The 238,602-nt window shown below is 36.4% G+C and overlaps 33 protein-coding genes across 50 annotated transcripts; 18 read left to right on the forward strand and 15 right to left on the reverse strand.

Annotated features, from left to right (window-relative positions):
• Window positions 1-2,047: 2,047 nt before the first annotated feature.
• LOC130740906 (BTB/POZ domain-containing protein NPY3-like) lies at window positions 2,048-8,427 on the reverse strand. 3 transcript variants are annotated; one of them, XM_057593625.1, is made up of 5 exons: window positions 8,303-8,427; window positions 6,552-7,255; window positions 5,910-5,979; window positions 3,433-4,599; window positions 2,048-2,882 (listed from the first exon to the last, which is right to left on the reverse strand). In XM_057593625.1, the coding sequence occupies exons 2-5, from the start codon at window positions 6,611-6,613 to the stop codon at window positions 2,301-2,303; spliced, it is 1,881 nt and encodes a 626-aa protein (XP_057449608.1). In that variant the 5' UTR covers window positions 6,614-7,255; window positions 8,303-8,427; the 3' UTR covers window positions 2,048-2,300. The 3 variants fall into 3 exon arrangements, with proteins under 3 accessions (XP_057449608.1, XP_057449606.1, XP_057449607.1); XM_057593623.1 differs by lacking the exon at window positions 8,303-8,427 and adding an exon at window positions 7,672-8,094; XM_057593624.1 differs by lacking the exon at window positions 8,303-8,427 and adding an exon at window positions 7,668-8,094.
• Window positions 8,428-19,183: 10,756 nt separating this feature from the next.
• LOC130740907 (glucan endo-1,3-beta-glucosidase 13-like) lies at window positions 19,184-21,085 on the reverse strand. The gene is made up of 3 exons (XM_057593626.1): window positions 20,877-21,085; window positions 19,626-20,765; window positions 19,184-19,417 (listed from the first exon to the last, which is right to left on the reverse strand). Exons 1-2 carry the CDS (start codon window positions 20,941-20,943, stop codon window positions 19,714-19,716), a joined length of 1,119 nt encoding a protein of 372 aa, XP_057449609.1. The 5' UTR covers window positions 20,944-21,085; the 3' UTR covers window positions 19,184-19,417; window positions 19,626-19,713.
• A 9,876-nt stretch (window positions 21,086-30,961) lies between these two features.
• On the forward strand, window positions 30,962-35,898 carry LOC130740908 (formin-like protein 6). The gene is made up of 4 exons (XM_057593627.1): window positions 30,962-32,597; window positions 32,699-32,907; window positions 34,346-34,587; window positions 34,677-35,898. The coding sequence occupies exons 1-4, from the start codon at window positions 31,132-31,134 to the stop codon at window positions 35,469-35,471; spliced, it is 2,712 nt and encodes a 903-aa protein (XP_057449610.1). The 5' UTR covers window positions 30,962-31,131; the 3' UTR covers window positions 35,472-35,898.
• Window positions 35,899-36,680: 782 nt separating this feature from the next.
• On the reverse strand, window positions 36,681-43,352 carry LOC130740909 (BTB/POZ and TAZ domain-containing protein 4). Of its 2 annotated transcripts, XM_057593629.1 has the most exons (7): window positions 43,146-43,350; window positions 39,035-39,303; window positions 38,271-38,401; window positions 37,668-37,974; window positions 37,134-37,444; window positions 36,926-37,048; window positions 36,681-36,833 (listed from the first exon to the last, which is right to left on the reverse strand). In XM_057593629.1, the coding sequence occupies exons 2-6, from the start codon at window positions 39,287-39,289 to the stop codon at window positions 36,928-36,930; spliced, it is 1,125 nt and encodes a 374-aa protein (XP_057449612.1). In that variant the 5' UTR covers window positions 39,290-39,303; window positions 43,146-43,350; the 3' UTR covers window positions 36,681-36,833; window positions 36,926-36,927. The 2 variants fall into 2 exon arrangements, with proteins under 2 accessions (XP_057449612.1, XP_057449611.1); XM_057593628.1 differs by having other exon boundaries at window positions 36,681-37,048; window positions 39,035-39,300; window positions 43,146-43,352.
• A 1,620-nt stretch (window positions 43,353-44,972) lies between these two features.
• LOC130740911 (pentatricopeptide repeat-containing protein At3g02650, mitochondrial-like) lies at window positions 44,973-47,426 on the forward strand. The gene has a single exon (XM_057593630.1). It carries the CDS (start codon window positions 45,158-45,160, stop codon window positions 46,820-46,822), a length of 1,665 nt encoding a protein of 554 aa, XP_057449613.1. The 5' UTR covers window positions 44,973-45,157; the 3' UTR covers window positions 46,823-47,426.
• Window positions 47,427-47,686: 260 nt separating this feature from the next.
• LOC130740912 (probable V-type proton ATPase subunit d) lies at window positions 47,687-48,093 on the reverse strand. Its single transcript, XM_057593631.1, has one exon. It carries the CDS (start codon window positions 48,022-48,024, stop codon window positions 47,770-47,772), a length of 255 nt encoding a protein of 84 aa, XP_057449614.1. The 5' UTR covers window positions 48,025-48,093; the 3' UTR covers window positions 47,687-47,769.
• Window positions 48,094-56,639: 8,546 nt separating this feature from the next.
• On the forward strand, window positions 56,640-59,270 carry LOC130740915 (cyclin-D5-1-like). The gene is made up of 5 exons (XM_057593635.1): window positions 56,640-57,231; window positions 57,331-57,417; window positions 57,639-57,930; window positions 58,014-58,147; window positions 58,394-59,270. The coding sequence occupies exons 1-5, from the start codon at window positions 56,950-56,952 to the stop codon at window positions 58,583-58,585; spliced, it is 987 nt and encodes a 328-aa protein (XP_057449618.1). The 5' UTR covers window positions 56,640-56,949; the 3' UTR covers window positions 58,586-59,270.
• A 4,650-nt stretch (window positions 59,271-63,920) lies between these two features.
• On the forward strand, window positions 63,921-69,973 carry LOC130740913 (uncharacterized). Its single transcript, XM_057593632.1, has 5 exons — window positions 63,921-65,092; window positions 65,642-66,106; window positions 66,209-67,276; window positions 68,132-68,315; window positions 68,998-69,973. The coding sequence occupies exons 1-5, from the start codon at window positions 64,046-64,048 to the stop codon at window positions 69,963-69,965; spliced, it is 3,732 nt and encodes a 1,243-aa protein (XP_057449615.1). The 5' UTR covers window positions 63,921-64,045; the 3' UTR covers window positions 69,966-69,973.
• A 409-nt stretch (window positions 69,974-70,382) lies between these two features.
• On the forward strand, window positions 70,383-71,453 carry LOC130740916 (inositol polyphosphate multikinase beta-like). The gene is made up of 2 exons (XM_057593636.1): window positions 70,383-70,785; window positions 70,884-71,453. Exons 1-2 carry the CDS (start codon window positions 70,386-70,388, stop codon window positions 71,300-71,302), a joined length of 819 nt encoding a protein of 272 aa, XP_057449619.1. The 5' UTR covers window positions 70,383-70,385; the 3' UTR covers window positions 71,303-71,453.
• Window positions 71,454-72,003: 550 nt separating this feature from the next.
• LOC130740914 (calcium-transporting ATPase 2, plasma membrane-type-like) lies at window positions 72,004-77,254 on the reverse strand. Its single transcript, XM_057593634.1, has 7 exons — window positions 77,012-77,254; window positions 75,731-75,785; window positions 73,712-75,654; window positions 73,459-73,617; window positions 73,129-73,300; window positions 72,696-72,994; window positions 72,004-72,570 (listed from the first exon to the last, which is right to left on the reverse strand). Exons 1-7 carry the CDS (start codon window positions 77,189-77,191, stop codon window positions 72,331-72,333), a joined length of 3,048 nt encoding a protein of 1,015 aa, XP_057449617.1. The 5' UTR covers window positions 77,192-77,254; the 3' UTR covers window positions 72,004-72,330.
• A 13,317-nt stretch (window positions 77,255-90,571) lies between these two features.
• On the forward strand, window positions 90,572-94,170 carry LOC130740917 (mitochondrial outer membrane protein porin 2). The gene is made up of 6 exons (XM_057593637.1): window positions 90,572-90,746; window positions 90,869-90,936; window positions 92,864-92,974; window positions 93,075-93,161; window positions 93,248-93,456; window positions 93,565-94,170. Exons 1-6 carry the CDS (start codon window positions 90,698-90,700, stop codon window positions 93,869-93,871), a joined length of 831 nt encoding a protein of 276 aa, XP_057449620.1. The 5' UTR covers window positions 90,572-90,697; the 3' UTR covers window positions 93,872-94,170.
• A 1,131-nt stretch (window positions 94,171-95,301) lies between these two features.
• Window positions 95,302-96,378, reverse strand: LOC130737263 (F-box protein SKIP23-like). The gene has a single exon (XM_057589016.1). It carries the CDS (start codon window positions 96,376-96,378, stop codon window positions 95,302-95,304), a length of 1,077 nt encoding a protein of 358 aa, XP_057444999.1.
• A 5,552-nt stretch (window positions 96,379-101,930) lies between these two features.
• On the reverse strand, window positions 101,931-102,677 carry LOC130740918 (60S ribosomal protein L26-1). The gene has a single exon (XM_057593638.1). The coding sequence runs from the start codon at window positions 102,599-102,601 to the stop codon at window positions 102,161-102,163; it is 441 nt and encodes a 146-aa protein (XP_057449621.1). The 5' UTR covers window positions 102,602-102,677; the 3' UTR covers window positions 101,931-102,160.
• Window positions 102,678-104,136: 1,459 nt separating this feature from the next.
• LOC130740919 (BTB/POZ domain-containing protein At3g49900) lies at window positions 104,137-108,067 on the forward strand. The gene is made up of 4 exons (XM_057593639.1): window positions 104,137-104,421; window positions 104,504-104,573; window positions 105,814-106,299; window positions 106,986-108,067. The coding sequence occupies exons 1-4, from the start codon at window positions 104,285-104,287 to the stop codon at window positions 107,688-107,690; spliced, it is 1,398 nt and encodes a 465-aa protein (XP_057449622.1). The 5' UTR covers window positions 104,137-104,284; the 3' UTR covers window positions 107,691-108,067.
• Window positions 108,068-112,036: 3,969 nt separating this feature from the next.
• Window positions 112,037-115,787, forward strand: LOC130740920 (adenylyl-sulfate kinase, chloroplastic-like). Of its 2 annotated transcripts, none has more exons than XM_057593640.1 (7): window positions 112,037-112,820; window positions 113,136-113,276; window positions 114,303-114,452; window positions 114,562-114,680; window positions 114,814-114,898; window positions 115,086-115,132; window positions 115,297-115,787. In XM_057593640.1, the coding sequence occupies exons 1-7, from the start codon at window positions 112,517-112,519 to the stop codon at window positions 115,393-115,395; spliced, it is 945 nt and encodes a 314-aa protein (XP_057449623.1). In that variant the 5' UTR covers window positions 112,037-112,516; the 3' UTR covers window positions 115,396-115,787. The 2 variants fall into 2 exon arrangements, with proteins under 2 accessions (XP_057449623.1, XP_057449624.1); XM_057593641.1 differs by having other exon boundaries at window positions 112,683-112,820; window positions 113,132-113,276.
• A 1,078-nt stretch (window positions 115,788-116,865) lies between these two features.
• LOC130740922 (peptidyl-prolyl cis-trans isomerase CYP65) lies at window positions 116,866-120,773 on the forward strand. The gene is made up of 10 exons (XM_057593642.1): window positions 116,866-117,297; window positions 117,386-117,489; window positions 118,140-118,231; window positions 118,325-118,414; window positions 118,508-118,583; window positions 118,702-119,075; window positions 119,170-119,426; window positions 119,509-119,797; window positions 120,200-120,310; window positions 120,410-120,773. The coding sequence occupies exons 1-10, from the start codon at window positions 117,107-117,109 to the stop codon at window positions 120,608-120,610; spliced, it is 1,785 nt and encodes a 594-aa protein (XP_057449625.1). The 5' UTR covers window positions 116,866-117,106; the 3' UTR covers window positions 120,611-120,773.
• Window positions 120,774-123,136: 2,363 nt separating this feature from the next.
• Window positions 123,137-124,147, forward strand: LOC130737265 (glutathione S-transferase T3-like). Its single transcript, XM_057589017.1, has one exon. It carries the CDS (start codon window positions 123,137-123,139, stop codon window positions 124,145-124,147), a length of 1,011 nt encoding a protein of 336 aa, XP_057445000.1.
• A 519-nt stretch (window positions 124,148-124,666) lies between these two features.
• LOC130737266 (uncharacterized) lies at window positions 124,667-125,983 on the forward strand. The gene is made up of 3 exons (XM_057589018.1): window positions 124,667-125,249; window positions 125,412-125,683; window positions 125,813-125,983. The coding sequence occupies exons 1-3, from the start codon at window positions 124,667-124,669 to the stop codon at window positions 125,981-125,983; spliced, it is 1,026 nt and encodes a 341-aa protein (XP_057445001.1).
• A 1,849-nt stretch (window positions 125,984-127,832) lies between these two features.
• LOC130740923 (protein GAMETE EXPRESSED 1-like) lies at window positions 127,833-131,537 on the forward strand. Of its 4 annotated transcripts, none has more exons than XM_057593647.1 (7): window positions 127,833-127,938; window positions 128,341-128,866; window positions 129,090-129,677; window positions 129,911-130,037; window positions 130,296-130,482; window positions 130,797-130,944; window positions 131,111-131,537. In XM_057593647.1, exons 2-7 carry the CDS (start codon window positions 128,388-128,390, stop codon window positions 131,370-131,372), a joined length of 1,791 nt encoding a protein of 596 aa, XP_057449630.1. In that variant the 5' UTR covers window positions 127,833-127,938; window positions 128,341-128,387; the 3' UTR covers window positions 131,373-131,537. The 4 variants fall into 4 exon arrangements, with proteins under 4 accessions (XP_057449630.1, XP_057449629.1, XP_057449626.1 ...); XM_057593646.1 differs by having other exon boundaries at window positions 127,897-128,119; XM_057593644.1 differs by having other exon boundaries at window positions 127,899-128,062.
• A 2,600-nt stretch (window positions 131,538-134,137) lies between these two features.
• Window positions 134,138-136,331, forward strand: LOC130740924 (protein SHORT-ROOT). Its single transcript, XM_057593648.1, has one exon. It carries the CDS (start codon window positions 134,507-134,509, stop codon window positions 135,947-135,949), a length of 1,443 nt encoding a protein of 480 aa, XP_057449631.1. The 5' UTR covers window positions 134,138-134,506; the 3' UTR covers window positions 135,950-136,331.
• A 4,995-nt stretch (window positions 136,332-141,326) lies between these two features.
• On the reverse strand, window positions 141,327-145,336 carry LOC130740925 (uncharacterized). 4 transcript variants are annotated; one of them, XM_057593652.1, is made up of 3 exons: window positions 144,951-145,336; window positions 143,937-144,442; window positions 141,327-142,599 (listed from the first exon to the last, which is right to left on the reverse strand). In XM_057593652.1, the coding sequence occupies exons 1-3, from the start codon at window positions 144,991-144,993 to the stop codon at window positions 141,748-141,750; spliced, it is 1,401 nt and encodes a 466-aa protein (XP_057449635.1). In that variant the 5' UTR covers window positions 144,994-145,336; the 3' UTR covers window positions 141,327-141,747. The 4 variants fall into 4 exon arrangements, with proteins under 4 accessions (XP_057449635.1, XP_057449634.1, XP_057449633.1 ...); XM_057593651.1 differs by having other exon boundaries at window positions 143,937-144,527; XM_057593650.1 differs by having other exon boundaries at window positions 143,937-144,600.
• Window positions 145,337-147,933: 2,597 nt separating this feature from the next.
• LOC130737267 (putative F-box protein At1g67623) lies at window positions 147,934-148,812 on the reverse strand. The gene has a single exon (XM_057589019.1). The coding sequence runs from the start codon at window positions 148,810-148,812 to the stop codon at window positions 147,934-147,936; it is 879 nt and encodes a 292-aa protein (XP_057445002.1).
• Window positions 148,813-157,948: 9,136 nt separating this feature from the next.
• LOC130737268 (putative F-box protein At1g67623) lies at window positions 157,949-158,710 on the reverse strand. Its single transcript, XM_057589021.1, has one exon. The coding sequence runs from the start codon at window positions 158,708-158,710 to the stop codon at window positions 157,949-157,951; it is 762 nt and encodes a 253-aa protein (XP_057445004.1).
• Window positions 158,711-160,356: 1,646 nt separating this feature from the next.
• LOC130735855 (uncharacterized) lies at window positions 160,357-163,187 on the reverse strand. 2 transcript variants are annotated; one of them, XM_057587731.1, is made up of 9 exons: window positions 162,874-163,187; window positions 162,559-162,743; window positions 162,146-162,421; window positions 161,989-162,047; window positions 161,861-161,897; window positions 161,681-161,752; window positions 161,429-161,579; window positions 161,138-161,305; window positions 160,357-160,984 (listed from the first exon to the last, which is right to left on the reverse strand). In XM_057587731.1, the coding sequence occupies exons 1-9, from the start codon at window positions 163,042-163,044 to the stop codon at window positions 160,634-160,636; spliced, it is 1,470 nt and encodes a 489-aa protein (XP_057443714.1). In that variant the 5' UTR covers window positions 163,045-163,187; the 3' UTR covers window positions 160,357-160,633. The 2 variants fall into 2 exon arrangements, with proteins under 2 accessions (XP_057443714.1, XP_057443715.1); XM_057587732.1 differs by having other exon boundaries at window positions 162,559-162,727; window positions 162,874-163,012.
• Window positions 163,188-167,320: 4,133 nt separating this feature from the next.
• Window positions 167,321-170,334, forward strand: LOC130740926 (ADP-ribosylation factor-like protein 8a). Its single transcript, XM_057593653.1, has 6 exons — window positions 167,321-167,503; window positions 168,187-168,268; window positions 168,537-168,569; window positions 168,684-168,805; window positions 169,693-169,854; window positions 169,994-170,334. Exons 1-6 carry the CDS (start codon window positions 167,466-167,468, stop codon window positions 170,109-170,111), a joined length of 555 nt encoding a protein of 184 aa, XP_057449636.1. The 5' UTR covers window positions 167,321-167,465; the 3' UTR covers window positions 170,112-170,334.
• Window positions 170,335-177,543: 7,209 nt separating this feature from the next.
• Window positions 177,544-182,001, reverse strand: LOC130740928 (telomere repeat-binding factor 2-like). 3 transcript variants are annotated; one of them, XM_057593654.1, is made up of 9 exons: window positions 181,746-181,999; window positions 181,307-181,404; window positions 180,887-181,164; window positions 180,501-180,700; window positions 179,883-179,967; window positions 179,115-179,198; window positions 178,374-178,723; window positions 178,178-178,249; window positions 177,544-177,949 (listed from the first exon to the last, which is right to left on the reverse strand). In XM_057593654.1, exons 3-8 carry the CDS (start codon window positions 181,034-181,036, stop codon window positions 178,189-178,191), a joined length of 930 nt encoding a protein of 309 aa, XP_057449637.1. In that variant the 5' UTR covers window positions 181,037-181,164; window positions 181,307-181,404; window positions 181,746-181,999; the 3' UTR covers window positions 177,544-177,949; window positions 178,178-178,188. The 3 variants fall into 3 exon arrangements, with proteins under 3 accessions (XP_057449637.1, XP_057449639.1, XP_057449638.1); XM_057593656.1 differs by lacking the exon at window positions 178,178-178,249 and having other exon boundaries at window positions 181,746-182,001; XM_057593655.1 differs by lacking the exon at window positions 181,307-181,404.
• A 419-nt stretch (window positions 182,002-182,420) lies between these two features.
• LOC130737269 (uncharacterized) lies at window positions 182,421-186,567 on the forward strand. Its single transcript, XM_057589022.1, has 6 exons — window positions 182,421-182,629; window positions 182,758-183,990; window positions 184,032-184,518; window positions 184,614-185,287; window positions 185,386-185,674; window positions 185,762-186,567. Exons 1-6 carry the CDS (start codon window positions 182,421-182,423, stop codon window positions 186,299-186,301), a joined length of 3,432 nt encoding a protein of 1,143 aa, XP_057445005.1. The 3' UTR covers window positions 186,302-186,567.
• A 231-nt stretch (window positions 186,568-186,798) lies between these two features.
• On the reverse strand, window positions 186,799-187,242 carry LOC130737270 (uncharacterized). The gene is made up of 2 exons (XM_057589023.1): window positions 187,081-187,242; window positions 186,799-186,999 (listed from the first exon to the last, which is right to left on the reverse strand). Exons 1-2 carry the CDS (start codon window positions 187,240-187,242, stop codon window positions 186,799-186,801), a joined length of 363 nt encoding a protein of 120 aa, XP_057445006.1.
• A 2,069-nt stretch (window positions 187,243-189,311) lies between these two features.
• Window positions 189,312-197,617, reverse strand: LOC130740929 (probable amino-acid acetyltransferase NAGS2, chloroplastic). 2 transcript variants are annotated; one of them, XM_057593657.1, is made up of 10 exons: window positions 197,203-197,617; window positions 193,360-193,447; window positions 192,883-193,091; window positions 192,627-192,778; window positions 191,724-192,147; window positions 191,295-191,392; window positions 191,003-191,114; window positions 190,737-190,896; window positions 190,157-190,229; window positions 189,312-189,825 (listed from the first exon to the last, which is right to left on the reverse strand). In XM_057593657.1, exons 1-10 carry the CDS (start codon window positions 197,587-197,589, stop codon window positions 189,669-189,671), a joined length of 1,860 nt encoding a protein of 619 aa, XP_057449640.1. In that variant the 5' UTR covers window positions 197,590-197,617; the 3' UTR covers window positions 189,312-189,668. The 2 variants fall into 2 exon arrangements, with proteins under 2 accessions (XP_057449640.1, XP_057449642.1); XM_057593659.1 differs by lacking the exon at window positions 197,203-197,617 and adding an exon at window positions 193,589-194,073.
• A 1,016-nt stretch (window positions 197,618-198,633) lies between these two features.
• On the reverse strand, window positions 198,634-204,615 carry LOC130740930 (uncharacterized). The gene is made up of 10 exons (XM_057593660.1): window positions 204,456-204,615; window positions 203,839-204,058; window positions 203,008-203,165; window positions 202,747-202,892; window positions 202,026-202,088; window positions 201,846-201,938; window positions 200,170-200,331; window positions 199,980-200,083; window positions 199,249-199,421; window positions 198,634-199,113 (listed from the first exon to the last, which is right to left on the reverse strand). Exons 1-10 carry the CDS (start codon window positions 204,556-204,558, stop codon window positions 198,863-198,865), a joined length of 1,473 nt encoding a protein of 490 aa, XP_057449643.1. The 5' UTR covers window positions 204,559-204,615; the 3' UTR covers window positions 198,634-198,862.
• A 1,095-nt stretch (window positions 204,616-205,710) lies between these two features.
• LOC130740931 (proteasome subunit alpha type-7-like) lies at window positions 205,711-209,397 on the forward strand. The gene is made up of 3 exons (XM_057593661.1): window positions 205,711-206,010; window positions 206,585-206,999; window positions 208,959-209,397. Exons 1-3 carry the CDS (start codon window positions 205,838-205,840, stop codon window positions 209,118-209,120), a joined length of 750 nt encoding a protein of 249 aa, XP_057449644.1. The 5' UTR covers window positions 205,711-205,837; the 3' UTR covers window positions 209,121-209,397.
• Window positions 209,398-210,099: 702 nt separating this feature from the next.
• On the forward strand, window positions 210,100-213,108 carry LOC130740932 (heptahelical transmembrane protein 4-like). Of its 4 annotated transcripts, none has more exons than XM_057593662.1 (4): window positions 210,100-210,268; window positions 210,494-210,732; window positions 211,454-211,730; window positions 212,207-213,108. In XM_057593662.1, exons 2-4 carry the CDS (start codon window positions 210,497-210,499, stop codon window positions 212,858-212,860), a joined length of 1,167 nt encoding a protein of 388 aa, XP_057449645.1. In that variant the 5' UTR covers window positions 210,100-210,268; window positions 210,494-210,496; the 3' UTR covers window positions 212,861-213,108. The 4 variants fall into 4 exon arrangements, with proteins under 4 accessions (XP_057449645.1, XP_057449647.1, XP_057449648.1 ...); XM_057593664.1 differs by having other exon boundaries at window positions 210,113-210,268; window positions 211,454-211,688; XM_057593665.1 differs by having other exon boundaries at window positions 210,113-210,268; window positions 211,454-211,565.
• A 5,832-nt stretch (window positions 213,109-218,940) lies between these two features.
• LOC130740933 (galactomannan galactosyltransferase 1-like) lies at window positions 218,941-220,848 on the forward strand. Its single transcript, XM_057593666.1, has one exon. The coding sequence runs from the start codon at window positions 219,348-219,350 to the stop codon at window positions 220,734-220,736; it is 1,389 nt and encodes a 462-aa protein (XP_057449649.1). The 5' UTR covers window positions 218,941-219,347; the 3' UTR covers window positions 220,737-220,848.
• The last annotated feature ends 17,754 nt before the right edge of the window (window positions 220,849-238,602 follow it).

Below are 238,602 nucleotides of genomic sequence, written 5' to 3' on the forward strand. Positions count from 1 at the left end.
ATTGAAATGTTATAGCTTTTCCCCCCTAAAATAAAGGTCGATTGATAGGTGTTTTTCCTAATTTTTTTCTTTTTCGCCATGTCTTAGCTTAATTAGTTGAACGAATGGTTTGGGTTTAAGGTTGAGACAAATTGCTACTTATGAACTTTAAGACAAGATTGGATGGCATTGATTTATTAAATTTTGTATAGACTCAATACTTGACCAACATTTTTTAATTTTTTTTTTGTTACATCGGAAAACTGACAAAATAACAGCACTAACGAGCAAACATACAGTCCCTGAGAACCAGAGTCTATCTCCCAGGGAGGTTTGTCCAAGAAGCTGAAGTTGACACCCGGAGAACGTGCTCCCAATTTTGCAAGGAAGTCTGCTGCGCATTACACTCCCGATTCACTCTATCTAATGAGACGTTCCAAGCTCTATCCCGCAGCTGCTTTATCTCGCTAAGAACAGGAAGGAACCGCCTACTATCCTCGTCCTCAATGCCCTGGAGTAACTCAGCACAATCTACCTCCACCATAACCTCACGGTAGCCCCAATCCGACACTAGTTTCATTCCCAGCAGCAGCGCTTCTGCCTCCGCCGTGAGAGCATTCCCACCACTAGTGTGTGCTATAAAGCCAAACAACCAGTTTCCCTGTGCATCACGAGCCAAGCCACCCGCTCCACCCGTGCCAAACATATCCCTAAAGCTGCCGTCTACGTTCAGTTTGATTGATCCTGGCGTCGGAAACTGCCAGCCTTCCTAACCAGCAATCAACATCCTGGACATTTTTTAATTTTAAATGAATAATATTTAATTTGATAATTTTTAAAAATAGGATATATGAATTGATAAATTTGCATAAACACAACACACTAATAACTTATTTGCATAAAAAATATTATGCAAGCGCACATTGCAAGACAATTTGAATGTGTTTTTATCTGATATATGTCTCTTATGTTTTAAAGTGAATGTGTTTTTGACAAAGTTGGATGTAAATCCAAATCACCCCTAAATTTAGAAACACGTTTGTGGTAACTTTTTTTATATTTTCATTTGCATCATTGCCGCCGCCATCATCTCCTCCCGCCACCACCATCGTCGCCATTACTGCCTCCACCACCCTAATCGGCACCACCACCATTGCGATTGTCAACGCCACCAATCGCCACCACCATCGTCATCGTTGCTTCTGCCGCTGCCACCACCAACCCCATTACCAATTTCATTTCACTTCATTCAATCTTTTTAATTTCTCCAAAAATGAAAATATTTATTTTTATCATATTTTAACAATAAAAAATTTCTAAATATCACCAAGACATGTTTTCGCTTTATTTTCAATTTTCTTCTAAAATGTAAATAGGAACTGATGTTCGAAAGAAAAAAGTAAATATGAAGTCGACAGACCTAACCTGCCCTGAGGATAAACCTAGTCTCAAATTCCCTAATATATAATGAGATAAACACTTAATAAATAGCATCCAGATATCCAGTTAACGAACTTTCCATATTAGCCGAGTTTAATGTGTGATCGGGCTTTGTTTGATGGGCCTTGTGGTGGATATTCAACTAGAACAAAAGAATTTTCTGTCTACAGTGATCAAACTCGCATAAGCTTGATTTTTTTTATAGACAAATGTTAGTTGTTAGTAAATTAGTCCTCCTCAGGGTTCGAACCCTGGACCCTTCACCTCACCCAACCCTTATATCCCTAACTCTTACCACTGAAGTTACCGTAAAACCAGCCTTTGTTTTTTTGGTCCCAGCCTTCAATGTAGTTATTGACTTAACCCATAACTGTGGGCTTATTAGCCATTCTGATCAGTGTAAACCGGAGGGATGTGTTTCCTAGCCTTATTGTAAGGGCCAAGTGTCTGTTTTGGGTTTTTAGCCATCCTTGAATGAATGAAAAGTAATCCATTGACAAAAAAAATAGCCCATTTTTTTGTCAAAACCAAAAAAATAGCAATCAAAATTTGAAAAAAGTTACTCTAAATTAAAACTAACCCGGTGATCCACCCACATCAATTAAGCTATAAGCTAATTGGAAGTTGATTCTCGTTAGTTAACCTCTTTAAACTTAAAAGTACTGCTAATGAATTTTACCTGTCACATACCAATTCTCCAATAGTAAGGGACCTAGACCAAGGCAAGGCAATGACATTTGTTTGGCCTTCATTTCATACCCCAACATTTGCATAGTGCTCTATTGAAGAATCAGCTACAAGATGTCAAGTAACCTCTATCTCCTAATGCTAGCCGACTATACAACAAGGGAATTGGTGCTTGAAGTGAGCAAAAGCATGTTCTAAGACAGTGAATGCCTCCTACTTCTAGTTGGTGTGGACTTAGTCTCCTCAACAACTGTAGAAGCAGGGCTTTCCGATGTATCAGAGCTAGATATCTCTCCGTTTCGTTCCCTGCTTGACCAGAGTTTAGAGAAAATCTTCTTTGACATGAGGAAACCTTTCGTTTTATTAGCAGCAACTTTTTCAGCATTGCCTTTACCACTATCATTGCTATTTTTGTCACTACCTTGGCTGCTTGCACCAGATAATTTCAGAGCAGCGAGTTCCCCTTTCAGAGCTTTTATGTCTTCTGCTGTTGCCACAGTATCCCATTCCTCTTCCGTGTTGGTTGTGGTAGACCTTGAGCTCTCGTGAGACCCGCCAGGGTGCAAGGCCCTGATAGACGCTGGGAGATCGGGTGTGCTGCTGCCTCCGGATGATGCTGCGGCTCTCATCTGCTCAAAGAAGAGAACCTGCACGACAACACGCAAAGGAAGCCGCTCATTCTGCACGGCGTGCATGCAAGCTTCTGGAGACAACTTTCTGCAGTCCATCAATTTACACATTCTTTTCCGCTCACTCTTGCTGATTCCAGGATGTTCCTGCAGAACAAAAGTAGTGTCAGCAGGTGAAACTTGGGTCCCTATAGCTTAAAAACTTGTCATCAAACTATGTACTCTCAGTTTAGCAATAGTTAAGAGAGTCTGAACGCTATTATTGAGTAGATATTTATTTGGAAAATTGAAGAAACTAAATAGCTACAGAGTAATTTATAGCATGTCTGGATCAACTTTTTTTTTTTTGAATAAATTCTGACGCCTAGAAGCTACTTACAGAAACAGGATTTCCAGACATGCATTCAATATTTTTATATGCAGCACAGGAACAGACAGTATCGGGATTAAAGAACAAATAACTTAAACAACTTTTAACAAGTTCACGATCTTTAGCAGCATATTGAAATGTGTCCCTAGAGGAAGACAGTAACACATCTTCATAAATACTCAAAATTGAGTTTTTCAAGAATTTTTCCAGTTATGGAACCTCAGGAATACGTAGTAGGACAAATGATTGAAATATTTGCAAGGAATAGAGATACTCAGTGAAAACTGACAAGATGTGCATTTCTAGCTTGAAGTACGAGGAACTAACCTTTAAGTACATGTCAATGGCGCGATAAAGACCATCATGAGTTTGTCTAGGGAAGCTTGATACCAATTCGGCAAGATCGACGAAATTCGAGACAGGCAAACTGGGATCCCGTGCAATCTCAGCAAGGTAGCCATCCACCAGTTTTACCACTTTTATCTTTTTAGATGGATTTGATGCCATCCTTGGGCTTCTGATCTCCTGCAATTCATCTTCCAACAAAGATTCGGACTGAGATTGCTGCTCATGTGCTACAAACTCTTGGACTAGCCTCTGCACAGTATCAACATCGTACGTTGTTGTTTCACCACTTGGCGCACAAATCAAAAGATCAGCCACTGAAGCCTCCTCAAGGCATCGGCTTATTCTCCTCATCAGTTCAGATCTCACCAAAATTTCACATTCCAAAAGAATAGCCGCTTTTAATAACCTCAGCAAGAAGCTGCAAGAGTCACTGCTCATATTGGCGGGTAATAGACTGACAATGGCCTCCAATACGAATCTATGCTTCATGATATCACCGCTCTGGATCACACCCTTGTTGAATCCAGGCAACCTTCTCGTGGCGTAAGCACTTAGAGCTTCTCCAATTACAGCGCCAGAAACATTTCCATTGCTTGTTATTGCTGACATGACCCGCTTATAGAGATCAAGTGGGAGTTCACAGAGGTCTTCCACCCACCAGTCGTTCGGAACCATATGTTCTTTCATCACACCATTCCAATTCTCGGTCGGGAGCTTTTTCCTGTTATATGTGTATGACCACTCCACCTTGGATGGATCCATTGAAGCTTTGGTAGCTATGGACGCAAGGCAATGGCTTACCACCTTAAGTTCTTCCGACCATGGAAGAAGAGACTTGGTGGTTTGAAGAACAATAATTGAGTCTTTCCAGCTCCTGAAAATGCTGGAGTTGAGGAAGACTTCAATCTTGTAGATGAGATTTCCTTTCTCAACGGTTTCATACATTCCAAGATACTCTGCTGCACAGCGTGCTGCAACAACATTGTATGCATTGAGAGTTACTATCATACCATAACAGAACTTGGCACATATTTCAAAAGCAACAGGTCCTCCTGGAATGTCATGGATATGAACTTCATCATCGTTCTCCTCATTCGTGTTTGTAACCAACTTTTGCAAATGTGAACTTTTGGATAAAAGCGGAAACTGCAGAAATTGATCAGGTAAAGATTTGATCAGAAGTGGAAAAGTATGACACTGTCCTTAATCAAACCAAATAAACTCGTGTAGCAAACATGAACATATTGAACAAACCAATTGTCTACAATAATTACAAAGCAAGTATTCTGGTCGGCAAATTAGACAAAGGCAAAGCCATTATGAATTCATATTGAGATATTCTGGACAGATAATATTATCCACAATCCACTTCAACTCCAGTACTAGAATTTTTTTCTATAATGAGTCAAACAAGCAAAATCAACTGAATGATCAAGAACACATACACTATCTGACCTACCAAAAAGGGGAAATGGATGCTTTTTGTATAGAAAAAGGGAAAAGACTGAAGTAGTGTATTAGTTTGTCTCATTTAAGATTGGAATTTAGAACAAAACTTAAACCCGTAAACTTCAATTTAATTTATTGGTATTGACTAAAGAAGATAAAGAAGATGGTGGCAGTTGGATTGAATTACAGACTTCCCTCACTAATAAAGGAAAAAGGCACTAAATGACGAGAAAGATTAGCAGTCAATTCTCCCGTGTTAGAGATTCTCAAATTTCAATAGTTTGATACAAGTCAGTCACTGTTAGGACCGATGACCCAATCGCAGGCCCAAGGGAATCACTGGCTCAAGAGGGGAGTGGACCCAGGATATGGAGAGTATATTCTAGAAGGGGTAAAGGGGGAAATAGGGCTAAGGGATAACTAACTAACAGCCAGCTGTTGAGAGAGAGGGTGAGAGTTGATTGTAATCCCAGAGTATAAGGGACGTTGAGGAAGGTAGAGAGAGTATCTTATGTAATCTAGTGCATAGAAATGAATAGGAAGCTTTGAGCTTCCTATAGGAGCCTAGCTCTGGTCAGATTCAGGAGATATTACTCCCTTTCTGTAGTTCCCAAATCCATTAATAAGCAATCAAATACATTTTTAGTTCAATCTGTGCATTTCTTTGGTTTCCTTTGTTGAGGTTCTCAACAGTCACAGTGAAGCATCAATAACTGATTAGAACAATTGGTTTGTTAGAGAGGTTGGAAGGAGAGGGGTGGTTTAACTTAAAAAAAAAACAGGGGTAGAAAGGAGAAGGCAATTAAATGTTAGTTTGGAAAAACAGTGCATTAGTGTAATGGTCATCTGTAGAAGGAGAAACCACTGCAGAGATTTCTCTCCTTGTTCAGTTCTGCAATAAAATTCATTCCTTCCCTTTTCTCTCTTTCCATTGTGGATTCCTAACATCATGTGAGCTATATTTCACATAATCGTATCACCTCGACATCAGAAAATCAGAATCTTACCTTGTGTAGATAAAATTTTACATCCCCGACGTTAATGACTACATCAGATGCCAACTCAGTTGCTACATACCTGGAAAAATATACGCTCGCTAACATCAGTTTTAATAGAAATAAACACATTCAGAAGGGGGGAAAACTGCCAACAGAAGTTTATCGAACCTACTGCAATACATGAAGAGAGAGATAGAAGCAAAAGTTTCATGTGAAATTCTAAGGAGAGATCCATTTTCTCATGTAAATAGTCTAATGAAATATGCTTACATATACAGATTACTAGTAATTTTTAAATTTGATACCAAGAAAATATTCTTGAAAACAAAAAATATCTATTAGGAGAATAAGATCGTTTCTCAATGAAATAAAAGTCAATATTCTAAACTGTTTGAACTATCTTTTATGCAATTGATATGAATAAAAGAAGTCCACCTAAACAAAAATGAAATCATGAAGTTTGCAATATGGAAGCGGTACTCCAATCAACTATAACCGATTGTTCAAAGTGCAAGACACTAAAACAATTGAAACATGAGCAGAAATCTAAAAGAAGAAACAAACAATTGGATTCCAAAGGAGATTAAAAAGAACTCATCATCAATAAGCAAGAGGGAGCTGATCTGAGGAGACATGAAATTGATCACATACCTGATATTATCTCCATCTGTCTGAAAACAATCAGGCTTAGATCCAAGTTTCATAAACTTCATCTTGGCCAAAGAAAATAGCTATGACCCTCCACAGATTAGAAGTGTGAATAAAATAAATATGAATGTGTGTTGTAGCTTCAGCTTGTAAGTAAAGTCCAAGTTGTAGAAAGAAGGATCACGTTCCTTCCTCGTATGACCGAATCTTCCCCACAAACCGAGGCCAGAAAGAGTGGCAAGAGAGAAGGTAGATTGAATGGGTTAGAACTTGGTTTGGGATTTTATTATTCTTTTCTGACTTGAATGAAAAGAGACTCAAATAACATGTTGCTTACTAAACTGGTAACAGAAAGTCCAAGGAGCCCGCTAAAGATAACCATGTTAGGAGACATTACCAACAAAACAGACTAATCTCGAACACCTACATACATACATACATGTATATATTTATATAATTTCTTAAAGGCAGTGTAAGAGACACCCCCACTTGCTCAACACTGACACCACCACCGCCCCACTGTATTAATTTATCAATTCTGAATCTGGGAATTTGCTTCTTTTCTTTCCTTCTCTGTTTGTTTGTTGTTGTTCCCAACAAGGGATTAGCAACAACCTTTCTGGTCCGCAAAGTTTCTGAAACCCAATCCCATAATCAACATTCCTTCATTCACTGGCCACTGTCTCTTCTATGATGCTTAGCACCTCCTGCAAACACAAGACAGCATATCTTGGAATGAGTTCACAGAACCACCATTGTGGTAGACAAAAGGCATCGTTTTTAGTGGTTTCTGCTCTAAAGATCATTGGACACGTTTAAAGCTACTACAACTATAGAAGAAAAAAAAATCATTTTTTTTTCTGAAAAAAGAAGACAACATTTTCTCTGCATAGAAATCAACCCAACTTGATAATGATGGGTTCTAGCCAAACACTAAACAGAGAAATCCCCAAGAGATTTTCATGCTCAACTTGAAAAGTTACTAAAACACAACCCAAAAAATAACTAGCCTAGCAATTAGCAACAGAAATTTGGTAAAGTTAGTTAAAGTATATTTACATGCACCATGTGTGCAAATGAAATCAATCTCAACTGAAAGAAAGCATGTGACAATAGTACCTACCAGGCCCAGAAGTTCCTTCTGGTTTCCTGAATAAATCTCTGAGAAACCAAAGTGGATTTCAGTAAAACAGTTAGAAGGGGATCACAAGAGAGGAAAGAAGTAAAGGCAGAGAAAGTTGATAGAGAGAGAACATAGCATGTGGTAAGTGTGGTGAGTGAGTAAAGAAGAATCAAAATAAGGAGTGGGCAAAGACAGGAAACACTATATCCTGAGAGATAGCACAGGAACCACCCAACCAATTCCAAAGATGACCTTCAAAAAAGATGAGCTGTGTTCCTCATCTTTTGACAGCCACCACAGCTACACAAACACAAAAAGCCAACCAAGATCAGAATGTTCCCACTTTCTCTCTCTCTCTCTTGAGAGCTTTTGAATCAGCAGCACTCATGCCCCCACCATGCTCCCACCTTTCCCTTTCCCATTCCCATCATCTCTCTATAACCTTTATTTATGATGATCCTCTGAGACTAGAAAACAAAAGCATTTGACAAGGTAAAACAAAACAGCCCTATTATGAATTTAGAGTAAAAAAAAAGATTAAGACTTTTGTTGTCTGAACTTGAATTTAAAAGATGAACTTTTTTATGAGTTGTGCTAATTATTAAAGCGAAAAAAACATGATGGCCCTCACCACTTTTGTGTGACACCATTTCGTCCACTATGATCATACGCATGAAAAATGCACGCTCATCTGACAGGCGCCACTTTCTCCGTTTCAACCTTGTGAGGGAAATGTTCACCCTTTTGCGTTCTGTTCTTCTACCAGTTACTCTGTTTATTTTTAAGTAGAAAAGAAAATGACCCCTCTAGTGCATTACTCTCTACTGCTAATCGTTTTATTTGGTTACTTGTGGAAACAACTCTATTGCTAATCTAATCTAATGCTAATTGGAATCGTTTCTTGTAAAAGAAATTCAAAGCTTTTTTCCCCTAATTTTAATAAAAGATGTGTATTTTGTATGGTTTAAACCCTGACACTTAAAAACCGCTGCTAATGTACAAAAGCTCTCACAAAGTAAACGGTAAAGTCTTTAAAAAAAAAACTAAACGGTAAATACTAACTTTACATATTTCATTAATGTTAGAAACTTAAAGTTATGAATTTCCATAGAGAAATTGAACCTAATTCATCCCTACTTTACGAGACTAAGAACATATTTAACCCTAGCATGTTTAAATTAGCTTTTTTCTTCTAAACTCTGTCATTTAAAAGTTATTTATATAAATTTCTCTTACAAGTTCAATTTTTGTCTTTACAAGTACTTGTAGAAGGCGATGTGGACTCTTCCCTATATGGGCCATTCTGCTGACGGGATTTTCACTGTAAAATCAGCTTATCGACTTCTTTGTGACTATGAATCTCCTTCCTCCCCAATTTGGAAATCAATTTGGAAGCTCAATGTGCGGGAGAGAATTAAAAGCTTCCTTTGGCTCGCCTTGAAAGGTAGGCTGCTAACAAACTCCACGCGCTACAGGAGACACATCTCTGATGACTCTACTTGCCCCAGGTGCTCACACTGTTGTGAAGACACTCTCCATGTCCTACGTGGCTGCAGTTTCAGCCTGGATGTTTGGTCTCGGATCCTTCCGGCTCCCCTCAATCATGATTTCTACAGGCTTCCCCTTGACGAATGGATCCATTTTAACATCAAGCACTCGTCCACCCTCTCCACTGGCGGTGCTCCTTGGCCAGTCCTCTTTGCAGTTACTTGTTGGCGCCTCTGGCATTGGAGAAATATGCTGGTTTTCCAGTATAAATTTATTCCTGCTGCTCGCTTATCCTCTTGGTTGCAAGTCTTCGCTTCCACTGAATATGAAGCCTGGTTAAAGCTTCGCTCCATGAACTCCTTTGGAATTTAGCGCATTCCCAAATACTTAAGATGGCAGCCCCCTCCTCCCGGGGTAACTAAAATCAATACGGATGGCAGTGCTGCCACAAATCCAGGGCCAATTTCTGCTGGTGGTGTGGCTAGGGACCACACCGGCAAGTGGCTCTTTGGCTTTTCAGCCAATGTGGGAAGAGGTAGCATTACTTGCGCCGAGCTCTGGGGTGCGTTCCATGGCCTCCAAAAAGCAACCCAATGGGGTTTGAGGAGAGTTCTTCTCTCTTGTGACTCTAAAGTTGTTGTTGAATTATTGAACGGGCAGGACATGCCTTTCCATCCTCATCATCATTTGATTTATGCCTGCAAGATGCTCATGGCTATGTTTGATTTCTGCCGAGTAAGTCATGATTTCAGAGAAACAAACAAAGTTGCTGACGCTTTGGCGCACCGTGGTCAGTCAGACAGTTTCGGAGTTCATCTCCATGTTTCCCCTCCTCCAGGGATTAGTGATGCTTTGTTTTTTGACAGGGTTGGTGGCACTAGCTTGCGCATGGTTGTTGCGCCTAGTTAGGCCCTTCTCCTTTGTTTTTCCTGGGTTCCCCCCTTCCTCTTGATAAAAAAAAAAGAAGGCGATGTGGACAATAGTACTCTCCGCATCAGCTTAAATATGTTTTTAGTCATTAGAGAGTAATTGTAATACCATTTTCCACATCAGCTTAAATATGTTTTCAATCCCTATAAATAGAGCAAATATTGATTTTAGTCCCTAAAAAATATTTTCCGTCTTTAGTTTTTAAAAATAAACATTGTTACAACTCGCATAATGGTGATTCACCCACCAAACTTTGAATGTTTTGTTTGACTTGACATTCATGGACACAATTCTCTGCCGCGTATGTTGTGCAAGTGAGAAGCACATAGATCTCGATGGAACTTTAACTCAACTTACGACACATAGTTGGCTTCAAATGAGATTGTGTGACATGTAGATGTCAAATCAGATTTATAAAATCAGAGTAAGTCACTATTTTGTGTGTCATATTAATATAAGCAAAAGTTAATAATTAATAATAATGACTAAAAAAAGATAACAATATATATTTTTAGGGATTAAAAACTAAGAAATATTTTTTCAATGACTAGAAAAATATTATATTTTTAAAGACTAAAAACAATTTAAACCTAATAATAATAACAATAATAACAACCTACTATTTTATTAGTTGAATAATGACCCACTTTACATTAACATCTATTGGAGCTAGCAAACGCAAAATCAGTCACTTAAGGTTTAATTGGAGCAAAAGTTAATACAAACATACAATTAACAAATAACTTTTTGAGGGCTTCTTAATGTAAAAACAAAGATGATATGATTTCATTATACAAAGAATCTATTAAAAGTTTTTTAAAGAAGAAAAAAAAATTATTAAAAAGTTTGCTTATTTACATTTTCGTCCTCCTAATATAGTGGTTAGGAGATTTTGACCCTTCTAGTTTTACTAATCAATAAATTTGATCTGGTAACTTTTCATCCAAACACTTTTGACCTGCTAACATCAGTATGGTAGCTTTCAATTTAATGACAGAAATTCCTCGTTAGAGTATCTCTGTATTCCTGAAATCGTCGTTATATGAAAAAGGCAGCAGGGATTAGTTGATTTTGATGAACCATGGGCTTTGATTAGACTAGTGGCTGTGGCCGGTTCTTTCCCTGAATTCTGGTATAGCAGTTTGTTTATAGTCCTTTTTTGATAACAACATATTGTTTATAGTCCTAATTCCTACCTAGTGGACAAATTGTGACCACAACGAGCTTTATCTTATCCAATCCCACATGCAATGCTTCACTCACTCTACTCCTTCCAATGGCTATGGAATCAAATTATAAAAAATACCCTATTATAATATTAATAATCACAGTTGAACATATTCTGTGTTTGTAACCAAATTTTTTGTTTTTGTTTTTGTTTTTAACTATCAGGCATGATGTGTTGTTTATTCATATCATCCCTTAATTATAGGGTATGAAGTTCGATCATCATCCATACTAATGAAACATGTTTTGTGCACCCCTTAATATGAACACCCATGAGAAGGGTTATAATCACTGTTGTTGGCGGTCGAAACCTTGCTCTCTCAAACAAAAAATCTCTGTTTCTAACATATCCCCATGGGCCATGAGGCCTTCAAATAAAAAATTTCTCAATGATAATGCACACAGTTAGTTATTTATAATTTCCTTGGCTCAAGAATCTTTTTTCCCCGGGAAATCAGAGGCGCCAAGAACCTTAACACATAAACATTGATTAAATACAACATATGTTTTTCATACCTGATGCAGATGGTGATGCAAGAAAAAACAACTATAGGATCTTGAAAATATGAGATAGATTCCTGTAAAATCGTCGTGACCCTCAATTATAAAATTGGAGCACATTAATGTCACAATCGTTGAATGATCCCTATTTCATTCATCCATGCTATTGGAATATATATTTGATATTTCACAAATTTTCCTTAAAAGAATGTTATCAGAAATTTAAGTAATTTCAGAAGTTACACTTCAATTAACGGTCTTCTAACAGTAGAACCAAATCCACTCTTTGGCTTAGCTTAGCACACAAATGTAGTCAGCGATAATTGAAATTACTCAACATATTTTATAAATTTAAAAGTACAGAAATGTAGCATCTCGAATATGAAGATTATAAATTAAAAAGTGAATATAAAAAAATGTGTAGCTTTTTCAAGAATGGGTGAAAACAGAGACCAATGTAGTTGTGGTTACAGACAGAGTGCTTTACCGAGTTGGGGTAATACAGTGACAGATGAATAGCTTAAAACGTGGGGAAGATGGGGCATCATGGATGACTTCACTTGTTTTGCTCCTAATTAATTACATGTGGAATATTGACCTATACCATGTGGACATGCTAATTGAAAATTTCCCTTTCCAAAAAGAAAACGTCTTTCCAGCTCAATCAATTTCTGATTCAAGTTCCTCATGAGGGGACCATTCGGTAAGAATGACCTTAAATTAAGGGCATCTCAGTATGTTTAGAGTGGTATATTTAAATATAGAAGTGTAAATTGAACAACTTTTATCTTTAATTCATAAGAATTTCGTATATTATCTTAAAGTGAGCGTTTACATTGCTTTAATTTTATCAAGTGGTCAAACATAATTCTTTTGGGAATTAAGGACACCCTTGATAGTGAAGAGCAATCACTGTAATTCAATCAAACATTAAAAAAAAATGACTCACTAAGGAAAGCTGAGGAAAAAGTAGTATGTTGTGTTGACTGTTGAGAAACTTACCACTCAAGGACAGGACATATTGAACTATTTGCGTATGTATATATAGTACACAAAAGATGCGCGCATGATTTAATTTCTATAAATTATTACTGTGATTACTGTAATTATCACAAGGCACATGGACTTAAAATGTTATGGTCAAGTAAATTGTATCAGAACCTTGTATGAATGGGTGTTGGTTTCGGTGAGACAGTTGAAAACTGCTCCACTGTGGTGTAGTTAAATAGTAGTCGTTAGATAAATAAATATAAAAATGGACGGTCTAGATTTATTACCGGGTAAAGGTATTGGAATTGTACTACAGGTATTGAATAGAATGTATAATATTGCATTTTAACCCTTAGGCTATTATTTGTTAAACCAGAAACTGGAAAAACAAATTTGGTCAAATTCTTTTGAAATTGTAACAGAAGGATTGAACCACGGTGGGGGAAGCTGTCGTATGGAGACTATGGCCAATTGGCAGCAGCGTTTCTCCTCATCGTCTGCTGGAGCAAGATCTGATGCACCTGCCATTACCCATGTCACTCCATCAAGAGCTTATCTGAATCCCTCCTCCACAGGCTTTCCTCTTGCTCGAGGAACATGAGATACAGGCTGGATGACCCACTGAAGGACTCAACGGTGCTGCTCATGCCACTCGATGTGGGCCTCTGCGGGTTATTGATATGATGGTGGTCTTGAATTACACCGATGTGGTTGCCGACGACGTAGAAGAAGGGATCTGCGGTGGCGGGGTGGTGGTAGCAGAAGGATGAAAGAAGAAAATTTGTTTTGGCCTTTGGACCACGTAGAGCGCGTGCGGCAGCGTCATATGCACGCGCCGCTTCCTCTGCAGAACCAGATCTCCGCCGCGAACCTCCCCCTCGGCCTCTTCCTCACACCCCGGAAGCGTGGCTCCTTTAGCACCGCCGATCTGTTCACACCCGCCACCATCGCCGCCGCCGCAACTACTCCTCTACCCTTTTCATCTCGTTGTCGATCTATACAGATAAATGAGAGAAGGGAAATGAAAGACCCATGTTGAGAAAGTAAGAAAAGATAAGTTTTTTTTTAAGTTAGAGAGACATTTCAGATTTTAAATGGTGATGAGTGTTTCTGGAGATATAAGGTGAGAGATGATGAAGAACATAGAGGAACAGTAACATTGTAAATTGAACTGATGTGTAAATATCAATAAATTATAGTTGGATTAAATAGCAATTATCAGTTTATATATACCGGTAACTAACCTTACTGTCTTGGGTAAATTTTTATATATTTTCAGTGACACACAATGTGTCACTAATACACACCGTGTGTCACTAATCACACTGATACACCGAAGACATCGTCGAATGAATGCTTAAAAAGTTGCTACAAGCATGCATGAATCATGAGAATCAGACTCAAAATTTTTAACAAACAATATATACCTAAACTTCTGAAGGAACTGCCCAAAATTATTCTTTTTATCCAAAGTTGATCAGATATGATATACTAGTCTTATCTAAATTGGAGGAGAGCGCAGAGAAGTTCAATGAATGCTGCAAATTCTCTCACTTCAATTCGTCCTTTTTTTGATAAATAATTTCCGTATAGTTAGAGCACATGCACACTGGCTTGATTACCTGCAACCAAAAAGAAAAAACAAGGAAGCCAAGCAATTACAAGGCAGATGAATTTAAAAGGCATTGGTAGTGAGTCATTTTCGAATCTATGACTGCTTGAATGGATGTCATTTTCAGTTTACTATGACTGCTTGCATTAATGTATGCTGACTAGCTTGTTCTAGGCATCCTTTAGGATAAGTCTGGCCATGTAAGCCATATGATCAGTACCCTAGCAAATGATATGTTTTAAAATGATGTACATGTTACTTCCAACGAGGAAAATTACGTCATGCCCGAAAACTTCCCCTCTTATAATGGATTAATAAACGGTTGTTTAATGTATTAAATGTCATATCATAATTGTTCTTCCTCAATCTTCAGATTTAGCAGAATTCAAACTCTTCTTCTGAGAGTGTAACACCGAACCCGGTGGTACACATTACACAACATAGCTCAACACAACAAGGTGCATATCTTGGCAAGGCGGAGGCACGGAACACAGCGCCGCAAGGGGGTCCCAATATTGGTACATACATAAACTCTGCTTCTATTTGTAAGTTGGTTTATGTTTCAACTAATTCACAGAAGTCCCTGAGGATTAGCTCAAGTGGTAAGAGTTATGGGACATAAGGGTGGGGAGGAGAAGGTCCAGGGTTCGAATCCTAGAAGGGAACTTTAAAGGGATTTTCTAACTTACTAACAACTAACATTTGACTATTAAAAAAAAAAAACTAATTCACAGAATTTGATTAAGAAATGATAAAATTTGGCTTAATTGCACTTTTCATCCCTTATCTATCGCGATTGTGCGATTTGGGTCCCTCACTTTTAAAACGAGCGATTTGTGTCGCAGATGTTTTTACGGTCAACAACTTTAGTCCTTCCGTTAGAGTTCCGTACAAATTTGACAGAAATAGGTGATGTGGCATCTATATTAATATTTTATTACCACTTAAAATTTTAATTTTATTTAATTCTTTAAAATAAATTCCACATCACTTTCATTAATAATATACATTTCATTTTCAAAAAAAATAAATTCCACATCACACTCTTCTTCTTCCCCTCACTCTAAAGTCTAAACCCACCTCCAACTCCATCCCCCTTCAACTCTAGAGAGGCAGAGATCACCACCACATTGCCTCTTCACCTTCTTTTTTTCTTCAGAGACCACCACCACCAAGCACCCCCATTCACAATTTCACCCGAGGAAATTTTATCAAGTAATCATGGATCCATCTCATAATTCATAAACGACAATATAAGTTCCAGAAAATGTTTCAATCCAATTACCAATACAAAATTGTTCCAGCAACAGAAGCTATCAAACATATATATAATTCAGTATAAAAATATAACGCAAACTAGAATTCGAAACCATATGTGCGTATAATGCTCAGTGCTAAGAATGATCCTTCACCGATCTACTTCAACAACATCGTCCCAAGCCTCCACCTCATCGATATGGGTCTTCTCCCACTCAGCCTCCTTCAAGAAAATCTGGATCTCCAACAACAAATTCTCCGCTCCCATAACCTCGTTCTCTCTTTCGCTCATTTTCCCAATGGAGCCGATCGAGCGACACCCTGTTGGTAAATGAGGAGGATTCAAACGATGATAATGCTTCGACCTTGACGGTGGAACTCGGTGCGAAGGGTCGCGAATACGCTATCCATGACTTGATCTCCCACGACGATAAAGCTTCGATCTAGACGGTGGTGGCAGAGGATGGTTATGGGGGTTGAAGGCATAGAGAAGAGAAGAAAAAAGGAAGAAGAAGAAGAAGATGCTAGAGGAAGGCCGATGGCTGAAGATTCGTTGATGGGAAAGATGGTGGGGGGTGTTTAAGGATTTTAATTTTTTGGATTTTTAACTTTTAATATTAATTATATTTTATTATTTCTTGCGTGGCAATTACATGGCGAATACATAGCATCCATGTCATTAAATGAGGTCCACATCACTCACTTCTGTTAAATTTGGACAGAATTCTAACGGAAGGACCAAAATTGTTGATGGCAAAAACATTTGGGACTCAAATCGCTCGTTTTAAAAATGAGGGACCCAAATCGCACAACTGTGCTAGATGAGGGACGAAAAGTGCAATTAAGCCATAAAATTTACATAAAGTACCACTAGTGTTTGCATTGATACCACATGAATATATCTGCCATTCATATTTTTTAATATTTTTTATTAACGTGATAACTTATTTCAACTTCTCATTTTCTAACCCACGTTATTTTGCATGTAATTGGATATCAGTAAAAACAATATATGTAGAATCTTATTTAAGTTTTATTCTAAAGAAAATTAGTTAAGTCTCAAATTTAATTATAAAAAATGTTAAATTTTTAAAGTGCCCTTATTGAGAAATTGGGAAAAAAAAATTAGTGAGTATTAGATAATTAAATATGAAGGATAAATTTGGAAGTTTTTTTTTTATTTTTAAATCGTAGGGAATTTCAATTTCAAAGTGACTTATGTTAGCTATGTTTGTATCAAATCATTAGTTTGTGTACGGATTTAATTGCTCAGATTCTATATATTTTTGAAATGTTTTTCAGATACGTATACACTTACCCTTTATGATTGATTTCACATATAATTGAATGAGGTCATTTTCAAGACATTATGGTGCAGTTAAAATCCAGCAGTTCTCTTGTCAAAGGTAGGCTTCTTTTGACCATAAAAAAGGCAGAGGCTTCTTTTTTCGCCAGATTCAACATTAGTCTACTTTAATTTTATTTAACAAGTGTACATAACAGTGACATTCAACAACTTATGATTGGTTTGTTGAATAGATTTCCCCTAAGGTGGTGAAGAAAGAGAAACATCATGTCAAATCTCATTTTGCGGTTTGATCAAAATCTCAATCAAATATACTGTTTTCTCTTTGAGGGAAGAAAGGATTGTTGAGCAATTTTTGCTATGCCTCGGTTTGATGACACTTGATTCAATAATTCATCTGCATAGGACCTCAAAACTTAGCTTATGAGTGCAAATTGCTCTACTTTATATAGAAGAATTATTTTGGTTAAATCTCTAATTATTAATGGGAGACCTTTAACAAGTCTAGCTAAATAGAGTAAGACACATTTCACCCCCAATTTCACTACTAGCTGCTTTTACTTTTTGATCCTCAAAAATAGATAGCATGATGAGAAAATGTTAGGATTCATCTAGAAACTATAAGTGGCAATGACAGTTGTATGCACGAACCAGAAGCAAGTATTGCCTGTATATTTAAGAAACTATCATTATCACGAATACACACCTGTTCAGATATCTGAAGAATCTAGGCCAAACTTCATCTAGTCCAATCCTTGCAGCTTATCTTCTCTCTTTTTCAATTACATTTTTTTACAAGCAAATGTTCTTTGTTAGTAATGTTAGTAAATTAGTCTCAGCTCTTCTCAGGGTTTGAACTCTAAACCCTTCACCCTTAATACTACTTGAGCTATGAGGATATGATTTAGTTTGAGGTTTGTGGTGGTGCAAAAGCAAACTATCTATCTTCAAAGAAGTTAGAAATTGTAATATTAAATTTAAAAACAATATTTTATCACGTTAAGTTCAACCTTGATCCATCTTGAGTTAATGAAAATTCAAACACACCCTTTACATTACACTGCAGTACAAGATTTCTGTGTTATTGTTTTGATAGTTTTTGTTTTCCGCAGCTTGGTTGGTCTTTCCTTTTGTCAATAAAAAAAAACGTAATACAAACTAATGAACTATCACTACCACAAGAGGAAGCAAGATGGGTTTTTTTGGGTACATAGCAATATGGGCTCAACACAAGTAATAACGAACGATATTGTTGAAATTACTTACAGTAAGCCTGATAAGATAAGTTGGGCTTGGCAGGACAGTTTTTGTGGGCCACAAGAGCCAAACTCACCTGATACATTCATACAACTATCAGGTGAGTTGATCATTTGACCCAAAAAAAGGTGAGTTGATTAAAAAAAAAGCTAATCCCAAAAGAAATTATGTAGGACTCAAGCAGCTTTTCATATGATGGACCAAAAATTAAAAAACAAAAGCATCGTGTCATATGAAGAAAAAAATAATTAAAAACAGATTGCCACCACTTTAAGAGTACTAAACTTAATTCTCATATCATCAAATATTTACCAAAGCATCAAACATTTGATTGTGGCTATAAGTGGCTAACCGTTACTTCCTTTTCCATGTATTTTTCCTTTTTACTTTCAACTGTTGAATGCAGTATCCCACAACCACTTTGTCTTAAGGGCAACGCATTTTCTTGATATTTGTTTAACTTTTTTTTATTCTTTTGGAAAAGGACAAAACACAAAACAAACGGTAAAATCGAGCTGAATCAGGTGCAGCAGTAACAAGGAAAAACTATAATGATTGAGAAGGAAGAAAATGAAAGGGTGAAACTTTTTATTGGGCAATGAGAGGACAAGGAGGAGGTGGAAATGTCAACACCACAGCTTGAGCTTCAATTAGAATAACACGAATGAAAGCACTTGTGGAAAACACTATCACCATTGTACAATGCTATTCTAGTACTGGAAAAATTGGTCATAATTTACTGAAAGCTATAAAGGATCCTAGTCAATTGAATCCATATCAAGTAGGATTACATGATAAGGTATCCAAATCGCACTTTGAGAAGCTAAAATGAGTGTGCGCAAATAGGCATTGATAAGTAATTTTGAATAGAACTAAACTAAGACTTGTTATCCCTTGCAAGCAAATATCATTGAGAAACAAAATAGCAATTAAGCCACAGAAGCTCTATAAGTTGGTCCATAATACTAAATTAGTAGCTCTAACACATTAACTGTTTAAGTTGGTCCATACATAATCCATAAATCAATTACTAAGTGGCAAAGTAAATCAAAATCCAAAGTCACCTGAATACAAGATTCTCAACAATACTAACTGCAATGAAGGAAAGCCTCAACAGCCACTCTTTTTTCACTTGTAGCACCTTATCTAGCTGAGATTAAACTGACATTGAAGGTAACCTGCAACAAGCACTCTTTGTTAGTAAAGGATAGCAAAAAAGACAAACAAAAAAAAATCACAAATTACAAATATGACAGGTTGAAAAACTAATAGCATGTTTAATTTCACTATTTGCACATAAGCTAAGACTTAAGCTTCTAACTAATTTTGATTCTAGAGCATTTCACCATGGAACCAAACATGCTATAAGATGATAGATATGCTCACTTGGATCAGAATGAACCAACAAAGCAGTCCCTCCAAAGCTGCAAGTTCCACCATTCCTCTTATGCTTCTGCCAGAAACTGTTGAAGGCTTAAGAAGCATGAGCAACCAATGTGTCTGGGTTGTAACAATTCCCCTGCGGCGCGATCTCAGTACAATCAGCACCACCCTCTCCACAAGCATAGTCCAAAGCCTGCTGCAGCGTCTCTTCGGGAACACTAGGCTTCGCAACACACCACAGTTTCTGAACCGGGACCATGTGGGGATAAGGCGAGGGCGAGCCATTGTCGATTGGATTGCAAGGAGGCAAGGTGAAGAAGCCATGAGGAGAAGGAGAACTAGCTGGATCAATGAAGGGAGAAGGTTGTTCTTGAGGAGGGGCAAAAGTGGAAGAAGGAGACATTGGAGGAGGGGAAGAAACTACTTGAGCCAGAGGAGGCAAAGGTTCAGGTTCAGGAGCAGGGTTAGGGTTACCAACCAATGGGGGTTCAGCAATTTCTGGCATTGGAGTTGGCTTCAAAGGCAATGTGCTTACTAAGCTGGAATCAACAACTGAAAGCTTTCTAGCTATGGTTTTCCCCCTTTTTGGAACAATGGCTAAGATGTTTATGTTGTTGAGGAAGAAAAATCCGAGCCTTTTCATGGACTCTAACTGAGAAGACACTAAGCTCAAACTTTTCTTATCAGAAAACCCAGAATGTGAGATCACAGAGAAAGTGGAGTTCACACTGTGGAGAAACTCAACCAAGGGTTTCACATTTTTCAAATCATCTTCATAAGAAGGTGAGTTTTGACTCAAACAGCTCAAATAGAAAGCAACAGAAACCTTGATTTCTCTCTCCAAACCCCACCTTTTCAGTGAGTGGTAAACATTTTTCAAAGCATTCAAGACTAAAACTTGATTGGGTTTTTGGTGTTGTTGGCAGAAAGCAGAGCTTCCCACAACAACGTTAGTGATTTTTGAAGCGGGGTAGTGTGCTAGAACATTGGCTCTAAGCCAAGTTTCCGCCATTAAAATGGTGCTAGAAACCCCATTGAGGTTTTCAGCACTGACAGCAACAGCTAAGGGAAGGTTACCGTGTGAAATGTCATGGGGTGTCTCAATGAGGTTGAGGAGCTCAATGGAGGAGTCATGACCAGAAACTGCAAATGCAAACAAGAAAACAAAGGGTTTTGTTAGAAGAAGAAGAAGAAGAAGCCTACATTGTACAGAGAAACACATGGAAGCTGAAGAGTGTGGTTTGTTACACTTACCAGTGAGAGCCAGTGAAGAAAGGAAGAGAAGATGAAAGAGGCACAAACCCATGTTCATCTTCAACATTGAACTTGTTGGTTGTTGTGGTTCTGGGTTGTCACGTTATATGTGACAGTGTGAGGGTCCTTTTCTTTTCTGAAAATTGCAGTACAGAGGAAGCCACCTAAAACGTGTTAACAAAATTTTTCTGCTCTTCTTGACTGAGCAGTGCTTACACCTGCCTCCAAAGGCTGTACCTTTTTAGCAAAATATGAAAATTGTTTCGTTCAAAAAATAAGAAAAATGCTAAAAATAGTGTGCGAAAATAATACAATTTGCATGGTAGGATAAACGAAAAAAAAAATTCTAAGTAATTCTAGCTTTAAATAAAAAAATTTAATTCAATTTTTAATTTTTTATAGAATCTAATTCGTGTTTCATTTCAAAAAAAAAAAATCATGTTTAAAAATGGGCCATGGTGATTTTCATGTTATTTGGGCCATTAACGGCCCACACCCAAAATTGCAAGAGTTTCAATGCAACCACCTCTCGTCTCATTCATGGCTTTGTAAAATTAGAATTCCTTAGAACTAGTAATTTTATTTTTGCTCTTCGCTAGCCAATATTACCAATTAACCAGTGTTTTCGAGGGTTAGCTCAAGTGATAAGAGTTAATAGATATAAGGGTTGAGGATGAAGGGGATGGAGGGTGAAGGTTCCAGAGTTTGAACTCTAAGGAGGGATTTTTTTTTTGGTACATGAAAACTTAAAGAAGCAGAAAAAGACCACAACACTAACGCCTCAAGAAGGAGGTGCCACGGTAGTCATCCGCCAACGCAGGAAGTGGGACTAATTTACTAAGAACTAACATTTATCCATAAAAAACTATTAACCAATATATTAATTAGTATATTTTATCTCATTATTAAGTCATTAGCTTATTTACACATGCCTGGTTTGTTGGGCTATCTGAATATCTTATTATCATCATATTATATCCTTAAATAACTACATCATTTAAATTAAATAGGTCAAGCAAAGCCATGAAAAAAATATTATGACAAGTAATAAATTAGGCTTAGAGGTCAAAGTTTTTAGTTGGTCCAGTTTATTTAAAATGCAAAGCCCACCACAACTAAACTTATTTCCACCATAAGAGGACATCCCTCCGGCCCTATCAAATTGATTGACAATCCAGCAGCAACAGAGACACGATCACAACTATATGTTATCTAAAGAAGCACTTGAAACTTGACACGGAAACTCCAAACTATTATCTATCATGTCTTTAGCTTATTATCTCTTTTGTTTAGCCTGTGATGTGTTTAAGATATTCTCTAGCTAAAAGCTCCGGAGGGCGAAAATGACAAGACATATCAACGGTGGGTTTGGGACCAGACCAGTGTGGAGTGGAATAGATTCCATGGATGCATGGGGAAGGATATTATGCATATATGCATGGCTTACTCTTTTGTTTGCATACATAATGCGTGATCTTTTAGGGGAATGAATGTAAATATGTAATGGTAGAGTGTATCACGCCGCAAGTGATATGGGATGGGAACCCAATCAAGTATCAACATCACTACTGTTCCGGTCTGGAACTATCAAGCAAGAGCTAAACAGTTTGAGAGCGATAGAAAACTGACAAAATGAGAAAATGTGTGAAAAGTTAGATCCCCCACCGCTTGGGTGGTGTCTGATATTTATAGCTTGGTTCTGACCCGCTTGGGATCATGGGTCGTCCGGCCCATTATGTGTACAAGTATTGCAAAACCCACAATATTACAAAGTTGGTAAGCCCATATCAGTAATGCATATTTCCTAAGCCCTCGACGCTTATAAAATTAGTGCGCCCCCTAAGCCCATATCAGTACACAAGCCCACAAGACACCAAGTCTTAAAAGCTTTAAGACGAAGTGTGTCTTCTCTTCGAGCCCACAAGTATTAAACTCACCTAACGTTACACAAAGACTGACAAGTAATTGATACGCCCAAAATGTGCAAAGAAAATAATGGGCGCACAGGCTCCAAAATCAAATAAAAATTAAAAGACATAAAAGCTAAGTAGTCATTCCTTTATCATTTCAACTTCTGTTGTTGCTTCTTAATCTTTGTATAGCCCGTGCAAGTTGACTCAAATTGTCCCTTCACATCCTCAAAATTCACGTGCGTGTAGTAGGTTGTACCATTTGTAAAAACGATATTGTTAGCCCAACAATCTCATCATTTCTCTATCAACTATTCTTTGAATTCATAAGGTTTTAACACTTGAACCAAGAAAGTTAATTTCAATTAATTTCTTGGCATTATGCTCATTTTTGATCGATGATCTAACAAGACTTTTGCTCGCTTGGAGGCTTTGTGCTTGAATTGGGTAAGCTTAAACCAATCAAGGCTGTACTTTTGAATTCGTGGTCAGATGCTCTAGTTTTAAGAGTCTTACTCTTATCTCAATTGCCTAGCGTCGCCCAATTGATAGACCTAAGTTGGAGAAATGAAAAACATTCTTGTTCAAGCAATGTTTTAAGAATTATGCCTCATTAAAAACTCTCCCGCCCGGGTGGAGAAAAGAGTGCATAATGTTGTATCCTTTGACTGTTTTTAGTCAACTCATCACCTGTCAACTCATCACCTTGTTAGCACAAGATAAAATATAATATAACACATTGACAATATCAAAACTAGTTGTTCTTCTTCATGATACGGTTTGAAGAACAAAATAATCAACTTTTGTATTTAAAACTGCAGCTTACCACTAATTCATCTTCACATATAAATAATACACAGTGAGTGGACTAAACCTCTTCGCCCAATGTTTTAATTTCCACGCCCAAGTAAGAAAAACTAATCTCAATCTCCTTTTATTTTAGCAGCACAATAACGTTTACTAAATTTAGCACATTCTTTTCAGAATGAACATATGAGCTTTCTTAAAAATACTTCATTCTTTTCAAGATGAACATATGGGCTTTCTTAAAAACACTTCATTCTTTTCAAGATGAACATGTGGACTTTCTTAAAGCTTGTCAACTGGCCTTGGAAAATAACAAATGCTTCACTTTCAAAGAACACTAAGCCCGAATACGAAATGCCAGAATCACTTGTAATTAAAATCATTGATGAAAGAGACCCAGTTTCAAATAAATCATCACATCGCATAGTTGTGGAATCATATTTAAACAATGTTAATTTTATTCTTTGAAACATTATCAATCCCGGTAAGATATTCAACAACAATCAGTTTAAACTCAACCACAAATTATAGGAGTTTAGCAACTAATAGCACAAACAGCCCCAAAAGGCCAAGATTATGAATAAACATATAACATGAGTGAGTTTAGAGGGTACCACTTTCGAAAGTCACCGACACAGATGTCAAATATTTTCGCCCCTTTGGGACTTGGGCAGGGCGGTCCAATTTGCATCGCCCAAGTCGCAATGAAACAACATCTCATTGTGGCATTTGATCAAACACTTTGTGTGCAATGTTGAAATCGTTTAAATTTAGAGTTGGCGGTTGATATTGAGTGGACGGTTTCAACCCAAAATTTGGGGCTTCGGCGGTTTGTATTGCATATCCTGTCATCAAGCATCAAATTTCGCCCACGTCTGGGCTTTCGCCCCACCGTTGAAGATCGCGCCGCCACGAATTTTTGTTCTCCTCTTCGTCTCCTTCCCTTTTCCCTCGATTTGTTTCCTGATGTTGAATTTTTGGTTTGATGTCACCAATTTCGTTCGCCCTCCTCTTTGATGTCAAAGCATTATTTCCTTTTGAAACTGACATTTTAACAGAGATTTATTGCATCGTTTCCCCTTCAATTTCGTTCGCCCTCCTCTCTCAGAAGTAGAGTTGACATAGCCTCTTGTTCGTGGTAGTGGGGATTTGTTTTATAGTAGCCCCACGGTGGGCGCCAATGTTCCGGTCTGGAACTATCAAGCAAGGGCTAAACAGTTTGAGAGCGATAGAAAACTAACAAAATGAGAAAATGTGTGAAAAGTTAGACCCCCCACCGCTTGGGTGGTGTCTGATATTTATAGCTTGGTTCTGACCCGCTTGGGATCATGGGTCGCCCGACCCATTATGTGTACAAGTATTGCAAAACCCACAATATTACAAAGTTGGTAAGCCCATATCAGTAATGCATATTTCCTAAGCCCTCGACGCTTATAAAATTAGTGCGCCCCCTAAGCCCATATCAGTACAACTACATCAGCTCATATATATATAACAACATGATCAACTGGTTTTATTCTACAACAAAGAATCTTGTAGATCACTTGATAAAAACGGAAAGATGGACACCACTTTGCCGCATCCCCTATAAAATCGCCAACATGGGTTCCGTCTCAAACGCGGATATTTGCCCCACAATTTGATGAAAAGTGAAAAATACTGTAAATAGCATATCTTGTAACAACTTATTTTTTTTCTCATAATCAAAGTCTAACATCCACAAGTTATTAATCTGAGCTTCTCATGATAATTAATTTAAATTTTAGAATCAATTAAAAAAATTAAATACGTACAAAAAAAAAGCAAGAGCCGATGTGACGAGTCTTGATTGACTACCCAAGTAAAAAAAAAAGGGTTAAATATTCTTTTCGTACCTGAACTATAGCGAAATTTTGGTTTCCGTCCCTGAACTAAAATTGTGATGGTTTCCATCCCTGTACTTAGTAAACCGTTTGTTTTCTACCCTTTGACCTTGTTGACTGGTGATGTGTGTTTCCAGCGTGTAAGTCACTGCTGATGTGGCGGTAATTATGTCGGTTTAGCCGGTTTTTCATTTTTTTTTTAATTTTTATTAACAGAAAATCCTTTTTTTATTTATTTTCCTTTATTTTTTATCACCTCCTTAGTTTTTCACTGTTGATGATTTAGGGATTGATTTGGGGGTAAAATTAAGGAGGTGATAAAAAATAAAGAAAATAAATAAAAAAAGATTTTCTGTTAATAAAAATTAAAAAAAAATTGAAAAACCGGCTAAACCGGCATAATTACCGCCACATCAGCAGTGACCTACACGTTGGAAACACACATCACCAGTCAACATGGTCAAAGGGTAGAAAACAAACGGTTTACTAAGTACAGGGATGGAAACCATCACAATTTTAGTTCAGGGACGGAAAATAAAATTTCGCTATAGTTCAGAGACGAAAAGAATATTTAACTCAAAAAAAAAACTATCAATTACTCGTTTTGACTTTTTTCCAAACCACATTTCAATTTTTCTCCAAATTTCAGCAAGATAGAACAAAATTGCTCGAACAACTTCTATATCGTATTTTTACTTGCTGATATTGCTCAAAACAACCAAAAAAGTGGCAAAATGCATAGTAGTTTAGAAGAAAGGCATAACTTTAATGATCCCATTAATGGGAGTGTGGGGTAAGAGAGGATAACATTGTGTTTGCGTAGTGGAGGAGTCCAAATAGAGACAAAAGTGAGAAAAAGGAGTAAAGAAATTAAAGAGATAAAGCAAATAGCCTGGGCCGTGTACATGTCCCCCACACAGCACAAGAAGAGTCGGTAAAAATATCAGTCCAATGAAAGAAAGCTCAACGAAGAAACTAAACGTTGTGCTGTGTTGTGTTGTGACCCCATGCATCACTTTCCCCAGAATTACATATATGACCTAGGATTCCAAAATCTCTAGTAGTTACTAGTAATCAACTTCCATCATAGTAGCAGTATTACGAGGATGGTGTGACATTAAGCAACTATACATTGAGGATGCTAAACTAATCATGGTTCTTGTCCTTCCATTCACTCCGTCGGTGGATTCAGACAAGCATATTATTCAAGTTTTTTTTTTCCTTGTGTTTTTATCCGAAATCTAATAGTTTATGGAATAAAATTGATAGCCCAATCCTCCTACATGGGCTAAAAAATAGACTCCGTCAAATTTTTCCTTACTTTGTTTCCCTTTTGATGGATGTTGTACTCAATTATTTTTCTCAGAATTTAAACTTATAATTATAGGTATAACTTATTTACTCCTTGACGACACTTGGTTAAAATGAAATTTGTTGTTACATGTGTATATTTACTATTCAATTAAGATTTATTATTTAATCACTTGATGGGACTTTTAGTGCGACTAACCAAGAAATGGGATGAGAGGGTTGATTCAAGATTGTAGTGGATTCTATGACGATGTTAGAGAAGAATATTATGATTGTACTTAAATTGGTGCCTTAAGCACCGTCTCGACTTATTTAGGAAAATTGTACGCGAAACAAATCACTTGGAGATTATTTATTCTTTGGAAAAGGGCACATTCAAGTTATTCCAAATTTTGTCAGGGACCTTTTTTGAGATTCACTTTGTTTGGCCCGCAATTGAGAAGTTCGACTTCGTCATATTCCTAAAGAAGCTTATGCTCCCGCTGATCGGTGGAATTGGATCTATTGTGCAGTGTGATATTGATATCATGGATACACCTCTAAAAAGGGTTCAACATTTAATAGATGTTTTATGTTGTAATAATTTTACTGTTTTCATTTATTTTCCCATTCACCCCCAAAATGTATTAAAAGTAAAGAAAAAAGGATTTTTTTTAAGTATTGATTAGTTAGTTTTTTTGTTATCTATATGATGAGCCGTGAGTTTGTTATTAGTGCCACCGTTCCTAATTAGGCTCTTAAATGCAATTTTAGTCCCTTTACTTTTATTTTTGGGTGATTTTAATTAGTTATTTTACTTTTAATTGCTCAATGTTATATAGTCTCTTTTAAGTTTTTGTGATTTTACTCTCCTTATACATTCAATTGTTCAATTAAAGTTCCCTTACTTTTTAGCTTCAGGTGATTTTGATCCCTTCAATATCGCTCAATTTTAATCCATGTGATAATAAGATTAGTGATATAATTTTTAAACCAGATTTATTTTAAATTCTTTCCAATCATATAACACATCAGTTGCCATGTGAATTAGTCTTGGTGATATTATCCCATTGTCTTAAAATTGGATGACATTTTTAATGGAGGAATTTGATTGCAACATTAAAATAATATATATGAATTAAAATTGAGCAATTAGTAAAAGGGGTCTAAAGTCTTGAAAGTAAGGGACTAAAGTCACCCAAATGTAAAAATAAAGGACCTAAAATGCATTTAAGTCTATTAGTTACTTGAGTGAAACTATTCTCTCGCTACACGGTAGGGATTAATCAATGAATTTTTTTTTCTTACTAATAAGAGTTAAAATTCAGACATCCAAACTGTAGTTTCAAGCACGGAGTGGTGAACAACTATGCCAAATCACATGTTTATGTATAGAAGTTTCTTATTTAAATTTGTTTATGATGTAGCAAAATAGTAAGTGCCGATTGTATGATACTCCCTCCGGTCCTTTTTATAAGAAAAACTTGGACAAAATCACACAAACCAAGGAAACTAATATTTTTTATAAAATTAACGACTATGCTTAATTTCAATGATGTTTTTTCCTTTTTACAAGAACAATCATGCTAATTACCATAAATGTTGATCATACCTATTGGGTGCTTGCAATTTCTCTCCATATTTTTGTATTGGGAATAAGTCCCTTTGCATTGCTATTGATTATTTGACTTAATTTTATAAGAGTGTTTCTTATAAAAAGGACCAAGAAAAATCTTCAAAGTGTTTCTTATAAAAAGGACCAGAGGGAGTAATATATAATGAGTATTTTCATGTGCCCATTTATGTTTTTTTAAGGCCCTAACAATCATTTATTCAAGCGATCTTGTTAGACATGCCTACGCTGCATACTATATGAAATCTAATTAATTAAAGACAAGGTCAGTAATTTGATTTTTCTTTTAATTTCTGTGGCCGAATTATTATTAAGTTAACGTCCAATCTACTACCTTAAATTAAAAAGGTAGCACATCTAAAATGAAATAAATTAAATAAATACAAATAGGTTATTATACATTAGTCATGCTTGTTCTATGTACCCAAAAAAAAGTCATGCTTGTTCTAGATAATAATATTGCTTGACGAATAACAAATTATTATAGTTGTAATAATCGTGCAAGTTTTTGCCAGACCATTAGACCAAGTTGTTCGATGTCTCGATGGCTAAATGAAAAGGCGTTTGAAAAGAATTATGATAATGAAGATTTGAATTTAGTGAGTTTTGCACATAACAAATTAAGTATTAATTATTACAAAGATAATCTAAAATTCAATACTCCTTTAAGATAACACAAGGCATCTCACCCTTTAAAGTTTTTTTTTTCTTTTCCTTATTTTAAGGAGGGTTGTCTAAACAATCCATGAGAAAGTTTGAGCTAAATAACTCATCATCTAATCACATTGGAAATAAGTGAGTTGGAAATATATTAATAAATAAAATATAGAAATTCTAGCTCACTCATTTTCAATGTGATTGGATGATGAGTTATTTAACCCAAACTTTCACATAGATCATTTAGACAACTCATTTTAAGGAAATCTCACTATTTAGTTTAAAGTTGCTGAAATTTATCTTGGTTGATACGTATTGAGAGGTGAGTATTACCTACAATGGTGAAATTCAGAATTAAAATTGGGTATACCAAAAGGTACTCATGTCTCAATGTCTCATGAATGCCGAACCTTAATCACTCTTAATGATCAAAGATCATGTCGTATGTTTACTCATCGTGATGACTGATGACATATGTGTTTGGGTTTCTATTATTAGTATTCACTGAAAAACACTTTTAATAGAGATGTCTCCAACACACTAGGGATTTTCATTAGATAAACAAACGGTTCATTTGACAAACAAAACATAAACCCCAAGACAAAATGGACGCAAAACTTCAAAATGGGGGTATAGCAAAGCATGTTGTTTGGCAACATTCTGGTTTTAGATATGGGAAGGGTTTTGGATTTCAACGCATGTGCTTTGTTTGCTTTAGATATTTTCTTATAATTCTTTACTGAAAATAGGAGCCTTTTGAATTTGGCATTGCCCTGGCTCCAGCATCATCTAAAGAAAAGAAAAGATTAAAGGCAAAGGCAGTGAATGACACCCAAGCTACTGAGTACACGCAATATATAATGGTATCAATAGATCGAATCTGTGCCTTGCCTTCGTTACTAACGAATACAGTACTATACCTTTTAATATCGCCACTACTTAACCACAATCAATCTTCTTATAATTATTAATTTATTTATTGAGAAATGAAAGTAATCCATTCTTTCACACTCTCAAACACTAATTTATTTATTTTCAAAAAAATTAATAGATTTTTTAATTAGCTGGAGACTTTTTAAAAAATAACCAAATTACAAAAGGTATATTAGTACCAATAAAGTCTAATACAACTGGTAAATATATCATCTCTTAAACGCCTAGTCTAGAATATGATATTTAAAAAGTAGGTATGAAGAATAACTTATTGTTAGAGACATACTCACTTAATATAATTTTTGAGTCTCGATGGTACTCTAGTTGTTGGCTATAAGGATATATTGAAAAAAAATGCATGTGTTAGAAATGAAGAAGTAAGTGATCCAATACTTTGTCCCTTAAAAGTAAGTGGTAAGAGGTTTAATTCTAAACTTTTGTGAATGAACAAAAAATACTAGTCAAACTCATAGCGCTTAATGCATGCGCCGATACCAATATGAGAAATTAATTTCAAGACTAATTGTCGTTGTAATAACTTCATTAACACTGCAAAATGTGTTAGCAGCACCTCTACAATTGAGTCTCCTACCACTTTTATTATGCTCATGGTGACATGATAGATTAATATCTCAACTATTGGTTATGAGTATAGCTTGGTTATCACACAAAAAAAGTGTACGGTAAAGTAGTAACACATGCATATTTTATTACTACGACGCACCAAGACCATGTTAAGTAGGTTAAGATTTTCAACAAATTAAACTAAATTAAATGACTTTAATTATTTATTTTCTAGTGATCTGAAAATGACACATAAAGTACGGTGAACAGCCACGTTTCATTCCCTTTAAATGTATATTCTACCAGTATATATTTGCCCTCATTTATTACACATTAAACTAAATTAAATTTTGTCCAAGCAACAAAATTGACTTGATCATGACATAAATAAATTTAGAAAAAAATAAAAAAGTGAAAAATATAACTGCGGCTACTGCTGACGGAAGCTGTCGAGCATCCAGATCTTACAGCTCAAACAAGTTTCCTCTCTCTCTGTTTTCTTTTCTCTTTCTTTTTCAGGAATTTGCGGGAACAAAACGAAAACTCAGAGACATGAATTGCCTGAAACAAAACCAAAAGGGAAATCAACAAAATTCACCATGAAACCTCATTACTTGACCTTAAACATCATCATCATCTTCATCTCACTGTCACTGTCAATTGCAGTCAACACTGCAAAAGGGGATAAATCTAGCGCCAGAAGAATTCTGCACCAGCCTCTGTTTCCGGCGACCTCTGTTCCACCGCCAGCACCACCGACACCGCCGGAGACACCACCTTCTTCCGACGGCGACATTCCTTTCTTCCACGAGTACCCACCGGGGCCACCAACGGATCAGACCGTCCAGTCAGCACCTTCCACTTCAACGCTGAATGGCACGACGGCGAACCCCACGGCGACGCAACCGGCCAAGGGGACAAAGAAGGTTGCCATTGTGATCTCCGTTGGAATTGTGGTGCTTGGCATGCTCTCAGCGCTCGCCTTCTTCTTGTACAAGCACAGAGCGAAACACCCGACGGAGACGCAGAAGCTGGTTGGTGGTGGTGGTAATTCTCAGAGGAACGTCCATGAGGACTCGACGGCGGCGCAACCGTCGAGCTTCCTCTACATTGGTACAGTCGAGCCAATGCTAGCGTCGGCGACATCGAATGAGCAGAGAGAATCAAGCAAGCCGAACAGGTCGCCTTATCACAAGCTCAATCCGATGAAGCGATCCGATCGGTACCGTCCTAGTCCCGAGTTGCAGCCAATGCCGCCGCTCAGGAAGCCTCCCGACGGAAACCACCCACCGCCGGCGATGTCATCGTCGTCGTCTTCCGACGAGGAAACCCACGACACGGCGTATCATTCGCCGCAGAACTCGTCGCTCAGTCACGAGGACGGGTTATACACGCCGGCTTCTCGCCAGAGTTCTAAGGTAAACGGAAGCCCTGCTCCGCCGGCGGCGATGAGAGAGGCTAATTCCACGACGGCACTTCCCTTCTCCAAGAGAACCTCGCCTAAGTCCCGAATTTCAGCTTCTTCGCCGGATATTAGACACGCCATCATACCATCTATAAAGCAGGCTCCACCTCCGCCGTCTCCGCCGCCGCATGAACTACAATTGACCACCGTAGCAGCTTCCAGACGGCCAAGATTCTCAGCACCACCTCCACCTCCGAATTTGGCGCAGCTTCAGTCAACAACCAACACTACTACTTTACACCTGTCCAGGACATCACTCAATCCCCCTCCTCCTCCTCCACCGCCACCACCACCTCCTCCACCGCCGCATAAAACGTCCAGGACAAAAGGGTCTCCGGCGGTTGAAGTTTCACCTTCTTCTACATCTATAATGCAGCAATCTTGGTCACCAACTAGTCAAAGAGGTGCTTCTTCTGCTGGTAGTGTAACAAAATTTTCACAGCATGTTAACAGTGATCAAAGTGTTAACTCTTCCGAGAGGCTTGAAGCCAATGACACGGATGAAACAAAACCCAAGTTGAAACCTCTGCATTGGGATAAAGTTCGTGCTACCTCAGACCGTGCTACAGTGTGGGACCAGTTAAAATCAAGCTCGTTTCAGTAAGAATATTACTTATATACATGCAATTTTGGGCTACTAGTTCTAGTAGTACAATTTTGAACTGATATTCATTTATGTGGTGTACCATTTTTTAAAATAGATTAAATGAGGACATGATGGAGTCCTTGTTTGGCTGCAAAGCTACAAATTCAGCCCCAAAACCAAAAGAAACAACTCCTAGAAAATCAGTTTTCCCATCTGTTGATCAGGAGAACAGAGTTTTGGACCCTAAGAAGTCCCAAAACATAGCTATACTACTGAGAGCACTGAATGTGACAAGAGATGAGGTGTCTGAAGCTCTTTTAGATGGTATGTTGTTTCCTTCATGTTCTCCCATTTCTGGATAGTGATTGTACTTTGTTTATACTTGCAATACAGATGAGCAATGTTGAAGTTACCCATTTTCTGATTCGGGTAAAATATACAAAATTGGTGATTCATGGTTCTGTTATGTGATGTTAGTGCAAGATCTATACAGTGTTCAATGCCGGGTTTGTGTGCACGGACCCGGTCAAAACATGCAGTGTGTTCTATTGTTTAGATTATCAAGATTTGCAAAATCACTAGTCAAATATGTTTAATTTGTCATCATACAGAAAAACTTGGAGTGAGGGCATAAACTTTACCCGTAGTAGTTTATGCCAATAATGTAAATAGAATGCATCATGTAAGAAACAGACAGCACAGCTCAAGAGCATAAAACAAAAAGTCACCATCATTACATCTCAAATCAAGTATGAAAATGTACATTCAGCAGCATGGCATGTGCATGCATCATTGTGTTATTTTAAGGGAGGTGCAAAGTTAGGTATTCTGGAACTGTGAATTTCAAAATGTGGTAATTTGGTATAGAAGTCCTTTTTAAGTACAAAACAATAACCGAACATCTACCATGGTGTGATCACACTGCTTTTTCCTCCACCCCCAGCTGAGAAAGATCTAAAATGCATTTTTGTCTTACTTTCTGAGGATTGATTGTCATTAAATTAGAAACTGCAATTGCCACCAAACTCAACCAGTTTATCACTGTAACAATTCCTTAACAACCTAGCTTTACCTTTTTGGCTTTATTGCTTAAGCATACCTGTCATACTTCCTCTAAAAGCAAGAGTAACCCTGTTTTATGAGAGCCATGATAACTAATAATATAGCCCATTATACAATGCTTGCCAGAGCTCTAATTCAAAAAATGGACTATTCTATCTTCTCTATCACTGCACAACATTTCATTTTCATCATTATCTTTATCTTTATTTTTTTCTCATAGAAGTACTAATCTCTAATTCCTTTATGCTTGATATCATCTGGGGGATAAACCAATTAGTAGTAACTCTCTGTTCCAGCTTACCTACAGTCCACTCTGGTAGGGACCATTATTCCTAGAAAGACTTTAAAATGTAATAACGTCAAAATTTTAAATTACATTCATAATTACAATCCATTCATTCATATTCTTAATTGTGGTACCACATTACTTTTGTGCCCCCCACCTCAAATGACACTAGTAATTGTAAGGCAGTAACATGTAGAAAAGTTTACTCCATAGGAGCTTTGCTATCATATTTTACTTTCAAGTTTAACATGAAACAAACTTTCAATGTCAACGTTATTGTTTGAAATTACTAAACACCTGTTCCAGCTTACATATCCTAGGCTCTTTCCTTGATAGATCTAATTTCTTATCTGCAACTTTTGTTTTCACTTTGCAACCATCGTCACCGGTAGTGTTATTTTTTTGATGAACCAGGGAATCCTGAAGGTTTGGGTGCTGAGCTGTTGGAAACCCTAGTAAAGATGGCTCCTACTAAAGAGGAAGAGATAAAACTTAGAAACTACGATGGCGATCTCTCAAAACTTGGAACCGCTGAAAGATTTCTTAAAGCTGTGCTTGATATACCATTTGCATTTAAAAGAGTTGAAGCTATGCTATACAGAGCGAACTTCGATTCAGAAGTCAATTACCTTAGGAAGTCTTTTCAAACCCTGGAGGTCTGGAAAACTTTTTTCAGTCCCTTGTTATCTTTGATCTCATGTTTTCTGAGTAACTAACTAACCAATCAATTACTAATATCTTTCAGGCAGCAAGTGAAGAATTAAGGAACAGCCGGCTATTCTTCAAACTACTTGAAGCTGTTCTCAGGACAGGAAACAGAATGAATGTTGGCACTAATAGAGGTGATGCTAAAGCTTTCAAACTGGAAACCCTATTAAAACTTGTAGATATAAAGGGAACAGATGGAAAGACCACATTACTTCACTTTGTGGTCCAAGAGATCATTAGATCTGAAGGTGCAGGAGATGAATCTGCAAATGGGAATGTTCAGTACCGAATGGAATCCAAATTCAATGAGGACGAGTTTAAGAAGCAAGGATTGCAGGTTGTGGCTGGGCTCAGTAGAGACCTTATTAGTGTCAAAAAATCAGCAGGAATGGACTCAGATGTCTTGAGAGGCTATCTTTCAAAGCTCGAAACGGGGCTTGAAAAAGTGAGACTGGTTTTGCAATATGAGAAGCCAGATAAGCAAGGCAATTTCTTTAACTCCACTAAGCTATTTCTGAAATATGCTGAGGATGAAATAGTGAGGCTTAAGGCTGATGAGAGAAAGGCCTTATTGCTTGTGAAAGAAGTTACAGAATACTTTCATGGGAATGTAGCAAAGGAAGAAGCCCACCCTTTCAGAATTTTTATGATTGTAAGAGACTTTCTAAATATTCTGGATCTAGTGTGCAAAGAAGTTGGAAGAATGCATGATAGAATTGTTGGCGGTTCTTCCAGATCCTTCCAAATAGCTTCCAGTGCCTCTTTACCGGTTCTGAACAGGTATAATGCAAGACAAGATGGGAGCTCGGATGAGGAAAGCTCATCCCCCTAGTATTGTGAATACACGAAAGACGCGATAGTCTCTCCGAATAACAGTGAAAGTAAATTAATGTTTTTTGCAAATTTAAGTTGAAATTGCCTGCATTTCCAGGTTTAGAATCCCAACTTTAATAGGGAAGAAGGACATCCTTCACTAAGATCGAACATCAAACACTATGCATGGAGGGGGAAAGAAAGTGCACACGCCATTGAAAGCATTTATATCATCCTCATTCAACTCCGTGCGAAGAATAAATGAATTTCTAAATGGGAGATGCAGGAGATGCATCATTTTGTTTCTTGGACACCATACATATGCTTACAGTCAAAATAGATTTTATTAGCTCAGAGTTCTACACATTTTCGTATTCTAGAATGCTCTCATGTATTTTTTAAGACAAATATTGGTAATAAATAGCAGTTTTGCAGCAATTGCTTTATCTGTTCTTATCATTTAAAAACACACTAGAATTCTAGTTCTATAATGTTGAAGCAGAACTTTGTGAAGTGGTGAAAGCAAAATGGGTTTCTCAAAGTCAAAAGAGAACATTACCAGGAAAAGTGGTGAAGGTGCCTTTTCCTTAAAAGCAGCAACGGTTCTTTTGTAGTGAGTTGGCTGCAACTCATCATTGTTTCCTCGTCAAATGTTCCATTAGAAAAAGAGTCGAAGCCAGCCACTGCATATTTGCCTTCTCTGACCTTTTGGCTGCTAATAGCCCTGGATTGCAGATTTTTATTCATATTTGGGGTTTTAGTTCATGCACACATAACTCTCTTAAATCTTATTTCAACTCATTTTTATATTGAAATGCCTGTGTGCCAACATCTCCTTAGTTGCCAACGGAAATCTAAAGGTACACAATTTGTTGCAACACTAATTAACAACGTGTTCTTAGCATTGTATTTCAAGAACCTATGGACAGAGCTAAAGATCACCCTTTATTAGAGTCATCACTCACCAATCACTAGCGTGCCTGTAGATTTTGGGAAACTCAATACTCCGGCATCAAACATATATCAGACCAGATTGAAAGTTTAATTGAGGTGATTTTTTCTGTTCTTTCAAAGAGATGAGTTTGAGGTACTTGGTTTCTTCTTGGAAGAAGAACATTTTTATTTTTTATTGAAGAACTTCAAAAATGAATGGCAAGCAATGTCCATTTTAAATATACAAATATCCAACTAATATTTAAAATTAATCTTTAAATATATAGTTTGACCATTTAGTCAAGGAAAGCATAAGAAAATAATTAGACAAAACAACGGCAGGAAAAAAGAGAAAATAGGTGGAAAGTGTTCCTCCGCTTCACATTCTTTTAAAATCAAGGTAGAGAGAGGAGCAGCACTTAATCCTTGAGGGAGATTTCTTAATTACAGTTACACAAAACATACATCAAATATACAATTTGAAGCTGGTCTTAGATCAATAGCTGCGATCTAAGTCCTATATCTCCAACAAAAAGCCATAGTCATTGTGGCCTAAAGCATGGTGCTATCCCAATTCCTCTTGTTCTCAAGATCTTTTCAACCAATATTTTCCATCTGATTTCTTCTTTCTTGCTTTGTTTTGACACTCGCTGCTTAAAGTTCCTGAAATGACAAGGTTTTTGTAACAATTAAGTTGTATGATTGAACTGCACTAAGCAAAATCTTAGACCATAAACAATATTATTACCTGCATAACGGAACTCTACAAAAATCAGGATCAGCACATAGTCTAGAGTGTAGCTCCAATAGTTGCCACATCCTCTTGCAATGAACACAACCCCCTGGGACTCTCAACTTGCAGCCAGCAAAATGTCGAACAAGCAACTCCAATGCCTTGCAGGCGGCATACCTACATGGTTGGTTTGCTTTGAAGTCCTTATCATGAGGGCCAATAGTTCGACAACCATCTCTACATATGTGAACAAGCGCTTCCATCGCATCGTATAGTTGCAGATATATCTCTCTTTCATTGATTTTTCTTATCCTCTCCTTTTTGCTCTGAGCAATCAGTTGATCGAAAGGCAATTAGGCAATGCACTAATCAAGTTACACATAGTGTAAGATAGCATGTTTGGGAACACATTATGCAATGATGTCTAAAGATAAAATCAATTCTAAGAGAAGCTCCTATAAGTAATCTGTGCGTTGAAGTTGATCTGAGAAAAAGAGAAGATTATCTAAACATGCTAAAACTAAAATGAGGGGGGAAAGACAGCCTTACATTTTCCTCGTCAATCACTGACTCCAGAATTTCCTTTTCTAGAATAGGGTGGCTCTGCTTCATTGCTTTCCATCCTTCGGACACAGAAACAGCTTTGAAGTTCTTTAGTATCTTACGGTGACAAATGAGGCTGAGCCGTGGAGCATCACACAGTAATGCAAGTTGAAATACATCAACTAAATTATCTATAGTGAGTAATCCCAATTCTAGCTTCTGTTCGCACTCACGCTTCAAGTCTGGGACCATGTATACATGTGACAGCACCAGCAAATGTAGGATGTATTCCTCCATTTCTTCTTTCTCCAAACTATGAAAGAAGGGCAAAGCAAAATTTTCAGCACATTTATGTTCAATATGAGTAATGCAGAACAAGTTTTGCTGTATAATTTGCGAGGAACTCCATTGCCAATTATATTGTGCAACGTGAGTATCAGAAACGAAACAAATTGAAGGAGTCGAACAAATCAATCACGCAATTGCTTTGAGCAAACAAAATTTCAAGAGAATATTATCAGACCTTCTTACCCCACAGCATAGGTTAAGCTAATGATTTCTACACAAACATTCTGAGAATTTTGAGGTAAATTGAGGGATCAAACATACCGAGAAGAGTACAGGAATCGAATGAAAACTCGAACCACGTCATGAGGAACACCAAAGATTGAGATTGATCGCCATCGATTGTGACGTTTTGCTTGCTTCAGCATGCCTCTGATAACGGGAGAAGTCATGCCCTGTTCATATAGGACAAAGTGAGTGGTATCCACAAAAATTGAATTCAAGATAACATACAGATCAGTCTGTCTAGTATTAATGATTAATGACAAAACATCTGCATTCCATGATGATGCAGATCATACAAACAAAGCACTCCATGCCTCCATGGACTCAGAATCCAATATATCCAGCTCTTATTTGACTGAGCAGATCTAGTACTCTAGTTAGTATCTGGATAGTTAAAGCAGTAACATGAACCTGAAAAACTGAATATATTTGCCTACTACATCAGTGAAAATCTCAAAATCAATTTCCAGGGATTTGAATTTTTTTTTTCTTGCAATTGATTCTAACTGTAAAATTAATATTGGAATGAAGTTACAAAATCTAATTCTTGCAGTCACAACATCACCCTACAAGAATTACTTTTCCCATGTAACCAAACATAAATCCCGTCACCTTCAATTCAATTATAGGATGAACAATTTTACCAAAATCAATTGTCACAACGTTGATCCAATTATTCAAACATGTTAACATGAGCATAATTCATTGCAGTAAAATTGATGTAGCTTTACCAGTAATACATGTGCTTGCAAAACCAGAATAAGTATCTATGGTACAACACCAAGCAAGGTGAATGAACTTACAAGAATGTTAGAGTGAGCATAAACAATGCCACCATTTTCAGTATTAATGCAAACATCTGCTCTGTAACCTGCATCAAAGAGACGCTCCCACAAATCTCTTGTTGCTGACCCTTTCTGTGCTGAATACTGATTCGTCACCAGGCAGTCACAAGGACAACCAATTGCTGTAAAACGGGGCAAAGGCGGTGGTGCCGGAATGCGTTTCTCACCGCTCCGGGGTGGTTTACAACAATTGCTGTCAGTGTTAGACATCATCAGTTTCTTCACTGCTGCATGAATAGAACATAAAATCAAGTTCTTACTAATATTTATACTAGCATTATGGATAAGGATGTCTTATTTGTCCGTTTATGTCGTTTGAATTTATCCAATTCCAAGTTCAAACAAAATATTGATGCATTAATTCCTTCTATTTTTTGGTCAAATTGTCATAAATCCTATATATAATTACATCATTTAATGAGTAGTATAAGACTGGATGACAGTTGGAAACTTTTTTACATTGAAACGCGTACAAATTAATGCAAATCTTTACATATTTTGACTCTTAACTATTTCTTTTTGTTGTTTGATTATGACAAGCTTTTCCACGTAAGTATGGATAAGATTTCACCGCTTTTGTTAAATTATGGATTGTAAAATTGTTTTAATGCAATATCAAGAGAAAATTTCATCAATAAAATGTTTAATTTCTTTTACTGATTTTGAAAGAAAATCGTTTAATTTATGGACAGTATAAACATTAACTTATGGTACTTGAATTTTTAAAAAAAAATTAACTCATGGTAATTGATAGGCAGTGTTAGAAGAAAAGATTTTCCTCTGAACCAGTAGACCTTATTTTCTTTATCATTACTGATTTCTCTTATTAATAATATTCAACACAATGAAGTATTTTTCTTTATAAACTTAATTTTAAAGGGAAAAAACTTGAGACCTCTTCTACCATAAAAAAAACTTGAGACTTCAAATGAAGTGCCGGCTAATCCTCACATTATTATTTTAGTCAGTTTTCATGTCAAAAATTCATGCCACATGCATCCATTACTGAGTCAATCATGTTTAACTCGAGTGTGATAGAGATCAAAGTCTTTAAAAAGCGAATTTTCATACTTAAAATACTATATTTCAATATTCAATATTAAAAACATTGGAGCATACCCAAGCCCCTATTACTAATTGCCATGAATTTTAATTAATCACCAATTTTCTCATATTAAAAAAATGCAAATAAATTTCTAATAATTTTAGAATTTTTTTTTGTCAATAGTAAATTAGTAATTTATTCTAACTCGTACATAAAATCTCATTTTAGGCCTATGTATATGTCGGGTCAGTCCTGATCAAATGGGTCCAAGTATTTATCTTGTGTGGGCTGATATTTGACCCACATGAATCACATATATTAGATTCTTTAATGTTAATACTTTTCGTTATGGGCAAAACCCACCCTAGTCTGCCTTCTTTATGTACTAGTTGTTTACTTAGGCACACACAAAAAAGAAAAAATGCAATGTTAACACTCCTTCACAGTTCTACTAGAGAAATATATAGGAAGAGAAGAGTGAAAAATGAAACTTATGAGGAGGAGTGATGTGATAGGGGAAAAAAAAAGAAATACAAACCGAGTGAAATTGAGTTGTAAGTGAAGCTAATTAAGGGCCCGTTTGGTGGTCAGGACAAAATAGGATAGGACAGGATAATAATCATATCCTGTTGTTATATGTTGTTTGTTGCGTCAGCAGGATAGGATAACACTATCCTGTCTCCTATCCTATCCTGTCAATCATGTGTAAAAGTTATCTTGAGGGGAGAGCTAGGATAGAACAGGATAGGATACCAGTTATATATTTTATTTCAGTATCCTAACTCCAAATTAATTTATTTTAATATTATATAATTAATAATAATATTAATTAATAAATGTAAAATATTAATTTAACTAAAATAAAAAATAAATAAAATTATTATTCATAAATAGTAAAATAGACTACTCACTTACAAATACTAATTTATTAATAATAATAGACTAATTTAATATTTCCATCTCCTACTATTTAAAAATTATTTATCTACTTATATAATAATTTAAATATAAAATATTTTTGAAATAATAATATTTTTAATTTAGTTAATTTTTATTGTTTATCACGTGTCACAACTAAGTGAAAACCATTGATTACAAATATTGATTTTTTAATAGTAATAGATTAATTTTTTATTTTCATCTCCTATTATTTAAAACTACTTATCTACTTGTATAATAATTTATAATTAAAACATAAAGTACTTTTGAAATAATAATATTCTTAATTTAGTTAATTTTTATTGTTAATTATCACGTGTCACAACTAAGTGAAAACCAATTGGTTAACTGCATAATTTTATTTGAAATATAGGCTATCTTCAAAAAAAAAGACTAATTAATAAAATTTAAATTAATTTTATTTATTTTAAAATATAGACGCATTCATGAAAATGTAAATGAATTAAATTTAATAGAATGATCAATTTTAAATATATTTTTTATTCAAATATAAATCTGATACATTTTTCTTTACCATATCTTGTCTTTATCATGTGCACCTCAAACACATGATATGATAAGAGTCTATCCTGCTCTTATCCTATCCTGTTGCTATCCTGTTCACATATTATATCCTATCATATCTTATCCTGACCACCAAACGGACCCTAAATGTGAATATATCAAGGTTGCTATAGTTGCTCTTTGTGAATAATTTTTTAAAATCAATCTTAGATACTTTAATATTAATACTTTTCTTTATGGGCAAAACCCACCCTAGTCTCTGCCTTCTTTATGTACTACGTTGTTTACTTAGGCACACACGAAAAATAAAAAATGTAATGTAAACACTCCTTCACAGTTCTACTAGAGATACATATAAAAAGAGAAGAGTGAAAAATGAAACTTATGAGGAATGATGTGATAGGGGAAAAAAAAGAAATTGAAATAAAAACTGAGTAAAAATGAGTTGTAAGTGAAGCTAAATGTGAATATATCAAGGTTGCACAAAAAATATACTTGCTCTTTATCAATAATTTTTTTAAATCAATCTTTTTTTTAATTTAATAACTATGTGTTTTATAATATTGTCTATTTATATTCCACCATTCAATCCCCCTTTTTTTTTTTGAAAACTATCTTGCCCATGAGTTGTAGACAAATAATATGCCAAACAACTACCCAGAAAGTACAATGCTAATGTCAACATCTAAAATGTAACATCAAGCCCTCGGATCTTCCATGATCATCAAATACACCCTCCCTCTTAGTCTTACATGATTAGCATCTACATTCATCATACTCACTAAAATATCTACACTTTAATTTTTACAATTCCCCATAAGCCACATTATCTACGACATTTGACTAACTTTTTACTTCAACCCAACAACTCTTAAAAGTTTCTATAGTGGATCCCACCATCAACTTCACATTTATATATTTTATTATTTATATCCATTTTAATTAATTATATTTGCAACTTAAATATGATGGAGGTAGATGTTCTTAACGGTAAGTGCTTGTAATAAATACAAGCTCACTTTTCAAGTCTAGTGTGGAGTATCTATTCCCACATACTCATCTTTGTCATGTTAGAATTGAAAATGTACTCCAATAGTAATAAATACTCGTATAAGTATGTATTTAAACTACCATTAGAGATGTTCTTATGATTGATTTTGATAGCCAAATTGCACTGTTTTATTATTCATCAAACTAATTGGTTAACCGTGATGGTTCACTTTCATTGACAATTTGCCATCATTAATGCAACAGCACCCTTCGGTTCACACTTCCAACAACGACCCTTGGAGGTTTTCACAAATTAATCTCTTCAACTAATCAGGATTAATTTGCTAAATGAACGAAATCAAAATTATACAAAAGCTACAGAACAGAGGATCTAACTAAGATCAACAAATTTATCTATAAGACATTTAAATATTTGATTCAACAAATTTTCCAATTGCAGATCATAATCAACGCAGAAGAAATTGAAATAGCAAGCATAAAAAATCACCAAATAAACAAGATCTTCATAATGGCAGAAATGAATTCACAGAGAAAAATGGATCAGGTTACCTTGTTCGTTTGAACTTTGAAGCGTTTCGTTCTGTAATTTTGAAGCACTTCCTCCTCCCTTGAAAAAATGAAGAACAATGCAAATTAAGAAGAAAGGAAGAGACGAGGGTTTCTGATTCTGAATCAGAGTTTGCCCTTTTCTCTCTCTCTCTCTCTTCCGCGGGAAGGAAATTGCCAAGGAGAATGAGATTTACGCGGAAGGATATATAAACACACAAACAAACAGAGCCTAGCTGTTTGTCACTCACTCACGCTCCTTGCTATAAATATACTAAAATAAAATCAAAATATCAACAACAGCAAAGAAATTAATGTGCACGTTTTATTTTATTTTTATTTTTATTTTATTTACGAAAGACAAAACCAATTTATTTTCAGCCACGCAAATGCATGTCATAGCCTCGTAGATATTCTCCAGCTGTGACCGTCTGTTTGTTTCAACTTTTGGTTACACGTTGTAACACCAATTGGAACACTGTAAACTATGCAATCATTCCCACTTGCCCCGCCAATTGGCTATTACGAAACAGACAAGGATGTACGAATTACCAATGTCTTCGAGACAGTGTGAATGTGATCTATTTTCATAACTAGAACTTAAATACAAACAAATTAATTAACATGTATTCACACGAAACCGTAGAAGAAATGTATATGATAAAATACAAAAATTAGACATGTAGTAGATTAGGTTAGTACTAGAACAAAGAGATGCTAGTACATACTTAAGTATAAAAATCTCAAACTTAGTGTCAAACACACACACTTGATCATAACATAGAGTTGGTTTACAATTTCAGATGCATCGCATAGCTACAAATATATGTAAGATGAAATTTGCACGCCTGTCAGTGTACCTGCATTGCCGCTATTAGGATAGCACAGAGACAGGGGCGGTTTGTCCTGGCATGTACATGTGATGATATGTAGAGAAAGAAAAGAAGTACTCAAATTGTTCAGTGCTGTGAATTTAAAACAAAAATGTCAAGGAGAGACAAGTTATGCTATGTCAATCGACAAAAAGCTACATGAATCATCTGTTGGAGGTGCGTGGCATAAAGCTTCACCCCAATTATTTGATGTGCTCATTCCAGGGGGAAAAATGGGTAGTAGTGCATTGATGGCTCTTATTAAATCACTAGATTCAATGTAAACATACTTTTATTTTGATTAACTACATGCTCTCATACCCTCGAGAGGACATGTTTGCTTTTCATCGTTGAAATTTAGGATCACATTTTTCACCTCCAAATGTGAGATCACCCGACCCCTCTTTGGCTAACAATTTTTTTTAATTTTAACTAATAATAAGTGTTTCATTCAACTTTTTTTCCATAAAATACATGATGTATATGAACAAATGTCTATTTGCAATTCTTTCAACGGATATTCAAAGCTTTCCCTGAGTTGTTTTTGTTTTCTAAAACAATGCTAATAGATATGGAAAAGGCTTGAGGTGCCCACTAGGGTGGACATTTTCTATTTTGGTCCACCGGTGCACCAGGGGCATATTTTTAAAAACTTAAAAGAAATTATGCGCAAAATCACTGTTGGGAAACATGAAAATAAATTAAATATCACTTTTATTTTTTTTTATCAAAAATAAAAAATCAGTTTAATTAATAAAAAGTTTCTAATGACAAAAATAAATTAAAATATCAAAAATGTTCCTAGATGTGATCATGGGCTATTTGTTTTGTCAATGGAATTATGGGCTTCAATTAAAGGCATTTCCAAAAACATGTAAGGCCTTTTTTTGGGGATAGTAACAGGCTTATTAGGCCCAGAAAAAAATTGGCGAAGTAATATTTGTCCCTTTAATTTTTGTTAAAAATAATTTGAAGCTCTGCACGCAAAATCTTTGGGTTTCGCCGCCGTCATCACCTCACTCTCCGATCTGAAGCTCTGCACGCCACTGCTCCTCTTGGGTTTCCTCGCCGTCGCCGCTCTTCCTCTCTCCCACCGTTATTAAGCTTGTAAGAGTGAGAGTGGTGTTGTAGGGTACTGACAGGATGTGGAGGTGGATCCTTGCAAGACATGGAAATGCCATTCGCAGCTACAACAACCGCGTTCTCTCACGAATTCAGCTCCCTCTTTCCAATTTTCTGGTGAACCCTCCGCCCCAATCAACTTTTCATTTCCCTCAAAGCTCATATGTTTGTAGCAATGGCAACAACCCCCGATTCTTCTGTCATGGAGCCACTGATTCCACCGTCGATTTCGAAAATGGGGTCTCCGTGTTTTCTGATGGTGGTGTTCAGAATGATGATGAGCAACGTGCTGTGGAAGAACAAGGATATGAAGAAAAAGAAGAAGAAGTGTACCAGATTGATGAGGGCAAGTTGGAGAACGTGGTGAGTCTTCTTCAACGTGAAGACGCTGATGGGTCATTGGAGTCATCTCTTGATGCCATGGATTTGACCCTGCACCAAGACTTTGTCATCATAGCACTTAGAAGAAACTCTTGGGGTCATGGTTTGGTTGAGAATCTTCTCAGGTTTTTTAGGTGGGTTTGGAAGGAGAATTCTTCAAATGTCACAACCCCAGTTGTTGAGTCTCTTGTTCATGCAGTATGCAGCAGCAGTGTGAGGGAGAAAGAGTTCTACTCGCTGTGGGAATTGGTTAAAGAAATTGGGGAGGAAGAGGATGGAAAAATTATCGATGTAACCATTCTCAATAAATTGATATTTTACTTCTCCCAATTGGGAAATGGGAAAGCTGCTTTAGAGTTATTTGACAAGTTTGAGTTCTTTCAGTGTGTGCCTAATGCTGAAACATATCATTTCACAATTCAAGCTCTTTATAGGCATTCGTTGTTCGATTCGGCTTCATCTGTAAGTCAAAAGATGCTGGATGCACAGAGCATTCCTGATGAGGAGAAAGTTGGTGACATATTAGGTTGGTTGTGTAAGGGCAAAAAGGTTAAAGAAGCACATGCAGTGTACAAGGCAGTGGTAGAGAAAGGGAAGTATCCACCTATGTCTTCTGTTAACTTTTTGGTTGGCAAACTCGCTTACGAAAATGGAACTGTACCACTGGCTTTGGAGATGTTGAAAGATATCCCTGGGGACATGAGGAAACATGCCATAAAGCCGTATTTGGCTGTTGTTCGAGCCTTGTGTAGGGTTAAAGATGTTGGTGCAGCTAAGCAGTTGATATTGGACATGATTGCAAATGGTCCACCTCCTGGAAATGCTGTGTTTAATTTTGTTATTACTGGTTATTCCAAAGTTGGGGAAATGGGACAAGCTGTGGAGATGATGAAGCTACTAGAAAGTAGAGGTTTGAAGCCAGATGTGTACACATATGCTGTTATTGTTAGTGGTTATTCAAATGGTGGTGAGATGGAAGCTGCCAGGAAGATCTTAGAAGAAGCTAAAAAGAATCATTCTGTGTTAAGCCCTGTGATGTATCACTCGCTAGTTCGTGGATATTGCAAAATGGAACAATTTGATGAGGCTTTAAAGTTGTTGACTGAGATGAAGGATTCTGGTGTTCGCATCAGTGTTGATGAATACGACAAGTTGATCCAGTCTCTCTGCTTGAAGGCTATGGATTGGGAAACGGCTGAAAAGCTGCAAGCGGAAATGAAAGAGAATGGTCTATATCTCAAGGGAGTCACAAGGGCCCTGATTAGAGCTGTGAAGGAGATGGAAAATGAGGCTGTGGAGCCTTAAATCATTTGTTCAGTTGCCTAAACATTGATGTGAGCAGCCTGGTATTTGCAACTTTTTTCTGATTAGCTCGTCAATTTAACTGTAGTTTACAATCCCTATGCAAAAGCCTATCGAGAGGAGAAAATTTTGGAGTTGATTGTTAACATGTTTGATGTCTTAAACTGGTCTTTTTTAAATAAGACTTCTTTATTTCCTCCGGTTTAATTTTGATACCGGTACACTCAAACTTATTTAACCTTTTTACTAGTTAATGTCAGATATAATGAGAGAGCCCATTTGTAGTGCTGCTTTTTTATTATGTGTTTCCTTCCAATTATATTGCTGCATGCAATAAAAAAACCTAGATCTTTGTAAAGGGCCGTTTCCCATTTTATCCTGTACTTAACATATTTTTATTATGGCTGGTATTGTATGTTTCATTTTCAGCTTCTTGCAGCAATATTTTGATCCCAAGGTTATACATTATTCCTAACACCTTGTATTGTATAAATATTAGGCTGAAACCTTAAGAATGATATAGTGAATGAGAGAAGCTACATAATTGAATCCAGGGGAAGTATACTCCAACACAAAATTAAAGAGGAATACTTTCATTTTTTAGTTCTCCTTGGACTTCTAATCAATTTATCTTATCTACTTGTGTATGTATCTGTGCGTATTGTATGTTTCAGTCACTATTGTCCTGAGGCAAGCCCAAAATGTCACTCTGATAAAAAACTGATAATATTTTTTTAGAATCAAAACAAATCTTAATAAAATTTGAGTATGCAGATTTTCCTCATAAATTACAGAAGATTTAGGCAGCACAAGATTACTTATTTTTATCACAATCCTCGAAACAGTGACTGTCTAGCCTCTACCAATAGGCAACTCTGACTCCAGAAATCAGAGAGTGTACAAACAATTTGTCCAAACCAACATAATGAGTATAAAAATGAGTAGTCCAACTAAAATATGAAGACAACACTGTCATGAACTCTGGACTTCTGATTCTGAGCCACACATTCTGAAATCCACATTAGGTTCCTGATCTCCTGTTTCCCTAACCTCATATACTCGAAGAACACAGCATACTGAAACTGTTGCTCAAACACCAAGCAAAGCCTCTTCGCCTCCTCCTCATAGAATGCCTTGTCAGGCATCTGACTCTCTCCATATGATAACTTGGCAAAAATAGACTGATAGGGAGGGTATTTTTCCATAACAGCATAAACCTGATCAACGTCCTCACAGACAGCAAGTTCCTCATGACCATAGGGGTAAAGCAAACCAAAGTTAGGGTGGAAATGGAAGTTTCCTTCCTCTTTGACGCTATAGAACTAGGAAAAGATTTGAGGTAAAACCCTCTGTGTGATCTGAACTTACAGTAAATAGAAAAATGGGCATCCCAAAGGTTCCTCTATTCATGTAACTTTACAGCTTTCTTCTCTTGGAAGGGAGAGCTGCACTGTTCAACATAGGTTTTGTTTATAAACTTCGGGGTGAAAACAGAGCTGCTGATAATTATTGTGATCGAGTAGCTGTTAGTAGTTATGTCAACAACTGCCTTGTAACAGATTCAGTTAGTTAGTTATTACTGCCAGCACTCAGTGCTATTTCTGTCGTGTCTTACTAACTTCAGTTAGACTCTTAGACTCACCTCTCTCTATGTATAAGTGTCAGTCCTTGTACCTTGTCTTGTAAGCATTGAACATCACTTTCATTTAATCTCAAAATTATTCTTACTGTTTTCTTACAGTTATAAATAAGATACAAAAGTAACATAGTAGAAACATTGTTGATGTTTTTGTTAGATTGTCAATCCTGGCGAGATCCTGGGATCCCAGTTCCCCTCCCATCCCGGCCAAGTACTGGGACGACCACCCCCATCCCAACCCACTTCGCCGGACACTGGGATCAAGGCCAAAATTTTGGCCTTTCCCTTGCAATCCGGCGGGATAGTGAAGGTTCCAGTTTTCCGAACGTTGGGGATGGTTTTTAGGGGTATTTCTGGGTTTCACAGCGGAAAAAACCCTAGATGTTTGATTGAGCTCGACCCTCGTCTCCTCAGTCCTCACATCCCTCTCTTTGACCCCTCTCCTTGCCACTCTCTCAAGCGTGTGAACCGGCCAGCAACCACTACGACAGGACCTCTGTCTTTTTGCATCTCCTCTGTTCTGTTTTCTTTCTTCCTTGCTTTGTTCCTTCATCCTCTGTTCTCTTCCAGACATGGCTTCCTCCTCTGACTTTTATTTAGTTAAGTTTCATGTATCTTCTTGTTTTTTAGTTGTATGACTTTTGTTGAAGACTTTTAATTCTTTTGCTGGTTTGCTACTATGAAAGTATGCATATGTTATGAACTTCAAGTAATATTTATCATTGATTTAGTATGTATATAAATTATACATAATATAGACAAGAACTCACTATCCCGGCCATCCCGCTATCCCATTTTTGGGGCCGGCCTCTACGTGTTGGGATCTAGTATTGACAATATAGGTTTGTTAGTTTCATAGAGCTGGGGTCAGCTGCTTAAGTCTTGTCCCCCGTATCTAGGGATGGTGGCCTTGAGAGAGTGTGGTGGAGACTGGAGAATGAAAATGGGGATGTTGTGGTGTTTTGAAGAAGGAAACCAAATATCGGATCGAGTCATTGGGAATCCAATGCGGCGGAGAATCAGAAGTCTTGTCCCCCATACTTTTTTAAGATGTACTTTATACTTATGAAGGCAGATAATAAAAATATTATCTTGTCCAAATAGACTCCTAGTACTGGTTCATTGATGAGATCTAGGCACCATGATGCACAGACCTAAAATAGATCATCAGTTATTATGAGAGTGAACAAGAGTTGAGGACTAGAGATTCCAAGAGTTTGGTGCTCAAATAAAGGAAGTTGTCAAATATGAACAGAACTATAGAAGTACAGTGGTCAGGTAGGTAGGAACTAGGAACGAAGGAGCTTTATTTAACGTTATGCTTGCGTGATTTTGTTAAACCTTGAATGTTTTCATTTTGTTGGTGCTACTAAGAGGGCTTTACAGTAAAGTTTACTATGCAAAGGCATACTTAAACATGACTTTGGCCAGCTTAAGTGACTTAGTGAAACCTTGAATATTTGATGCTATTAAAATGGCTTACTAGTTTGGGGTGGTGCTGGTGTAGTGCGGCTGTTGTGAATGCAGAATGACAGGTGGCTGTGGTGGAGTTGGGGTATTAGTGGTATCCAAGGTTTTCCATTGTGAGGATCCGTTCAGGTATGTTACATGAATGTTTTAGGCTGTTAGGAACTATAATACATGTTGGTTGAAACTAAGGCAGATCTCAATCTATGTGATGACAAGATTGAGATGGAGGCCTTTGGTGGTGCAACTGTCTAGTGTAATTGCTTAGCACTCATGCCTTCTGTTCTGTCTATATTCTATGTTATACAATAACAATACTAAATTTCTATTATTGAGCATTATGTATGTGATTTAGAGTATGAAATTGATCTCTTTTCTTTTCCAACACTATATGGAATTTGCCTTGGACCCAGAGGAGAATCGGGACTGCTGCAGAAACAGGGAATTAAGTGATGAGACCAGTAAAGTTTGCATTGCATGACTGAGGCAATATATGAAGTGATGAGACCACTTGCTTTTGTTTTTTTGCTTTTCCTTTTTATGTGTTGTTTATTGATGATGGACCATATGTAGCAGAGGTCATGCTTAACATTCACCATTACCTTTCTGCATTCATGGTTCAAGGAAGTGAACAAAACTCATTGAAAAAGTACATTGCACTTATGGAAAAATAAATCAATTTTTTACCATAATTCTTAGCACTGTGGACAGCATTCTTTTTTTTTTTTTGCTAATGTGGAGGGCTTAAAGCCCGAACAGCATACGTTCTAGTCTTTCAAAGGAAGTCTTATTGATAATTATCACGAAGCACATTAATTTGATGAGGAATCATTTTGCTTTTGCTTATCTTACTAATAATCTCAGGCAACAGTCAACAATAGGGAAAGTAGAACAATAATTTCTCAAAGAGTAGTATCGTATTGAATCAACAATATCACCCACCTTCGGAGTTATTCTCTTCATTTTTTTGTACTATTTATCTATCACCTGAATTTTTTTAGCAAGTCTAAGAACATCATCTTTAAATCACTGGTTCCATATGCTTTTCTTCTTTAAGGGAAATCATCCCTAGGTGTGAGGGGTCATGTTTTAAACCAGACACGCTTGTATCTCATGCATCTTTTTCTTCCAACAACAACAATCAAACAAATGGGAACTCTGATATTCCCTGCAATTTTGTGGGACGGCTACTTTGACAAAAAAGGCCACAATAAGTTAGGTAGGGTGCCCAATCGTTTGAACAAGTCAGCTGAACAATATCACAAAACAAGGAAGAATATAACCGAAGTTTTACTACAATTCTTTTACTCATTACAAAAACAACCTTCTTTCACTTCATCTCAAACTATGGGTGAACATGGCCGGGTAGATCCAATGAATCCGTCCAATCCAATCCGATCCAATAGAAAAAATGCGGGTTGGATCGGATAATCGGGTTAATCGGATGGATTTTACTACAACCTAACCAAGTTCGGATCGGATTTCGGATTCAGTTCAAATTCATCCAACCCAACCCAGAATCCATACATATAATAATTTTTTTTTATAATTTTACTCATACTTGGAGTGCTAGTGTCGGAGTGATGACTTTTTGAAACTTTGAGACTTAAGTATTTGTAGTTATTTGTCATATTTGAACTTAGAGATTTGTTCGTAGTTATTTGTTACATGTTTATATATATTATTTGGCATGTTGGAGACATCTAAGTTCTAGGTGTCATGACATGACATTTAGTGTTGTTTTTCACTTTTTAGTTATTATTCATGTTAGATTGTTTCATGTCATTTGGTAATGAAGTTTTATGTTTTCATGATATTTGACTGTATGTATTTTATGTGGTATTATTTCATGCTATTTGGTATGACTTTTTGTGTCATTTTCATGCTATTTAGTATTATAACATATTTAGTATTTTTTATAATTTTTCTGAATTTATAATAATATTTGCAAGATTTTTTAATATTTCAGATATATTGTTATTTTAATATAGTGACCCAATCAATCCATCCAACTCAATCCGAACTTCGTCGGGTTGGTTCGGATCGGGTCTGAAGAAGAAATTCGTGAAATCCAACTCAACCCAACCCAGATAATTTTGATCGGTTCAGATTTTATTTTAACCAAAACTCATCAAACCCAACCCATGTACACCCCTATCTCAAAACCGTGGAATGAGACCCAAAGTCATGTTCAAACAGAACTCGAGTATAATTTTGCCATGCATGTTGTTTGTGGATGGAACATTGTTTACAAACCCAAAACAGATATGTAGATGCTCTATGGTCACCATTGCATAGATATTTAGGAGCAATTTTTCTGCTGAAGTCATATGAATATATTCATCTATTATAATATATTAAATTGAAGTGTGAAATGTAATGTTTCCCCTTATACTTTACTTCAGTCACATCACATATCTAAATGTAACTTCCAGTATAATTATACTATGAGCATTGAAAATAATTACAAAATTATCATTATTATTAATATTGATAAGCTTAATATTATATTTTATCTCAACAATATTACAAAGTAATTATATGATCATGCATTGCGCACATTTTTATAATGTATTTAATCTGGAAATTTGATGTGAAGCTCCCACATAAAAAAATCATTCTCATTTCATATCACAAGAGCACTCTCATCTTTTTCTTTTCCAACTTTCAAATGATCTTTTTCAGTAATATTTTCAATTTCATCAACACCCAAGACATGAGCCTCAAGATATAACCGAATGAATCTAGTTTAATCTCATCTTTAGAGTTTGTAGTGTCTATTTGCAAGAGTTATTAAGTTTAGGGCGGTTTCAAATGCATTTTTCCCAAACTTTTTTTATCAACGTCCTTATAAGAACTTGTAGAGCCACATATTTCTAGTAAAACTATCAACCCTTTTCTTGCAAGTTTGGTATTGCACGATAATTTTTGTCGTGTGATATTGGTGTGGCAAATTAATGAAGTCACAATAATAGTAACCTGCATCATCCATAGTCATTGAATTTGATAATGGAACGGTATCAAAATGGAAAAGGAATAATGGCGGTAGTTGCGAAATGATGAAAACCAACATTATAAGGGAGATTGATATGAAACAACATTCAATTTTTCTGAATGCTGGCAATATCACACATTATAATTCAGCAATTCCAACCACACTTGATTTTATTTATTTTCCATACATATAATCCTCATTCATGCACAGTACATGCCTTATAATCATCTTCTCTCTCTCATGATATGTACAATACAATTGAGATAGGCTTGTCCTTATTGTTTGTGTGAGTGTGTGCAAGCCAGGCCATTCTGTGACACATAGTAATAGTGATTGAATAAAAGCATATAGCAGTGGTCTTGGAACCATGATTTTCCCCACCCCCATTCTGCATCTGTAAGCAAGAGAAGAACACCATATATAAAAAACAGTCAAACTTATTTGTTGACCATCTTGGGCTTGCTGATGTTTCAGAGTCAAAGGTTCCACTCCACCTTGTCTTCCCATCACTATTACCTAAGCTCAACAATACTTCTATAAACAAACACACTCAAGAAAAATCACCCTGTACTCATTTATTTATTTAAACATAAGTATGTTGTGTAATTAATATTATCATACCCTTGGGCCGTTGGCCCTCCCAATTATCAAAAAAAAAAAAGAAATTATCATACCCTATATACTAGCTCAACAATACTTCTATAAACAAACACACTCAAGAAAAATCACCCTGTACTCATTTATTTATTTAAACATAAGTATGTTGTGTAATTAATATTATCATACCCTTGGGCCGTTGGCCCTCCCAATTATCAAAAAAACAAAAAGAAATTATCATACCCTATATACTAGCTAGCCCTGTGACACATGTCATGTAACACTAAGTGCATGTTAACAATGACGCATCTAGAAACTTTAATTTGTGGGGTTATAACATATATAAATAAATATCCCTAAAGAACTAAAAAAACTCTCACATAATTACATTAGATTTATATCAATCAACATTAAACTTTCTAAATTGTCTTAATACATGATTAGTGTCACCTCATGTGATCCCGGTGTCTCGAAAAATTAGTATCCTGACTATAGATGTGGAGATATATTGTGAAAATTACATTGAAGTTAAATTCATGGTGGAAACACATCATAAAAGCTAAAAAAGTTTATGTTCTTGGTGATTTTAGCTCACCATAATTCTACTCCAATCTAAACATGCCCTTATACTACTACTATGTATATTCTATTGTGAGTGGGTGGCAAGTTAGGATAGAGTAGGAGCGTCTTCCTCCTTCCTTTATATAAAATCTTTGAGACTGCAACTGCAAGTGGTCCAGCCTTTCACACGTGAACACGCTCCTCCCTTGCTATTTTATTCACGTGTCTTATCATACTTCCTTCAATTCTGTTCTTACCCTTCTAATTCTGGCCCATCAAACCCCTCCTTCATCATTTTTTTCCCACAACTCTGCATAAATATCATCACCATAATCTTTTAGCCACAAAGGCCACTACACATACATATGTAGTATTGCAATCCATATTCCATAGCTAAAATTAACCTTTATATTATGATATTAATTCAAATTGGGGTTGAAACTTACTATATGGTTAAAACTTTAAAATGTATCCATGTGCTTGCAGTGTATGAAATTGATGAACATGCTTGCAACCTGATGAAGATAATTTCATATTCACTATTTATTTTGGTGAGACAAGCAGTGTGATTCTTATCTGGCAGTCAATGACTGTAAAAGATGCATATTCCATCTGTTTTAATGGCAACCCAGGTTTTGGATCTTGTGTCATTTACATTAATTTAACTCTTAACATTAACTAGTTAGTTATTAACCTGCTACTTGTATTAAGAAATTTATTAGGGCCATGACTTGTAGCTAGTCTCTCTTTTATTATAAAAAAGATTTACTGTGTTACTCTGCTCATCCCTGTTGCTGCAAAATAAATTCCAAATCAACAGGTTTTATACAATTAAGAAAATGCTTTCAGCCAAATGTTTATACTAATTTGGAAAGACTTAATAACAAATTGGCAAGTCAAGTGTATTCATTTTTTTCCCACTCTAAAATCAAATACGTGTTTGGATACATGATGAAAACTATGATGAAATCCAAATCACGGTAAACAACCACAAAAACTAATAAATATTCGGCCTCACTGGTTTTCCATATTATATTCAAATATGCACTGAAATTTGCCAGAGGAAACAAGAGAGATAGCAAGAAATTTCCGGTGGCTAACTAGATTACTGTATTCACAGTGATCTTAGATATACATTGATAACAAAGCGACAAAAAGGTTAATTACATGGAAAGAACAAAGGTACAAAAAGCATAATAGTGATATATGACTGTAATGGCACGCAGGAAGAGTTAATGCTAGCAGAGCTACATACATGTTGTGTTCATTTTACACTGATTCTGAGATTTATCAAAATGGGGGAAGAAAAGGAAATAGATAAGCAATGTTTTTATGACACAGATCTATTAGTTTGGTCATGCTTGTTGTCTTGGCTATAAAGTGAAATTGATTCAATTGCTCATATTTGAATGCTGATAATTAAATATGGACATTTATTAAGGGGATAATTTAGCACCCAGTGATGTTTGAAACATAAAAGGAGATACAGAGAGAGCCAAGAAAACAAGTGAGACCATTGATAATAATGTTTGGATTATAAATTTGGCAACTTTGGGTGACATATTAGGCCAAGGAGTTTATATTTTATGAAAAAAATCTTCTAAAACTAACGTATTCCTTGGAATTTAATTTAAATGATATCATGACTTTACTAATTTATTAAAATTCAATGATAGGTACACTCTTGTGCATCTTAAAATCACGCTTGCTTTAATTTTTTTCCCTCGTTAATTCTTTGCACACTCTTGTGCGGATATTCTTCTAATAAATTGTACTTTTAGTATGCTCCATTATGGGGTAGGATTCATCTTTAGTCTCATCTTAATTGCAGATTGATATAAACAATCAGAATAGGTAGCAATAGCAGCAACCCACTAAGTCCATAGATCAAATATAGGTTGAGTTTGAGTATATATGGATGCACTTGTGTTAAATATATGATAGGAAAAATTTTATCGTTCATTAGAATCACATCTCACTTTAATAGAATTGTCTCAACAAAAGATACCTATGACTTACAAAAATAAAAATATATGTAACTGCACATAATTAGGGGAAAATGGGGAATATATACTAAATAGTAAATACCATATCAAATGTTAAATTAAGAAACAAAAGATGGCAAGTTCAAAAAAAAAAAAGAAACAAAAGATGACTTGACTAAGAAACTATTATATTCTTGATTTCCTTGCTTTTTCTAAGCACACAATTTAACAAAAAGAAATTGACATTACCAAAATTAAGGTAGACTATGATGAACACAAAGACCAAATGAAACACTTTGCCATCACACGAGACAAAAGTGACCATACTACAGCTGTACTAAACTCACTGTAGGGAAAACCCAAAAGTGGTGTGGCATACACCTAGGTTTTAAATTGCATTCTTTGCAACCACAATTGCAACCGTAATATTGAGGGATTCACACTCCTACTATATAGTAATCACAATTCTGTTACCACATTAACTCGCATTTGTCCGTAATTCTATAGAACAAATAGTTAAATACAATATATTAAAACCCTACTTGTACCATATAGCACTGCCCCATGGTCTTAATATTGTGGACTCTGGAATCTCCCAACATTTGGAGAGATTTCATAATGGCCTAAGCTACAAAGCCCACAACACTCTACTCTCTCATTACACACAGTTGAAAAGCCTGTAACTGCTAATTAACTTCCCTCTATATATCATCTCCTTATTTTGGCGGCACCAAAACCGCCACTTCCCACTAACTCATATCCACTCACCACTTCTACTTCCTCGTATCCATTCTCTCTCTCTCTCTAGATTTCATAGTATTTAGTAGTGGTTTGTTCCACGACAACATAAGTTGTAAACTTTGAGAGAGATTTTGCTCAAAACTCAATGGGGGGCTCTGGCAATTCTTTTTCTTTGTCCAGTCTCATGTGTGAAGAAGTTGAAGCTACCTTCTTTGAAGATGAAGAAAACACTTGCATTGACTCAATTGAAAACCCATGTTTCGTTTTGGAGGATGATGATGATGAGGAATATATTGAGTACTTGTTCAGACAAGAAACGGGGCTTGGGATTGGATCCCAGATTCATTTCTTGTCTTGTGATGATGATCACTCAGAAAGATGCTGGATGATGAGTGCTCGTTTGGATGCCATTGATTGGATTTTCAATGTTAGTTTTTCATCACCTACCTAAACTAATCAATTTTAAACGTAATTTACTAGTTTTGGTTGTTCTGATATTGGAAGTTTTTGTTGCTGATTGATTCAGACACAAGCCAGATTTGGATTCTGTGTTCAGACAGCTTATTTATCAGTCACTTATTTTGATCGGTTTCTTTCCAAGAGAAGCATTGATGTAAGCTTTCAATTTGTTTCTTAAACTCAACCTTATTGCATGTTTAGATACGCGGTGTAAAACTGCAGTGGACAGAAGCAAGTTTTGTGCTGCCACCGTGATTTTGGCTTTATCGCGTATCCAGTCAAAAACTTAGAATCAGTATAGTTCTAATGATTTCTTTCAGATTTTGTTTATTTTACTATCTTTTTTCTCTTGTTTTTGTTTCTGGAATGATACAGGAATCAAAACCTTGGGCTATTCAATTGTTATCAGTGGCATGTTTATCACTGGCTGCAAAGATGGAAGAGCAAAGGGTGCCTCCTCTGTCTGAATATCCAATACAAGGATATTGTTTTGAGAACAAAGTTATTAAGAACATGGAGCTTCTGATTTTGAGTACCTTGGAATGGAGAATGGGATTAGCAACTCCTTTTGCTTATTTGCATTACTTTGTTAGCAAGTTCTTCCCTGGATCCAGACCAGAAACAATAATCACAAAAGCCACAGAACACATTGTGACCATGGTCAGAGGTAATTTTTTTATTGGCAATGCAATTCTCTCATCAAAGAACAATATCAAAATTATATATAAAAGTGATTTTTTTTCTGTGCAGATGTTAATTTGATGGACCAAAGGCCATCTATAATTGCCTCTGCTTCCATATTGGCTGCTTTTGATGCTACATTAACAAAAAAGGCTATTGATCTTCGCATTAGCCTAATCTCATCATGGGGAAATATAGAAAGTGTGAGTTTATTTAGCAGTGAATAGACAAGTATTTGTTTTCCCTTCAAATCTTATCTTATTATGTAGATAGTGCATGTTTGGGACCTTTCTGCAATTGATTCTGAAGTTGAAGAAACTTATGCGAGTAGCTTTTGGATTTCAGAATTGATTTGATTGAAAGAGAAACTCATCCAAACTTGCTAATAGAGGATTGAAAGAAAATAACAGTACAGAGTTTAATGATGCTTCCTTTTTAATATGCAACAGGAACATGTATTTTCCTGTTACAATCTTATACAGGAAAAGACTAGAGACAAAGTTAAGACACCTTCCTCAACTTTATTGTCAAGCTCCACGTGTGTTCTTGAGAACCAATCTAATACTTCAACAGGAATTAAGAGAAAGCTTTGTTATGAGGACAGTGAAAATTGTTCTGAACCAAAGCTACTTCGGCCTTAGTTTTGCACCTCGCAAGAGTTTGTCTTCTCTATAGAATGAAGAAAAATATTTATTGGTGTTTGTTTACTGATTGGATTATAGGATCTTTTTTTCCACTGAAAAATTGTTATGGTTAGTTTATAGGCCTAATGAGTGTCATCCACCATTTTTGTGGAATTATTTGGTATTCTTGATTGAGGTTTTGTTTCTGAATACCCAACTTCCTAGAGTGACAACCAAGAAGATAGAGAAAAAGAACGAGTAAATAAATAACAAGTGGTTTAGCTACACCTTAAAGTAAGTGTGAAGGTGAGTTAAAGTTCACAAGCATTGAGAATGAGGTGAAATGAAAGATGTTACATGTGTGAAAGCTATTGAAGACTATTTCTCCAAAGCCATAGTGCTTGCTTTCTTCAACTGCTCCTACTATACATTTCTACTTTTTCAACTGCATTTCCTTCTTTCACTTTTTTTTTTTTGCTGTGATGGGAATTATTTGTTGAAATATGTATACAATAATAGCAATAGCAATTTATACCCATTGATGGGAGCTTGGGATGCTTTCTATGTATTGGGAAAGGCTTCAATGGAGAATGGGGAAGTGGTCTTGTTTGATTTGATGTATCTTTGCAGCATTTGGGTTGGGGCATTGATAAAGCTTGTAAAAGTTGAATGTGATATTTGATTATTTTGTGTTTGCTTGGGACATTGGAGGAGGTTCTTTTCAGGAGGAAATAAACCCTCCATTAACTATTATAGCAAATTTGGATTCACGTTCTAATATTTCAAAATCAATTCTGGTCCCACAAAAGCTTTTAGGGGTAGCTTAACTCAGAATTATTTCTCATTTCAACCTAAAAATCTACAGTGTAGCAAAACATGCACTTAGTTGTATGTGATATAGTGATATTAGAGCCCTAAAAATGGTGTAAGATTGGGGTATTAGACTGGTATGGTGCTGTGGCAGAGGCAGTACTTCCAAAAGTAATAATCAATTTGATGATGAAAGGTTGAAAAAAATAAAACAAGAAGTGGATAACTTTAAGGAGATGATGTAATAAAGCTTATGTTGCATAAGCTTTGGTTACACCCATTTCAGAATAAAAGTAGAGGTTATTAGGTGTTTTATATTATTTTTTAAAAGTAAGTGGTGTGATAATGTAATAATGTAATAAGTCTTGAACAAATAACATTCTTGTACTCTATTACAGACATTATTATGTTTACATATACAGAGTTTTCTTTTCTTTAATCAGAACTTCAGGTTCAAAGAGAATCGACATCTGGTTAAATTAGAAAAGGGAAAATGGACCATAGAGTGATAGAGACTTCTGCAAGTCTAACAGGAATAGAGACTGACAATAACAATACATCCTATTATAGCCTATACCCCAAAAGAAGAATCCTATAGTATAAATTTTTTGTTCGTTTATATGAAAATATCATATTTTGTTAAATTGAAACCAGTGTATATTTTCCTTTCATAGAATATCATAGATTGTATGTTTATCATTATGGTTTGAACTTGAAAGTTAATGACTAACTTCAAGGATTTGAAACAAATAGTTAAAAAACAATTACCAGAAAAAACCAAGCAACTATAATGGACAATTTTTTTGGTGAAATATATGACTGCTAAATATGAGACGTCAAACAAGAGTAATTCTTGCCAAGATATGCTTGTGACATCCTTCTATACAATGACAAATCAAATAAACGTTCTTCTTGGTTGCTATTAGGAGACACATTTGGCTGAGACAGCTAAAACTGGCTCCTACAATATGTATATATGTAGTCTTTACCCTCTAGCCATGCATCTAGCCCTCTTTGTCCTGATTCAGACAGCATCACATATTGTTATACAGTCAAATTTCAGCAAACTCTGAATTTAAGTATCACATGGCATGTTTGGATCAGCTTCTTCCATAATTGATTTTGGCATTAGAATCAATTATGGAAGGATTTATATTTTATAAGCATGCTAGTCTTCATCATGGAATCATGGGTGAACTGCACTCTTCACCAATGTTATGTGCCTAATTAGCAGCTCTGTGATTAATTATTTAAGTCCAATATGTGATGACTGATGAGTGTAATAGTATACTTGTTTGTCAAAGGTATATCTTGAAGCTTATCCCATGCAAAGCATGTTTGAATTACTTATTTTTCTTAGTCAATGTTAACACACGCATGAACTACTCACGGAAGTTTCTCTCCAAAATTGATTTTAGTTCTAGAATCAATAGTAAAAAGATTTCCAAAGTCCAAACAGGTGGCAGTGAACCTCTGCACTCTTCAGTGTGGTTACCAATTATTGAGCTATCAGCCTATCACTGATCATGTGAATTGTGCTACCTCAGAGATCTCATGTGTCAGTTCTCTTGGTGCAATCTGACCTTATCTGCAATTTTAACAGCAAGAGATTTAATTTAAGCAACAAAATTGCAGGGGCTAAAAGAATCTCCATCACTGGTTTCAGTCTCCATGTGAACCATGAAACAATGAGGTACCGACGGTAACTTGCTTCTAGCTAAATACAAGGTTGATGCCAGACTGGATGTGTATGCAATTCACAAGAACTTAAGATGGGATAGCTTCTGACACCAATTAATCTTATCTTCCATATCACCTCCTCCACCCTAAACCAAGCACAACACCGGGATCTCTTTTTTTTTTCTTTTTTAATTTTATGATATAGATGTTCGAGTTGATTATATTGGTGAAGCAAGTCCCACATTGTCATTATGGTTAAGGAAGAGGGAGGTCAAAGAAGCTATTGGAGAAATCTTAAACTGTCTAGGATGTTGAAGCAAGAAGAAAGCTAAGACTATATTATCATACATAAGTTCTTTGTTTTAAGACGTACCAGTCATTAGCATTTTTTTTTGTTGAGACCAAGGTTTTGATTGTTAGATTAGACAACATTATGGTTTTTTCTCTGATTTCGGAGTTTTTCACATTATATTATTGTGTTTGAATTGTGTTCTGCTTGACCCAAAATGTCACAAAGCCCAATAGCATCTCAGCCGTGCCAAAAGGTCGCGAGACCATAGATCGGTGAGCGAGATGACTTAGTCAAGAAACAATTGATCTCAAAAATCGTCTTAGCGGATATTTCTGGCATGTTTTAATGACACAATACAGGGTTACCTAGATTTAATCATAAACTCGAAAAACCTTCCTCAAGGCTTTCAAAAGACCTCAAGTCACTAATACGACAATCACTGAACATATAAATACAGGTTTAGTTGTTTATTTACTAAAACATTATTCTTTACGCAAATTTTGAGTTCTTGTTAGACTCTAAGATTATTTATTTGCTCTCTCACTAGCTTAAGTGTGAGAGTGTCTTTTGCAGGCACACCATCGTCGTGTCAACGTAGTTCCACCATGCAAGAGAAATCTTTTAGGACATCACACCATAACCCGAGACGAAGAGATTCTATTAATCCCAATTCGGGAAGAACAGCTTATTTTATTTCTCTAGAGGTGTTAATGTGTTATTTCCCAACAATAAACTAAGCCACCATATGTTTATTTTAGCACAATTCAAACAAATCAAAAGCTTAGTCAGATAATAGTAAGAAAATTTGATTATTCTTTTCCATCTAAACTAAGCCAAGCATGTATAATACAACAGAGTTGCAGTCACCACTCACCAATTAAGAAAATAACCATATATAAAAGTGACAATTCATAATGATTATATCATAGTTTCAAGTATCAAATTTTCAATGGATCATATTATTCAATTTTGATTAGAAATGAACATTTCAGCTTTATAGTCCAGACAAGCAAAATAATAGTTTTCATTTCTAGTATAAGTGAATGATAAAGACCATTACATCTGTACATATACCTGTCACGGAATGGGTTGCAGAGAGGTGTCTGAAGGACCACAGAAAACATCACGTTTATACGGATAATTGAGAAAAGAAGATTTTGCTCTTATGTGTGTCATAACTCATGAGTAAAACGTTCTTGTCATCTTTTATTTGTATATTTTCATTTAGACAGCAATTATTTGTCTCATCTGAGTGAAAAATCAAATGACTTGTGGACTCAAGAGCATGTGATACGCAGAGAGGAAGGGACCAAACGCGAGAATTGAAACCTCAAATGACAATGGACCGAGTGAAAGCACGTTGTTTGTCTCGTTGAGTGTCATAGGTATCTTCAATATATATATTTTCAATTTCCTATTTTTTGGGAGCTACTAAATCTGTATATTAACATCTCTGTATAAACAATATTGGCTTGAATAACATAAAGAAAATGTAAGGTCATAAGGAGTTGAAAATGTGCTGTGCTCTTGGATGATACAATACATGTTATTTTTGGTTCAGGTGGAACATTTGGAATTTGGAGTATACATGTGATTAGATGAAAAACCATTGATTATTGTTGTTACAAGGTTAGTGTACTCGTGTTGGGACGACCGAATTACAAGGAAAATATTGGTGAATGATGGGACTCAGGCCACGCTTCGCTATTCGGTCCGGTGCCTTGGGGGCATATGTTTGTGCATTGGCGCATTATGGTCAATTGAGCTTAATGGATCAAAATTCAATCGAGCACGGTAAGTCGGGCCCATATGGTTAAGTTTGTGCAGAGGCTCAAGTGAGCAAGCAAGCATTGACTAACTATTATATGTGTGATATAATTTGTAATTAGGCATGGTTGATCATATAGTGAGTGCCTACACCGTAACAAAGCATGCTCATTCTTTTTTTTCTCTAAGATTGTGTTAGGATTTTCATTCCTAACTTGTTACCTTAGGCACATTGTGTGAACAATTACAATTCTTTTTCTCCCTTGTTCTACAAGGTTACATTGTTTTCTCCCTTTATGGCTAAGTATTCGACTCCCCTAAAACCTAAGTTTCTAACTCAACTCATTTCCTTTCCTTTTGCATTCTCCACTTTGTAATTTTTTCCTCGAGAATTTTTCTAATTATCTTCATTCCCTCCTTGCATGTTGTTGTTTTCTCCTTTTTCCCAATATCTGACCGGTACTTCACCACGTCCCCTAATAATCTCTTCATTCGTATGTGCAATCGCATCTTCTATCATATGAACAATAAATTAATGTACCGATTACATAAGTGGTGTGAGGACAAAGTGAGAAACTTAAAAAAAATGAAAAGTTACATTTTCTTCGCAATTTTGAGAAGAAGTGCAAAATGTGAAATGATTACCTCAAACATCGATCTTAACATGTGCCTTCACAAAACCAAACGAGGAAAAGTTCACGAACTCTCTCATGACCTTCTTTTTTCTTATCTACCAAAAAAAAATTACTTCTCTTCATTTTTATTTTATTTTAAAATTAACGGGACACTTCCTAATTCCTATTGTTTTTGTTGAGGTGGTAAATGGGAATTTGAAATTGAAATTTTCCCTCTCTTCAACCTCTGTGACATACTCCATTGATTGAAGGTGCCAATGCCATCAAATTTCGAAGCTTAAACCAGAAATCGCAATGGAGAAGAGGCTTCGCTCATCTCTACAATCCTCACCGCAAGAGTTTCTCTCCCTCGCCACAACGCTACCCCTCAAATCTTCCAAACCCTCTCTCAAAACCCTAATCCACTCCATCAAACCCTCCTCCACCGCCTCCTCCGACCTCCCTCCCTCCCTCTGCGACTCCATCGCCGCCTCCGTCCAATCCTTCCACAACCTTCGTGACAACAACCCCTCAACCCCTCCCACCAAGCGCCTCCGCCGCTCTTCCCGCCATTCCAAAACCCCCTCCAAACCCCACCCCGACGAGAAGGACGAGAAGCAGAAGCTTCTCGAGCGTCTCGAGATTCTCGCCAACATCGCGCTGCTGTGCGTTTCGCACCCTGGGAAAGCGTTCTCCCCGTCAGATCTTCTCCCTGGTGTGCAGGCGCTGCACAATAATTTGATCGTGTTTGAATCGGATTTGGCTTTGTCTTCGGTGATCGAGGGCTTGTGTGAAGAATGGTGGAAGGAGAATTTGCCTGATCGGGAGACGTTGATTTCCCAGACTTTACCTTTTCTGCTCTCTAGGTCGCTGACGCTGAAGAAGAAGGTGGATGTGCATAGGGTTTGTGTGCTTCGGGAAGCGTTTGCGCTTTTCGATTTTGAGGACGAGAGCATTGAGGATTTGAGGCTGTTGCTGGTTCGGTCTGTGATTTCGCCCTTGTATCTGAAAACAGAAGACGGGAGGCGGTTCCTGTCGTTTATCTTTGGGTTGAGCAGTCAGCTTGGGAAGGAAATGTTGGCGATGATTCGTTCCCAGATACCATTTGGGAGGAAATCAATGCTGGAGGCATACGGGGATATTCTGTTTCGGGCATGGAAAGCTGCACCCGAGGATTCGAGGGTTGAGTTTGAGAATGGGTTCTTGCAGGATTTGATTGAGGGTGCCATACATGCTTGTTCTGGAGCTTTTGCTTCGTATATTAGGAGGGTTTTTGGAGCTTTTATTAACCAGAGGACCACCGATGGGGTAGAGAAACTACTCTATCGACTTGCCGAGCCTATCATATTTAGGTCTTTGCAGGTAAATGCAAGAGAAATTAATTTTCTTCTCCACCCTGCCCTGCATGTCATCATATGTATAATGTTTGTTTGCCAAACCTTCAATTTCATATGAAGACTTTGTATTATAAGATGCTAAGATAAACAGCCAAAGGTAAAATGTTAGGGCAACACTGAAGTGGTCCTTAAAAGTTCACCATGTTGATTGTTTACTATAGTGTTGTTAGAGTATGGCTTTCACAACTCTAGGTCATTGATGCACATCTGCAGTCTTTGGTTGTTAACGGCACTCATCTGTGTAGATAGAAAATGGCAGCATTTGAGTTTTTAGAGTTCCATGATTTTAACTTTTGAGGCCTGGTATTCATATTTATGATTTTATACTGCTTATGATCAATTTGGAGTCCTCTTAAAATTGTGTTTTCTACACATACACTGCATTGTGTTGGATTAGTGTGGGCTCTCAGATTATAATAAGTAATGGCCAGGACGATATCTACATTACTCTTTCACATGCCTCACTATTTTCGTTGTTCAGATATAGAATGTTACTTTTCCTTCTTTTCAATAGGTTGCAAACTCAAATGTTCGTCAGAATGCTTTGCATTTACTTCTGGACATGTTCCCCCTTGAAGACCCTGATGCCACAAAGGAGGAAAAGGATATTTTGCTTGATAAACAGTTCTTTTTGTTAGAAAGGTTGCTAACGGATGATTGTCCAGAAGTGAGAACAATTGCTGTTGAGGGTTCATGCAGAGTCCTTCATCTATTTTGGGAAATCATTCCTTCACCAATCATAACAAAGATACTTACAAAACTTTTTGATGACATGTCTAAAGATGCATGCAATGAGGTTAGGCTTTCTATGTTGAAGGGCATCATTTATTTGCTTGACAATCCACACTCTCATGAAATCCTTAAGGTGCTCTTACCAAGACTGGGGCACCTGATGGTGGACAATGCTCTCACAGTAAGAGTTGCTGCAGCAGATCTCTTACTCCATCTAAAGGATGTCAGAAATTATCAGTTCAACAAGGTACATGTTATTAAACTCAATTGCTTAAGAAGTTCTGTATCTAATGTATTTACTAATATTATCAGTGCTGATTGGCTGGCTGATGTTCTGTATGTTATGTAGGTGGTGGATCTAGATTTGCTTTTGTCTTTGCTTGCTAATGATCAACCTCCTGTGGCTCAGAAGATAACAAAATTGCTTATGCCTTCATACTTTCCCTCCAAAGTACCCATGGAGGAGGCATGTAATCGCTGCATTACACTTGTAAGAAGGGCTCCAATGGCTGGTGCAAGATTTTGCCAGTTTGCCATCTTGGAAGGAGCATCTAAAACTCATCTTTTGGAATTGGTCAAAGTACTCCTGAGTTTGGTTCTGTCAATGGATAACATGGAAGAAAATCAGATTGAGGGTTTTCTTGTTGCTGCTAGCTACCTCTGTGATAACTTAGCCTGTGAGCCAAGCTATATAAATGGTCTCAAGGAGTTACTTACTGCAGAGAAAGTGAAAGGCTTACTAACAGTAGTTTCTTCTAAAGCACAAGCTCAGTCTTCTTTATTCAACATTCTCTCCATTGTCTGTCCAAATGATGTTAATGAACTTCTTGAGAAATGCTTGGCGGTCGTCACAAATTGCAGCGGTTTACCTGAAGATGTTGATCGCCATTCTGAAATGAGATCTTCACATAAGTTGTTGCTTTCATTGGGTGGTTTTGATGAGATGTTTGAATCCTTAACAGCCCTCTTGCATAAGGCTGCCTATCGTTGTCACTTTAAATTTGGCACAGACATGCCATCACATAGTGTTTCATTTGGTACGAGTAAGAAATCAAAATCCTCTGGAAAATCTTCGATGAAGTCAAAGATAATTAACAAAAAGCAATCTTTTGAGGATGATTATTTACTAGCTGTTGGGGCAGCGTGGCAAGTCAGAGATTTGTTTCTGCATGACGATACCAGAAAAGCTATCTTGAGATCTCAACCTTTAGAAATGTTGTTTTTTTCTCTTAAGGTGGTTTCTGAGGTCAGCATTGTGCATTCAGGACACTATGAATATATGGATATATCACCTGTTCTGGCATACATCACCCTTGCTTTGCAAATGGCTGTTGACAATGTTGACACAGGTAGTATAAAGAATCATGGTTCAACGAGGAAGAAACATAAGGTTGATTCTTCTGCATTGCTTTCAGAGGCAAGTAGACTCATTTTGCACTTTTTCTGTTATTGAATTTTTGGCTAATTAATATTTATCTCCCTTTAATTTCATGCACACATCTGATGTTGTTTTCTATTTTTGTAAGTTTATTAAAATGATTTTGTGCATTCGTACTTTATTGCGTTGTACGTTAATGCCAAAGATATTCTTTGCTAATTGATCATATGAATTTGTATTTGTTTGACTTAAAACGTTTGTCTCTCCTTTTTCTTTTGTTTCTGCTATCATGATTATAGAAATAGTTCAATGTGAAGTCTGAATTGTGTGAATTGGTTATATGACACACACCTAGCATTACAAATCACAGCGCAAATCAAATTGCGGCCGGAGTGGTCACCTGTATGGCTATACTCAATCATGACTGTGACCTATGGTTGTATTTTATTCCTACACTGTGTTCTATGTAGTCAATGCATAACTTATATGATATTTCAAGTTATTTTTTATTGTTTTTTTTATATTCTACATAATTTGTGAGTGTACAATGTACCAATGAATTTTGACCTTTCAAAGCGGGGCTATAATATCATGTGATGCTGGTGACTAATATAAGTTTGCCTGGAATTTGTCAATGTCTGCATCTTCTTTTCCCCAGTTTTATTGTTGATATTCCTTATCTGCTAGTTTCAGTTGTCTGGTAAAATGTTGAATTTGTTTTTTCCCTTGAAACATTCAGGTTTCCTGCATGATTATTACAATATAGTAATCATACGGCACACTAATTCATTTTTAGTTGAGACCATCCACTGTGTCTGAATTATTACCATTCATTAACCAGATTGATTTTATTTACGTCTTGCCTAATTTCCGATAAAAAATTATTTTCGCCAGACTGTCTTGCAGCTGACAATAGAGCACATGCTCAGCTGTTTAGAAAAACTATTTGGAGCAGATAATATCATACAAGATCACAATGAGGATCCAGATAACTTGCAGTCAACCAATGGGAAAAATAAAACTTCTGCAAAAAGGAGAAAGTTATCTGCTACAAATGCGTGTCACCGAAGTAGTGGTGGTGAGTAAATGCATATAAGATTTATTATACAGTTTTTTAGGTCTGATAATGGATTAGGTTGCCTTGACCAAATGTAATGTAACTAGCTCAGGCACACCAAACAGACTGCCGCCCCAAGTCACTCACTAAATTATTACAATTACTAAATTAAACAGATTTGTATGTGGTGAACAGTTAGACAGATAATTGGGTTTAGACATGCGGGTATTTATGATCACAGATTTCTGTACTTTTTCGAGTTTTAACCATTGTTTACAGGTTTCTTCCCTTTTGACCATTCTATTTCAACAGCATTATCAGGCTTTTCTTTTTTAAGGATCAAGGCATAAGATACTTCAAACCCTTAATTGATACTATCAGCACAAAAAATTTAGACATACTGCACAAGGAGCAAAATATGCCTATCTGTTAGTCCTGGCTATGAGGATTGAAATGTCAGTGCTGCATGCACATAAAAATGTAGCTTTTTCTGTAAATTTGTTTTGGTTCAATTTTGAAATTAAAATTATGATTCAATTAAAAATACTGCTGATTTAAGTTGTATTTTGTAATGATGTTGCTGATAAGTAGTATTTGAACTATGTACATTGGTTGGGTATAATATATTTGTTATGTCTTGCACTATGTCTGTAAAATCTCTCTGGTCTGTTTGTTACTTACTGTCTAAAAACCTTATGTATAGGATCTGAGTTCAAAGAACCCCAACTAGTATTCTGTAAGGTGAAGATGCTTACTGCTGTTCTCAAGTTCATGGCTGATACCACTGCGATGTGCTTTGCTCCTGACAATCATGGATTATTCTTGGATTACACATCAAGGTGCGTACACGATATGGTGTCTTCATTGGACCGGCTATCTCATAGCCAAATTCAACTGAGGGAAGAGGATAAAAAAAAGAATATATTGTGCCTGAAAAGCTCTTTTACCTATGCTGCAAAAATACTCAATATGATACTCACAGATTCTAGTGGATCCTCCACAACTCCACCACAAGCTTTTACTCTAGCCAATAACTTGCTTGATTTAATCATTTCAATTGAATCATACATGGGCTCTGGATATGCATCACGTCTTGTTGCAGCAGCAAAGCCTTGGCTGCCAGATGTGGTTCTGGCATTAGGATCTGCAAGTATTCTACAAGATCCTGACATTGGTAGGGAACATTTAACTCCATCTGAACAAATGAAGCAGCAGTTTCCAAAATGGCCCTTGATTGTAGCCCAGACCGAGCTCTCTGGACCAAATGAAGCTGAAGAAAATGATGAAAGTCCTCAACAGGAGAAATTCTCTGCATTCAATAAACTTCTGGGAATGCTGATTGTATTACTGAAAAAGAATCCCGATATAATGGATGCAGTTGGTGTTATTTTCCTGGGTTCTTCACTTGTTGGGCTAGAACAAAAGGACTCTGGGCTTGCATTAGGACTCTTGCAGTTTGTGTGTTCAAAGTTGTTTAAAGATGATGACAAGAATTGGGGTGACATGATGCTGTCTTCTCTAGAAGAAATCTATCATAAGATAGAGAGGGAAATAGCAGAAGAAAATGACGATGATAAACTGGGGAAATTACTCCGTGCAAAGGAGTTGCTCGAACCTCTTTGGACATATCATCTATATGAAACTGGAAGGTTCACCATGACTGATGACTAGAAAGAGTTTTGGAGTTCAATTTACGAAGGCCATTAGATTTCTAATGTACATACTTTTCAGCTTTTGCAATGCAATTGAAATGTTTTTATAAGATTTTTCTTTCATTTGTAATTAACTAAGAATATCACCATCAACATCAAGGAAAAGATTTCATGAGAAACTAAGTTTTACATGGTAGTGCATGTTTGGATACACCGTGGAAAACCACGGTTAAGCCAAAATCACAGTGCATAGCCACAAAGGTTAGGAGAAATTGCTTCTGTCTGCGATTTTAGCCCACCGTGGTTTTTCACCGTGTACCATGACGCTTACACCCTATAGATATAAATTGTGGTTAGATGATAAAAATAAGACAATAGTCCCTAGTCATTCAATATTTCAGTCATTTGACTCATCCAAACATTCATTCAGCATAGCAAAATGTTGAACTTGAGTGTCCCAGAAAACCAAGTCGCTGGGCATAAAGCGAAGGAGGGTGTGAATGGGCCTCTGGTAGATGATTCTGGAAAGTTCTACAAGCCTCTTCAGAGTGATGAGCGTGGTTCTAACGAGGTCACCTTCTACACTTCCTTCTCCTCCGATCCCAGAATTCCCCACAACATTCGCTCCTTCTTCCCCATCTTCCACGGCACCTCCGTCGTTAACGCCGCCGACCACCTCGTCTTGGAAGACCTCCTCTCCGCTTACTCCAACCCCTCCGTCACCGACATCAAGATCGGTTCCAGAACTTGGTACCCAGAAGCTTCTGATGATTACATCAACAAGTGCCTTCAGAAGGACAGAGAATCCTCCTCCATCTCTCTGGGTTTCAGAATTTCAGGTGCAACCAATTTTGCTATGTTCTCTTTGCTTCATTTCATAATGATCATGATAATCTTAGGGTTTTGTTTTGTAATAGTTAATTTTATTTCATCTTAGGATTGAAGTCTGTGGGAGCTTCCAATTCATGCTGGCAGCCACACAAGAAGTTCCTGCAGAGCCTCTCTGCTGAGGATGTCAAATTGGTTATGAGGAAATTTGTTTCTTCCGACGGGAATGCCGACAACCCAGATTGTGTTTTTGCGTCTGAGGTTTTTGTCCCTGTTTTGAAGCAGCTTTTGGAGCTTAAGAAATGGTTTGAGGTTCAAACCATCTTTCATTTCTATTCTTGTTCTGTTCTTGTGTTGTATGAGAAGGAAGGGAAGAAGAGAGCGGGTGCTGTGGTTAAACTTGTTGATTTTGCTCATGTGGTGGATGCAAAGGGTGCCATTGATCATAACTTCTTGGGTGGGCTTTGTTCTTTGATTAAGTTTGTTTCAGATGTCCTTGCTGGGGTAGATGGTAAAGTTGAACTCTGAGTGAGACTACACTGCCATTGTTGTTTATTTTTCCTTTTAAGTGAGTTCCCAATTGTGAATTTCCTAGTGATCTTATGTGGAGTTCATGTCCTCATGTTGTAATTTCTTTTCATCTTATGATGGGGTTCAATGCAGCAGAGAAATTGCTTCATATCTTTTGATTCATGTTGCACGGCCTACTAGTGACTTGGACAAAGCTTGATTCTTCTTTGTTTGAAAAGATGGTTGATTCTATATGGTCTTTGGAAACTTTTTCAGAAAGTTTTAAATGATGCTTTAATGTCCTTGTGATTGCTTAATACATAGCTCGCTTGGTCAAATATTTGTTGTGTGGTTACTTCTGGACTATGCTTATTATCTTTGATTTGTTCTGAACTTGGTGAAGGTTTTAGTTGAAGAAGCAATGCAAATATTTCCAACCCACCTCTTGTGCTTTCATTCATAATTCATGTAATTTTTAAGATCAATATCAATTTAACTAGCTTTTTTTCAGGCAAATTTTTCTTAAATTTTTTGTACTCTTTCTGTCTTGTTCTTTGTGTTTTTCCCCTCGGCGTACATTAGGGAATTAATTGTATTCTTTTGATACAAAACTTTTTTAACAACTATTCCGCTTCATCTGGTTGTGCTCTTTCTTTCTAGCTCAGTTTATAGTAGTAAGAACTATGGAATTACTGCTTTTAAAATAACAGAATACCCGATGAAACAAATGAAATTCATTCATACAAATTGCAATAAATTGAAAAAGGCTAGTTAATTGCTTAAAGTTGTTTATAGACAACGAGTCAACATAATAAAAAAAGATATTAAATAAAATGGTTAACTAGTGGTTTGTTAGTAGCTCATGGATAACTGCCACAAGTCTCCATAGCTCTACTTCGCTGCTCCACTTCTGATTTTACCCAAAAAGCCTCAAGCAATACCAGACAAGTTTGTGAATGTACAAGAATAAGGGGTCTCTATGCACTGCTGTAACTAACTAACAAATCTTCAATGTTGTTTGATGAAGAGTTGTCCATTCAAGGGCCTCAGACAGGGATCATCTTTATGCCAGCAGCAATAGGCATACCCAAAAATCCAACAACTAAACAAAAGAACCACTGTACCAGAGTGAGAGGTGTTGTGTTTGCAAAGGTTCCCATGTATTCAACTATTATGATCTGGAATAAAGCAGTAGCACTGAGGACAGCCACGAAAACGTAGTTTTCCAATATTCCATTGAGAACATTAATTTTCTCCATCTCACGTGAGTTTATCTCATTGAAAACCTGCAGAACCATGACAACCCAAATCTGTTAAATATAACACATTCACACATGACACAACAGTTACTCAGTCTTTGGGGTCATAAGTATTTCTAAGCAAGTTGTTCAGTTTCATTCAGAAAATTTACCTGACAGAATACAAATGTGTTGAAAATAAGTGTGTTTAAGACCAGATCCGAATCAGGGCCACTAAGTGCAAAGAATGATTTTCCTTTTGCCTGAAGAAACCATATCACCGTAAACTGATACAGGGATTGTCCTAAGATATTCCTCCACATGACATTGCTGATGAAATTCCCTTTCCTTCCAACAGGTGAACGCTTCATTAAATCATCTTTTGGAGGTTCAGTTGCAAGAGCAAGTGCTCCCAGGGTGTCCATTATCATGTTAACCCATAAAAGTTGAACAGCTGTGAGAGGTGCAGTTCCTGAAGAGAAAGTTCATGTACAATATTAAGATAAAGAAGTAGCAGAAAAGAAAAACGGTTTCAATATCCTGTTATGCAAGCTGATCAAGTTCATGCTTCAAAATTAAAGTATACAAATTAGCTAGTTTTCTAACCTGTTAAGCAGGCTGATGTGAAGTTCACTATCAGTGCAACCACATTAACTGTCAGCTGGAACTGCACGAATTTCTGAATATTTATGTAAACTGAACGTCCCCATTTGGCCACTGTTACTATTGTGGAGAAGTTATCATCCAATATTATGACATCTGCACTTTCTTTTGCAACCTGTACATATTTTATGAAGTTAGGCGGATTTTGATATAGCACAACATTTATTTTTCAAATCTATTGGTTTTAGGTATTTGACCATGATTTACATGGCCCTCTTTAACAAGGTAAAATGAGTGATTTACAAAGGGAAAGTAACATTGCATCACACTCACCTCAGTTCCAGCAATGCCCATTGCAAGTCCAATATCTGCTTCATGCAGGGCTGGGGCATCATTTGTTCCATCACCAGTTACAGCTACAACTTCCCCAAACGTGGTACGCAAGTGCTTCACCAATGTATGTTTGTCTAAAGGTGAGGATCGAGCCATAACCTACAAAAAAAAAATATTATGTTATTGAAAAGATCAACCATGAAACATTTGTAAGATTAATTAGTATTGAAACAATATAGAAGGTATGAAGCACCTGAATTTTGGGGATCAGTTCAAGCAACTCTTCCAGACTCTTCTCTCTAAACTCTGGACCTTCAATGGCTATGCCATCATCTGTTAAAATCCCACATTCCCTAGCTATAGCCTTTGCGGTATTAATATTGTCACCTGTAACCATTCTTACTGTTATTCCAGCTGAACGACACACTGCTACAGACTCCTTAACACCGGGACGAACAGGATCTTTGATGCCAACAACTCCAATGCAAGTGAATCCAGAAAGAGGAATGGGGTCTTCAGCAGAGAACCCATTTTCCAACTCCATATAGGCAAGGCATAGAGTTCTAAGTGCCTCACTAGCAAACTGGTTAATTGTAGAGTTAAGATGGTTAATTGATTCTTCATCAAGGGGGACAACCTCACCGTTTGAGTTGAGCACTTTGTCACATGCAGCCAGAACTATTTCAGAAGCTCCTTTACAGTGAGCTCGTAAACCTCCACCAGGAAGCTCCACCGCTACACTCATTCTTTTCTTAGTAGAGTTGAATGGCTCAACTTTCACAAGGTTACATGCTTGTCTCTCTCCTTGAAAATCACCCCCTAATGACAAGCCAAACTCCAATATTGCAGTCTCGGTTGGAGTCCCTAAAATCTCTCGTTTCCCATCTTTGTTAATCACAACTTCTCCTCCTGTGTTATTAAATATTGACTGTTGCAGAAGCTTCACAACAGATTCAGGGAGTTCAGAGCACAAACTAGAAGGCTTATTGCTCACTTCCTGGCTATTCATGCAAATGCATGTTTTCACAACAGTCATGTGATTGGTTGTTAGTGTTCCAGTCTTGTCACTGCATATAGTTGTGGCTGATCCCATGGTCTCACAAGCTGCCAAATGTCGGACGAGGGCTTTGTCATTCATCATCTTCTTCATAGCAAATGCAAGGCTCAGAGTCACAGCTAATGGCAACCCTTCTGGAACAGCTACAACAACGATGGTAACTGCAATCGCAAAGTACTCCAACATCTCCAACGCGTCATCCCCAGTCCAGCTCCAAAAGCTATCTTGTTGGAGTTTATGGCTCACAAGTCCTTGCACCAGAACTGCAAAAGTAACAATTGCAAAGAATAGGCCTATCTTCCCAATAATGGTTGCCACTCCATTCAATTTCACCTGTAATGGGGTTTCATCATCCCCGCCTTCAGTGAGAGTAGCCATCAACTTGCCCCATTGAGTCCTCATTCCAACAGTTGTAATCAACATCTTGCATGATCCATCTTGGACCTTGGTTCCAGAGAGAAGAAATGGATTTTCCGAATTCACCACCACTGGTTCACTCTCTCCTGTTAAACTTGACTCATCAATCAACACAGAAAATCCTGAAACAAATAGTCCATCAGCAGGGACTTGGTCACCAATGGCAAGGTGCACAATATCACCAGGAAGTAATTCATATATTGACATTTTCTGCCTATATGCATTTCTGGTGACCTGAATGGAAATTTTCTTCTTCTCCTTGTCTAAATCCTTGAATTGTAACGATTGGCGATAATCACTTGTTGCTGTAACAAAGACAACCAGTAAAATACTTGCAACAATGCCAAGACCATCATGAGACCCTTTGGGCCATCCTTCAGTTGCAATGCCAACTATCAGAGACACTAAAGCACACACTCCAAGTATCATCAGAGTCATGTCTTGAAGTGCTTCCCAGACAAAAACCCAAAAACTCTTAGCTTCGATTTCAGTAAACTTATTGATTCCATATATCAGCTGTCTCCTGTTCAGTATATCAGCATCACTACTAATCCCCTCAGTGACTGATGTAGAAAGCTTTTTTGCAACGCCATTAACCCCACCATGGAATTTGAACTTCTTTACATCATGGTTTTCAACTATAGACCCCAATTCATCACCACAGATTTGAAATCCTGCAGCTTTGACATCCTCCGGCACTTTGTATTCGCTTGGTTGTGAGCCTGTAGATATGATAAGGATTAAACATTTTGACTCTTAAAATTTTTAAGCAATGGGAACAACGATGAAGAAACTTACCTTGGATAAATTGCAACGCTGCTTTGGAAACCAAAACTGCAACCCTCAGCTTCTCCTGCAGTAAGGAAAAAGTAAGTCTTGGAGAAATAAAACATGGAGATCTCCAAAATAAAAACTGGAGAGAATCGCAAAGAACATGACAAAGAAAATGTAGAGTACAACAATATAAGGTGAATACAGGGTAAGCCAAGAGTACAGACTAGAACAATTGTGTTTATTACTCATTGACAAATATAATGCATTTTATATCTTATATCCAAATTGTCCACACCCCATCATCAATAAAAAATATGAAAAATCAGAGTGGCCAATGCATGCATTTCTATAGTTCCATTCATGGTGTCCTTCTATATTGAATCTGTCAACATTAAAGTTGCTCAATTGTCAATTAGATTAGCTCAAGATCAGTGTCAGTAACATACAAATTCTTAATGTCAAGTATATGCTTGATGCTTGTGTTGTTACAAAGTTCTGAACCTAACTTGGTGAGAATGAGATATCAGCAGCAATTGTATTCTTGAACTTAACTTATAAAAAAAACATGAAGTTGAAGGAATAGGGGTCAACAATTGCATTCTTTTTTTTCTCTTAACTTATCCCACAGCCAATGTCATGAGACATATTCCTCACCCCACAATCAGCGCACTAATCGGCAGGGGCTTGATCAATGAGTTTTTTCCATTCACAAGAGTTAGGAATCCAAACCCCAAACACTTGACATTTGACAAATTGCTGAAGCACTATGCCAACAGTTGTATTATGAAGATAATGCAAGAACATGCATTTGTATTTTGGCTAAATTTGGAATTATTAAAATTTCTGCTCTGCCTCTAAAGCCTTAACTCTTTTTATCAGTCAAATTTTCACGAACAAGGTATGTCAACTTGAGTATGAAAACTGATTAGTCTATAGAATTCTGATAAGAAAAGAAAGAAAACTGAATACAAGCACAAAACAGCCGAATAGTCCAATAAATATCTCCAAAACTAAATGACTCGACATATGAATATACCTAGACATGTCACTTTTTTCCCGACAAATTATATTGAGTGTGAACATTGGTTAAAAAGAATAAAAAAAATATCATTAGAAACTATAACTTGCCATATAATTCATATATTAAAAATTTTATTTTAAATTTCTTAGTGAGTGCCCTAATTAGCAAGCTTATATGTATTTTTAGTGTCGAATAATTTAGAATTAAGGTTTAGGTTAAAGACATGAGGGTATGTCCAATTTACAGTTGTTGAAAGCAAAAATAGGAAGTGAAGTAACCACTACCTGATTGGATCGACGCATAGCAGCAGCTTCGGTCCTCTTGTTGAGATTTGCAGTGAAACGAAATCGCCTTTTGGGGTTTTTCACAACCCCACAGAGCTTCCTCCATCTCTGAAGTGCTTCCTGAGAGGAGTTCTTGGATTTGACTCCTCCGAAATTCTCATTCAAATAACTCTCCATCATTCTCTCAGTAAAACGCTTTGTTTGTTGTGATATGTTATATGTAACTGCTATGAGATGACGATCTGAGATATATATATATATATATATATATATATATATATATATATATATATATATATATTGTAGCAGCCTTGTGGAAAAGGTAAAGACTCCAAGTTTGAATGGATTTCGTGGAAAGAGATGGAAGGAAGGTCCCAATGAAGAAGGTGGGTGGACCTGGACCTGGACCTGGACCTGGTAAAACACCAACAAGCAGACAGAGAGATTTTAAATTAAAATTAAAATGCCTTTCTATTTTTGGTTCGTGCAAGGGGCTATATTATATAAACGAATTTCTTTTGAAATACTATAAACGAATTAAAGTAAATAAGATTTGAATCAAGGAAAAAAATATTAAAGTGAATAAGATGGCATGGCTTTATGATTTAAACCAAGAATTATTGTTGGGAACCACGCGCTCTTCCTTCTTAATGCTTTTTGGTTTTGTTTGAATTGAAGACTTGAAGTATGCACTATGCAGTGCGCGTTTCCTTTTTTGTGAATGTTTTGGTACTATTCATTGTGTTTGTGTGTGTGTGTGTCAGTAACTAACCAGAAGCGCGTAAAACACGTACCCGAAAGAGATATAAAGAAACCAAACGCGTAAAATGGACGTCAATTACTCGGACTTGAAACTTGAAACTAGAGTCCTATTACCGTACCAATACAATTTCTCTTCTTTTATATTGTGTAAAAAATCTGATTTTTTCTAAAGGCTTGTTTGGTACGCTGTATAGTATAAGACTTAATAGTATAAGGCTTGATTGTATTAGGTTTGATAGGATAAGACTGATAAAATTTAAATACTATACAGCGTTTAGTCATATACTTATAAGTTGGTGGCGATACTGATGATGTGGTAGTGGTAGTATTGAAAGGTAATGATGGTGGTAGTGGTGGTGGATAGTGGTAGCGGCGACGATCGTGGTGGTACTAGCAATGGTGGTGGATGGTGGCGGTGGTGGTGGAAGGTGGTTGTGGTGGCAGCGACGGTGGTGGTGGTGGTGGTGGTGGTGTCGGTGGTGGTGGAGGTGATTGTGGTTGCGGTTGATTAAATATATTGAAGTAGTTTGTACATTGTACTCTTATCATGTCTTATCCATCATCTATATGGTGAATTAAATAATTCATCGTTTGATGTATAAGAGAAGATTGATGTATAAGCTTATACAATACAATGTGAGCACCAAACAATGGATAAGTGCATAATGTATTGTATAAGCTTATACTATCATGTCTAATACGACACACCAAACAAGCCCTTAGGATACAAATCAGATTTTAAAGATGACGAAAAGAAATATTTACTTTAACTGATTTTAAAATCTAATTAGATAAAAAGTTAACACTATTGATAGATATAAAATATTTTTTTTATCATATCATAATCATATCTTTCACTATTTTTTTTATTATAAACTTTTACTAGTGTTTTTTTTTACCCGCGCTATCCAACATGTATAATTTAGTTAGAATCATGACATGTATAATTTAAGTTTTTTAGAGTGAATCAATGGGTCAGTTAAAAAAAAAAACTCAAACACAAAACGTTAATTAGGATTTTGAGGATTTAAACTTAAAGAGTTATGGAAAATACATTTAGTGGGAGAAACATACAATTGTTTTTTAAACTGTCGATGATATCCTTCAAAGATATTTTTTTTTTTATTTTGGGTCGAAATTCAATCAATTGGCCTAAATCCATTAGACCGATCAATCCCAACTCTTGTGAATAGAAAAAACTCCTTGATCAGCCCCCTACCGCTTAATGCGTTGACCGTGGAACGAGAGATTAGTCTCACGGCTGTTGGCTGTAAGGATACCTTGGTCAAGACCAAAAAAATCCATTAGACCGATCAAGGCCCAAATGCGACAAGAAAGCTTCAGGACATATAAGAGGAAAGCAAAACTTCCATTACTCTAACCCACAAACAAAACTAACAACATTGAGCATTTGAGCTGCTAGAACTATAATCAAGTTGTTTGAATCAGTGTTAAATTGTTATGCCACATGGCAAGTTGGCAACCAATTATGCAACGTAGGCAAACAATACACATAGCAACAGAACAAATGAGGATGACCAAAAATATAAATATAGTTCTCTCAATGTAAACCAGGTTAGGATACCTCATAATTGGTCCTAGGCTTAATTACAACTTTGGTCCCCGACGTTTACCAATGCCACGATTTTGGTCCCCCACCTAATTTAATTACATGGATGGTCCCCGACGTTGTAGGCTGCGTGCAACGTTAGTCCTACTGTTTATTTCTTAATGGAGGAGGCTTACGTGGACGTCCAGTTGGAGAGAGCAAGGAGGTATGAGGAGAGAGGGAAGCACGTGAGTATCACGTGAACCTTATCTGAACCCATTATACCTAAACCCCTGACCCCTAAACCCCTGACCTCCCTGGAACGAATAAGGTAACGCGATTTAGATCCCTAGGGTTTCAGATTTGGGTATAATGGGTTCAGATAAGGGTCACGTGATACTTACGTGCTTCCCTCTCTCCTCATACCTCCTTTTTCTCTCCAACTAGACGTCCACGTAATCCTCCTCCATTAAGAAATAAACGGTAGGACTAACGTTGCACATGGCCTACAACGTCGGGGACCATCCATGTAATTAAATTAGGTGGGGGACCAAAATCGTGGCATTGGTAAACGTCGGGGACCAAAGTTGCAATTAAGCCTAAACTTAAATAGTTCCTGGTCTGACTTGAGCACCTAAGTGCTTTTTGTAGGTATCTTATCAACCATGCATCATCATGCTTCGCCTTTACACTACTCATTCTAGGACCGAGAGCTATTCAAATAACATTTTACTTACCACAATCCTCGGCTAAAGGAAGATTAACCATAATTTATCATACATACATAAACATATGACTATAATTTCAATAACTATATATTTAATCAATTGATGATTTACTTTACTCTCCAGAATAATCTACTCACATTAAAAAAGTTACACATTTTGTATTTCAATGATAACTTGAGTAGTATGAACTCAACTAGTACTGTTTACCCGTGCGATGCACGGGGATATTCATTTTTATTTATTTTATGTGTTTTTCTGATTTTTGCGTTATTTTTTATAAGATATTTTTGTATTAATATATTAGAATTTTTTAAGATATTTTTTTTGTGATAAATGTGTTTTTTTTGTTTAGTCGTGGCATGGTGATGGATGTAGTGTGTTTGTGGTGTCTTGTCTTCCCTGTGATAACACACCACACACTTTTATCTTGTCTTGTTTTACAACCCTTGTCGTTTGCGTATTGTCTTGACAATATAGTGGATTGTATTCACATTCGAGTAAATATAGACGTGTCCTATTACACAGTCCAACTGCTAGATCAATATTTCTTATAATCATCACTGGAACATCAATTTTTAGCCTTAATTTATGATTAGACAAACCTAAGGAGCTTATTCTATTAAAAAACTCATTAATTTGGGGCTAAAACAACATGATGCTGAAAAAATTAGGGATCTGTGAATTTTTTAAGGAAAAATAGATAAGTAGTCTGGACTGTAAAAGTCATCGAAAGACATGAATGTGTGATAAAAAAACTCATGAAGGATGTTCAAGCAAATTCCATCGCCTATCTGTTCACCTACGTTTATGTCCTATATGCTTAATGTCCATCATGTCCATCATGAAAAAAATTAGCTCAACATTTTCAGTATCTAATTAAGCTTCCGGTTTAGAGCCTCATGTTTTTTTTTTTTGTCAATGAAAGTACATAATATTGGTTCCAAAAGAAAAAGAAGTATCATTTTTAGTGTCATTTACAATTGTGTATAGTAAAATACTTATTTAAACTTCCATTATAAAATATTCCTTCAGTCAAAATTGACAATAGAAAAACAATTAAACAATATTAGTTTACGTAGAAATATATGTTTTCCAATGAGATTAATAGGTTTTTGTCCTGTTTTTTTATGAAGCAATTTTTCTCTTGTGACATTAATTAAATTCTTTAATTTTTTGTCATCATCAGCACAATACTTTGAAGTAGGATAACTCCTAAATGATAAAAGCTATTAATTCCTACAATGTAACCACTATTTTTATGCTTATATTTTTTAATGGCTTAATTGCAACTTTGGTCCCCGACGTTTACCAATGCCACGATTTTGGTCCTCCACCTAATTTAATTACATGGATGGTCCCCGACGTTGTAGGCCGTGTGCAACGTTAGTCCTACCGTTTATTTCTTAATGGAGGAGGCTTACGTGGACGTCCAATTGGAGAGAGAAAGGAGGTATGAGGAGAGAGGAAAGCACGTGAGTATCACGTGACCCTTATCTGAACCCATTATACCCAAACCCCTGACCTCCCTAGAACGAAGAAGGTAACACGATTTAGATCCCTAGGGTTTCAGATTTGGGTATAATAGGTTCATATAAGGTTCACGTGATACTCACGTACTTCCCTCTCTTCTCATACCTCCTTTTTCTCTCCAACTAGACGTCCACGTAAGTCTCCTCCATTAAGAAATAAACGGTAGGACTAACGTTGCACACAACCTACAACGTCGGGGACCATTCATGTAATTAAATTAGGTGAGGGACCAAAATCGTGGCATTGATAAACGTTGGGGACCAAAGTTGCAATTAATCCTTTTTTAATTTTAATTATGTCATTGTTAAATGTATAACCAGTATGATTTTTTTCTTTTTGTCATCATCAACACTTTGTTGTTTTTAAAATCCTCTTGAATTTTGTCTTTTAATTTACAAACAAAATGAAACACCAGGTTAAGATTAATAATTTTATTTTCTAACTTCTAAATAATAGTAAGCACGTGTGAATAGAATTGTAAAAGTGGATAGGTTTTTGTCCATGAATCAAATTATTTATTTTTGTCATCCTTAGGCACTTTGCAAGTGAGATTTAAATACATTTTTATGGATAACTTTTCAACTTCTATATAACTCCTAAATTGATATTAATTCATAATATGTACCACTGTTTTTATACTTATATTTTTTATTTTCAATATGTTAATTAATAGATATATGACCGATATAAAGTTATAAGACTTATATCGAAAACATTTTAATCAATTTCCCATTTTCCTTATTTTAGATTTATATTGTTTATTTTTTATTTAATATATATTTGTGAATTTTTTCATTTTACAATTAAAATGAATTACTATGATAAAAATAGGATTTTTATGGTATAACTTCTATGTAATTCAGAGATGATATTAATGCATAAGATGTAGCCTATAATTTAGATATTAAATATAGGTAAATGATATATATGTAGTGAAAAATGAGTTTTATTATGAATGAATGAATTTAATATTGTTATTATAACCACCAATGTGTATGTGTGGTATATCGTGGAGGAACCATATATATAAGAATGTTGTTCTTCCAATTAGTGCCCATTTGTATTCAACCTCTAAATGAGATTGTAGAACGTAACCGCTGCAATAGTGTTTTCCTTGATAGCAGCGGTTTCAAATGCTTAATTGCGATGCATAATATTGTGACAAAACAATAGCTAAAAGCACATATATAGTCTCTGCCCTTTATTTTTTGTTTTTGTCATTTTTCAAATGCTCGTTTTCTTGATCATAGGTGCCTCACCCTCTATTTCTCACTTGTTCCCTAATAGAAACCTCCTCAAGAGGCAACTGCCTACAACCATATTGTAAGAAATTGTCGCTGTTTGTAATTCTAATTCATTAATTGCGTCATTAACTCCATTAGTGACCGCAACCTCATAAGAATTGTAGTTCACCAGTAACCTGTATGATCATGTGCTTGTCACTTTTTCTAAAATATAAATCTCCTCAAGAGTTGTTGCCGTTTTTAATTCGAAGCCATTAATTGGTAATAAACTTCATTAATAGTCGCAACCTCACAAAAATTGAAGTTCGTTTGAATTCTGAAGCCAGTACCCTCCATGATTACCTTATATTTCATCGGCTTATTAGCACTTTTGGTCCCCCAGGTTTGACATTTGTGCAAACGAGGTCCCTTAAGTTTAAATATAGCATTTAAGTACCTCCACGTTTATCTCCGTCAACAGTTTTAGTCCCCCAGCACCTTTCCGTCCAAAAGTTAACGATTCTGAGGGTAAATATGTAATTAAGCACGAAAAAATTAATTAAAAAATAAACATAAAAATTTTAAACCCGGAAAAATATCTCCTCTTCATCTCCCTTATCATCTTCATCACCTTGCCCAGAAAAAAAAAAATCTTCCTCTTCCAAACGCAGAGCCCCAAGCTGAGCACAATCCACATCCTCCTTCTACCTCTCGACCTCTCCATCTTCTGTTCCCTATCCCTCAAACCCCATAATGTTAGAGAGACAAGAAGCAGAAAACCAACCGCCAACAACTCCTTCAATCGTAGAGAGAGGGAAAGAGCGAAGTGCAGATTGAAGGAGGAGGGTGGAAGTTGTGGCGGTGTCATGGTGGTTGTAGGCTTTGACGGCGAAATGAGAGGTCTGGTAGCTCCATGGTGGCGCCGGCGGCTCTAATTTGGTGAATAGAACATGGATCCCGTGATTCCATTCTCCATTACTGTTAGGGTTTCCCGATTCCGCTAATAACACAAGTCTTGATCCGCGATCAATAAAACGACACCATATTCGCTTGATTTTCTTGTTTTCGTTGATGCGAGTTTTTTTTGTCAGATTTGGAATGAATTGGTTGTTTTGAGTTGCAGATTGTGAATTGAATGGAAGGAACTGGAGGCAGCAGTGCCTCTGCTTCTGCACCCGTGAACCAATGGTGGCAGGAATTTTTGTGTCGATCTATGTTTCAAGGGCAAGTACAATTGGAGTTTGAATTCGAAGGAGGACCTCGTGAACCATGGATTACTTGCAGTTCTTAGAATACAGATGATGTCTTATTATAACCTTGCATACTACAATGTGAAGAATTCCTAATTACTTTTATTCCCTGATATTGTACAGATACGAAGAGCTAAGTATTGTTTGCCCTGATGAATGATGTTGCATACATATTTTTACTTCCAAAGATGGACTCTTTTTGCTTCTAGTGGATTTGTTTTGTTTTCCATATTTGGATTTTAATAATTTTCTGGTTTTTTGACGTATGTTGATGAGGTTTGGGGAAAAATTATTTTTCTGGGTTTGTTCTCCATTTTGATGAGGTTTGGGGAAAAGTTATTTTTCTGGGTTTGTTCTCCATTTTGTGGGTTTCAGGTGGTGGTGGCTGAGGAAGTAGGAGGAGTGGTGGTTGAGGAGAGAAAGTTTCATGAGAGAATATGTTTTGTGTCAATTTCAGTTTTGGGTTTGAAGATAATAGAGGAAGAAGATGAAGATCAAGGGTTTTCATTTTTTTCTATTTTTAAAATTAATTTTTGGGTTCAATTGCAATTTTAGTCCCTAAAACCGTTAACTTTTGGACGGAAAGGTGCTGGGGGACTAAAACTGTTGACGGAGATAAACATGGAGGTACTGAAATGCTATATTTAAACTTAAGGGACCTCGTTTGCACAAATGTCAAACCTGGGGGACCAAAAGTGCTAATAAGCCTATTTCATCTTATTCTTAATTCTAGAGGTGTCCGGCTTAGAAGAAGTGTTGACTCAAGTGTCTGAGCTGCAAAAAATACTTTTTAATCTGACACCGTGAAGAAGTGTCTGACACATGTCGTGTCAGTGACGTACGGGTGTCGGTGTCCGACACTGGGACACTCCATATATGAGAGATGTTCGTGCTTCATAGATTATATTAAAATAATTAACTTCAATAATCAATTTAAATTCATTCCTTCTCTATATCCTCTTTTAAACTACTACATCCCAGTCATTATCTAGCTTTGATGCTTTAGATTTGTCTATGCTATAGAGTATAGATGATATCTACACGCCTGTGAGTATCTACTTAGATATGTTCCAAGCTTACTTTGATTCCAAAAAAAAGAAACGTTTCAAACTTATATTGCAAGAGTAATAACTTAACTTTAGTTTCAAAAAAAAAAACCAACTTCAATATGATGATTATTCGAGCAGTTGTATGGATGCTAAAATGTAATTTTCTCCCCATGTGTTATATCTTAATATCTCTGCAATAAACCACTCAATTTGTCATAGACTGATTTTATTTCATCGGTCTACACCATTTCAAAATTCCATCAAGTTTCAATTCCAATATATCATAGTTGGTGTCATAATGCCCTTCAAAATCGAAGAATCATCCTTTGATAGTACAAATGGAAACTCAGAATCCTAAACCCACAAACGAAAGAAACTTAGAAAGAAAGAAAGTTGAAAAAACATGAAAACTTTGATACACTTTATATATTCTTTGATTTATCTAGATACACCCATACACTTAACAGCTTTGTGAAGTTTGTTGCACTTGCAATCCATGCAAGATTTCCGACATTGGAAGTTCAGGAACATGGGCAACATAAACAAATCCAGCCTCCTAAGTCCTTTTAGCAGCACCCTCAGCTTGTACACACAGAAATTTTAAAAGAAGAGATGTAATTCTATACACCTCCATAACAACAGTGCCGAAGAAGCATGTTTCTGGAACATAATCAGTACACCCAGCTGCTTGACCATAAGAGATAGATAAAGCAGTTAAGAAGTTAACCTTTTCAATTTAGTAACCTATTCACCTGTGCAAGATCGAAATCAGAGAAGGTATGAGATAACAATTACTGGTTACCTTCATAGAAGCCATCTTGGTGCAAAGACTCCTTTCTATTTGATCTATGACCATGTGAATGGTCAAAAGGAAGGTGAAATACATCCTGCAAGGAGGTCTCACATACAAATGAGAAAAATGACACACAGATATCCACATGGGGAGAAATAGAATTAGAGAGTTAGAGCTCTTTAAAAATAAGGCAATATGAATGATATAAAAGCAGTATACACTGAATAAATAATAACAACAAAAGTAAATTTTAAAAATATAAAATAACAGCAAAGGTTGAAGGAATACTCAAAAGTTACACCATGGAGAATCAATAAAAAATGGGTAAAAGAAACATGTTGTATTCACACTTCTGCAAGTAGGAATTACAGCAAATAACAATTCACCTCTCCAAATTAGTAATCTATTCAATCTCATGCTATGTTATTCTCAATCATCGTCTACTACTCCGATAAGAACCATTCATTCTGAGCCTTTCACTTCAACATATTGATTTCTCCCACAATTTCACTTTCCATTCTGTTATCAGGCGGCATGCTTCGATTTGTCCTCTTCCGCTCCGGTAAAAATCATCTTGTACCAATGTTGTGCGCATCACTACCTCTGCCTTGGATTTCTTACTCCGTCGCAGCATCTGCCTTGTGTAAGTTCCAAAAAATGAAGAGTTATTTGTATAATATCAAATAAAATGATGACAGAAATAAACAGCATAAAATCAAAGTCCAAATTATAGAAATGAGTGTCTAACAAACATTTTAATGGGAAGGAATAAATGGAAAGTGAAACAAAATTTTCAATCGAATTTGAAAGAGGATAAGCCTGTTGTCTGGTGCATCACGAAATAGCAGTAGACTTGAAAAGGAAAAGGTCTTCCATTTTTAACACTATCTGATTGCATAAGAAAACAAAGAGAAAAAGGGAAGACATTCACCACACAAAGAACAAATGAATTATAAAAATAGTGCAACATACTTATGATTACTTTGGCTGTTCTATAGGTGAACCAAAAGAAGATTAAAAGAAAAAATGAGTGGTGAAAGCTCTAAGTCTTGTAGCAATTCATATGCTGATGTCAATAATACCTTGAGGGAGAAGATAATTTGGATCTGAAAAACAGTAGTCTTCCCAACTATATCCAAAAGAAAACCCCATACCTGAAGTTCTCTTTTTATAAGCTTACCAGAATTGAAGAGTTCTAGTTGGGAATAAAATAGAGAGTGGTTGAAAATAAAATAAGAAAAGGAACATATTGTGAACTACCCCTGTTACAATATGTTATCCTAAAAATCATGGTGATTAACCACTCTATCATGATCACATAGCATTTAAACTATTGCTTGGACTGATTTCATGTTGATTATAAATTCAACAAAACCATGTCAACAATAATGCCCCAAGTTTATCAACATGGAGTGATTCATATTCTCCAACCATTGCAAAGCGAGAATTTTTCTGATATCCAATTTCATCACTCCCAAAAGCGAGCACAGTTAAAGCAAACAACCTGGCTTGACCAATCCTTGTTGCTCTGGATGTCTAGCAAGCAATTACATAGGAAAAAGCTAATAAAACATAAGAATTTGTGTTTTACATGGCTCAAATATAGTTTTAAAGCCTTTGAGCTGTAAACATAATAAAAGAGGTGCTAAATTCAGCTTGAGTAATTGGAAATACCACATGAGATGCAAAAGTCTTTGGCTTCTTCCACTTTAGAATCGCCATAGCCTTAAAAAGTCCTCTCATTTGTGTATTTCGGAGGTAGTTAGGTAGTCAATCCAAATAACTCACACCAAAAGAGATTGCCAATAGAAATCACCAGCAGGCAAAAAAATTGACACTTAGATCAATATGACAAAGATGATTACTAATAAGAGTTTACCTCTCTAAAGCGGTGTACAATTCAAGTACATTACTCTAAATCAGGACGAACACACATGCATGTTAACGCATATAAATGGGTCCAACAAATACTCCACCGCCATAGACATAGAGATTCAGCAGAAAGTTTCAAATATTCTAACACAATAAAATATAAACTCAGCGATGGGGTTGCAGAAGAATGGATAAAACTTTCAGCAATGTAAGGGATTATATATATATCATAAGAATAGGAATAACCCCTTGCTGAAGTTGAAAGGCTGAGCAGTTATGTGGAGATATAGGGCCACTCATAATTGTTCTTGAAGAATTACTATCATTAGATGGACTTAGTAGTTAGAAGTGGGGATTAACTGCTTTGTTGTCCAATCCTTCCAAATTCCAATAGCAAATTTAATGGTGAAATGTGTTATCGTAACCTCCAACAGAACCTTTAGGGCTCCTCTCACAGCAATAAAAGGTTAAGATCAAACATAATGGAAGGTCAAGACTAAAGATTGATTCACTGTTTAGTTATTTCTAAATTTACGTAAATAACCATGGTCAAAATGTAGTGCATGTGCACTAACTTATTGAATTACTAATTTGCCATCATGGCTGCCAAAACTTCTGATGGAAACTAACTCAAGTCCAAAGACAGCCAGGAGTTGATACGTTGAGTAAATGAAACTCGACCTATAACCTCCAGGAAATTTAACAATGTTAGATTATATCAATTAAATTTTATGATATGTGGATCTTAAGTATCTTAGATTATCTCTTAGCGTTAGTTTCCAAATTTCTTCTTATCTTGTTATTTGTTCTTAAACAATTAAGTATTCTACTGTTTAAAAAATAAACCACAAACCATGACATAATTCTAAAGTCCTTACCTTCAAGGGACTCAATTTCTGTTTCCATATTTAGATTAGATTGGCTTAATAGAGCAGAAAGAAACAAACATGTTTCCATTCAAAATGCAGGCATGCTCATATTGATCTGCATTATACATGATAAAGAGAAGGCATAATAAGATTAACCATTATAACCCAAACCCCAGAACATAAGAAATAAGAGGGACCAAAGAAACAAAACAACCATCTTAAGAAGAAAAAATGAAGTAAATAATACATCAATACATGCAAAGAAAAAAACAGAACAACTATGATAAAGATAACAAAATCAGCAAACTAATAAAAGAGCTCTTCCAATATTTGAAAAGTTCAACAATTCCTTGGCATTCTACACTCAAACTTCATCAGATCCAATGCTATGGTTAATTTCATGCAGTGGCACAGGAATTTTTAACTTTATGTGAACAAAATAAAACATAAGTTCATTTGAGATTAAAACAAAAATCCCAAAATCAACTACAGCACAGGCAGCCACTATTATGCAGATGAAAAGTTGACTGTGTTTTATTTTTAGAGTGAAGAAAAAAGGTATAAATTAAGGAGAAGCACTTACAAAATTGTGAAGCCGCAAAGGGCTGGGATTTAGACAAAATACCTGCGAAGAACAAAACACGATGAGGAAGAACATAAAGAAAAAGCATAAAAATAATGAACATGCCTATAGTGCACATACAGAACAATGAAGCAAGGAATCTGTGAAGGACAAAAAAGAAGTGAAAGGAAAATCAAAGCTAAGGAAACCATATAAATAACCAATTGAAGGGAAATCCAGAAGATCGCACCTCTACCCTACAGGAGCACAGCCAGAGCGACATTCACGGGATATTTCCCTAAACCCTACATGAGCGCAGCAGAGTAAGAAGAGCGGATTCACAAATAGGGATAAAATGGAGGAGAAGAAGATTTTTATCACCTGCTGAGCGAATCTCGCAGTCGAGCCAAGGACCGTCGCCGGGACCGGAGCCACGATCGCTCAACCCCACACCACACACAGTTCCTAATGGACGGAACATATTCCTCAGTTCGCCATCTACCTATCTCCCCTACCTCGCACGCCGCTGGAGCCCTCAGGGTCTTCACCTCGTCGTCGATGCCGCTGCGGAAAAAACGACAGCCACAACTTTGGGGTTAAAGAGAGGGCCTTGCGATGTAATGGGGAGAGGAATCTCTGGCCTCAATATCGCAAACAAAGAAATAGAAGAGGGAGAGAGGCGAAGAGAGTGAAGATGGAGAGTGGAGACATTCCAACTTCCAAGTGAACGGAAAAGACGGACAGCTGAGAAACAAAACGGAAGCGAGTGGAAAACGAAACGGAAGGCCAAGGGAACGGAAGGAGAAAAAGAAACGTAAGAAAGGGGAAAGACTGAGGGAAAATGTGATTGAGGAATCAACGGCTTGGATCGAATCTTGAGGAAATAATGTGTGCTCTTACTAAAATGTCCATGCTAAAAATTAGATTGTTGTGCATTAAGTTGTTGAATGACTGGTTTGCCCTCAAGGCTGCAGAAACTTTGCTTTTATATAGATTATAGATTATAGATTATAGATTATAGATAGATTATAGATAGATAACTTATGAGTTTGAGAAAAACAAGTCTAGGAATCAATCATGACGAGTGTAATTTATCTTTTCCTACGTAAAAAAAATCACACATCCCCCACCCACAACAAGATCATCAACATGAAATGAATGCTTATAAAAAAATCAACATGAAATGAATGAAAAAATGAAAATGAGATTAAAGGAACACCAAGCGCTGGCACGTTGTCCCCACACGATATTCGCTCTCGAAGATCAACGGCTGAAATCGACCAGGATCAGCAACGATTCATCGCCACACGCACGATCGGAAACAACCGCTTCAACGCATCATCGCAAATAATACAAATGCACTCTTTTTACATTTAAATAAAAAATGTGAGAAAAATTACAAGGCCTCATTTCCTCGCCACACCCTTCTTCGTCAAGCTCAGTGCATCAGAATCAATCAATCAAGATCTCTCTCTCTCTCTCTCTCTTCGAAAGCGAAAATGAGCAAAGGACCAGGTCTCTTCTCCGATATCGGCAAGAAACCCAGAGGTCAGTGAACCAACACGCTCTATCTTCTTCTTTCTCAATCTGTTATGGATTCGATTACACTTTTCTCGAAGCTTGAATCGAAATTGATTGTAACCGTTTTGATTTGTTGTTCGTTCTTGTAGATCTTTTGACCAAGGACTACAGCTCCGATCAGAAACTCACCGTTTCTTCCTACAGCACCGCCGGAGTGGTAACCTATTCGATTTTCCACTTTATTCATATTTATAGATTAATTTAATTGCATTTTTGGTCAAGATCTAGCGTGTGTCAGTTAATTACTATGCATTTGGAATTTCATGATGACAGTTGCGATTCCTCTTGAAGCTTCATTACCTCTTGTATCGATTTGTGCTAGATGAATCACGAATCATGAAATTGCGTCCGAAAATTTATTTATCCTGAGATCGCATATATCTAGTTGTTTGTTAACTGTTAAGCCTGTTTTCTGTGATTCGCTACTACGTCAAGTTAATCTATATTCTGTAGGCAAATTTATCACTGCGTATAAAATAAAATAGAAGGAAATGTAGGATGCTGGATGTGTTGTCACTTACGTTGCTCAGATTTTTCTATTTGAACTTGTTTTGCGGTGTTCTATTAATTTTGTGGATTTTTTTTCGCTTACGGCTTGTTCCCCTATGTCATAAGAGGTATAGCATGTGGATTTCAAAATAGGTATAGTGTGTTTGAATGCGCATCTGATTCCCTTAAAATCGCTTGCAGCTATATATTGTAGCTTTGAGCAAAGCGCACATTGGAGCGATAACAATCCAATGCTGGCATGTAATGTGATTGGATATGTGAGTCCCTGTAGACCACCAATAAATATTGAAGTTCTTCTACAGAAAGTGAGAAAACAACCTTTATCCTCTTATAACATGATTGTTTCAATCAAAATGCTAATTTCTTAGCTGGGATTTAAGTTGGTGAACAATATTGTATGAGCATATCTGCTGAGACAACAGGGAGACTGAATGTGTAGTAGAGCCAATTGGATTGTATGTACTATGTAGACTTGGGGAGAATGGTTTTTAGTTCTTTATGTAACATAGCATGGCTTGGAGGCAAATCTAATGTTGTTTAAAATAGCATTTCCTTGAATGGGTGTTGGGAATCAGTAATTCAAGAGAGGTAGATCCAGAAATGAATCAGTAAAGAAAATAATTTAAAAAGGGAGTTCTTAACAGTCATTGTGGATGGAAGTCATTAAGCAGGTGGTGCTATTTTCATGCCTTGCATAGAATTCTGATGTATACGGTATACCGTTTAAGTTGATAAATTGTTTTTCATGACAAGCGTTTTCAGTTGTGTACCTTTACCAATAAACTGTCGGTGAGTGGAAATGCCACTTCAGTGCATAAGAAAGATTACAAAAGAAAGTGTAATTGTAGACTTAGAGGTTGAGAGAAATTGCTTAATAGTTGTAATTTGATTTGAAAAGATCTATGTAATTGTAACTAGAACAAAAAAAATGCAAGATTGATCACTGGAAATAGAAAACAGGAAATAGATTCAACCCTTACGGCTTTGTTTATAGGAGAACTTAATATTGACAAGGCGCACTGATGATATATTTTCTTCTCTAATGCAAGTTTATGTTGAATTCATAACTGTTGTTCGCTTTTTGTATGGGTCACTCAGTTGCTGTTAATTTTGTATTTCCATAATTGCTTTTAGAATTTATCCCTGGCTGTTGCCAACTGCATGCATATGGGGTTGAAGATTTGGAGATAACGACTATGAAGGCTTTTCTAAGTTTGTTTGTATCTGAAGGAAATTACCTCTTACTTCATTTATTTTATCGCAAACACAATCAACCATAACCTACCTAGCATGAATGATAATTTATTCTTAATGTAGTAGTGTAGTATTTTGATCTAAGTGGCAGCTGTTTTGAGTTTTATTTATTTGTTTACAGATATTCAGGGATGGTTATCTATTAACATTTCTATGATTTCCTTTAAGTTGTCTATGACTTGAATTATTTGTTCATTTTAAATTCTTGGCTTTTTTAGTTCTAACTATGTGTGACAGTGCAGGGTCGCTTGAGCTTGTTCTCTAGGAGCAAAACGTTCCTAACATTCATTCCAATATGACTTTTTCTTTTTACCTTTCAGGCCCTTACTTCAACTGCTGTGAAAAAAGGAGGACTTTCAGTTGGGGATGTTGCAGCACTGTACAAGTATAAGAACACCCTTATTGATGTCAAACTTGACACAGCATCCATTGTGGGTTACTCTGTCTTCTTAGATTATAATAAGAATAGCGCATGTTCTTGAGTATCTTGTTTGCATACTCTTATAATTTTGTTTCTTTTTTTTCCTTCAGATTTCAACGACCCTCACATTCACCGACCTTCTTCCATCCACCAAGGCTATTGCTTCATTTAAGCTGCCTGATTATAATTCTGGCAAGGTACATAATTTTGCACCATCTCTCTAGAAAATTTGACTGACTTCCCTACATTATTTCTGAAAATTTGTCTGATCTGTCTTTGGCAGTTAGAGGTTCAATACTTCCATGACCATGCTACCTTAACAGCAGCTGCTGCACTGAACCAATCCCCTATCATTGATGTGTCTGCCACCTTTGGTACCCCAGTGATTGCAGTTGGTGCTGAGGCAGGCTATGATACTTCATCCGGTGGGTTTACTAAATACACTGCTGGGATTAGTGTCACAAAACCTGATGCATCTGCTTCTATAATCCTGTAAGATTCTTTTACCCGTAAAATATTTCTTTCTTCTATGTTCCAAATCAAACAACCAATAGTGTTTAAAGGCTGCAAATTGATATTGAACATGTTCTTTCCAATCAGTGGCGACAAGGGTGACAGCATTAAAGCATCATACCTCCATCATCTGGACCAACTTAAGAAGAGTGCTGCTGTGGCAGAGATCACTAGAAAGTTCTCAACAAATGAGAACACTTTCACAGTTGGAGGGTCTTTTGCTATTGACCATCTGACACAAGTCAGAGCAAGGCTCAACAATCATGGAAAGCTTGGGGCACTCCTGCAGCATGAGATCATACCAAAGTCAGTGCTGACCATTTCTAGTGAGGTTGATACCAAGGCCCTGGATAAAAATCCCAGGTTTGGCTTGGCAATCGCCCTCAAACCTTGAAGGTTTTTTCTTCATTAACGGTTGATTGGTATTCCAAACGTAATTCAAATTTTTTGGTAGTCCTTGAAAGGAGGGCAGAATAATTAGTTCCCTGGATGAGCTTTTCTAGGTTATTCCGAAATGGATGAATTTTTTCAATGACTTTTAAATCACCAATGGCTTCTGTTTGACATTTTTTTTGTTAATTTTCTGCTTTCCTTCTTGCATTGTAGTAGACAATCTGAGATGTGGATGTCCTTTTCTCCAGGAGGATTTTAATCGTCTGTTTTTCTTAAAATTTTATTTTTACCATTGTTCTCTGTCGGATGTTGTTTTGGTGGCGTTTACAGGACCAGATTAACCTTACAAATTAAAGCAATAAAGTTAATTCAGGTTGGTTTGATTAATTTGTTCACTGTCTTTGTTTAATTAAACCAATCAATAGGGAAAAAACAGGTTGGTTTGATCAATTTAGTGAATAACTGCAAATTGATATTGAACAATAGTGAAAATTGAAAAACATGTATCATATAAATCAAACAGACTAATTAGGTTAGGGAAACTATTTTGATTTTTTCCTGATGAAGTAAGTGGGCTAAAAGTGCCGAAGGAAAAAACAAACAAACTACAAGCCTAAAAAATAAATGGTTGGAGCACTATCTAAAAAAATTGGACTGAACAAAAACTAGGTAGAGCCTCAAACATCCATAGGCACCATTGCACCAACAAGTATAAACCATATTTAGTCAAACCATCTTTTACCGAATTTGCCTCCCTGGAGATATGACCTGAAGATATGTAACATGAGAGAAGTTCGCAAGGACAAATTTGATCTGACCCACCAACCGCGTGCAAGGGTGAGGAAGCATATGATTCTGATAACTTTTCTGGAGTCCCCTTTGATAGAGCAACCTTAATCCCAACAAAATACCCCATAGTTCTGCATGAAGCATCGAACAAGAGCCTAACTTCTTTGAGAAAGCAAAAATGAAGATACCCAAATGATCCTGCTCCATTTGAATTAAGCTTCATCCAGTCTTGCTCAAGAGGAAATACATGCAATAGTCTCATCTTCACCACAGAATGGGCAGTCACTTATCATTACCCTTGTAAATAAATTCGTCTACATGAATCGAACACTAAAAATCGTGTCATCAACCATTACCCTTTTTCGATTTGTGTCATTCATCAAATAATCTTATATAACTTTTAGGCAAGTAAGTTTAAAAAAAAAAACCTTTTAGGCAAGTAGCTATGAATAAGCTAAATATATCATATTAAACATGATGACTAAGAAGAACAATTGTTGGAATCTCATGAAGAGTTTCAACGAAGAATATAAACATTCTTTAGTCATATTCATTCAGCAAACATAAATAGACGCAAAGTCATGGAACATTAAAAGTTAATAATATAAAAAACACAATTCAAAGTAATTTAAGTTAAGATAATCAATCCCACTGGAATGGAGGTAGAACCCAAAATGAAGGCAGCGTGCACTTGAAGGAAGGATCGCAAGGGAAATGTTGTTGATCAAAGCTTCCATCCTTTACATTATAGACCCCCGAATCAAATGGGCCTCGAGGGTCATAAGCTTTATCATTATAATCACTGCAATAGTAAATCGAGTCCTTTTGTAGACATCTAGAGAAACAAGAAGCTGACACAGAAATTGAATCACAACCACCAATGAACAGAACATCATCTCCCAAACTCTCAAGTTTCACCTTTCCCACAAGCTTCCCACTTTGGGCATCAAGTTCCAACTTATACACTTGAAAACCCTTAGTGTTATTTGCAATGTAAAGTCTTCTCACCATCCACAGGTCTCCCTCCAACGATTTCACAAGATAGATCTTCACATAACAAGCCCCTAATTCATCAACACTTCCCAATGAAGCATCATTTATAATTTTATTACCTGAATGATCAAGATTGAAGAAGGAAACAATATTGTTTTGGGCAACATATACTAGACCTTTGTAGAATATAATATCTGCGTAGGGTGGATTGGTAGTGTGTACATAGCCCCAATCGGTTTGGCCTGCTCTCATGAAAGGAATGCAACACTCTCTGTTGGAAATTGCTACAACCACATAATCATTTGGGCTTGTTATTGGGTCAGCAGACAAAGTAACCTTATGCGTTTGACTTATGTAGAATTTATGGAGTGGTGGCAGAGGAATAGGAGCTACATTCTTAAAAGGATTGAACAGAGTAATGGTAAGATTGGATTCACATATTGCTACCCAACCATGGCTAGAGCCACATATCTTTTTTCCATAAGGCATCTTTGATTGAAAAATGTAGAACCTATGAGATGGGATGCTGTACAAACCTCTTTTTGATCGGAATGTTAGCATTGGCAACACATTAGTCCTGAATTGCTGGCTTTGATGGTTGAGTTTCGCAACCGAGCACCAATTCTTGCACACAGCGCTGAACCAAACATGATCTATTCGTTCTATTAACTTGTCAAGGATTATGCTGAGAGGATTTGCTTCTAAATTTGCCCAATCTGCCTCCATTGCTGTGAATGTAGGTATGTAAAAGCAAAATGAAGTGCTTATAATGAGCTTCTTTTGCCCAGGTAAAAATTAGTGAAATCCCATGCATTTAATACTATATTTGATTTAATATAAAAAGAGGAAGAAGTTTATGTGGTAAAAGTTGGGGTTCGAATTTTGATATCCTAGAGACATGAATTCAGGGAATTTTTTTTTAAAACATCAATATTATCTAAGTCATATCCATTCATTCCTAATTCAAAATTGTTATAGAAGGAGGAGAAATAAAATGAAAAAGGAACTAACAGATATAGAGATAGTTCCACCACTAAAACCCACCAAAATAATCGTAAGCACCTTACTTCAGCTAAACCCACTGAATACACCACCCGCAAAATTACAATATTGCAAATATGTTCCAATCCAAGGAATCCACCCACAGACATTCCAGTAACATCAAAGTAATGAACCGAATGCCAATTCACCAAATCAGGTAATGTTTGATTAAATTAGATTTCTAAATTATGAAAACTATTATCTTTGTTTACGTTTCTGGAATCTAGAATGGTAATAATTGATTTTAATCAAAATAAAACATCACTCATTATCATTAAAAAATTATATTCATAAATATTATGATTTTTAATGATTATAAAAATTAAAAATTAAAACAATCCTGATGATGGATTTCATTATATTACTTAAAATAATTGAATCGGGTAGTTGTGAACAAAATATAGTTATTAGGTAATGTTTGATTAAATTAGATTTCTAGATTATAGAAACTATTATCTTTGTTTACGTTTCTGGAATCTAGAATGGTAATAATTGATTTAATCAAAACAAAACATCACTCATTATCATCAAAATTGATTTTTAATGATTATAAAAATTAAAAATTAAAACAATCCTTATGATTGATTTCGTTATATTACTTAATTTATAAATGAATCAAATAATTCTATACACATTTAACAAAAGTAAGTTTAAAAAAAAACAAAAGTAACTTTTATAAAAGTAACGAATGATTTATATTATTATAATTTGATTAAAAATATCTTATTAAATTATAGATAATTTTTTTTATTAAATTATGAAAATTATATATTTTTTATTATTTTTTGTACACCGGGAAGGTAAATTACACCCTCTAGTGATTGATCTCGGGACCTTCCACTCCCCAACCCATATGTTCTCACATCTTACCACTTGAGCTATCCTATCCTATTTTATATATTTTTTATTTGATCAAATAAGATATCAACTATTGTCACTAAAATTTCACTAATATTATAACCTCTAAGAATTATGAAAATTTGAAATGAAAACATTCAATATGTATAGATTTTAGAAAAATTACTTAATTCATAAATATAAAAAATTCAAATGAGTTGATGTAGTGGTTCAGCACTTCGTCCCTTAAACAAGTGGTTGAGGGTTTGGTTACCAACTCTTATATATGAATGAAAAAAACTTATTTGTCAGCCTTCTACCTTTCGGAGGAAATTCAATTAGACTTTTATTTTGATCCCCCATCGTTTGTCATTATAGAGGCATGTCCTTCTGGGGGAGGGGCATGTCGTATTAGAAGTGTGTTTTCATCATTACCGTTATGTTATTTTTATATTTGGCTTAATTCCAGTTTGGGCCCCTGATGTTTCAAGAATGGGCGATCCGCACCCCCCGTGTATAAAAGTTGCGGTCAAGCTCCCCTTTGTTACAAAACTGTGCTAACGAAGCCCTTCCGTTAGCTTCCGTCTGTTGACCAAACGGAAATGGCTTCATTAATTGACGTGGCGGCCACATGTTATTATATTTTCTTTAAACAATTATATTTTTTTACATTAAACTCAGGTACACGTTCTTCTCCTTCCCTGTCTTTTCCCCAATTTCTCATCTTCAATTCCCCTTCTCACAATCACTTCTTCACCATACCTTCGCAATCACATTTGTAATTTTCCCCCAAATTCCCACTCCTTGCGATTGCATCTGATTATACGATTGTTTTCATTGTTTTTGGCCGCACGAGCTTTCAATTCAGTCCGCTGCTATGGCAATTCGAGGGACAATCAATCAACATGGTGGTGGCCAAGAAACTAAGAAACAGTGGCGGTGGCTAATCTGTCAGTGGTGGTGGTGGTGGCCAAGCTGTTATGGGATTGGGCCAACAAACGGGAAAAAGCTTTCTCCCAACAACTAAGTTCCTTTGAATCGCATCACCGCACAGGTCCCTCCGGTTCAAAACACCATCGCCTCCCCTTCTCTCTGTCCAAATCACCACAACACAGCCCCTAACAGCGAACCAACCTTCATCTCCTCATCATCTCATCTTTCCGATCTGAAGCCACCAACGTCGTCGTCGTCTCTCCTCTCTCGTGTAACCGTGCCGCCACTCCTCTCTTTCAAGTCCAGATCGCGCCGCCGTCGCCTTCTTTCTTCCTTCCTGAGAACCACCGACGCTGCCACTGGTGATTTCTTCTCGTGGAGCTCCATTGCTGCCATCTCTTGTTCTTCCGTCGGCGGAGAAACGGAGAAGAGAAGCAGAAGAAGAACAACAGGAGAGGAGATGCAAAAACAGGAAGAAAAGGAGAAGATGAACCCTAATTTTGCTGCTCCATTGCTGCCATCTTTTGAGTTTGTGTTTCTGGGTTCTGGTTAATTCTGAAGAACAGGGGAATTTTGATTTGGGGTTAATTGGGGGGAGGAATTTATTTTTGTTAATTAAATTAGGGTTAATTTTGTTAATTGATTTTATTTTTGTTAATTAAATTCAAATTTCTTATGTGTAATTTATTTTTTATTTTTTAATTCCACAAATAATTGGGAAGAGACATGAAAAAATAATTGTTTAAAGAAAATATAATAACACGTGGCCGTCACGTCAATTAATGAAGCCATTTCCGTTTGGTCAACAGACGGAAGCTAACGGAAGGGCTTCGTTAGCACAGTTTTGTAACAAAGGGGAGCTTGACCGCAACTTTTATACACGGGGGGTGCGGATCGCCCATTCTTGAAACATCAGGGGCCCAAACTGGAATTAAGCCTTTATATTTTAAGGCACCTACATGTTTTATTGAACTTAAGAAGAGGCAAGGAAGGAGAAAATAATATAACTGGGTAAAATGGGATGTGGTATACGGGCAAAAGGAGGAAGGTGAGTCAATGAAGGGATGAGATAAATTTAACAAGACCCTCCTTACTAAGTGGAGATGGAGACTCATGCACATTAGCCCCAGCATGTGGTGCAGAATTTTGAGGGCCAATTACAGAAGTCTAGCTTGTGAGGTGGAGGGTATTTCCTCAAACTCGTCAAAATGGTGGATTGACCTGTATAATCCATGCTTTACAAAACCTCCTGATTCTCCTGATTCATGGTTTGATCATTGTTGTGTCAAGAAAATTGGGGAGGGCAATATGGCTCAATGTTGGAACAAAAATTGGCTTGGAAAGGGGATATTACGTGACAGGTACTGGTGATTGTCTAATTTATCTGCTCAACAATATTGTTGCGTGAAGGATCTTGGTAGCTGTATAAATGGCTTGTGCAGATGGGAATTTCAGTGGAAGCTTGACTTGCTAGAAAGGGAGGCTACATTGCTGATAAATTTGCAACAGAACCTCAAAGGTGCTGTCTGCGAGAAGGGTGAGGTGGACCGGACAATCTGCATATGCCCACTTGTAGGGAACCACACAGTGGGGATCATGCTGATTTTGCAGACAGTGTTTTCATAATGTAAAGGATGGAAGCTCTTATCAACAATATATCCCTTGCTATCCTTCCTTCACGTTCATGCCGCCTCCATTCAAATGGGATTGATTATCTTAACTAGTAAGTATTTTGAATTGTGTTTTTATATTTTAAATAGTAAGTATTTTGAGTTGTGTTTTAATATTTTAAACAGGGCATACCATGCTAAAAAACCGAGAACCTCTTCAACCCAAACAAAAATGAGGAGAGAGCTGCATTGTCAGCTTGATAATCGGCAACACGGTGACGAGAACAACAGATAAAAGAAAGCTCAAATTAATCAAAAGCCAAACATCAAAGAGCCGGAGACAATCCATCACAAAAAAACCCACCAGAATCATAAATCAGAAGTCATGGATAGAAATCATCTAAGCACAATCGCTGAGAATGAACATCCAAAGGATAAGCAGAACGGTAGAAGCCACAGCTAACACCTCTACATGATCTTACTTTATAATTCGTGTACATAAATAATATGCAACATACACATACTATTGAGATTTGGCATAAGCCACAGCTAACACCTCTAATATGCTACACTTTGTCACTCCTTTCTTCAAGTGATGAAGAGGCTCCTAACCCAGAATCAAACACACTAGAGATTTGGAAGCAAAAGAATTCCAAACAACAATAGCTCTATGTTCAATATCAACATTCGACCTAGCATGTGTATCAAGGAAATGTTATATATTATTTTGTTATTTAATTTTCCTTCACAAAAAAACTTAGCTTATTTTTCGTAATTTAAAGTAAAAAAATCTTAAACCAAAAAAAACAAACAGTAGCTATTTGTTCATTAAACAGACGACAACCTATCACCCTGAGCACTTCCTACCTGCTCTATATCAAAATCTAAACTTCAATGCACTAACACTGTAAAATCAATCAATTTAATTAGATTAAAAAACTGCATTTCACACATTTTTGAAATCTAATTGGCAATCCACATTTTCCCTTCTTCCATTACTTCAGAAAATAAATAAATGTATGAATTTAGTATTTTGAAAAAAATAATCAACCCCACCATCATTTGGAAAGTATAAGTAGAGGGATTATTATAAAGAGACGTATCTAGAGAACTAGAATCATTCAGTAAACATGCATACTGAAAGCATAACTAAAATCTGGTTTCAATTGTAGCCAAAAAATTGTAAATGCAACTTGATTAGAGATTTGGTGGAGAAAAAGAAAAGGAGGCACAAACATAAAATGCACAGTCAATTCCCCATGACCAGTACGATAATTTTAAACCTAGAACTACCGCTCAAACATATAATAAGCTACCAGAAGCGTTTGCTGGTGCTCAGAAGTTAGGATAATCTCAATTCAAGACAATAACATATCAAGCATAAAACATCATCAGTACAGGCTCAAGGCACTGATTGCGCTATAAATATGATACTCCTATCTCACATAACAGTGTGAATAAAGACTGTTCGTATAAACAAAATGATTAATCAATTTGTAAAGCCAACGCAATTTGGTTCCCTAAATCCCATGTCAATCTTTGATGTAACTAGGTTCTTGTTTGCTCTAAACATAATTTGGGTGCGTTCGGACAAAGCTTCATAAAGCCCTCATTCTGGTGCCATAAAGCTAATTTGAGAAGCTTAATGGAATAAGCTCAAAATAGCCTTACCTACCCATAAGCTAACATAGGCATAAAACAGCTTATAGGCATTTTCATAAACACTTCCATAGAAAGCTCATAGATAATCTCAAATAAACCCTTCCAAACACATTTTCAGCTATCTAAATGACTAGATCCTAGTTCACTCTGCACCTAACAGGTATTCAGCTAAACCGCAAGCAGAATGCAAAGCAATTAACAAAACTGCAAGATATATTACCAGTAATAATGTCAACCATTTCATCAAGTTAAACAAAACATAAAAGGCCTCAAAATACTTGAACCATTCAGATCCAAACAAACCCATAACATCATCGTCACAGCAAAACAAAAAGCTAAAAATCCGAATCAAGTGCACACAGTAACATAATCAAAACTAGTAATCAAACAAAAAGAGCTATATAGATAAAACATAAACCGATTGATCAATCAACAGTCTGCATGATATCCTCAGGAGCGAACTTGGTACCCTTCTCCTTATCAGCAGCGGCGCGACCCTTGGCCTTACGATCGAGCAACGACTTGCGGTCCTTATCCAAACGGAGCTTGGTGATGACGACCTTGGAAGGGTGGATTCCGACGTTGACGGTGGAGCCGTTCACCTTCTCACGGGTAATGCGCTCGATGTGGATGACCCACTTGCGACGGTAGACTTGCACCACCTTGCCTTCACGGCCCTTGTAGGTTCCTCTGACCACCTGCACCTCGTCGTCCTTGCGAACGGGGACGGAGCGGACGTTGTACTTGGATCGGAGGTCGCCGGAGAGAGGCGCGCTCATGAGGACGCGTCGCAGGCTTGATGGTGCGGTGAAGTGAGCCTTGCGGCTCTTGCGGCGGCTGCTTGAAACCCTAGGATTGAACTTCATTTTCGCTCTCTCTCTCTGAAAGAAGGAAGGGTTTGATTTTGTGACGGCAAGGAATGTGACTGTATATATGATATGAAATGAAACACTGAGATTAGGGTTTTCTACTTCCCCTTTTTTTCCAATTTAAATTTATATTTTCCTATTTTCTGTGTTGTTGGACCGGGTCATACTTCTACCCACCAAGCCCAACCCATTTCAGATACCTTAAGGGAAAAAAGATTTGGGCCTGCTGGACCTATATAGGTGTAATATCCAAACCTTATTGTTTTTTTTAAGTAAACCTTATTGTTGTTTGTTAGAAAAAAATATGTAATTCCCCTCCAACTATTTATTAGTTGTGCTACATATTGTTGGTAAATAATTTAAGTATGATACGATTAAAGTATTCCATAGGCTGCTATCATATTTGGATTAGATTAAGGGTTAAATTTGCATTTGATCCATCTAATTAATTATATCGTTAGCCGAATTTAATTTCTCGTCGGAGTAAAGTTGCATTTAGATCACTGGAACTTTTAAAATTCCTAATCTCAACCTTAGTAGAGCTTGAATTGCTTAAGTATCCAATGAGTGATTATATGAAACTCCAACATCATTTACCATATCATGTGGAAGATGACCTAGAAATTGGACGTGTAAAATGAGACTAAAATCAAATATTTTGAAACTTTAGAGGACCAAAAATGTATTTAGTCTAGAACATTATATTTTCTCATTCACTCAAACCTTCTCTACTCTTGATTGGATACCACCATAACCACACATAATGAGACAGGAAATAAGAGAGATAAACGATATATGATATGTGATATCATGTGATCTGGAGGAAGAGATATAGAGAAAACAAATGTGTATATATGTGTCGTTAGTGTTGGTGGTTCACATACCATCACTCCAAAAAGGAAAGAAAAATGCATGTTAACGACACGAGCATATGTTCACTCTTAAGTAGGAGCATAAGAGACCCTTCTAGGAAGAGTTACCCACTAACTAAAATTTTATTAGGCACACGTAGATTCTAACCGCTCCCATACAATGAAAGTTAAACTCAATTTAAAAAAAAAAAAGTTAAACTCAGAACTTATGATATCAATCCATGTTGCCAAAATCAAATTTGTTAAATAAATTATTTCTACACTTATTTTACATTACATTTACGTTTTATTATAATTAAACACGGAAAAGTTGAAACGCTTGGAATGTATAATTGGTTTTTAAGTGCCTTCGGTTATTACATGGATGCATCTGATTGGCTACTCATGAGATGGGAAAACGAAGGTTTTCACTTTGATAGCTACTAGATGCTAGTCGGTTGGTACTGTGGTAGTGTGGTTTAATGATAATCTAGTAATTAGGCAATACTCCACACAAATTTTCTTTATATTTAATTAGTAAGTGATAAAAATAAGAAAAAACGTATAGTGCCTGGAGAATTTTGGTCAAAAGGCGAAATTTCAGGTTATTATAATCCTGAAAAAAATAAAATAAATTTTGAAACAAGCAAAACCGAATTGAAGTCAGCATTTATGGGTCATCACATGTGGCATTAATGCCCTTCCCAAACCATATTTATGACCTCCCAAAACCTCCATGGTAGCAGTAATGAAATAGCACCACTCGAACAGTCTTGAAAACTGTGTGTAGAGAGAAAAAATTGAATTGAATTGCTCAAGGACATTACAGATGAGGGGTTGGAACCAATTCCCGGCTATAGAGACCATCTATGAGGAAGAACATGAGTTCTCCTCCACCTCTTCTCCCTCTCTTTCACCATCATTTTCCTCTTCTCCTCCATCACTCCCCTCCTTAGTAAATGCTTGGTTAGTACTCATTCTTAATCTCTCTTCTTCCATTCCTTCTAATTGTTCTATTTTTCCTGAAATTTTATATGAATCTATTCAGGTCTCTGGACTCTGGGTGTGAAACGGACGTGTTGATAGGTGTTCATGGAACCTGTTTTCGGTTACACAAGGTATGTTTCATTCACTAGAGTTATTTTCATGATCCATTGAGATTCAGCTATTGTCACATCGATTCGTCCAAAAAAAAATGCTATTTACACTGCATAGACGGCTTTTGTTTTGATTAAGCGCATGAATTTTCCTTGTATACGTTTTATCTTGTTGTGCTTTTGGATCAAATTCATTTGCTGCAAGCCTGCAACTGCAAGAATTGGTTGGGATTGGTGTGAAATGATGACTTAAGGTTATTGTATTGAGCGAGCCTAGAGAAAAGCAATCTAATGATTTGTTTCAATCAACAAGATTAGAAATGATTAATTAGGCATCATTTGTACTACAAGTGGGAATCCAATTAATATGGGTATGGTCTACCAAACAGGCTTTATGAATCTACCAAACCTAGGAGAAAATATCTGCCTTCCCCAATGGGTATTCTAGCTTCCTACTAGCTCATAACGATTTTGGCATGCAGAAATTAATAGTCACTCAACAACCCTCAGTGGCGCACAGCCCAGAGTGCCAAAACAGGGGATGGTTAGATTCATGAGTTTAAATAGCTGGTTCTTTGAATAGAATAGATAGTGACACTACATATGATGCACTTATATACATTTGTTATCATCATCTTAATTTATTTTGCGGTGGAACTGACTAATTAAATTCTTCTTGGTTATAACCCAGACTGTTATTTTCCTGTACGTAACCTAGATGTCATTATCTTTTTGTTTACTGCACAATAAGGCTTGACTTTGTCCTCTTATACTACATCACAATTCTCAACCGAACTCTGAAGTTGACCAAATCCTTTAAAAAAATGCTGCTGCTAATTAATCGGTGCTCAGCAACCAACCCCAGAAACATTGTCAATTTTTTAAAACAATTAAGTAAAGAAAAATAGATTATTAGTACTAGTGATTAGTGAATTTATTTATGGATTTACTGCATGTTAATTTGCCAAGTTTTTCACTTTTGTAACTACTTTGTTTTTTTTTCTTTCTGAAAAGTCCTTTTAGAATAACTTTAGCTCTGCTTTTAAATCCCAAAAAGGGGGAGACATTCCTTTAATCACATAAAAATATGTGCAATACTTTTATACTTATTGTTCTATATGGCCACGGTTATCTCAATCAGATTTCACTCAAGATCATTGAAAATTTACTACTACTACTACTACTACCTAGTTAATACTATAATTTACTACATTATTCCTTAACAGTTAACACTGATTCTCTATTACTCTGGACTTTTTAGGAACGTTTGACTTCACGGAGCACATATCTGAAACGGCAACTAACAGGAGTTTCCAACTTCACTCTCTCCCCACCGTTAAACATAACGGCTGAGACTTTCGCCACAGTTGCTGAATTCTGTTACAGCCGCAAAGTCCAGTTAACGCCGACAAACGTGGCTGCGGTGAGGATTGCGGCGGAGTTGCTAGGCATGACGGAGGGAGAAAATCTTTGCCACGTGGCTGAATCATACTTTCAAACAATGGTTGAAATTGACGCATCCATGGTTCTGCGTTCGTGTCTGCCTCTGCTTCCCGAATCCGAAACGACGGCGTCGCTTGTGAGCAGATGTGTTGAAGCGTTGGTGTGGGAATACGGCGGCGATGTCACCCGTTTGGACGGCGTCGTGGGGTTGCAACCTCGCGATTTTCAAATGGTTGCTTACTCCCTGAACAAAAGGCTGCCCAATCACGACGTTCTGTACAACATGGTTGACCTTTATCTCAAGGTATGTACGCCACGTGTGACCTTACCTTTACATGTCTGCACTAATTCATTAGGATAGCTTTGGTCATTACTATCTAATTTTATGATTTTGGTTCCTATTTTTAAATCTCTGTTTGTATCCTCCACATATAATAAATACTTCAATGTTAATTGATGAGCTAGTATTAACATTTGTTCATAGAAATTTTTTAGGACTTATTTTGCTCTCAGATGAGATGTGATAGCTCACACTTTTAATATAAGATATTCTTAGAATGAAAAACAATAATTTTCAGCGTGAGTTTTTTTTTTTTTTACAAAAGGCATAGTAATTAGATTTGATAAGTAAAATATGTCACATAGATTATTTTAGACATGTGTGAATGATGATGTGATCTTTTATTAGTCACATCACTAATTAATAAAAGAATATTATGAATTAGTTCGATTTTTTTTTTGAAATGTGAATTAGTTCGAATTGAAACCAAATTTATATGTAAATGTAGAGATCAAAATCATAAAACTTGGATAGTTGGACCAAAACAATGTAAGAGAGTAAAATGAAGAATTAATTAAGAACTTATCTTTTTAATCTAAAGCACATTTCTTAAGTTCTATTTGCATGAAATATTCCCTCATCGAATTTTTTTTTTGCATGAAATATTGATTTTAATATATGATCTCAAAAATTAAGAATCATTTGTGAAGGAAAACAAGTACAGCAGCAAAGTAACAGAGGAGCAGAAAACTGAAATATGCAACTCCATAGACTGCACTAAACTCTCACCTGATACCGTGGTGGATTGTGTTCAAAACCCAAGAATGCCGCTGAGATTCATAGTGCGAGCAATGCTGGTAGAGCATCTCCACACTCGCCGCTCCCTCATCGCGGCAGCCACCGGCGCCGCGCAGCCGCAAGTCCAACAATACCAAGAAGAAGAACAATCACGAACATCACTAGGGGAGTTTCTCCACCGTGACAGTGCTCGTCGCCAAACGGCACAGCTGAAGCAGGTTATGGATTCCACCTACTCTCGCATTCAAAGCCTTGAAAAAGAGCTCAGGGGCATGAAGAAGATCCTTCTCGACCATCAACCTCAAGAGAAGGAGAAGATCAACGAGAATGCGTTTAACTCAGAGCGTCCAGCGAGTTTCCATTTTGTCCCAGCTGATCATAATGAGAATAGTAGTAAAATACAGAGAGGAGGAAGAGGCTCTGTTTCTTCCTCTGGCTTCCTGCTTCGTAACGTAATTACCAACAAAAATGAGATGGAGGAGTATGATATTGGTAGTAATGGTGATGGCGGGAGCGGAACTCCTACGAGGACTAGAACATTGCGCCACAGGTTCATTACTGGGCTAAAAAATGCATTTCGGATACAGAATTCTGCATCAAATGTGAAAGTAAGTTAGAAATGTGATTGATTCCATCAGCTCAGAGAAAAATGGAGACATTGAAAGAGTACACATATGACATATGATCAAGGTGGAATGGTGGATTGTCTGCGACTGTGACTGACTCAAGAGTAGTACTAATAAACGCAATTTTTTTATTACTTCTTATTGCTGTCAAATTCTTCTGTATTTTTCCCTAAGAGCAACTCCAACCCACAATTTCTTATCTGGTTTCTTAACACACTATTCAGCACTATTCCTGTGGGCCCGTATTGCCACATCAGACTTAAGAAACTCCTAAGAAACTGAACCAGATTTTGCTCCAACCCATGGTTTCTTAAATTACTATTTGAAGGGTCCCACCCGTGTCCCACCATACAACATAAATTAATAATATTTATTTTCACTCAATTTAGATTTAACATTTAATACTAAATCAATACTTCAACTTAAAAATAATTTAATTAAAATTAATACGAATTTAATTAAATTTAATTTTACTTAATATTTAAAACAATTAAATTTAAATATCGGCATGTTAACTTGAAACAAAAATAAAAAAGTACATGTTGGCTTTGCGGGTGAATCATCTGCGGAGGTTGGTTTTGTGGCGGAAACATAGGCGAAGGTTGCAAACCTTCACTTGTAGGAGGTGTTTCATTGTCGAGCAGTGGATAATATTGCTCATAAGGATTAGACATTTTGAGAAATTTGAGAATTTTTGGACAAGAGAGAAATTGTGGGAGTAAATGTTGGTGTTTCAAATGGTCTACTGCACTATATATAAGGTAAAGAAGCTGAGAATTGAAAAAACGGTCGGTAAAGAAGCTGAGAATTGAAAAACAGTCAGAAAACCGGTCAATTTTAAAAAATTCAAAAAAAAAAGCCCAAATGGGCAGAAAACCGGCTCCAGCCGGTGGGATGACCGGCTGAGCCGGTCACCCACTATATAATCTATTTTTCCTCACTCTCACCCTCAGACCCAACCCTCAACCCTAGCCGCTCCTCTCTTCTTCCTCTCTTCTCTCACGCTCAGCTTCTTCTTCAACCTTTCTCACTCACTTTCTTCCTCAAGCTCTCACTCACCTTCTTCTTTCCCCCTTCCTCTTTCCCCCTTCCTCTTTCAGGACCTGCAGCGTCTCCTTTTCCCCTTCCTTTCACCCACCACCGCAACAAACACCCACCACCGCCAACAAACAACCTCAACCGCCAACAGACACCCACCACCGGCCACGATGCAGCATCCACCGCCACCAAAACCCACCTCACACCCATCGAAACCCACCTCACCACCACCAAACACCCACCACCGCAGCTAAAACCTACCCCAGCCGCCACCAAAGCTTCAATCAAGACCCAGATCGCCCCTCAAGCTTCTGGATCAGACATGCAAGGTGCTTGATCGGTGGTCCAAGAGAGAAATTTTTGCTGCTCACTTTGCTCCCTCTTCCTTATTTTTTTTTTTCATGTAATCAGGATCTTGAGGGTAAAGTTTTAATTTTTATTGTAAAGTAATAATTTTTATTTTAAAGTTTGAATTTTGTTGTAATCAAATTGTTGTTTTGGAGTTCTGTTGTTCATCTTCTTCCAAGTTCCTTCAATCTGTTTTTTTCCCTCTGAAATCTGGAGCATTCGGTTGAAGAAAGTGAGAGAAAATAATAATTTTTAATGCTAAGAAACCAAAAAGCATAGTTGCTTGCAGAAGCAACCATGCACTGTAGCTAAGAAACTGAACCTGCCAACTGAGCAAGCTCCAATGCTGAAAAAAATAAGAAACCGTATCTTAGCAACTCCAACTTGGTTAAGAAACCAGCGTTGGAGTTACTCCAACTTGGTTAAGAAACCAGCGTTGGAGTTGCTCTAAGTTTTGTTTTTCATTTGCCAATAGGACAAACTACAAAGCCATAGTTGTTGACTTACTATTTAGTTCCGATTGGTCACTTCTATCCTGTTTTGTTTACTGTTGTGTCAATTTAAAGAGAAGTAGTTCTTGTTTAGATGCAAAACTAAGACAGCATATTTAGGCACACTAATTAAAAATTGACAACTCCTCCAAATAAAAATAATAGAGCATTTGAGCGTGGCTTAAAGAACTATTGTGTGTGACTTCTCTGCAACTTTTTTTGGTAAAAAACTTCTCTGAAACTTGAGTGGAGCATAATAGAGCATGGTGGATATTGAGTGGAGTACTATCTATGACAGGGTTCCACGGGTTCACTCTCCTGATACATTTGCTATGGCTAATTCTAGATCTTCTTCCTCTGTTTCAGTTTATTGTATTTTGGGAATTGCAATTTTATTGAATGTTTGATTTGGTGATTACGGTAATGGATGAGACCACACACGTGATAATGGCGACAAAGATTGCAGTTATGGAAGTAGACTTGGATACGGAACATATGTCGTAGATAATCATAATCTCTTATTATCTTATTAATAACATGATATGAAAAGCTTATGAAAAAAAGCTCGCAAATAATTTGGAGATGAGCCATAAGTTATTTACGTAAGATTTTCTAAACATGTGTGTATATCTCTGCATTCGCTTCCGCTTCTGCACATACTCAAAGTTGAGGGATTATTGTTATGATACCCGACAACACTAAAGTACCTAGTTAAGGCAATAGATACCAACATCTAAAACCTCATGTTTCTTGGCTTCCACTTTTGTGTATCCCCAGAGCTAGTCGACTATTGTTCTGATACCCGACAAACACATATCTTTTGACATCCACTTCTGCACATGCCCAAAACTACAACACGCCAAGTGACGAGTGAGGCTGTGGTCGTGTATAAATAACACTTAGCGCATAATCTCCATCCAAATCTCAATTGTTGATCTAATAAGCTCAATCGCTCAGGACGCTAATTAAGTGTTTCATTAATTCAATAACAATAATAATATTGACACATGCAAATAGTACCGACACCCAATAAACATCTCATTTTCTTCTATATCTTTTTATTCTATCATATATCACATTAATCATTTCTCTCTTCTAGGATGTTTACAAATCATTTTTCCATTCAATATATACCATAACATTGACCACATCTATATAGAATTGTTCACATAATAAATTGTGGACCGGATTAAGAGCTTCGAAACAAGATTTTTAACCCCGTCAGTTTTTGGTATGATGATGAACATGCTTAATTACAAGAGGTTTTCCGTTTTATAGGGAAAGTTGTATAACCCTAATCCTAAATCTTCCTAATGTTTGGATCTCAAGAAAAAACCACTAAAACGTACATGAGTTACTAAAGAAGTACGAGATCCTTTGCGATGAAGAGGTCATCAATGATATTGAGATTGTCGGTAGGATGAGGGGATCGCTTGCAGAATGAGAAGATCACCCGATTTCAATCCACTAAAATATGAGCATAAGTTGAAGACGACCCATACACATAAAAATGCCACAAGAGTGGATGCTCGCCAATACCCATAATCCTATTGTCTTTGTGGCAGTGTTTTAAAACTCGGCTCGGACCGGCCGGTCCGACCTCGGACTGGGACTCAGTGACTAGACCGGTCAAAGCCTCACATCTGATCGGTTGTGCATGCCACTCGGCTGGAACCGGTTTGAACCGGCCGGTTCGATGATTAACTCGGTGACTCGGCCGATTATCGGCCAGACCGGCCAATCACCCTTTTTTTTTTGGTCAAATCACCTTTTTTTTTAATTATCTTCCTTAATGTTGTTAATGGATAATACTGTGGGTTGTTTTTTTTTTCTAACAAGTTGTTATTTAATACAGTGGCCCTTTCACTTTTTTTTTTTAATTCTGTCCATAATAGTTGGTTTTTAGCTTGATTAGAGTGGGCCTTTATTTCAAAAACTGGTACCAGTGGGGCTCGAGCACAGGGAAATATGGCAAATACTTTACCACTATACCATATTGATATTGATGATAAAAACTCGTCTTTTATTATTAATATTTTAACTTAATGTTGGAATCAATATTTTTATAATTTTTTAATATACACTGAGTCAAGCAATCGAACCAGTGACTTAATGGTCCGACCAGTGACCCATTGACTCAGTAACCTCACCGAGTCAATGACCGAGCCGAGTCTTAAAACACTGCTTTGTGGTGTTCGCTCGCAAGTCGCAAGCCTTAACTACTCTCAATTTCTCTAATGTGTCCACCATTATCAAAGCCCTAATGGGAGGACCCTTAAACTGAGTCACCATTCTAATCCACAAAACATCTTACCTAAAATATAAGGACAAAGTTTATCATTACTAACAACTCGTCATGGCTCCATGTTGCCGGTCCAATCTAAGAATGTACCTATCCCCCCCTGTTTTATCAGAAACCCCTGTTTTATAAATTATTGACACAAGCACCATTTGTCTTTTTATTTGATTTGATACAATCAATCAAAGAATAATGAGATACAGGTGTCAATACAAGTAAGCAGATCCATGGTGATTACTGAGGTGGAGATCCCACTCAACTCAAATAAGCCTCATTCCCCAATCCGCCACCGTCACTTTCCACTTTATCGTGACCACATAGGATACGTTGTCGCAGCTCCCTCTGCCACCACCACTTGACAGCGAACCCAACTTTGTCTCTGTGCTGCTTCATCTTCTTCTTCACTTGCCTCATATAGGACCACACTCAAACCCATTCTTAAGTTCCACTAGGATTGAGTAATTAATTAATTATAAATTAAAATTCTCCAAAATTATTTACTTTACTACTCTACTACTTGAGCAACTATCATCACGTACACTGAACACTATCTGTAACAGAAAACGGTTACGGACCCTGAACAGCTTCAATTTCATCACCGACTTCAATTCTCCTTCAAACACGATCTTCACGTGGCTGAGATGACCACGTCCTTACGAGCACTGCGTCCACCGAGCGGCGGTGGAACTTTCCAGAACGTCGTCGAATGCGGGCATTCGGCGGTGGAGAAGAAGTTAGGGTTTGTGAAGCTCTCCGGGTTCAATGCCGTTGGATTAGTCTGTAGTCGTAGAAGCTTGTTGAAGCCGATTATGGCGACGGAGGGCCATGATGCTTCTTTGGTCGATGACGGTGGTTCTAAACACCAGGGGATTTCTGTGAAGATAACGACAGAGAAAGAACCTGACTCGGTTTTGAACAATCACTCTGCTGCTGCTGCATTTTCTGGTACTCTCAGATTCTATCAGATCTGGAATCTTGTTTGTTTATTCATGTTGCTATTTTACTATTGTTTCCCCATTGTAAAATGGTGATATGTTCAACGTGTTAACCATAAAGAAACCTTTAAAGATTGGGGAATGATCTGATTAATCATGCAAGGGAATATTCTTATGATAGTGGTGTCTAATCTCTAGGAACTGAGATTCTGTCCAGCTAAACACTCAACTTGAAACCTGTGCATCTATCTGTTTACCGATTCCCTTTAAATATAGAGTTAGCGTAGTTATGATTCAAATCTTTGACAAGTTATTGTTTAGCTAGGTAAAAATCTCTGCGATATGTCGAATATTGGGAATTCAACCAACATTTTGTGGCATGAATGTCCAGTCCAGAAGCATGATAGAGAGCAACTACTTCAGCAAAAAGGTTGCGTTGTTTGGTTAACTGGTCTCAGTGGTTCAGGTTTGTGATATTCAGTTTACTTTTAGATAGTCACTGTTTCTGAATGTTTGCTTCAATTCATTGATGGCAAGCTATAATAAGCACACAATTGTTTTAAATAATGAACTCTTGGCTTCCTTTTATCAGTCTCAAATTGCATGCACCTGCAAAAGTGGTGAACATTCATTTTGGTATATGCTTCTTTTCTCATGTAGTTGTATAGAAGTTAAAACATTGCATCTTGTTTCCTATATTCAATTAGCCGCTACATCTCTTCCCTTTCTCCTAGTTTCAGCTTCTTTTCTCTGACCTATTCAATCACAGCTGATGATTTTTTTGTCTAATAGGAGTGGTACACACACACACACACTAGTAAACCTGCAACATAACAAGTATATATAAAAAATGGTGCAGACTTTCAATTTTTTAGTTTATGCATAATGTTGACCAGTTGGTATATGCGTGTGAAAGAGGGTAAAATACATAAGTACTCAATGCTAAATATCGATCCAGCATAAGCACTTTAAGACAGATCACTTACATCTATCATTATTCCATCGGACAGTTAGTTTACTTCTATCTCTTATATCTGAACAATGCTGTCTCACTAAATGCCCTTAGTAAGTTAGTATAATGTTGCACTGTTTTTTTGTTTTTCCTTTGAACTGACATCTATATTTTTATTGTCAAGCTCATCTTTTAGTTTCTGACTTTTAGATAGTTTTAGTTGCACTTACTCATGTGAAATCAGAGTTGAACTTGTTTTTTCACAAAGAATGAAAATATGAACTTGTTTTAGCTATAGATCTCCAACCACATCAAAATATGAATATTTTGAAGTACAGGATGGCCTCTCCTGGAGCAGCTTTACAATTATAATTTTCACTGCTGTTGAACATTTCCCAATGGAAAACCAAGAAAATGAAAGCAATAATGTTTAGTTTCATTTGGATATGAGGATATTCCCTTACCTTTAGCTAATAGATACACAATACACGCACTAATTCCTTGTCTCTCTGATTAATTGGCCTTGTCAATTGATTTCAGGGAAAAGTACTCTGGCATGTGCTTTGAGTCGAAGCTTGCACTCCAGAGGGAAGTTGACTTATATCCTCGATGGTGACAATATTCGACATGGTCTAAACCGTGATCTTAGTTTTAGAGCAGAAGATCGTTCAGAGAACATCCGCAGGATTGGTGAGCTGCTGCATATATACCTAGCAAATACAAAAGTTCTTCCTTCAATTGTCTACACTTTATTTTATATTATCATTAATAGTCAAACATCAAATCTGATCATTTTCAGGTGAGGTAGCAAAACTCTTGGCAGATGCAGGTGTAATTTGCATCGCGAGTTTAATATCGCCCTACCAAAAGGACAGGGACGCTTGCCGAGCTCTACTGCCAGAAGGAGATTTCATTGAGGTAAAATTTTGATTTAGTGAACCAAATTATGTTGGTAGTTTGGCATAAATGCTAACAATAATGAACACTAAGGTTATTGAACAAGACATGAGGTTTCATGCCAATTACAACCCTGAACCCACACATGATGTAGGTTTTCTTAGACGTACCACTAAATGTGTGCGAAGCAAGGGACCCAAAGGGACTCTACAAGCTTGCTCGAACAGGAAAGATCAAAGGTATCCTTTTTCTTTTTTAAATTGAGGCTTTATCAACTCGGTATCTTCTTGGTATTATGTGTATTTGGCTGAAGTTGTTATTCAACTATATTAGCTTCAGCAGTTTAGCTATGTAAATTGTCATTTCTCTTTTTGCTACTGATCAAATTACGCATCAGTATGGATTTATCTATTTGAAATTCTGCAGGTTTTACAGGGATAGATGATCCATATGAACCCCCAAGTAGTTGTGAGGTATGTATTTGTTGCATTGCACAAAAGTGTGTTGTTAAAGAGGAATAAATTGAACAAGATATAAACAAGATATCCGAGTGCTTCAGCTGCTTTTCTTTTTGTCATACTTCTGCTCAACTTCAGTTAAACACTTCAATTGATTACGCTTTCTCATTCTCCTGCAGATAGTTGTACAGCAAAAAGGAAGTAATTGTATGTCTCCGAGTGATACGGCAGAAATAGTAATATCCTACTTGGATAAGAATGGTTACCTGCGAGTCTGATTTTGCTTGAACGAGTTCGGGGTCTTGTTTGTTGTGGGTATATATATTGTATGCAACATAGTCTGAGAGCTCATAAAAAAACTGCTCCATCCAGCACCAAGGTAGTCATTGTTCCCGATCCATCTGGCTCCATCTAGTAGCAAGGCGCGTAAAAGTTGCTCGTTTCAGTCATTGTATTTATGAATTATGACTTCATCCTATAGGTAAAAATAAATGAGGTGAATCTATGAGGATGGAGTTGGTACGGATTGGTGTCATGGTATAGGAAAAAGAAAGTGAGACTTTTGTATATGATTCTTATCTTTTAGCAAATTGATGTTTCAGTGGAATGTGTAGTACCTGTGAATATTTGTTTACTAATACATGTCCTGCTGCAAAAGCCGTAATCCGCAGCTTGTCAAGCGTAATACTAGGTCTTGGAAGCGTTGTCCTTAACAATTTTTGCTTCAATACCCTATGCTGGCCAGCTGATACCCTTAGTTAAAAGGTATAGATTAAGATGCTGTTACATATCTCTGTAAATGGTTCTCCAAGGAGGCAGGGATGCCAATGTGGCAACAACAATGACGATGGTAGAAAGTGTAGTCAAAGCTTCCCTGTGCTTGAATTTTCCTAAATACACAGAAGTTACAGTTTCATAGTCATCTAATTAAGATTGGACGGTTTAAATTTAAAATCTAATTTCCATTGTATAGTTAATTTCTTTAATCTAATCCAATCTTGATCGGACAAGACAACAGTGAGTTTAGGAAATTTTAACGCAGGAAATCTAAATGTAGGATGATATCCTCCATCTTTGAATTAGGAACATTAATATCTTGATGGAGCTAGTTCTCCTATAAGTTTTTTCTTTAGATAAGAAAAACGCAAACTTAAGACATCACTTAAGGGTCTCTTTAAATCTAATCCAATCTTGATCGGATAGGACAACTGTGAACTTAGGAAAATTTAACTGCAGGAAATCCAAATCCAAAATCCTAGTAATAAAGAGTGGTGAAGATGTCAATGTAAATATCCTTGATGGAGCTAGTTCTTCTAGAAGAGTATTTTTTTTTATACGCCAAACTCAAACTTAAGACATCATTTAAGGGGAACAAACATATACCTTTTGAGCATATCAAGTATCAACCACTAGTATTTCAAAAAAAAAAAAGTATCAACCACTAGTTGGTAGGCCGTTTAAATAACTACTATATCATAATTAAATTCATTCAATAATAAAATAACAAATTAAATTAGAGTGAAAATCATAATTTTTTTCTAAAAAAATATTTATATTTATTATGTTTTTTTGGTCAAATTATTCTCATTATACTATTTTTTGTCACAATTATCTTTACTCTCTATCTCTTAGCAAAAAAATAGTAAATAATTTAGATATTTTCTTTTTTGTCACTAATAACTTAGAGATTACAAAAAGATAGATTAGAAATATTAAAAGCCCACCAAAAAGAAACCCGGCCCGAGAACTTCCGCACAACGGTGTTGAGGGAATCGTAGAATCTCTCTGGGAAGGGTGTGACTTGAGGTCCGAGAAGAGAAACCGAAGCACACAAAACAAACTCAAAAACAGAGATATCGTTCTGAAAATCGCCGGAAACTGAAGCACAGACCAAAGTCCAATAGAGATTTCGTTGGCGTGTGAAGCTGCAAATTTGTATCATATCACGGTAGAGGTAGTGATTACGAAAGGAGAAAGAAACCCTAAAAGATGGGGAAGAAGCAGCACAGCAAAGACAGAATGTTCATCACGAAAACCGAGTGGGCAACGGAATGGGGAGGCTTCAAATCCAAAGACAACCGCACCGTCTTCAAGCGTCTTCCATTCTATTGCTGCGCCCTTACATTCACGCCGTTTGAGTATCCCGTTTGTACACCTGATGGCAGTGTTTTCGATGTTATGTCAGTATATTCTCTTCTATTCTCTTCTCTGCTTAGTTATTGCAAAGTTTGCTTGATTTGATAACTTGATTTTGCACTTTGGCTTCAGGAACATCACTCCTTATGTTATCAAATATGGTAAACATCCTGTTACCGGAACTCCGTTGAAGCAGCAGGATCTCATTCCACTCAATTTCCACAAGAATTCAGAAGGTACTTCTTAGAGAACAATCATTTTCTGTTGTTTTTTTATTGGATTATTTGTATTTAAATCCCTGCAAATTCAAATATGATGAATTGATGTTGAATTATCATTGTGGCTAGTCATCCTTTTGATTCTAGTGTACTATTGGAGAGGTGTCTCACTTAAAATATGACAGTTTAATAAAATTTGTGTGTAATATAGTAAGCTAACGAGCATAAAATTGGTTTTAAGGCGTAAATTTTTGTTCTGATAAATGAGATCCTTAGTCATTAAAAACCAATAACAAACAGTTAGACTCTAGAATTATTGGATGTTGGTCTCATGATGGAATGCCAATATCTGTACTGTTTTTCAAAAGAACAAACTAAACTATTTCTGATGGTGAAAGTGAGTTATTTTGCTTATAGGACTTGCCGTGATATTCGTAGGTTGTCTTGCATACTATTTAGCTATTTTAATTGAAATTACAGTGATAATATTCTTGTGGAGCTGTGGTATTGTTCAAAACCTACGTTTTCTCATGTTAAATATGTTATCTTTCTGCAATTACTTATTCGGGGAAGGGGTTGGACTGGTTAGCATTTACGGTTTTCCTGAATGTTTTTTTGCTTCTGTTTGCTAGCTGTTTCTCTATTAACCTTTCTACGTTATTCTGCAGGAGAATTTCAGTGTCCTGTGCTAAATAAAGTTTTCACTGAATTTACACATATTGTGGCGGTGAAGACAACAGGAAATGTGTTCTGCTATGAGGTTTGTTTTTTTTATAAGAATCCTTAATGTTAACAATGCTAATTTACTTGTGTATATGATATTTATGTTTATGTAAGTTCTTATGGGAAATAGGCCGTTAAAGAGTTAAACATTAAGACAAAAAACTGGAAGGAGCTTCTCACTGATGAACCATTCACTAGGGATGACCTTATAACAATTCAGGTGAGTTGGCTTTCAACGAGAACATTTTCTCCTTTCCTTTATTTTTCATTGGCTTGATTTCACATCGTATGTTTGTCTGTGTTCACTGTACAGAATCCTAATGCACTTGACAGCAAGGTTCTTCTGGATTTTGATCATGTTAAACACAATCTGAAAATTGACGATGAAGGTATGCTACACCCTGCAGCTCCGCCATCACTTATCAGCTATTAATCATAGTTTGTCTTGATGCTGCTGCTTTTGTTATATTTAGTATAGCCATGACACCTTCTGTTTTCTTTTCTCAGAACTACAGAAAATGAGTTCGGATCCAACATATAATATAAACATGTCTGGTGATCTCAAGCAAATGTTTCAGGAGATTGGAACTGAGAAAGGAAAAGAAACCGCGATGCATGGAGGAGGTGGTGGCAAGGCACGGAAATTAAGGGCTGATGCACTTGCTGCCGTCATAGCTGCACGGTCACGTCTTAAAGAGGATTCCGAATCAAATCCAAATGAAGAAGCCAAAGCTCCTCAGGCGTTTAGTATTGTGGATGCTGCATCTGCCTCAGTACATGGAAGAAGTGCAGATGCTGCTAAAGCCTCATCAAGTGATAAAACTGCAGCTAGAATAGCTATGCACAAGGCTGGTGACAGGGCACCGGTGAATGCAAAGCTGGTGAGTTTCCTAGATATAACCTCTTTTTGAAAAAGGAACACATTTAGGTAGCTCTTATGCATAATTAAATGACCCTACTGATGTTCCATTTCAGGTAAAAAGCCGTTACACTACTGGTGCTGCTTCCCGGTCATTTACTTCAACATCTTTTGATCCAGTTACAAAAAATGAATTTGAATATGTCAAAGTGGAGAAGAACCCAAAGAAGAAGGGATATGTGCAACTGCATACAACACATGGTGAATTGAACATTGAGCTGCATTGTGATATCGCGCCCAGGGCATGTGAGAACTTTATCACACTTTGTGAACGTGGATATTATAATGGAGTTGCTTTTCATAGAAGCATTAGGTAAGATGGCCACCTTTGAGTCTTTCTTTCTTGAGGAAATCAAGCCTCACGCTTATGATATTTTATAATCATTTTTATGTAGGAATTTTATGATACAAGGCGGTGATCCTACTGGCACTGGTAAAGGAGGTGAATCAATATGGGGAAAGCCTTTTAAAGATGAACTTAATTCCAAATTGGTTCACTCTGGAAGGGGTGTTGTCAGCATGGCAAACAGCGGGCCACACACTAATGGTTCCCAGTTTTTTATCTTGTACAAGTCTGCGCCTCATCTAAACTTTAAACATACCGTTTTTGGAGGAGTTGTTGGAGGCCTGACTACATTAGCAGCAATGGAAAAGGTTCCTGTGGATGATGATGACCGACCTCTGGTGAGTGATTCTTTTCACTGTTGATGCAATATTGTTTCTGTTTTTCATGGTTTCATTCTTCTCATATCATTGAATTTCAACCTGTATTTGCGAACATATGATCATTAAATAAGGCTCTGCTTTAGAAAAAGTAGATTCTTCTGCTGTTGTACATGTGTTGTCATCGTTTGCAAGACTATATTCTTTATTTTTGGCATCTGTTTAGAGTTTAGGGTTGAAGATTTTGTTTTAGACTCTCTCATGTGCATTATATACTAGTGTCTCATTATGCTTCAAGAGCTTGATTGTTTAATGGTGGCTAGTGAAGAGCTGATATTTTAAACAACAATGCTCGTGGGGGCAATTTATGTCTTCTGAATGATCCATTAACCATTAATGTAATATATTTTTTTTGTCTCGCAGGACGAAATCAAGATAACAAATGTCACGATTTTTGTCAACCCTTACACTGAACCGGACGAGGAAGACGAAAAGGATAATGCCAAAGAGAAGAATGCAGAGGATGAAGATAATGTTTGTTCTGAAACATTTGAGATATCTCCTACTGATAATTTTTCACTTATACAAGGCTTTTGTTAACTAATCCTGTGGCCCTTTTTTCTAACTTTTCAGGATAAGATTGGCTCATGGTATAGCAATCCCGGTGCTGGTATATCTGAATCTGGAAGTAAGGGGGTTGGCGGTGGCGTTGGCAAGTACTTGAAAGCTAGGAGTGCTCAAGCTGAATCTGCTAATGTTGACACCGGTACAGCCGTTGGAAAGAAAAGAAAAGCAGTTGTCAGTAGTGAATTTAACGATTTTTCTGCTTGGTAATCATCCCAATTTTGTACAATTTGTAAAAAGTGTAAAATTTTCTTGTGCCGATAGCTTTACAGTGGGAAATTTGACTGAGAAAGAAGATTTTTTTTCACGCCATTCAGAATTAGTAGCAATGAAGTTTATTTGATACAAGAATAGTGGATCATTTTGTCTCGAATGTGCGTTCCCCCACTCATTCTGTTGCTGCGTTCACAGAAATCAGAACTCCATGATTTTCTCATGGATATGATTGATTCTATTTTACAAAACCCATATAGTATTTAACATTTTATTCTTTATCTATTCAATTCATTGAATTTTCCATGATGTAAATATTTGAATCGCTTTGTTCCTCAGTCCTGGGGTGCCATCCATTCCATCGTCGTTTTGGTTGCAGGGAATTTCGTTTATTTCTAGTCTGCTGTCTTGCATGAATGCCAACAAAAACACTTCAAGTCAGTTAGCCTAGGTTGTCATGAACTCTTGGCTTCATGTGGTATCGGATTTAGGGGCGGACAGTTCATTGTGATAGAATATCTAACTACCTATGTTATTAGTGGCGGAGCCAGAATTTTCACATTGGGATCCTTTTGCACAATGTAATGTGACGCAGAAATTATACAATCTTTAATTAGATTACCATTCATAACGTAATGTGGCGTATATGATTTTTAATGGATTATTGAACATCCAAAATCTTGAAATAATCTGTTTTTCCCAAAAAAAAAAATTATGTTTTTACATATCCCTTTCAAGTTTCAAGTTCAAACCTTGATTTGTTGAAAAAATATGGAAATAAGAAGATTTACTTTCAAGGTGGATTTTTCTTACAATTTGTTATCCTCACATTCTTATTTTACTTTTACTATTTTATCGCCTCAATTATATTTTTAAAAGTTTATCCTCTCAATTTTATTTTATTTTAATTTAAGCATAAGAGCAACTCCAACGCTGGGCTCTTAGGCCAGCTGGAGTTGCTAAGAGCCGGCTCTTATTTTTTCCCTGCATTGGAGAGAGCCTTAAAGCTCTTAGCTACAGTCCAGAGGCTCTTCTGCAAGAGCTCCTGCTTAATGAGCTCTTATATTAAAAAACGATTATTTTCTCTCACATGCTCCTCATCAACTACTTTCAGAGGGAAGAAACGGTAGAAGGGAAGAAGAAGAAGAACAGATTTGAAATAAACTAACACAAGAACAAAACCAAAATCAATTTTTTTAAAAAAAAATCCAAACTTTACAACCAAAATCAAACTTTTACACTGCAACTGATATTTACATAGGAAAAAAAAAAAATTCTGAGCCTTGCATGTCCGATCTTGTTGAAAGGGAGACTTGAATGTGCGAAAAGGGGCTTCCTTTCCCCTGATCTGATCTGGTGGCTCCGATTTGGGTGGTGGTAAGTCGATTTGGGGGCGGTGAGGTGGATTTTGGCTGTGGTGGTGGGTGTTTGAGGCGGTGATGTGGGTTGGGTTTCGGTGGGGGTGAGGTGGGTTTTGGGTTTCAGTGGTGGTGAGGTGGGTTTTGGGTTTCAGTGGTGAGGTTGGGTTTCGGTGGGTTGGGTTTCAGTGGTGGTGGTGGGGTTGCAGAGGTGGGTTGGGTTTCAGAGGGGAGAAGAAGAAGAAGAGAAGAGGGGAGAAGAAGGGAAGGGGGTTTCGAGGAGGCAGGGGAGAAGAAGAGAAGAGGGGAGGAGAAGAAGAAGAAGAGGCTTTCGGTGGGTTGGGTTTCAGTGGTGGTGGTGGGGTTGCAGAGGTGGGTTGGGTTTCAGAGGGGAGAAGAAGAAGAAGAGAAGAGAAGAGGGGAGGAGAAGAGGGTTTCGAGGGGGGGGGAGGGGGAGAGGCGGCTAGGGTTCACAAATGGGGCTCTTGATGGGTTTATATAGGGTGACCTGCCCAGCAGGTCACCCTCCCGTTGTGGACCGGTTTCAGACCGGTTTTGACCGGCTGGAGCCGGTTTTTTAACCGTTTTAGGTTGTCTGACTGGTTTGGCCGGTTATCAGACCGTTTCTCTCCCATTTTCAGCTTTTATACATTATATATAGTGTGCACTTCATCATTTTACACATCAATTCAAAATGGATCACCAACATTATCAACAATACTATGATTTGTTGGACGATCAAACACTTCCCACCAATGAAAGTTCTCAACCTCCGCCGGTGTTACAACAAGGAAACCAACCTTCACAGGTGTTTCGACCTACGCCGTCATTTCCTCCTCACAACCAAGCGCGTCACACCCGAGGCAATTTTCAAATTTCTCAACACCAAATGTCTCCATATCCACCTCAAAACCAATCGCATCACCCCGGTGGCACTTTTCAAAATTATCAACACCAAATGTCTCCATATCCACCTCAAAACCAACCGCATCACCCCGGTGGCAATTTTCAAAATTCTCAATACCAAATGTCTTCATATCCACCTCAAAACCAATCGCCTCACACCGGTGGCAATGTTCATAATTCTCAGTACCAAATGTTTCCATATACATCTCAAAACCAACCACTTCACCCTGATGAAAATTTCACAAATCCACAATACCCCATGTATCCACCACAATACCAATTTCAAAGCCAAGCCCCTCCTACTGGTAGCACTGGTTCAAAAGTCTCTGATACACAATGTGAGGCTACGCCTGATGATACACAACACGAGGGTCTAGATGATATTGATCTTGAAGATGAGGATCAATCTTCTGGAAAGAAACGCACCAGATGGAGGGTTAAAGACGATTTACTTCTTGTTCAATCATGGCTCAACATTTCTAAGGATCCGACGGTGGGAACTGATCAAACGGCAGCAAAGTTTTGGGATAGGATCCGCGACCAATTTGATGAGTACCGTGACTTTGACACTCCTCCGAGGACAGGGAAGATGCTGAAATGTCGTTTTGGAAAATTGAGTAAAGATATTCAATTCTTTACCGGTTGCTACAACAAAGTTACCACTCCTTGGAAAAGTGGACACTCAGAGAAGGATATCATGGCTGAGGCGCATGCCCTATTTCAGGTAGACCATAAAAAAGATTTCACACATGAGAATGTATGGCGGATGGTGAAAGATGAACCAAAGTGGAAGGGACAATCAATGAAAACCAATTCAAGGGGACAAAAGAAGTCAGGAGCTGGCGCCGACGGAACATCGACTGACCCAAGTGCATCAATTGATTGCGACGAATATGAGGCAACACCACCAACAACTCGCCCGAAGGGCAAGAAGGCAGAGAAGAGAAAGGCCAAAACAACAGATACTGCGTCAAGTACTCTATCTTTTGCTCCTCACCCTGATGTGTTAGCCATGGGGAAGGCTAAAATGGAAATGATGGCAAATTTTAGGGAGATAAGGAACAGAGAACTAGATTTGCAACAAGCTGACCAACAACTGAAACAAAGTGAACTGCAATTGAGACAGGAAGAACTCAAATTTAAGAAGGCGGAGAACTTTCGGGCATATATGGATATCCTTAACAAGAACACATCTGGAATGAACGATGAGGAGTTGCGTACGCATAACGCACTACGTGCTTTCGCCTTAAGTGAACTAGGAATGTCTTAAATCTTCTTGTGTTTCTTAATGTGTATTAGTGATGTAATTTTATTCTTCCAATTTCTTAATGTGTATTGCATCAATGTTGTAACTTTATTATTCTAGCTTCTTCATGTGTACTGAATCAATGTTGTAATTTCGTTATTCTAATTTCTTAATTAGTATATTGTCAATGTCGTAATTTTATCATTCAAATTTCGTAATAAGTACTATGTCAATGTTGGGGAATATAGCCGTTGGGGAATATAGCGGTTGGGGAATATAGCCGTTGGGGATATAACCGTTGGGAAATATAGCCGTTGGGAAATATAGCCGTTGGGAATATAGCGGTTGGGTAATATAGCCGTTGGGAATATAGCCGTTGGGAATATAGTCGTTGGGGAATATAGCCGTTGGGAATATAACCGTTGTTTCTCTTATTTATTCATGCCATATTTCATTCATTTCAACATTCAACAGTTCTTTCGTTCTCTCATCTTGTATTCCTCCTATCAAATTACACCAATATTTTGTCATTTGTGCCATATAATGGATCCAAACAATTTACCCGACTGGAACACATTTTACAACGAATGTGTGGAGGATTTTATGAATGACACGTTCGTTGAAGATATGATGCAGCAGGAGATGGAGTTCTATCAACAACAACAACAACATGCCAACACCGTTAGGCCCAAGAAAACAAGAAGAGTAATAAAGAGAGATCGTGAAGCTGGGAACGAGCGGTTGATGAAGGACTACTTCTCTGAAAATCCTGTATACACGGAAAAGCTTTTCCGACGAAGGTTTCGAATGCGAAAGCATGTGTTCCTCAGAATTGTAGAGGCCCTTGGGTCTTATAACCCGTACTTTTTAATGTCCGTTGATGCAGTTGGAAGACAAGGTCTATCATCATTACAAAAGTGCACCGCCGCTATTCGTATGTTAGCGTATGGATCACCTGCTGACAGTGTTGATGAATACGTTAGAATTGGTGAAAGTACTGCAATTGAGTGCTTAAAGAATTTTGTAGAAGGTGTGTGTGAAGTATTTGGTGGGCAATACTTGAGGCGTCCAAACGAGGAAGACATGACACGCCTACTTCAATGGGGGGAGTCTCGTGGATTTCCAGGTATGTTAGGTTCCATTGATTGTATGCATTGGGAATGGAAGAATTGTCCAGTTGCGTGGAAAGGTCAATACACCCGAGGTGATCATGGAAGACCCACAATCATGCTTGAAGCAGTGGCATCACAAGACTTGTGAATTTGGCATGCATTTTTTGGCATTGCAGGCTCAAATAATGACATTACTGTGCTAAACCAATCTCCGGTGTTTAATGAGGTTTTGCGTGGAGCTGCTCCCATGGTGAAATTTAGAGTGAATGAAACAATGTATCACATGGGATACTATCTAGCAGACGGTATCTATCCCGAGTGGGGTACATTTGTGAAGACCATCCCAATGCCACAAGGAGAAAAAAAGCAAAAGTTTGCCAAAAGACAAGAAGCAGCAAGAAAGGACGTGGAACGTGCATTCGGAGTGCTCCAATCTCGGTTTGCGATTGTCCGTGGTCCATCACGCTGGTGGCATCCGAATGACATGAAGTCAATCATCTATGCTTGCATCATATTGCATAACATGATTGTTGAAGATGAGCGCAACACGTACAAAGGTAATTTTGTTTATGAGCAGGTCAATAATGACATATCGGATGCTGAAGTATTAAGCGGTCCTATTCCCGCTTTTAGAAATATGTTGGAAAGGAGAGCACATCAAATTGAAAAGTCAATCCATCGCCAACTTCAAGCAGACTTGGTGGAGCATATCTGGGACCTTCCTGAAATCGATAATAATGAAACTTAATCTTCACGCCTTGATGTGTATTTCGTTTCAAATGTATTGTTGTTTATTTTTCATTCTCATGTATTTCCTTTCGTATTTATTTTGTTAATGTAATGTATTAAGGTCTCTCTTAGGGATTGTTGTACTCTTTTTCCTTCACTAGGCTTGTATCCCAATTGGGCTTTTCCTAGTAAGGTTTTAATGAGGCTCTCTCTCTCAAGTTTGGCTCTCTTTTATTTCTATAATTCAATACAATGTACTTTTTTTAAAATTTTAGGAAAATTAATTTTAAATTAAATTAGTATAAGTAATAATTAAATTAATTTCTAGTTGAAGTATTGATATACTATTAAATTTTAAATCTAAATTAGGTGAAAATAAATATCATTATTTAATGTTGTATGGTGGGACACAGTGGGACCCTTGTAATAGTAATTTAAGAGCCCATGCATTGGAGCAAAATCTGCTTCAGGCTCTTAGCAGGCTCTTAAGTCTGACGTGGCACATGAATAGTGTAGAATAGTGCTGAATAGTGTATAAAAGCCCAAATAAGAGCCTAAGCATTGGAGTTGCTCTAAGTATCATCTATGGAAACAATCAGATTCCAACGGGTGTAGTAAATATCCAAGATTTTTTGAAGAATGTGTGTCTTAAGGATCGAATTTTCAATCTCAACAGTTCAAAAAATACTCACTTTTAACAACAGTGATCGACGGCGCTTGAATATATCAATTATTTATTTATTATTTTAATTAATTTAAAATTTACTTTTCTAACGTGGCAAACAACCTAATGTTAGTGTAAAAAAATTACATATATTGCAGATACATTAAATCCAAAATCTCTAACCCAATCAGTGTATAATATTTTTCAATTACATTATTTTGTAGTTCAAATGGTTAAATCCAGAAAATATCCGGAAACAAATAATAAAGAGTAACAATCTTATTCCTCTTACCTAAAACTAAAAGAAAAACAAATTTTCCACTAATATGCCATTTATAAGCTCTTTATTATTATAAAGAATCGCAACCCTCTAAAAGATTTTCAAAACCGACATTAGACCGTTCTGTATCGTAACATATAAACCGTTGTTGTTGTTTTGTCCGCGGGAAGGAACCTTACTTTTCGCAGTCATCTGTTTCGCGCCGTTCTTCGATATCACAACAATATTGCCACCGTGAACTTCTCACGCCAGACCTCTGGTATTCCCACGGAAGCCTGCTCTGAGAAGGTACATCCTCCCTCTTCTTTCCTTTTTTTTCTTATCACATGAGATGATGATCCAAATCCAAATCTTCAAAACGCTGGTAATTTTAACTTTTTTTGTTTCTTTTGTTGTAAGTCTAGTTTCATATAGATGGATGATAGTAATACATGTTTGCTTTGCTAAAGACGGATTACTTTCTTTCAGAAAATTGTGTGTTCAATTTTTACCGTTAATGATAGTTGTGTTGGTATGTAATCTATAAGTACAAATATAAGTGATCAATATCATAATCTTTGGTGGTAACATGAATCGAACCCACCCAATTTTTTGAAAAAAAAATGAAGTACAGATAGTTAAGTTTAGTTTCATTTGGACTTCCAACTGCCCCAAAGACACTTTGCTTGATGGAGTTGGTTTTATTAAAAAAATCTCATATATTTATTATGCTTAAAATAGATGATTCGGTCGTTCAATCTTCGAGGAAGATGAAAATTCCCTTCATAGTGATGTGACTTAAATTATTTTAAATAGGTTATTTGACATCCAAAATCTTGAATCAATCTTTTTGTGATTTACGAAAGTGAGGGAATAAAATAAGTTAGATGTTTCTTGAGCCTCAAGTTTCTCTTTATAAATATTATATCTCTCTCAAAGTTTCAAGGGATTAATCTGAGGATTGCGGCTCCGAGTGTGGATACCTTGCTATATATCTCTCTCTCTCAAACCACTGTTGTCAAGCGTTTCTTTAACCTGCGGAATAACAATAGTGTGGACTCTGTTTCACTTTTCCCCTGTTCTTCTCTGTTTTTTCTCACTCTCATTAAACATTACTCATATTAACATGATGATTTGTGATTTCATTTTCAACATTAACAATGGGTGAATAAAGGGTAGTGGTTTAACACTTTCTTGTTTCGCTTTTGCCACAATTGGAAATCCATAATAAGGTTTAATTTGGCCTTCTCAGACACTCTCTTTTCTGAAAAAGTAAAAAATAATGAAACATGATTATATGGTATAGAGAAGCCAGAAAATATTCAATCTTCTAATTTGTGTTGTAATTTGTATTGGCATGTCTCTAGTTCTCTTTTTTGTTTCTTTGTGAAAATTGAAAAAAAAAATTGAGATTTGTGACTAAAAGCTGAAAAAATTGATTAATTTGATGCAGGAAAAATCTTCACCTGTGAAAAGTGAAATTTCTGCTGAAATTCCCAAATGGCTCATGGGAGTCATCTTGTTCTTGTTCTTATTTTGCTCTGTTTTTCATTGAAATGTGAATCATGGGGTTGGTTTTCATCATCCAAAGAGGCCCCCTCGAGTGGAAGTTCTTATGCCAATGGAGGCAATTATAGAGGTTCTAATGCTGAATTCTCAATTGAGGCTTTCAATGACCAAAAGGGAGTGAAATTAATAGAGAATGCTCAGAGGAAAATGGTTGGTTCAAACACTTGTTGGCAGAATGCTTATCAACATCTTTTTTCTGGCTGTTCCGAGATTTTGGCTGCTGATGAGAAAAGATCAAGATTTGCTTGGCATCTAAGTGATTGCTTTCAAAGAGATTCTGGAAGGTCTTCTTTTCCTCACTGTGATCCAAAGTCTCCCATTGCAACATGCCTAAGAGCTTTAGATGACATTGCTCATAAGGTTTACCTGGAATTCTACCTTGAAACCAACTCCATTTGTTATCAGTTACAGTTAAGTACAATTCATCTTCCTAAACCTTATGTCATTTTTTGCACTTTTGGTCACTATAGTTATGTAATCAAACCATTTTTTTTTTGCTTGTCTCAACTTAAAACTAGTCATATCTTTTACATGGATCAAGTGATTCATATAACCGACTTCACTTAGTTAGACAAGGCTTGTTGTTGTTTTGTTTTTGCCTCAACTTAAATGAAGTTTTGTATACTTTTACAGGACACATGCATTCAAACATGAAACTGAGAGACTTGTGACCGAATTGAAAACTTCAGCACAATATGTAGAGGACAAGTTAGATAGCATTGAAGAGAAATCAGAACATCTATTACAAGACTCAAAGCATATTTATGAATCCCTTGATTCAATCAATATCCACACACAACAAGTGGCTCAGACAGCTAAAACTGTGGAAGGTCACATTGACGTTGTGTTAAGTCACTCAAAGAGTGTGTATGATCAAACTACAAAAATTGCAGTATCACAATCACAGCTAAAAGAAGGGCAAGAGGACATGAAAAGGAATTTGGAGTATGGGGTAGCAATGCTCAAGGAATCTTACAATTATTTGGGGAAAGAAATAGAGAAGTTGAGAGATGAAGCCATTGAGATTGAGAATGAGGTGATTAAAGTTGGGGATGCTATGTCATCAAAGATGAGCAGTTTGCAAAGCAAAGCTGATGATATTGGGAACATGGCTGGGATTTCATTGGATAAGCAGCAACAACTTTTGAAAGGACAATCCATTGCACTGGAGGGCCTAAATTCAATGACTGAATTTCAATCCAAGGCACTAGAGGAGAACAGGTATATATAATTTGTAGACACCCTTGTGCAAACACCCAACAGACATCCAGAGTTAGAAAGAAAAAGAAGAGAGAGAAGTAATGAATGTGATAAGAAAAGAGAGATGGAAAGAAAAATGAGGTGTATGTGAGGGCGTTTGCATTGCTCTAGTGTCTGAGTATTCTTACTGTTATAGTTTGAATTTAGAAACATTTTTTTGGAAACAAAATGTTGACCTTTTGGATGAATTGCAGGAAATCACTACAAAATTTTGCTGAATATGGGCATAGACAACATGAGGAGCTTCTTCATCGGCAGGAACAGATTCAATCACTTCATGATCGTTTAATGGAAAACTCAAAATCAATATTGTCTGCTCAGGTTTGCAACTTCTTGTAGCTGTATTAATTCTTTATATATAAAATTTGTCATAGTCGGTCCTATGTCCGAGTAAAGGAGGAAAGTTATGTTAGGCCTACGACAACCAATATAAAATAGATTGTATCTTTTAATATGGATCTAGTGATCCATATAGCTGACCTGACTTAGTGGGATAAGGTTTTTGTGGTTGTTCTCATTGTTTTATGTATGTATGCTTAATGATTTTTTTAATTAGGATTCTCTATTTTAACTTTACAGGAATCTTTTGAATCAAAGCAAGCAACCATGTTTGCTACTTTAGACAAGCTCTCTGCTTTGCAAAATGCTATGTTACTTGAATCTCGAGTGATTAAAGCTTTCTTCATTTATGCCATAGCAATCTTTGTCATCTACATGCTGACTAGTACAAAGCAAACCTACAATGTGAGGCCATTTCTATACATAGGTAAGTGTACCAACCAATATTTTCAAGTTCAGAAACTCTTGGTTTCATCACTTGCTTTGAATTTAAGAAGCTAAGTTGTAATGCATGTTTAGAAATTCTCCCACAACTGATTCTTAAATCAAAATTTGTTTTGGAGAGAAGCATATTGCTTATGTGGTAGCTTATGGGTGTCATGATTGATTATGAGAAAAAATAAGCTAATACAAACATACTATAGTAGTTTCTTACCATAAGTGATTCTAGAGTACTTTACAGGAAGACTAAACATGCTATAAGTAATTATTGACTAAAAACTATTATGGTGTTGTTTTCAGGGCTTTGTATTACTCTCTTCCTGGAAGTATTTATCATTCGTTTAACTGATGATGACATTGAGCATCAAACATGGATCATAAACAAAGTCAGGTTAACTTTTTTGATAGCTGCTTCATGCCAACTTCTACACGCCATTTGCACGTACAGGTAAGTCACATGATAGATGTTTTAATCTTGATCATTTATGATTAGATTTAACGACCAGTCATGATTTATTTCTACCATTGTCACGTAAATAAACCATTTTCATAGTGAGTGTTTTGATTTTTTTTATCATATATATCTGATAGAGAATTGGTTGTTAATGATGCAGGGACTATGAAATGTTGAACTACGAAATGCTGCTAACTCTAACTAACAAAGTTAACAACATGCTAAAGCAAAACGACTTGTCTTGGGACATGAAAACTGATTATGTGGATTGGTCCGAATGGATAGATGCTGATTTACCAGATGATGTGAATTGCCTTGATGATCCTGACTTTATAGTTCCTGAAGAAGTTGAAGAGAATTCAATCACAACCTCTGCAATTACAAAGAGATACGATCTGCGCTCGCGCAATCGTTTCCATTGATTAGTTATTACCAATCAATCATTATTATAGTTTAGTAATTAGAACTTACAAGTCATTTGTATTAAGTACTAATTCGGTTAATTAGAGTCATGATTCTTGATTATGTACACTAGTGCATGCTAAACTTAGAATTCTAGTAATGTATATGGTACATTTTTTTAGGTAGCATCAACCTCTGCTACTTCGTGGTGGAGATTATTGTTATGGAAAATGGAGATTTATATACTAGTTTGGAATAATGTACAATTAATTCTAAAGTTAAAATTATGAAAAAAGATACATGCAAACTATATAGTAGTGACCACTATCATACACTCTTTTTTTACGACTTTTGACTCAAAATATGACGGTAAAAAACCCATAAGCATAGGTGTATGACATTGTTCTCTAATGTATAGTGATCTACATATACGACCTTAAAATTAACGATAAAGAGAAGCTTTTGTCAATAGTTTACGGTGTCAAAGTAATTTTGAAGAAGAAACTAATTTGAACATGTTATTACAAGTTCAAACGTGAATTTTTTTCTAAGGTTTTGTCTACTGTGAATTAAGAAAACACAAATGCTGATTATTACGGAGTCGGAGACCCTGTTTGTTTGAGTGAGATTTGAGTAGAGAGAAAGGGAGTAGAGAGAGTTAAGGGAGAGAGATGTGAAGTCACCCTTGTTTCATTTGAGACGAATGAGGGAAGAGAGAGATTTAAATGTGGGTATCATCACTTTTATTTGGTTTTGGAAAATGCTGTGGGGCACGACCTTGGGCGTCGTGCACCACACACGAAGCACTTTCTGGCGTTTTAAAACCGCCAGAAACCGTAGCTTTTATTTTTTTTTTGACAGTTGTAGTTTTGTGGCGGTTCAAAACCGCCACAAAATGCCTCTCGTGCATCTGTCGTACCTCTTTCTTCGTACCATATAGCTAGCATTGCTCGGTTTTTCCAATTCCATGTTATTTCTTCTTTTTTTAGTGGATTCACACGGCCAGAAACTGAATATACACCGCCACAAAAGTGTTAAATTGGGTGAATTTGGTATTTAGAATAAAAAATAACTTTTTTTTTTCTTCAACCTCATTTTTTCTCTTTTTTTTTTATCATACCAAACAATCTATAAAATATATTAATATTCTCTATTCATTTTCTCTCTTGTGAAATTTCTCTCCTCAAGCAAACAAACCAGAAATGTAAGAATTCCACATGCAATATCTCCCCATGTTCGAATGAGATTTTAATTTGTAGCCATTTTTTCCACAGAAAACCAATGATTCTTTACCACTTAGTCATTATAGCGTAGCGTTACTATCCTTCGTACTAAATAATAGTTCTCTTAAGAAAAATCTAATACAAAATTAAAAGAATTTCATTGCAATTTTATTTTAACACATGAAGACCATAGCGTAAATAATACTTCTAGATACTAAATATTATTATCTTTTTTATAACAAGTGACCAACTTTTAACGTACTTCACCATAAAATTGTCCTTTTCCTAATGATCGATGACGAAAAACAAAGCAGCCCTGCACCTTTTCCAAACAAGAACACTTCTACTCAATAATCAATTGGCAAAACAAGACTGAGAAAAAAAAAAAGTAATTACACGGCAAGCGCGTTTTCTAATCCTAATTATAGATGTCCAATTAAATCAAGCAGACATGGACATACCCAAACCCCTTCCGATTAATATATACAATAATCGCAGGTGACTTAGTTTTAAAAAATTGGGATGTCAATTTTAATGAGGTAGTCTGGGCCACAAATAGTAATTTATTCTAATCTAACCAGAACTAAGGGGTTTAGAATGAGTTAGACCAACAGAAAATTAATATATTTATATTTTGAGGTCTTGGACAAGACAAGGGACGAGGTAGAGAATTGGTAGGGTTGAGTTGAGTTGGTCTTCAAAGTTAAAAGAAATAGCCTATTGAGCTAGTTAGTTGGTGTTCAAAGAAATGGTCTATAATTTTGGGGTGTGCTAGCTGGGGGGATGATGATGAGTGCGTGCTTATAAACCATCAAAGTAAGAAGGAGTGCAGATAAAGTGACAAAGCATGCCCTAGAACTTTGAGAAGGAGTGCATTTTGATAATAGAATAATGATGTGTGGGTTTATGTAAATAGTAAAGAAAAAAAGTTGGTGGGAGTTTTGGCAGGGTTTGGAGAGGGATTAGGAGGCATAGAACGTGAGTGGCCTGTGCTCAATGCTCATCATAGATATAGATAGATAGTATCATAGTAGTGGAGTGAGTGAGTGGGTTTGTTTCATCAAACATTATTCACGCCGGCAGCTTTACTCTTCTCCTTCTTCTCTCTCTCTACCCATTTGGCAATTTGGCACGCCTGCTCCCACTCATCAAATACTTGCATATAAATTTCTCTTTCTCTCTTTTTAATTCTCTAACGTATCTCACAATCGATAATTATAAGACTAATTTCATCGAAACTCAAAAATTACATTAAGTTGTAGATATCTCTCAATAAATCATTTTCCATACTCAACACTCAAAAATAAAAAACTAAAACTAAATGCTTAAAGAGTTCGACTATCTATTTGCATTCCTAAACATTCTTGCTCTCCCTCTTCTGACTAAAAGAATGAAAAGGATCCCTTCTCACTACCTTTAGCTCGCACTTTGTTGTTTTTCATCTTTTGTCAGAGAGAATTCTATTCTAAGCATCAGCTATAGGCCACAACACCTACAACCAAGCGATTTAGTTATTGACCAAGACACACTTCTCAGTCAATCCACTCTCTCCATAACCATAGATTTTCAATAAACAAAGGAAAAAAGAAAACACCCCCCAATAAAATAAAGAAGAAGAAGAAGAATAAACCTAGAAAAAGAAACCCAACCCCACTTCCCTTCCTTCCACAAAAAGAAGAGGAAAGCACAAATTAATCCTACTCCATTAAATTTTCTTTCCCTTCTTCTCCCCCACACTACATTCACCCTTTTCTATCTCTCTTCCCCTGCCCTGATCAAAACTAACCAATTTTCTTGGAAGTTAACTAGAATCCAAATTGCTCTATCCACCAAAGTAACAAACACCCTCCCAATTCTCCAATATTCAATCAATCATCAATATATCAGAGTCAAAGTTTATTGATGTGGGACTGGTGTGTACCTGTTAATTAATGGATACCTTGTTTAGGCTCGTCAGTTTCCAACAACAACAACCTGATCAATCCTTCAACTCCACCACCAGCAGAACAACAACATCAAGCAGCTCCAGATCCTCCAGACAGAACAACTATCACCACTACCCACAAGAAGACGAAGAATGCTTCAACTTTTTCATGGATGAAGAAGACCTTTCCTCTTCTTCCTCTAGACAACAACAACAACAACAACACTATTATCCTAACTATCAGCCCCACTTTTCCACTAACACCACCCCCACACCACCCCCCACCACCACTGACTTCAACTTCGAATTCTCCGGCAAGTGGGCCCACGACATCCTTCTCGAAACCGCGCGTGCCGTTGCTGACAAAAACACCACCCGCGTCCAGCAACTTCTCTGGACGCTCAACGAGCTCAGCTCCCCTTACGGCGACACTGAACAAAAACTCGCCGCGTATTTCCTCCAAGCCTTCTTCAGCCGCATCACCGACGCCGGAGACCGCACCTACCGGACACTCACCACCGCGTCGGAAAAAATCTGCTCCTTCGAATCAACACGCAAAACCGTCCTGAAATTCCAAGAGGTCAGCCCCTGGACAACCTTCGGCCACGTCGCTTGCAATGGCGCCATCTTAGAAGCCTTCGAAGGGGAATCGAACCTCCACATCGTCGACATCAGCAACACCTATTGCACTCAATGGCCTACTCTCTTCGAAGCACTCGCCACCCGCGCCGACGACACGCCGCACCTCCGTCTCACCTCCGTCGTCGCCACCGGCGGCTCCGTCCAGCGTGTGATGAAGGAAATCGGCGCCAGGATGGAGAAATTTGCTCGACTCATGGGCGTTCCGTTCAAATTCAACGTCGTCCACCACGCCGGCGATCTCTCCGAACTCAACCTCTCCGATCTAGACATCAAAGACGACGAAGCCTTAGCAATCAACTGCGTCAATTCCCTGCATTCGGTAACCGCAATCGGTAACCGTCGCGACGCGTTGATATCTTCCCTGAGGCGGTTACGGCCGAGGATAGTGACGGTGGTGGAGGAGGAAGCGGATTTGGATATCGGATTCGACGGATTTGAATTCGTGAAGGGATTTGAAGAATGCTTGAGGTGGTTTAGGGTTTATTTCGAGGCATTGGATGAGAGTTTTCCGAGGACGAGTAACGAGCGGTTGATGCTGGAACGGGCGGCGGGGAGGGCGATCGTTGATGTGGTGGCGTGTTCGGCGGCGGAATCGAGGGAGAGGAGGGAGACGGCGGCGAAGTGGACGCGGCGTATGCATGGAGCGGGGATGAATACGGCGGCGTTTAGTGAGGAGGTTTGTGATGATGTGAGGGCGTTGTTGAGAAGGTATAAGGAAGGGTGGTCGATGACACAGTGCTCCGATGGAGGGATATTGTTGACGTGGAAGGAGCAGGCGGTGGTGTGGGCCAGTGCATGGAGGCCTTGACGACGTGAAGGAGGGAGGAAGGGGAAGAAAGCATGACTCCAACTCTCTCCAAGTTAGTTATTCGCACGTGTTCGAGGTTCTTTTGGCACGTGTGTGAGTGGGTTTTTGGGTGGTGATGGATTTTGATTTTTTTTCTTTCTTTTTTTGAGTTTGGTAAGTAAGACAATATGGGATTAATTGAAGGTTATCAGGGTGGACTTTGCATGTATTGATTAATGAAAAAAAGGAATCAAGAACTATAAACTGATTTTTATTACAAACTTTTTTTTTGAATATTTCATGCTATTTTTTAGTTGTGGAGTATAGTACAAGTTGTGACTTTACATATATGTATCAATTGTAATGAATTAATGATATTTTAAGGTGTGTTAAGAGTAGTTTATTTGAGATATTTGCATTATATAAATATTTCATACCTATCGACTATAGACTGTGGGAATAAATTGATAAAATCATAAGATATTATTTAGTTATGTTTAAAAAAATACTTTTTAACCTACTTATAAATTCTCTTAAGGCTTTATCTTAGATTAAGTTTGTCATTGATATAATCTTTTAAGATTGTTTGACTAAATTTATCAAATGAAATTATAAATTGAAGGCTGAATAGCATTTTTGGTACTTCACTTATCACAATTTGATAGTCCTTGTCCCTCAAAGAATTTATTAATCTACAACGTCCCTCACATTTACTAACTGTTGCAGTTTTGATTTTTTGTCAACTTTCATCCAATATTTAACAATTTTTAGTTAAAAAATCAATTAAAAAAACTTGAATAACACTTTTATGTTTTCTAATTAACAATTTTATTGTTTCTAGTTTTTTTAATTGATTTTCTAATAAAAAACCGTCAAAAATTGGATGAAAGTTGATGGAAAACCAAAATTGTAACAAATAGTAAATGTGAGGGATATTGTATGCCAATAAATTTTAGAAAGGACAAGAACTGTCAAATCTTGATAAGTAAGGTTTGAAAAATGCTATTAAACCTAAATTATATTGTCTACCCAAGTGTAGTAGAAAAAATGAATATGAAAAAAAGTTGTCAGCTACCATACATAACCTTTCTATAACGATAGATGAAATTAAAAATTGAAACAAAGACAAGAATAAATAATCAATTATAATTTGTAGTAGTATCAGTATGTGATAATCATCGAGGCTATAATTTGCAGCGATAAATAATCACATTCACTACATCATTGGGAGATGCTATCACTAAGAAAAATAGTATGAATTTTCAAAAATTGTGAAATTGTTAGATCAATTTTCATTGATAATAAAAGTGTCTTGTTTTCTCAGGCAAAAGTAACTAATTGTCACAATCTAAACTTGGTACGTACGTACGTACGTGGCAGTTGAACATTGATATTATAGACTTGGTTGAATTGTGTTCCACATTTGACCAGGGATGATGAGCAGCATTGTTTTTATGCTTAACTAACCATTGAGGCAAAACATAATTTAATGGACAATGATATAAGAATATTAGAATAATGTTTTGTTCTTACTTCTTATCAACCTTCCATTTTGGGTAAATATGAAGAGAAAAAAAGAAATGAGTGATATAATATTTGATGTGATAAGAAATACCTGAGGAAATAAAAAAAAATTTAGAAATGAGATTAGAGAAAAAGTAAAGTGTTAATGAATTATTACTCTTATAATACGACCTTGTTAGAGCATCTCCAATGCAAGGTTCTTAGTTCTTATTTTTGAGTTAAGAACTAAAAACTGAGTTCTTAACCATTGGAGGAGATGACGTGGAGTTCTTAGTTCTTAAAAATAAGAACTAGGTTCTTATATAAGATGTTTTACTTTTTTGAGTTCTTAGCATGAAAAGTTAATTTTTTATCTCTCATTCATCAATTCATTTAATTTAAATATTAAATTAGCATTTAAATTTAAATCAAAATTATATGAAAGTAAAAAATATTACTACTATAATGATATTGTGGGACCAAATGAATAGTGCTAAGAACTAAGAACTAAGAACTCATGGTTGGAGCAAAATATGTATAGAGTTGCTTAAGCACATGTGGCAGTACGGGCCCACATGAATAGTGCTAAGAACTAAGAAATAAGAACTAGCATTGGAGATGCTCTTAGTGTACATCAGTTTTTTTTACATCATCAACAAACACCACCACTAACAGTATCGTAAAAGAATTTGGAGTTTGTGACAATTAAAAATAATCACTTGAGTTACAAATAAAATGGTGTGTATAAGAGCATCTCCAATGCAAGGTTTTTAATTCTTATTTTTTAGTTAAGAACTAAGAACTGAGTTCTTAACCACTAGAAGGGATGGCGTGGAGTTTTTAATTCTTAAAAATAAGAACTGAGTTCTTAGCATAAAAAATTAATTTGTCTCTCTCATTCATTTAATTTAAGCATTGAATTAGCATTTAAATTAAAATTATATGGAAATAAAAAAGATTAATATAATGGTATTGTGGGCCCAGATGAATAGTGCTAAGAACTAAGAACTCATGGTTGAAGCAAGATATGCAAAGAGTTACTTAAGCACATATGACAGTACGCGGCCACATAAATAGTGCTAAGAACTAGCCTCCTCTAATAATTTTTGTTTATTTAAGATCATCAATAGTTGTTAGACGGGACCACTAAATTTATCTTATTTTATTTCAATAAAATTTGTCAAAAATGATGTAGTGTTTGGTATTTTGGCGTAAAAAGATGATATCAGCTTCAACTATATTAATTAGTATTAGGAGTTTAATAAACAATATCAGGAGAATAATGATTAAAGTAAATGCACAACCATAAAGCAGCATAAAACGAGGTCGTTATCTTATTTTGGGGCAATAGAATCTTAGGACGGCCACCAAGTTGGTTGAACGCTTGGGTCCGGGAATCTCATTAAAAGGTGTTTTAGTCATTAGTGGCCAGCACGCTGTCTTTGAAATGGTCTTTTATAATTTCTCCCATCATGCATTTTTCTCAGTCTAAATTCTATTGTCTTTATTTTGCTATGTGTATATTAAATTGATATGAGATAATTCTAGTTTAAGCAAAAGTTTTAAGATTAAATATAGTTGTTATTTTAGAAATTGATCAACTTAGGGCACTTCTGATTTTCACATGGTGGTAGTAAATTGAATGCTCTAGTTGCGGTAGGGATGACCATGGCTGAACACGATGAGGAATGATGAGGTGTACATGCAAATTAAAGTCATTCCGACGTGTAAGTCAGCTTTGATATAAAAGAATCTCAAAATTTAAGAAAAACTAAGAGATAGCAAAAAATGAGAAATGCTAAAATAATTGAACGACCAAACTTGTATTTGAGAGAGAATCTCAAATTATACGACAACCCTGTGAAGGTCTTGATGAAGGTCTTTCGAGATAACGATTATTTTCGGATAACCCTGTGATGTTTCATTTAGTGTGTCGATCTCAACTGATTGAGCAATGTTGGGATGAGATATTCCTTAACTTAGTAATCTCAGCCACAATTACAGTTATCGTTTGGTTGTAAGACTTTTGAGCCAGTTAAGATGCTATTAAACCATATATATAGCCTTTTGAGCCGGTCAATATTATACTCGGTTCGAACATAATTGACCAATTGAGCAAGTAAAAGATAAATATGGTTTAAATCATAATTCTCTTTACCCTTTGATGCCCCCACAAACTGAACAATTTCATGGAGGCAAGATAAGGGGGGCTCATAACTCATAAGAGTTCCCTTTTCCCATGAAAGCCAATAAGTTGTAAGTACATAAACAATGAAAAGGAAATAATAGCAATAGTGGGTTCATCTTTTTAGGTTTACATATGTTGAACTTCTGATGAGACTTGCCTCCTCCACGTTAACACATCCATTCTCCACTCATTTGCATCCCCTACCCTCTCTTATTAAAAAATTAACATTTATAGCTGCTTTCTTTTGATGTTTTTTAAAGGGAGTTTGATGCTGGCCCATACCATCTTCTGCAGGTATAAGCTTTAGAATCCTTTTATGTAGCAATGACAATGACAAGGTGATGTCTTTATATTTCTATGGGGCCAAGTTCATGTAGAAAGCTAACTCCAGTGTATGTTTTCCAACCCATAGTACCTCAGGATCTTTGTCTCACTGTCGGTATAAAAAAGGAACCTCTCGCCGACAATAATAGAAGAATTATAATTGACTGACTGAATATTATAAAAGCATTTGGAAGAACTATTTAAACAGACCTCATACCATAAAAGGTTTATACTTATATATAAACTTTTCTATGTTGATCTCATCATTGTCAAATAAACATTTACATGATTTTTTTGGGGTATATAATAAGTGTTTATTAATATAAAGTATTAAATTAAACTGTTAATTTAAATGTATTGTACTGTAATAAAGAAAATGAGGGCCAAACCTGCAATTAAATGATGACTTTGTACTAACAAGATGTTGATTTAATGGTAAAACCATTAGAGTGAGAACACAAATTCAAACCTCTGTAAAGTTTTTTTGTTGGTAGAGAATTAGAGATAATTACGATTTTTTGAATGAGTTGGGACATTCGAGAAAAGAAGAAGAAGGTGGCTTTATGGTGACTATGGTCTCCTGCTCATTTTATGGCTACCTTTTCCTGCATACATGCTTGGGCCTACTACTGGGATCACATCACATGGCTACAGAACTGGGCCCAACATTAGACCTTCATCTTATTAGTAGTAACAGCTCACATGCTAGACACGAACTAGGGCTTATCCACTCCTAATGTGATTATGAGAGATAATCCAGCACCACTTCCATCTTCTGCAGGAAAATTCTGGGCACCTATGCTTGTTTGTAAGTTTAATATAATGATATGCTTAGACCAACAAAAAACAATGCCTGTTTGTAAGGACTTACTTATTACAGATTCTATTTACATATCCCAACATCATCTTTTTTATTTCTAATTTTAAAGAAAATGAGTAGATAAATATGCAAAAAACAATCCCCTATTTGTGTACACGTCTAGAATAGTGAGCACAAACTCTTAAGACATGTTTTATGAGAAGCCGCACCCTTCAAACAGAAAAAATAAACTTCAGACAGTTTATGACTAATACTTTTTTTCAAGAATATCCTACTAGCATTAGAGCTTAATCTTGATTGTACATTAAAGTTGGAAGCCTCCAACAATGGTTTCTACATATACATTGGTCTAGAGATCAAACACAATACCATAGTCCATATAGTTTAAAAGACCCGACCCCTTCTTCTCAAGACATGTTGGTGACTGTGGCAATACTTTCAAACTTGAATTTCAATAATTTCCCTTCGCCACAGCATCATCCTAAACTTGTACACAAACTGAATATGTACCACAGTTACCCATTTCTTTCTAGTTTCAGTAAGAAAAATAATTGAGCCAGAAATCCAGAACTCATGTGATATTAAATGACCAATTTATTACCTCCCCACCTATGCATGTGAATCAATTCCACATGGTGTGGCTGGTAACCGAGGAGCTCACAAAAGGAGAAAAAAACAAATCAACACAAAGTACACACACAAAAGAATCATTTACACAACTAATTATACACAATACTGCATTATCAGCAAAATTCCAATCAAGTGGATAATCTCTCATTGTATATACTCTCCCTCAAAGTAATCTCAACTTACCCTAAACTCAAGAGGTGTCAAGACTATCTCATGTTATTGAGAATTGTATATGTTTCTATGTCCGATTCTTCAAGCAGTGTGCAAACGTTCCAACAAGTGCTTGACACGCAACATGGTAAGATATATACGAGTCACTGTATATAACCAATGGATGTACAAAGAGAACCTGCATTATTTGAAGCTGCTCAACCCCTGTGGCAGTCTCCATTTCCTATGCCAATAGATAGACACCCTTGACCATAATGGGAATTCAAAACTGTACTCCAGAGGCTGATCAGCAGGTCCTGCCACTATCAAGGGAAACCATACATATCTCGAGTCCTTTAAGTCAGCTGGATTCCACCGATCAGCCATGAAAATAAACGAACCAGGGAACCCAGGAATCGGAAGCACAAATGTGCTCTGAGCAAAGAAAGTTGTAAGTCGAAACATTTTGTTCCCTCCCATGCATGGATTTCCCATTGTCTCCCAAGTCCCCAAGATCGACTCTGCCGCATGAGCCAGTGCCTCATTCGGGGCCCATCCTGTGCAGCCTGATGTGATCATGTAATATGTACCCTGATGCTTGAATATAGCTGGTGCTTCTCTGTGGTGTCCCACAAGAATCCTTTTCATGACAGGTGTTACATTGAGATAATCTTCGGTAAGGGGTCCAATGTGCAGTTCACTGTTGTCTTCAGAGGAGTAGATTAGATATGCTGCACCATCATCATCTTTGAAAACTGTCATGTCCCTGCTTTCAAATCCATGGGGCCTTTGGCTACCGAGATAATCAAAAGGACCATCAGGGGTGTCGCTGATTGCTACGCCAACAGCTGCTTTGGTGTAGTTAGCATCATCAATGTGCATCCACATGACATACTTTCCGGTCTTCTCATTGTAAATGACTTTTGGCCTCTCAAGCACATTAGACTTGTGCAGATCATGAGTTTCATTTGTTTCCTCTGCTGCCAATACAACCCCCTCATGTTTCCAGGTCCACAAATCCTTAGAAGAATAACAACCAACTCCAATAATGTCCACCTGGTGAAGAAAGAGATAATTACTAGTTTGGAGACAAGTTTATGCATCTAAGTTAATATGCAAGGTTGGTAGAAAAATATAAATAAAAAATGTATTCCTTCGGTAGCTACTGAAAGTGAGGTAATAACAGTAAGGTATAGGCTCAGGAAATGATATAAAACCACTACTATATAACCACAACAATATGGAAAATAGTTATTTCAAAATATACAAGTAATTGAAAGAGCATACTGATATAAGGACAAACCAGTTTGCCTCGTTCATAAAGCAGAGGAGAAAAAAGGTAAAGCACAGATAAAAACAAAAGACCTATTGATGCTAAGAATATCACTTGTGTAGCTATCTACTTATTGGGCAGGTAATGAAAATTATTTTACATGCAAACTCACAAGTGACACAATCTTTGCTCATACTAATAGAAAAACGAACAAAGATAAGATCGCGCAGGTTATTTGGATAGAAATATAATTATTCCTCAGCCAACCTACTTGTGAACTAGCTGGTTGACAATATGTGACTGTCAAATAGCAGGGAGAATTTCAAGTCTGGTAAAATTATTTTTCCCTGACTTTTGCCTTCAGTTAAAGTCTTGCCAACTGAGTGAAGCAAGAGAATGCTATATGAAAGTGAAAAAAGAAAGAATCTTCTCCTTCCTTAGTTTCTGAATATAGAGCCATGTAAATTCTGAGTCAAATAAACTGGAATATTCTGGTAAAACATTTTTCTATGATTGTCAAACTCAAAATGCATGACCAGACTTCATTTCACCTTCAATCCTCTCAACTATAGTTGATGTGTGAGTTTGATCTCCCAACAATTTATTGAGCAAATTTAGGCCCTCAACTTTTGTTATGATTACAATTAAGTCACTAAATCTCTTAAATTCTCATGTTCTAAGCAAACTATTCACCAATTAAAATTATTAAATCATTTAAGACCTTCTCCCATGCAAAACTAACCAACCAATATATTAAGTTTTACCCAAAATAATAATAAAAAAACCCAAAATTTCTCCATCTTTGAACCCTAATCTCACATTATACAAAAATTTATCAAAACTTCATTAAATTCCCAACTTGAATTCTAAATTGAGATAAAGAATTAGAGATATGAAATTGAATGAAGTCCCAAATTTACTGAGTTTTAAAAGTAAAAGGAATTAAGGACTTCATTGGCTCAAAAGAAACCATCGACCAAAATTGCACATAATCCAAACTAGAGGGACCATTAAACCTTATAATAGTAAGAAAATATTTCGCTACATAAAATCCTATAGTCATAAGGGCAATTATCAACTTGTTAAAAAAACAAGGGTTCTCTTGAATAAAATGAATTACCCGAGCAGCTCCTTTCTTGTGAGCATGGTAGGTTGGGCCGTCTTTATATTCACCATACCAATAGTATGTCCTTGAATATTTATCAAACAGAATGCCACCTCCATGGGCTTGAATAGGATTCCCATCAGTATCCAACCAAACTCTCCCGGGGTAGTAGTAATACTTATCATCCCCAGCAGCCTGCATTGGATCTATAGCTCTCTTATGACCAGGAAAAAACACCTGTCTGAGTTGGGAGTTTTCATCCAAGAATTCCTCAATCAGCGTGGTTGTCTTTTTCGGTCTGCGTTTGGCTGCCCGAGGCGACCTCTTTCCCTTTGGTGGGGGAACTTGAATGCTCTCCTCTTCCACCTCTTGAAGTTCCCGGAATTGGGGATGATGAGTCACACGCAATTGAGGCTCTACAACTTGTCTTTCCTCATGACGAACATAGGTGTACAAATGAAGCAAGAAGAGGCATCCTAACAAGCAGAACACCACAGCAAACGTAGAACTAAATCTGCCCCCTGCATTGCAAGGTAAAGTTGTCGGTTTCCTGTATTTGTTCCTGATCCTCATTTTCTCTTCCTTTTTATCTTCTTCAAGATAACGCTGCGGTTAACAAAATGCAACCTATGGAAACCTGATAACGTGACGAAACACAATTCTCAAACATCTAACTAACCTACAGGATATAAAAATTTCATAATTCATCACAATGAATTGTTATCAAATACTGCAAATTATTGCTTAATTGAGCAAATCAGTCATCATAAGTCAACCTCCTTAACCTAGTTCATAAATAAACATTCAAAATCGCCATAAATTCATGAATTCAAATCAGTTCAATTTCATGAGTCAGATCTACTATGCACTACCACAAATCAGCTCACACCGTTGAGAAAAGAGGAATTCACTATTCACATACAGACTTCAACAAGGGGAAAAAACCTAATAGATGCAACAGAATGATCAAAAGCCATGGAACAAAGGTGAAGTAAGAGTAAAGTGGAAGACGGGAAGAGTGAGTCTCACCTGTTACCACCCGAACTGTGGAGTGAACGGAACTTCCTGACATGCGGTTCTGACGGTGGTTTACTTGTTCAACGCGGCGGACACGGAGACGCCGGAAGAACGCAACCACCGGAATAAGGTGAGTGCGAATACGAGATGACGGAAAGAGAGAAAATGAATGATATGATGGTGGTTAAGTTGTGGTGGCGGTTGGATCTGGGTTTGAAGGGGGTGACATTGATATGCAACCAAAGCTGTATTTCAGTGAGACAGTTGTAGAATCTAATTTATTTCTTTTTACCATAAATAATGAATACGAGCATGGATTATTCATTATTTCTTTATTACTATTTCAGGTTTGATTGCTTTTTCTCACTTGTTTCTTTGTTTAGTTGTTTACTCACGCACTTATTGGAGGCACGAAACTGATGCTACTTCAACTACTCTACATTATAGGAAGGGGAAGGGGATAAATAAATGACTTATCTAATGCTAGATTTTTGCCGCTCCAACCACACCTCAGCTTTTAAATGAACTTCATTTAATTATCTCATTAATCATCAATTATTCTAATGGTAAACACCAAACACTGATTTTTTATACTAAACATAACTACATAACTTTGGAGATTAGAGTGGTATGAGTAAACCTACTTTCCAAAAGTATGATTTTTCACATGATAGAAACGTTCTCATGACACACTCTCAAACACTATGAACCTAACAAGTTTTTATGTCGTGTGTTGTAGAAGTTAATATAAAATTAATATTTTAGTTCGTGCAATGCACGTGGAGTGCACGATTTTTTTTTTAAATATTTACATTTTTATTAAGTACTATTTTTAAATATAATTTATGATGTTGATTTAAAATAAATAAAAACAATTTGATAAAAAAAATTAAATCAATAATTTTTAATTTTATAATACAAATATAAATATTATCAACCTTAATCAAAAAAATTATTGATCTCCCAAAAATAATAGTATATAGTAAAATTTAAGAATAAATATAGAAACTTAAAAATTTTAAAAGTATTTGAATTTGAATAGTGTGTGTTCATTGAGCTTGAAAGGGAAATTCTAACTCTGTCTTAAAACACAAATGTAATCATATGTTTCTTCTAACCTTGCTCTCTTTTAGTATCAATTTATTACATATATGGTAAAATATCATTCCTTATCTTTAGTTTTTCAAAAGAAGTAAGAATAATAGATGTAAGTATATTTTAAGTCCCTCCTGATTAAAAAAGAAAGGGATTATTTCCCCTCCCATCTTTCCCTGATCCCTCCTCCTAGCCAATGAAGAAAAGACTTAAAATCTCCCTCGTTGTTTCCCTTTCCCTCCCATCCCGCCAATTAAATCATTCTCCTACCGGACCTCCCCTCATTTAAATCAAACACACCCTTAGAAAATTTAATGAATGTTTTCCTCTTGTTAAAAAAAAATCTAATGAATATTTTGTAAAGGTTTTTCAGTTTTTCTCAATAAATACAACTACGATAATTTTAGTCAAGATGGAAAGTTCTTAATCATATTTATTTTTGTTATATCCTCTTTTGAAAATTAATAAATTTAAATATCAATCAGTGTTTTTTTTTTGAACTAATATCAATCAATGTCATATCCTCTTTCTATCGTGTTTTAGTAATTATATGTGTTTTTATTTTATGTTTTACTATAAATGGTCATTAATAACTTGATAGTGTTGATATTAATTCCCTCTCATATCATTAAATTTTAAAAATTATTTAATCGAATATAGTAATTAATAAATCACTTTGTGTAATTGAATAATTGTTTTTTGAACCAGTGTAATTGAATAATTTTAATATTTAACATGTTTGGAGTTTCATTTCTTTCTTCTATTTGATATTTACCATTTGAATGCATTTAATATTTTACAATTTTTTTGTTTTATTATATATATATACATATTTTCTTTATATTTTACTATAAATGGCCATTAATAACTCACTACACCAAAAAGCGCTATTTCGCGGCGGTTGGAATTGTATATAGCGGCGGTTTAAACCGCCGCAAAAACAATCTCACGTCGGTTGTCCAACCGTCACAGTTTTTAGCGCCGCGAGTCACCTTAACGTCGTTTTTTAGCAACCGCCGCGAGTCACAATGGTGCCGAGGGAGAGGGACGATTGCCAAAGAGCGGAGAACGGCGACGGCGGAGAACGGTGGCGAAGAACGGTGTCGGAGCACGGTGGTGGAGAACGGTGGTGGAGGACAGTGAGAGAGAATGAACAGAGAGAGAATGAATGAGTGAAGAGTGAGGTTGAGGAGTGAGGTGCGATTTGAATCTGAAATAATAGGTTTAGTTTTTTTAGTTTTTTTTTTAACTATAAATAATTTTCTGGCGGTTTCAACCGCCAGTAAGTTAAAACAACCGACTCCATTTCCCATCGGTTGCCCAACCGCCTCAAAGTAAAACATTTAGCGGCGGTTTCAATAAACCGCCGCTATTCAACCGCCGCTAAATCCCGTGTTTTCTAATAGTGACTGTTGCTGTCAAAAAAAAATATAAGTGTTTTTATTAATTCAACTATTTCATTTGATTTTTTGAAATAGTTAATCTAATATAGTAATTAATAAATGACTTTTTATAATTGAATCATTTTAAAAATTAATATTTTAACTAATTTTTATGATTTTTTAATTATTATTATATATATTCTTCATTTATATTTTAGTAACACATTACTTTCTAATTTAATACACTACCTTGGTTGAGAATAAAACTGATCACACAAACTAAAAACTAATTCACTATCTAATAATGCAGGCTCAAAGCAAACTTTCATTTATATAATCCCAAGAAAGATAACACCTCGAGGGGAAAGAAACAGTACAATCAGCACAAAAAACCCATAAAGGCTTATGAATCAATTAGCCCGACGCCCCAAAACAAACCGGAAAAATAAAACTGAATTAACTAGAGAGCTCCATAACCACCGCTTGAGTTGTTCTGGTGTTCACAAATGAACATTGAACTACTTATAAAAAAACTTTAACTCATGGTCCCATCTACAATATTCACATAAGCTAATGTCATAATCATCATCGTCATCATCTAGTAATTCCCATAGACCGTTCTTCACTCTCCATCCTTTGCATGTACTCTTAGAGTTACACAGAGGGCTCTGATTCTGTCCATTCATTCCATTTCTCTTCCACAAAAAGTTCAATAGCTTTTTCACTTTGTTTCTTGATTCAATAACACACTTGAACTTCCTCAGAATGCGCATATAGTCAAGTCCTTGTTTTCTCATTTTATCATCGTCAGAGCATAATAAAATCACACCACATACATACTTTGCTTCTTTGTGACCCTTTTGAGCAGTTGCCTTTAAGATCTCAAGACCATCCATCTTTCCATCTGGATAACCAAAATATTTTTGCAGTCCTTCTCTATACAAGCTCTCCATGTTCCCACATTCCCTGCAGCGGGCCAGGAATGATGATACTTTATCATTCGGACGCCACTGGATTAACGGAAAATTGTCCAAAGAAACTCTATGCCAAACATAGTTATCTTCAGTAGCGTCAAGAAAATCTCTGCAACAAATTTTGATGGTATTAAAGTCGATAAAGGAGTTTGAGGCTACAGTTGCAACCACCTCTACTAACAAGTCCCTTGGAAGCTCTTGTATGGTAGTACTGGAGTATGAACCTTTACGGGTGTGTTGTCTCTTACTCCTGGTCTTCTTCACTAATCGTGAATTAGTTTGATATGGTGGTGGCTGATAAACTTGAGCACGTGTACGCAGTCTACGAGAGGATGCACTCGATGGAACACGTGTGGCGAGACCACTCGATGGAACACGTGTGGCGAGACCATCTGCAGAACGACCACCTGTAGTTCTAACCATATCTACAAGAAAATAATTTAAATTAGTTAAAATTATTATATAGTTAAACTATTTAATCAATATTAAAATCCTAATACACCTTAATTTAAAACTGCAGGATTCTAGATTATGGTATGTATTATTTTAAGGTTTTGGAAAGAAAAAAAAAAACTAAGGTTTTAAAAATTGAAAAAAGAAAACGATAAAGAAGATCAAGGAAGAGAGCTCACTTGACTAGAAGGAAAAAACTTAAAATGCAATGGAGTGTAAAGGATGATGGGGATCGTTAGGAAGAGGGTGAGAGAAATGGTGATCGGAGAGAAGGATATAGATGGTGAAGAGGAAGAGAGGAGTAGTGAGGGGTTTAAATGTTTAGGGGTATTTGATATTTCTATCTTTTCGAAAATAGGGAATGGTGAGTGATCATGGAGTGAATCCTTTGAGGCTGAGTTTGAACAGAAAGATCTAGCAGTGTCCTAAACTACAAAAGTGTTCGTATGTTTCTCCTAATCTCGTCCTCTTCTTATAGTGTCCGATCCATTTATTCTATAAATGGTATGAAGTAATTATTATTCTAGACCCTGGCAATCTATAACACCATTGCCATATATGTGTTTCCTTGATTTACAATTTTACATCTAATATATTCAGGATTGGAAGGTCTTAACCATATTTATTTATTTTATATCCTTTTTTGAAATTTACTAATTAAATATAAATACCAATTGTCAATTATTAAATTATGCCTATTTATTAAATAATTATTATTCAAATAACATATTAAAATGATGAAAATAGGAAGCCATATATGTGTTTCCTTGATTTACAATTTTACATCTAATATATTCAGGATTGGAAGGTCTTAACCATATTTATTTATTTTATATCCTTTTTTGAAATTTACTAATTAATTATAAATACCAATTGTCAATTATTAAATTATGCCTATTTATTAAATAATTATTATTCAAATAACATATTAAAATGATGAAAATAGGAAGCCATATATGTGTTTCCTTGATTTAAAATTTTACATCTAATATATTCAGGATTGGAAGGTCTTAACCATATTTATTTATTTTATATCCTTTTTTGAAATTTACTAATTAATTATAAATACCAATTGTCAATTATTAATTATGCCTATTTATTAAATAATTATTATTCAAATAACATATTAAAATGATGAAAATAGGAAGCCATATATGTGTTTCCTTGATTTACAATTTTACATCTAATATATTCAGGATTGGAAGGTCTTAACCATATTTATTTATTTTATATCCTTTTTTGAAATTTACTAATTAAATATAAATACCAGTTGTCAATTGTTAAATTATGCCTATTTATTAAATAATTATTATTCAAATAACATATTAAAATGATGAAAATAGGAAGCTAAACCCAAATACTAACAAATTATGACAAAAATATATATATTTATAATAATATGCATTTTTGCAATAACCTATTAACGTAAACATTGAACCTAAGATCGAGTAGTATTATATAAAACAGAGACTAACAAGTGGTAATTATGTTGACCTGTCCTCCTCGTGATCAATGGCTTCTCACATACTACATCAAAATCCTACTAAAACTAGTAAATCTTTGACACTAACCATCGCCAACAAGGCAACAACTATATTAAAACACACATTTAAAAAATGCTTTTAACGTTACAATTTTAAAAAAGATAATAATTTATGTACCCATTAATTATGTTTCCATGTAAAATATTAAATGTATTAAATTATTTTAATGTTTTTCTTGAACGAAATTATTTTAATGTTTTTTTTTTGAAATGTATTTTAATGTTAGGTATTTAGAAAATGTTAATAACTTAATATTCATTTATGTTTCTATGTAAAATATAAAATGTATTAAATGTTTTTAATTAACGCTAGGTATTTAAAAAGGTAATCATTATATTTCCATGTTAAATATAAAAATTGTTAAGTTTTTTTTTTTTGAAACAAAAAATTGTAAAGTTTACTGCTGATGTTATGCATTTAAAAAAAATTATATTCATGTAAAATAAAAAAATTAAAATACTTTCGACATTAGATATTTAAAAAGGATTAAAGGTAATAATGATATTATTTCCACATGTAACAAAAAGTAGTAATTTTTTTTTTGCCAACAAAAAAGATAATGTATTGATAAAAACTCAATAGAGCAAGGAATGAGAGACTCATACCCACCACATAAGTTCCAAAATAAAACACACCCACAACCTACTCTTTCACAAGCACTTGAACCTAAAGTATGTGTCTCATTAAAACCTTATTAGGAAAACTCAGTGGGAAAAAACTTAATAAGGAAAAAGAGTACAAGAATACTCTATACTCTAGAGAGCATGTGAAAAATTAAAACAAGAGTACCTAAGCAAAACACCCTCAAAACATGACAGATCAATACACCCAAGTCCTAGACAATCATCTAAATAAAAAACAAGAGTACATCCAGTGGAAAGAAAACATAACAGAACCATCAATTGCATTCCACGAGCCTCTGTGTTCCAATCTTAGCCAAGCAGCAACTTTGTCGATTTCCATAGACTATCAACAATTGCATTCCCCTGCAATCCACTCGTTTTAATCTCAGGAGCATGTCTTCAAGAAAAAACCTGCTAATAAAACAAGAGTACAGCACAAGAGCTACAATTATTCCTCATAATTTACAGCAAAACCTCCTTGATCCCTTCCAAGAACCACAGTACAAGCAAGGCACTGGTAGTAAGTCCCTACAACCCTCCAATCCTCACCCATAAATCATCACAATGCCTCAATCCGCAAATCAGAAACAGAAAACCTCCATCTGAGCTATTAAACAATGTCATCCCAACAAGATTAAACCAGAACCATCACATCACGACACCCCCTCCCCACTAAAAACCCATCTGCCACAACTCAAGCTTTCCATCACGCCCACATTTGGCTAGAAAATCTGCAACTTCATTGGCTTCTCTCAGAATAGGTCTTACACCTATGCAATTGACCACTGGAATTAGAAGATCAATCTTACTCAGAACTTGGTACAACCTCCAAGGTCTTCTCCCCCTGCTATGAACCCACCCCACAGCCACTTGGGAATCACTTTCAATGAGAAACGTATTTATCTGAAACTGTTGACAGAACATCAAAGCATGATGAATGGCATGAACCTCCGCCTCATAAGCCCACATATCAACAACTCTTAAAGCAAAACACCCCAATGCCTCTTCTTTGAAATTCCTTAGTACGCCCCCCACACCACTTCTCCCTGGAGCACCCAAAACAGAACCGTCCACATTAAACTTGACTGTTGGTTCTGCTGGCGGTAACCAAGATGTCAATTTCCTCTCTTTAACTGGCTTTGGTAGAGAAATATGTTGAAACCCCGTTGAACAAATTAAAGCGAAGTAAGAGTGAAGTGGAAGAGTGAGTCTCACCTGTAACCGCCCGAACTGTGGAGTGAACGGAACTTCCTGACATGCGGTTTTGATGGTGGTTTGCTTGTTCAACGCGGCGGACACGGAGACGCCGGAAGAACGCAACCACCGGAATAAGGTGAGTGCGAATACGAGATGACGGAAAGAGAGAAAATGAATGATATGATGGTGGTTAAGTTGTGGGGTTTGGCACCCCACCCTTTAGGCTACGCGCCCCAGCATTTTTTTTTTATTCCAAAACTACCCATCGGTAAATGATTTGCCGATGTCAAAATAACAATCGGTAAATGATTTACCGTTATTGTTCCTCAGTATGAACACCTTTATCCCATTACCCAGAACACGAAGAACAATATCGGTTAATCATTAACCGATTCTTATATTGATATCGGTATATCATTTACCGATTGGTAATCTGGCAGTTTGATCACCTTTTCACCATTACTCCTCCCTCCACCAACCCCTCCACCATTACTCCTCCCTCCAACAACCCCCCACCAGCCCCCCATAACTCGCTCAAACTACCTTATTCTACCATTACTCCACTCCTCCCTCACATTTCACCTTCCCACCACCACCACCATCTCCACATTTCCACCACCACCACCACCACCACCAAGGGAAAGCTTTTAACTTCTGGTAAGTGGTGTTAGCTTTGGTACTTTATTTATAGTTAGTTTAAGTAGTTAGTTGTTAGTTTAAGTAGTTAGTTTAGTTAGTTAAGTTGGTAATTTAGGCTGCTGAATCGTGAATCGAATCGGTAAATGAATTGCCGTTAATGTATCGGATTATGATTTACCGTTATTATACCGGAATTTGATTTACCGTTATAGGGTCGGTTATTGATTTACCGTTTTTGTTCCAGGGATGACAGAGTCCTTTTTCTTTGGTGAATCACAATTGATACATGCTGCTGGATTGGAAAATGATAATCCAGAGGAGCAACCATCACTACCTGAACCTCCGATTATATCTATAGATGTCTCTCATTTGTATCATACTGATCAGGTACTCATTGCACAAATTTTTGCATGCTTTGTTTGCTTTGTTTATGCCTTGTTTTATGCCTTATGCCTTGTTTATCCTGAAACAGCGTTGTGTAACTTTGGCACAATTACAGATGTTGAGGATGATGGTAACTGTGGCTATAGATCCATTGCTGCATTAATGGGGCATTCCGCCGGTCAGGACGGTTGGCCTTGGGTTAGGGCTACATTGATACAAGAACTTGAGACCAATGTGGTAATGTATAATAGGATGTGGGGCACAGATGTTGTTTATGGCTTACATAATCGTCTCACTCTTCCTATTGGTGACCCGGCCACCCCTGACAAATGGTTTCAACTGCCAGAGATGGAATACCTTGTTGCCACAAAGTACCAATTGGTTCTCGTATCCTTATCCTCTATGGGTTGTAACACATACTTTCCACTGATAGGAGCCGGCCCACGAGATGAGCATTCTGTTATAGCTATTGGACATGTGATAAATCACTGAGTACAGGTATATTTTGACCAAATACACTAATATTTTAGTTGCCTACTAGCTTGTCGATTAATTTTTGTATGTGGAAGTTATCTAATTTTATGGTTATTCTCTAAAATATGGTCGTCGCGCCTGGTAGAAGCATGCAAGTGCTCGTGTCGATCCGCTGGATCCTCACTAGTAGAAGCATGTCGTGACCTCTTCCTCCCGCCCTTCATTCTCGCTATCTGTGCAAAACAAACAAATTTAACAATACTTGTCATAATAAGTAAAGCATTTTCACATATGAGCATATCATTTGAGTCATTTTTTAACTTAATCAGGAAATTTCCAATCAATCGTTTAGCAACTAACCATAGGAAAAGGAAAATATAGAGAATTAGTTGTTAGTTTGCATGTGAATGTGATTAAATTAAATTTCTAGCTGTGTTAAGGTCAAGCAACCATCATCACAAGCAAACAAAAACAATAAACAACTTTCCTAATTACAACACATGAAGCATATGATTTGAGCGCTTAATCTTTTCCAATAAACAACTTTCCTAATCACAACACATCAAATCTATCTTGATCTTTTCCAATTCTCAACAAATCAGCAAAGTAATCCTGGAAGCTAAATACATGCCATGGTTAAATATTGGAAATAAATTTTGGAAGTCTGCACTGTCATACTGTCATATCGGAAAATCATTTTCCATTACCATATCGGAAAATCATTTTCCATTATCATATCGGAAATTGATTTTCCGATATTACAGTAAACCCAGAAACAGACCCAAATGCACCCCACTCGTGCCCGTACTCGTTTCATGGAATTTCAGGCAACAAAACACAACAAAACCTACCTCTAATCATCAATCAACTACCCTAGTGTTCAACCATTGACCTAATTCAAACTTCAAATGTGAAAATCATTGAAATCAAAACTTACCTTTTGAATGTAATGGAATGGGTCTTTGTGGGAGCTTTGATGATGATTAGAACCGACCTTTGAGATGATTGAAGTGGTGGAACCGAGCTTTGAGAGAGGATGCGATTGAGGGAGGGAAATTTGGGTTTTCAAATAATGAGTTTCAAAACCCAAACTGTCGTGTTTATATGTTTTAAACACGATCGGTAAATGATTACCCGTTATAGAGTCGGGTAATCATTTACCGTTTTTAATCAACTGGTTTTCTGGTAATTTCGCCCCCCAAGGTGGGGCGGGGGGCCTAATGGGTGGGGTGTTAAACCCAAATCCCTTAAGTTGTGGTGGCGGTTGGATCTGGGTTTGAAGAGGGTGACATTGATATGCAACCAAAGCTCTATTTTACTGAGACAGTTCTAGAATCTAATTTATTTCTTTTTACCATAAATAATGAATACGAGCATGGATTATTCATTTTTTCTTTATTACTATTTCAGGTTTGATTGCTTTGTTTAGTTGTTTACTCACGCACTTATTGGATACACGACACGAAACTTGTGCTACTACAACTACTCCACATTATAGGAAGGGGAAGGTGATAAATAACTTATCTAATGCTAGATTTTTGCCGCTTTAACCACACCCCACCGTTTAAATGCACTTCATTTAATTATCTCATTAATCATCAATTATTCTGGTGGTAAACAGTGATTTTTTTTACTACACAAAACTATTTGAGATTAGAGTAATGCGAGTAAATACAAGAATTTGATAGAAACCTCCTTATAGAATTTCTCTGTACACACTCTCAAACTATATGGATCTAGCGCGTTTTTAGGTCGTGTGTGATAGAAGCTTATATATAACTAGTATTTTAGTTCGTTCGTGCAATGCATGTGGAGTGCGCAAATTTTTTTAAAATATTTAAATTTTTATTAAGTATTATTTTTAAATTTAATTTATGATGTAAATTTAAAATTAATAAAAAATTGATAAATTTATACTAGAGTATAATTTTCAAATCAATAATTTTTAGATTTATGAAACAATTTTTTTTTTTGAAGTAATCAGGAAATTTATTGATTTCCCAAAAATATTATTTAGCAAAATTTAAGAATAAATATTGAAACTTCAAAATTTTAAAAGTATATGTGAATTTGAAAAGTGAGTGTACGGAAATAGAGTTTGAAAGGAAAGTTCTAACTCTTTCCTATCATACAAAAGTAATCATATGTTTCTTCTAACCTTGCCCTCTTTTTCGTGTTAATTTATTACATATATATATATGTTATCATGTCTTTCCTTATCTTTAGTTTCTCAAAACAAGTAAGGGTGATAGATTTAAGTATATATTTTTTTTGAAATGTTTAAGTATATTTTAAAATCTCTCCCGTCCCCTCCTGAACCAAAACAGAAATGGATCAAGTCCCCACCCTTCTTTACCCTTTCCCTCATCTTAGCTCACCTCTTAGCTAGACAAGATAAGATTTAAAATCTTTCTTTCTTCATTGTGTAATTGAATAAATTTTTTTTTTGAGAGAAATTGAATAATTTTAATATTTAACATGTTTGTGTTTCATTTTACTATTTTTCAATTCTTTTTCCTTATGGATAATTACCATCTTGACTAATTTTAATATAAAAAATGTTTTTATCATTTTTGTTTTTTTGAAATTTATTTATTAATTATTATTTTTATTTATACTTTACTATAAATTATCATTTTTTGAAAGTTACTGTAAATTATCATTAATAACTTGTTAGTGTTCGTTCAAAAAAAAAACTTATTAGTGTTGTTATCAATCCAATTTTAATTTTAAAAAATTGAGCGAATATAGTAATTTAACTAATGAGTAACTTTGTGTAATTAGTTAAAAGAACTTTGTGTGATTGCATGACTTTAATATTTACTTTCAAAAAAAAAAGACTTTAATATTTAATATGCCCGTGTTTCATTTTTTTTAATTTTTCCCCTAATTGGTAATTACAATTTGAACTAATTTTAATATTTATATATTTTTATTATGTATTACTTATTATATGTTATGTTATACATCATATTTTACTATAAACTCCGATTAATACTTTATTAGTATTTTTATTAATGCATGTATGTCACTTGAAATTTTTAATCTAATATAGTAACTGTAACGCCCAATTTCTAAACCGGGGATCACATTAGTAACTCGATAAAACTGAGGACTAACTTGTGTTTTTTTTTCCAAAGAGATGATAACTTTCGAAAACAAAGGCCCATTATTGCCCAAGTAATGACCCGAGAAGTTCCCATGTAAGCTGGCCGGGCACAATGCCTCATTGAAAGCCCTTCTTGCCTTAGACAGAACAACTCGAACTCTTACTTGAACTCAAATGGGGTTTTCAATATCATTTCAAATCACTTTTCAAAAATCGATTCAATTATCCTTTAAGTTCAAAAATCAATTTGATTACTTTACTTTAATCAACTTTTCAAAAACTTTATCATTTGATTTCCTTTAAATCATTAGCCGATTATCGATATCCAAATTTAAATGTCGGTTATTACGATAAAAATAATATAAATAATATCCCGATAAAATTCCTAGTTCAACCACTAGCGTAATCAAAATCCCACATAATATCGACATATGAAAATAAGGTATAAAATTATTAAATAAAGTTCGCTTTACACGTTTCCCATCTTCGTCGCCTCAAAGTCTCGTCACCTAGCGCAAGTTGTCGCCCATCCACTCTTGTCGTCAAGAACAATCAAACTTCACCACTAAACGGCTCATCATCTAAAGCGTTAAGCGCCCAAGTAGACAAGTAGCAAACATTAAGGGTTAGTCCCAATAACAAACAACAAAAAGTCAAATCTCAAGACAAAATAAGATAGTAAAGTTCAATTTCAAAATAAGATAAGATAAATTATTATGTGTCTTTTATTTATATTTAATTAAACACATTACTTTCTGATATAATTCACTATCTTATTGGTTGAGAATATAACTGATAAACTAAAACTAATTCCTAAATCTAATGTAATATTTTTAAGGCTCAAAGCAAACTTTCATTTATATAATCCAAAGAAAGATAACATCTCAAGGGGCAAGAAACAGTACAACCAGCACAAAAAAAACCATAAAGGTTTATGAATCAGCTAGCCGCAAAACAAACCGGAAAAATAAAAACCTGAAGATATGCTAAGCTAGAAAGCTTCATAACCACTGCTTGGGTTGTTTTGGTGTTCACAAATGAACATTGAACTACTTATAAAAAAACTTTAACTCATGGTCCCATCTGCAAAACTCACATGAGTTAATGTCATAATCATCATCATCATCTAGTAATTCTCATAGACCCTTCTTCACTTTCCACCCTTTGCATGTGTTCTTGGAGTTACACAGAGGGCTATGATTGTGTCCTTTCATTCCATTACTCTTCCACAAAAAGTCCATAAGTTTTTTCACTTTGTTTCTTAATTCTACAACACACTTGGACTTCCTTAGAATACACATATACTCAAATCCTTGTTTTCTCATCTCATCATCTTCAGAGCATAATAAAATCATACCACAAACATACTTTGCTTCTTTGTGACCCTTTTGAGCAGCTGTCTTTAAGATCTCGAGACCATCCATGTTTCCATCTGGATAATCAAAATACTTGCGCAATCCTTCTCTATACAAGCTCTCCATGTTCCCACATTCCTTGCAGCGGGTCAAAAATGACGTTGCTTTGTTATTAGGACGCCACTGGATTAACGGAAAATTGTCCAAAGAAACTCTTTGCCAAACATACCTATCTTCAGTAGCGTCAAGAAAATCTCTGCAACAAGTTTTGATGGTATGAAAGTCCATGAAGGAGCTTGAGGCTACAGTTGCAACCACCTCTACTAACAAGTCTCTTGGAAGCGCTTGTATGGTAGTAGTGGAGCATGGACCTTTACGGGTGCGCTGTCTCTTGCTTCTTGTCTTCTTGACTAATCGTGAATTAGTTTGATATGATGGTGTCTGATAAACTTGAGTACGTGTACGCGCTCTACGCGAGGATGCACTCGATGGAATACGTGTGGCGAGACCACCTGTAGAACATCCACCTGTAGTTCTAACCATATCTACCAGAAAATAATTTAAATTAGTTAAAAAATTTATATAGTTAAACTATTTAAGCAATATAAAAAATCATCATACCCCTGATTTAAAGCTGCAGGATTCTAGTTTTTGGTAAGTATTATTTCAAGGTTTTGGAAATAAAAAAACCCTAAGATATATTAAAAATTGAAAAAAAAACGACAAAGAAGACCAAGGAATATAGCTCACTTGACTAGAGGAAGAAACTTAAAATGCAATGGATTGGAGTGTGAAGGATGATGGAGGGAATGTGAGGGATCGTAGGAAGAGGGTGAGAGAAATGACGAGGAGAGGAAGATAGGGATGGTTATGAAGAGGAAAAGAGGGGTAGTGAGGGGTTTAAATGTTTAGGGGTATTTCTATCTTTTGGAAAATGGGAAATGGTGAGTGATCATGGAGTGAATCCTGGGAGGCTGAGCGTAACAGAAAAATCTAATTGTGCCCCAAAATACGAAAGTGTTGGTATGTTTGTCCTAACCTCGTCCTCTTCTTATAGTGTCTATTATTCTAAACCCTGGCAATCTAGAACCATTATTGTCATAAATGTGTTTCCTTTTTTTTTTTGAAACTACATAAATGTGTTTCCTTGAAGATGGAAATCAAAGGTATTAATCATATTTGTTTCTTTTATCCTATTTTGAAATTTACTAAAAGAAAATAAAAAATATACCAATCGTCAATTATTGAATTATGTCTATTTATTATTGAATTATTGAATTATTTGTTTATTTTATCCTTTTCTGAAATTTACTAAAAAAATATATATACCAATCGTCAATTATTGAATTATGTCTATTTGTTTCTTTTATCCTTTTTTAAAATGTACCAAAAAAATGAATTATGTCTATTTATTAAAATTTGTATTATTCAAATAACATTAAAATGATGAAACATATGAAGCTTTTAAACCCGAATACTAACAAATTAAATAATGACAAAATTATATCTATTTATAATAATATGCATTTTTTCAATAACCTATTAAAGTAAACATTGGATGTTATTAAATATAAGAACAAATGAATAGCAAAAAAAAAATATAAGAACAAATCAATAATGATACAAATTTCCTTGAAGATGGAAATTAAAGGTATTAATCATATTTGTTTCTTTTATCCTTTTTTGAAATTTACTTAAAAAAATAAAAAATATACCAATAGTCAATTATTGAATTATGTCATTTTCAAAAAAAAAATTATTGAATTATGTCTATTTATTATTGAATTATTTGTTTATTTTATCCTTTTTTGAAATTTACTAAAAAATATATATATATATACCAATCGTCAATTATTGAATTATGTCTATTTGTTTCTTTTATCCTTTTTTAAAATGTACCAAAAAAATGAATTATGTCTATTTATTAAAATTTGTATTATTCAAATAACATATTAAAATGATGAAACATAGGAAGCTTTTAAACCCGAATACTAACAAATTAAATAATGACAAAATTATATGACCTACCATAGCTAATAGGATGATCAACCCCTTATTTCAAAATATAACATATTAAAATGAGGCCGGAAAGTATGATTTTAAATATGACCCCTCATAGTTAATAAGATAATAAGCCCTTGTGCAATGTAAGTATATAACCTACGGACTACTCAAGTTTTCAGGAAAAAATGAAATATTCACACTTAAAAAACAATTTATTTATTTATGTACATTCTCCTCCAATTTTGTCTTACGACCTACTTGGAGTGTTATTTTCCCTGTTATTTGTCAGACTGAAATTGGAAAACAATCAGAGGAAAAAAATGGAAAACAGGTATAATCCCCCTCCCTCCCTCTAATTACAGTAGCTTCCTTTGCTTTTCTACATTTTAAATTTGTATACAAATCAAATACAATTCCCTATCTATATCATCAGGGAGTATGTAGTTAAAACAAATATATATATCAGGGAGTATGAAAACATGTAGAGATTGGTTTTTCCCAGCATCGAATAGCCTCTGCCACCCAGGTCAATACCAAGAATACCATAATAATGGAGAGGGACATCATAGATGCCCACAACATGCTTGTTGAAATTCTCATTGGCCTGCATTGATGCAACACAATTTCATGAACCTTGTTCTTCACAATGTTGCATTTTGATAGTCTTTGCAAGTCTGGATATATATCAAGCAGATCCTGGATTGATCTACTATAAGCGTGAGCCATGTTGTATGAGGACTCTGGCAGAAATCTCCCCATTCTTCTGCATTCTTTTGTTGTGTCCTCTTGGTGACAAGTGAACCTTGCAAGAATCTATAGCCAAACGTGGTTTAATAAACTTCTCTTTCTTCCAAATTAATCATAAAACCTAGAAGTTACTCCCAAAATTGATTCTGACGTATGAATCAGTTATGGAAAATTTTCCAAACATACCCAAATTCTAGTTTGATTTAAGTGAAGACTTACTTTTGGTACATCGCCAATCCGAATTGCATCCTGAGAGCAACTATGTGGAATGTAGCTGAAATTCGGTGCCGCGGAGAAAGGGTCACAAACCTTCATGATTCCCATTAATTCTTCATTTTCTTCACCCACTCCTAGGAGCCGATAAATCATTGACATGTTAGAGTTCAGCTGAGGCAGAAAAAAACCATTATGTTAGATTAATTAGAACATAACATAAGGCTGATACAGAAAGAAAGAGTCCACTTTTTTGTGCACTTCCCTATGAATGAATGTGGCAATCGGAATTTCTACCTCAACTATGAAACTGTGGATTGTATTGCCAATTTGAGCTATCAGTTTCCCTGAGAAAGTGTCATTAATGCAAGGCAGCATCGAACCTAAGCTACTGTTTTGTGGATTTTTTTCAAAGTCCTCAAAAGCAGAACATGCATCATCTGCAAAACTGTATGAGCAATTACATAACGTGATGACACTTGAAAAAATGATTCAAGAACTTCAATCCATTTATAACTTCACTCAAGTATGAACAATTTGTTTACTCACGTGTGAAGGAAAAAATCAAAACCAGTCAAAAACCAGCACAGGCTTGTTAGGATCCAAAAGAATAAAATTATGCTGAAATGAAACAAATGTTGAATAAAGTTAGTCACAACAATATACAGAACATTGCTGCTGACTCTATCCTTAGATTAAGATAACTTTGCAAATGATACTTCATCTTACATTATAAATCCAGGACGCCAATGCAGCAGCATCAGAACTGAGTCAAAACAGGCAAGTAGGCACACCATTAATTAAAGCAATTAAGATATATAATCTCAACCAGATTTTTAAGGAAGGAAAGTGCTTACTCAGTGCTGCAATCAATGTCACTAAGTTGATAGTTAGAACAACTAAATGTGCTACGTACCTATGACACATTAAAAGCATGAAATCAACAAATTAAATTCAATGAGAAAGTAAGAACACACAATTAGCAAAAACTTGAAGTTATTCAAAGATTCATACGAAGTATGAGTGGCCTTGTCGAATGATTTTCCACTTCTGTCAATAAAACGACGTATCACGCGGGAGTTGCTTCTTAGATCTTCAGTGGTGGAATCCAAAGTTGCAGATATCTGTGGATTATATGGAAGCAGAAGGTACTGCATTTGTTTCGTTGTTTTCATAATTCTTCCTATGGTTCCAAGTGCATCATCTCCTATACCCACCACAGTTTCTTTCAGTTTTTCAGTCCTTTGCAGGGTCCTCTGACTCGTGGCCAGGACAAAACCTGAAGCAACTCTGTCATACATACCCAATTGTTTCAATTAAAGCTTCATCAATTTTATCTGGTTCACCAACTCATAACCATATTTTTACTAGATACTACTGTACGTGCTAAAATTAATATACAGAGAAATCTTTTAATTTGTACTTACATGGCAAGCAAGGTGAAGATGAGAAGGAGTAAGAAAATGTGGATGTAGTAATGGTCCAAACGTGTTGCTGATGAAGTGAAGCCACCTCTTTGACACTTCACCATGGTGAAAATGCCCAAACACAACCCACATAACAACCAAACCGCCGCAAATGCGTATCCATGGACTCCTGTAAATGCCGCAGACTGAAAAGGATCAGAAACCTATCTCAATATGCATGTATATGATATTGATATTGATGATCATGCATGTTATGTGTTTTTCAGGTCCAAAGATTGAAGGGAAAAAATGGGTTGGAGTTGAAAAACGGCTCACAGCTAGGTAATGCTTGTTCCGAACATCGAAATCTCCATTGTAGTTTTTGAAATGTCGCAGAGGATCTGGTCTCTTGAAGCTCCTTCCAGGAACAGGGGACCCTGACGCTAACAAGAACAAGAAGAACAACAAAGGAAGGAAAAACAAACGGTTATTGGTTGAGATGAGCATGGCAGAGATAGATTTATCTCTGGTTTAATTTTTTGGTGAAGGAGAAAAGACAACATTTGGTGTTGTGACAAAATAATGAGAACTTTTTGAGTGAGAGTGTGACTTACTAGGTAAGGTAAGAATAGCTTGTGGCATGGTTTTGTGGGAATTCTTTTGAAGGAAGGACAAATGGTTATGTTAGAGATGGAGGTAACGAATCAGGGGCCGAAATTGTTGGTTCGTCAAATCTAAGTAATTGACCATTTTTTTAGTTGTGCTGTTCACTCCATGCTCTGCCTCATTCCCTGTATCCGTGTGTCTTTCTTCTCAAGCTTTATGCTTCCATCTTCTGTTATCTGACTTATCTCTATTTTCACTCCTCTTTTTTATATTCACTACACTTACCTTCTTTTACATTCTATTTTTCACTCACTTTTCTATTTTATTTTTTTATTTTTTTCTTATCACATCACTCATTTTTTCCTTATTACATAACTTATCTAATCTCTCACTTATTTCTCTTATATTCATATATGTCACTTGATAAAGGTGGAAATGGGGTGGCTAAAAGAATAATGCTTCCTTGATACTTGATACACACCTACATTTAATGAAAAGGAAGAGGAAAAAAAAGGAATGAAAAATAGGATAGAAACAGAAGAAAGACATAGGAAGAAAAATATGAATGAAAATGAGATGAAAAAGAAAGTGAAGTGTGAATGAACCAATACTAGGCTAAAAAGTATTTTCCTTTTCTATAATCTTTGCTTTTGAAGTTCAGAAAACAAAATGAATAAACAAAAATTGGTTTTATATATACTTTTATTTAAAGGGGAACCCAACGCAACACCTTAGGGTGCGCTTGAGAAAATAGATTAAGCGCTTATAAGCGTTTATTTTAAACTTATTTGAGAAATTTATGAAAATAATCCGAAAATAAGTTATAAATAAGCGTAAAATTCATAAGCTATTGCTTATAATACAACTTATAGGTAGGTCGTCTGCCACTGACATAAGTTCTCACAAGCACTTTCATAAACGTGTATGATATAAGATAAATTCAAATGAGTTCATATAGGGTCTAGTTCACTTTTTTCTACCTCACTTTGGCTTGAATTATATCATTTTTTCTACCTCACTTTTTTCTAAGTTCACTTTTTAGCTGCTGCATTCAAAAAAATGCTTTGATATATTAGTAAAAAATTATCCCAAAATATAAAATAAAACCCTAAAATTAATTTACCATATCTAACCTTTTATGAATAAATAAATAAATATTTATTATTATTAAATATGAAATTATAATTATTTAACCTCAACTATAATTATTAATAATTATTCTATAAAAATAATTTTAAAATAAATGAGCACATGCATAGAATATGTTCTAACATAGATTTCTCATGTTTACAAATAGTTATTCAAAACATTTCTAACAAACATATAATGCATGTTTACTACAAGCATAAAATGCATGATTACTACATATATATACAGATTAAAACATGGTTTATAAAAATTTGCCTCTTTCAATTCATTGTTTGTATGTTAAATTTTCACCGTTGTTACTAAATTTTTATGGTTTCATCTATATACACGTGTACATACATATATACATTATAAAATTCACAATGTTAAATGCATATTTATCATATGTTTAATAAAACTAATAATATAAAGAGATTAGATTATGTTTTTGAGTTATGAAAATTGATGTTAGTGAATTCAAGTTTTTAGTATAATTAATATTTATTTAGTATAGCCGGGTTCAACATCTCAGAGGAACCACCGGAGGACCCGCCTCACCGGCGGGTTCCTCCTGGCCAAAGGGTCACGATGAGGGCCTGGAGTTGCAGCAAGTGCCGCCCCGACTTCGAAACAAGAGCAGAGCGGGACCGCCACGAGCAACAAGAGAAAGCTAAAGCGAAAGCTCTGGAGCTGAAGAAGAAACAAAACAAGAAAGAGGCTACCGTGGAAGAGGAGAAGAACTTCAACTACGTTGCAAGAAGGGGTTTCTCACGGCGGAGCTTGCGGAGGCTTGCCACCGCAACAAACCCAATGCCTTTAAGCAGCTGCTGCCCGAGTTAGACGGGCTGCCCCGGCACTGGCAGCCGTGGACCAACCAAGCTTCGCCCATGTGCATGGGCATCATCGACCATTGGGAAATTGTTCTTGGGGTCCAGGAGGCGCATGAGCGTCTTGAACAGTGTCACTGGAAGGAAGTTCAAATGTAAATGTCTTACATTGCACTGAACATTACTATTGAGCATCTTTCATACGAAACTCTTAGAGCAATAACTTTTCTATCACGAATATAAAACAACATGTAAACTTTTTGATTCAAAACTTTTTGCTCGCCAACATGTATATCACATGTTATTTGAAGTGCGAATAAATACTGGCTAGAATGAGTGTTGCAACTAGAATAAACAACAACCTCATATGAAGAGTACTTTAAATTTCCATCATATTAAGTTTATTTGTGTGTATGCCTTTCATACTATGTTCTAATAACTTGACAACTTTTGAATCTTCCATCCCTAAAAAAAATAGGATAGAGACTTCTTTTTAATTGAACATAATAAAAATAACTAATTAACTGACCAACCCTCACCATATCAATCATAAACACCCGGTATGGGAAACTGCTTTCTTTTTTAAAAATATGAATGAGTTTAACTCCGGCCATAGACATAGACAAGAATAAGCCTTTTGAACTTATGATAGAATTGTTTTTTTTTTTTTTGATGTTGTACAATGTTTATTTACCATTTAATTATATATATGGAGTATATTGCATCCCAATATTGAAAGTTTTATGACCTTTAAAAACTAAACTAAAGTCTTACACTTTTTTAAGTTTTAAGATATTTCATTTGAGTCAAATTTTAAAAAGGCCCATAGAAATTTTTGTATGTCTTTTGGTTCTTGACAACGTTTTAATTCAAATAATAATAAGTGATGTGGTGCTCGCATGGTCAGCCATGTTGATTTTTCATATCATTTTTATCCTACTATTTTTTTTTAATTACTTCTCGTCATTCGCTTTTCATTTTCTTTTCCTCTCTATCTTTCTCTTTCAACCAACTTCCACAACCACCACTCAGCTTTTTATTTTCTCTTGCATTTTATAAACGTTTATCTTAGGATATATCTTTATTTAAAAAAAAATCACTTTAAAAAAAATCTTTATTTAAAAAAAATCAAAAGATAAACCTATATATATATTTAATTTGAATTTTTATCTAATGTAAATTAATGATAATTGAAACTAGTTAAATTGTAAGGGATAATGAAAAGAATCCTAGTAAATTTGTTCCTTAATATCTTGGACTATCTAACAGAGAGCATATGACCACCATGCCACCCTTTCACTTATAAAGTTATAAATAAGACTACCGAAAGCACTCTAGTGTTACACACCTTTTCCATCATATTCTTTCAATAATACTCATCAATCACTGCTTATAAAAAAAACTCACCATTATCGTTGGCACCATCGGAGCTTGGAGTCTTCCAACACTGCAACAACTCAAATTCAACTCAGACCAACCTTGGAAAGCAGGTAACATAACATAATAAGCTTATATATATATTTTTTTAAAGAGACTTCACTCATAAAACAATAAGGAGGCAAAGATACATCTACATATCATGGTGAACAAACGCGAGAGCACCTGACGACACTTCTTCTACCTAAACTAATCGTGAAAAAGAGCTTGATTTCTTTACTAAATAATTCACAACACAATTGCCAGACCGACCAACGCAAATAAGCATATAATTGTAAGTGCCATCATAAATTATTTTTATAAATCTAATGAATTATGTACTTAAATAGTTGTTCTATACATCCATAAGATCAAAAAAAAAACTTTTTGTAACTGTTGAACATGAACTTGTAACTAATGTCCAGCTCACACATGGCATACTTTCAACCTGCTTTGATTGGTTATTCATAATTTCAATGTCGGAGAGGGTCCCCTTCACTCACACACCTCATCACACGCGCCGCCGCCGAAACCATACTATTGTCTCGTGTTTACCACGCATCACAACTGCGCGTGGAGGAAAATCTCCACCAATCTCGTCTGGACCAGCTATGAACCATTCGTGGCAATCCACCAAAGGCCCATCTAATCTAAATAAAGATAATGAGAGCCATGCTTGTGGGACCCACCACACTTGACGGATACGATTCCATGAATTATCCACAGCCGTTGGATCTCTCACTAAATTTCAAAAACCAAGATTAGATAAAAAAAAATTAGTAAAATTTGATTTGTTATTTATTTAATTTAATTTGATATGTGATATGATATGAATGATTGGTGTGAATAGTGGGAAGAAGGGAGGGAAGAAAGAAAGGTGCGTGAAGGAGACCTAGCTAGATCTTTCTCTTTCTCTCTGATTTCTTTCGTGATCAAGAAGCAGCAGCAGCAATGGGATTATGGGAAGCTTTTCTCAATTGGCTTCGCAGGTACGCTTTTCTCGCTTTCACTTTCCTTATCTTCAATTGATTTCTGTATTTCTCTCATTCATAGCCCTTTTTTGATTTCTAGAGAAACAGGTTCTGGTAATTCTATGCTATTATTATTATTATTACTACTTTGATTTTCCGTCTTCGATTTGAGTACTGTAGATGGTTTGGAAATTGAAATGTCTATTCTGTATGGAATTTCAATTTTCTGCCGGATAGGGGATTTTTTTTTTTAATTCTACAGTTTTCGTGCATTTATTCGTAATGATTTGTTTTTTTGAAGGTTTTATCTATTTGTGAGTCGCGATTTGTGGTTAATTCTCGCACCTTCGATAGGATTCCTACTTAGTTTGATTTCTAAAGTTTTTATATTCCAAATTTTGGATTAGTGATAGGAGCTGCTTTGTTAGAATTAAAGTGGTGGTAATTGAGAGAGGAAGAAATCACCTAATGAGAATCTTTTCGTTCTCACTCGCGCAAATTGGCATTAGTCTTTTATGAATGGCTTTTGATTGTGCTGAACCTGCTTCCTCTATTTTAACAAAGGAAATCAGTTTTAAGTATCATGAGGAAGTTGAATTTTATAGATATGGTTTATGTGTGATTATGTTCTGAGCTAACTAGCTATGTGGGCTATTTTCTTCAAAACATGAGCTTACTGTGTTTTTTGAATTTGGTTGCAGCCTTTTCTTCAAGCAGGAAATGGAGTTATCGCTCATAGGACTTCAGAATGCTGGAAAGACTTCCCTTGTAAATGTTGTTGCTGTAAGTACAATAATCATGTATTGTTGTTGACTTTCTCTTTAGCAAATTATTGTTGAGGGATGGTATTTATTACAAACTCACAAGAATAACATGTGTCGCAAGCGGAGAAAAAGTCGGAACTTAATAACAAAAACCGATTTGATTTGGAGAATTATCAGGATGTTTCGTAATCTAACATTTTTAGTTACAATAATCATTTCCCATTATTGTTTAACTTATACTTTGGGGCTAATCCACTAACGGTTTTCTTTTAACCTGTTGTTTCTAGACTGGTGGATATAGCGAGGATATGATTCCCACTGTAAGTTCTGTTAAACAAATACTTTTATCACCTTTTTCTGTATTCAATTTTGGGAAGTTTTCTATCCATCAAGGGCAATAATATTCAGATCAATTTTTTGTTATCTGCTTCCAGGTGGGATTCAATATGAGGAAAGTAACAAAAGGCAATGTTACAATTAAGTTATGGGATCTTGGAGGGCAACCTAGGTTCCGCAGCATGTGGGAACGTTACTGTCGTGCGGTTTCTGCTATTGTGTATGGAACAAACTTCTTACTTTCTTCTGACTATAAATGTTCTTCTTTTTCCTCTCTCTCTCTCTCTCTCTCTCTCTCTCTCTCTCTCTCTCTCTCTCTCTCTCTCTCTCTCTCTCTCTCTCTCTCTCTCTCTTTGCAATCTGCATATGTTCTTATAGGAGCTGCTCATTTGTACATGCATAGACTGATACTGATAGAGCTTGAACTCATATATGTATATGTTCTTGCTGGTCTAAGTACATAGTTGTTTCATTACCACTGGGTTATACCCTGTTTAATTTTAACTACTACTAGCCCAAACAAAGTTCTTCTTGATCAATGGCAGTGATCAGAACAGCTTGGCTTATAGATGCCTGAGTAAAGAGCTCTTTCCTGGTGTATTTGTATATTACAAAAATTCCTCCTTATCACTTGAAAAAGTGTAGAGATATTTGAATTTTCCTGTACAAGTTGATTACACAGGAAAATGAGTCATAACATTGAGTATAATGATTAAAACAGTTCAAATGATAAGGAAGTCAGTATATTATAGCTTCTCAAAAGTCAAAACTATGCACATCCATGATTATCCTTCAATGTTTTGTGGTTTAAGGGGTAAAAAATTGAAACAATCACTCTATGATTTAGGGCTGCCTCCTTCTGAAAATTCTTGGTTGGTTAGATTTCAAAGCAGATTTCACTTTTTCTGGGTAGAATTGTGATGCTGTCGAGTATTCTCTGCCTCTTAGATCTAGTGCACATGTTAGTTGAACCACATACTTATATTTCTCATTGATGCCTTATCTCCTTTGAGTCCTTTCACATTTGCACCGTAAGTTAGTAATCATTAGTTTAATACATGAATTCATAAAACTTAGCAAGCTCTCATAATCTGATCTTTCCTGCAGATATGTTGTTGATGCTGCTGATCCAGATAACCTTAGCATATCAAGAAGTGAACTTCATGATTTGCTGAGCAAACCATCATTGAGTGGTATCCCTTTGTTGGTGTTGGGGAACAAGATTGACAAACCAGGGGCTCTCTCCAAACAAGCATTGACCGATCAAATGTAAGATAAATGTCACTTTTATTAATCTAACCCTAGAAAGTTCCAGAATGAAATTATTTCAGTGTAACAGTTTCTTAATTTTTTTATATCTTTTACCTTCATATTACCTTAGTGCTGAAAAGTGCTCTCTCTTGTGCAGGGATCTGAAGTCAATTACTGACAGAGAAGTTTGCTGCTTCATGATCTCATGCAAAAACTCGACCAACATTGACTCCGTTATTGATTGGCTTGTGAAGCATTCCAAATCAAAGAGCTGAGAACCTAGTTTCTGCATTGAACTCTTGTGTAATATCTTCTCAGTGACGCATTTGTGGATTTACTACAGGCTTTAGCGTGTCTAACTTGGTCGATTGATTTATTCTTCCCCCTCCCTATATGTTTGGTAATGTTCTTATTTTTGAATGATAGGGAATTAAACGGGATGCCATACATGTCAAGGTTACTTTATGAGTAAATTATTGTGTATTATCGGTTTAGCTATATGATTGAGTTTTCACAGCATTTGCAAGAGGACATGATTGTTTTGGCATTGTAAAATAGATCAGATATTGTTTCTTTGGAATGATCAGCAGCGTGCCTTCAGTAAATTCCATCTGCCAAACATGCATTATTGCAGCTGACTTCTTTCCGCTGCCATTGAGCCTATTTGGGGCCCAAAATACTCGTTGGAGCTTATTTACTGCATTTCTTAGTGATATACACTCCAATATTTGATCCTAGTTCTTATCCAAGTGGGATCATTGTGTCATTTTCTTATTTCCAGATGGTAAATGCGTTAGATCAAAATGTCGAAGAGCATCTTTTTAGGAGGCATTTCACAAAAAAAAAAAAAGATGCGGAATCATCACAACCATTGTTTTCTTAACCCTTAGGAGGTTTTTTATTTTTTATTTTTAGAATAATATTCTTAGGAATTGTGTTTTACATGAATCTCATTACTAGAAAGTAAAATGAAAAATATATTTTGTGTGTGTATATATATATATATTTTTTTTTTTCTCAAGAATGTTTTTAAAAATTATTTAGTTAAAAGAATATATAAATATGAAAAATTATGCAGTGGAAGGAAGGGTTACTGAGAGAATCTGAGAAAGTTACATGCCTAGAATTTCATCATGCCCAAGAATAAATTATGTAAAACTGGTATCAAACTGAAAATATTACATTTCTAACCGCACATTTTTTAGAATATTTTGAGATCCCTTGAAACAAACATCTCTTTAAATAAATAAATACCAATTAAAAAACCAAACAACATCCTAAATTATATCTTGTCATGCTAAAGTGAGTCGTGGCATATTTTCTAATTATGGATTGAGATTTTGATACTTTTAAATTAAATTAATAATATACATAGCTTTAGTTTCATACTTATCTTTTAAAAAATAGTTTGATGCTTAAATTGACGGGATTTAGATCCTCTCCAGCAAATGCCTCTCCATCTTCTCTTTGGAAAAAATCTTGTTCTTTAGATATATCAAACGATTCGAATTAATAAATGAAGACAAGGTACTCAATGTCGCCATTTTGTCAATAGGTTGAAGTTGGGGAGTCGTCCCGACAGTTGGAAATCTTGCAAGAAAGGAATGGAGAGAACAATGACCAGAGAGGATCAGAACTCATATTATTAATGCTGAATTCGTTTTAAAATGGTCTTATTGGAGTAAATTGATTATATTTTTTGAACACAAAATCGCTAATGAGATTTGAACATATATAAAAACTCATAAAGTTTATTATTTGTAATTTAATCCTAATTGTTTAAAGATATCATATATTAGTAGTGAGTTTATATTTACTCTTATTCCCCCAATATTTACACCTGCCAACACAACTTTTAACATATTCAAAATTATGCCCCTGTACTACGACATGGGTAACTATATTAGTTATAGTATGAGAGGAAAGCTTATGAAGAAAGGCATAGAATGAGGAGGGTGATACTTGTCGGAGTTGTCACTTTTTGGTTTCGAAAATAGTATAGTATAAAATATGCAACTTCATGTACGATGATTATAAAAAGAAATTAAACTGAATTTAACAGATAAGATTTTTTTGTTAAACATGTATCTTTCATCGAGGGGTTAGCGTTACGGTTACGGTTATGGTTACGCATTTCATAGATTCAATTCTCTATCTTTTTGAATAAGAAAAAATTATTTATCAGTTCCCTACCGCTTGACCATGAGACGATAGATTAGTCTCACGCTTACCAACTATGAAAATACTTAGGTCAAGAAAAAAATACAAGTAACTTTGAAATGAAGAAATCATTTTAAGTCGGGTACACCCACATTATAATGAAACTAGTTTACTAAACAATTTTTGTTGTTCAATACACAATATTTGGATCAAGATCTTAATAAAACCAAATTAAACATGCATCATTAAAATCAACCACTAACGTAAAAGAGTGTGATAATATTGACAAAAATCATAAAAGAGTGTCACTTTTCTAAGACTTACTCTGACTTATTTTTTAGTAGAAGTAAGTTAACATTCAAACATCATTTTACAAAATAACCCTATTCTCATCTCCTATAAAACATTTTTATTATGGGTAGTTAAGTTAATCTTGTTACAAAAAAGTTAATCGTGATATTATTATTTTTGTAAACCTTCTCTCTCTCATCACTATTGTCTAGTTGGGGTCTTCTTCAACGAACAGGTCGATGCAGAAATAGGGAGGTGGATTGACCACTCAACGATTCATTTGATGAATTCTTCTCTATCTTATCAAAGTCTTGTAAACAATTGGCTAGTCCTTCCCATCCACCAATATACTTGAGCTTGGATCACGCTATTAATGATCTTCTTCCAACCGCCCTTATTTCCCCCTTGTTTCCTTCATTCACAAAATGAAGTAAGGTTTTTGATGTGTGTCAGCAAACGTAGATGGGTGATTGACACCCTCAAAATGAGAGATCGATAGACTATGAGCTATTGTATATATAGGGTTTAGAGTGGAGGTCCAGGAATATGCACATTTGAAACCAAACTGCATATCTTCTCTTTGTATTTATTTATTTATTATTTATGAGGGCCGGGGTGAGAGTTTTATTTATTCATTCACACCACATCACATTTTTTATTCACACCACATCACATTGATGAATATGAAGCAATTTTGAATCATGCATCAATTGTTTGAATGTGTAGCAATTTTGAATCATATTGTAGAAAATATGGCGAATCCCCGTGGTGGAGAGATATACAGACTACCTGCATGAGTGAGGGGTTGAACTGGTTTGAATCTGGTTTGCAAAAGACTGTGTTTGAGGGGATGCTACTAAATTTTGGGGGGAAAACTGGCTTGGAACTGGCTCTTTGGAACTCAGATATCATAGACTGTATAACCTCTCAACTCAGAAACACGAATGTGTTAAAAACATGGGGCAGTGGGGAAGGAATTTATTTAGTTAACTCTTCTTATTTGTTTTTGCAGGCACAAAACTTGAAGGAAGCTGAAACTGAATCTGTTTTCAAACTGGTTTGGTCAATACCGGGCCCTTCCAATGTTAGAGCTTTTGCTTGGAGGTTGCTGAAAGATAGAATAACAACCTTCGCAGAAGGCATGTTATTTCGACTGTGGACGAATCCTTATGCCCCTTATGCGGGTTGCAGGAGGAGTCATCGACCCATCTATTTCTTCTGTGTAATGCTACAAATCACATATGGTATGAGTGCTTTGAGTGGTTAGGGGTGATATCTACTTTGGTGGCTACAACTAGAGCTTGGGAGTGGTTGAGGGTAAAAGTGGAGGGTTTTACATATTCTTGGTTTAAATGGAAGCAAAACCCGCGGGCTTGCATTCTATCATTATAAGGAAGAAGCTCGCAATTTCATTGATACTGGTGTGGAATTATACAGTAAAAAACCAGTAAAGGGTGGACTAATAAATTTGTTACAACGCCTTGGACAATTAAGAGGGACAAAGTGGGTGGCTAGTGATACTTATACCAATCAGGTGAATGGTAATCTTGTACCATCTTGCCTCTTTTCTTACTTTTAGGAATGAGAATTCTGTTTGGGGTAGACAATAGTATTTTTGTGTTAGGCTACTGGTTCTGAAAGCATGGCTATGTGTAATTTGTATTTTGTAATTTACTTTTTGTACTCTTGTGAGTTCTAGTCTTTCTTTGACTAGTTCCTCTTCTCTATATTCAGATTAGCACTCCTTATACTAGTTGAATGCAATTTTGGCTTATAAAAAAAAATATTGTAGTAGCGTGATGATGCACCACCTCGTTATTTTAGTTTTTAGAAGAATGGAGAGCACGCAAATGTCATGTCATTAGTAAATTAAAAACAAAAACTGGATTGATGGCGCGTGGCTCCCAGACTCTCTATGGCTTAATTTTCCTTACTTTTGAGTTTTGATAGTGGTAATAAAAGGACAGCTGTCTAATTTTAACTGAATCCCATTCTTAAGCATGCAGAAAATGCGTTGAGTTTGCTTCCCCCTTTCTAAGCTTCAACTCTCTTTCTCTTTCTCCGATTCAGATTAACCACCTTCACCTCACTCTCAGTCATGCGTTGATTTTGCTTCTCCCTTTCTAAACTTGAACTCACTCGCTCAGATTAACCTCTCTCAGAAAAAGAAAAGATGAACCCCCCTGCTAAAGCATATATCGGCACTGACATTCCCTTGTTAGTCTCTGCCATGGCGTTTTCTGTAGCAAGTGAAATCATGATCAAGTTCAACCGGGTAATAGGTTCTTATGTGACATTTGGGTTGCTCGGTTTCTCCGCACTCAGTTTTTGTGGATGGACCACAGTTTTACTGCTCAAAACCAATTTCCAGATAGCAATCCCCTCTATCAGAGATGTGCTTACACATACTTCTATTGCTTAAACAGTTTCCTGCAAATAATTGCCATTTCGAATCTATCGGTTCTAGAAGCCAAAACCACATCAGATGCCTCTGTGGAAGCCGCAATCAATGTTGCTAGTTACTTAAATGGCTACTATAATTTGATATTAACTATTTTAGCCATGGGGATTATGGTTGCAAGTCACTTCTATGCCTCACCATTTGCAGAGGCTGTGGCGGCAACATTGCTTTCAATCTCCTTTTCTTTTGCCGGCAAATTTATTGACCTTACTCGAAGAACTGATATTGTGCACAAGTATGCAGCCCGCTTGGGGTTCATCGCCATTGGGTGTGTGTTGATTAACATCCCCCAAATCCTTCAAGATGTAGGCATTGATCCTATTCATCAAGCAACACACGAAGCACTAAGAGGAGAAGAACCAGCAGATGAAGCACTAGGAGGAGAAGAACCACCAGAAGCAGATGAAGCACTAGGAATAGAAGGACAAGTACCAGAAGCAGATGAAACACTTATGCCGGGATTTGGAGGCTTTGAAATCCCTACCGGAAGGATCACCCCTACAAGAGAGCTTGGTTAGTTTTAATTAATTTCGCACTCTTTTGCCTTTCATTTCTTGGATGGATTCTGATTATCATTTCGTTTTGATTTATTTTGCAGATTGTGGGAACAAGCTCAAGCAACAATGAGATTCAAGGGAGTTGTAGTATCAATCTTATCTGAGGGCAGTAGCATGTTTCACCAATCTGAAAAGTAGTAGTTTCTAGGTCTCTAGGGGTTTTGGCTTTGGTGTGACACTTGAAAAGTGAATCACCGTGATACAGTTTAAAATTCACCATTAGATATATTATTTTAAATTCAACGGTTAAGATTAAAGATGTAAAATTACTGAAACATCCTTATCCCCAAACCCTCACTTCACTGAATCCACCGACCACCAAAGCCACAGAACCACCGCACGACCCTCAAACTAGTCGTCGTTTTGGCCTTCGAGGTCGTCGGCGTGATGTCGAAGCGTCTCCACCTCTGGCAGTCCCTCTCCGACGTCGTGTCCCTCTGTAGAACGGCGCGGCGGCGGTAGGAGCTTTGACAGATCTAAAAGAAAAGCTTCAAGCTTTCCATCGAATCCTTGGTCTGCAACTCTCTCCCAACCATTACAACACCATTTATGCAACACCACTGCATCTCCCTGTCTGATCGATACTTTGCTCCCCGCCATGGAAAGGTTGGTCCTTTATGGAGGAAACTCGGTGGATATTTGTGGGGTCGGATCTTGATTGATCTCTGATACTGCATCTCCCTCTCTTTCTGTTTCTGTCTTGATAGTGCTCCGGCAACTTTCCAATTACGTTTTGGGTTTTGTAGGCTTCTCCCGCCGAAGCTTACCATGGTTTTTTCTTCAAATTTTTGTGGGGAAATTGAGTTTTATACTTGTGAGGGTGAAGAGGTTGCAACTATGGATTTTTTCTCAGGAGCTATGTGGGTGAGGGCAGACCAGATATTTGATTTTGAAGGAGCTATGCTGTGTGTGGGTGAAGAACAATGCCAGAGAAGAGGTGGAGAAGATGAGGATATTATTGTCCAAAAAATAAATAAGTTAAGGGTATTATTGTCATTACAATAAAAATTTCCAAGTGTATCACCGTGAGTCAGTTTTTAACTGACCCACGGAAGACATCGTCCTCTCTAGGTTGACTTTCCCTAAATTTCCAACTGAGAGTAGTAGTGAAGGTCTCTAGCTGAGAGTGGTAGTGTCTAACCCGAAATTTAGATTATTCCACTTTAGGAATAATTTGAATACTATATTGTAATTAGCTGCTATCAATTAAATCAAAATAAGCTTTATGTTCAATTTGTTTCTCTAATGGTGTGATTCATGTTACTGTTCATTAACTTTGCAACCTAAAAGTGTTCTCTCATCTCTCCCTCTTAACTTCTTTTCTATGTTTCGCATGTTAAATTGATATCTGGTTGTAAATACACCATTCTGTATATGTTGTTGATTAATATTTTCTATTGACCAGGTGTGTTCATGTTCAAATAGGTAGTCATTTGAAATCTGTTTGTCTCCTTTGACAGACTTTTGCTTTTTTCGAAATTTAGATTATTTCACTTTGAGATAATTTGAATACTACCTCCGGTCTTTTTTATAAGAAGTAAAAAAAAATTCACATAATTTAAGAAATGTAGTTAAATTAGATAAAATACATTAAATTTGTCATAAATTAAAATGAACTTCCAAAATCACCCTTTGTTCTAATGTAGAGAGTTGAAGTGAGAGAGAATAATTAATGTGACATTTTATTAATTAGAATTAATAATAGCATCATTGTAAAAAAATATACATAGTTTAATTCATATCGTAAGCATTTAAGTTAAACCTCACTTTTATTTACATGTGATGGAACATTGTCATTATGATAACTGATAAGGAACTATTATGGGGAAGCAGTTACATTACATAGTTGCCTATATGTTAAGGTTTTAAAATATTTCTGGAAAAAATTAACGTATGAAAACATTTTGAAATTTCACATGCATATCAGTTTGGTACTGTTCACATGCATATTTTTAATTAAAAATAAAATTTTTCTTTTAAAAAAAGATAATAAAGAAAAGAATAGATGAAATATAGCTTCTTTAAATTTGAAGGAAATCATAAAATTGGATGTTCCTCTAATCCTGAACCAGTAACCGATTAACATATAGGCACCGTGCAAAGGTAGATTGTGTCTGACTTAAGTGCCAACCATTAAAAATATAAAAAAATGATATGATAAACTTGAAATTCTAATGATTCATAAAAGAATTTGACCAAAAATAGTGTCTTGAAACAATTTGGGTTTGATTTCAAGGATCTTCAACTGGTATTTTCATTTCAACTCATCGAATAAGCCCCTGCTGCTGACTCTATTATGGAGCCCTGATCAGTATGATTCTAATGATGATTACTTACTTTCATAACAGATGACAAGATGAAATACAATGTAACCTCAAAATGTAGAAAGACGGTAACAGAAACAAAAAGAGGCAGAAAATCATAACAAAAATCAATGTGTAAGTTTGCTGGTTGTTGAGGTGTGACCAGACTTCTCTCAGTTTGTGGGTGAACTTACTGACTCCTAGTAAATATTCCATGGATTGATGCCGCACCTTCCTAATTTACAAGCCTAAATTATGCACAATACTTAAATACATTCAGGAAGCACCTGAAGCCAAAACACTGCTCATGTCAACAACCATGCACAAGCTGATGATACCGTCTGCAGAAATTTGAACAGGTAAAACAATTAGCTAAAATGACTAACGAACCAATTCTCTTTTGAGGAATCAGAATACACTTGCACTAGTTAAAAGTTTGCAGAAAACCTTTCACCAGAAGTAATAAACACAACTGGAGTCTTATGACGAGAAGATTGGATTTTTTTTGGGGGGGGGGGTTTGTCAACAGTGAATAGAAACTAACTATAAGAGTGAAAAGAATTTTTAACTGTAGATTTTGTCACGAGTAGTTCTGGAACAATTGGATAGGTGCATTAGGAAATGATGGTGATGGAATAGAGCTGCAGAGTAGACATTGTAAAAAAATTAAGAAATCGGCTAGGTAAGAAATTGGGATGAGTAACCACTTGCAGAAAGCATACACAGCTATCAGCATTCATTAATTTTCTTGTTAAGGAAGCTTACCAAATATGAAGCGTTCTGCATTTTAGTGCCTTCGTTAGTGCTTTTGCAAACACTCGGGCCTGCTCTGCTTCAGCTTCTGCAGCCTCTGCCTCCCTAGCTGCTGCCTCAGCCTCAGCAATCGCAGCTTCTGCCTCTGCAACTGCTTTTGCTGCAGCTGCTGCTGCTTCTTGAGCTGCCACCACGCCCCTTGCTTTTGATATCTCTGCATCAATTTGGGATTTTGAAAGGATATTATTAGACTTCTCTGCTTTTGGGGAATCTTTGGGCCTCCCATCCAAAAGCAACAAGGAAGAGCATCTTTGTTTCTCAGATATAGTTGAATTTGTTGCAATCCTGTACTTATGCTTTATCTGTCATTAGACATATTGCACTCAGGATCAATCAACCAGATATTAAATTAATTGCATGCACAATATTTGCCTTAAAGTAATACTATTAGATGGGAGAAAACAGAATCTTCATTCCCACTTAAGAAAATGCCCAGATATGCGGAGTTCAACTGCCACAAGAGAACATATTTCTATTTACATGTGAACATGAAACCAATTAATTCTCCAGTAACACAAAACATGTAGTTAACAAAGTATCAGGGTCAAACATGATCCAAAAATTCTCCAGATTGACTGTGGTTAATCACACGGATTTGTGGGTGAATATGCTGCCTGTCGCTTCTCAGGAACTAAGTTACATGAAGGCAAGTTCAACGTGTGTTGCTAAGGAACTAACTAACAGTAAAATTACCTTAATTAATTTGCCACTTGCCACCATATGCTTCAGTTTTGTTGACAGTAACGTTCTGAGGTTCGACGGAGACCAGTATTGATCCTATTGAGAAAAAAAGTTTCAGCATTACTTCTGATGCAATGGTAAGGAGAAGCATGAAAATAAAAAATTAAGTTGCTACTTGAAACTTGCTAGCTAGTACTCTCAGTATTCATCAATGCTAAGCTTATAAGGATACTTAAATAGACAAGGGATAGATAACATATTATGACTGGTTGAATATGCTGAGCATTTCTAAAACATCCTGTTGCTTGCCAGGTGAGAGCACCTGCGAAGGCCGCTTGACAAAAGAAACATTTAAATGAAAAAAAAAATGCCAGGATCGTTTTATACCTAGCAGAAAGGAAGTCTACATCTTGGAGGTAGTTGAAAGTTCTGGCAATTAATAACTAACATATAAATCTAGGTACCTAGGAAAGAAACACTTACGAACAGTTTAATGTTGTAAACTGTTCACAAACCAATCTGGCACGCACATCATGAATATAGAATGTATATATTTAAAGGGAGATAATCAGATAGATGAGGAATACAGGAAGATATTCTACTGTGCAATTCATGATGTGAACCAATTAAATTAACTTGAAAATAAGAAGCCCGCAAAAGCAAAAATTAAATAATAGTTGGAGCATTAAATTTTACATGGAGCAACATTTTGATCATCATTTGTTTATTGAGATGTTTAGATTGTATAAACCGTAAATGCAGAAATTGAAGTATAAAGACCTCTATATAAGCAGCAATGGCAGCTCGGTCAGAACCCTTGGGCTCCTTCAACCTGATGATAGAATCTAATATAAGATTATCCAACCTGCCATTATTAAAAAGCATACTGTTACTGTCATTGAAAAGCATTGACACATAAATCACCACAGTTTCAACAAAGTCACCACAAGTTTGGTGGAATGTTGTCATCAGAAGTGACAACAGAAGAAAACAATTTGTCAATTATTTTTAACTGCAATCAAAACCTATATACTGGGAACTGAATCATATTTTTATTGTATCTTTGCTATGCTAGGAGCAGATTGATCAAGGAATTCAGTAAATAATACAGAATCAGAATGTAATATCCTTCATTTGCATGGAAAAAAAGAGTATAAGTTGCAACTTGCTCACAACTTGGTTTAGTTCTTTATTCATAAAAAATCGGGGGACACTAGCACATTGCTCTATGAGATCTTAGAACTAATTACTTTCAACAGAAGTAAATGCCCTACAATTCTACAATGTTTGTTCATATGCTATTATGAACAAGATTCAAGCAACCAAGAACCACAAAACAATTATTTTCTCCAAAGAGTAGATTAAATGGAAGATATATTTAGCTTGAAGTTCCATAACCTTGATATTTGCTCTTTAGAATTAGGAGTTGTTCCACCAGAAACTGCAAGAGGCTTGGTATTCGCATCATCTTCATGTTGAACTATGGTACTCAAAGCTGTGTGGTTATTCACAAGTTTGGGGGCTGGTAGGTTCTTTGCAAGCTTTGCTTTCTGCCTAGATCCCCATATTGCTGTCACATTTATGTTCCTCCATTTGTCCTGTTCACAGTTTAAGTAATACATAGTTATATGCAAATACACCTTGCTATACCATATAATTTGACAACTTTTAATAAAGAACTCAGCATTATTTGTTATGATGAGATAAACAGATGGCCATTCAGCAAGTGCAGTTGTAGTAATGTGAGACTTCCCACAAACTGCTAGGGTATTGAAATTACTTACCTTGAGATCTACATTAGAACGCATGCGCAAAACAGCACTGTACTCTGGGTCTGTAAGTATGGTGCGCCATTTTCCAGCCCCGTGTTTGACTACTCCAGCTTTCAGCGCCGCTTCTTCTTCTGCAGTCCATTTCTGCTTAGGAGCACCCATTAAAAGAAGTCCACAACCTCTTTATGACAGTTTAGTTTTTGCTTTACTTTAAAGGAAAACTAAGAAGTCCAGTGCAGCCCTCTTTTGCATGTCCATCAACAAACCAGAAATATCGGACTACTATTCACCTACAAACATCAGCATGAAAATGATAAATATTTAATAAAAATGCAATATCTAAACACACTTCATCCTTCAATGAATTTAAACAATCCGGATCCCCCCACAAACAAAAAAGGAAAAAAATCCATCGTGATCATCAAACAATACCTCAAATTCCAAATTAACTTCATTTACTATACATCCAATGTTTGACAAGAGACAACACAGCTCGGGAAAATCCAGCAACCATCTTTTATGTTATTCATCTGGCAAAGTGTGTAATAAAAGTGTGAGAATCATCAAGTCAGTATTGTTGTAATGCCAATGCAATTAGGTCAAGCCTTGTTACACAAACAAATACTACCTATTTGCATCTAAACGTAAATCGATTCTACCTCATAACATTAACAACAGCATGCAATTACCCATGAATTATTGCATCATTCAGAATTGTAAAAAAACAAAACCACTTATGTTGTTGTTGTTGCAGTTTCAGATTTAACACAAACACATACATGCACAATTAGCAATACTTGAGTTGTATAATAGAAACGCAGAGAAAATAATAATCAGCGATGAATAAATCATAATCATGCTGCATACTGACCTCAAATTTGTTTGAATTGGGGGAAAAAGGATGAGGATTTAGAAAAGAGTTGGTGGTAAACTTGGCATTAGAGAAACAGAGGGTGAAGGTGCGAATTTGGGAGAAATCGAATTGAAGGTTGAAAATGTTGTTGGAAAATTGTAAAAGGATCCACTCAATTTCTGAAAATGCTTCTTCTCTTTTTCATTCTTGGAACGAGTCTACGGAAACCCTAACCCTAGAAAAGATCAATGAGGTTCTCAATTGAATGGACGGAGATTAAAACAATAATAAGAAGGCTTAATTGCAGTTTTCCTCCCTCATGTTTCACCGTTGTGCGAAGTTCCTCCCCCATGTTTAAAAGGAGCAGATTCGCTCCCTCATGTTTCAAAATGTGCAGATTCGATCCTTCCGTTAGTTTGCCGTCTGAAAGCTAACGGCAGATGCTGACCTGGCTTCCTTTTCACACCCCCCTTGCATACCACCCCTATTTTTTAAAAGAAAAACACGAAAAATAAATATAAATGAAAATATGCTAAACCTAAATCCCCAAATCAGACTTCATAAGCCTTCACCAAAATTAGAAACCCTCTTTGTGCGATTTCCCTCCTCCATTTTTCCCCTCAATCTCTAAAGTCCATTGATCTCTTCGCCCAAACTGCTCAATCGCACGGTTCTTCGTTGAGATTCCCTTCAATGGCTGGTGGTCCCAGGCGTGGAGGTAGAGGGCGACAACGACGAGGCAACGACAAGGGAAAGGAGCCTGTCGGTGAACAAAGCACACGTGAGGGGAAGGGAAAAGAGCCTGTCGTTCAAGAACCTGTCGAGGGAGAAAGAAAGGAGCCCGTCCTCGAAGGGTGGCAGTTGTTTGGAGCCGACGATAATCCAAACCATTTCCGATTTAGGTACCAACATTTCTGCCCTTTTTTCCTCTTATTTTTTGTTCAATGTTTACTTTTAGGTAGTGTACATTCATTGTAAATTGAATGGAATTTAATGGGGGTTGTTGAAATCTTAACTGTGTTGGTTGCAGGCCTACTGTTGTGAGTAAATTGACATTGATTATTTGGCATAAAGGTCATTTTGTGTTTGAGCCTACATGTGCGTATGTTGAAGGGGAGTCTGAAATATTGCCAGGTTGGGATCCAGATCAAATAAATTCAATAGAAGTAGACAAGATAGTGACAGCACATTTAGGGTATGCTTCATATAAGTGTTTGTGGTATAGGGCTCCTACTTTAGGGTTGTTTGATGGCCGCAGACCACTTAGGGATGATGGAGATGTTCATCAATTTCTGAGTGATGTCAAGGGTTTCTCTGAAGTTGAGTTTTATGTTGAGCACTTGGAAGAAACTGGAGTACAAACTGGTGAATTGCAGAAAGGGACACAGATATTTGTGGAGGACATTGACTCTGAAACAGAGTCTGCTTTTGTGAGTGTAGCAAGGGAGGCAGAGGCTGAGATTGACAGTCTTGCAAGGGGGGTGAGTGAGGTAAGGGCGGTGTCTGAAGTTGTGAGTGAAGAGAGTGTGGTGCACGAGGGTGTGAGTGAAAAGAGAGTGCTGCCTGAGGGTGTGAGAGAGGAGGTTGTGGTGCATGGGGGTGTGAGTGAACAGAGGACTGTGTCTGAGGTTGTGAGTGAACAGGGGGTACAACAAAATATTGTTAGCCTGATTGGGGAGCACATATCAGATGATGACAGCTTGAATGATGATTATGAAGCACTGAGTGGGGAAGAAGAATCTGATGATGTGAGCCTTGATGACTCAGACTTTGATGAGAGATGGGAGTGGACTACTGTTTTGCCAACTGGAGATGTTGAAGCTGTAACTAGTTTGCTTGGTTCACAAAACCCCAATTCTACCAACTATGATAGTTTTGAAGATGAGTATGGAGGAGACTCTTCAGACCTAGATACTCCACCTGGAAGTGATTCAGATACTGAGGAGAGACCCAAGTTTCCTAAGTTCAAGCAAAAGGAAGATGATTCTGAAGTCAGGTTTGAGGTAGGTCAGATATTTAGTTTTGCTGCTCTTCTTAAGAATGCAGTGAAGGATTATGCCTTGCAGAATAAGAAGAATGTTTATTTGGAAAAAAATGATCCAAAAAGGGTTGTAGTTAAATGTACTGAGGAATGTGTATTCTATCTTAGGGCATCTAAGTACAAGCAGAACACATACTTTCAGATTGTCACATTATATGATGAGCATACATGTGTAAGGACCAGCAAGAATAGGCAAGCTAAGACCAAGTGGATAGCAAAGAAGTTTGTGTCTATGCTAAGACACACACCTTCCTTGAAGGTAGGTGCTTTGGTAGAGGAGGCAAAGATAAGGTGGGGGTTGTGTTGTCTAGATTTCAAGCTTACAGAGCTAAAGTAACTGCATTAGAGATGATACAAGGAGCAGTGCTTGAGCAGTATAGACATCTTAGGAGTTTTGGTGAAGAACTCCTAAGAAGCAATCCAGGTAGTACAGTCAAGATCAAGAGTGTTGTGGGAGCTAGTAATCCAGTGTTTGAGAGAATTTACATTTGTTTTGCTGCCTGTAAGAGAGCCTTTGCAACTTGTTGTAGACCCTTAATAGGCTTGGATGGGTGCTTTTTAAAGGGATTATATGGTGGGCAGTTATTGGCAGCTGTTGGGAAGGATGGGAATAATCAAATGATTCCCATAGCATTTGCAGTTGTAGAGGCAGAGACAAAGGATTCATGGGCTTGGTTTGTGCACCTGCTAGTTGATGACTTGAGTAGTGTGAGTCCAAATGCCTGGGCTTTTATTTCTGATCAACAAAAGGTACCACACTCTAATTATCATTTTTTTGTCTTTTATATGGTCTTTCATTTTTTATCAACTAACTGGCATCTCCATCACATTCATGTTATTAACAGGGATTGGTACCCACTTTACAAGAGCTGGATCCAAATGTGGAGCATAGACTTTGTGTAAAGCATTTATATGGGAATTGGAGGAAAAAATACCCCGGTCAAGAAATGAAAGGAGCACTTTGGGCAGCGGCTAGAGCAAGTACTGGTCCAGAGTTTGAAAGGGCTATGGATCATATGAAGACATTAAATGAGGAAGCATGGAAGGATATGATGGAGGTACCAGCCAAGATGTGGAGTAGGTCAGCTTTTAGTACTAATACAGTGTGCGATCTGCAGGTGAATAATATGTGTGAGGCCTTCAATAGGGCAATATTAGAATGGAGAGATAAGCCAATTATTACTCTAATTGAAGGCCTCAAATATTATATCACTAACAGGATAGTGAAGCAAAGAGAACTGATGTTAAAGTACAGGGGTGCAATTTGCCCTATGATCCAACAAAAGCTAGAGGTGAACAAGCAGAAGGCTGATAACTGGATACCTATGTGGAATGGAGATGGTGGTTACACTTTGTTTGAGGTTAGTAGGAGTCAAACAGACAAGCATTCTGTGAATTTAGCTACAAAGACTTGTTCTTGTAGGAGATGGGACCTAAGTGGAATTCCATGCTGCCATGCAATAACTTGTATGTGGCACAACCATGTGGCACCTGAAGAATATGTTCACCCTTGTTATAGGTATTATTTCAACACTATCCTCCACTTGTTTCATTTGATTTAAAAAAAAATGTTTATTACCTTTCACATGTGAATGATGTTTACACTCACATTTGTAGCAAACAAAACTTCTTGGCTACTTATGATCACATTATCCTGCCATCTAATGGGCCCAAGTTGTGGCCTATTAGTCGATATCCTCCACTTGATCCACCTTTCATGAGAAGGGCACCTGGGAGGCCCAAAAAGCAGAGGAGGAAAACAAATGATGAGCCCAGAGACCCCAATAGGCTGAGGAGGTACCAGACCACAATTCAATGTAGGAGGTGTGGTGAACCAGGGCATAACAAAGGGACTTGTACTGGTAAGCAAGCTGCTGACAGGGCTATACCAGTGGGAGGGAACAAGGTGAGATAATGATTAATTTTGTTTAGTACAATTGATTATATTCTGTCATATGCATTACTGATTAGGTTGAGGTTGTTTCCCTTTCAGGATAATTCCCAGATGCTTCATCCTGAACAAAGGGCAAGTGGGAGTGGATCTGCTCAAGCAAGAAATGATGGTGCTGTTGAAACTGGTGAACAAGAACAATTGTTGACTACTAGAAGGAGAACTAGAAGAGCAAGTGGGAGTGGAGCTAATCAACAAGGGAATGATGCTGCTGTTGAAACTGGTGCACAACAACCAGGGGTGACTACTACAAAGAGAACTACAAGAGCAAGTGGGATTGGAGCTGCTAGTGAAGGAAATGGCGTTGCTGTTGATACCAATGCACATGAAGCTGCTCCAACTAGAAGGAGACCTCCAAGGGCAAGTAGAAGGAGACAACCTCAAGGTGAAGCCTCCCAAGCTGCACAACCAGTTCAAAATCATCAACCAATTCAACCTCAGCAGCCAGTTCAAGCACCATATATACTGACACAGTGCTCACAGACAGCCAGCTCAATAACAACTCATGCTCCAGGGGTAGCAAGTGGTTCTCAGGGAACTGGAAGGCCTGGGAAGAAGCAGAAGCTTGTTGTTTTAGGATGATGTTAAGCAAAGCAACAATGCATAATAAGATTTTTTTGTTAGGCTGCTGCCAAAGTGTTATGTTATCTTGTTCTGGGCAGAACCTTATTACTGTTATTTTGTGTTAGTTTGTGTTACTCGAGTATGTTAATGCTTTCAAGTTGTGTGTAACTTGACTATGTCACTTGCTTTCAAGTTGTGTGTAACTTGACTATGCTATTTTCTGTTATGGATGATGTTCTGTTATGGATGATGTTCTGTTATGGATGATGTTTAGTATTCAGTTATTCTGAATGTTGTTTATGGATGATGATGGTCAGTTAGGCTATTTGCATATGATGTTTACAAATTAATAGGAATTCATTCAATATGTAACATAGGAATCAAAGAAATAGGATAGAACTGAGTAATTTTCATTGCATTCATATTCAAGTTACAAAAAAACAAGGCTGCCAGACATGATGACAATAACATACCAAACCTCAAACTACATACCCCCACAAATACTACCTAAAAAATCATGCTTTGATAACCATGATACCAATAACAATGATCAACAGTACAATCACAATAACACACAACCCTAAACACCTAATTAAAAACATCTCCTTCTTCTTCAAGACTTCAATCTGACTCAGCAATCCAGAAATCATCAAGTTCTTGCGTGTATTTACAGGAGGATCATGCCATTTGAAGAACCCACACCTCCTTACCCTACCCTGCAATTTTGCCCAGAACAAATATTAGTTTTTTGATGTAAGAAAATTACATTTTAATTGAAAGTTTGTTTCAGAAAGTACCTGGTATTGTCCACACCCATAGAACCTTCGACCCAAATTTTCCTCTGTCCATGAAGTCCTTAACGGAGACAACACCCCACAGTCACAGTAGAGAGTTCTACGAACAGTGGCATCACTGTAAGTGCTTGTCGAAGATTGGCTTCCATCGTTAACTCTTGTCATGCTTCTTCGTTCTCCTTCGATCTCTTATGGATTTTCGAATGCCCTTCGTGTTCCTCTTCTCACTTCTGGCCTTCGTGTTCCTCTGCTAGCCTTCGTGTTCCTCTGCTAGCCTTCGTCTTCCTCTTCTCTCTTATGGCCTTCGTTCGTCTTCCTCTTGTCTCTCCTTGCCGTCGTGCTCCTGCTCCCTTCTGAATCTAGGGCAGATGTTAAGAGGAAGAAGAAGATGGTGATGTAATTTAGGGAAGTCACGTGTTTGTCACGTGTTTTTTTTTTTTCTCAAGCATAAATGAGCTTAGTGGCAGCTTAGTGGCATCCTGGTGGACATGTGACAGAGACACGTCAATTAATGAAAGCCAGGTCAGCATCTGCCGTTAGCTTTCAGACGGCAAACTAACGGAAGGATCGAATCTGCACATTTTGAAACATGAGGGAGCGAATCTGCTCCTTTTAAACATGGGGGAGGAACTTCGCACAACGGTGAAACATGAGGGAGGAAAACTGCAATTAAGCCTAATAAGAAAAGTACATTGGACACTTGCAATTGGTTGTTGAGCCGGCTGATGTATACTTTTTTTTAACCTTGTACAATGACAAATTTTCTATTTTTTTTTCTGATTGAAAAAATTAATTAATTTTTTTTTACTTTTTTTCCTTTCGGTTATTTATTTAAATATTTTTTTATATAATTATACAATATGTCCATATTCTTCTTTTTCATCATTACCCCCCCCCCCTCAACCTCCGTGCCACAACCACCACCACCACCACCACCGTATCTTCTCCTCCCTCCCCCACCGACCACCATCCCTCCGCTTGCTCTTCCAAATCTACAAAATTCCTTCTCCATCAAACCCTCATTGTCATTACTTTAACCTCCAAAACCTTTATTGCTCCATTCCAGTTCCCCACTCTCTTTCTCCTCCTCCAATTTAATTCCTATCTAAAAGTTAGGGACTAAAAACATAATTCGACTTGTATGTACTTAAAAAATTAAGTAAATAGGATTATTTCATTAATTTTTTCCTACTTGGAACTTTGAATTCTCATATGCATCTCAAGAGCTGTGATGCCAAACTCCCCATGATGAGGTAAAATAATCTTTAGATGATAAAAATGATGATAATCATCTTAATTATGTTTGCAATGATACGACAATTTTGATAGTCTTAATTCTTAAGACTATCTTTACTCACAATAAATTTAACATGATTAATAGATAGTCATGTTGTTCAAGCATAGAAGTATTAAAAAGTTCAATGGCTTGGAAAGTATTTTATTGTAATCGATAAATCTATTTGGACTTTTTTTTTACAGCGGAAGGGCTTGAGCTGACTCGCTACAACAATTGGTGAAAATAACTATATTTCTCATATACAAAAGCGACATTTAATGATTCACACACTGATTGAATTCTGCTATCTATAGAAAAGAGGGACAACATTAGATTTAGGGATGGTAATTGAATTCAAAATTCAAATAGTCTTATAACTCTGATGTAACTTTATCTAAAATCTATTTTTTGTACATGATTGATCTACCGTATTTAACATATCTTTAATCAATGTGACGCTTTAACATAACTCTACTTTTAAATGATTGATCTACCATATATATTATTTAACATATCTTTAATCAATATGACTTTTTGACATTTGGGCTTTCGCCCCCTTTATTATAAAAGAAAAAGACTTTTTGACATGACTCATCATGTCCAAAATTGGATATTTGGAGAACAAAATTTGCAGCATTGGACGACTAAAAGCTTATTGAAATGAACTAAAAAACTTATAAATAGATATAAGCGCGTATTCATAACCTAATCTTATAAACCCGCGAAACTAAGCCTAAGAATTCAATGGTAAATCATAAGCTATCTGCATAATAAGATCATCCAAACACATTCTAAGCTTATGAATACTTATGAATAAGCACCTACATAGTAAGTGTTTACTATTGTCATAAGCGTAAGACTACACTACTTATCGATACACACCCTAACTCTAGCATTTACTCAGATAGAAAACATCAACAAATCAAAATATGTTGCAGTCCACCAAGACTACAATACATTATCATAAATAAATAACATTATTATTGAAGAATTAAAATATCTCAACCAAACACATATTATCTTTGGACAAAAGACAAATATATTATCTAACACATACATCACATTTACTACACTAAGTAATCCCTTTTGATCAATTATGGGAGGATGATCAATTATGGGAGGACAGCACTGGAGGAAACATGCAAAAGTTTTCCAATTAACAATAGAAAACTTAATGCTGCATATAGAAGACCTGTCAGAGATACTAATCCCAGCTACCATATAGTTACAGATATATTATCTCTAGTCTACAGAAGAAAACACTGCATGTAATCACCCTTGAACCGTTGTGGGTGGAAAACAAGACAAAATAACACTAATTTGAAGCAAGTTCACCACCAACAGTAATTCCACTTCTATCTGGTAGAAGCTTCTTCATATAATACTTTGACTTGCGGGACAGATTGATCATTTTCCTTTTCTTTTCAGGAATATAATCAATTGAACATTCTGAAAATCCACGCCTCACAAACCTGTCAAAATTAGGGGGACCCTTTAGAATGTTTTTCAGGAATATAAACGTATCAACTTTATAATTCACTGCACTGAGCACTCAGATACATATAATATTTGTGTTAACAAAAACGGTTTTTTTTTACATTTGAGCACAAGCTCCTTGAATTCTAGAAATGGTATTAGAAAATAAAAAGATAGGCCAAATATAGAATTACCAAAATGGGAACAAATCATAAGCTGTATCCAAGAATCATTGGATATGCAGTAACAACTAACAAGCCACCTAAAGTGAAAATGACAATGATTGCTGACAGGGCTTGCATTACATCCATTACAGAAGTTACTTACCAATCTGCTGTCCGTGTTGTCAGCAGGAAAAGCATATCCAATCCAAGAGATGCTGCTTTCTTCTCCATATAATCTGCATATATTTAATCTTATGATTGAATAAACATTGTTAACAAAATTTGGCAAGCAGGATCGAAAGAGCAGCAACAGGATTTCACGATTAACATCATATACTCAATAACATCCAAAGCGGAACCCTACACCATTCCTTCTTCTTGAGACATAAACAAGTTACTTTCTCACACTTCTAAATTATAAATATTGTTTTTATTAAGAGTTCATTAGATTTAGTTATTAGTATTGGTAACACTTATTCAGGTGCTTAGGCTAAACAGTTGGAATGAAACTATCATGAGTATGGTCCTAATCATAATAACACGGTTCATATTTCTACTGTGTACAACCTCTTTCAAAACTCTTCGCAACAACAAAAGAGAATGAACATTGTACTATAGAGAATGAACAACAAAAAATACTCAAGAGTCAAGACGTTCCAATACATTCCATGAGTCACTGGTCACTCACTAATCACTACCCATCAAGCACAAGAATCATCAACAACAGAAGCAACATAGCATACCAAGCAATTTGTCTCCCTGTCCCTGGCCACGGCATTCAGGAGCTACTGCAATGGCAGCAATCTCACCACACCTATCCTCAAAGAAAGGAATAAGGGAAGCGCAAGCAATTATTTGACCTTCTCGTTCCACAACAACGAAATTCTCCATCGCTTTTAGCAGCTACAGACACAGAATGGCAAAAATTTGAGAGACATATAGGTAAATTACCATTGCCACAAAAGCTACAGTATCTAGCTATCGGAGAAGAAGACATAGCTAATCAAACCTCTTCATCAGTCCGCTTAACCAATATGCCAGATGCTTCCAAAGGCTGAATAATTTGTTTTATTCCAGAAATATCTTTCATCTGTGCCATCCGAGTGCCTTCATAAAGATCACTGCAAAATTTAATTAAAATACAAGAAAATGAAATAAAGGTTTTGAGTGGTAAAACTTAATAAAGTAAAGGAAGGAAAAGAAAGATAAAGGCCATTGTTACCAAATAGTTACGAAGCTTAGTAGAAAATAATTGACAATCATAAAACTCAATCCAGAGACAGACTGCAAAGATTTCTTACCTAGCAACCATTGTTCCCATGCCATCTCTTTTAAACAATTCCAACAACAAAACTCCGCTAATAGTGCCATCCAACAGGTGAACTCTTTGAACCCCACCCTGACAAATGGCAGATGGGGTCATTAACAACATACTTGAAAACATCCATCAGCTGAAATTTCATTCATAGTCACTATTTCAACCAGCAGCTTGTCAAAGAAATTTAAATGTCAATCCAAACCACCCACTGTATAGTAGCAATTTTTGGAGTCAAACGTCCAAGATCCTCCCCTACATATAGTAGCAGAAACAGATGTACCACATAGGTATATTATAGTCTGGTTATGATTTTAAAAAATGCTTTTGTTCTCACAGCTGCTCATATATCAATATAGACTTATGCACAAACAGTACGCATGACATAAAACATAAAGGTGAATCATGGACTCACTCTGCAAACGAAAGCTGCAGCAGCCAATTCTGACAGGTAACCATTCATTCGACTTAGCCGCTCATGACCTCCAACAGCAAAACCTTGTTCACTGGTCCCTAAGCCATTCCCATTCTCAAAACCAACACCATTATGGAAGGTTGTATTATGCCATTCTGTAAAGCGTTGTCCATTAGGTGGAGACTTCACTGTCCCATTAAAATTGTTATGCTCAAGAGAGTTGAGATCATCTTCATCAACAGCTTTCACATAGTTAGCAGCCGTTTCGCTTTGCTCAGCCCGTTTCCGAATTAACATGTCTGCTTCGGGAAGAGGCAAGAAACGAATTAGGCGTCCACTCTCATCAAGTATTGGGCCATCTATAAGGCATATTAGTTTGTCTGCTCCCATAGCCAGGGCACAAGCTGTCGCAACTTCATAGGTGCTGGAGAAAAAGAAAATATCAACATCGAGAATTTAAGCATTTTTCAAGCTCATCATCTGGGTGAAGAGAAGCAGGTGATGCACACATGGTTTCTTCTGCCCAATTGGATTATAGTATTATACAACTAGTGCAAAATAACATATAACAGAAAAAATAGATTGAACACAATGGCACATGTGGAATTGTAATTCACAAGCTCACTAAGGAAATTGGATCATTAATTTCTCAGTATTTGCTCTCTCACATTTCAAACCCCCCCCCCCCAAACAAAAAGAAATCCTAGCAATCTGTTTTACCCTTCTTATTCTTTCTGTGAACAACCAACTTTTTTGAAATCACACATTAACAGGTAGAACTCAAATGCTCAATAATACTCAGAAATCAAAATGCTATGAGAACAGCAAGTCTGTCAACATGCAATCAGTGATACAAAGATGTACAAAGTAATCAAGAGAAGGTAGAAAGCTGTCAAAGCATACTTGCAATTTAATACTTGTCCAGAGCTGGAGTAGCCCAAGTTGGTTAAAACAACTACACAACCAGCATCAAGCCTCTCACGCATGCGAGATGCGTCTACTTTTTTAACTTCCCCAGTCGACCCAAAATCAATCCCATTGACCACCCCTCTTCTCTGCCAAAAAAAAAAAGATGCAAGCAAGTTGTTACTTTACAGTGAGGGGGGAAATTTCAAAAGACCATTGTTACTGTGTAGTAAATGAATCACAAAATTCTAACCTTGGCTGCAAGAAAGTTACCACTGGCAACACTGACTCCAACATCATGCCAACGACTATTGTCACCATGTCGTCGAATATTGCATATGGAAGGTCCAGGAGAAAGCTTTGCTTCTATCATCAATCTTATTCCCCCAGCCGCTTCCATTGCAGCTTCTAGAGACTCTTCATCAGTTATTCTATATCTACCAACATATTTAGGCCGGCTCCCTACAAATACAATATCAAACATCAGTGACTCCAGCCAGTATCATGCTCCTCACCGAAGTTGTCCGTTACTCCGTTTCAGTTCAGTTTTTTCTTAGAATCAATTCTGCGACTGAGAAGCTCCTCACCGAAGCTTCTCTGTAAATTTGATTTTCGCTTTATAACCAATTGTAGAAAAATTACCAAACATGGTATAACAGTGTTAAGTTAAAAAAACACTCATTTTGGGGAGAGCAAAGTTAAGTAGACAAAGCCAATCATTGAGACTAACCTCTCTCAGCTAAAAGCTTGTCTATTTGCACATGGGTTCCTGGAACAAGAACAAACCTGATTCCCAGGTGATGAAGAAAAGCTATATCCTGCACACAGAAACGTGTTTTAATGCTTATAGCTAAAAGGGTCAAAGATCATTAAAAAACAAGAAGAAAAAAAACACAAACAAAAACAAGAACAAGTTCTGTATATGAAGAAGTAACACAAAGCACACAAGTTGAACGTGCCTTGAGAATGGGATCCAGAAAGGGACCAGAGACAATTTCACCAGAAATGATGACAACAAAGGTGCTGCCTCGATAAGCCCACAAGTAAGGCCAGGCCTCACGAAACGAACGCACGAATTGCTTGTCCTCCATGGAGTTATAGTAGCTCTCTTCTTCGTCGAACACATTGCATTTAGTTTGTATTGGCTTCTTCCTGTTAGCGAATTGGGAAGGTAAAGGCCATGATTGCAGGGAACGAGGTTTGAATTGAAGCTTCGGTTGTAGACGGAAAGAAGAAGAACGAGGTTCGTTGAAGGTGAAAAAGTGTGGAGGTTTTGGAAGAGTTGTGAAGCAAGAGGATAAGGAAGAAGCCATTGAAGAAAGAAGAGATGGGGTTGACTCTACGCCGGCGCGGTGGCGGATAGTTCGACTCGGACAAACGTTGGCCGCCACGCCGGTGTGAAACTTGGTGCTTCAGACCATGTTTAACATATCAACAGCTACTAAAATTCATTTTATATTCATTTTTAATTCTTCATTATTTTCTTAATGATGTATTAGTAGAGTAGAGGTGTCACTAATCACTTGTCTCATTATCTACAATACAAGCTGTTTACCTTGCTTGGCCATAAACAGCATTGCATTAAACAATGGTTGCATCAATTGTTTTAAGTGTTATGTGGTTAAAATACAATTCATCATAATCTCTCTTGTGAATAAGAATTAGGAACATATGAGTTGAGTGAAGGAGGTCAATTAATTTTTTCGATGTAAAAAAAAAAATTCTCTTGTTGAGAAAAAAAAACTCACCATTAGAACTTGGAAGGCTTTTTTACCTAACTAGTGTACTTTTCAAATCTAAATGAGATAGATTTTATGTGATATTTTGGGTTCACAAAAACAATGTTAAGCAATTTAAATAATAAATCATCATTATGAAGTGGCAGGGGGCTAACATATGAGTTATAATTTTTCATTTACAAAAGTTGATAATTGAACCTTAAACTAGTTGTTTAAGGGGTGGAGTGTTCAACCCTATGCTAAGCCAAAAAGAATTAATAATTCTTCATAATACCATAGTAATTAAGTTATTTTTTATTCCATCCAACCATTTAATTTTATAGTAATTCCTAAAATTATTTTATTATGAGAGCATCACGGAGCACAATTTAGATGACACTTCAAATAGCGCTTAAAAATAGAGTTTGGTATTTCTACAAGCAATCATATTTTATAATTAAAATGATATTTTTCTCTCTTGGACTTACAATTTATTATCTCTTCTACGGCAAGTGAAAAAAAAACATACATCATCTGTTTTTTTTTTTTGGTCAAATACATCATCTGTTTTAAAACAACTATACACTAAAATGCTTATTTTTTTTGGTCAAAGATGGGCTTTTCATTAAAAAAACTGGCAAAAGCCCAGCAGAGGAACAAGGAAACCAGAAACACACAAGGCACTACAAGCCAAAGGACTAGACACAACGGACCCCACATGCCACATGCACAAGCCAACAAAGAGTAAAACAAATGCTTATAAATTGCTTAAATATTGCTACTTGCATTTTGGATGCACCCAAATAGTATTTGAGCAACCCATATAGTCATTGTGGATGCATTATCTTTCTTTTTTTATCACGTGGGACCTAATTAAGAATTTATGTTTTTAAATTGCTCTCTCGAGCAGCTCAATTCATAAAGAATAATTTCATTCACCTACTCCACAAAAATCAGTTTTTAAATTGCTGTCTCACGTTCAAAAAAAAATTGGTCTCTCAATTTTCGTTGAATATACATTTCAATAAAAAATATTACTCCCTCAATTTCTTTTCAGTTCCTTTTTAAGTGTCGTTTTAGCATAAAACTCTCCAACAAAAATAATGGATTATTAGAGTTATTTTTCTCATTCTACCCTCTCACATCCCAATCATAAAGTCATAAATTTCTCCAACCAAGTGGATTGTTAGCTTTTTTTCACTCTCATATCATTAAACCACCTACCACTCTCACTCAATTATAAAGTCATAAAGATCTTCATAGTTATTAAGAAATAATAATTTTATGGAAAATGTGAAGTGGAGTTATTAAAAAAGTAAGGGTATAATTGACAAAATGAAACTTAAAACATCAAAACGACAGTTAAATAGGAACAAAAAAATTGTTCTAAAACGACACTTAGAAAGGAACGGAGTGAGTATTTTGTATAAAAATAATAGTCCTACCTATTATTGATTTTTGTTCTGTCCATCACATTGACTAAACACGTCAGAAACACATCATTTCTAACAGTAATAATAAATAATAATCAGTATCAGTATTTGGACAAAGTCACGTCTGTCTTTTGTTCGTCGTTTCTGCCCTTTCTCTTGAGTAGTAAATTAGCACAAAGTCTAAGCACGTTATTAGCAGATGCTTATCTGATTTTGAGATCTAGCGTGAATTCCAAGTGTGTTTGTTTAACGCTATCTTTCCTAATTTTATCTATCAAAACTGAAAAGTATCAGCTATAAATCTTACCTTAAAAAGACTGAAGTGGGACAAAATGTGAAGGGATGACAGTGAAAGCAGTGAAGAACAAATAAGGCTTAATTGCATTTTTGGTCCCTGACATTTATAAAAGCCACGATTTTGGTCCCTCACCTAATTTAATTACAAAAATCATCCCTCACCTAACACTCTGTGAACAAAGTTGGTCCCACCGTCAATTTTTTAACGGAAGAAGCTTATGTGGTGTTTGAAAACTTAGGTGGAAGTGCCACTGGAGAGAGGGAGGCACATGCCTCTACATCTCAGAGGAAAAAACAACAAAAAAACTCAGAGGAATAGGACACAACCTCAATCCCAGCGTTCCAACAACTAGGCCTCCCAACAGCAAAGCTTCACTATGAGATAAAAAAAACAGCCGAGAGGAGAGGAAAAATCGATTCTGACGCCAGTGGCACTTCCACATAAGCTTTCAGACGCCACGTAAGCTTCTTCCGTTAAAAAATTGACGGTTGGACCAACGTTGTTCACGAAGTGTTAGGTGAGGGACGATTTTTGTAATTAAATTAGGTGAGGGACCAAAATCGTGGCTTTTGTAAATGTCAGGGACCAAAGTTGCAATTAAGCCAACAAATAATTAAGCAAGTTTCCCCTGACAAATTTGTAATATTTTTATTCAAAAATACCTGCAACTGCAAAGAATCTTTTCTTTGAAATTTTATTTTTTTGGGTCAAAAACTTGATTGGAAATGTGTTTTAAAAAGAATAGTAAAAATAGAAGAAGAAATCAAGCCGACCCCAAAGATTCTGGCGGGTTTTGAAATCGATAATGAGCTCAGCATGTTTTGTCGGGCCCAATTTAGTATGCTTGTGAAACACATTGGAATGGACTCAATGGAGGAAAAGGAGATTACTTTTGCAAATCATATTTTATTATCTACACAAACTAATCTTCTGATACTCTGAGAGCACATTAGTGTTAAATGGGTAAGGCTATTAATAAATGTTTCTTCATATGCATTGTTAGAACTTAGAATCGAGCTATCACGATTAGATGCCTAATGAATCAAGCTATCTTTTAATGTGAAATAAAAAAGGTGCTATATATCGATTATCGGAAGGGAGAGGGAGGGAGGGCGATGTGGTACCTGAAGTATGGCATGGATGTAAGGACTAGCAACAATTTCAGCAGAAATGAGGACAACAAACACCCTGCCCCTGTGGACAGAAATATAAGGCTGGGATTCTCTCAGAACCTTCACGAAATATTCGTCTTCCTCCGTCGTCGCCGCACCGTACCTACTTTGCTCCTCTTGCTCACACGCTCTCACCAGAAACTCCACCTTCCTTTTCCTCCTTTCTAGCCTCAGACTTGTAGTAGTTCTCACCCTTGAAGTTGAACCCAAATTGGAGAATTGGTGAAAAGTGGGGCCACGTGAAACCCATGTTTGTTCTTGACTTTGGAAACATAACGGTGGCTTCGAAGTACTAGCAGCCATTTTTCCTATGTTAGATGAGACTGAGAGTGAGAGCATGCATTGTAGAGAAGACAATAAATCAAGATGCTGCCAGCAAGGTTAGTTACGCGGCGAGACGCTAGCGATGGATACAGATTACAGTCGGTAACCCTTGGATTGATAGTTATAAATATTTGTATGACTGGGATTGAACGGTGTAAAAATTAGTTTTTACTTTAATTTTTGTCATCAAAATACTTAAACAATATAATGATCATTTATTTTATTTTATATTGAGAAGTAAGTAATGAAATTTATCGTTAAATTCTGAAAGGTATTATGTGTGTTCCGTTAAGTAACTTAATTGCAAAAAATAGAAACCAATTGACAGTATTTTCAATAGAAGCAATTCCCAAACCTGGTTTTGGGAATGTTATCCCAAACAAGTACTTTCCAAAGAAAGTAAGAAACCGCGTAGGGAACACTCCTCTTTTGTTTAAAACTGTTGGTGGTGATTTTGCAGAGCCAGATTCTGTTCTGATAACGTTTAAAATGCAACCCCAAAGATTAAGGACCACATATCGTCATTGAATGATTGAGAATTGAGATTGAATTCGAATTCTATTGTGTCAGTGTCTGAAAATTAAGTGAATTACACTAGTTGAATTCAACTTGAATACACTTTGAGTTTACATAAATCCAAAGACAGACTAATACTAGGCAGTGACTTTGCTCAGGCTTAGCACGATGAGGGGAGATATTTGTAGCATTATTGTAGCAAGGGAATCAAAAAAGATCATCAATATAAAGTTAGGGAGGGCCACTGGGGATGTGATAACACAATCCATTAATGGCTTCGGCCTTCGAGGACGGGGCAGATATGAAAGATGCTAAGGGCGCAAATTATGTAGTACTATTAAAATAAGAAAAGAAGTGAAAGGAAATAAAGAAAAAGTGAATGACACACTGAGAGCGAGGACAAAATATAATAAATCTAAGATATTAGAGGGATGACGATAGAAGGAAAACAAATTAGAGGATTAAAAATTTAGAATAAAAAAACAACAATATTACGTAAACTAAAAGCATATAAACAATTATTTTTTCATCAAAGACCTAAAATAAACAAACTCATACGTGGATAAAATCATAAAAATAATGAATATCTAGCACAGACAATGAATATCTAAACCCAGAAAAACACTAGTTATTACAAAAAGTATACACTAAGTTACATACATGATACACCATTTAAGTTTCTCTCATTGACAACATTGCTGTTTTGTTTTTACTTTCACCAAATGAGAACGAACCTACTTGGATGAAGTTGTCATGACTTGGTGAAGGTGTTTCAAGACCACAACACCCACCTGCGCCGCTGTTCCGTTTTGGTGCTGGGAGTTACACTTATCCTATCTGCATTGTTGGACAGCCATTTGCCAAAATCAGGAGAAGCAACAAGTTCTTCCAATGCTTTTTCAGTGGACTTCTTTGTGAACGCGTCCCATTCTGCTGCTGAATATTTTCGTCTCTCAGGCGTGGTATGTATGATGGACGGGTGTAACTCCTCTGTCACCATTTTAGGTGGTGTCCTAGAGAAGCCTGATGAAGAACAAATTTAACATGATGTTAAGCACTATTTATTTCAATTCTTAGTTTTCTCCCCCAATCAATCAAGAGAAAGGGGTGAGGTGACATTTCCACCAGAAAAGTAACGATGTGAGAGATGAAGCAAACCTCGTTCGGAAGGTTTGCAAGAGGTGAAGGTGAAGCTTTTAGGTTTTGGCCGAAGAAGCAGAGAGTCCTCTTTAGTTTGCATCTTGTACTCATGTTCATCATGAGAATTATGAAAAGGTGGTGAATCAGAAACCTGAGATCTCCTGTTTTTCTTAGGTGATTTAAACAAACTCCTGCAAAATTCTTCCACAATAAATACATGCCGGAAATCAAGTACTCATTGAACCAATACCTATAAGAGTAAACTCTCATGATCTAAGTGGCGAACAGTTTAATAGCTTATAAGTCAAAACTAGGTAATGTAAATTTCTAAAATGATCAAATATATTACTAGCATTAGCAACCTTCAACCAAAAATTATAAAATACTAATACAGTTTTATTGAACATCAAAAACAATCTAAATTGGTTCCTAAAGTTTGCTTCAAATAAAAAAGCGAGGCATCTCAACCATTAATGAGAAAAACAAATGAGACTCAAAATAAATTACCTCAATTTATATTATATATATGCATGTATTATCAGAAGTTAATTATGTAATTAATATATGAGGTTTCTTACTTTTCCTTCTAAACTAAAAATAGTTATTCTAAAGAAGCCAAATCCGAAGAATTCCCCCAGAGAATGAAAGAAAAAAGAAGCATCGTCCTTCTACTAAAAAGAAATTAAAAAGCAGACCTTCATTATTGAAAATTTCAAATGAATGTCCAGAGTTCATGAAAGGGGACTAACCTGCGCATGCGACGAACGAGTCTGAATCTAAGCACCCTCTTCAACAAAGGGATGAATGATCCACAAAATATTGCCAATGTTCCCAACAGAGGATCCATAGAACTCTGGAAACATATTCTTATCAAACCTCCAAACATGAACTAATAATATGAAGAATGAAATAAAAACCATCTTAAGAAAAAAAGATAACCTGAAGAATCATAATGACTGCCAAAATCCTTATGGCCCATGCAACAAACTGAGCAGTGCTTATGTCAACTGATCCATCTTCGGTTAGGACAAGCTTATGGACAACCCAGAACCCCATCCAGGCTCCGGCTATTGCGACAAAAGTCAGCAGAAATATTGCCAACTGCAGTTGACATTTTATGAGTTAAGAACTCAAAGACCCTCTCAGATATTTGTACATTGAAAACAAGCATACCTAAAAGAGCATACCAGGAAAGCAATAAAAATTTAATGGGCGATTGCACGAGACAAAAAAAATTGTTCAGCATGTACAATGGGATCCTCTAAAGTTGGTACCAGCAGAATATACCAAAATTAAAGTCCAATTCAAAAAAACTCATTTTAGAAATTCAAAATCGATTCGAGTCAGTCCCAATAATCATTGTATCCAATATCTATAGCTGCATGGCCTCAGCACCAGCCCCGTAAAGGAGGGAAAACATAAATCTAGTATACAAACAAAAAATACTGTGGGCAAGAAAGTTTGGGGTACCAGGTCTGCCAGGCACTCTCACAAATCCAACCTTAAAGAGCAACACATAGTTCTTCCTTGGCAGAAAGAACTTTTCTAAACTAACAAAGGTTCTACACTTAGCACAAAGTCCGATAAATTCTTCATCTTACCCTTCCTCAGGATTTGAAAATCAATTATTTATCGAGGAGAGGGAAGGGGGAGGAGGTGAAAGTGCATGATTTTTCCAGCGCGAGTCTTAGAGAGAATGATTTACCAGTGTGGGACAGAAGGTTCAGTAAGTAAATAAAAGAGAAAATAGCACCTTCAATCTTTTTAGCTTCCTTTTTTCTTTTCAAATTTTTGAACGACCCAGACAAAATTTGGCTCTGACAGTAATTCCAAGTTCACAAAATTGATCTTAGCATTCCTAGTATTTAAGTCTTTCTAGTCCCCTCCTTCTACACTCATTGCTGCCTTGTTGCATGCCTTTTTCCAAGGACATCAAACATGGCAAACTTTGTTTACTATGCACAACAGTGATAGGCCTCCAAGTCAGAATTGGGCTGATACTAATGATCAGAGGCCCAAAGTGTGGCAGGTGTATGCCAGGAAGAATAAGAAAGGAAGCATCTAGAGAGAATAGTGAGCTGGCAGTAATAGAGTGAGTCATAGGTTTGTTAGTTACGGGAATCAGGGGAGAGGTTGTGCATATAAGGAAAGTTGTGGTTAGCATGTGGGGGTATCTGAGAATATTGTTATTGTGTGAGTGAATAGAGAATTATGCTTTCTCTATAGGAGCCTAGCTCTGGAGTAGTAGAGTGCTACTGTAATCATCCTTTCTCTTTTATCTAATCAAACAATTCCCTTTCTATCTTTCATTGCACATCTACTGTTATATTGGTTTGCATAAAACAGCAATCTAAGACATCAATGCCAAGAAACACCCTAGTATTAACAAAATTAATTAATCTATAATTCATGTCATTCTATGAGAAGTTAAGGTGGGGGCTTTCATTCTTCAATAGCTTTTCTTTTTTACATGAACTCACAAAAAACGCAGAAACTGGAAACCTTACAAAAGAACCAGAATTCATAATACACATAAATAAAGGGAAAAACAAAATTTAATCAGCAGCACAGATGTCTAACAAAATTAGCAGCAAGCATGGAGGTGACTTACATACAGGATTATACATGTCTTGATCAATTCCTAGCTCCGTAAGTACTGAACGGATTAAGTCAGGAACATAACGGAGGAGAAAACCACCGAAACCAACCTGATTAAAATAATGGTTGAAATTATATAATCCACATTCATTATAAATTAGTAATATTGGAGAGAAGTGTGTTGAGGTTAAACTTACAGCAGATGAATATAAAAATATAGCAAGGGAACTCTTCCGACCAGTTGGAAGAAGTTTCATGCCCTGTAAATTAGAAGCAGCGAATTCCCATGTTAAAGTCAACAAAAAAAATTCCTCCATAATCAAATATCAGGATTAGATTGCAAATTGGATAAATCTCAAAAAGGTTTGCAGAAAAGGCATTAAAGTATTAATTAGAGAGAGAACTGGTCATTGAATAAAATTGAATTTAGATAGTTCTGGTTTTTTTATTTTAATTGATATTCAATAAAATAATCCTCCCAAACTACCTCTGCATTGATTAAAATTGTCAAATAGAATAAAACAAAACCTAATGAATTGGGCAACACAGTTTGTGCTATAAATAATGTCAATGTTGCCATGACCACTGAGATCATTTAAGATGAACAAAAACCCAAAACCCGTTTCCAATACAATAATCTACAAAAAGGCATAAGAATAGTTTTATCGAGATGAAGAGTTGGAGTTGAAGGTTTGGTTTTTGCAAATTCATCATAAACAGCACCTACAGTCGGTGTTGTTAATTGCAGATGGCGGAAAGCCAAAATCACGCCATACATGACAATTATGGCGGCCATATGGCAGAATATCGGCCATGGCGGAAAGCCAAAAAACTGCCATGGTGGATATTTGATAACACTGCTACAGTTGAACATTGAAGATTCCAAATTTCAAAACTTGAAGAATAAAAATAATTTACCTGATATAGAATAATCAATACCACAAGAATTATCCCAATTGCCATTGCACTGCTATAATAAAATACTAATGATTTGCTGACAAAAGCTGCTGTGCTCATCAAAATAATGCCCAATACTAACAATACAACACGATAAGCAAAAAATTCTGCAAAGGAGGAAAAAATTTATATTAGTTCTGGTCATCACTGTTTTTAGAGAGATTAATGGCACTTCAAGAAACTGTAACTCATTAGTGATAAATACAACCATGAGCTTTTTACCTTCATCAGTGGACACCTTAAAATTTTCCAGTGTTGAACCAGCAGTCCTTATGTCTAGGAGCTTGTGGTCAAAAGGAGACATTGATCTAGCCCAATAACCCTTGGTAACTTTCTCCCATTGGCTTTGTGGGCACATCCCAGCTGCAAGAGATGCATTCCTGCACAAGAAGACACATAAAATACTTGAAGCTTGAAATCAATTATCAATTATTTTACTTGATTATTTTCCAAATTCTACTCTTCTAGTTCTATACAGCAAAATCTGTAATAAAGCAAAGCAAAGTGATGATAGTGTTACAGACAAAGCTTAAAGATAGTGGGGACCGGAGGAATATGGAGAGTGCATACTAGAAAAAATAAAAAAAGCCAAGCAATTATATTATATACTTAAGATGTCAGTTAGGGAGTTAGTTCCTAATTGGTTCAGTTGGTTAAGTGGCAGAAATTGTATATGGAGATTATCTTTTGGAAAATAATCTGTAAGCACACTGCTTTGACGTGAAAGGAAAAACCCTTGGAGGAGAATTATACTTGATTCAATGATATTGTATAACAGAGACAGCCTCTCTCTCTCATTCCTACACTTTGGTGCAGTATTCTCTCTAAGTCTCTATCAGACAGATAGCCCTTGCATAATCAAATTTAGGCTTCAGGTATAACCCAATATTCCTCCCTAGAATGAATTATTGTTCATCAAGTTCAATAATCAATACAATGACTCGAACCAATCTCCCCAACAAAATATTCACTAAATACATGACAAGATGCATAGACAGTATACATACCACGCCTAATAAATAAGACGAAGAATGCACTAGTCCAAATACTCACCTATGGAAGCAAACCTCTATATTTGGGACGCGAACATCTGAACTTGCAGGCAACACCTTCACTTTAACAGAGTGGGAAAATTTCCCAAGGTTCGTAAACCTTGGTAGTCCATGTATATGAACTCTTTCAACAAGCACAGTAGAACCAATCTTAGTACCAGGAGAGTTTCGAACAGGCAAGCCATTGGATAGCCGCAGCAGCGTAGTATTATGATCAAGAGCTGCAAAAGCAACATGGACATAAATCACTCAATCAGCGAAATTTCAACACGAACATGACGCCATATTTAGCGGTATACAAGTGCAGACCAACATTAATTCCAACAATAAACAAACCACCATCTCAGACAATAAACCACAAGCAAACCCTATATTGGAAAGACTAGGTTTCTTTATCTTTGAAGGAATCATTTAATTTCGTCTACCTTCAGTTATGGTGAAATTATCCTTATTTACACTGCAATTATGCTTCAAAATCAAAACTATTTTGAAAGAGAAGCAAGTGAAAGAGTCACAGAACCTTCTAGGAAGAAAAAAGCACAAGCAAACCCTATATTGGAATAATCAGTAATCATACAATATTGATAATAAGGACGAGAAAGGGAGAAGAATGCATACACAAGGAACGTTCATCGGCGAATGCAAGAATTGCAGAAGCACAAAGAAAGAACAGGCGAAGAATCCAAGCAGAACGTGAAGAGTGGGTGCGCGCCATCGCCATGCCTGGGTTTGGAACACAAAGTAAAGATAGACAAGTGGCGCGCGTTCAAATTCCGCAATGAGGTGAGGGTAACTCTGTAATTTTAACGGGCCTGTACCTTTTTTTTGTCTGAAAAGAGCCCAATTCCAATTTTATTGAGAAGTGCAGAGAAAAGAGAAAAGGGCCACCAAATTTTTTTGTAGTGCGCACCTCAAAAATAATTTTTTTGGTAGTGTACCTCAAAATTAATATTTTCACACCCTTATTTTTTTATTTTTTTCCCTTAAAGTATCCCTATTTTTTTTTAAGTAACTTCCATTAATCAAGAACGGGGCAAAAGTGCCAATACATCATAGTCAATCAAAAGCATAACCTCAATCGGAGCCTCCTCCGCTCACACTACTGAACTGTAAGTGGAGGCACTATGAGCCAAGTAATAAGCAACCAAACAACGACAAACAAAAGATAAAAACACACTATCAATTTAGAAAGTTATGAAAGTGTAAGTGTTTTACTTCTTAAAGTTTAAGTTTCATAATTGTAATTTATAAGAAAAAAAATACACTCTTAAAAGTTCAAGTTTCAAAAGCTATTTCTTTACCTTTAGAATGTGAATTTCTGAAATTATATACGAAAGTTAAGTTCTCAAAGTGAAATTTATAAGATATTTTTTTACACTTCCGGAAGTTAAAGTTTGGAAGCTATTTTCTTACTTCCATGATTTGAACTTCTAGAATTATAAATTTGTTGCTTTTCGGAAAGTGTAATTTTTTTTCTTTCAAAACTACAATTCACAAGAATAAGATTTTACACTTTTAGAAGCTATTTTTACTTCTAGAAGGCTAAAATTTTAGCTTTTTAGAAGTGTAAATCTTTTTACCTTTGGAAGCTATGTTTTACTTTCAGAATTTTAACTTGTAAAATTTTAATTCAAGGATATTTTGGGCATTAGGCATTTTCAAAAAAATTATCAGCTATGTTTTGACAAACAATACCCTTTTCTTGTAAAATAAAAACAAAGAGTAGAAGTTTATAATTTTTGGGCTCACTTAGAAAGCCCAATAGTATTACTATGAGTCATGAAAAAAGCCTGGCCAAGCCATAAGCCCATCATGATTGAGCAACTTGTTGTGCAAGAAGAAGCAATAAACAAATGCTCCATAGCATGAAAAGAAAAAACAACAATAACAAAAGCACACTGAACAACACGAAGAAGAACACACTTGCTTCTTTTGTTAAACTTTAGAGAAGAAGAAGAGAGCGAGGTTGATTGAGCTTAGAGATTTGAATCAGAAGCAGAATGGCTAGGTATGACAGAGCGATCACGGTGTTCTCTCCCGATGGCCATCTCTTCCAGGTCGAGTACGCCCTCGAAGCCGTTCGCAAGGGCAACGCCGCCGTCGGAGTCCGCGGCACCGACAACGTCGTTCTCGGTGTTGAGAAGAAATCCACCGCCAAGCTCCAAGACTCCAGGTTTCACCCTCATTCCTTTCGATTTCCCACTTTTTGTAAATTGAGTACAAAATTGCACATCCATTTCCCTTCAATTGAGTTCGATTGCTCTGAAAATAGGAATGTGTTTATAGTTTACTTATAATAATGCAAAGTTCGTTTTGATAGTGAATATACATTTAATTTTGAGTCTGATGTATGATGTATCTGAAAGGTGTTGTAAAAATAGTGAGAATGAAGCATCAATAGTAGCCTGATACTTGTGAAATTACACTGTACATAAGGGTTTATTAGCTCAAGATTTAACCGGCACTTCGGGGAATGGTCCGGGTATGAGAATTGAGAATTGCGCGAAAAATATTTTGCTAACCCATCTAAGAAGTGGATGCAGAAGAAGTATATATTCCTGTTTAGTGGGTTGTTTGTGATTTTGAAAAATTAGGTTAAAGGGATAAGGTTAGGCCAAGTCAATGTATGCTGCTCTTGTTAAAAAGCATCCTGATGATGTGTCAGTATTTTGATTCTATGATTTAATGAGAAAATAAGGGCTTTGCGAATTGGGGTGTCTGATTTTTTACTGTGTTTTTTTTGGCAGATCTGTGAGGAAGATTGTAAATCTAGATGATCACATTGCCCTTGCTTGTGCGGGACTAAAGGCTGATGCGCGTGTGCTTATAAATAGGGCGCGTGTTGAATGTCAAAGTCACAGACTTACTGTTGAGGATCCTGTGACGGTTGAGTATATAACTCGTTACATTGCGGGTCTTCAGCAGAAGTACACTCAAAGTGGTGGTGTGCGGCCCTTTGGCCTTTCAACCTTGATTGTTGGCTTTGATCCTTACACTGCTACACCATCCCTGTACCAAACTGATCCTTCTGGTACATTTTCTGCTTGGAAAGCTAATGCCACCGGAAGAAACTCAAATTCGATTAGGGAGTTCCTGGAGAAGAACTATAAAGAAACTTCAGGTCAAGAAACTGTAAAACTGGCTATCCGAGCATTGCTTGAAGTGAGTACAGTTGTTCTTTTAGTTATTGTTAAAGAATACCTGAATTTATTATATTTATATAGGTTCTTTGTTGCAAACTTTAAGGACTTTTTTGTTGCCATAGGATATATAGGCACCGTCCTTCTAAGCTCTCTGCATGTTTCTGTCTTTTAATGTTGTTAGTGACTTGGGAGGAACTCTTAGAATCTCTTCAGTTTTTAATGTTTGCAAAATTAATGCATTGGGAAAAAGATAAAAGAAAAAATTACAGAAGCTATTAATTGGGAATTAGGGGTACTTTTAGATGAATTACCTACGTTTTTTAGAGATACTCATTCATATGCTTAATTTGCGGAGTTCAGATGCAGTTATTTTCTCCACTAGTTTAGACTAGTCTTAATTTGCCGTCTTCATACATTTGAAATCTTATCACTTTCTAATTTCAGTAGACAGGGTTCTTGCTAGATACAGAAATAAATAGTAGTTAATTTAGTGAATATGTTATACAATACAGAAATGTAGCTCTGTTTTTTCTTAAGCATTTATCTTTTCATAGGACTAAAGTTGAACTCTTGTGCATTGAGCCATTAATAGGGAAATCATCTATTGATTGCAAATAAATGTAGCAGAACGTTTACTGTTTGTCAATCCCACCATTGCTGAAACCCTATACTCTCTCAAATGACCAGACACCCCTCCCTCACATTCCCCTTTCCTATTTATAGGCAACATGCCTTATTCATTAACCCACTAACTAGCTACCATTTGGTTAACCAACTAAATATGTTATCTTAATGTACCTATCACATTCATGCGAAGACTTTCAATTACATTTTATGATATTCCATTGATATGTGTTTGCTAACTATCTGAAACGTTCGTTTTGTACTTGATGCAAGTAAAAATACCATACAGGGAAGTTCTGTATGTTCTATATATTATTTTGTACTGTATAAAAAACAAGAAGACTGTAATATGTTTATGGGGGGATACATTGCTTATTTTTGGTTCAAAAGATCTTAGTCTGGAAAAAATAAAGGTGTTAGTTAACAGTTTGTTGCAGATAGTGCAAAGAGTTGTCATTGTGCTTACTTCATGTGCACATTTTCCTTATTTTTATTTCTGTTTCTTACATGTGGATGCAAGCTGGTGTCCACTTTACAAATTAACTAAGATTATTAGGTATTATACCAATATTACATTGCTTATGGAATCTTCTGATACAATTTAGATGCTTAAAAGTATCACACCCTTTTATTTGCTTGAATGATGTAGTTTTGTGCTCAACTTTGAAAGAGAAGTTTATGCTGCTATACTCCACAAACTGTGGAGCTTAGTTCTCCCCTTGTTTTCCTACAGAATTTTTATTTAGGTTATTTTTGGCACAATATTTCTTGTTACAATAAACCATATGAGTGGTTAACAACACTCTAAGATTGCTAATGGGTTAACCATATATTGACGCAAACACTTAACTAGTTAATTGTTCCTAATGGGCAATTTATTTTTACAAGGAATTCCTAGCTGTTACCCGTCCTACATTTAGGGTGTTTATAGTTTATACATATACATACTTGGGAGAGGGGGCTATCCTGGGGGCAATATAATTATACCTGAGAAGATTAACAGTTGCAAGCTGGTCTTTCTGATTTGAAGAAAAAATATTATGGAAGCACATGGACATCTATAGTTCTATACATGTTTGTATTCAGAGACTTGATGCACATGTTGTGCCATTAACAGCTTAAGATAAAAACTTTGGCTTCGTGCTGGTACGCACATTAATACTTCAAAGTTCAATGTATCGAAGTGCTCAAATATGCAATCAAATACTGTAGTATATTCATGTTGCATCACTATGGTACTATTATGTGCTAGTAGCTCGTTAGACATTTGGAACTAGATGACTAGATCTGACAAATATACTTCCCTGTTGATTTTTCCTTGTGTGATTAGGTTGATTTTTCCTTGTGTGATTAGGTTGTTGAGAGTGGAGGCAAGAACATTGAAGTTGCTGTCGTGACTAAGGAGCATGGTCTGCGTCAACTGGAGGAAGCTGAAATTGATGCCATTGTTGCTGAGATTGAAGCAGAGAAAGCAGCTACTGAGGCCGCCAAAAAAGCCCCTCCTAAGGAGACATAAATTTCTGTTTCTTTTGCTCGGTATTACGAGAGCACTGCTCTAGATAGTGGCTGTCTACTTATTGAATCAAATTTTGGTTCCACTGTGTCTGAGAATGAAAAACAGAAAATAGCTCTGGGGCTGCAAAGAAAATCCTTTATGTGAGACATGATTTATGTTACTATGTTTAGTTTGTTAAGTGTACTCGCAGGCTGTTGGCCTTACTTAAAATGACTGCTTTATTGTTTATGGGTTATACAGTATAATATTTTTCTAATAGCATGTCCTTATTTGCCGACGTATGCTCAAAATAAACATGCAAACTTTTCTGATTATTTTTTGTCCCCTTGCTCACCTAACCTTCACATGATCTATACCTTGAGCAAAGATCTATGCTTGAAATTTGGACTTGCTCACATGAAAATGACTTGACATGTGTAGCAAAGTAGTAACAAGTGGACTCATCCATTTTCGTTTGCTTCTTCTGAGTTGGGACGTGAGAAGGACCGATCCCGTTTCCTAGTTGCAAACGACATCTCACACCTCACCGTTATCTCATTGTTTCCTAGTGACACACAATGCATTTATGTCTTAAGTGTTAAAAAATTCATAGGACACATTTCTCGCTTTCTCATATCACCACAAAAAATTTAAATGTAAATCTTAAAACGGTTTGACACTATTATAAAAAAGTTTCCCTACATTTCTCATAAAGTTACAGCAGAAAATTGCTGCCAAACACGTGTCGATCATATGCCATGTTGCTGGAATTCAACAATGATTACTAAATGAGAAAAACCAAATACTCCTACTTTGAAGGAAATTAAAACAATAAGGTAGTTTTCATGCATTTAGGTGATTATTATTATTTGTCTTTCCCGAATGTCTCTACCAAAAAAAGAAATTAATTGTAGTTATCCCTCACAATAAATGATTTATTTTGTAAGTAGTAGTAGTTTATTTAAAAGGAATTATTAATTTTCCCCGGAAAGGCTGGCGTACTATGCTTGCACGGTGTCATGATAATAAAAACAAAGAAACTCAAAAAGTGATTTGATGGTGGGTGAAGAAGAAGGTGACTTGGTTGTGGCATCTCCGCATCTCATCGAAGATTCTTCAGCCATTTGTGTCGTCGACATTTCTTGCGTGTCGTATCCAACAAACTCTAGGTTCGTTATCATCATCACCTTTCATCCCTTCAATTATTAGCTTTTTTGTTTCTTTCTCAATTCCCCTAATTCCATTCAAATTCATATTTCAATTTCATTTCTCTCTACCCTATTCCCCTTCTCGTTTCCCCTCCCTCTTCAATTTCAGGTATCTTCTTACCAATCATCTATATCAGTTTCTTATTAATTTCTCTTTTGTTTAATTGTGTTTTTTTTTCATGTTAGGTTATGGCCCGTGAAGATTCCGTTGCATTGATGGAGAACCAACGGGAATCTTCTGGAAGGGAAGGGAAAGGGAAACGGTTGTGGAAGAAGGTGAAGTACCAGCTCGTTGAGTATCACTCGTTGCCTGCTTTCTTGCGAGACAACGAGTACATTCTAGGTCATTATCGATCTGAATGGCCTATGAAGCAGGTTTTGCTCAGCATCTTCACCATCCACAATGAAACCCTCAATGTTTGGACGTAAGTCTTCAAACTTTGTAATTCAATTCAATAGATTCCTTATTCCAATGAATATTCCTTGATTTCCCTCCTATAAATTGATACTTGTAACTATATGTAGGTTGTAATTAGCTTTCTTTAGTTTCTTATATGATTTAGGGTCAGCTTATTTTTGCATCCAAAGATTTTCTAACATGCATACTTTATGAGATTTTGACTGTTTTATGAAAGGGCAATGCACTAAGCTCCCACTATCAATAACTGTGTTGAAGCAGGAAGGCAGTTTACCCAATCAGAGCTCTAGAAAATCAGTTCAAAGACCATCAATATCAATTTTGTTTCCTTTATAGTATTTATTTAAGATCAAATTGTTATTTTCTATTTTTCATTTTGAGTAGGGTTTATCCTGTTAAATAGATCTTTTGACCCTTTGAAAGAAAAATTTAAGCAAGATTGTCCATTAGTGAATTATATTAAGTTAGACTCCCCTATTTTCTTTATTTGTTGTTTTTTTTTACCCTTTCCCCTGTCTCTCAGGTAGTTGACTTAAATATTATGCCAAATGCCATTAAGATTTTGACTATATATTTTTTGTTTCTCATTCTTTGTCTCTTTTGTAAGTATATAGGCCAGACGGTGACATGAGTCATGAGCGATGTTCGGTTCAAAGAAATATGCATATTTTGAGTTTGTACTTTTTCTTGTTCTCGATCATAAAATGATAAAATGTTATTTCGTGCAGACATTTGATTGGGTTCTTCCTATTTCTAGCATTGACCATATACACTGCCATGCAAGTTCCAAATGTTGTAGATCTCGATTCACTGCATCATTTTCCGGACATCCTCAAGAAGGTAGACTTGCACAAATTACAATCAGAACTTTTGATGTGCCTACCTTCCATGCCTGATTTGCACAGACTCAGGGACGGAATCTCAAATTGGCATATTAAAGAACTTCTGTATAATTGTTTGCCTGTAAGCTTTTCCACTGGCAACCAGACTGATGTTTGTGTTCTGGTAATTACTTTGCAACTGACTACTAGTCCCACTCCTCTTTTTTCCCCTTTGTTATTAGGGGAGAGGCAGTGTTGTGTTAAACTAGCTCTCTCAATGATATATCAGCACGGTTTATTTTCTCTGTTTCTATTCTTGTGGATTTCTATCAGCAATACTGATCGATAAACAATTTGCTGGAGTACAAATTATATGAGATGTATATTTCATCTGGGTTGGATAGAGTAAATGATATGGTAGAACAAATTCTAAAACTAAATCTTAAGAGTTAAACATGGTAGAGGAAAAACTACTGAATGATGAATGTATAATGTCATTTTGTGAATAATGTCCTATGCCTTCGTTCAGGATTAAATATTTCATGTTTATCAATTCAAAGTTTTTCTGTACCTTTGTTTTATTCTTCTTTTTCCATTGATGCTTGACTAGATTTTGGGAGACAATGCAACTTTGCTTATTTTTTTGTTGATTGTATGCAGCATAATGTAAAGGAGGACCTGGCAAACATAATAGCACCATTGATGATTAGACCAATTACAAGGTGGCCATTTTTTGTATTTCTAGGGGGTGCCATGTTTTGCTTGCTGGCTAGCAGTTTTTGCCATCTCCTCTCTTGCCACTCTGAGCGCGTATCATACATTATGTTGAGGCTTGACTATGCTGGAATTGCAGCCCTGATAGCCACCTCTTTCTATCCTCCAGTATATTACTCTTTTATGTGTTATCCATTTTTCTGCAACCTTTACTTGGGCTTTATTACTCTATTAGGTATAGCCACCATCTTAGCTTCTCTCCTTCCGGTCTTTCAAACTCCAGAATTCCGCACCTTCCGTGCATCCCTCTTTTTTGGAATGGGATTGTCTGGTGCAGGACCAATTCTGCACAAGCTTTTTCTCTTCTGGGGCGAACCTGAGGTATTCCATACAACTGGTTATGAGATTCTGATGGGTGCTCTCTATGGACTTGGAGCACTGGTTTATGCCACTAGGATTCCAGAACGATGGATGCCTGGGAAATTTGACATTGCCGGGCACAGTCACCAATTGTTTCATGTATTAGTTGTGGCTGGGGCTTATACTCATTATCGCGCAGGGTTGGTTTACCTCAGGTGGCGCGACCTTCGAGGCTGTTGATTTGATGAGCAGATTGACGGTTGAGTACTGTTGTTGTTATATAGCTGGTTAAGTATGTGCAAGTTTACAGTTTTAATTGGGGATGTTTTTTCTTTAAGTCAAACTTGAAGATGTTTATGTAAGTGTAACTATAGGTATTATGTATATTCACTTAGAATCTACATGCAGGTCATTAGGTCAACAATAAAAACTTCATGAGGGAAACAACTTCCTCTGTTTATGTTTGTGTTAGCTGATGTTTGTTTTCAGTTTGTAAACCACTGAATGGATTTTGTCTTGGGCCGGGTTGAAATTATCTGAGACGAGATGGCAGGAATGGCCCAACCTGATTGCAGTTCATGGACCACATTATGGTGGTCCACAGATGTCCCAATATTGTGTACGGATACAAGCGCCATTATATTTTGGCAATCTGCACTATAATCTCAAATCTTTTATGTAACGCAATGGCTTAATATGAGGCAGAGCCACATAAATCATTTAATTTGATGGGGATGGAAATTTTACATGAATGAGGTGGCTACAAATTTGCATGTGAATGAGACATATAAATGACATGAGTGATGTTATATTCTCGTGCAAATCCTCCTCTCCCCAACAGATTTTAATCCTGTAGAGAGAAGGTCCAATTCCTAGATAAATTTTATTTTTGCCATGTTTTAGTGGTAATGATGATATTTTATGTGTCGCGTTATCACTTATAAAAGTAAGGATAAAACTTAGATCAAGTTCCTTACCTCCATTTCAAATTTTGACAAAAAAATCTTAATAAATGACATTTATATTTATAAATAGTTGCACATGTGACATCACATGATTGGTAAACTTGATAAGATGAATTTAAGGAACTTGATCTAAGTTTAAGTTTCTCCCTAAAAGTAATTCATAGAAAGTAAAAGTTTTCACTCCAAAATAATGAGACCAAATCTAAAAAGTAAAAAACAAAGGGAAACAAAACTAAAAAGGCAATATATCAAACATTTACTTACGTGTCTGGAATGTGAGTAGCTCCTATTGTTTATTTAGTGTTTCTTGCTTTATATATTCATATGAGATTCTTTGCCTCTTTGGTAAAGGAGGAATTCATTTAAAAGATAAGTACTGAGTGTGTTGTTGTTTACCAGTTTAGCTTTTTTGGCGTATTATCATGGGATTCTTTAAGACGCATGAAAAGGGAGGAGCTTTAATTAGTGCATGATTGAAGGCAATTCTATTTCTTATACACATGAATCATTTCGCCGGCCAATAGACTCTGTTACACGTCGTGAATATTGGGATACCACGTAGCTTCTTTTTTCTTCTCATTTGGAAAAGAAATGTGGAAGAAAAACAGTAGTTCTTTCTTTTTTGTCAATGGAAGAAAAAGAAAGTGAAATGGCAGAAAAGATGTTCCTCAAGTTGAAGGCAACCGCATCATCGTTTACGGGTTTTGTGGACCTCTTTGAAAAGTGACGAGTCCATTTGTTGTATCTATCTATTCTCAGCACCCTCCTTATCATAATTAATTCCAGATACTTAGCTAGTTTTTCCTTGTACACCTTTTGGGGTATTGATTGTATCATTTCATCTTGTTGCCTTCAATAAGATAATTCCCGGCTGAAATGCCGGAGCCATCTTCTAATTGATTGTATGATAGAGTAGAATTGTAGACACCTATGGTAAGGACTTGAGGATAGATCCACGACTATCAATTCCCTCATGTACAGTCAATTTTTATATATTTATACACATTTTTTCAACTATTTCATTTTTACTCACTTTTTTTTTTCAATTTCGTTTCTCTCTTTTGGATTTCTATTTTCCTGATCGAAGTCCAAGTAGATTTCATGTGTGAGTGGTTTTTTTCGCATGTGTAGTGGCGACACAATGCAGTCTTTAGGCCTTAGGGGATCAATTTTATGAAAATGATAATTGTATATATAAGGACACACACTCGTGGAAAATTTTACAGTATACTATACTCTATAGTCTATTATACTCCTTCCATCACTATTATAATATGTACTCCATGTTAGTTATCTTTACTTTTTTTTTACTATTTAAAATTATAGAAAATATCAATTGTTCCCTAATTTTACAAAGGGGACAAACCGAATATTCAGTTTTACGGGAGGATTAGTGGTTGTACTCCACCTTATTATTTCATTAATTTTTTTTTATTTCTAAGGTATCCCACGGGAGAGCCGTGTTATGGGTGACCTTATTGCACGGTTCAGAGAGCACTTGTGTATGTGATGCAAGAAAGGTGAAAAGAACCCTATTTAGGGAGTGCAATAGAGAACCTGAGATCCGATGCGAACAATCAGTCGAAGGAGCTTAGAGCTGGCATAATGTTAAGTGAGTATATAAGCTCTAAGATTAAACTCTTGACTAAATATTTAAAAACTTAATTATCTAAGTATTGTGCTAGTCTCATTGGCACACACTACCTTATTTTAAATAGCATTTTTTTAAGCTATATAAATATGTATGGATAAATACTACTTTTTATATTGCATCATCTTTTGTTTTATGGGAATTTTCCTTTATGCATGTCATTTATGAGAATCAAACACCCTGGCCCATTATATGGCCTTGCTTGCTTTTCCTATTCCTGATTAATCTAGTTAAGACTTAAGAGGAAAATATTTTTTGTTGAAGACTAATTTCCACCAACGCCAAGATAAATAAAGACAAGAAAAATTAAAAGAAAAAACTATAATTAAGGATCTATGATTTACTCAAAGTACTATCATTTTCCTCTTCGTTTTTACATTCATTTTTATCCATCTCTCTTCTCATTCAATTATATCATTTATCACATTTCTTATTTCATCTCTATTTAAAAAAAAATTAGTACTCTTAAAGAATGAAGTCTTAGATACTACTTCAACTCATATTGCGACATAAACTCAGGTATGGTTGCTTATTCATATTTTTTCTCCTTTTTCAGAATTAAAATAGGACAAGAAATTAATTACTGACGAATTTTAGTACTACATAAAGCAATTAATAATAGGAGGCAAATTTTGTGGTGCCTCCCAATTTTTAAGGGTGTGGTGCCTCCAAGCCTTATAGTGAATAGGAAGCTGCCATGTGTATTATTTTTTTCAAATTTTCGTAATTCCTTCATATATCAAATGTTTTTTTGAAAATAAAAAATTATTTTCATTTTAATTTGAGAGGGGTCTTTTAGCAATTGTTTGAAAGTTACTTTTGTCTGATCTTTAACCTTTTTTTTTAAATCATCTTTAACCTTAAGTGAGAATTTTTACCTACCAAGTGCTTATTCATATTCAGATTTTATCTTCATCTTCATTCTTGAACCCACCTTCATCCTTGAACCCTAATTAGAGCTTTGTCATCTTCCACACTCCAAATTCTATTCTTCATCTGTTATGATTCCATATCACTGATTGTCGTTCACCAGTCACTGAAAGTTACTTCTCATTGTTCGCATTTCGCATAGTAGAACGAAGGGAGAAGAAAAAAAATCAGATCTGGGCGAGAAAAAAATCAGATCTGGGCGAAGGGAGAAGAACGAAGCGACGACGGCACCAGAATCAGAGAGGGTGAGTGACGAAGCTGCTGGAACAGGGAAAGGGAAGTGATGGCGGCGCTGCAAGCAAGAAGTGGTGGTAGCCGCGTTTTAGAGAGAACGAAGGTGACAGCGGCATGGTTCAGGGAAAGAGAAGGTCGCGGTGGCGGTTTAAAATTGGGAAAAAAGGAGGTAGCGGCGACGGCGGTGCGCATTTGGGGACTCAGATCTGTAGTGAAACCCACTTCTTCTTTAACCCTGATTTGCCATGAAATTCACTTCTTCTGCAACTATCTTTGATATTTTCCTCCACAATTAAGGAAATGAAAGTGCTTTTGATTTAATCTGTGATATCTAATTTTGATGATTAAGGAAATAGTGGGAGAAGGGAAACAAAATTAAAGATTAGATCTGCTGAGATTGTTGAGAGAAGAGGTGTTTGAGGACTAAGGGCCATTTTCAATGAATATATTAATTGAGGACTACTTTACTGTGATAATTGGTTAAATGAGGGACCTGACAACAAATTAATAAACATTTTATTTTTATAAAACCATATTTTCTGAAAATCATTTTCTATTATTTTAAATCATTTTAGAATAATTGAAAAGTCAACCTTATTTAATACATGCCACATTCTTACTGGTCCAAATAGGCAGAGGCACCATACCTGCGCCTGGGAGGAGGCACCACATAAGCGACCATAATAGGATGAGCAATTTAATGAAATGTCCTATAAAATGGGCAGAGTGTACGAGATGTTTGTGTAGTTAGAGAAAGGGACCGTAGAAGTTGAAAGAGATTTCATGGAGTTTGGTGAAGCCAACTGTCGGCCACATTCCACGTGTCTATAACAGCAAGAACGGTCTGTGAATTTCCCAAATCGGAACCAACCAACTGCTTTCATACAAATTAAATTTCATTTATTTTCTATCTGCCTGTTACTGTATGGAACATTTACCCCATTTATTTATATGAATATTGCTTATTATTGTTTTTATACCCCTAATTCATCAAACTACAAAATAATCTGTTTTTCCAATTTTAAAACTATTAAACATTTTCATAAATTATTTCATTCAATATTACTACTATATGTAAATATTTGTGTCACCCAAAAATAGAGTGCACTTTAGAGATCAATCATACTACGAAAAACAAGTTAAACCATAATAATTTTTTTAACAAAAATTGATACATCTAAAAGTTAAGCTGCATTTGTTAAAGATTGATCACTAGACCTTCATCTTCCAAAGATATGAAAAGTAATTAGAATTATAATATTAAAATTTAAAAGCAGAACGACTCTTTTCATGTTCAATGCTCATAATTTTTCATATATCATCATTTATCATTAAGATTTGAAGTCATTAAATTAAATGAAATATTGATATTGAAATAATAAAAAAAAAAACAACAGTGGAAATCATTATATATGCTTACACTTAAACTAAGAAAATCCTCACACACACCATCATTCTTCCTATTATATCTCTTACAAGACCAAAACAAGCATAAATAGGGAAACTGTTTAAGTATTTTCTTTGGTTAAAAAAATGGTAGAAACCTCGAGACTACCGGGTAAAGCGTCAGTGGCATGCTGAGGAGGTTAGCAGAGACTCACTCCTGAAAGGGAGTCGGGAGATCTCCCTGAGGAAAATTGCCCACCAACTAGGATTTTAGTTATCCCATAGGAATTCGAACCCTCAACCTATAAGAAGGTGAGAGTTAAACCTGAAAACTGAAGTTATGTTGGCACTGTTTAAGTATTTAGTTCATGGTATTCTTAAATAATGTATATGAAAAAATTATTAAAAAGGACTTTGAAAGAAACCTACTCATGACTAGTCTAATATGATTTACGAGCCTTAATCTCATGTTGCATTGGAAAAACAAAATTCTCTCGAAAGCACTTCTTTGACTTCCTGGTCCTGGCTGTAAGAATTTTGCTTTTTCTCATCCCATGTGTAGTATGTTACATAGGCTTCCTATTAACACCTCTATTGTTTACTACTCCCTCCGGTCCTATTTATAAGCAACAAAAAAAAAAATTCACATAATTTAAAAAATGTAGTAAAACTAGATAAAATGCATTAAATTTGTCTTGAATCAAAATAAACTTCCAAAATTACCCTTTGTTATTCATGTTGGAAAGTGGGAAAGAGAGAGAATAATTAATGAGACACATTCTACAAGTTAGAATTAATAAGGGCATCATTGGAAAAAAATAATTAATATAATTCAAACTTTCATTTGGTTCTTATAAAAAGGACCAAGATTTTTCTTCTCTTTCATGCTTATAAATAAGACCGGAGGGAGTAGTAGTACATGATTTCATGCATGTTGAATTGAAGGTCTAAGGTGCAAATCAAATATACCCTCAATCTTTTCTTCAAGATAGTACATTCAATCACCGGATCCTATTCACCAAATTGGTATTAGACTATTAGCTTCTAGCTAGTGTGTCGTAATTTCATTTTCAAGTTGCCCCTTCCCTTCTTCTCCTCCATCCATATCTATCCATCACCATCATCACTCATCAGCACTTGATCAAAACAGAGCAAAGAATATTAACACTTTACTACCCTTGAATGACGAGAGAAACACTTAATCAATGTTTTGTCGTTACCCTATTCTTTTTCACCCACATCTTTTTCCCTGTTCACGCTCTCTTTATATCAACCACATTGCGTCTCAAGAATAGATACGCACCCAACACATAGCACCATTTTTACACTCCCTCTCTCCCTCGTTTCAGAAGCGTGTTACTTTTTCCATTCCAGTTCACAGTTCATTGTCACAACCTCTGCTAATTTGAATCTTAGCGAAGTCACCCACACATTACGACGAGTGTCACCACCACCACCACCGCCACCTTACTACCACTACGTCACCCTGTAACAACCAATTAACCCTTCCACTTCCTTCCAATTTCCACCACCGCTATTCATCACTTTACTTTCCTTAAAAATGGTTGCATCCTCTGAACTCCCTCACCATCACCAAACCACTCTCATGGCAAAATCCACTTCCAGAAATGGTAACACTAAACCCACCTCCTCTACCTGCCTCTTCCTCGGAGGAGCATTCTCCGCTCTCCTCCTCGTCTGGGGGCTTTCCTCCGTCACAACCCCCATTCCCAACCAAAACAACCTCAATCTCACCCCTACCGAAAACAACGCCGTCCCCACAAACCCCACTCCCGATCTCCGCTTCGACCCGCCGGACCGGACCTTCTACGACGACCCGCAAATCGGTTACACCATGGACAACAAGGTAAAAAACTGGGATCAAAAGCGCCAGGACTGGCTGAGAAAACACCCTTCCTTCCTCGCCGGAGCGAAAGACCGGGTCCTCATGGTCACCGGATCGCAACCGTCACCGTGCCGAAACCCCGTCGGCGACCACTTTCTTCTACGATTCTTCAAGAACAAAGTGGACTACTGCAGAATCCACGGCTTGGAAATCTTCTACAACAACGCCCTCCTCCACCCTCAGATGTTTGCATACTGGGCAAAATACCCGGTGATGCGCTCCGCCATGATGGCCCACCCGGAAGCCGAGTGGATTTGGTGGGTCGACTCAGACGCACTGTTCACCGACATGGAGTTCACTCTCCCCCTCCACCGCTACAACAACCACAACCTCGTCGTCCACGGCTGGCCGCAGCTCATCCACGAGAAGCGGAGCTGGACGGGGCTCAACGCCGGCGTGTTCCTCATCAGAAACTGTCAGTGGTCGTTGGATTTCATGGACGTGTGGGCCAGCATGGGCCCACAAACTCCAAACTACAACAAATGGGGTCAAATTTTACGGTCAACGTTTAAGGATAAATTCTTCCCGGAGTCAGATGATCAGACGGGTCTCGCTTACTTGATCGCGATGGAGAAGGAGAAATGGGCGGACAGGATTTATCTAGAATCTGAATACTATTTCGAAGGTTACTGGGAAGAAATCGTAGGTCAGCTTGAGAATATTACGAAACGCTACGATGCGCTTGAGAGGAGGGTGCGTAGGTTAAGGCGGCGTCATGCTGAGAAAGTGAGTGAGAGTTATGGTCAGGTGCGGGAGGAGTATTTGAAGGATGGTGGGTTCGGTAAAGGGAGTTTGAGGAGACCGTTTATTACGCATTTTACCGGTTGTCAACCGTGTAGTGGGAAGTATAATGAGATGTATACTGCTGATGATTGCTGGAATGGGATGAAGAAAGCGTTGAATTTTGCTGATAATCAGGTGATGCGTAAATATGGTTTCGTGCACACGGATTTACTGGATAATAAGGATGTTTCTGCTGTACCTTTTGATTATCCCCAAACTGATGACCTGACTCTTCACTCAGGTAACAACAGATTAAATTAATCAAATCAATATCATATGATATGAAATGTGGGATCCATATCCAATTATCTTGGCCAATGTCCACTCAGATTCTGTATGTTGTTGTTATAGTGAAGTTTTAGTGTTATTATAATATTGCATTACACTATAGTATTAGTATATTGTACTGTGTACTTTATTCCATTCTGGCATCTTGCTCTTACTTAGGGAAGGGTTTTTGGTCAGACTTTTAGTAAAGGATTTTGGCAAATACTTTCATTAAATATTAATTTAAGAGCATTGCACAAACGGACGGATAATTATATTCTTCTCGAATCCCTATAGAACACACAATGTTGGTGGGTGGGTAATCATTTCCTCTTTGACTCGTTTTTGTCTTAATCGCAAGTATTAAAGTGAATACACACCTTATGCGTTCAATTGTGGGTAATCATTCCTCTTTTACTCCTTAAACGGTTATACTCCCTCCGGTCCTATTTATAAGCAATAAAAAAAAATTCACATAATTTAAAAAATGTAGTAAAACTAGATAAAATGCATTAAATTTGTCTTAAATCAAAATAAACTTCCAAAATTACCCTTTGTTATTCATGTTGGAAAGTGGGAAAGAGAGAGAATAATTAATGAGACACATTCTACAAGTTAGAATTAATAAGGACATCATTGGAAAAAAAATAATTAATATAATTCAAACTTTCATTTAGTTCTTATAAAAAGGACCAAGATTTTTCTTCTCTTTCATGCTTATAAATAGGACCGGAAGGAGTACCATTGTTTTAACTTTTAATTAATTTACACTACTATTTTTCTTTCATTTCAATTTTATTTTACTTCTTCACATCACCTTAACACTTAAACGTGAATACCAATAAAATTATGCAATTTTGAAGCTAGCAGGTAAAGAGTGTTTCCAGAGTGCTTAGAGTCCCAAATTTAGGAGAATAATTTTAAATTATTTTCATCAATTTTTAAAATACAGTATGTTTTAATTATTAAATTAAATAAATAATTTTTTTGAAATTATATTCTTAACATACTGAGTACATTACTTTCTTGTTTAACATTTTTTACCAAGTAGTAAAACAAATATTGAGATGACGTTTTAGATCAATAACTTCAACCAAATTTTAGAAAAATACTTCCAGTATTCTGTTTTTTAATCTTGACCTGACCAATATTTTCCTTAACAAAAATTACTTAATATTTTTATTATAAGAAAGAAGATGGAATGACAGAAATTTGTCCTAACATTATTTTGGTAATCACTTGCACGGAAGCTTTAACTGGAAAGCATGTGTGTAAGTAAAGGATTCAGCGGTACAATGATAGCAAAAATGAATGAAAATGTTACTAATAAAGACGAATAGCTAGCAACCGGTGAACATATGAAAGAAATGTGGTTTATGTGAGGTCACAATATAAAGGTAGGAATGTGTACCAAGTTATAGTTATCCATTGTCGCTCAACCACCATGATTTCCAAATAATTAGAATCTACCTCATAACAATGTTTGTCAAACAAGCAGGGGAAGATTAATAAACCCCTCATAAGCACACACAGTGCATTAAAATAAAACAACCACAATGCATAAGTTTTTTTTTACATTACCACATGTATACTCTATTGAGCTAATCTTATTGGACTCGAGTGCGGTAAAAACTAAAAGTCTCTTCAATAATACGTTTCATAAGGATCGACATTTTAACCATAGGGGTTCAAACAGTTACTATTAACTCTTGGGACGGACACTCACGAGTCTACAATAGTACATAAATTTCTTGCTCACTAAATAGACGAATTTGCTTGTGGGGTACTGCCTATTTCTCTAGCCATGGCTTCTGAACTCGTTAGTTGGGGAAGCATTTTCTTGTGGATCTTATAAATGTCACATTTTGGACCTGCAGTGTGAAGGACCCACTGAGGCCTAGGTTGGGGAAACTTTACAGTGGCCCATTAATTAAGATTGGCAGATGAAGCATGTGCATCCATCCAAAAGTAATCATCGGCCCGTATTATTTGTCGGGGGTTGTGCGCACAAGTTATCAAAACTGTATGTATGTCAATACTCATGCATATGTTTGGATACTCAGTAAATTTTCATGTTTCAAAGAGAATAGATTATAGGAGAAACTACTTTTTGTCTTAGTAGCTTTTGTGGTAGTAGGATTCATTCTGGAAGGCATGAATATGAATCCAAACACGCTATTGGTCACTATACCCACAGTGAGGCTTACATGAGGCAGTTTGGCGAGTCCTATTATATCCACCTGTTGCCTGTTTTTCCCATTTCCTTTCATTGCTGGAAATGTTAGATGCATAGCAGAATAGAAGTTTTAATCTAGAGGATATTGCTATATCAAATTTTTGGTGTATCCAAGATCAAGATAGCTCCATAAATTTGTGGATAAGGAAGGTATATTCCAATTTTACTATTACTCAGTAGTACCTAAAAAGCATCATGTTGAATGGAACTACAACTAACTCCCCAAATCTCCTCGAGGTGTAACAAATTCTTGATGCGGAAGGTAGGAGAAAGAGAAATCAGTTGTAACTGAAAACTGACTAAAAACTAAATTGAATTGATGAACACAAATGTACAAGTGTTCTTCTTATATACAGATGATGAACAAACAAAGGTAAAGCAACTAACTCAACCAACTAGCTTGGTTAACTAACCATAACTAACAACCATACTAACTAACCTAAGGTTGAGAGTTAAGTAAAAGTATATTAACTATTTACTATATCTAATAGTCCCCCTCAAACCGGAGAGTGTATGTCACACAGTCCCAGTTTGGAGCAAATAGATCGAAATGGAGCTGGTGTTAATGGTTTAGTGAGAATATCTGCAAGCTGAGAAGATGAAGCAACTGGAAGTAAGTGAACCAATCTTTGTTGAAGCTTCTCACGCACAATGTGACAGTCAAGCTCAATGTGATTGGTCCTCTCATGAAAGCTTGGATTATGAGCTATATGTAGAGCTGACTGGTTATCACAGTAAAGAGATACAGGTGAAGTAGGTAAAGCTTGAAGATCCTTCAAAAGATAGCTCAACCATTAAACTTCACACACTGCTGCTGCCATTGCTCGGTACTCTGCTTCACAAGAAGAACGAGAAGCAGTATTCTGTTTCTTAGATCTCCAAGATATCAGAGAAGACCCTAAGAACTTGCAATATCCAGTGATGGACTTGCGGGTGTCCACACATCCTGCTCAGTCTGAATCACTAAAGGATGTGAGGACTGTTGAAGAAGTTGCTGGATAAAAAAGACCACAGCCAGGGTTACCTTTAATGTACTTGAGAACTCGATATGCAGCTGCTTCATGAACATCAGTAGGTGCAGACAAAGACTGACTCAATTGATTAACTGCAAATGATATATATGGATGTGTAGTGGTTAGATAAAGAAGTCTTCCAATTAAACACCTATATGATCCCACATATGAAAGTGGAGTTCCTGAGGTAACACCAATCTTTTGAGAGTGATCCATTGGTGTTGAAGCTGGTTTTCCACCAAGGAGACCTGAATCTGAGAGTAGCTCTAAAGCATACTTGCGCTGGTTCAGGACAATGCTTGCTTGAGACCTTGCTATTTCTAAGCCTAAGAAGAATTTGGCCTCACCAATATCTTTTATTCGAAACTGAGCATGTAAAGATTCCTTGACTAAGTTTATCTCAGTCATGTCATTCCCTGCTAACAACACATCATCTACATACAGTAACAAAGCAGTGAATGATCCAGTGGTTGTTTTCTTGGTATACAAAGTGTGATCAGCAGAACTTTGTAAGAAACCAAGAGCTTGAAGAGCTGTGCTCAGAGTGGTATACCACTGTCTACTAGCATGTTTAAGGCCATACAATGACTTCTGAAGCAAACATACCTGATTAGGCTTGCTTGTGTGTAGACCTTGAGGCAATGACATATAAATTTCTTCTTCCAAGGTTGCATGTAGAAAAGCATTATCAACATCCAGTTGATGCAAAAACCACTTATTGATAGAAACCAGAGTAAGCAGAACTCTCAGGGTTGTCATCTTGGCCAATGGGGAAAAAGTATCTAGGTAGTCTATCCCTTCAACTTGTGTGTAGCCTTTCACAACTAACCTTGCTTTGTACCTCTCTATTGTGCCGTCCTGTTTATGTTTGATCTTGTAAACCCATTTACACCCAATTGGTGCTTTGTCAGCAGGTTTATCTACCAGGACCCAGGTGTTGTTCCTTTCTAATGCTTCTATCTCTTGATCCATTGCTTTTCTCCAACATTCATACTTAACTGCCTCTGAATATCTTGTGGGTTCAACAGTTGTAGTAATATTCATGATGAAAGAACGGTATGAAGGAGCTAAATTGACATAAGAAATGACTTGAGATAATGGATGAGAGATACCTTTGCTTGTGGAGTGATCTGGCACAGCAGTAGAGACATTAAAGGTACAATGAAAGTCTTTCAAATAGGATGGAGGTCTTCTAGTTCTAGTTGAAATCCTTTGGGTATTGTCCTGTGAAGAAATAGGTTGAATGGGTTCTAACTGGTCAACAACATTGGGTGCAGTGTCAGTGGGACCTAAGAACTCTTCATTCAAGAAATTGGGTTGGGGTAACACAAAAGGCTCGGTTGTATTTCCAGTTTCAGTGTAAGCTTGGTATGGGAATATGTTTTCATGAAAGACAACATTCCTAGAAATAGAAATGTCTCTACACTTTAAATCATACACTAAATAACCCTTGGTTCCTGCTTTGAACCCTAGGAAAACACACCTTTTAGCTCGTGGATCAAATTTAGTCCTGTGACTTGACAAGGTAGAAGCAAAGCAAAGAGAACCAAACACTCAAGTGTAGTCAAATCTGGTAGCTCCTTATGAAGCAGTTGAAAAGGACATTTGTTGTCTAAAACTGGACTAGGAAGTCTATTGATTAAGTAGACTGAATGGATAATGGCATGTGCCCAAATTTTTTTAGGAAGATGTGCTTGAAAGAGCAAAGCCCTATCCACATTCAAAATATGCTGATGTTTTCTTTCAACAATGGAGTTTTGTTGAGGTGTCTCAACACAACTAGTTTGATGAATTATCCTTTTTGTGGCATAAAACTGATCTAAAGCAAACTCTTTGCCATCGTCACTCCTAACAACTTTCACTGTTGTATTATATTGATTGATTACTAGAGCACAAAACTCCTGAACTAGGTTTCTTACTTCAGCCTTAGACTTAAGTAAGTATACCCATGTATATCTAGAGTAGTCATCAACTATGGTTATAAAATAGGTATAACCATGTAAAGAGTGAACAGAAACAGGGCCCCAAATATCCAAATGAATAAGCTGAAAAATAGCAGTAGAAACAGATGTACTAAGGGGAAAACTCAATTTCTTTTGCTTTGCAAGAGGACAAATATCACACATAGTATCTTTTGTACAATATACATATGGAAAGAGGTCATTAATTGATTGACCTTTGACAAAAGAGAGGTGGCCTAGCCTATAGTGCCACAAATTTTGTACACTAGACTGGAAAACACAAGCTAAACTGTGTCTATTTACAATGGTAGGAAATGAAACAGATTCACAAGTTTTCAAGGGATCTACAGTAGTATTTGTACTGGTATTTACACTGTCTGAATGTGTAGCTGGAAATGGATGTACAGAGGCTTTGTTGAAGATGTATAACCCTCATCTCTCTACTCTAGCTGTGCCAATCGTCCTCCAAGCATTGGAATCCTGAATTAAACAAACATCAATTAACAGGCTGGGTGAGGTTGTTAAAACTAATTGAAGCAATAGGAATGTTAGGAACACTCATTTTGACACTTTCTTTCTATTACTATTTCTTTGATTAACTAAAATTCGTGAAGTCTCATCAAACTGATAGTGAATCTCATATAATATTTTAGACCCTACATCAATTTTAATCAGTTAAAGAGAGAATATTAGAAAAAGAGTGTAGCTAGCATTTCTCAATGAATCAAATCATGTATAGGCAAAAAGATAGTCAAAATTATTGTATTGGTTTGCTTGTATAAAAGACATAATAGATAAATACGGTACTAGACTACTAGTATATTGTATTAGTATATTGTACTGTGTACTTTATTCCATTATGGCATCTTGCTCTTACTTAGGGAAGGGTTTTCGGTCAGACTTTTAGTAAAGGATTTTGGCAAATACTTTCATTAAATATCTTCTACTCCAACTTACAATTCAAGGATTTAAAATCACTGTTCATGCACCAACTTTTTTTTTGGTATAGGAGAGTATTGGGCCTGCCAGTTTCGTAGGCTGCCTTGGGAAACAAAGCTGTTTTCCAATCTTAGGGTTAGGCACTCCAAAACCTCCTGCTGAATCACGTGCAAGCTCCTCTACATATCAACGTCATCCTCTGTGTTTCATCGTCATGCTCCAGAGCCTCTGGCTGTTCCTTCCTTAGCTCTGAAATCGGCTATCTACAGCTGGATGCACCATGGTTATATACAGCACATGAACCCTATCACTTTTCTTTCGTGAATTCCGCCCACCTTCGTCCCACCACTGCCCATCGTTCTGCACATAATCTCCTAGCTATAGCCAGCTCTGCTTCGTCCTTCCTACGCCCTATTTCAAAATCCAGCTGTGAATTCTGTAAGACCCGGTTTTATGGCATATTATTTTAATAATAATATTAAATAATATTCTGTGAATTTCTTGTGCTATATGTGATATTATGCCTTTTAAAAAGGGTAATTAATTTTTAGAAACAATATTAAGTCTTAGAAGCCTCTAGAAGTTGATGTGCGCAACGATACGAGCATTTTGACTGTAATATTGCTAGGGTTCTGCGACGATGACTTTTAGGTCAAAATCAGCCCGACAGGAGCAATGAATTGGCGAATCGAGTTGACGAGGACGATTTCGTGGGCCACACCTTATGGGGAGGTGCTGGACATGGTTTTAAGAATATTCTATGAGGGAATATTCCTTACTTTGGTTTTTGAAGGTTTTATTTAAATAAAATGAGTTTTTATTTAAATAAAATGCATTTAAATAATTTTAACCCATGGTTTAATATCAAAATTAATTCTGGAAATATTTTTGAGGTATTATGGAGCTGATGCACTAATTTTTGGGGCCAAAATTATTGATAAGGATTTTTTATTTTAAATTTGAAGTTTTGATGCATTTAGGAGGAAAATTGTGCATTTAATGCATTAATTATTTTGAGGTTTTTATTTAAATTATTATTTTAAATATTTTTTGGAGAAAATATGAGCATGAAGAGTGTGTTGGGGGGCCAAGGCTTGTGGAGGAAGGAAAATGAGACTTTTGCAAGTAATTTCCTTTTCTAGCTAGGTTTTATGAAGAAGAGATATTAGGGATTTTGATTCTTTGACTTTCAATTAATGGGGGATTGATTTCTGAACTTTTAAAACCTCCAAGGATCTTTTCACATCTGATTTAAAACCCTTTGGATTCAGATTTATATATTCTAAAAGATGAAGGATTTAAATGATAGTTTTAAAAGGGATTTAATTAGGAAATAAGCCAAATTTTGAGGACCGAATCAAGGAAGGTTGGAAGAGTCTATAAACCCTAAAATGGGGTGGAAATTTCATGGGTTTGGGCTTCTTCTTGGGGAGAAAGAAAAGCATTTAATGCTTGGCTCTCACCCCTCACTATAAATAGAGCATTTCCCCCTCTCATTTATTCACACGAAGAGCTCTCATCTCCTCTACATTTGCGTGAGCTCTCTTTCCCTCTCTTGTCTTTCTTTTAATTTTCTTGTTCTTAGGTTTGTTTAGTTTCTAAGCCTTGAGCAAGGTCATTCTCAATATGCTCTGTGGTTGCAGCTTAAGCTGATCTGCCAAATCCAGAAGAGAATGACTTTAATCAAGTTGCTTAGAAATGTTTATCTATTTGAGGGTTTTCTTAAAGAAGTTCTTGATGTTATTATTTTGTTCTTATGACCTTCAAAGAAAGGATTTTATAAAGGAAGTTTTGATCTTGGGAGGATTGAATCTATGCGAAAATTATGTTTTTCTTCGAAGGTTCTTCAAGTGTTCTTATGATCTTCAAGCAAAATGTTTTAGAAAAGAATGTTTGATCTTAAGAAAGAAATGATTTTGGATTTTCAAGGTTTTGGGGGGGGAATTTCGTGATCAACAAGGGGATGGGCTTATGATCGATTCGATTGTCCGATTAGTAACGTTACTCTGTCCATTCGTTGGTAGGAAATTTCCAAGTGTAGATCTAGCTTCAAGGAGCAACCCGAGACTTCTAGGAAAGCGTACCTTTGAGGTAAGGGCACTTCGGCTATGATACTAGGACTATCGATGATATATGTGCTAGATATGTTATATGATGATAATGCAATAAATGTTAGCTAGTATTATTATGAACATGCATATATGCATGCAAGTTACTATGTTATGGTATTTTGTTCATATGAGATGAACGTGATAGGCTTAGGCCTAGTGATGATGACTGACTTGCATGGCATGCATTACTGGGCTTGGTTGGTCACGACTAGTGAACTGGACTGGGCTAGTCGATGGTGACATTCAGGGGAGGCCCTGAATAAGGACGAACGTGAAACGGCAGTGCGTTGGAGAGGTCCAACCCCGATCATCAAGCTGTTGGGCAGCGGTGCGTTGGAGAGGTCCAGCCCCGATCGTGGAGTCGTGTTCGTCCATCCTTTCCAAGAGGGATTGACTTATGGATATCCAAAGCGTCTGCATGCATGTGCACGAGCATTGACTAACAATAAACTATGAGATAGTTCTCTATACTTGTGAAACTTAGAATTATGAGATAGTTCCCTATACTTGTGAACCATAGAACTTAATATAGTTCTCATATTTGTGAATGTTAGCTTAGTGAAGAACTTGTGACTGATAGGGTAGTATACCCTACTTATGATGTGTGTATGTTAGAAGTTGACCCTTGCTTGTTTGATGTTTGTTGTTTGGGGCGCTTAACGCCTAGACAACAAACATGCGTGTGACCAGTCGAGATGCGACCCTATATCTGCTTGATGTGGCGACGGCAAGGCTCGAGACATCGACTGCACGACTGATGGTTCAGCTATGGGATTGGCGAGAGCAGAGGATGCGAGACGATATGATGCGAGTGCTGGAGGAAGCCTTGGAAGGCACGCTGCCTATGAGTCGGGTATTGAGTGTGATAATTGAGTCTGTATTGGGGGTGGGCTGAGTTTGTTTATAGGGTTCGAACCTAACCTAGAGACCTTCTTGTGGTGTTGGCTTGAGTGTGATAATTGAGTCTGTACTTGGGGGTGGGCTGAGTTTGTTTATAGGGTTCGAACCTAACCTAGAGACCTTCTTGTGGTGTTGGCTCGGGGGCGGTCGAACACTAGTTTAATCATTATGTTGTAATTTGAAAGAATCATTGTACGCTTCCAAAGCTTTTATTAATAAAATGAATTATTCAGTCTATTTCTCAAGTTACTACTTTTTATTTGTAAGGCTGTAAGCAATGTTATTGAAAAGTTTTATTTCAACGAAAATTTACACACGTTTTTGGAAAAATGTTACTAAAGTGACCCTCGAGAAATCGGGGCGTTACAGATTCTGCTTTCCAGGATGTGCCTAAACTCTAGATCAGAAGCCAGCTCTTCATTCTTCTTTACAGGTTGGTTGATTTGATACACTCCCAATACTACTTAATTTCCTACTCTCTATTCTATGTTCTATATATTACCTATATCCATAGCCTTTTACTTCTTATAAATTGAACTCATTGTTGCTTGGTTCTTCATCCATTGTTGCTTGCTCGAGTTTCCTCAACCTTCCCTTCTCATCCAACATTTTTGTCCAACATTTTCTTTAGATAGGGAAGAAATTCTATTGTATTTTCTCCCTAGGGCATAGGCACCACACCCCACTTGATGTAGTTCATATCATTAGTTTTGATTTGTGTGTATATAAAGGCCTCTGCAATTAAGTGAAAGTGCAGGTTTCATCTTGATTTGAGCTATTTTTTGTAATTGATAGCAATTTTATTTCTCTATCTTTTTCTCTCAGGAATTAATGTTGGTGTATATAAAGGCCTCCTATTTAAGTAGAAGTGAATGAAGTTTACTGACACACACGAAGCAAATGAATTGATCAAATTCTTTATATGAGCACTTGAAAGTTTTTGTTTTGTTTAATGGCACGTTGAAATCCCTCCTCTCTAAACTGAATTTTTGTGTTTGTTCACGTGTGAAACCATTTTTATATTTGTTGATTATGTGTAACCTGTGGCTGTGAGCATGGTGAATATACATGCAGGTCTTTTTGTAATGTCTCTTTTGTCCACTAATGTATCATTTATGTATTCTTTGCTGAGTGAATTTACTAAATTGCTTGAAGAACCATCTGCCACCCTTTGAGTAAAGCATTGGCTTCCGTGAAAAATATTGGTTTGAAAGGGCTTATCGGTCGATCTTAGATATGAGAAATCAATAACCACCAACACCCCTAACTGAACCCGATTGATCAAAATTGCAACCCCTTGGTTTCACTAAAAATTCATTACAGGAATTATCATTAGCATTCATTTGTTTTGTCCAGCAAAATTTTTGTGATTCTTAATTGTGCCTTTTTTTGTACACAAATCAGAATGTAATTTAACTTTGATTTGAGACATATCAAAGTTTTGGCCTGCAATGACACTCATAAACTGTTTTCTTCTGGATGTCTTGCAGATGCTGTCATGGTGGTTCTTATGAGGAGTGATTCATGGCTATGGTAGCTGATAGTGCTCCAATGAGGCAAGGATCTGATTCTACTTATGGTTTACGGTGTTTGTTTTTAAGATACTGCATGGCCATATAGAAAACTAGAAAAGAGAGGGAATTCTCAGAAAAGCTTTATTTTGGCATGAAAACTGCACAAGGTATTCTATTTTAGCATTAAAACTGTTGGAGGCGTTGGTTCGTTTGTCATCTATTTCTCATTAACAATTTCAAACAATTTATAATTCCCCTGAATATATGTAACTGAATTGAGCATTTTGTATAATGGATGTATGTTTTGAGCATTAGCTATATATTAGTTGAGCAATTGTACTGCAACTGATGCTTGGTTCTTAAATCATGTGGTTATTTAGATTTGTTATTGAGAAGATACATAGATTTCAATTGTCCCATTTAGCCTTTAAGAACCTTACATAATAATTCAATTTGGTCTTCTTGGAAGAATGTCTTTAACTTTCATGTTATATATGCTATAGTAATAATTTGTCTTTCCTACTGACTGCGAAGTGCAGAATCCAGAACCTGCTTCATTTTACTACAGGTGCAAATGTCAGTCAGAGAAATAATGTAAATTATGGTAAGATTCTAAAAAATGAACAATGAATGTTTTTTTTATTCTCATGATAAAACCACAATTTAGTGAACTTGATTGTAGATGATATGTTTTTCTTGAGAATTCCAATTCTTTTGGATTTGAAGTCTGCAATAGTATAAATGCTTTTTTTGCCTGATTTAGTGCCCTGACTACATACTTTTTCCTTTCGCACACTAAGTTATTCATTTATGTCATACATTCCTCTATGTCTCTTTATGTATGACATAAAGAAAGAGATGTGAACCCTCTTCAATGGTAGATGTGATAGTTATTAATATATGTTACTTGCTTAAGTGGTTTAATTGCTGATAATAGTATATATTGATTTGGGGAAGATGAAGGGAGGCAACATAGTGGTTTCTAATGTAATTATTTTGTTTTCAGATTTAGAATCATGTGCCCCTTCTCTTTTACAATCGTGTTTTTAATTTATTGTGTGTTTTTTAAGAAGTGGCATGTTAGTTAGCTGTTACAAATTTCTTTTTACAGCCTTCTCTTCTATACTATTCAAAAATTTCTTCTTTTAATATGTGTAGAAATTTCTTCATCATGCAGTTTGCTATTGAGGTTTGATAAGGTCTTATTTGTGTTTCTTCACTTTTTCTTTTAGTATATTTTTTTTTGGTTACATGGAGGGCTATGCCCGGAAAAGAAAAGAAACTATACTAAGATAGTGCGAGGGAAAGTGATTCCCATCCGATCAAAAAACAAAAGATTCAAGCAGCTAGGAGGAGGGGTCTCAGAGCAGTGCAACCCCAAACTGAGGACATGAGATTCATTTGCCAGACAATCTGCAACTTGGTTCGCCTCACGTAGGATATGAACACAAACAACATTCCAATCTCGAGCCAGGAAGACACGAATCTGATTCACAAGGGACGCGTACGGGTGAAGGATAGCACAACCCTCATTTATCAGATTCACAGCAACAAGAGAGTCACTCTCAACCATGATCCTACGCCAACCCCTATCCCAGGCAAGAGTCACCATGGTAAAGATCGCCCAGAGCTCAGTCCAAAGAACGTTAGAAGAGCCTAGATTTCTGCTAAAACCAAACACCCAGTTGCCGTGGTGGTCGCGACACACACCTCCACAACCTGCCGAATTGGTTGGACCACGAACAGAGCCATCAGTATTGCATTTTAGCCAAGCATCCGGCGGGGGCTTCCAACCAATCTGAATCATCTCATAACGACGAGCACTAGCCGCGACTGGATCTTGGAGAACACGCAAGCTATGAGCGTAGTCCAGCTTTGTTTTCATGGCCATAGGTATCATGCACCTTAAATCAAACGGAGTTCCCTGGAAGACAAAATTAGCACGCGACTTCCAGATGGCCCAAAGAAGGAGAGCGAACTCTGGAGGGCCACTCCTGCCCATCGAGTGCAGACAATTCGATTGCAGGTTCCTCATTACCCAAACTTTCAGGTCACCGGCGAAGAACTCACTCATATGCTGCTGATCAATCAAATGCAACCATAGCGGTTTCACCTTAGAGCAATCCCGGAATAGATGAAGAGGAGTTTCATCAGCTTCATCACAAAGCGGGCACGTCGGTGTGGTCGTCAGGTTCGATTGCCAGCGTCTGTAGTTAACCCAAAGCCCATTATGAAGAAGTCTCCACACAAAGTTGCAGACCTTGAATGGGCCCTTCAAACCCCACACATAATTCCACTCCCTCGACTGGGTGCTCACTTGCGAGGTGCTCAAGGCATCATAAGCTGATTTTGATGAGAAGCTACCATCACTCGTAAGGCCCCAAATAACTCTGTCCCTCCCAATGTTTGGCGCCGGCGGTGGCATAGTGAGGATTTCAGAAACAACATGAGCAGGGAGATAGTCAGCAAAATCAGATAGTTTCCAGGCTCCACGCTGTTGATCAAAATAATCTGCCACACTTCTTACTGTATCAATAAAAGGGATTGGAGAAGTCATTACGCTATCAAGAATAGTCCCTGAATGGAGCCACACATCAGACCAGAAATTTATGCTGCTCCCATCCCCAATCCTCCAACGAAGGTGCTGACCAAGATCATCCCACGTACCTCTGATCGCTCTCCAGACATGAGATTCAGAGTGTCGACGTTGGACCACAGGGATTGCTTGGCTCCCGCACGCATACTTCTCGCGGATTACTCTAGCCCAAAGTGCATTTGGGTTCGCGACCAAGCCCCAACCCAACTTCATAACCAAGGCTCGATTAAAGTCATGCATTCGGCGAAAACCTAAGCCACCCTCATGCCTTGGACGACAGAATTTGGACCAAGCAACTGGGTGGGCTGCTCGAGTTCTATCAGAAGTACCCCACACGAAATCTCTTTGAATCTTCTCAAGTTTATTGCAGACCTCTTTGGGGAGGAGGCTAGTCTGCATGCAATAAGTTGGGAGAGCACTGATGACAGACTTAGCAAGGGTTGTCCTTCCCGCAAAGTTCAACACATGAGATCTCCAATTGGAAAGTCGCTGCTGAGTTCGATCTAGGATGTATTGATAGGACCTCGCAGTGACTCGTTGATGAGCAAGGGGAACACCAAGGTAACGACCAAGATCATCAGTTAACTGTATCCCCGCCACTTGAGCCAGCTGCCTAGAGATATTGGAGTTGACATTTGGAGAGACCATCAACCTAGTTTTTGGCAAGCTCACCTTCATACCAGAAGCTTGGCAAAAATCTTCAAGACAAGCCATTGTGGTTTCCATTTGAGAGACTGAAGCTTCTCCAAATAACAGGAGGTCATCTGCAAAAAATAGATGAGATAGCGAAGGTCCATTGCGAGAAAGCTTAATAGGTTTCCAATCTCCACGATCAAGCTCATCCTTGATTCTATGAGACAAGCGCTCCATGCATAGCACAAAAAGATAGGGGGAGATAGGATCGCCCTGGCGAAGTCCCCGTTGAGGCTTGAAAGATGGGAACGATCACCATTGAAACACACCTGAAATTGGCAAGAGGTTACACAAACCATAATGAGAGAGCACAAATGGTCATCCAAGCCAATCATTTGCAAAGTCTCAAGGAGGAATGACCATTTTAGCCGGTCATACGCCTTCTCAAGATCCACTTTGATTGCCATCCAACCATCTTTTCTTTTCAAGGTCCTCATAGAATGAAAGACTTCTTGCGCGATCACAATATTATCTGAGCTGTGGCGTCCCGGTACAAAGCTACACTGAGTGGGAGAGACAAGCTCCATCATCACACGTCGAAGCCTATTTGTGATGACTTTGGTGATGGACTTATAGACCACGTTGCAGAGAGATATGGGCCTATACTGGGTGATCCGCTCAGGTGCATCAACCTTCGGGATGAGAACCAGAAGAGTGTCATTCACCTGTTCAATGAAAGAAGGGTTAGTAAAAACATCTGTAACAAATTTTACCACAGATTTGCCCACAACCGGCCACTGGGATTGGAAGAAAATCGGTTGGAGGCCATCAGGCCCTGGGGCCTTAAGAGGACCCATCTCAAAAATCGCATCCTTCACCTCATTCTCTATGAAAGGAGCCTGAAGCTTGACAAGCTTTCCATGGTCAAGAACAGGAAAGGTGTTCGAGCAAAGGAGAGGCGCAATCACTCCATCATCCACATAGCTATGCTGGAAAAAATTCACAGTGAAGGACAAGAGAGCATCATAATCAGTGATAAGCATCCCATTATCATCTAGGAGAGCCTCAATCTTGTTCCTTTTGCGCCTGATGATGGTTGCAGTATGGAAAAAATTAGTGTTACGGTCCCCATATTTCAACCACATACATCTTGACTTTTGAGCCCACAACAGTTCTTCTTGGATCAAAACAGTATTATAATCCTTCCACAGCTGGCGTTGGAGATTATCAAGCCCTCTGTCAAAGGTCATATTGAGTCTACGGTTAATGCCCTCTAGCCGCTTCATCAATCTCCTTTTCCGGTGAAAGATATTCCCAAAAACCTCATCATTCCAGGTAGTCACCTCCCGCCTAAAGATAGTCGAGGAGGTGATCCAATCCGTTTGCTGGATCCAGCTACTCTCAACCACCTTATGGAAATCCTCATGAGTGAGCCAGCTGGCAAGAAAACGGAAAGGACGAGCATGTTTTCGTGGGGTGATGAGAAATAGGATAAATAATCTACCTTTGAAGGTTGCCCAAAGATTTTGCTGAAGTCCTACTTATGCGGGAAAATGACCTACTCCCTATTTTAGTTCATTCCTTTTTTTTACATTCAAGTTTTCTTCATCAAATTTTCAACATAGAGAAGAATGTGCAATACCGATGGAGTAAAACTAATTTATTTAATGGTAATTTAGTTAGCTTCTTTTATTGAAGGATTACTTTTCCATGTGCATATTTAATGGTAATTTAGTTAACTTCTTTCATAGTTCAATCATTCAATGTCACACGATTGGTTATAGAAGTTTTTTTTCTTTTCCTTCTAGATCTTAGTTTTAACTTTCGTCACTGTTAAGGTTCAGTTTTCAATTACTCTCAAACTACATGAACTTTATTAGTATTTGTTCTTTATGTATCATACATAGTAATATTTTGTATTTGGACCATAGGTGATTTGCCTTTTATCCCTGTTATGTACTGGTGACATGCTGGTCTGGATGTTGCAAGAGAACAATTGCTTGATGATATTGATTGCTAAAAGAGAGAAAGATTAACTAAGCTCCTTGGGCCTGTCCTTCAAGTACTAACTATGGCCCAAGTACTTCCCTAATACATGATAAAATGATAAAATTAACTAAACATAATCCTTGGGCCTGTCCTTCAAGTACTAACTCTTAAATCCTAAAACATTCAAATTGGGCCTTGAGATGGAGTCCAGAAAGCTGATGGGGAAGGGAAGGGAGATGGTGATGCGCTGGGTAGTGACCAGTATGGCGATTGTGGTGGAAAATTTGGAATTGACACTTCTTCAGTTTGATCTTCTTCATCATCTTGAGAAGGTTGAGCTTGTGCTGGAAAAATAGGAACTGGATGTATTTCTACGGGTTGAGCATGTGCTGGAAAAATAGGAACTTGCTGTATTTCTCCTGATTGAGCTTGTGCTGGAAAATTATGAACTAGCTGTATTACTCCAGGTTGAGCTTGGACTTGGTGGTCATCTGGAGCTTGATTCTCTCCTCCTGTCCCTGGCCCTGGGTTGTCTGCACCCATATATACCTCTAACACCTCAGTTAGAGTAAGCAAAACAAAGGCAAAAAATGGACCAACCAGTTGGGCCAGGAGATCATACCAGCGAGCACTGATTTCAGCAAGGATTAGAGCAAGACCCAAGATAAGCCCCGACAATGTAGGGCGCTCAATCCCCGCATTGACCTTCATGGCTGCCACTAGAATGTGGACGTAGACTCCACTGAATGCAAGCACAGCTATCAAGCTTACAATGAATCCCGCAGTTTTGGACGTAGACTCCATTGTAAGCTTGATAGCTGTGCTTGCATTCAGTGGAGTCTACGTCCACATTCTAGTGGCAGCCATGAAGGTTAATGCGGGGATTGAACGCCCTACATTGTCCTTCTTGATGGGGCTTATCTTAGGTCTTGCTCTAATCCTTACTGAAATCAGTGCTCGCTGGTATGATCTCTTGGCCCAACTGGTTGGTCCAGGTTTTGCCTTTGTTTTGCTTACTCTAACTGAGGTGTTAGAGGTATATATGGGTGCAGACATCCTAGGGCCAGGGACAGGAGGAGAGAATCAAGCTCCAGATGACCACCAAGTCCAAGCTCAACCTGGAGTAATACAGCTAGTTCCTAATTTTCCAGCACAAGCTCAATCAGGAGAAATACAGCAAGTTCCTATTTTTCCAGCACATGCTCAACCCGGAGAAATACATCCAGTTCCTATTTTTCCAGCACAAGCTCAACCTCCTCAAGATGATGAAGAAGATCAAACTGAAGAAGTGTCAATTCCAAATTTTCCACCACAATCGCCATACTGGTCACTACCCAGCGCATCACCCAACGCATCACCACCAACATCACCATCTCCCTTCCCCTCCCCATCAGCTTTCTGGACTCCATCTCAAGGCCCAATTTGAATGTTTTCTAATTTGGCTTTGAAAGCTCGATTCACCAATACCATTGCAGCCGTGATATGGAGGAAATTTATGCAAGCAATTGCATACATCACTGACAAGCTGCATGCAAAAATTGCGAAGTAGACATTGAAGTTCGTTCGGTGGTGGTGCTTAAAAGATGGCTGGTATAAAGATGGGAGAGAGCCTCCCACAACCAAGAATAAAATGGCGGTCAGAACATAGATTCTGAGGTTCAATCTGGTGGCAGCGTTCCTATACCAAACCAGATGAGCCATTTTGTTTCAGAGAACAGATCTTTTTTTTTTTTTTGAAAGAGAGCTTGAAGAGGTTTGGAACACTTGTGGATGTATATAATCACCATGATCCTGGAAACTTGAAGTGGAGCAGCAATCACCATTTGAGAAAAATGTAATGCAATAGATATAACTGTTGCAGGTTTAGTTTTGGTGTAGTGTTGCTATCGATCTCAGGCTGGAGCTCTGGGAGGAGTGCTTAGGGAACTTGCGATTTGAAGGAATGCGTGTGGGAGTAGATCTGCTGGG

The sequence above is a fragment of the Lotus japonicus genome, chromosome 2 (assembly GCF_012489685.1).
Source record: "Lotus japonicus ecotype B-129 chromosome 2, LjGifu_v1.2".
NCBI classification, from domain to species: Eukaryota; Viridiplantae; Streptophyta; class Magnoliopsida; order Fabales; family Fabaceae; genus Lotus; species Lotus japonicus.

What these genes read in the sequence shown, in the direction of transcription:
- LOC130740912 (XM_057593631.1), bottom strand. Translation starts at nt 48,024, where the DNA reads ATGGAAAAATACCCTCCCTATCAGTCTATTTTTGCCAAGTTATCATAT.
- LOC130740919 (XM_057593639.1), top strand. Translation starts at nt 104,285, where the DNA reads ATGAGGGGTTGGAACCAATTCCCGGCTATAGAGACCATCTATGAGGAA. An exon ending in CCCTCCTTAGTAAATGCTTG is followed by an intron (nt 104,422 to 104,503) that starts GTTAGTACTCAT and finishes GAATCTATTCAG; the next exon opens with GTCTCTGGACTCTGGGTGTG. An exon ending in CCTGTTTTCGGTTACACAAG is followed by an intron (nt 104,574 to 105,813) that starts GTATGTTTCATT and finishes TGGACTTTTTAG; the next exon opens with GAACGTTTGACTTCACGGAG.
- LOC130740911 (XM_057593630.1), top strand. Translation starts at nt 45,158, where the DNA reads ATGTGGAGGTGGATCCTTGCAAGACATGGAAATGCCATTCGCAGCTAC.
- LOC130740913 (XM_057593632.1), top strand. Translation starts at nt 64,046, where the DNA reads ATGGAGAAGAGGCTTCGCTCATCTCTACAATCCTCACCGCAAGAGTTT. An exon ending in TCATATTTAGGTCTTTGCAG is followed by an intron (nt 65,093 to 65,641) that starts GTAAATGCAAGA and finishes TCTTTTCAATAG; the next exon opens with GTTGCAAACTCAAATGTTCG. An exon ending in GAAATTATCAGTTCAACAAG is followed by an intron (nt 66,107 to 66,208) that starts GTACATGTTATT and finishes TATGTTATGTAG; the next exon opens with GTGGTGGATCTAGATTTGCT.
- LOC130740917 (XM_057593637.1), top strand. Translation starts at nt 90,698, where the DNA reads ATGAGCAAAGGACCAGGTCTCTTCTCCGATATCGGCAAGAAACCCAGA. An exon ending in AACTTGACACAGCATCCATT is followed by an intron (nt 92,975 to 93,074) that starts GTGGGTTACTCT and finishes TTTTTCCTTCAG; the next exon opens with ATTTCAACGACCCTCACATT. An exon ending in GCATCTGCTTCTATAATCCT is followed by an intron (nt 93,457 to 93,564) that starts GTAAGATTCTTT and finishes CTTTCCAATCAG; the next exon opens with TGGCGACAAGGGTGACAGCA.
- LOC130740924 (XM_057593648.1), top strand. Translation starts at nt 134,507, where the DNA reads ATGGATACCTTGTTTAGGCTCGTCAGTTTCCAACAACAACAACCTGAT.
- LOC130737263 (XM_057589016.1), bottom strand. Translation starts at nt 96,378, where the DNA reads ATGGAGGCAGATTGGGCAAATTTAGAAGCAAATCCTCTCAGCATAATC.
- LOC130740925 (XM_057593651.1), bottom strand. Translation starts at nt 144,494, where the DNA reads ATGAGGATCAGGAACAAATACAGGAAACCGACAACTTTACCTTGCAAT. An exon ending in ACAAGAAAGGAGCTGCTCGG is followed by an intron (nt 142,600 to 143,936) that starts GTAATTCATTTT and finishes TTTCTTCACCAG; the next exon opens with GTGGACATTATTGGAGTTGG.
- LOC130740923 (XM_057593647.1), top strand. Translation starts at nt 128,388, where the DNA reads ATGGCTCATGGGAGTCATCTTGTTCTTGTTCTTATTTTGCTCTGTTTT. An exon ending in TCCATTTGTTATCAGTTACA is followed by an intron (nt 128,867 to 129,089) that starts GTTAAGTACAAT and finishes ATACTTTTACAG; the next exon opens with GACACATGCATTCAAACATG. An exon ending in CACGCCATTTGCACGTACAG is followed by an intron (nt 130,945 to 131,110) that starts GTAAGTCACATG and finishes TTAATGATGCAG; the next exon opens with GGACTATGAAATGTTGAACT.
- LOC130740914 (XM_057593634.1), bottom strand. Translation starts at nt 77,191, where the DNA reads ATGATGGAGAGTTATTTGAATGAGAATTTCGGAGGAGTCAAATCCAAG. An exon ending in AACTGATCCCCAAAATTCAG is followed by an intron (nt 73,618 to 73,711) that starts GTGCTTCATACC and finishes TTTTTTTTGTAG; the next exon opens with GTTATGGCTCGATCCTCACC. An exon ending in TGGGCATTGCTGGAACTGAG is followed by an intron (nt 73,301 to 73,458) that starts GTGAGTGTGATG and finishes AAATATGTACAG; the next exon opens with GTTGCAAAAGAAAGTGCAGA.
- LOC130740930 (XM_057593660.1), bottom strand. Translation starts at nt 204,558, where the DNA reads ATGGCGATGGCGCGCACCCACTCTTCACGTTCTGCTTGGATTCTTCGC. An exon ending in CGCCGATGAACGTTCCTTGT is followed by an intron (nt 204,059 to 204,455) that starts GTATGCATTCTT and finishes TTGCTTTTGCAG; the next exon opens with CTCTTGATCATAATACTACG. An exon ending in CTCGTTCGTCGCATGCGCAG is followed by an intron (nt 199,422 to 199,979) that starts GTTAGTCCCCTT and finishes AGAATTTTGCAG; the next exon opens with GAGTTTGTTTAAATCACCTA.
- LOC130737266 (XM_057589018.1), top strand. Translation starts at nt 124,667, where the DNA reads ATGGATCCAAACAATTTACCCGACTGGAACACATTTTACAACGAATGT. An exon ending in GGAGTCTCGTGGATTTCCAG is followed by an intron (nt 125,250 to 125,411) that starts GTATGTTAGGTT and finishes TTGGCATTGCAG; the next exon opens with GCTCAAATAATGACATTACT. An exon ending in TCCAATCTCGGTTTGCGATT is followed by an intron (nt 125,684 to 125,812) that starts GTCCGTGGTCCA and finishes GTTTATGAGCAG; the next exon opens with GTCAATAATGACATATCGGA.
- LOC130740908 (XM_057593627.1), top strand. Translation starts at nt 31,132, where the DNA reads ATGAAACCTCATTACTTGACCTTAAACATCATCATCATCTTCATCTCA. An exon ending in TTAAAATCAAGCTCGTTTCA is followed by an intron (nt 32,598 to 32,698) that starts GTAAGAATATTA and finishes TTTTTAAAATAG; the next exon opens with ATTAAATGAGGACATGATGG. An exon ending in GTCTGAAGCTCTTTTAGATG is followed by an intron (nt 32,908 to 34,345) that starts GTATGTTGTTTC and finishes TTGATGAACCAG; the next exon opens with GGAATCCTGAAGGTTTGGGT.
- LOC130737265 (XM_057589017.1), top strand. Translation starts at nt 123,137, where the DNA reads ATGTATCCACCACAATACCAATTTCAAAGCCAAGCCCCTCCTACTGGT.
- LOC130737269 (XM_057589022.1), top strand. Translation starts at nt 182,421, where the DNA reads ATGGCTGGTGGTCCCAGGCGTGGAGGTAGAGGGCGACAACGACGAGGC. An exon ending in CCAAACCATTTCCGATTTAG is followed by an intron (nt 182,630 to 182,757) that starts GTACCAACATTT and finishes TGTTGGTTGCAG; the next exon opens with GCCTACTGTTGTGAGTAAAT. An exon ending in TTATTTCTGATCAACAAAAG is followed by an intron (nt 184,519 to 184,613) that starts GTACCACACTCT and finishes TGTTATTAACAG; the next exon opens with GGATTGGTACCCACTTTACA.
- LOC130737267 (XM_057589019.1), bottom strand. Translation starts at nt 148,812, where the DNA reads ATGGTTAGAACTACAGGTGGTCGTTCTGCAGATGGTCTCGCCACACGT.
- LOC130740932 (XM_057593662.1), top strand. Translation starts at nt 210,497, where the DNA reads ATGGCCCGTGAAGATTCCGTTGCATTGATGGAGAACCAACGGGAATCT. An exon ending in GAAACCCTCAATGTTTGGAC is followed by an intron (nt 210,733 to 211,453) that starts GTAAGTCTTCAA and finishes TATTTCGTGCAG; the next exon opens with ACATTTGATTGGGTTCTTCC. An exon ending in AGACTGATGTTTGTGTTCTG is followed by an intron (nt 211,731 to 212,206) that starts GTAATTACTTTG and finishes GATTGTATGCAG; the next exon opens with CATAATGTAAAGGAGGACCT.
- LOC130740931 (XM_057593661.1), top strand. Translation starts at nt 205,838, where the DNA reads ATGGCTAGGTATGACAGAGCGATCACGGTGTTCTCTCCCGATGGCCAT. An exon ending in GCCAAGCTCCAAGACTCCAG is followed by an intron (nt 206,011 to 206,584) that starts GTTTCACCCTCA and finishes TTTTTTTGGCAG; the next exon opens with ATCTGTGAGGAAGATTGTAA. An exon ending in CTATCCGAGCATTGCTTGAA is followed by an intron (nt 207,000 to 208,958) that starts GTGAGTACAGTT and finishes TTGTGTGATTAG; the next exon opens with GTTGTTGAGAGTGGAGGCAA.
- LOC130740909 (XM_057593628.1), bottom strand. Translation starts at nt 39,289, where the DNA reads ATGATGTCTAACACTGACAGCAATTGTTGTAAACCACCCCGGAGCGGT. An exon ending in ATGCTCACTCTAACATTCTT is followed by an intron (nt 38,402 to 39,034) that starts GTAAGTTCATTC and finishes CTATATGAACAG; the next exon opens with GGCATGACTTCTCCCGTTAT. An exon ending in CGATTCCTGTACTCTTCTCG is followed by an intron (nt 37,975 to 38,270) that starts GTATGTTTGATC and finishes CTTCTTTCATAG; the next exon opens with TTTGGAGAAAGAAGAAATGG.
- LOC130740920 (XM_057593640.1), top strand. Translation starts at nt 112,517, where the DNA reads ATGACCACGTCCTTACGAGCACTGCGTCCACCGAGCGGCGGTGGAACT. An exon ending in TGCTGCTGCTGCATTTTCTG is followed by an intron (nt 112,821 to 113,135) that starts GTACTCTCAGAT and finishes TTGTTTAGCTAG; the next exon opens with GTAAAAATCTCTGCGATATG. An exon ending in TCGAACAGGAAAGATCAAAG is followed by an intron (nt 114,899 to 115,085) that starts GTATCCTTTTTC and finishes GAAATTCTGCAG; the next exon opens with GTTTTACAGGGATAGATGAT.
- LOC130740929 (XM_057593657.1), bottom strand. Translation starts at nt 197,589, where the DNA reads ATGCTCTCACTCTCAGTCTCATCTAACATAGGAAAAATGGCTGCTAGT. An exon ending in ACATCCATGCCATACTTCAG is followed by an intron (nt 193,448 to 197,202) that starts GTACCACATCGC and finishes TTCTGTGTGCAG; the next exon opens with GATATAGCTTTTCTTCATCA. An exon ending in ATGGGAACAATGGTTGCTAG is followed by an intron (nt 191,115 to 191,294) that starts GTAAGAAATCTT and finishes TAAATTTTGCAG; the next exon opens with TGATCTTTATGAAGGCACTC.
- LOC130740922 (XM_057593642.1), top strand. Translation starts at nt 117,107, where the DNA reads ATGGGGAAGAAGCAGCACAGCAAAGACAGAATGTTCATCACGAAAACC. An exon ending in TTTCCACAAGAATTCAGAAG is followed by an intron (nt 117,490 to 118,139) that starts GTACTTCTTAGA and finishes GTTATTCTGCAG; the next exon opens with GAGAATTTCAGTGTCCTGTG. An exon ending in CACCGGTGAATGCAAAGCTG is followed by an intron (nt 119,076 to 119,169) that starts GTGAGTTTCCTA and finishes GTTCCATTTCAG; the next exon opens with GTAAAAAGCCGTTACACTAC.
- LOC130740928 (XM_057593655.1), bottom strand. Translation starts at nt 181,036, where the DNA reads ATGGGTGCTCCTAAGCAGAAATGGACTGCAGAAGAAGAAGCGGCGCTG. An exon ending in TCTAAAGAGCAAATATCAAG is followed by an intron (nt 179,968 to 180,500) that starts GTTATGGAACTT and finishes TAATAATGGCAG; the next exon opens with GTTGGATAATCTTATATTAG. An exon ending in TGCAGAACGCTTCATATTTG is followed by an intron (nt 178,250 to 178,373) that starts GTAAGCTTCCTT and finishes TCTACTCTGCAG; the next exon opens with CTCTATTCCATCACCATCAT.
- LOC130735855 (XM_057587731.1), bottom strand. Translation starts at nt 163,044, where the DNA reads ATGCTCATCTCAACCAATAACCGTTTGTTTTTCCTTCCTTTGTTGTTC. An exon ending in GACATTGATTGCAGCACTGA is followed by an intron (nt 161,898 to 161,988) that starts GTAAGCACTTTC and finishes GTTTTGACTCAG; the next exon opens with TTCTGATGCTGCTGCATTGG. An exon ending in TCCACAGTTTCATAGTTGAG is followed by an intron (nt 161,306 to 161,428) that starts GTAGAAATTCCG and finishes TTTCTGCCTCAG; the next exon opens with CTGAACTCTAACATGTCAAT.
- LOC130737270 (XM_057589023.1), bottom strand. Translation starts at nt 187,242, where the DNA reads ATGACAAGAGTTAACGATGGAAGCCAATCTTCGACAAGCACTTACAGT. An exon ending in ATGGGTGTGGACAATACCAG is followed by an intron (nt 187,000 to 187,080) that starts GTACTTTCTGAA and finishes GCAAAATTGCAG; the next exon opens with GGTAGGGTAAGGAGGTGTGG.
- LOC130740916 (XM_057593636.1), top strand. Translation starts at nt 70,386, where the DNA reads ATGTTGAACTTGAGTGTCCCAGAAAACCAAGTCGCTGGGCATAAAGCG. An exon ending in TCTGGGTTTCAGAATTTCAG is followed by an intron (nt 70,786 to 70,883) that starts GTGCAACCAATT and finishes ATTTCATCTTAG; the next exon opens with GATTGAAGTCTGTGGGAGCT.
- LOC130740933 (XM_057593666.1), top strand. Translation starts at nt 219,348, where the DNA reads ATGGTTGCATCCTCTGAACTCCCTCACCATCACCAAACCACTCTCATG.
- LOC130740918 (XM_057593638.1), bottom strand. Translation starts at nt 102,601, where the DNA reads ATGAAGTTCAATCCTAGGGTTTCAAGCAGCCGCCGCAAGAGCCGCAAG.
- LOC130740915 (XM_057593635.1), top strand. Translation starts at nt 56,950, where the DNA reads ATGGGGGGCTCTGGCAATTCTTTTTCTTTGTCCAGTCTCATGTGTGAA. An exon ending in CCATTGATTGGATTTTCAAT is followed by an intron (nt 57,232 to 57,330) that starts GTTAGTTTTTCA and finishes TGATTGATTCAG; the next exon opens with ACACAAGCCAGATTTGGATT. An exon ending in CATTGTGACCATGGTCAGAG is followed by an intron (nt 57,931 to 58,013) that starts GTAATTTTTTTA and finishes TTTTCTGTGCAG; the next exon opens with ATGTTAATTTGATGGACCAA.
- LOC130740907 (XM_057593626.1), bottom strand. Translation starts at nt 20,943, where the DNA reads ATGTTGAAGATGAACATGGGTTTGTGCCTCTTTCATCTTCTCTTCCTT. An exon ending in TTCTTCACTGGCTCTCACTG is followed by an intron (nt 20,766 to 20,876) that starts GTAAGTGTAACA and finishes TTGCATTTGCAG; the next exon opens with TTTCTGGTCATGACTCCTCC.
- LOC130740906 (XM_057593625.1), bottom strand. Translation starts at nt 6,613, where the DNA reads ATGAAGTTTATGAAACTTGGATCTAAGCCTGATTGTTTTCAGACAGAT. An exon ending in ACAGATGGAGATAATATCAG is followed by an intron (nt 5,980 to 6,551) that starts GTATGTGATCAA and finishes ATATTTTTCCAG; the next exon opens with GTATGTAGCAACTGAGTTGG. An exon ending in TAAAATTTTATCTACACAAG is followed by an intron (nt 4,600 to 5,909) that starts GTAAGATTCTGA and finishes CAATTTCTGCAG; the next exon opens with TTTCCGCTTTTATCCAAAAG.
- LOC130740926 (XM_057593653.1), top strand. Translation starts at nt 167,466, where the DNA reads ATGGGATTATGGGAAGCTTTTCTCAATTGGCTTCGCAG. An exon ending in CCCTTGTAAATGTTGTTGCT is followed by an intron (nt 168,269 to 168,536) that starts GTAAGTACAATA and finishes TGTTGTTTCTAG; the next exon opens with ACTGGTGGATATAGCGAGGA. An exon ending in CAAGCATTGACCGATCAAAT is followed by an intron (nt 169,855 to 169,993) that starts GTAAGATAAATG and finishes TCTCTTGTGCAG; the next exon opens with GGATCTGAAGTCAATTACTG.
- LOC130737268 (XM_057589021.1), bottom strand. Translation starts at nt 158,710, where the DNA reads ATGGTTAGAACTACAGGTGGATGTTCTACAGGTGGTCTCGCCACACGT.